The sequence below is a fragment of the Poecile atricapillus genome, chromosome 16 (genome assembly GCF_030490865.1).
Source record: "Poecile atricapillus isolate bPoeAtr1 chromosome 16, bPoeAtr1.hap1, whole genome shotgun sequence".
Taxonomy (NCBI): Eukaryota; Metazoa; Chordata; class Aves; order Passeriformes; family Paridae; genus Poecile; species Poecile atricapillus.
The window spans coordinates 1,966,199-2,248,312 of NC_081264.1; the positions used below are offsets into that span (position 1 = coordinate 1,966,199).

At 50.6% G+C, this 282,114-nt stretch overlaps 2 protein-coding genes across 12 annotated transcripts; one reads left to right on the plus strand and one right to left on the minus strand.

Annotated features, from left to right (window-relative positions):
* Nucleotides 1-306: 306 nt before the first annotated feature.
* On the plus strand, nt 307-227,574 carry NCOR2 (nuclear receptor corepressor 2). 11 transcript variants are annotated; one of them, XM_058851341.1, is made up of 47 exons: nt 307-561; nt 70,875-71,086; nt 83,079-83,206; nt 92,122-92,302; nt 111,620-111,799; nt 116,965-117,078; nt 127,925-127,981; nt 132,749-132,801; nt 141,366-141,432; nt 146,450-146,637; nt 147,875-147,971; nt 150,097-150,275; nt 153,587-153,641; nt 155,779-155,877; nt 169,727-169,848; nt 170,709-170,881; nt 173,557-173,619; nt 182,678-182,820; nt 187,110-187,257; nt 189,659-190,214; nt 194,456-194,576; nt 195,485-195,722; nt 200,253-200,408; nt 200,609-200,748; nt 200,830-200,935; nt 201,609-201,713; nt 202,564-202,667; nt 204,998-205,148; nt 208,617-208,769; nt 209,143-209,229; nt 209,633-209,907; nt 210,661-211,024; nt 211,750-211,977; nt 212,074-212,319; nt 212,460-212,609; nt 213,025-213,171; nt 213,281-213,443; nt 213,995-214,428; nt 216,737-216,880; nt 217,000-217,142; nt 217,481-217,674; nt 219,153-219,290; nt 219,563-219,708; nt 221,010-221,063; nt 223,087-223,314; nt 224,915-225,094; nt 225,184-227,574. In XM_058851341.1, exons 2-47 carry the CDS (start codon nt 70,982-70,984, stop codon nt 225,357-225,359), a joined length of 7,479 nt encoding a protein of 2,492 aa, XP_058707324.1. In that variant the 5' UTR covers nt 307-561; nt 70,875-70,981; the 3' UTR covers nt 225,360-227,574. The 11 variants fall into 11 exon arrangements, with proteins under 11 accessions (XP_058707324.1, XP_058707328.1, XP_058707329.1 ...); XM_058851345.1 differs by having other exon boundaries at nt 169,730-169,848; XM_058851346.1 differs by having other exon boundaries at nt 146,450-146,622.
* Nucleotides 227,575-243,351: 15,777 nt separating this feature from the next.
* RFLNA (refilin A) lies at nt 243,352-254,399 on the minus strand. The gene is made up of 3 exons (XM_058851799.1): nt 254,190-254,399; nt 245,367-245,476; nt 243,352-243,685 (listed from the first exon to the last, which is right to left on the minus strand). Exons 1-3 carry the CDS (start codon nt 254,397-254,399, stop codon nt 243,352-243,354), a joined length of 654 nt encoding a protein of 217 aa, XP_058707782.1.
* Nucleotides 254,400-282,114: the final 27,715 nt, after the last annotated feature.

The window sequence follows — 282,114 nt, forward strand, 5'->3', positions numbered from 1 at the left end:
GATGGGGACACAGCCGGTGGCGGGGATGAAGCCAGTGATGGGGATACAGCCGGTGATGGGGACACAGGCCGGTGGCGGGGACACAGCCGGTGGCGGGGATGAAGCCGGTGATGGGGATACAGGCCGTGGCAGGAACACAGCCGCTGTGCCGGTGCTGGCCCCGCGGCGGTCCCGGCGGGTCCCGCAGGGCGCGGGGCGGCGCGGGCGCACGCGGCCCCTTTAACGCGCGCGGGCGGCGCAGCCCCGCTCCGCCCCGCCCCGCCCGGCCGGCTGTGGGGCGGCCTTAGGGACCGAGCGCCCGCCCGCCGCCTCCCGCCGCGCCGGGCCGGGCAGGGCAGGGCTGGGCAGGGCTGGGCTGGGCGCTGCGGCGAGGGGCGGCCCGGCCCCACGGACTGACGGGCGGACGGACGGGCGGACGGCGCGGCTCGCAGCCCCATGGCTCTGGATTTATAAACACGGCGCAGATGGCGGGGCCGCGTCCCCGCGCACGGCGCTGCCCCGCCGGCCGCTGAAGCGGGAGTGGCGGCGGCGATGGGGGGCGGCAGCTGCCGGCGGGATTAGGTGAGTCGGGAGGGGGGAGCCCCGGGGGAGCCCCCGGTGCCGGGCGGGCCGGGCTGGGGGGGCCGCTCCGCTCCCCGCAGGTGGGGGAAAAGCGGCCGCGTTACGTAAAAATGAAAATGTGCCACGGGAGCTGCTCGCCGGGGAGAAACTTTCTCTCTTTTTTTCATTTTTTTTTTTATTTATTTTTTTCTGGTTGGTTTTGCTGGTTTTGGCCTCAAGGGAACGCGCCGCGGTTTGGGAGCGCGGGGGAGCCCCGCACTTGGCGAACTGGCGGGGACACCCCTCTGCGGGGTGGGGGCACCCAAGGGCCTTTTCTCACCCCTCCTTCCTCTTTTTTTTTTCTCGCTTTCTCTCAATCCCGCCGTGTTTCCCGGCTCTCGCCCCCCGCTCGTTGGAGCCGGTGGGTTCGCGCTGAGCGCCGGCCGGGGCGATGAGCGAGCACCCGAGAGCGGCCCCGAGCCGTGCCCGTGGCTCCGGGGGCACGGCCGGCTCCTGGGCATGGCCAGAGCTGCAGGGCTGCCTCCTCGGGCCGTCTGCTGTTCGCCGTGTAAATATTTACGGGAGGAAACTGAGCCGGTGTCTGCAGGCAACAAGTGCACGTTTTTCTGAACCCCAGCTGCGGTCTCTGGAGTGATCGCCTATTTTTTTTTTTTTTTTTTTTTTTTCTTTCTGTTGATTCTTATAATTTCCTGTTCCCTCTTCTCCCTCGGCCCTTCCTCCTGCTCTCTTGCCCTGACAATGCACAAAGAGCAGGCTGCAGTGGGTGCAGGCAGCTGCCTGCCATGTGGGCTGCTGCCAACACCACTGAAGCAGCAAAACCTGCAGGACTCGGGCTGGGGCTGCCTGGGGAGCCGGGGCCGTGTTGACCCAACAAAGCCATCCCTGCTTCCAGCGCTTTGAACCCTGTGGAAGCCCAGCATGCCTGCAGGCACTGCTGCCTGCGCTGGAGGCTGCGTCTGCTCCCTGAACTTTGTGTTTTGGGTCAGCTCAAGAATGTGCGGGAGAGGACGGTGCTGCTGGAGGTGATCTGTGCAGTGGGTGTTTCCTAACCCGTTGGTTCACAGGCATTTATGGTCTGAACTCTTTCGGTGACCTCTCTCTCAGTATTCCCATGAGGCAAAGGTTGGCGCTCTGGATGCCTGAAAACGTCAGGGTCTTGCTGAATCTGGTATTTTGAATCAGTTTGGTGGATGTCATATTGTCCCACTGGCATTCCTTGGTCGTGTGGGGTGAGAGTTTTTCCATTTCCATTTACTATGGGCTTTTTTATCAGCAAGGTTAAGTTTAAGCTTGCCGTGCACTTTACTGGTAAAAATTTGGTACTGCTACTGCTTCATAAAGGGAGCCAGTGTGACTTGGGACAGCTGGGTGAGCATTTCCCTCTCGTCTGGACGTGGTGACAAAACTCTTCAAGGGCTCTAGTGAAGTCATGTATTCCTGGATGGTTTTAATGAAATCGTACTTAATTCTCTGAGTTTTGGTGCTGACTCGTTGGGTGACTTTAGGATTTAGCTCAAGCCTCCTGTGTGCCTGGGTCTGCCAGCTCTGTGCCTTGGGTGAGGAATTCAGTGAGCAAAGCTCGCAGTGTGCCGCAGGAGAGAAGTTTTGCGCGTGACAAATATTTTAAAACTTCAGTTGAGTAAGTTTCACAGTGAGAGAGACTCTTGCAAAACGTGTTTAGTTTATTGAAAGCAAATGCACTCAAACCTCGGTTTGTTGTTGCCAAAAGGGAAAAAGTAGAAGCTATTTTTGGTGTGAGAGAGGAGATGGGGCACGCACATGTCTGGGGCAGGAAAACACTGGTACTTTGTTCTTCTGGCTTCATGTGGGTGGTGGTTTCTGTTACTTAGCTGTGTGTTTCTGCCAAATTGCAAAACATACCTGGTTCTGAAACCCCTGCGGAGGTCAGGGCTGGCTCTGCAGAGCTGCTCCTGGGCCCGTATGGGAACGCCTCCCACGTCAGCATCTCCAGCGCTGGAGGAGCGGGTGGGTGCCGCTGCCTTCACACCTTTGAGCTCCAGGGAGGTGACTGGCATTTTTTTTTTTGCGACAGGATCTGCACTGAAACCATAAACTTGTTTCATGCAAGCCACCAACCAGCTGCTGCTTGGCAATACCTTTCACTTGCTAATGGCTGTGGTTGGATTTGAACCAAGCTGCCTCCAGTGGAGGTTGTACTAATCCCTGGAGCCATCCTGCGCTAAATCCAAAGAGGGTTTGGTTCAGGCCGTGTTCACGTCTTGTAATTAGGAGGTGCAGTCTGGTAAAGGCAGTTTTGTTGTGATTGGCAGCGATGGTGTGCATGCAGCTGTGCTGATAGCTGCACGTGTTGAGAGCTCCCCGTCTCATCTCCACGGCAGCTCAGGACTGCGCTAGCTGGAATTGGGTCATAGGAGATATCTTCATCTTTTGTGACACGGCTGTGAATTATTCGTCCCCCTTGATGGCTCCCAGTGTTCCTCCCACTGCTGGTTTTGGTTTTTAGTGGCCTCTGCTGCAATATAGTCCTTTTTTGCAATCCGGTTGTCCTGGGAGAAACCTGTTTGAAACCAACTATAATTTATGTGCCGGAGATATCGTCATCTTTATGGTCCTGTGGGAGGAAGGAAAGTTCTGATCTTGTCAGTTTCTAGATGAGTGGGTACAAAAGGAGGATTAAATCAGTAACTTTTCAGAGGTGGGTTTTGGCTGGCTGATTTGAGCAGTTGTGAAGGGGAATAGGTTGGAGAGGGCCTTTGGGGTGTGGTACTCCCCATCCCTAACCCAGTGTCTTATTCTGACCAGATCACTTCACAAGTCAGAAAACTGAGGCTGGTGGGGTTATGTGAAGTTCAATGTGTCAGAGCAAGTCTGCTGGAGAGCTGCTGAAGAGTCTCTTTCTCCATGAGTGCTTTGCTTGTTCAGTGTGAGGGCTTGTTACTCCCAGTGGCAAAGTGCTGCTTCCCCCTGGGTTTTGTGCCACTGAGCAGTGGTCCCCAAATGCAGACCATGGGCTTAGCTGCAGGGGTGCACAAGGATGGAAATCCAGGCCACTGTGTTCTTCAGAGAACTGTTATTTTTGTGCAGTTGCATTTGTAGGAACCGTGGCTCGCTTTAGTCTTCGCTGAGAGTTTTCAGTGGAGAGCAGGGTCAGCTCTAATGGAGCTGGAAATGAGGTATAGCAGCACCCGGTCGCCTCTCTGATTAGTGACTGAGGCTTTTGCAGCTGCTTAAGGATTTGGGCATTGTGAGGTCATGGATTCTCATCTTGGCTGCTGTGGCACAGGCTCCTGCACAGCTTTGAGGGGCCCTTGCTGTGTATCGACATAGGAAAGCAGTGGAGAATTGCTATTTATGGCTGGGCTTGTGCTGGCACACAGGTGTTGAGGTCTCTAATTTGCCCTGTAATGTCAAGGGATAGATCTTCACATTGCAGTAGAAAATGGAAATGTGTATCATTTAATGAGCACGACCAGAGCAGAGATGCTTCCCAAAAAGAAAATTGAAGAGGGAGCTGGAGCTCCAGAACAGAGGGCATGAAAATGCCTGTAAAAGCTTGGTCAGAGTGAGGGATGGATCTGCCAGGAAGGGAAGGAGGACAGAAGAGCAGAAGGAAATGAGTGATTTGTCAGTTTTGGGAAGTGATCCCTGACCCGAGCATGAGGCAGCGGCGGGACTATACTGGGAATTGAGAAATCTGGGTTGCACCCCCAGTCCTGCTGCCCACCCTACTTGTCACTTCCCTTCTCGAGGCTGCCAGTTCTCCGTTCCTGCCAACCTGCCTTTGGCAGCTGGAGCCTCTCTGGGGCGTGGACTGTTCCTCACTGAAGGCGAGCAGGAGGGGATGTTTCTGGGGAGCAGACAGTGCTCACACTGTAGCAGCTCCCCTGCCACCATCGCTGTGTGAAGCTGATAAACGTGACCTGGCTGAGGTTGGGCCGGAGAGAAGAGGCACTGATTGCTGCAGATCCCAGTCTGGCTTGGAGAGGCCCGGAGAGGAGCCCTGCCTGCAGGGGAGAGGTGACTGGCACTGGAGGAAAAGCAGTAAAGATGGAGGGAGGTGGCCTTGACTGTGATTGTTACCCAGTGCCAGGGCTGGAGGGGATCTGGGGCACGGCGAGGGGACAGGGAGAGCACGGCAGTGGTTATGTGCCTGCTGGGTGCATGCAGGATGCTGATAATGGTTAGTGCTCCCTGTAAAGCTGCGGGGCACTGAGCAAACATTAATGAATGTAAAGGATAGCAGCTCTGTCTAGTTACAGAGAAGGGAAGTTACTCCAAATTAACTTTATGATCCGTGAAACTGAAGGTTATTTAAAAAAATAATAATAATGGAAATGCTGAAGTTTTTCAGAGTCGCTGAGTACGCTGCTTGTTGTTTAATGCCTTCCATTTTTTCACTCCCAGTCTGTGTTTTTGGCTCAGGAACAAATTACAAGCAATATCAGCTTACGCTTGGATTTGAACCCGCATTGCTCTTAGTCAGCTGAAATATTTCCCCTTATCGCCGCTCCCATAATGTTTATTTTAGACCGGATAGCATCATGGCTTTTCTGCTCGCTGTAGGGAAGAAGCCAGTCTTTGAAATAGCCCAGCACCTTGGAAAGAAATGATCTCAAAGCCAGTTTGGTTGCTGAATGAGGTACAGCTTAATTTTCCACCAAGAGGTTTATGCAAGGCTGTATCCCAGAACGTTTTGCGGCATTAAAAACCCGGGAGGTGGCAGATGGATGAATTGCTGACAGATTTAAAATCGTACGACAAACATAAAGCATTCAGACGTGAGGCCAAGGCAGGAGGAAGGTTGCAAGGAGAAATGGAGGCAGAAAGGTCGAATAAGTTATTCTGGGCAGGAGAAGATGTGCAAGCAAAGGCAGGGTTCAGCCTGTGAGGGGAAGGCTTTCGAGAGGAGGGATGTGTCCAGGAATGTGTTCCCATCACAGTGCAGGGAACCCTTCGTGTCCTGCACCGCTGGTGAGAGGAGGATGATGAGGAGGAAGGGGACCAAGCTGAGCGCTGGCAGCAGTGATGAGGCCGGCAGTGGGGTTGCTCTGGGAGGAGACAATGTGGTGGGGTCCAAGTAGTTTCCTCCTGTGGGCAGTGATCTGAGGGAGAGTTCCAGAGGCCAGGGATGGTGTGGGTATTGTCTCTGGAGGCTGCAGGCCTGGCTGTGGCTCTGTGGGTGGGTGGTGCGTGTGTCAGGGAGGGAGGCAGAGCCAGCAGGATTTCCTCTCTGCAGCTCTGGCTCCTGGGTTAATAACTAACCAAGCAGTCTAGGTTTATCCTTTCATTGTGGAAGAGAATTATTTACATAATACCACTCCACATAATCTTTATTTAGCATTGTTTCCCTGGTGTAATGCTGGACAGAGTGGCGGTGCCTAGAAATGCAGTTTCGGCCCAAACGTGTGGGAAGTTAACTCTTCCAGTTGGGTGTGCTTCTCTCTGCCTGCTCAGGGAACTGGCTGTAAACTGGATAAATGCTTCAGTGGTGTGACCATTTATCATGTGGATTTTGGGACTTCTACGTCTTCTAAACTCTCTTTTCTGCAGGTTCTGGCTGGTGCTCTGTGCTGGTACCTGAATGTTGTGTACCAGCTGCCTGAGCAGCACAGTTTGGGTTTGTCCTGTGCATGTTAGGGCAGGAGAGTGGTTTGCAGTGTGCTCTTCCTTGTCTCTGTGTTGAAGAAGGCAGAAGGAAAGAAATGTGTCAGCCTGTGGGTGGAGGATGACAGGATTTGGGAAGGTTCCTGGTGCAGATCATCCCATCGTCTGTGATCAGTCCCTGAGGACTTGCTGTCTCCCAGGTGGGCAGGTTTCATCCTCCTCAGGGAGTGTTTAATTGCAAGGTCTGGAGGCTTAGGTGGTTGTGTAAAGAACTGGGGCCTGATTATTGCAACACGGCGTGGTGAAGGACAGAGCCCTGTGCTTGGCTATCAGTGGGATGTGGTGGGAGAATTGAATTGAATCGATCAGCAGGATGACAGGCAGAGTCAAGCTTTCTGAAAATCTGTCTGTGCCTCCAGCCGTGCAGTGCTGGCTGGAGAGGGTGGAGGGTGTCTTTTCCTGTAGACTGTGGGATGTGTGGGCTTCTAACAAGCTGTGGTGAACAATGGAAAGTTTGCTTTCTTCTGAAAATAGTTTAAAACCTTATAAAATTACTCCAGCGGCTAAATTTTTATAAGACCAGATCTCAGCTGCATGGTACTCACAAATAGCTCAGTCTTTGGCCTCTGCAAACTTCTCTAACCCATACCTGCAGTGCTGCAGAAGCCCTGGTGAGTGTGATTTATCAGTGGCAGCACCTGGCTCTTGGAGCAGAAATTCTGTGGAAGTGTTTACTGCCGAGGCAGCGTGATCTGCTTGGTCTGATGTTGCAAGGAGCTGGTTTTGGAAAGCTGTGAGTCCCCAGTGATTTACACTGCATTACCTGATGGTGCACGCAGAGTCTGGGCTGGATATTGGCTCGTGAAGGGCTCTGGTGTCAGCCGTGCCGGAGGGTGTGCGGATCCTGTGGCAGTTTGGTGATCTGGACATCACTCACTCAAGCCTGAAACTTGCTGGAGCAAAGGGAACTTGTTAAAAAACCCTCTTTGAAGCAGTTACACCTGGCAGGGAGAGTTTGCATTGGATCAGTGCTGGGATGTGATTGTGGTGTTCCTGATCCACTGCTTGAAGCCCTAAAGCTTTGTGTCCTGCCTCCTCAAGCCCATGCTCTTACCATCACACAATTTGTGACATGGTGTGGTGTGTAAATCCTGGGTGTGTATCAGAGCAGTGGTACCTGGTACCAGAACTGCTCAGGAAGTTTCTCCATTGGTTTGGTAGAGGTGTTTTTACAACATCTGATCCTTAAATAACTACATCCTGTCTTTGGTGTAAGAGCTTCTTGCGTTTAGCAAAGGCTATGACTCTTTCCTATTGGAAAAACTTCCTTGATCAAATCCTTGCTTTTTTGTGGGTACCACATCATATAATTCCATTAGTAAACTTTTCAAGCTCCATCTTGAAAGCAGTTACAGCTTCTCTTTTTTTTCTTGTGTTTTTTTCCCCTTTGCTGCAGAGTTTCAAGCTCATGCCAGAGTGTCAGCTTCATTTCTAGGTCACCGGTCTGCCCTTTCATTTCCCCCTCACGCTCAAGTTGGCCGGCTTGTTTTGATTTGGTAATATGTGAGGTGGTGTCCACAGACAAAACCAGGCAGGCCAGTGAAATTCATGTTTCCCTGCAGCCTTGTTCCTGTTGTGTGTGTGAATAATAATTTCCAAATGCTAGACCAGAGGTGATTAAAAACTGTCAAAGAAATAAAATGCAGCAAAGTCTGCGTTACAGGAAATCTGTGTGTTCAGTGTTTTGGGAAAACTCTCTGAACTGGCAGTGGAAAAAAGCCTTCAGAATTCTTACTTAGGGCTTTCTAGTCTTAAATGTCGGTTCTTCTGGAGGTGCTGATGGGGCAGCCTGAGCAAAGCCAGGCTCTGCAGGAGGTTGGTGGATGCTGTCTGGGGGGGACCTGGAGTCAGTAGCTCCCTTTGTGCGCTGCTCTGCGGAGCTGTTTGGGATCCAGAGCTACATTTGAGATATTTTTTGTCTGCTGTGGGCACAGGAATCTGGGCAGCCAGCTCAGCAACAGCCTTGTGGCTGGCACTGGGTGAGGGGGAAAAAGGCTCCTCTACAGCCTGAGTGGATGCTTGAGTCCAAGTGAAGAGCTGAAAATCTGAGGAGCAGCACACGGTGTCTGTTGCTTGCTCTGAGTGAGTACGAGTGCTTGTTTTCTACTGAGCTGCAAGGCAATGGGTATTCAGAGGTTTTTATGCAACTTCGGTGTTGGGACCGTGAAGCAGTTGTCATGTCATCAGTTAAGATGTGTTGAGCATCCTTATTTTTGGAGCAAATGATCCTGCTGACAGCATGTATAGGAGGTGTCAGCCAGCCCTTTTTTTTTCCTCTTCCTCTCTATTTTTTCCTCCATTTGTAGGTTTTAGATTTGGCTTTACTTTCTGACAGGGTTGCTGCTAAAAAATTGTTGGGGTGGGTTGTTTTTTTTTTTTATTTTTTCTTTCTTGTTGTTTTTTGATGTCTACGTGTCTTGAGATGCCATGATTAGAGATGCACATAAAGAGCTGCTGTGGTTTTGGTCCAGAGCACAGCCAGCTGCCAGCAGCGTTCCTGAGGGCTGTGTGGTGTTGGAGTGAGAAACACTGCAGGGTTTTGGGTTTTCTCCAGCATTATGAAACAGAAGTAAAGAGAAAAGTCAGCATGTACCTTAAGGGTTGTGTTTTTATTTTAACTCTCTCACTGTGGGGAGAGCTGAGGTTTGCATCTTCTCCACTGAGACTGGTGCTCGTGAAATCCATCGCACTTCTGTGAATGTCCTTAAACTCTGCCAACAGCAGAGAAGGCTGAGAAATGGGGAATTTGCTTTGCCCTGAGGTGGAGGAGTAGTGCTGCAGAGGCAGACACAAGCACCCTAGCTGCTCCTGTTCCCCTGCCAAAGGCGGGGTGAGTTTTGCTCTGCTTCAATGAGACAAGAGCTTTAAGCTCCATCTGCATCTTATTTTTTTTTTCTGCATTTTCTTCGGTTGTGCTTTTTAAACGTCTGTGGCGTTCTTCTCAGCAGGAGGTTTGTCCCCACACAATGTATTATTGTGTTTGCCTCGCTCTAGTTCCTCGTTCCATGCGGAAACACCTTGAACCTTTGGCTGAGTTGGAAGGTGGGTGCAGAGTCAGGCCCATGGGGCTGTTCCAGGCACAACGAGTCCATGCACGACTGCTCAGCCTTGGCTTAGCCGGGTGCTGCTCCAGGCACTGAATGTGTTCGGCTAACACAGGCACTCTGCACATACTTATTTTTGTTTTAGAGGCTGATCCCTAGGCTAAGAAGGCTGTAGCCAGAAATAAGTGAGTGTTCACACTTGCCTTTATGAACTTCTTGAGTATTTTGCCAATTAAATCTTGGGTGACTGAGGCTAAGATACCTATTGTAAAGGACACAGCAAGGAACGCTGCTATCCCTGCTTTTCTTCACTCATTCCAGTCCATGCAAAACTTGATAAAGGTGCCTGTGCTGTCTTGGCTATTTGCAGTTTGCTTTAGGAAGCCTCTTAACCAGCAGTAAAAAAAAGGTTTAAATAAATAAAACCCTTGCAGCCTGGCCAAGTCACAATTTGCTGTGTGTTGAGGGGGCAGAACAATTGGTTACAGAAGCAAATGGTCTCCACATTCTGTGCTCCTGTCACCTGGCCATCTCCCAGTCTTCTGCTAAATGTAACAGAGAAATCTGTATCAAATAACTATTTAAGGCATGTGCAGAGAAGGGGGGAGGGAGCTAAGAGCTGAACATTAACCTAGTGAGAAAGGTGGAGCTCAATTGTAACTCTTGGTGGGGTTGGGGCTGTGAAACAAGGGTGATTCCTCCTCCCCTTTGGAAATACAGTTTAAGCTGTATTTCTGAAATCGGGGCCCTTTGGCTGTAGTGCTGGTTGAAGGAGTTTGCTGAATGAATATCTTCACCAAGCAGTCGTGGTTTGGAAGTCAGCACGGCTTTGTTGAAAGTATGGGTGACACAGGGACTGAAACCAGGGAAGAGTTTACACAACCTGGTTGTGTTTCAAGCCTTTCTTTTGCAGGACTAAATTTCACAGGACTGAAATTCCCTTCTAAGGGGGAGATATTCCCCTCAGACTCGTGCACAGACTTGTTTGCAGCCGTGTCACGCGTCTCTCTCGAGCATGGGACACACAGGTTTGGTGACAGGTGATACAGACCCTCAGGTCTTGGTTCTCTTGGTGTTCCTGCAGCTGTTTCAGCTCAGAGTCGAGCTCAGGCAGTGTTGTAGCACTTCAGTCATTTCTTCCATGGTCTGGGCAGGTCTGTGAGCTGGAAATGAAGTGCTGGGTTCGGAGTGTGACTGGGAACCTCCTGGGAGCCAGGGTTTTTCACATTGTTGCTGCTTTGTGCTGGCTGCCTGCTGCAGCACCTTTGTTCTTGGAGTGTTGCTGGTGCACCAGGGGAGACTCAAGTGCTCTGTGCTTTTGTACCCCGGCCCTGCATACTCAGGGGGAATGGGTGAAGAGCAAAGTTGGGCAGAAGCCATCCTCTGTGCTGGGTGGCAGCTTCTGCAGGCATCAGTCCAGGCTCAGTGAGGCACCTGATGAGCAGAGAGTGAGAGGAGGGTCCTTTTCTCAAGGGAGTTAAAAACCGCCCTGCCACAGGAGCCTTGCTGAATTACAAATTGCTTTTCCTCTCCCACTCTTTTCTAAATCTGCTGCTGTGCCTGAAGTTGCAGTAGATTTTACTCGTGTGTGCTAGTGCATGGGTGAGTGTTTGCTGCAGAGTAGTTGTAAGCAACTGAGTGTTGATCATAATGTAACTAAAGCCACTTAAAATGTTTGTTTGTTTGTAATATACTGTGGTCTCTTTCCAGGCTCTGCAATTGACAGACAAGCTTCAGCTGTATTTGGCATGGTGTTTGGAGAGATGGACAGCTTTCTGTCACTTCTTTGACAGATAGGCTTTGAATTTTTAAGAGAAAACAGCAGCTTTTTGATTTTTTTTTTCCTCCCCACTCAAAACCAGCCAGGTGGAGGGGTAGCTCTCACATGCGTTCTGTTTATTTTTACATCTTGATGTGTCATTAACCTGGTTGAGCTCCGGTGCTATTTTTAGCAGCCTTATGGTGTATGGACAAGGTTTGTGAGCAGCCCAGCCCAGGGTGTTGGCACAGAGCCCAGGGTGGCAGGTTCCTTCCTTCCTCCTTGCCTGGCCAGGGGGCCTGGAGAGGCTGGATGAGCTCCTCGTCCCCAGTCCCACACAAGGAAATCTGTGTAAAGCATTACTCTTCAGTTCCTGTGGCCATGGCAACCGACTTGGATACATCAAACTTGACTAATTAACCTAATGGAGGGAGAGTCGTTTCCAGGCTGAGTCTTTCCCCTCGGATTTCAGAGCCGAACTTGTGTTGTCTGATCTGCCAGCAGCCTCCACAGCCAGCGCAGACTTTTTCAGAGTGGTTTCTTTAACAGGTTTCTTGCTTTTTTATTAATTTGAACTGGGGAGGATGGCTCAAATCTGTCTGATGTCTCAGGTGAGTCTCCTGCTCTACGTTCCCCTCTCTTGGTAATCTCTCGGATTCCCATGAAAAGAAGGTCCCAAACACAGAGGGGGGAAAAAGCTTGCTCTGATTTCTTCCTTGGACTGGGTGAGGTGAGAGTAGACACTTTCCTGCATCTCTCCTGTTTCTGTACTGCAGAATCTCTGCCACCCTGACTTCCTGTTTAAAAATCTCTGAAATCCTCAGGCTTGAAACAAAACAGCACATCCTGGATATGTCTGTGCACATCTTCAGGTTCCCTCATCTTAACGTACTAGTTCAAGCCATTGCTGCTTTGCACTGTTTCTCCTGGGTTTAATTATTATTTCAGTGATTGGAGCTGCAGACTGCAGCAGGGACTTAAGAGTTCAGCCTCAATTAAAAACCACCCTGTGCCAGGCAGATAGCGGCAGGCAGCTCTGCTATTCTCAAGTGTCTCCAGCAGTCCATCGAAACACCATGTGATCGGCTCAGTTGAGAAATCTGAGTAGGCAGAAAGCAGTTTCTGGGATAAACCTTGTGAGTGCTTCTCAAAATAGCCTGAAAGCAAGGTTTTGCTTTCTGCAGCCAGTCTTGGTACTTGAGCCTGGTCAGAATTTTTCGTGGATTACTAAATGTTGCGAAGGTCTGATCTTCAAAAACCATAAGATCCTTTTTCTTTTTTTTTTTTTTTTTTCTCTTCTCCTTTTTGATGCTGCTTCTGGTATGTCTAAACTTAGAGGATTTGCATTTTCATGTCTTTTTAGCCTTAATTGTAAGTACTGGGACCTTCCTTACTTGCGGTTCCAGCTTTTTCTATTTTTCAGCAAAGCCGATGACCTCGTGTTTGACCCTTGGAAACCTCTTGGGTAGCCCAGCAAACAAATGTGGTGTGAGAAGAGCACATGATAGTAGCCTGAGCTATTACACTGGTCAGTCATTGACCAGGACTCTTGTTTTTTTTGCCTTTGAAGATGTGTTTAATCATTGGCATTGCAGCCCCTGCTGTGCCGGGCACCTGGAGGGGTTTGCTGGCCGCTCCCCGTGATGTCCGGGGTGATGAGGGAGGTGGCAGGGGGGCTTTAGAGAGCCCAGTGCTGTAATCAGGTTTTACTGGGGAGGAGATTGTCATTGATATCCCTGGGATTTGGCATCTATATAAATACACAAGCCAAGCTGTGTTTAAGAGTGTAGGTTCATGTCAGTTCATTTGTCTGGGAATGGGGCCGGGAGCATCTCGCGACCGTGGTCCTTCCGTGTGATTTCTATTCCCAGTATAACCCACAATCTGATGAGGTGGGGCTTGCTCAGGGTAAATCCCTGTAAGTGCTGGTGCAGCTGGAAGTGACTGCTTCAGATGTGGCTGATTTCAGGACCAGTTGAGAGATGGGGATAAAACCTGAGTGGCTGAAAGTGATGGGGACTGTTTCCCATGGGCCAGGGTGCTGCATGAATGACTGAAAGCTTGTGAAGCAGCTCTGAGATCTCAGAGCTGGGAGTTGTTTTTCCACCCTTATTTACTGTAATACCTCTGGGTGACACGAAGCGTTCAGGAGATGCTGCTAAACTGAATTCTACAGCTGAATTCACACTGGTGAAATGAGAATTGCTTCTTTTTGTTGGGGAAAAAATAAATCTGCTTTTATCACATCCTTGTTATCCTTACAGCTTGTGGCTTGGAAAATGAGAGAAAATTGATAGTGAGGGCTGAGTGACATGTGGAGACAGGTAAGATCCTGGCTTTCTGTGGGCCTCATTTCGTGAACTTTCTTGTCCTTTATGCGTTTGCTGATGTGTCAGTGGAACTGAATTTCATTGGCAAAAATGTGGTTTGAGTGGATATCTTAGCTTAACTCTCGATTGCCTGCCTAGGGGTGATTTTAAGCGAGGCTTCCTGCAGGATCCCTGCTCTTGCTGTGTTTTTGGCTGTTGCTCCCCTCTCCCAGACTGGCTGTCTGCACGAGGGGCTTCTCTGCAGAGTGCAGCCTGTGTTCTGTGCTCCCGTACTGTGCAGAAGCCATGAAAAATGTTGTTCAGATGACAGTGATTTGGGGTAGCTCTAGAAAATAATTTTCTGCTGGTGGATAGTACCAAACTATTTCCTTTCACCCACTCCCTCCCTTCCCCAAAACAAAAGGAGAGATGAAAGGATTCATTAGGAATTATTCACTCAGCTCTGCCGCCTGTCTGAGATCTGGCTGTCTGCGTTCATCCCCCAGCTCAGGGAAGGTCAGAGGGCATCTCCCTGGGGAGGATTTGCTGTTGACTGAATTGCACTCTGTCATTATCCTGCTGGATAACGAATGCAGTGGCCTCATTGGCACTGGCTTCAGAAAAAGCACGGTCATCTGCATGTGGCCTTGAGGCGAGAGGCGAAAACTTAAGGAGAGCAGTGTGGAAAACCTCATCTTGTGGGAAAGATACAGGACAGACCCAGGCAGTTTGGCACAGTGGTTTACTTGCTGCGTGATGATGGGCAGGTCTGTGGCTGCTCTGGACCTCTGCATTATCTTATTGGAGGTGGGGGAACATGGCAAGAGGGTTTAAAGGACAAAATTCCGTCTGATGAGGTGACACCAGTTAAAGCTGCTCTTGTTTCTTCAGTAGAAAATGTGGCATGCTTGCGACACAGTTTGAGATATTCTAATGAGATTTAAACAATTTTTTTCCCTCTTTGTTTTGTTTTCAAATAGGTTTCCTGAAAGAAAAACATACAAATCCCCCTGAGCTAATTGGTGTGTGATTTGAATTCAGCTGCTACCTTGGAAGAGCTTTTCCAGCAGCTGATCTGAAAACAGCCTTTCCCACAATATTGTGGGTTGTCAGTCAGTGCTTAAGGATCTTGAAGTTGCTGGTGGGAAGGAGAGAGATGTGTTTTGTTTGATATGCTGCATCTTTTAGTTTGAGTGTCATAAAATACTGAGAGATGTGTGAAAGACCCTAATGGAGAGAAGCTATCAGGGGGATAAAAGTCATGGTAGCTGGAAATGTGTAAGAAACAGTTGTGGGCGCCAGGGCCCGTTGGGCTGGCTGAGGAAGCAGATAGACCTAAAGAAAATTTGCATTTTAAGCATCAATTTCAGATGTTACCCACTGCCTGGTGCCTTGATCTTCTGGCAACCAGTGGCTTAGAAGGGTTTAATGCTGTGCCCTTGCAGCTGCACGTCGCTGAACTGCGCTGGGGGTGGCAGATGCAGCCCTGTGAAGTCAAGTATTAAGCTTCAAATGTTTGCCTTCATTGCCTTGAGGCCAAGTCAGTTCCCTGGAAGATGCTGTGATAAAATTGCTGGCCCAGGTAATTTGTGTCCTGATGATGAGCAGCAGAGAGGAGGGCAAGAGTTTGTGTGCCTGCTTATTGCTGTCATCTGTCTTGCAATGAGATATTTATGAAATGGCCTTTTGTGTTGCAGTGCGGGGTGTGTGAGTGCATATTTAAGTGGTTAGTAAATATAGTCAGTTGCTAGATTGGATCAAATCATCCTCTTAACAAATATAGACAGTGATGTTTCTCATCTGGGTGTTTTGACAGTAAAGTACAGGAGGAGGTGGTCTTAGTGAGTTTAACATCTTGTACTTGAAGCAGGGCAGTAATTGCTTAAAATCACTGTAATTCTGCTGCCAGCAGTAAAGGATATAAAATTATCCTGTACTGTAATAAACATACAAAAAATAAATAATAAACATAAAAAAAAAATACAGCTGCCTGGAAAAGTCTTGTTGCTCTAATCCAGGACAAAGTGTGTGTGACTGGGAATCAGTTTAATTTCTTCTGGGGTCTCACCCTCTGGATTCCTATTGCTGCAAGAAATCCTCCTTGGAAGGCAATCATCTCCAGGCTGGTGCTCAGCTGAGTGATGCATGACCAAGTAGTAGCTTGTAGCATTTATGAACTAGGGCAGAAGTAGATCCCTTATTCAGACAGAGCTGTATAAGCCTCCAGTGCTCTATGCTAGGCCCCAAATTTGCCTACGTTATAAATAAGTCTGTGGCTGTGTGCTTGTGTGTTTCTTTTTTTAAGCTGAAGGCAACCCCTTAAGCTCTTTTCTGCAGGTCTGTTCAAGCTGGGGCATGGGGAATTCCTAAGAGGATTATCATGGTTTACTTGATACAGAACTTGAACTTGAGCAATGGCTTATCTTATCAGCGATAAAAGACATGGAAATGAAGTTTACGTAACCAAAGAGGCCTTGAACTGTGGCTTTTTTTTTTTTTTTCCCTCTTCTGGAAACTGGAATGACAGATCTCCCAAGTTCTCTGCTCACAACTGCAGCGTTTGTTATCTGGTGTGTACTGTCTGCTTACCACTGGCATTTATTTCCAGTGCTGTGTTTGGAGCTGTCCTCTGAAAAAAAGAAAAGGGGTTGAGGTAGAGGTTCAGCAAGAGGAGTGGTGGGCATTTTCTGCTTTTGCAGGAAAGCTTGGTGTCCTTGCTGGAGGGACTGGTGCCACATGGCTTGGTTGCAAGCCCCTGTGTTACACTGAGCTCAGCAGGTGATTTGAAGAGCAGTAGAGAGCAGATCCACTTCACCAGTGGGCTGTGAGCACAGGGCTGAAAAGGCTCAGAGGTTGTGAGTAAACCTCACCCTGAGAACCAGAAAACACCTGGGAATAGATGAAGATGATGAGATGTCTGTTCCCACTGAAAAAAGTAAATGAGTGGGGAGGGCCAGGATAATCTCTCTGGTGGCAGCTAGAAAATGAGTGCAGACAAATGTGTAGTGCTGCACTCTGGCTGTGCTGATGGATCCCTCTGGCACAGCGTGGATGCAGTGCCCAGCCCTCTGCAAGGGTGAGGGAGGCAGTGTAGTGTCCCAGCTGCTGCTGCTGGAGAAGGAGAGTGGCCTGAGCATCACAGCCCTGATGTGGCCCAGCTCTGATCCCGCTGTGTGGTTTGTTCTGGGCTGAGCAGCTGCATGTGGGGCAGGACAGGCTGTGCCACCTGCTCACCTGCCCGGGGCTGGCTCCTCATCATCCTCTGCCACCTCCCCTCTGCAGGGTCACACACAGCGCTCAGCGAGCAGCTCTGTCACCGGGCATCAGGAAGAAGAGGGGAGCCTTTCCACCCTGCCACCTTCCAGTGGGTTTGCCTGTCCTGGTGTCCTACACCTGCTTTGTCTGTGCTGTGTGGGAGGAATTTTATTTTTTGAGCTCTTGCTGTCACAGATTGTGACAATGCCACAGAGGTCTGGGCCGCGCCGTGCTTCCCACAGAAGGACTCAGCAGACAGTCGAAGGCTGGCAAGCTGACAGCACTTATTAGAGGTAACCTTCAGGAAATGCCACACACAGCCCTCGCTGAGCTTTCTGGCTCCAGGCGCATACAGTATTTACACCACGCTTCTTGAGTTTCCCTGCAGGCTCTCAGCTCGCAGCTGCCTTTCTGTACTCTGCCACCTGCCCTGTGTCCTCATGCTCCAGTGCCTGGGGTGGGTTCTGGCTGCTGGGCTCCTCTGGAAGCAGCCCACCCTGCTGGGGGGCTGGGGATGTGACCTGGGGCACCAGCTCTTCCTCTGTCCTTTGGCCTCCTAAAAGGTGCTTGTCATAATCCAGTTCTGGAGCCTGGGGTAAAGCCAGCAGCAAGTTTGCACACTTGTGTGTGTGCAGGGAATGAGCTGTTAAAAAGCACAGCACTTGCACAGCAGCTCTTTGTTAAAATGCAAGAGAATTACACGGGATCAGCTCTTTTGACTGAGCAGGTGACTTGCTTGAGTGGCTGTGTGTGGAGTTAAAAGCCAAACCCAAAGCACTAAGGTTTGAAACATTTTTCTCAGGTTGTCTTGATGGTGTTTTTTCATCCTACGTGGGGTGGGAGGAAGGAAATGTGATACTATCTGGTTCTAGTAAATGACACATACTAGAACAATACTTTGTGGTGCCAGAGCCTGGACTGGGTAGGTGTGGGGAGGCAGTGTTGTACACCCCATTGGGACATTTGCCCCAAAAACAGGTCAGGTATTTTCTCAGCTTCCTGGCTGAGAGTTTGGGGAATGTGTATCTGAAGGGTGGGCTTACATGATGTGCTCAAGCCTCGCCTTGCTCTGCTCCCCCCAGAGTCGGTAGCTCATGGATCTTCTACAGACCAAGAAGTGACTTTTTTCCAGCAGCAGGTGGCTGGAGTTTGATCCACCCACTCTCATCCTGCTGCTTATGGTGTGCACAAGTTGTTTGATGCTCTTCTCCCTTCAGTGAGCTGTGATCCTTCACGAGTGGATCTGCTGTATGGAAAGCAGAAGGCTGCTGTCCTGCTGGATGTTACCCTGTTTGGGGAGATGGGAACTCCCTGGTGCTTTGCCCTGGTGGAGTTGTCCTCTGGGATACTCCAAAGCCTGTTTTGGCACATGCTGCTATCTTGTGAGAACTGTCAGAGGGAAACCCGTGGAGTGGCATTAAAATCCCACTTTATTATTGTTAATTTCCCATAATACTCGGGCTTGGAGCTTGGCCTTGCTCGGTGGGGAAGAGCAGGGCAGACTGCCTCAAGCTGAGGTCCCTTGGCTGTGTCAGCTCTGAATCCTCTGCTCCTCTGGTGTGGATTTAATTTCCACGGTGCTGCAAATGCTTCCCCAGTGCCCAGCTATCAATTGAAAAGCAGTGGGGGGGTCTGCAGGGGGGTGGTGATGGTGGGGAATGACTTGTGGTCTCCATGGCAACCTAGAGACGATAAATGGATCAATGTGCTGTTCTGCACCATCTGAAACTCCAGCGGCACTGGCTAAATCTGGGGGCTGCCTTTGCCTGCCAGCTCCTGCTGTGGGGTCATTAGTGTGAGACGGCTCAGCACGAAATCCTTCCCATCAGCGTGCCTCCAGCATCTTGCTGGCTTTGCCACAGAGTATTCGGGGTTTGTGCTGGAAACCCACGCTTGGCTCACACCTGGCACTCTTGGGGGTTTGGGTGTTCAGAGCTGCACCGCTGCCTTGGGCTTAGGTGCTGTCATGGGCAACTGGCCAAGCATCCAAGTCCCTGGGTTTGGAAAGGGTAAAGACAAATGGCTGGCTTCCCTTCCAGCACTTTTTAAAACCTCCAGCTCTTTCTGCACAAGCACAGGGAGATTTATGTTTGGTTTTGTTTTTTTTTTTTCTGTGAGTTAAAGGCTCGGAATCCTGGATTAGGTTTGTGTTGGGGTGGTGGGTAAGGACAGCTGCCTTTGTTCTCACTTCTGCTTCTGATGGTGTGGATAAACAGAAAATCTGTCTCTGGAGCTGCTCCAGTGTTTCCAATGCCCACATTTACCTACAAAAGTATATATTGATCTTCCCCCACTAGATTTCATAAAAGCTTGCCTTGGTCTGAAGTTTCCAATCCACTGCTTTTTAAACAAGAGTCTTTCCAGTGCTGAGGTCTTTTATGTGCTCTGGAGTCATACCTGGCTTAGGTTCAACCAGAGACTCCCCAGTCCTCAGCCAGCACCAGGGACTGGTGTGACTGGAGCAGTGGAAGGCAGTGGCTGTGTGCTGCTGGCTGGCTCAGCAGCACTTCTCCAGCCCATGTTTGTCTGGCTGTGTGAAGGGATAATCCCAGGTGTCTCCAGTGCTTTGAGTGCTGCAAATCTAGGGGACCACTTTGTTTCATTGTTGGAGGTTGGCTGTGGCAGCTGAGCTCAGGATCTGAGGTGCTGCTCTCACATCTGGGGGCATCGATGCTTTTCCCTTGCAGTAGGAGGAAAACTGTTGCCTTCTATTTTGCAAAGGGGCCTGGAGAGATGAGTTGCCAGAGGCTGCACCTGAGGCTTGTGATGAAGCTGGGAGTACCTCACAGAGTTCTTGAGCTTGAGTTTTCTGCCCAGACTTACATCTGAGATAAATACTGGTGTCTCTAGTGCTCTTCACACCTTGATTTCCAAGTCTCTTTTGGGATGATTGGAGGGACTTTGATTCCTTGGCCAAGCCTGTTTGGGCAGAGATATGGGTGCATTTCACTTTTAATTTGTGGTGTTATGTTTGTAGTTTTGTTAATGCAGACAGGGAGAGCTGCTGTCTGCAGTGGGGTGGAAAATCCCCAAAGTATGCTCTGAAACCACTTTCTGTTGTGGTTCTGTCCATCCATCTCTGCCTGTAGCCCCTGGCATATCCTGCAAGCTGCTGGTGGGGCAGCTGCCTGTCACAGGTCCAGAGGCCCCTTTTGGACATCACTGTTGCTGTTTATAAAGGCTCAATTGTGGGATAGTCTGTCCAAATGATCTGAGCTCGTAATTCTGTGCGGTGTGGTGCTGAAATGTCCAAGAAATCTGCCATCTCTGTTGCCTTGTGAATAATTTATGGATCTCTTGCCTCCAAGCTCATAAAAATCGATAACTCTTCGTGGATTTTTTTTTATTTTTTTCCCCAGCAGCAGCTTGGTTAAACTCTCTCATTCTTTTGAGCTGCTGATATTGAAAGGCTGTGGCTTGTTCGCTTACCCTGAGCCTTGTTTTCTTTTTCACAGCAAAATTGATCCGGGCTTTTCCACAGAGCTGTCTGTCGCTGTTCTTCACCAGGATATTTGGCTCAGGTTACTGAAGGAGACAACCTCCCTGCACCTTTTCCATGGGCTATTGCAAGTGTTTGGGCTGTTAAAACTCCTGCTCTGGGGCAAAGCTGCAGGACTTGGAGAGGTCAAAGTGTTTGAGCCCTGGCTAAGAAGAGGTTTCAGCAGCTGCTGGGAGTAACTGGCAGCTCCAGGCCAGTTCCTGCCAGTAGAACTTGCAGCCCCCTTAGCCCAATAATTCAGATATGGATATGTTAATTTATTCCTCTAATTTCTAGGCCTGTCTCTGAACACTGAAGTGCTCTGATGATCTTTGCTCCCTGTCAGGCTTGGAAACAGAGCCTGAAGTGTACCAGTAACAGCTGTGCCCTCTGTGTTGGGTTATTATCCTTTCAGAATTTAATAACGTGACACCCCGTTTTACTGGATAGCTTGTCCTTCCCTCTAGGAACAGATCGATAACAGACTTGTATCTGCTATTTGGATGTAATTGCTAGTGTCAGCTGATGTCTGCTGCTGTTTCTCCAAGCAGCCCTTGGAAGCTCAATAGGCTGTGGGCAGTGAGGATTTCTTTTCTAGGCTGGTGTTGCACCACATCCAAGAAGCCTGAAATAAAGAGATGGTTTTGCAGAGAAGTTTCCCTGCTCCCTTCTCTTCCTGCTTGTGTTTGGTGATACGTGGGCTGTGATCTGCAGGGAGGGGAGAGGAGAAATGGAGCCTCCAAAGGCAGTGGTGGATAACTGTGTCTGAGCCACAATGCAGTGTTCAGAGGACTCCAAGGAAATGAAAGCTGACTGCTTAGCAATGGTCTCGGTCTGCAGAGCACACAGATTTCATAGGTTAGCTGTAGATGATGGAGGAAGGGTTTGGCTTTGAGGGGGGAGAAGGCAAGTGGTTTCTCCATTGCAAATAATTCATTCTTGCTGAGTCTTTAGGGTAATTGAAGAGGGTAATTGCTGTACTTTCATTCATCTAATCCATGGGTTGCCTGGGGAGGAAGGAGGAAATGATTCAAGTGCAGGGAGTGTAGGAAACAGGGGAGGTTTACTCCAAGGTTCTCCCTCTTCCTAGTTCCAGTTTTCTCCTTGGTCACAGGGAGCCTTTGCTGGGGTAATTGATGGCATTCTTAGCTGTTGGGAAAGAGAGAGGGTCAGTTGTGGGTAATCTGAGGACTATTTTTCAAGGGAGCAGTACTTTTTTTAATGAGTGGGTTTGAGGTGAGGATTATGTCCATGGAAATATAGTACGCAGAAAATAGAGGACTGTAGTAACTATAAAAAAAGTCTGCAGTATCTAGAACTAAAAAAAGACTTTATAAATACTTCTTAGCCATGGGGTTGGCCTGTGTAATCCTACAAGGAAAGAGAAGCTGAGTGATTGATGGTTGGCTCCATCCTGCTTTATCCCTAGCTACAGAGTACTGTATTAAATATGGTTGCCTCTTGGTATCACACACATAACAAGAGGCATAATATTAAGTTACGGCCTGTGTAGCTGTCTGGGGAAGGTCCATGGGATGGAATTCCTGCCTCATTTCACTCTGTGACAAAACTCCCATAGATGGAGTCAAGACTGGGTTTTTGCTCTGTGTATTTGTTTAATCACCCTGTCTCCAGAGAATGCAGAACTGCTGGGAATTGCAAAACCGTTTCATTAAGAATCCTTGATGCCCATTTTACTAGCTGAAAGCTGCGTGCCAGCATGGGCATATTTTTGTTTATTTATAACACCTGCATTTACAGCGCTGCGCAAATCATCTGGAGAATGGGATGAGTACTTAAACCCCAGGGGGGGAGGTATTTGGAAATATAAAACCTGCCCTGTGCAGCTGCATTTGCTTCCACTGACCAGAGCTGTGACCTGCAGTTGGCCTGTGCTGTGTACTGCACTTCCCTCTCTTTTATTTTTTTTTTCTTTTTTTTTTGTTTTAATTTTCATTATTATTTCTATTTTTGTACCCAACTAAACTAAGAGGCGGAGGGGCGGGAGAGTGGAACAAGACAGACAGATATAATGGGGCTAAATCCTGCCCAGCTGTTTTCTCAGCAGCCATCTCCCTTACAATCCCAAGGAAATAAATGCTTCTCTTGAGGGTCCTGTTGGTTAATGATGATTTGAAGAGTGCACACAAACATCTCTGCAGATGCAGCCTGCCTGTGAGATTCCGGTCATGCAGCGAGCCCTGGGACCCCGCTCCTCTCGCATTCAGTGCGATGATAAATCATTCATAGCCTCAGCAAATGCAATTCTCTTCCTTGCTCTGCACATAAACAGTCCAGGATCTTGAAGAAAGCCTGTGTTTGTAGTCCTTGGAGGATGAGGCAAGTGCTGTGACAGCTGGGAGGATCTGAAATTAAAGTTATGGGAAAGGCTCTGAGTGCATGAGTGTAAAAGCAATTTGGTATGGCTGGGGGTTTTGTTTTGTAGCTGTTCTAGGGTGATGAAGGGATGTGCTTGTGTCCTGATGAACCAAAAGTGTTGCTGTGCTTATATCCCTTGTTTTGTAGGGATCTGATTGCAAACATTGATTGTGATGTGTTGTGCGTGGTTCTGGTGTTTGAGATAAGGGGAGAGGTAAAGAGGTGCTGGAGTGGAGAAGTGGAGGAGTTCTTTTTGAAGTTGAGTGAAATGCAGGTTGGTGAAGGTCTCTGGATTTTGTTTGTTTGTTCCAGCCTGAAGTGTGCAGCAGGGTTGGCTGGGTGGAGGGCGAGCCTGGAGTCAGCTACAGCTCGGAGAAGCAGCCTTGTGTAACATCCAGAGCAGGGAGGAGTGGCAGCTGTGCCCACATGAGCCACATGAGTGTGAGGGAGGAGTGGAACCCTGTGTGGACACCAGAATTTCAGTGTCTTGATTCAGGTCTGGTTTGAGCAGCCCTGCTCTCCCCTGAGCTCGGTTTGTGATCAGCATGGCCCTGGGTCTGCAGGGGGAATGCCCTTGGCCATTAACCCCTGGCAGCTCTGGCCAGGGTGTGCACAGGAGGGTCACTGGCCTGGGTATCTCCATCTCTTGCTGTTCCAAGCAGAGATCCAGCCCTTTATCTTCACTCCTGTCTAATTTGGGTTTCTGGTAATGAGTGTTGCACAGCGAGCTGCTACAGGGAAAGGGGGAAACACGCAGGCACCTACACGCGCTTTGGAAATCTGTCAGAATTGGGCTTGCTGAGAAGCTCAAGCCCAGGCATGACCTACTTTGAGACTGTTGTAATCTCTAGGGGAATGCCCTCTGGATTAGATCAGTGTGATCCTATCAATTTGTGCTTCAGGCTGGAGGAAGCACTGACAAAGTTGCTTATTTTCCCTTTTTGTGCAGGAAGTTTGTTTTCTTTTTGTTTTTTTTTTTCCTTTTCATTCTAGCACTGAGACTTGAGACAAGCAGAGGTGTGTTTGACAAGTACAACAGCCTTAGGCTCTGCTTTTCCATCATGGGTCTGTGCTGGAGTGCCTTCTGTCTAGGAGGGTTCTTTCTGAACCATGGAACAGCAAAGTCCACCCCTGTTTGTGTCTCAACAGCATTTTCTGGTAGAAGCTCTGGTCCTGGCCATGGAAAGAGGCTGCAGCTGATCCCTCCAGTACCATTTTAATATTCAGCTGTTTCAATCTGTTTGTTTGGGTTTGTTCTTTTTGTCTGATCTGCTGCACTGAGAGATGCTTTAATAAAATGTGAGAAATTTTCCAACCCTTGTCTTTCCTCTCGTCACCAGCCATTGTTTATGTAAGAGCTTGGAATCTTCCTTTAATTTTTTTCCCCAACTAAAAAATTGCTTCCAGAGCTCAGCAAGGATGTTCATATCCACAGCAAGAAGGAAATAAACAGGGAGGCTGCATTTAATTTCAGTGTCTGCCAGAAAGTGGGAAGCCAGCACTTGCCAAGGAAAGATTTTTGGAATAGAGGTGTACCACACTTAATTTTCCAGGAGACTTTCTGAAAATAAAGAAGCTGGAATGGAAATAAAGCTTGCTGTGATGAAGAGAAATCGCTACCCTGTTGGCTGGGAGTTTGGCCTTTGATTGCAGAGGTAGCTTTGCCTCGGGTGACTCTGGGGGGCTTTCAAAGAGCCTTTTCTCCCATCTGCAGTACCTGGCACAGTGAGAGGAGTGAGGGGTGTTTGGTCCACTGGTGTGAATTGTTCTGCCAGACTTCAAAGACAAGTGGAAATACCTAATCTGTCGCTTTCAAAGGGAGGAATAAAATATTCTGATAGATTCTAAATGGAATCACATCAACGGTGCCTCTTCCACCTTTGCCTTTGAGCTGTTCACTGATCTTTCTGATTGGGGTAATGCAGTGAGGAGGATACAGTATTCCCTTGAGGGGAGCAGCTTGTGAACATTACTGTTCAGTCAGCCTGAAAAGCTCTATTACAGACAGATTTAGACCCGTCTTTGTGCACTGAGAGGCACAGCCTGGCTTCCGGGAGCAGGCTTTGTCTGGAGGACAGGTGCACATTGGGCTGAATTATATTTACCCTTTTTATCTGCTGTGCCTGCACCACTTTCACCTGCCCATCTCAGGGAGGGGGCTGCTGCCAGGGGTAGCGAGGCTGTGCTTATGGGGTGTGTGGATGTGTCCTGCAGGACTGCAGCAGCATGGCTTGCTCAGGCCCATGTGGGTTTGGCAGCTCTCCAGACATGGAATGAGTTGTCCTCTGTGAGACCGGGAAGGTGAGGGTAGAAACAGATTTGCAAACAACCCAAGCGGTATTGATTTCCTTCATTTCCCACATATCCTGCCAGGTTTCTGTGCACTGGCCTGGCAGCTGGGAGTTGTGCTGGTTGCCAGCGAGACTGGAGCGAGCTCACAGTGTCTGTGGGGTGACGTGGGGGGCTGCCTTGCCACGGCCATGGGGTTTCTTTGTGAATGTGGTCAAGCTCAGTTGGATGTCTTGTACAAAATTGGGTGAGACGTGCCTGACATTGGCTGCTGCTTTTGCTGTTGTATGTATCTCCATGCCTCAGTACTTGAATTTCAATCCTGAGAGCCTGGTCTTGCAGTGAAAAGCACTTGTTCTGCACATGGAAAAAGTCCCAGAAGGTCTCTGTGTGTTACTGAGAGCTGCTGAAGACAAGCGGGGGAGATTAAAGTCAGGTGGATAAACCATCAGCCTCGTTAAATCTACTGTGAGAGTGTCTTCAAGGTTTTGTCTGTGTTTCCAGAGTTCTGTAATAGCTTGCATTGAGCTTGAGGAGATGTCATGTAGGAGTTTTTAGATCAATATGAATATGGAAAAGGGAGAGGATTTCCTGAAAGCACAGCACAGACTGTTCTCTGTGTCTTGCAGCCACACTGGCGCATTTGAGATCATACCTTTTATCTCTGTTGTTGTGCTCTTTGTGTCCATCCCTTGAGGAGTTTCAGCAGGACAGATGGGATTGTTCAGCATTCACAGAGATGCAGCTCTTCCATTCTTCCCCGTAGTGGGCCTGTCTCTGATGCTCTTTGAGTGCTGAGCCTCCCACGTGTCCTGGCAAGACCGCAGGCTTCCCTGTCTTGCTCTGCAGAAGCAGCACAGCTGGAAACAGCAGAGTGAGTGCCAGCTGCTCACTGACCTACTGTGGGATTGGGCTGCATTAGGGAGTTTTAAGAGAAGCAGGCTGTAAAGCTCTTGTACTGGAAACTGAGGGGGAGGCATTCCTTGGATAGCCGCAGAAATGTGTTGCAGGGCGGTTTTGGTGCCCTGGCTGCTGTAAGAGGAGCAGGAGTGTTTCCCTTCATGCCTTGAAGCTGTGTCTCTTCTCAGCAGGAGGGAGTACACATGGTGGTGTGCCTGGGGTCACAGCCTCTCCCATGGCCGTGCTTCTGGATCGTGTCCACTGGGTTGGGACAGTGCCTTGGAGGCAGCTGCAGCAGAGCAGCCCTGGCCACACCAGCACAAGCAGCTCATGGAGAGGTCCCAGCTCTGGCACGGTGCTGTCCCAAGGCATGGCCAGGGTCAGCTCCACTGAGCAGTTTGCCAGAGCTGGCTTAGCACAGCCACAGCTGTCGGTTTGGGTGCCAGGGAAGATGATGCAGAAGGGGAGGGAGGAAGGGAAAGTTCCCTTAGAGAAATGGCAGGGACAGCAGGAGAGCTGCGAGGGTGAAGCCTATTGATTACACGCTCATCTCAGTTTCTTTTGTGCCTCTCTTCGAAGGCACAACTGCGTGGACAAAGGCACCCTGTGCAGCAGGCTGAGGAGGATGGTGGTGGAGAGCAGGGTCTGGTGTGGCCTCTGGGAGCCAAAGCTGCAGAGTCTGATCTGTTTGGGCTTTAACCAAAGGGGTTAGTTTAACCAAAGTCTGTTGGGCTTTGCCAGCAATCCTGGCTGACTTCCTGGAGACAGCAGGATCTCCCTGGTGAGACAGGCTTCCTGGAAGAGTTTTGGTCTTGGGATGGGGTCTGAGCAGTCTGGTGAAGGCAGCTAGTGTGTGGGCTTACTGAGCAGCTCTGAAATATTGAGGATGTCTTTGTGCGTCACTGTAGGAATCCATAAAAGTCCTATTCATGCAGTTGGCATTATGAAGTTTAAAGAACCATTTATGCAGGGAGCTAGTCTTGCCCCTAGAAAGAGATAGCTGGCTCAGCAGCTGTGTGCAGCTCAGTTGTCGCCACATGGTCTAGGATTTATTCTTCTTGTAAAACGCTGCATTTAAAGAATGCTTCCCCCAAAGCCACTTGTGCCACATTCTTTGTATCTGAGTATATTCCCTTATCTCTCAGCTCCCTACTTTCCAAGTACAATACAGATTAGCTGTGGAAAATGCCCAGTCCCTCTGGAGGTGGGCAGTGGTGACTGTGAGCCATCTTCTGAATTGGGAAGCTAGAAAGAAGCATCAGAATGGTTTACGTGTTTGGAAACTGGGAGATCTGTAGCATCTTCCTAATTCACATTGCCATGCCTGGTTATCTGTTTCAGTGTGTTTGGGTGCCTGTTCCTGCCTCACAGGCCCTTCAGTGTGAGGAGTTTTGCTCCTCAAAATTACACCTTCCCTAAGTCTGGCAGGGAGTGCTGCATTCTCTTGTGCTTGAGCCAGAAGGTGAGACCTGCAGGGCTGAGCATTTGCAGGGCACGTCTGTCACACAAGAACTGTGCAGGAGACAGATCTTACAGCAGTCCCCTCCCCGTGTTATTCTGTGGCTGTTCATTTGTGTGTGAGAGCTGGGGGCAGCCTGGTCCTGGGAAATTACCCCCTTTTTTAGGAAGGAGTGAAGAGCCAACATGAACAGGATAAACAAGCTGGTACCACCTTGGCAGCTGTCCTTGAATAGGTCCTTTGGCTGGAAAACCTGAGTATTGCTGGGTGTGGGCTGTCTGGAGAAGGACAGTTCTGGGTGGATGTAATGAGTGTGACCAGCTGATGGGAGCAGATTGCCTTTCCCTCTGTGCACCTCATGCTAAAAATACCAGGGTGTAATGGGAAGGGAATGGTGTAGGTTGGAAAGGCTGTGTGTGGGCAGAGGTATGGGAGCAGCCTGTTCCTCGGGAAATGCTGAGGGAGCCCAGCACCATTGGAGCAAGGGCCCAGCACAGGGAGAGCCAGGTACTGCAGCCTCTCACAGGGGATGTGGTCTCCTGGAGGAGAATGGATGTTCCTGGTGGTGTTTGAGAGCGAAACGTGGTGGGTGATGCAGCTCCTTCCTCAGGTTTCTTACAAATCTGGCTGTGTCCTCTGCATGTCACTGACCGAGTAACACACTTGTTTTGTTGATTTGGAGTGGGAAAACATAGCTGGAGTGGGAGTGCACATGGCAGATGCTTGTGTTCTCTCAGAAAGCCTGGGGGTAGTAAAGACCTAATTAGCATTCTTGTGAAGGCAAGTCATAGGGAGACTCCAAGATTTAGGTTTGCAAGGAGGGAATTGGCATCAGTGAAAACAACAGATTGCTGGAAATGTGCAAGCAAAGTACTTGATGCTCTGGTGGAGGAGAGAAGGCGGCATGGCAGGGGTGGTGGGAACTGTCAGGTACGTGGTACAAGGGCACAGACTTGCTTCAACACTGATGGGATGGTGGCCTGAGTCAGTGTCCTGTGTCAGTGCTTTCTGTTGAACCCCACTCTGATGGTGCTGAGGTGGGAAGACCCGTCTCAGGATTTTGACCTGGTGAAGAAAGGTGAGCTGTGCAGTGCCAGAGGGTCACCAGGTGCCCCAGGACCAGAGCATTGACTGTCAGGAGTTAAGTGGCAGATTGCTTTCCCTCTGCTGTCCCATTTCATTTGTTGTTCTGGAAGGTTTTCTTTGGAAATGATCCAGGAATAAAATCCTTGTGTGAGGCCAGTGATTTCTAAAAGTTTGTGATTGTTTTTCCTTGTACCCTTTTGTCTCTGAAGGAGAGCTGTACATGTGCTTATGTTGGCTGGGAGTGATGCTCTTGGAGAAAGCAAATTAATGTTTAAGACGTTGAACCTCCGGTGTAGAGCTAATCATCATATTTCTGCATTTGCAGTATGTTTTCTGGCTTTCATTTATCATGGTGAAGTTTAGTTGAGCACAGCTCTCTTGCTGGTCTTCCAGCCCTCTGCCTGAGGCACATATGCTTCCATTAATTTTCTGCTATTATCCACTCGGGTGTCCTGTGTGATCCAACATGCTTAATTTCATTCTACTGAGCACCAGCTCTTCCGATCTGAAGTTAGCAGTGTGATTTGCAAGCACCATAAGGAAATGAATCTTTCTTTTCTGGAGATAACTGCTTCCTGAATTTCTGTTCTATTTGTAATGCACTAATAACCTCCATCCACCAAATCCTGCTCAACTGTTTGTGTCCCCTGGGTTTCTGTTGGACTGGAGCGTTCCTTGTTGTGTTATTGTTGCATACAGAGCCTGCTGAGGACCCTTTGTGCTTGGTGCTGTTCCAGGTCAAAGCTGCTCAGTGTACTGGACATGTTACAGGCTCTTCAAGGAACGGTGTCACGCAGAGCTGCAGTAAATACTTGAAGACGTGGGTGTCAGAGGCTTTTGGAAAAGGGAAAGTTACTACATCTCCATAGGCTGGGCTCACGAATCCAGGGTACGTGGACTGGTGATGACTGTGCTGCAAAGCTCTGATGTAGAACAGAGACAATGGTATAAAAGCTGATTTTAAGCAGGCTGTGTTTCAGAGGTGGCCAGCCTACAAAGCATGACCAAGGGCAGAGTCTCTTTGGGAGTTGGTAGGCAGACAGGAGAGCACAGAGGAGGCTGTGCTGTGGATTTGCAGCTGCTTGATGTTTTTAAAGCATTGCTTCAAAGATGCAGTGCTTTGGGTGTCTTTGTTCCTGGGTGAAAGGGCTGGGCTGCCCCGTGGCTCTGACACCCTGAGGTCCTCTGCAGAATCCCTGTCATCTGCTCTGGTCCTCAGATAACTTTGTACAGAAATGTCTCTGCTTCTGATGCATCATTTCTGCAGGGCTGGAGTCGTTCATAGCCTGGGTTTCCGAGCTGGAAATGCCTGATGATCAGGCCCCAGAGCTGGACAAAAAATGCAGGAAACTTGTGGACTGAGCAAATACCTCTCATAGCAGACTGTTTGCACAGAGAAGTGAAGTTCAGAAGCAAAAGCAAACATGCACTGGCTAACGGAGAGGGTGAGGCAGGGGAAGAACAGCGAGACACGTTTCTCTGTCTGCAGGTTCATTTCTCACTTGGTTGCTCAAGGATTTAACGCTGACGATCCAGAACTTGACAAGGCAATGTTTTGGAATATACTTGTTAAACCCCTCAGCCAGTGCAAGGCATTTAAAACCAAACAGTTTATGAGACTTTCTGCCTGTGGAGCTGTGTGACCTGGGGGGGCTCTGCTTCCCTCGGGGGTCAGATGCTGCCTGTGCTGTACCTGTACCTGTGTTTTCACATCACCTTGGGAGCAGGGGAGAAGCATGGCTGAGCTCTTTGGGCTCAGGCAGTTGTGCTGCTCAGGGTTGTGCACAAGATGAATTTAATAAGGCTACTAGCATAGTTGAATTCCTCTACCTAAGGGGGATTCTTTGTGTGCCAGAATCAAGTATGAGTGGGCACAGATGCCCGTGGAGGAGGGAAGAGCAGCGAGATTTTCTTTTACAGCTCCCCTTATAGTGCCCATGTCTTTGAAATGCTCATGTGGATTCTGTCTTGGTGACAACAGAACAACAGGCAGAAACTGATGCACGAGAAGTTCCACTTAAATGTGAGGAAAGAACTTTACTGTGTGAGTGACCACGGGCTGGAACAGGTTGCCCAGAGAGGTTGTGGAGTCTCTTTCACTGGAGGTATTCAAGAACTGTCTGGATGCAGTCCTGTCCCATGGTCTTCAGAATCACCCTGCTTGAACAGGGAGGTTGGACCAGATGATTTGCTGTGGTCCCTTCCAGCTTGACCAGTTCTGTGATTCATAGACCGTGGGGGTCTGCAAGGCAGCAGGAGATGTAGGGATGGACCAGAATATTTAATTAGCTAATGATGTTCTATAATTTAATTAAAAGTATCTTAGAATATCTAGGCAGCAGGAGAAGTATGTCTTTGCCTCCCCTCAAGCCTGCTGCTGATAAGTGTGTTAATCCATTTGCATTTGTTCTGTAAAGGCATGTTTCTATCAGGTTTTCAGGAAAGTCTCTTTCCTTTTAAATGGAAAAAAGATAAGGCAAGACACTTGAGTCCTTTGTGGGTAGAGCCTATAATCCTCCACATGAGGGAAGTTCTGTTTGAGGCTTTGTCTAGCATTTCAGTGGTACAGTATGTTGCTGACTATTCTCAGCCTGCTTTGCATAGGTAATTAATTTGTCCCCTGCAGTCATTTCTCTGTAGTGATAATGCGGTAAATGCCAAACTTAGGTGGTTATGTGTGAGTACATGTAAAAGAACTAGTCATGCTGTAAATGACTGAGATGATGAGAAGGGTGTGTAGAAAATGCATTGAGCATTAGCAACAGACTGCACTGTTTTCACCAGGTAATGCAAATAGTTCAGGCTTTGAACAATTCATAGTCTGAGCCCTGATAACAGTGAGTACAAAGAGTGCAGGGCACACCTGGAATATCTTTTTTTTATGGGTGTTTTCCATTTAGCCCTTGCACTGGCAAAGTTTTTTTTTTTTTATTTTTTATTTTTTTTAACAGATAGAGAAATTGAGGTTTGGAGACCTTAAGTGACATGTTCCAGGAAGATGTTATCAGAGCTGAGATTAGCCGTGGGGTGTTTTTGTGGCTTTCCATCTTGTGCTGCTGAACATCCGTGCAGAGAGAGCGTAGGTCAGACACCCTGAGACACTGCCAGCATGGCAGAGTGCACAAAGCCAGCTTTGCCTTTTTCCTTCCAGGGGCACAAGGGGCTGGTTGCCAGCAAAGAGAGCATTAAAGAGGAGGCCCTGTATGCAAAGAGCACTGTATATAATTGGGCTGAGCTGTGTGTCAGCTGTTTCCTGCTGTGTGGCATTTGATCTGCAGCAGAGATCGAGTCCTGGTGACGTTGTCCATTGAAGCTTGTGCTGTTGCTGTTTCAAGGGAAGCCTGTATTACTTATTCATGTGGTTTTCAGAAGTTGTCCCACAAGAATATGTTTGAGGGTCATCTTGTTTTTGTTTTTCCTTCTTCAAATGCTTTCCATCTCTTAGACATCCTCTTTGTCAGTCATTTCTTCAGAAGAAAACATTTCTGGCGTTCTTGGTAGTTTCTGTTTAAAGGAAAAAAAGCTGAAAATCAGCAAAGGCTTCCGTTGTGCGTGCATTTATTTCTTCGCGTGCAGGGTCTTTCAATGCTCAATTCTAAACGGTTGAATTATTAAACTTGAAAAGCATCTGCTCTTTAGAAAGCATTCACATGTCTTGTAAACATGATGGATAAGGCAGAGCCTAATGCAATTGACAGAGCTTTGTTCATGTTTGGAATATGGGTTTATGTGAACTGTTATTTTAAAGCTGTGGGGTTTATGATTTGCTGCTGGGGTAGCTGGTGACTGTTCTTGTGAAGGCAGCTCCCTTCTTCTGCAGGATTGAGAATGCTGTGTGGAGCTGGGTTTTCCTGGACCAACATGGTGGCAGCCCAGGGATGGCTCATAGGTGGAGGTGAAAGGCTGGTCCAGGCTCATTTCATTTTGAAAAGTCAAAGCTCCCCAGCCCAGGGATGTTTGCACAGGTGCTTTTATTTTGGATGTCCCTCTCATCCCCAAAGAAACAGCAGCCACCCATCATGACCTTCAGGGATGCTTTGGGGATTGATGGATTTGCACTGAGGCATTCCCAGCTCCAGGGCTGGCTTTCCTGTACACTTTTCCCTCAGTGCCTCTGGAGCTCATTTTTTAAGCTTAAGGATGTTCAGAATTACCAGTTCTGTCAGCAGCTGCCTGGACAGCACAGGAGGCCTTTGCAGTCCTACCTACAGTGTCTGAACCTCTGCTCCAAGGGACTTTTCCCCCTTTTTCCTACCCCAGTGTGAATAACTAACCAGTGCAGAACTGATGGTGGTTGGGAGGCCAAACTGGACTTGAAAACTTTCCCACATAAAACGCACTGGCAGTGCCAGCAGAGATGAGGGTGAGAGGAGACGGCTCTGCTGTGCCAAAGCACTCTTTCATCTCTTTTCAGCTCTCCCCGTGAGGGGTCCTGGCTCACAGCACATAGATGCCTTGTGCAGATGTCTTGGCTGGGAAAGAAGTGGCCCCTTTTCCCTCCCAAGCAGAGCAGAGAGATATAAGAAAGCTATTGATCTGCCTGTAGCCAAAGTGAGCTGAGCCAGGCTCTGCAGTGCTTTATTGGGCTGGGTTAAGGCTTTGTTACTTACTGGAATTAAAACAAAACAACAACAAAAAAGAAGAAATAAAAGCTGAAAGGTGAGGGTTTTCTTTGTGGATAAACAGATGCTGGGTGTTGTTTACCTGCTGGTTATTTCCCAAGCAAATGAGAGGAAGGAGCAGACACTGAACAAAGGCTGTGCTTTCTCATCCTGCTCTGGGGGAAGCAGACAGCCTTGGGATCTGCCAGGCTCAGCCTTGGGATCTGCCAGGCTCAGCCATGGGATCTGCCAGGCTCAGCCGTGGGATCTGCCAGGCTCAGCCATGGGATCTGCCAGGCTCAGCCTTGGGATCTGCCAGGCTCAGCCTTGGGATCTGCCAGGCTCAGCCTTGGGATCTGCCAGGCTCAGCCATGGGATCTGCCAGGCTCAGCCTTGGGATCTGCCAGGCTCAGCCATGGGATCTGCCAGGCTCAGCCTTGGGATCTGCCAGGCTCAGCCTTGGGATCTGCCAGGCTCAGCCGTGGGATCTGCCAGGCTCAGCCGTGGGATCTGCCAGGCTCAGCCTTGGGATCTGCCAGGCTCAGCCTTGGGATCTGCCAGGCTCAGCTCTGGGCAGGCTGGCAGGGGGCAGCCAGAGCTGTCTCATGGCATGGGGTGGCACAGGGTGGCAGGAGTCCAGTTGTTAACAACAGGTGCTTCTCCTGCTGCTGGGAATCGCAGTGGCCTTACTAGCAGTGGTGAGAAAGATGCCAAGAAGAGACTGGGATGGGAAGCTGAACTCCATTGTGGCCCATCCTGTTGGTCACTTGCCCCTCTGTGGTGCACAGGAGATCTGCCTGTCCAGGATTCACAGCTCTATTTCACTTCTGCTGGAGAAAAAACAGCAAGCAGTCTCTAGGGTTCTTAATCCAGTCTTTTTCCTGAGCACTAAATTCAGCCTTGAAGACTTTCCCCTCTGGTAAGCAAGTATTTTTGAGGAAAAACGGATTTTGGAAACAGTGTAATTTATTTCCTTGGTACTCTGCTGGAAAAGTAATCAGTCTTGGCTTTGCATTCCCTTTGCTGCAGTTGAGAAATGATGCTTTGGTGGCACGCTGCTGGCACTGCCTGCCTCAGCCTGGGCAGGTTGCTTAGCACAGGGAGCCATGGCTGTGGTGGTGCCAGCAGGGATGAAGAGCGCTCTGGATCACGTTCAGTGTGGGGAGGTTGGCCAGCTCTGCAAATAGGAGGAATTGGGATTGACACTCTGTGTCTGAATGTGTTAAAATTTAACTGTAATTGTAATTCAATCTTACGTGTGTGGTGGGGTGTCAGCTTCAGATCCTGCCCGGTTCTTTGGTCTTGAGGCAGGCCTGATGCTCTGCTTGGTGCACATGGTGCAGCTGGTTTTGCTTTACTCAGTGGAGCAAGAGGTTGGCCAAGAGCAGTGCCTACTGCTTGTCTGAACGGCCCTGCCAAGCTCACATTGTCTTGTTCCATTTTGAGGAAATAGGGTTGATTTGTGGTACCATGTGAACATTCCCTGCTTGCTGCCTGTGCAGTAGTCGGTGTCACCTCTTCCTCCTCACTTTGCTCACGTGCCATGGAAGAAATGCTCCTTAGACTTGGGAGGGTAAAGGGGCTTTTCTGGGTGCTTTCAGTTGCTAGAGAGCCCTAGTGATCTTTAATCCTAAGGTGCAAATTGCCATTACAGCATTTTCCAGGGGAAAAGCAGGAAATGGAGCTATAAATGAGCCTGGCTGGGCTCCTGGCTGAGTGTTTTGAATCAGGTTGTGCTCTCCCTTTTGGCTACAGGCCAGGCTTTCAAAGGCAGCTTGGCAGAGCTGTGCTTCGTGCTCAGGTACCCCCTAACCCTCGCCTGCTGATGTTCTGATAAGCAAGTGTGTGCATGCTGTGTTGGGGCTGATCACATGCACACTCAGTCCTGCCTGCCAGTGCTGTGCTTTGAAGGCTGGAAGAGTGTGCTGGCATCATGCAGTTCACCCACAGATTTTGAGAATCTAACCTTGTAATTTTAGCAGCTGGCTCAGCACTGTCTCTGAGCAGATAGGCTGGTTAAAACAAATAAATAAATATACAGGCCTGTGTCCTGTGCCTGTCAATATTGGAATAATTTTAAATGGTGTGTTTTCTCCTGGTCACTGACCTATAGTTTATTCCATTATCGACTGCTGGGTTACTGGCTCTTTGTATTCTGTGGTTAAGTGAACTGTAAGGCTGAAATCACTTGGCTGCAGTGGTGTTGCTGGGCAGGAACTCGGCTCTGGCTGACTCAGATTGGGGTGAAAGTGTACCCTCTGGCAACTCAAATACTCATTTATCTCCACCTCCCCCCCAATAAACGGGTTAAACAACATAGTGGAGTATTGATCCAGCTTTCATCTGGCGGCCCTAGGCTGTAGCAGTTACCTTTGTGCCACATTCCTGCTGCTTTCCCAACAATGCCGTACATTTTCTGCAGGGCTCCCGCCCTCCCCTTGGTGACCTTCTCCTGCTTTGGCTGTGATGGGCTTTGCTGAGGACGCCTCCACTGCTGTGAAGCTCCAGTGTGGGCAGAGCTTGGCAGCCTCTCTTGGTAAAGGCGTGCTCAGTTGGTGTGATGCTGTGAACACTGGAAAGTGGAGTTTTGTGGTTTGGTAATGTGCTTTTGTTCCTCAGGCTCTGCTTTAGGAATTGCTGACCTTAGGTAGGGTCCTAGAATGATCACACAGTTCTTTCAGGGTGTTGCAGATAGACTGAGGGCTGCTTGAAGGCTCTGCAGCTCCGGTCTCTGTTGGTACCACGGTGACCTGTGGGTGTTCCGTGGTTGCTGCCACATTGTCCTGGTCTCAGGGCAGTCACAGACCTTGGTTAAAACTCCGATGAAGAGTCCTGGAGTGCCCAGTATTGCTGCTCTTAGCAAGGCAGTTCCTTCTGAGAAGTGCCTGGAGCTTCTGACTGTTGCTGCTGTCCAGGCTGGGGATTTGAGCACAGTCGATGTGAGCCCCTGAATTCTCTCAGCTGTGCTGCCTACAGGCTCTGCAAACGTGGGTGCAGGCTGTGCTAGCACCCAGTCACCCATCACCCCTTTCCATGGCCACAGCCTGGGGCAGGTTCCACAGGCCTGAGGAGCTCCAGCTCCGTGCTGAGCTGCACGTGTTTATTTACAGAGGAGCAGGGTGCTTCACTCTTTCTTTCCCTGCTAGTGGGAACATTTGCTCCGAGCCTGCACGTTCTGCCTGGGACTGCCTTAGGCTCTCTGGGTTTTTTGGCTGCTGTAGAAAAGTAGCTTTAGTACACAAATACTCAGCAATGCTGTTCTGTATGATCTGTTCATATTTCAGGTCTTACGAGGACTTGATCTTTGTTAGTGACTGCTTTGCGTGTCTTGCTTGTGGGCTGTGGGGGTGTTAAAAAAGCCTGTTTGTGTGCTGCTCAGCTTCCCACCACATCCATCCATCATCTTCAAAAGAAGCAATGGAGAAAGATGGCTTAAATTTTTTTTTATTTTTTTTTTTTTTTTTGAGCCATTGGAATTTGGCATCAAAATAAACAGGTGTTCTGGCATGGGAGCAGAGGAGTGTTTGTCTCTGAGCTCCTGTCTCTTGTCACGTGAGGATCTTCAGGGAGTCTCTATCAAAGAGCTGACTTTAGTAATGATGTGATTTTTTTTTTTTAAGGGATTGATGAATAACTGGGTTCCTGGTGTCTGTGGCAGGGTAGGCTGGTGCAGGAGGTAAATGTCTTTGGAGTGCAGCCCAAAAATCACCTTGGGTAGAATTAAACTCTCAAAGTAAATAACGTCACTGCAACCTCTGGCCTTATGAGGCAAATATTTGGGACTGTGAGTCCCAGCGTTAAGTGCTGTGGTCAAACGAGGTCATGTCTGCTGTTTCTGGTAGACAATGCTGGGAGTAACCCTTCAACCTCTGAGGAACCCAAGTCTGGAAAGTTTTAGAGACTTGATTTTGACACTTTGGCCCACGAGATGAAACGTGCATCGACGTTTTGTGTGCAGTTTTCCCCACAGTCTGCTGTCTCACCTTTGGGGTTTGACTTCTGAGTCTGCCCACATTGGTTGCTTGGTGTGGAGAAATCCATACAGATGATTGAAAAAGCTTTCAATCAAACACACACCTGCCAGGGGTGTGTGCAGAAGAGAGGCTGGGCCTCGGAAAGGCGAAGACAGCAAACCTGTGATCAGTGTTAACTTTGTTCCTTGGCTTCCAGGCAGTGCCAGTTTCAAGATAAGGCAAACACTGCAGTGACCTTATCCAGGGACCTCACTGACGTCAGCGTGTGCCTGTCCATTAACCTCGCTGGACTTTGGCTCAGGTTTCTTTGAAGGCTGGACGTTGAAATCCTAGAGTGAAAGGCTAGCTGGGGTCACCCCAGTCTTTGCTGGGGTAACTGGAGCAAAGGCAAGGGGCAGGCTGTGTGAGTGGGACTGTTGGGAGGGTCAGCCCACATGTGGTTGAAGGTAGAGGGCTTTCCCATGGCCCTCTGTCTTGAGTTCTTCGGCCAAACATCTCTTACAGACCTGCTGCTGAACCTCTCCACACTCATCTCCCTTTAAATGTTTATTTGTGTGTCCTTGGGGCCCTTTGAAAATCTCTGGAGATGCCTGAAAGGATTGAGGCACCCAAGTGTCTGTGCACAGGATCATCTTGGTTTTATTTTGTCCTTAAAAAAACCCAGGCTCTGAGCAGATGGAAACATTAGCATGAGCACTGTGTGGCTTTGTGTTTTAATGCTGTCTCCCAGAGCAGCGAGAGAGATGCATTACAAAGTTCTTGCTTTAAAAGGGCCTCAAAAGGCAGCAGCCAGGCTGGGGCAGCCTTGGAGGGGACTTGCAAGGCACTTTTTGGGTCTTTGTGTTGTGGAGTTCTGTGTGTCTCAGGGGTTACCTGTGAAACTCGTGATTCCTGTGTCAGAGAAAAGTCCAGGTGCAAGCCTGGGTTGGTGAGTTGGAAGTGAACAACGTTAGCTGGGCAGGAAATGTTCCTGCTTGGCTTTAGAGCTCTACATAGCAAACAAAGGAACAGAAACAACAAACACTGGGTTTATTTAGGAGAAGTGTGGCTTTGCTTTTTATTGTTATCCACAGGAGAACAGCAACTTTCACATAGTGTGATTTTCTTCCGAATCACAGCATCTCTGCCTTCAGGCACACTGGTGGACGTCTGCTCCTCCTACTGTGTTCATCATGTTGATACCTGAAGTGTTTTGGTACCTTTCTGATTCTTCTGCTGCTCCTTTCTCCCCCATGCCTGTGCTGCTTGCTCAAGGCATTTTGGCACCAAGGAGAAGGCAGAAGTAGCATTTAAAACATAAAGGATTCCAGATGTGAGCATGTCTTGGGACATTGCTAGTGGAGGAAAAACGCCTAATCCATGCAGTTGTTCACATTATGGTGTGGCCACATGGTTTGTGTGGATAAATAGCCCAGATAAAGCTGATTGTTTTTGTAGGTTAGTTTCCTCTCTCCTTTTTTTTTTTTAAACTGTAAATTGAAATCCACACTCTGGGAGCCTGCAACTGTATACCTGTTAGCTGCATTCCCTGCTGCAGTGTCAACTTGATGGCTGAAGCTTCACATTCTTAAATGTCAGCAATTAGGTGTTAGAAGTTCTCCTCTTCCTGCTGGAGGAGGTTGGAGGAGGCCCCTGAGAACTGTTTGCTGTAGGAAATGAGAATTGCCAGGATCCTCTGTTTCAATGGAGTCCATGTGATCCCTTCCCCTTGTGAAAGCTGAAATAATGCTGGTATTGCCACTTCAGCCCTGGCCAGATAGCAAAATCTGCTCCTTCTGATGTAATATTTCACCTCTGCCACCATTCTCTACAAGGACAGGCCAGCAGAGATGGCTTTGGGACTGTCAGTCTCCTTCCCCACTAATGGGAACTGTCATGCTCACACTTCCCCTAATGCTGTGCAAATCATTTTGCAACTTTATTTTCACTGGGAGCAGGCAAATGGTCTGTGCTGCACTGGCATGTTAATGAAACCAAATATTAGATTGCCTTGGTGAGAGGTTTCATTTTGAACATCTTGAAGACAAGATCAGAGAGGGGTTGTTAGCTAGACAGTCTCATTTTTATGGGAGGTAACTGGAAAACTCATCACTTCTGATGCTGGTTTTTCTTGAAGGCTTTGTAGTGACTGAGGTATTACTGCTGTAATGACAGTAATTATATCATGACATGACAGAATTACTGATCTTTGTAGAGATGATTTTAGTACTTTTGTTTACCAGGTAACCTCAGGAAAAAAAAGCCACCACTACCACAGGGTCTGTATCTTTTCCACTGATGTAGCAGATTGCAATGTTCCAGGTGAGGGTTGGTCTGCTCATAACAGCACTCTTCTAAAACTTCTGATGCTTCATACAGGGCTTGTGCATTGATTGGAGCAAATTACATCGAACTCCTTGAGCTCTTAAATTACTTTTGGGTCTGGAGTTGATTTGGAGAGTGAAAAATGGATGTCACAAGTATCTTGAGGACAGTGCCTGAGGTAATGACAGTCATTCCAGGCTCTGCAGGCACTGTGGTGAGCAGCACCTCCCTGCTAGCTGGGCTGTTGCACAAGGAATGTCCTGGGGTGTTCCTGGCTTGGTGCTGCTCTCCAGTTTTTTATTCACATTTTATTTTTAAATGCCCGGTCAGAATTCTCTCAGAGCAGTTTGATTTAAGGAAGAAATGTTGAGCTGAAGGAATTAAAAAAAAAAAAACCAATCCAAGCACAACAGCCTAATTTGAGGCTGGTGTCTGTACCATGTCACACTCTCTTACTCCTGTCAGTCAGGGATCTTTATAAATGTGTTTGAATTTTCTGAGACAGACCTTGCAGTCGAAGGCTGAGGTATCTTCCTACGTACTTCAGGCTGTTTCAGGAATCTGCTTGAGGTGCTGTTGCCTCTTTTCCATTTCCCAGCCATGCTGCTGCATCCCTTTTGATCAGGCAGGGAATTGAGGCTTTGGACTCAGTCCTTCGAGGAGACTCCTGGAGTTGTCTGGGAAAATTCTGCTGTGTCTGAGCAGCTGGTGAGGGCAGGCAGAGCTGCCAGACGAGGAGGGAGGGATGTGACTGTGTGAAGCAGTGGGAAGGAGGATGCACACACTGACCAGTGAGGCTTTGGGGAGCCGGATCCTCCACTCCTGCCCTTGATTTGGTGTGAAAGGTTTGGCTCCAGGCTGCTGACCTCCCCAGCCCAGCAGTGTGGCACCAGGCTTGCGTGAGACCTTTCTTGATTCCTGGCCTGACCTGATGTGTCATGTTCTGGAGATGATGGTTTTAGAAAGGTGCTTTTTGGTGCTGAGTGAAGTGCTCTGATATATATTCCCCCAAGCTCCATGAAGTATTATTTTTCTGTACTTCTTAGGTGAAAAAGAAGAATCTGGCAACTGTGTAGGAGGTTGTTGCTTTGACTGGTGTACACAAGCATTAAAAATGATAAATCTGGGGGTTTTACCTGTGATTTTTTTTTGTCTATATTTTTTTTAACTCTTTGAGCTCTTCTAGACTTTGCACAGAGGTAGAAAAATAAAACATAAGAGACATGCCTTTGTCCCAGGAGAAATGCTGTGTGTCAGGGGAGCGTGGGCTTAGGGCTGCAGCATTCCCAGTTGTGGCTTGGGGCTACAGCATCCCCAAATGTGTCCTCTCGTGCGTTTCCCACCGCACGGGGCCCGAAGCAGTTCTCTGAAACAGTAGTAATGTAAATTGAATGAGCAGTCCAGTTAAATAAGTAATGAAGTTAGCAGGGTGCCTAATTAAATTAAATTCAAAATTATGTATGGATGATGCCTTTCTAATAATTGCTGTAGGTTTGTCATTGAGGAACTCCACACTGCCCTCTTGGCTGAAGCTTCCCCTTTGCCAGGTGAGTGTTGGTACCACAGAGGGATGTGTTTTACACTTCAGTTTGCTTTGGCTCCTCCCTGCTGCTCTTGTCACCATTGCAGTGTTGCTGTTTTCTCTTTTGCTGAGATGTGTGGAGGGAGTTTGGGTGATCAGTCTCTGCTGCTTATATCATGGTTTTTTACATTTCTACAGAGGGTTTCTGATTTGCTCCTAGACCAGCCTTAGTGCTGTTTGCTTGGTCCCTGTGCCCCACTGATCTCCTTGTTGGGACTGTCCCCTGCCCTTCCCATCCCTGTGGTGGCTGGTAAGTTGCTCCTGTTTCCAGGAAGCAGGATGGCACATCTGCTAACTCTGGGCACAATGATTTAACCCTCATCTTTATATGAAAATAATGTCTTAATTTCCATCCTTCTGGGCTTCTTTCAAACAGCAGCTTTGAAAGTGTGTGTCATTTTGGGGATGAACATTAAGCTGAGGCAGAAGGACAGTTTGGAAGTGAAGGAAAGCTGCTAAAATTAAAGATGCTTGAGAAGATGGAGCCATCCCAGCCACCAAAGGGAATTCTCCTCTCTCCAGACAGCGTGGTGAGGGCAGTCTCTCCCTGTCCTGGGCACGGTCAGGCACTCAGTGCATTTTGAAGATGGGTTGTCAAGGCAGAGCTGGCCCTGGCTGGCAATTACTGACCTTTGAGGTAATGTGTCCTTAATAGAAGGATGTGAGTACATCAGAGGAAGAATTGTCATTGTCATTATCATCTTTTCACCTCCTTTTGAGAAGGGCATGTCTATTAAAGAGCTTCTGCTGCAGCTGGCTGGCAGTGACTCCTGACTTTTCTGAAGATGAGAATAGATGTGGGGAGGAGGGAGAGCCCAAATGACCAGAGCTCCATTGCTGCTTTTTGAATTTCCCCCTGCCCCACTGTTCATTTAGCACCAGGGTTTATGTGCTGGGTCCCAGATGGTGTCCTCAGTGTGGTAGCCAAGCTTGCCTGATGCAGGGGCTGTGCTCCTGGGCACTCAGGGCTGGCAGTGTGTTTTGGGCAGGGAGACTGTTCTGCACAAAGCAATAAATGCTCTGCAGAGAGACTCCTGGGACAGCAGCTACAGGTGATGAATGACAGAAGATTTTTGTCACGTTCCGGGCAGTCTGATTCTTCCTTGTTGATGGTTTCCCTGGGAAAACCTCCAGGTGATGAACAGGAGGATTGTGCAACCACTTTTCCTCCAGGAATGGCAAATGCTGCTTCATCAGAGAATCGGGAGGATTTTTGCAAACCTTTAATTAGTCCTTGATTGGCCTTGGCACCTCCATGCCCAGCGCCCCTGTGACAGAGCAGCAATACTGGAGACCCTTGTAACCCCCTCATCTCCCACGTGGGAGTGTGGAAGTGGAAGGATCTTGGCTAGAGTCCTTCTGAAGCCAGAGAAGTTTAATAAACCACAGGGTGTAGTGACGGATATAACGAAGTGATTTGCATGGGTGCAGTGACCTGAGCAGGGCTCTGCACATTTCATGCACAGTTGCGTTAAAGGGATGCTGATCATTTTCAGCATGACCTGCTAATTATCAGAGCAGATGAAAGCCTTTTTTTTTTTCCCTCTTTAAATCCTTATCCCCCTACATGCTCTCTTCTTCTCCCTGCTCCTTCCCCACGCCCTTATCTAAGCTAATCAACATGACACAAACAGCCAAAAAAGCAGTATTCTTACAGCAGCTATTAACTAGAAAGGAGACAGCGGGCGTCTGGAGCCCCTCGGGAGGGACTTGCCTGGTATAACCCATTGCTTTTAACAGCCAGAGTGAGAGCTGCAGAGTCAGAACAGAAAAGCTTTAAGCTTCTTTCTTTTGAGGTCCTAATATGCAGTGACCTGTATGTTATGATGTAGATTTTTAACAAGACCCAAATGTGGAATTTTAGTGGTGATGAGGGGTTCCCCAGATACCTAATACATCCCTGAATAAATATAAATTAGTATCAATAGCTGTATTTATTTTTGGGTAAGTTTTCAAAAGTTTGAGACACATGGCTGTGTTCTTCAGGGAGAGTCTTTCCATCCCAAATGTCTGTTTATTGTTGATAAAGCATCCCTCAGCAGCAGAACACACAGCTAGGGGAGGGTTATGTTAATCTGCTGAAGTGGTTTCTGTGATTGCATCAAGCTGGACACAAGTTTGTTTTCTCCCATATTTCAAGCATTTGTTTTATCTAGAGCTGTGGGAGGGATTTTCCATTGTCCTCTGCTCAGTGCTAGATGAATACTTAAAAGTTGTGCTTGTGGTGATAACAGAGTGGGCTGAGACAGAGGCCAGACGTGTCTTAGGAATTTCAGCTGCGGTGGTGCGCTGGAGGGAGGCTGAGCAAACGGACACAGTGTTTAAATAGTGTGTCCTGAATTGCTTTAATTTGGTTCTTATTTTGTAAGTCATTGGCTGGGTTTTCTGTCCTTTCAGAAATCAGCAGCTTCTTATGAAATATGGAGCTGTTTAAAAACAGACAGCAGCTGCTCCATCCTTGCGTCAGCACGGACTCGGCAGAAGGAAGGGGAATGGTAGACGCTTGTTTAGCTGTGATATTCTTCCCTTCATTGCTGTTGTCATATTGTGTTAACAGAAGGTCTGATCAAATATACACCAGGAAAGTAAGACTTAATGTTTCTTTGTTCTCCTGGAATGGTGTTGGGAGGGGAGTGGGGGAATGTTTGAATGAGACTTTTATTTATGTGGTTCAGATAGCTCAGCATTGCCTGTGTCGGTAGATAGGTTGTTCTGCTCTTATTTCTTAGGCTGCTTGCTATATTTTTAGCTGGGTAAAGTCTTTACTTTGTTTGTACAAAACCTCTGCTATGTGGTATGGAAACTTTTTGGGGGGGTGGTGGTGTAAGTATTTTATGGGGAGAGTATGATCTATTCACACCGACTTCATAACTTGTTTTAAACTCTTCTCTAAAAAAAAAGAAAAAGAAATCTCAGCCAGATTCTTTAAAAAATAAAATGAAAAATGAGGAACATTGTTGCACAAGAACTGGAAAGAACCCAAATAGTTTGCTTACTGTTAAAATTGCGACATGACTGGAAACATTTGGTAAAGAAAAATTAATTGCGTGGTGTATTTGTGGTTTCCTGTTGAATCTCAATTTCTAGAGGAGGTTGAAAATCCCATGGATGTTTCCTCAGATTACTAGATAGCATTATACCTTGTGTGCATGATGAAAGACCTTCAGTAAAGCGTGCCAGATATCCATGGCTTGCTAAAAAAAGTCTCTTCCATCTGGAACATGACTGTTTTCTCCTTTTTAGTAGGATGATTTGAGCAGAGATAAACATGCAGTGAAATTTAGCCTGGCCCAATCTTACTCCACCAGCAGAATGGATTTCCTTGCAGTCTGGGAGTCACTTGAAGGATGCTCAGATAGACCTTTTAATGAGCTTTGAGGCCACGGGCAAGGACAGCTGGTAAGGGAGGAGGGGAGGGCCAAGCAGTTATCATTTAGCAGAGGATGGGCTTGAACGTGGTTGAAGATCTGCTCTGGGTCATCTCACATCACTCCAGGGTAATGATCCTGTGCATGCTGAGCTGCAGAGTCAGAGCTTGGGGGAATCAGATGGGAGAACTGCCAGGACTGTTTGGAGTCCCTCTTCAGCTGCCCTTTGAGAGGCTCCACCATGGCCAGTCACAAAGCCACTTCCATGTGGAGCTGGAGCTCCTTCTGAAGAGTTGTGACCACGGTCACACGTAGGAGGGGCTGGATGGACAAGTAGGGTGATGAATGCTGGGGCAGATGGATGAAGAACGTGGTGATTTCCCCTGTCTGGAGGCTTGGGGAGTGTCTGAGAGCTGCTCCTGGGCTGGAGACATCTGGCCAGGGGTCAGATCAGAACTCACACCGGCCCACAGCCCCTGCTCTGCCTCCTCATTTGAGCACACAGGAGATGTTTGTGTACGCAGAAGTATAACTCGTGATGACACAGGGCTTAAGGTTGTGAAATCTTTGAGGCTCTTCTGGGTTATTCCTGTGGGAAGGGAAGAGTTATCCCTCAGATAATTTCCATGGGGAAATAGTTAATCTCATAAACACCAGAGGTTGTTTTCTAAAGGGAAGGCAGGGCTGTGGGGGAGCGTGGTTAACCATGTAAAGTGAAGACAGGCTAAAACTCATAAAGGAAAAATGTATGTAGGAGTTTATAGATGTATATGAGTGTATTAGAACTTCAATTTGAGATCACTGACTGAGATTAAAATGAGCTGCTGTGGAGCTAAACCGCTTACAGAGAGCTGAGAGCAGCTTTTTGAGATGGATGGTGGCCCCACAACTTGATGACTGAGAACATGCACAGTTGTTTAAAGTCTGCTTCTTTCAAGTGTTGGGTTTTTTGGTGTAGTTTGAAATAATGAAAAACTTATTTTAGGATTAATGCTCTTCCAACTTCCTGAAAATTCCCATCTAGTTTTGAATGTCTGTGTTCACTCTTGGGCTGTTGGGAGTTAAATTTTTCTCTTGACTCAATTGGTGGAAAGAGTCTTCATTTATCGTTTCCCAGTTTAGCTCCCGTATTAAAATTATAACAAGGCTGGGATTTATTTTTGTCTTGTGTACATTTATCTCCTGTGTATCCTTGTGTCTATTATTAGAGTTCTGCTCCTTTGCTAAATGGATTGGCCGAGTTCTTGGGGACAAAATATTGAAGCATATGACTAGTCTGCAATAGCCCTCAGCCTCGGCCCTGCAGTATTCATAGTGCCTGGCTTTACGCAGTGCTTGTCATAGCTGATTTTAAATGCTGAGGATGCAGTGGGCAGAGCCAGCAGATAGGAGATCTTAAATGGCATATCACTTTGGAAGTGAAAGGAGGGAGGAGGTGGATGTGGAAGGGAAGCTCCAGCTGAGAATAAACAGATAACAGTGGTGTGTGTTTGTGTTGCATGGCCTGGGTACAGCCCCCTTGTTTAGATTTTTTTTATTTGGGCTTTTTTTTTTTTTTTTTTTCTCCTTGACAGGATATTTCTGTTTCAGCTTGAAAGTCAGGAAATGTCAAATCCTCTGGAAGAAGACTGGTGTGGTGGTTGGATGGCTATAAACTTACCCTTTCCTGAGTTAAAAAACAATCTTTACATAGGTTCCAGCCACATTTCAAAGCCCCCTTGACTTCTGCCAGTTGGTGGCTGAACACTTGTCCTCCAATTTCTGCCTGACTTCTTGGCTTGCACAAGAGTGATTGGTGTTTCTGCTGCTCTTTTCTCCTGGTTCCACATCCAGTCTGAGCTAGCCAGTTTTTTTGGTCTTTCAGGGATTTATTCTAACTTAGCTGTTGAGTATCTTCACCACGTTCTTGCTTTGCTTTCAGGATCTGTTTGTCCATGCAGCCTCTGACATGTCTGCAACTCTCTCCTCCCAAGTGTTAGGAATATCCTCAGGGCTCTGCACACTGTATTCTTACATCTTTCAGAGGTCAAGTCTTTGATGCCTTTAAATTATTATTTTTTTTTTGATTGCCTAGGCAGTGTCTTTGGCAAGGACATGGTCCAGAACTCACAGAAACAGAGAAGACTCTTATTGGAGTAAAGCACAGCTTGGAATCAGAGTCTTGATTTGGTTTTTATTCCCTTCCACTTTGTTTTGCTAAAAGATGTGATGAGCTACTTTCCTACTCTGATTTGTTGGATATTTTTTTTTGTTTCTCTGCTGTCTACAGGATATACTCTGCTACTGGACTTCTTGATCCAGTTGGAAGGGCATTGCCTACTAATGCCAGCTTTTGCACAGATCTCAAATGAGTCGTCTTTTTCCACCTCCTCCCTTCTTTGTGTTCCTCATCCAACATCCTTTGGTTTCTACGTACGTGCCCCATGCTTCCTTTGTTTTGCATGTGTTAACAGAATTTTTTTGACGTTGGAGCCTGTTCTGAAGGATGTGGCTTGGCCCTTGCAAAGCTTTTTCTCTGCTACGGGCTCCTCTGGTAGAGGCAGGTGTGCCCAGTGTGCAGTTGTCCCTGGCATGGGTGTGTGTTTTTGGGAGGCTCTGGCTTGTAGAGCAGGGGGATGGTTTGGCCCTGGCCATGCAGATGTGGGGGTAGGAGACTTGGAGCTGCAGGGTAGGATCAGCACACAGGACTGAGTTGCCTGAAGGATTTTTTACTGTGGCCACAGAATTGCTTGGCAGGTGGAGGAGGAGAGTTGATCAAACAAACCTGCTTCCACCAATTGTCCAGCTTTTGTATTTCTTTGGGGGACTTTTTTCCTTTTTTTTTTTTTTTTTTTAAATTTCATGCACTTTAAAGCATGCATGATTGAACAGTTTAATTAACTGTGGGAACTGCTGGGGAGAACTTATTGGGATTTTCTGCAAACCTCGCTGCCCTTTTCATGTTTTCTGGCACAGCAGAGTTGCTGGGAGCCAGCAGGCAGGAGTGCCCGAGAATGTGGCCCAGGTAAGATGTTATCACCTGAGCAGAGATCAAAGTGCCTGTGCTCTTGACTCTGGTGTGTAGGCTCCTGTTTGTTGGTGGGAACCAGTCCCTGATCTGGTGCCCCTACCTGGGCAGGCTGCTCATGGAGCCAGGGTGCACCTTGGGCACACTGCCAATCTCTGGGTCATCCACTGTTCCACCTGACACCTCAGACTATTTCAGAGGCTGTGAAACTGGTTACAGGAGGAATATCAGTGGTGTTAAGGTTACAGGAGCTTTCTGGAAACCCAGAGGTTTGTCATGGCCTGCCAGCATGTTTGCAGAGGTTGCTAATGGGTGATATTTCAGCTTGTAATCCTGCTCTCCCTGCAGTGAATGGGTGGATAGAGGTTCCCCATGACTTTGCAGAGGCTGGAATTCAGCCCAAGTTCTTCTCCTGGTCCTGTCAGGAAAGTCATCATGTCTGGATCCCTTGGCAGGGCTGAACATGTGCTTTCCAGGCCAGGGGAACCACCTGAGGGGTGGGACAGGACCTGTAAGTGGCTGCAAGTGGCTCCTTCTCCAGGGAGAGCAGGAGAAGTGAAGACCCACCTTGGAATAACAGAGGTTACAACAACAAGGTTCTGGCTTGTGTTTCCAGCTTTATTAGCAGTGATCAAAATTGATTTTCTAATGTATTTTTCTTGTGCTCCCAGTGATTTTCTGTGGTCAAATCCGCCTTCTTGTTTTGTCCCTGTGCATGAATGGATTGTATTTGGAGCTGGCTTCCAAGCTGCAGAGTCTGCTTCATCCTGACACCCAGCACTGAACGTGCCCTGGCCGTGCAGACTGTCCAGAGGCTGTCCATGAATCGAGCACACACTTAGTCTGGAATTGTTAAAGGTCAAGGATATTATTGCAGAAGGTTCATTTTAAAAAAAAACCTAAACTTACATTCTGTAAGAAGTGCTGGTGGTTATTTCCTTTCAATCCTTAGATTTGGGGTTTGAGGGGAAAAATATTAAATAATGTCTTAAAGCTGAATAAAGATGTTGGTATTGAATATTCTAATGTCTTGCAGATGCTGTGGGGTTGTGGGGTTTTATTTTAAATTTAACAATGGGAGTTGGAGTGGCTCCAGCACTGTAAAGAATAGTCTGTTTAATTAAGGGTTTAAGTTGGAAGAGTGTGTGTAGTGTGATGCCATTTTAAAGTTTCAGCAGGGTTTTGTAGTTGTTATCCCTCATCTTCCATCCAAGTGTTTGGGGTCATGGTGGGGCTGGGTGTTCCTTACCCAGAGAACAGAGGTTGGTCTGTGTAAGAGTAGTAAGGTTTCTCCAGATGTTTTTAGCCCTGACTTTACTATTTTCTCCTTCTTGTGACTCCTGATGCCCACCTTAAGGTGCTGTCTTTGCAGGCACTGTGCACATGGTGTGTTACACACAGGAGGAAATACCAGCCTTGCTTTTCCCAAACAGTTTGGGGATTTTCTTCAGGCTGGGAGAGGCTGTTTTGTTGTCCTGTTCATAGGGTTATGTCACCTTGGTAATAGCAATTTGGGATGGAGGTTTTGGGGGAAGGGGCAGGAGTCTGGGATCAAATGCAGCCTGCTCAGGAAGGTATCCTGAGACACTCTGAGGTCTCACTGGAATAGAGGAGCATGAGATAGAGCTGTGTCTGTGGCATTCAGCAGAGCAGGGCTAAGTCCCATCCCCATGGAAGTTCTTAGGGTTTTCTGTGGCTTGTTCACCTGTAACTTACTGGGGTGAAACCCACATAATTTGCCATTAAAAAGAGACTAAATTACAATTCTCACCTGGAAAACACAACACATGTGATCCTGAGTCCTCGTTAGAAAAAAACACCATTAAGAGATTCAGGGTTGTCACCTGTTAACTTCAACCCATTCTAAGCTCATGGGATTCAGGTAAATGCTCCATGACAGGTCTGGTTTTCTTTTCTCCCCCCTTGTGTGTGGCTCTGCTTGGCTCTGTGGTATCACAACGTGTATTTAATTATCAGCAGCAACAGCTGCTGCTCTTGGCCATCTTGCACACTTTGGTGTAGGAACCAGCATCTGCCAGGGTGTGCTGCATCCTGGTTTGTGCTAAGATGATTGCTTCACTTTTTTTTTTTTATTTTTTTTTAACTGTGGGAATTAAGCTCTTCTGTGGCATTAGGAATTGTAGCCTTGTATCAAAGGCTGAGCAGCTGTGAGCCTGACATGTACCAAGGAACCTTTATGGTTTGCGTTTAGTCTCTCCTGGTATGTTTATTCCCATAAAATAATTAATTGAACCACAGCTCCAAGCAGTGTTATCACCTCTACACATTAGAAAATCATAATCATGCTCTGCAACTTAATCAGATTTAAAAAGAAATGTTCTTTTTTTGTTTGCCTTCTGGTTTTGAGTGTTAAAGACTCCCAGGGGTCGTGCATTCAAGCCTTTCCTGGAGATCACGGGGGCAGTGGGCTGCTGTGTGCAGAGGGCTGGCCATGGAGAGCCACCAGTGCAGAGCAGGAGCCTTTGGATTTCCCAGCGTTCTTGCCAGAAATGGAGCTGGATTGTGAACACTGGCAACACTGTTTTGAGAAGTGAGCATTGAGAATGGAGTTAACTGTGTTTTTTGTGGTGGCCTTGGCTCTGCTGTTTTTCAGTTTTCCCTTTAATTTCTATTGTTTTCTTTGCTTATTTGCTAACTTGAAAAATTCAACAAATTGCAGAGGATCTCCCAGCCCTTGGGGTGAGTTTTCCTCAGGGCTGCAGTGAGCCAGCACACAGCAGTGGCACTCACTGAGCTCATGTTCAGAGGTGTAAATGTAACTGGGACCTGCAGGTGCTCAGGGTCTGTGGCAGGGTGTGGAGATGGTGGGGTCATCCTGGACAGATTGTGTGTGTGTAATCAGGGTAAATATTAACTTCACGTGATCTTGGGAGCTGCTGTGTGTGTGTGTTAGCTGCTCATTTCAGTAGGATTTGGTTGAAGCACAATCATAAGGCTCCTTAACTTCATCAGTCTTCCTATACCACTGACATTAATGATGGCTCGAGTGTCTTTTCCTCTTCTGTTTGAGTTTTGCTGCTGTTTCTCAGTCTTGCCAGGATGTGTTACTGCTTTTAACTCATTCAGCTTCAGAACAAGCCCCAACTCTCTGGGCAGGTTGTCCTGCACAGGGGCACAGGGCATCTCGAGTGCCGCTGGCTCTCCAGGACATCCCTGCAATGCTATTCCAAAAGGACGTGTGAATTCTCCCAGCATTTGATGAGAGAGGATTTGTAAAGCATCTCACTTCCCTGCAGCTCTGTGTATCACACCCCACGAGCCTGCTCACAGCTTGCCCTGGAGGGCAGTGACAGAACCACATACACAAAGTGTTATTTTGTGGTCTGGTTTCTCTCAGGCCAGGTGAGCTGCAGGAGAACCTCGCACGCAGCTCTCCAGAGCCAAGGAGCAGAGCAAACGTACCTGCTGAGTAACAGACTGAAAGAAACCTGGGAAAGCCCAGATGGGGTTGTGGCACTTATTGTAGATGCTGTGTCTGTGACAAATCAGCAAATCCAATAGATGGGAAACTGTTCCTGCGTGCTGTCCCTGGGAAGAGGAGCATCCCCTGCTCCATGGCCCAGTGACCCTGGACCTCTCATCTGGGCAATGCCTGCTGGCGGTGCAGGAAGGAAATGGTTAAAGGAGGAGAGGTTGTCAAGTTGGGTTAGCCATCAGATAGCTAATATTTTAGAGGTTTTTCAGAGCTAAGCTATAAAAAGGCCGTAGCAGTATTTCAACTCGCCCATTGTCTGCTGGAAGCCAGCCAGCGTTGCCATGCCGACGAGGAATTATTACTTGCTGCCAGAGCTGGAGGAAAAGCTCATACTTTTGGCTTCAAAACAGGAGGGGTGGACTTATGTAATCCACTGTGTTTATAGGCTGAGACTGGCAGGAGCATTGAGAAATAATTACAGGCTTTCCATTTCATTTCCAGATTGGTTTTAAGGCTGTGTGGCCTCGCTTTATTTATTTATTTTGAAGTTAAGAGGGTGGCTGCTAAAGATGCAGGAGGTGATGTGGGGATGCTGCTAGGTAAGTACCCCTCACTTCCCTCCCCCGGCTGGCTGGGCGGCTTTTGTTTTGGTGCTGTTTTGTGTGGAGAACTAAACTAGGCCACAGCAGAAAGAAGTTGCTTTGAAAAACTGGGACTTGGCCGGGCGACACAGAAACAGCGTTTAATGCTGGAGGCTGAGCACACGCTCCTGTGCTTGCCCGGCTGCTTGCCGGTGGAGGTGAAGTGCGAGGTTTTGTGAGCCCCTGCTGCTTTCTGAGGTGATTTTATCCCTCCAGCCCTCCTTGGTGGGGAGGATATAATTTTAGGGAGAGGGTAGCAACAAGGAAAAAAGGAGAGAAAAAGTTTGGAAATCATTTTTTTTCCCTCCGGACGTCTTGGTCTCACGCGTTGCTCCGTCGGCTGGAGACGGGATTTGTCAAGTGGGATCAAAGCAGTTCTGCTGATGTTTCATGCTTTTGAGAGGTGAATTGCAAAGTTTAGCCTGTAATTAATGTGGGTTTGTTCATCCTGGGAGCAGTCAGCAGATGATGCTGTAATTTGGGTTTGCCTGAAAAGCAGCGCTCCGTGTGTTTTGACTTCGGTCAGGCCAGGGGGAGTTTGCAGCTGCTCTTCTGGTGCTGGCTGAATTATTGCTGGTGAACTCTCCTGCAGAACTTTGAGAATGGGTGGTTTTGCTGGTTCTCAGGGTCGTGGTCCTGTAATCCTGGGGAAGACACTTCTGCTGTGGTGGGGATTCCAGGAGAGATGGTGGGATGGGGGCTTTAGCTGGGCTGGGAAGTGGCAGCAGGGAGAGGGAAGCTGCGGGTGGGACAGGAGCGCTGTGCTGGGGTGGTCAGAGCTGGGGTGAGCTGTGCTGCTCCTCATCGTGCTCAATTCTCCTTCAGTAAATGAGAATATTGCAACTGTGACCTTTTAAATCTCTTTAACATTGGGTGTAAAGCTCCAAAGAGTGAATGAAGCCTGAGTTTGGAGGGGATGAAGAAGAATGCTTTGATACGCTGCAGAGGTTAGAAAGGTGTATAGAAGATGCAGTGTGCTATGACTTTTTAAAGTTTTATTTCACTGCTTCTGCTAAGGAGTTTCCCTCTCAGTCCATGCCAATCTGCCTTCTTGCCACTGCTGTGTGCTGTGTACAGATGGAATATCCCTGCTGCTGTGCCAGCCTGCTCTCCAGAGTGGACTCCAGCACTTGTGACTCGGGGATCCTGCGCTTCTTAGGGACAGCTGCAGCCCCATATGAGCGTATTTGAGCCCTGTCTTGAAACACAGGGGTGCCTGAGTGGAACTGATGTACACAACAGCTTGTTGAATGCACACTGCAGAAATAAACTGCTTTTTCCACAGTTTCCCACAGTTCTGGGCAAAAACTTGTGAGAGTGGTGACACGCTTTCAGTGGGGAAATGTCCCTTGGAACAGCAGGTTTGCCTGGTGTTATCAGAGCAGCATGGGTGTCTAACACAAAATAATTCAATCATTTAATGATCCATAATACTGCTCTAACTCCTACCACAGATGCTGTTGGAATCAATGCAAGTTGGATTTGTTACTGCAGGGGTTTTTTGGGTTTTTTTTTCCCTCTCTCTGGGATTCATGCCAAGATGAACTGTATGTTCTGTTCGTAAGAGCTATGAGTAATGTATGTGTGAATCTATAACATAAGTAATATGAGTATATAAAATGTGTGAGTGTGCAGGATCTGTGTATCCTGTGTCTGCAGAGCACCGCACACATGCTCCGTGTGCGTTCTGAAATGGGGTGTGATACATGTCTGGGCAAAATTAATGACATGCCTTGGAGTTGCTGCTCGCTGCAGAGCCCTGTCTGATGGCCTCATCACAGAGAGCCGAGCTGAAATCCCAGCCACAGCTATGGTTTGGTTGCTTAATTGCCCTTTTGGAGGAGTTACAAATTAGAGCTGGAAGTCCCTCCCTGTGCCTTAACGGAGACCGGAGGGACGCTTGCTCCGTAGCCTGATGTGTTCTGTGGGGTTGGTGGATCCGTCTGGGGGTGCCTGGGGGTTTGTTCCTTGGAGCAGAGGGTACAGGGAGTGCTGGGGGTCCCACTCTCCATCACCCCAGGTGGGTGCTGCTGCAGGAGCTGCTGTACGAGTGATGCGCTCCAAGGCAGGCCTGCTGCTTTCAGTAGGATTTTTTTATTTTTTCAGATGAATAAAATGGGCTTTCACTCATAAATTATTTTTCTTATGTGAAAAATGAGAAGGTGGCAAGTAGCCAATTTCCCCGCCTCCCTCTTCCCAGCTCGGATGAGGTCATTGCCTCTTAAAGTTTATACCACGCACTGTGAGACATGGCTGGAGGAGCAAGAAGGCAACAAATGACTCTGCCGGAGCGGGTGGGAATGATGAGCGCCCATCCCTGAAATGTTAGTCAGCCGTAAGTGATACCTGGGCAGACAGAGTGGGGAGGGGGCCTGGTACAGATCCCTGGGAAAAGCTCATAGGATCAGATCCATGTGGGAGGGGAGTGCCCTGTTCATTTCCCAGTCCCTGCTGTGCTCCAGGTACGAGGCACAGCAGGATCTGGGGTGCTCTGGGTGCAGCTCCATGGGGTGCTCGTGCTGTTAGGTGGGTGCCAGGTGGAAGGAGACTGGGCATGTGCTTCGGTGCTGGGATCAGCACAGTCCTGGCATTCCTTGTCTGAGCTTGCTCTTGCGTCCATTTACTTTTCCTCGGGAATTTCCTCAGCGCTGTTTTCACAAAGGGGTTGCGAAAGTTCACGACCCAATGGAGGATCTCTCCGAGACCTTTGTGTCTGTGGCTGCCTGGAGAAACTGTTTTTCTTTTCCCTTGAACTCCATGCTGAGCTGTGTGTGGATTCCTGAGCTATTGTTTTCTTGTCTGTCCCACCCCCCACCATCCCATGGTGGAAGTGATAAGGAAACAGGACTGCCCAGACCATGAGGTGGTCCCTGGGGCTTTATTCCCACTGCAGCCCAGGAGGGTGGGCTTGGAGAGCTGTACCCTCCTCCCCACAGCTTCCATTGGGGTACCTGGGGACAGTGACCTGCATTGTCTGTGGTTTTCAGGTGCACATTGGCCTGAAATCACTATTTCATAGGTGCCATAATTGATTATTGAAATGGCAGAGCTTATTTACTGCCCGGTACCTTTGCTGTGGCTCTGATTTTGGCTGGAGTTGGCTGTATGTTCTGGGGTGCTCAGGGAGAGGACTCTTGATGGGTCTCTTATTGTTTCACAGCCCTGTCATTGCTCTGTGGAGATGTGATGGGCTGAAGAAGTACAGATGGAAGTTGGTGAGGGAGGGGTTCTACATGTCACTTTTAGGCACAAACTTAATAAAACCCAACCTGTACTAAAATTGCTCTTCCATCACAGCTTGGCTGTTCCCTGGAGATCATTGAAGCATCCTGTTACTTCCAGCTGCTCTTGTGCTGCTGCACCCCAGTGATACCTTCTTCTTGTTCACCAATTCTTTGTCTTTTCACTTCTCCTTAGCAGCCTCGTGGATTTTTTTGTTCCCTGTCGACACAATACAATCACTCCTTGTTAGCCTATCTTGCTCTTTCCTCTTTCAAGGAAGGGAAGGAGCAGGGGAACCAGATCTGATAATTCCAGTGAGTAGAACTGTTCCCCTGAGCCCTTTATAAAGAAATAAAAAGGCTCTCCTTCTCTCTGCTTCTCTTTGAGTACAAGCACTTTACCCTCTTGGATTCCCTGCAGGCTCCTCATACTGCTAAAATTGAAACATCAAGATGTCTGAGGCAGCAGGAATTACCATCAGTGTTTTGACACCTGGAGGTACAATTTCTATTAGCTTTTATATAAAAACAACACCAGTTTTGCCAACAGAGTTCTTGTTAAATAATGCATGAAGACCCCACTCCTGACAGTAGGTATTTTTCTTTCACTTTCTTGGACTCTTGGATAATGGCTCAATTTTTGTGACCATTGGGGAAAACGATACACACTCTGACACGTGGAAATGTGTATGTGGACACACACGTGCTTAACTCCCAGGCAGAGAGTCAATTACCCCATTTGCTAATTAATGTGGGGAGATAGAGGAAAGCAATTTGAGATTGGTCTTTTGAGCAGGCTTGGATCATAGCTGTATATTTTTGGAAGCAGCAGAACACAGTCCTCCTGAGAGCTTTGATGGCAAATGAGTCTGTTTGTGTGTGATCTGGGAGGGTCTCCGTGCTCCCAGACAGGGATGAGCACAAGGGTCACCAGAAACAAAAACGGGAAATTCATGGTTTAGCCTGGATGATGCTTGGCATGGAGCATATGCTCTGTGCTCACTTTTGGGGGAAATGAAGTGAAACAGAAGGGCACAGCATGTGGATGTGACTGCTAATAGTGAGAATCAAAGTACAGTTTTGACATTTCTAACCTAATAAGTGATGCTGCATGTGAGAGCCTGCTTATTTTCCTTTTTCACCACAAGATGCTTTGACAGAGAAGTAAAGTCCCATTTTGACGTTTCTGTCATTTTAACTAAAGAGAGAGATTACAGTAAATTGGATTAAGTGAAAATCTTCTTCAGATGTTTGTGGTTTGGGCTGATTTACGGATAGATGTCATTTGAACGTCATTCTGCATTTTTTAAGCATCTGCTTGATGGTTGCTTTAATGCTGTTTCTGCAAATAGTCCACGCAGAGGAGGGAAGGCTGAGCAAGCAGCAGCACCCCGTGACAGAGCTAATGCTGGTGTGTGGCATGGGGACAGCAAAACACTGTCCTTCTCACGCTCCTGGGCTCACACTGCCAGATTCTGTAATGGGTGCTTGCTTCTCGTTTGAGTTCCTGTTATTAAAACTTCGTTATCTTCTGCTGAAAGTCATTTAAATAGGCTTTTTAAAGTATTTTTCCCACCCTGGAGAGAGATGGTTCAGTGCAGCCATTCCTTATTGTGCTCTTGGCAAATCTGGGGTTGCCTGTTGCCCCGTGACCGGCGGTGACGTTCTTCTGGTTCTGCTCATGCAGAGTCCTTCGCTCACCGTGCCTGTGACTTTTCCAAAATACTCTCCTAAGCATGTGCTGGCTCACTGACATGAGCAAGGGCATGTGAAAATACTTTGTCCATGCACAGATATTTCCAAAAGATAGTGTTGAAAGTTCTTCCATTAAACTTACAACCTGAGACTTCTAAAATTTATACGTCCTTCGTGGCTTCCTCCACCTAAGCTATTTAGAAGCTGCTGGTGCCATTTGGAAAGCTGCATAATCTCTTGTGGGTGATGATGTAATCAGCACTGTAATCAAATCTGCCGGTGATGTCATTGCTGGAATAGTCCAGTGTTCCCTGGTGCAGTGATTAGTGGGATGAGATTGAAGTGTCAGTGCAGTTGGTGATGGAAAGTGGGATGTACCCACCCTGGGAGGTGTAGGGCAGTTGTTGGCCAGCACTGATCCTGGAGCTGCCTCTGCTCCTCACCGAGTGTGGGGCTGGGAGTGAGACTGTAAAAGTCACCTTAGTTCTCTCAAGGGATGTCTTAGATTTTTTAATTTTATTTTTATTGTCCTGGGGCAGGAGGGCACTGCCCAGATTTAAGTTACAGGAGGGTCTCATATCAAGTCCCAGCTTCTTGGGGTGAGTTGGCTGGTGATGCTTCACATCTTCCAGCTGGTCCCCACTGGTTTGATTTGCAGGGTCTCAGCACTGCCAGAGTTTTCTCGAGCTGGTATTGACACCAGGGTCGTGGTGGTTTTTTTCCTGCCTCTGTGTCCACCCCAGCATTTTGCAGCATCCTTGCAGTTAAAATACATGATTTTGCCTTTTGCCATGCGAGCATTTTGTGCCTTGCTAGTGACTCAAAAGGGCAATTCTTTAAACATTTTCTATGTTATTTTTCATGATACAATTATTAGTAGAAGATCACACTGCTGAGGGAAGATAAATTTGTAATCCTGCTTAATGGCTGATCTTATCCAGCTGAGTAACTCTCATTGCATAAGGGACAGTGACCTGAAACCTTTTTAAACCATCAGCCAGGATGCCTTTCCCTTCTCTACTTAGCACACATAGGTGTGATCCAGACTTTAAATGGTTTAAGGTTTAACTGTTTTACTTCGAATTTTGAATACCTGCTGGTAACTAACCTTTGGGTTGGTGTGCCAGAGAGAACAGTGGTGCTGCAGGGTGTGAGTGACTTTAATGCATCAGTCTAGTGTTAAACTGCATCTCTTGCTCTTTGGGATTGCTAAACAGCATTTACAAAGATTACCTGGCATGAATTACAGGAGGATCAAACAGAAGAGCTTGATCACAGCCCTTCTCAGGCAGGTTCATGAGAGAGGCTGGGGTGGGAGCTCTGGGGGATGGCTCTGGCACTGGGGAAGAGTTCTGCTCCATCCCTCTCCATCCTCTGCCACTGCTGGATACCCACAGAGGGGGTAACTGAAAGAGTTGCTCCTTCATTTGCCAAAGGTGATATCCTGGTGACTGGCAGTGGGGAAGGAAGAGGGTTTTTTCTCTCTGATGTGGGTGAATCAGTGCTGTCTGTGATGGATTCTCACTGCGACAGCCTCTAAATGGGAACTCCCAGGGGAAATTAGCCTGCAGCTTTTGCCTTTATTAAATATTCTCCAGTGCCATCCCAAAGGACCACTTTTTAGTGTTCTGCATTGCTTCATCTGTATTTTTAACATCACCTGCATGGAATGTGGCAGTATATGGTCTATATTTACATTAAAGCCTATGCACAAATAGTTAAGAAAGGACAGATAGCGTGTTCTGGTTTTCAGGTGTGTGACATGATGGGGTCCTGTACATAGGTGTGGGAATCTCAGCTGGAGATAGTGCAGATTATTACAGAGTCCAATAGCTTACTTAGAGGTAGGGCTTATAATGATTGATTTAGCCATTTATTCAAACATCTATTTAATGATTGATTAAGGCTTTATAAACTATTTGCAACTTTTAAAATGGGACCTGATGTATTGTAGCTCCATTAGCATCTAGCTAATAAAATAGGCTGTGGACCTGTAACGCTGATTTAGTTGACAGAAGTTATATTTCGTGTGTTGAAGTATTAAGTATCTTGTTACAGATAGTTCTTGGTGTGTTTAAGGCACAGAAGTACAATCTGCTCCCTTGCTTCTGCCTGGTGTCTGTGGACACTGTCCCTGGGAGCAGCTCTGCCATAGCTCTCTGCATCCTGCTCTGTGTCCAGAAGTCTGCTGTATTCTGGGTTTTCCTAGAATCTAAGAATGGGTGAGGTTTGAAATGACCTTAAAGATCATCTAGTTCCAGTCCCCTGCCCCCCATACCTTCCACTAGATCAGATTGCTCAACCCTGCCAGCCAACCTGTCCTTACCTTTATTTAACCAAGTACCAGAACCTAGAGGTAAATTCTGTACACAAGATTATAGAAGACAGGCTTTTTTAAATCTGACTTCTTTGTCTGTGTATAAAAGAATTTTTTTTCCATGAACTGCTCAACTTTCCATTTGCTTGAGCTGTACAGAGCTGGCAGCTGGGATGAGCTGTGTAATGGGATATCTGAATCGCAGCAGGAAACCAGCTCCAGATTAAGCAGACCTGATTTAAAGGCAAATTCAGTCAAACCAGTACAAACTGCTGCTCAGAGAAATTAAAACTGCTTTGGCACTTCTGCTCAGGTCAGTAACTGCTGCTGAGGGATCCTCAAGTGGACAATGAGTAGAAGCTCTCAAGTGGAGGTTGAGCAAGGTACACCTCTGGTGCTCTGCACTTCTCACAGGGATGTAGAAGGAGGTAAAATTTGGCAAGGGAGGAGAAAAGGTAAAATTTGACTTTTCCTCTGTCCCCACTCCTGCCTGGTAGGAGACTTTCTGCTCACATGGTTTAAATGGCCTTGGTGACTGGTGTATGTTTGAATGGTAATGCTGTGCTTTTCCTTGGCAGTCTGAGCTTGTAGGACTTGGAAATATTGTGGCAAGGCTGATGATGTAAATGAGCACATGGGGACGTGGGAATGGTCCTGCCTTGTGGGTGGCTGATGTAAAAACAAAACTGGGAAGCCTTTTCCAGGCTTGGGCTGGGGAGCAGGGAGGTGGTTTTGTGGAAGGCTGCAATTAATATTTCTCTTTCCATGTTGTTAAACAGTTCAGCATTCATTTCTTTACCTCTAGCATCTGTCTGCAAGATTTGTGTGTTTGTTTCTGGAGATTTCCTACTCCTCCTCTGCCAGCCGTGCCCAAGGAAGCGGAGGGAGAAGGGGCTGGCTGCAGTGGCCTGAGCCCATTGTTCAGTCCCCAGCCAGCTGTTCTGCAGCTGTTTGCAGTGCAGAGACCACAGTGATTGGAACAGAGGGGGTTTCCCAGAGTTTGCCCCTACCCTGGGCAGGAGGTGACAGATGAGGGTGCCCTGTCTGCCCGTGGCCCCCTCCAAGGGGATGTGTGTGGGTGTTGTGTAGAGTGCTGGGACGTTGTGATAGGATGAAGAAAATTAAGGTTTATTTACCCTGTCTAACTGCTCAAATATTTCCTTTCCTTGATTTTTCTCTCTCTGTAAAGTTTATCACTTCAACCCAGGGATAAGAAATAAACTGTGGGGGACACTAATGAATTGTGGAGGGGAAACAGCAAATTCCCCTTTGGGTAGGAGTTTACTGTTCAAGCCTTGACCTTGTTAAAACTTGTTAACTCAATAAAAGTTTGAGTATTTAAAGACAAGCGACTTCTTCCTGCCTTGAGGGGCATAATTAAGTCATTCCACACCCCTTAAACCAGAGCTGTGGGAGGAGGACTAAGACTCTAAGATTAAGACTATCCTGCCTAAGTCAGTCAAGAACATTCCACCTGTGTCATCTGTGTCCTGCACCCCTGAGCTGTGTGGAGCTACTGCTGGGAGAGTCTGGCAGTGATTGTGTGGGAAACCTGCTATTTCCCAACTGCTGGGAGGATGACATTGCTCCTTTTGAAGGGCAGGCAGTTCTTCCATTGGTTGAAATTGTGGTCAAGTGTTTTGTATTAAAGCAGATTGAATTTCCTGGGTAAAGCATGGACAGAGCTTCGTGATGTGTGTATGTGTGCACTGTGTTCATCCATAAAAATTCAGGTACAATGTAAAAGCTGGAGAGTTGCCCCAAATACAGAAACTTGCTGTTTTTCCAGTTTGAAGTAGCAGGTCTGTGCCTACCAAGCTGTAATCAGTACCCACTGGTGTGAATTCTTCTGGAATTGCAGCTCCAAAGATGGACAAATGAGGACTTTGCCATGCCAGAGAGCCCCAGGAGCAGCAGCACAGTGCCCAGAGGAGTAACCCCTGATGTGACTGCTTTCCACCTGGAGTGCTGTGATCGCCTCTTGGCTATTTAAAAAGGATTTGGCTTCATTTTTTCTTTTTTGGTTGGATTTGTGTTCCCTGGGTGGAACACAGGAGCAGTGGGAAGGGCCATGTGCTATGGTTCAGAGCCCTCACAGGCACCACAGCTATTTCGATTAAAATCCCCATCATTGGCTACTCCCATAAAGTAACAGGGTCTCATGAGCAGCTCAACTGCCCAAGCAGAAGTCATGGAGATTTAGGGACAATAATCATCTTAGTTATCCCTGTGTAAGCTGTCTTCTTTCAGCTTGATACCACGGGAAACTCGTTGCCTCAGCAGAGACAATTTTGGACGCCGTGTCTTTTCTTGCTGTGCATGACGAGCGTTTCATCTTAGTTTAAATCTGAGGCCTTCATCAAGGTTATTAGTTCAGTGCATGAAAATACTGGGAAGCATCCTTAAATACCTCCCAGATGGACTCTGGAAAGATTATTTTGCCGTAATTTGTTTCTATAGCTCCACAAAAGCAGTATTTGACCTTGAGACTATGGCTCTCCTATTTTGTCTGCTGGTATTCCCAGTGCTCTTGTCCAGACCAGCTTGCTCTGAGTTCAGTGACTCAGAGCTGCTGTTTGCCCAGGAGCTGTGCTGCCCAGATGAGGAGGATTGTTTTGTGTCACACTTTTCCCTCGTGGTTTTCTTGGTTTCTGTTACGTGGCTGAAAGGTTTGGAGGGTGAGGAGCCCTTTGAAACCTTGGCCCCAGGACAGGAGGAGGGGGACAGGAGGTACCTGCTTGTGCCTGCACAGTGGCAGCAGCAAATTGGGCCAGTGACTCATCTTAGGAATAGCTTGATGTTGGCAGCTCAGGGGGTTTCTAAAGTAGTTACTAATTATTATTATTACTAAATAGCTTTGAGTTCAGCAATTGCTGAACAGGATGGACTGATAGCCCAGGGACTGGGCATTTTGCCAGCAAATAAGGCAAAAATTCTCCCCTCCTTCCCATGAGACAGGGCAGGGAGACCAGAGACTTCTGACCCCATTGCTTCTCCCTGGAAGTGCAGACCCTTCAGGATATCTCATCTGTGTAGCATGAATTACAGCCACCTTTCAAGGACTCCTGCAAACTGCCCTTAGGCTCCCAGAAACCTCTAAGTGACAGGCTGAGAACCATTGCCCCGAGCCCAGGAGAGGCAAATGACAAAAGGATCTGACCAGGCTGTAGTTGGAGAAGTGTCCTGATGAACAAGGCAGGATTCCTGGTCTGCTGGGGAGTGACTGACAGCTTTGGACAGCTTGTTGTCAGCAGGACTGAGCTTGGCAGGGAAGCACTGAAATCCTGTTTGCCCACTTGCACGAGTTCAGTTATTAAACACATCAGGAATCCCCATCTGTTTTGTAAGCCCATCTCTAGAAACATAACCCAAAGCCTGGCTCCTGCAAAGCGCCGTTTGCCTTGGAGTGAAGCTGGAGGGAGCTGTGCAAGCCTTTCCTTTTCAGGGAAAAAAAAAAGAAAGAAAGAGACTTCTCTGTGGATGCAGAACAGGTTTGCTGCAGTCCAGGCCCCTTGCTGCAGTGGGCTGTGTTTATGTACAGGGTATTTGACAAGGGGATGGAGGTGGAGGTGATGTTCTTCTGCTCCCCTTCCCTCACTGCAAATTATCCTCATTGTATGCAAACACTGGAATTTTTGGGTGCCTCTAGAGAGACTTTGACTTTCTGTGTAGAAGCTATTAATTACCTAGACAAGAAAAGCAGAACACAGCCAATTAATGGCTGCTGCAGCTTGGACCTGTCTGTCCGACTGATGTGCTGTGAACTAATGAGCAGCTCCTTTCTCTGGGCCACCAGCGAGCCAGAACTTCTCATCAGTGTTCCTGGGGAGAAATGAAAGCAGCAGCAATGTGCAGGAACGAATAGCTGGAATTCAGTTATTAACCTGGGCTAAAAATTGACTCTATCTGCTAGTAATTACCTGGAGGATGTTAGGAGGAAGGTCTGGGGGAGGGTTCAGAGCTGGTTCAGACCATCACAAGTGACTGAGGTAGCGTTACCTCAGTTCCCATCCGGAGTCTGGAGTTCAGGATATGTGGAACAACTGCAGTGAAAACCAGAGTGAAATGGGTTAGTTTAAAACAGCTCTGCTCCCAAAAGACTCCCTCCTTTAGTGATATTTTATGGCACAGTTGCATCTCATATATTTTTGAGTACCTTGGTTTACAGGTCATTTAATTTATTTGCAGGCTTCATTTCGGTTCCCTCGGGTAATTCTGTTCCTTTGCACGTGTCTTCCTAGGGAGGCATTAAATTGTGCAGTTTGTCATAATAGTTCAGCTTTTATGCTGGCAGTTGGTGCTCTTCAAAGATCCTCATGTGAAGTTTAGACTCCTGAATCATTAGAGGATCATGAAAGAAAAGGAATAATTTAGAAGGCAAAGATGTTTTGTCGCCTTTGAAAATTGGGAACGTGCGAAAGGAGAAAATGTTTAGTGGTACAATCTGCCTCAAAGAACTTATCTTAGGAACTCCAGAAAATGAATTTCCCTTCTTTATTCAGGATGTAAATAACTGAAAATGTCACTCCTGAGCTGAGTAATTTGTTCAACAAAAGGATCTGGAGGAGATGACTCCCCTCGCTTTCATGAACGTGCCCAAGACATCAGAGGACCTGTCTCTTTAGCAACATGAACTGAAAGGTTTGAAAATCAAATAAGCAGCGTGTTCTGTGCTAAAATATATAAATAAATCTCGCAGGTGCTTTGTAATCTGCCTTGCATTTTAAAAGCCTTGTTTGTCTGGGCAGCCTGGGCTTTAGGTTAGCTCCTGGGAGCAGCAAGTGGCCGCAGTGGTGATGTGTTGTTACAGCGACGGCTGTTAATGTGCTGTTTAATGCACTTGGGAGCGTGGCTGAAATTGCCATATGCTTACAGTATCATTGTCAGCAAGGAATTGCGTGGGGTTTTTTGATTTAAACTTGCTGGTGTGTGTTTATTCAACTGAGATTAGAACTGCGTAACAGTTCCAGCATTTAAGTCCGTGTTTAATGTAAGAAGGGGGTAGCTGAAGTGGGAAGGATGGTGTGTATGTGAGCAGGGAAGAGAGAGAAATGGGGTCTGGAAGTGGGGAGGGAAGGAGCTTTGCCCTGGAATAGGCTGTCTGCACTTGCACTATGGCTCAAATTGCCTGGATCCCATCCCAGGTGGATGTGGCAGCACAGGGTGAATATTGCAGCATGCCAGGCTGCCAGACAGGGGTTGGGCAGAAAAGGAGGAGGGTTTGGTTTGTTCTTTTGCACAGCCCATCTTGCTCCAGCAGATGTGCTTTTTAGTTTCAACTCCTGCATTTCTGTATCTGGAACTTTGGGATGGGCTCCCACCACAAAATGGGGCATTTTTAGCAGTTTTTCCATCCCTGGGGTTTTACCAGTCAGTTCTGTTAGTCTGCTTTTGCTGTCCTGCACTGGTTTTCTTATCTGTCTCCTTTTGGATCTGACTGTCACTCCTTTCCTTTCCTTCTCCAGTTCCCTGCCCTGTTTCCCTTTGCAGTCCCAGTGCCCGGGTGGTTTCATGTTTGGGTTTTTTTTTAATTTCCTCTCCAGGCGTTTCCATTTGTCTTTGCAGATCATCTTCAACAAAGGCCTTGCGTGGTCTAATTTGTTTTCTATTTCCAGCCCAGACTTAAAATAACTCCTTTGTTCCATGAATGGCCTGTGCATGGATCCAAATCCCACCTCCCCCCCTTTTTTTTCCTTTCTCTATTTTTTTCAGTGTGGGTTTCTGTTTCACTGTTCCTTGTCACTATCTTTAATTACTTGAAGTGTTCCTTTTGAGGGTTTAGGCAGTTGGTAGCTGTGGGTTGAGTGTGGCCGTGTGTGTTGGCCATCCCCACTTCCCTGGGAGCAGCTTGGGAATGGCTTTGCAGGGCTGTGGGTGCCTTGGCACAGGAGCAGCGATGCTGTTGCATAACAGGAGCAGCTCTGCCATCACGTCCCTGCTGACAGGCTCGCTGCTCAAAGAGCCATGCGTTGTCTGCATGGTTTACCAGTCTCAACTGCAAAATTGGGAGGTGCTTGTGTTTTTTAGGGGGAATCCAACAATGGGAGTAGGGAGACTGAAGGAGAAGAAGCACATTAGGACTGGATTTGAAAAGCAGAGACTCAGAGCGGAGATGTTGGTGCTGACCTGAGGCTGGAGCCATGGCCAGGCTGGCACTTGGTGTGTGGCTTGTGCATTTTAATAAGACAATGTCCCTGCAGCTGGGGAGAGACGGCCAAGTGCTCCTGCAAAGAGAAATGGGTCAATCTTGTTCTTTTAAGCACATACATGTCCCTCTGGGAACCATCACAAGGTCACTTGCAGCCCCTCTGCTGAGGGTTGAGATGTATTTAAAGCCTGTGAAATCCCTTGCAAGTGCTCCCCTGACAAGGAGGAGTGCTGGGGCGGGCGTGCAGATGTCTCAGTGGCTCCTTGGGAATCAGATTCTCCTGCTGTGGGCTGGGGTCTGAGCAAGGGCTGTCAGGGACAGGAATCACAGTGCACAGTCAGCATGTCCTTTCCAGAAGCATCAGGCTGGGAGCAGCTGGCCTGGCAAACCTGCTTTTCAAAACGCTACTGGGAATGGGGCTGGCAAAATGCAATGCTCTGACCTTGCTCCGTGCTGCTGCGGTGCCAAGATCGGTACACAACTGCTGGCAAAGGTTATCTTGGGGCAGAGCTAAACGTGGGTCCCGGGCCCAAAATAGCTTGGAAAGATTGAAAAGGAGAAACACAAGTGGCAAATCCTGCTTTGCGACTTTGGGCAGTGATAGGAGCAGGGCAGAGCAGTCGTCTTTCATCAGGGGTTGGAACCGGTTCTGTGTGGAGCCATGGCGTGGTTGGGAGAGCTGATGCAGCCTGATTGCAGCTATGAGACGGCAAACCAGGATGAGAGACTTCAGCTCCTGAGCTTCTGTCATCCCCTCCATGGCCTTAGGGACCGGTTGTACCTTTTTACAAGGCAACACCCTGCTCTGAGCAACTCTGTCATGGTGCTGCAAGGTCCCTTCTTCCCCCAGATCTGCTCCCATAATTGCGTGTGCATCTGCACCGTTGGTCAGGCAAGGAAAAAATCTGGTTCAGAAGTCATCTGGACAGAAGAGAAGAGGGAGGAGAGCTCTGCCAGTGGGTGAGCTGGGGAATGGGACAAGAGCTGTTTTGGGTACTGATGTTGGAGGAACAGCTGAGGAACCTCAGGGTCTGACCATCATGTGCCAGGTCCTGCCAGTCTGGCTGGACTTCTGTGCTCTCCAAACCAAGGCAAATGTTTTAGGATCCCATGCAGGTACAAGCTGTGATCCCTGGGGTTGAAATAACCTCTCCTTCATGCCATAGAGCTCAGGATGTGCCTGATCTTTCCTTTTGACCCCATGCTGCAATGTTAATGTAAAACCTCTGTGCTCTGCTGTGATTGAGCTCTGGGTTACCGGGCTGCAGACATTGACATTGTCATCTTTGTTGTTCTGAATAGAGCCCTAAATCTGTGGCAGACGGCCTGCTTTCCTCTTGAAAGGACTCTGTAAATACAGTACATACAAATATTTGTGTATAATGTCAACTGTCTTCCAAGAAAATTTCATGCACATATTGATTCAACAAATCCATTAACGTTGTGGTGCATTTCTTAGGAACGTCTCTCTACCCATTTTCATTGCATCTTAATTATTTCTGCTTCCACTAGTCCTTTAAAGCAAGAATGAGTAAATCTCTTAGCTGCTTTTCAGGTCTGGTTTTGATCTAGAGCTGTCAGTGGGGTGGGGGCTGGTGAGCAGTGAGTTCTTCTGTGCCACGCACAACTGGGTGCTGGGGTTTTTTAGGTATCATGGTTGGTTGGACTCTTGGAGGTGGATGCTACAGCTTGGTATTAATTAAACATCATTACAAAGGTCTCCTTGACTTTTATTTCAAAATACACAAGTTGACCGGAGGATAGAAAGCTTTTATTTCTTGTTTGAGGAGGAAAATTGTCGTCTATTTAGCATTTGATTAAAGATTACTTTGTTGTTTTTTCCAAAAACTGCATCATTTAATGTAATTAAATATGAGCTTTGTTGTCAATACTCTTCAGTTAAATGCACTGGTGAGTGCCAACAGCATTTCTTATTTGCCATGTCTGCGTGGTGTGGTGGTACTAGGTTTTGCCTTTTAATAAGGGGTTTTGCAGTCATTTTGTGGGCTGCCTCTTAACGTCTTCTGTAGACCATCCATGGTCCGTAGACCACAAGTTGAGTAACATTACTCTGGACTTAGGAAACAAAATATTCTGTTAATCTTATTTCAGCATGTCCTTGCTTTAAAAAAAATAATAAAAAAAATAGAAGTGCATTTTGAACTTGAGCCATGTATTTTCATTGGGATCTTTAAGACTCCTCTGAGAACGGATGAACCGGTATTTTCTGTGAGCTGGGAGTGTCTTGTTGTTCTCACCTTTCAGATAGATGAACTAAGGCACGGGGTAATTACAGCAACTGGCCCACATTTCTGTTGTGCCAGTGAAGCCAGAGACCTCACCTGGGAATCCTGCTCTCCCTGAGGAGTCCAGAACAAATCAGAAAGGTTGTCTCTAACTTTGAAGAGCAACAAGTGTGTTGAATGGTGTTAATTAATTTTTTCTTACAGCTGGATTTAATTGCAAACCCCTTCTTTTAGACCTGCAGGGTCCTGCCAGTATCAGTGTAGGTTCTGCTGCGGCAGGGAGCTGCATTGGAGGTCCAGGATGGAGCTGTACAGCCCTGTGAGCTGGGAATCCATAGATGACTGCAGGTGTTGTGGATTCTGGTGCCCCTCTTTTGGATGTGGATTTGCCTGGCCCAGTGCTGGGCACCCCACGAGCACAGGCTGGGGGACACTGCTGGGTGCTGGGGCATGCTGGCAGAGCTCCTTGGCAGTGTGGGCCAGCCTGCAGCAACTTGCTGTGGCTTGTAGTGTGTTTCTGTGGTGTGGATTGGGAGAACAGGTGATGGGGAAACAATTCTAGATGGTAAATGGCACATGAAGAGGAAGAACAGGAGAGCAGGGTGGTGGTGGGGGAGGACGGGGGAGTTTTGAAGGCTTCAGCAGTGGAGCAGAATCCTGTGAGTCTTTCAACAGGTGAAAATAAACAGATCCAGGAGGTTCCATAAGCACTCACCTCCTCCACAGGTTCATGTTGTAGCCCTGATTCTGGTTTTGGTGATAACCTCCTGTTCCTAATCAGAGACCATAAATCTCCTGGTACCTAGGGCTGTAATGGCTAATGCAGGTCTATGGGTAAAACAGCCTCAGATGGAGACTCTAACTGGGGGGAGAAATACCTTTCCTGTGAGACAATGTCTGTTCTTCATCAAAATCAGTTGAGAAAGTAAGAGCTAAACAGTTTGATTTTAAAGATTTAAAGAGCCTGGCTGCACTCCCTCTCTTACTTCCATTAATCTGTTCCTATTGTTTGTGTGCCTCTCTTAAAAATAATTAATAAAGAGTTTTGGACGCCTCAGTGTCTTTTGCTGGGAATAGATGGCCTGGTGATGTCCTAGCTGCACCCAGTGAAGGGCACCAGTGCATTCCCTGCAAGATGAGCTCCCCTTTTGCTCCCCAGTGAGAGCACCCATAGCCTTTTTGCCTGCTGGTCATGGACCCTCCTTCCCAGAGCAGGGCTGGGCACATGGAGTGTAAAAATGGGACCTGAGGTGTGATCTGAGGCACCTGTGGAGCTGCCCCAGTGCTTTGGTGACCTTGTTTGGCTCCAGTCCTGCTGTGGTGGAAACATCCAGGGCCTTGGGCTTGTGCTGGGATCTTGCTGGTGACCTGCTGTCTGCAGATGTGGAAATGCACGGACAGTGCTTCTCTCCTGCTCGCAAGGACCATGTGATTTTTACTTTTGTCTTCCCAGGGCTCCTAACAAGAGGCTTCAATAAAGGCAGAAGTGGTTTGCTGCCCTTGTTAGGGAAAAATCCTTTTGTGCTCCTGCTAGCTTGTGATTAATGCAGGACGCAGCTCACAGACACCGGGCTTTGGTGCAGGACTGTTTTATTGGCCCCTGTATTTTCATCCTGTGTCTGTATTCCTATAGTAGGCAGTTAACTTTTTTTCAGTTGTACAGACCAAGGCAAAAAAGCTTTTAAACTGCTTTAGAGCTCGATACCATGTGGCTTTGCACCTGGTGCTGTGTTTTAAGCTGAAGAGTTTTTAAAAAAAAAAACAACCCATTTCTTTTACTGTAGACAGCTGCCTCAGCATGGTTAGATCTACCTGCTGTGCTTCCAGGAAGCCTTGGCTTGCTGGGTTGGAGAGTGTGTGTGTGTATGTGTGTATATATATATATATATATATATATATATATATATATGTATTTAAGATGTCTGAGTTTGAATCTGTTATTGGGAAAGTACCTGAAATTACTGCAGATCCTGCTGAGCTTTTGGAGCCCTCGAGAGCCCCATGCACATGTCCTTGGCAGCTGCAAGGGAGGGTTTGCACCTAGAGCAGCACTTGGGAGAGCTGGAAAGGTGCTGGTGTCTCCTGGCAGGGTGCTGCTGTGTCCCTGGAGGGTTTTGAGCCACATGATCCTGGCACAGCCCCCAGCTTAGGGTGGGAATCGCTGATTAAAATCTCATCCAGTCGGAAGCACGAGGGGAAGTGGGACAGTCATACTGGAAGTATAACTCGGCGTGTTCTGGGTGCCTCTGAATTCCCCCGTGTGCACAGGGGCTTTCCTGCCCTGCCTGGATTGCTCTGAGCACACCAAGCTCTTGCATGGGGAGGTTGGCTGCTGTGGGATGAGGGTCCAGCTGCTCGCAGGCCACCGGTGCTTCCTGGGGTAACAGGTAAGGTGTCCTGGGGCTCAGCAGGGATATGTGGGTCCAGAACTGGGGGGAATCCCAGCTCTTATGCAGGGAGTGAGCTGAAAGCAGGAGGGACACTGGTTGTCCCTCTCACCCTGCCTTGAGAGCTAAATCATGTCTTTTTCCATTTTTTTCACTTGGTAAAATACCTTTTTCAAAGAGACTCCCCTGACCCTCATCAGGAGCATGCTGATGTCTGTGTGTCATCCTTAGGCTTCCTGGGGATTTGCTGAAAAGATAATTTCTGTAATATTTAACCTCTGTGTGAGAGGGTCTCCCAGGGCTGCCTTTCCCTGGCTGCCAGGGACCGTTGCCTTGCTTTGGTTTATTTCTGGCTGCGAGGCTCCATCGGTGCCGGCAAACCAGTGAGGCAGCCCAGTGCCTGCCTGCAGCAGATAGCGAGGGGTTTATCAGCTTGGGCTCATCTGTGGTCTCACAGGAGGGAAAAGAAATAGAAAAGGAGAAGCTTCCTCTTTCTTTATTCTTTTTTTTCCCCCCACTTTCCCACCCCCTTTTTGATTTTTGTAGATGCCAACTGCTGTTTCAGTTAAAATTGCGTTGGCTGGGGCTGGCTGTGCTCCCCATGCACAGAGACCACAAGTGTGGGGAGAGGCTGCTGGGAGCACTGGAAGTTTCTTTTTGCTGTTCCTGGTGTGCTGCTGGAAGATTTTGATACTGCCAAAAACCTTGCCCAAATCCATACACAGCACGTACCTGCACTGGGGAGGAGGCGTGCGAAGCACTGAGTGGGATGGAGAATGGGAGCTGGGGCTGTCCCTGCTTGGCATCCTGATAACATCCCCTGAGCCAGGCAGGCAGCAGTGGCAAATTATGCTTTGTGTAAATAACTGAATTTTAGAATAGTAGTTGATGCACCTTACACTGACAGCGATGAAGGGCAACATTTAGACCTTTGTTACTTTTTCATTGTAATCCAGACAAAAAACAGGAGGCTTAAAATCATCACCAAGCAATCAGTAACTTGTAAATCTCCCCCTGGGGCCAAGAGGCACCTTCCCACTTTGTTGGTTTTCCTGATTTTGTTGCAGCTGCTAAAGGAATTGCAACAGGTGCTACAGGAGGGAACATGTGGGTGTCAGGGGTGTTTGTGAAAATACCCTCAGGGCTGTGGTGTGTTCTCTGGCACTTGGTCCCTATCAGAAGGGCTAATCCAGGTAGCACTGGGGGTGTGTGACACGCTTTAGTCCTGGGTTTTATTGTAGCTTCGTGGATGGGCACAGCTGCATGTGAGGTCAGTGCCTGGTGTCCTTCCTGTCATTAGATCAGGGGGCTGCAGAGGTGGCCACAGCTTGGAAACAGCACTGACACGTGAGAGTGTGGATGTTGAAGGGGCTGGGGGGGGAACCTTGTGCCTTTTTGGACCTTGTGTTGAAATGCCAAAACTCTAGACTGTGTTTTTGGAAACTGAGTCACCCTGCAAAAAAGCAACCAAGAGACTTAGAGATCAGCAGGACCCAAAGAAACAGCTGGCAGTTTGGCTTCCTGGTCCTGCTGGTGGTGGGTAAAGGCTTTCCAGGGAAATTGGGTGGGATAAATTTGGGAAAATCGTACATTTAGGCTTCCTGTAATAGGAGTAACCTACAGAGGAAGCTTAGCAGTGGGGTTTGCCAGCAGGCAAACAGAGCTGCTGGGGAATTGCGAGGGCTGTGAGGTTTTGGTGACAGCCCAAGGCCTGACTCTCAGTTGTCTCCTAGGACTGTGGCTGACTGAATTTTAACCTGCTGCTTTCCCGTTTCCCTCCAGCTATTGCGCCGCGTGGAGAGCACACACACGATGAAGAGGAGCTCTCGGCTCTCCTAATCCTTCGTTGGTGATTTGGAAGCAGCCACCGCCGCGCCCGTTCTTCGGCCATGTCTGGCTCCACGCAGCCCGTGACGCAGAGCTGGCGCGCGGCCGAGCCGCGCTACCCCCCGCACGCCATGTCCTACCCGGTGCAGATCGCCCGGCCACACGCGGTAAGGCCAAGGATTTCCTTCCCTGCTCCCGTGGGCTGGGAGCCACGTGGGCGTCCCCAGTGCTGGGGCAGCGCTTCAGCTGCGCCCGGCTCGGATGCGGCTGTTACGGGGAAATCAGACCATTTCCGTGCCTGTGGTACAGGATTGCATTGTTCCTCTCTCATGGGATCCTCTTTTGTTTCTCCATATGGTGCTTTCAGTTTTTCTCTCCCTTTCCAGCCTTTTCCTAAGCGCTTGCTGTGCTCGTGGGCTCTGGCTCATCATTTCTGAGCAACTGTGTCCGTTTGTCCTGCTGGCAGGAGCACCCTTGGTTGGGTGCAGCATCCAGCCTGGGAGGGTAAAGGGGAAGGTTTGACCCTTCTTGTGGAGCAGGAGCCTGTGCCCTTCAACCCTTTGTGGTGTGGCCCTTCCTTGGCACTGAATCACAAGGGAAGGACCATCCTCTTCCACGTGTGGGCTCACTGCTTCCCAGGAACCCAGTCCTTGCTCCTCACACCCACAGGAGAGCTCTCCTGGTTTCCAGGCAAACTGCTGAGAGTGAACCTGCCTCCTGCTCTCTGTTAGCACACCTGCCTCTCTTTCTGCAGCTCTCCTGGGGAGCAAGAAGATAACTGAGCTGCTGAGCTTTCCATTTTATCCTTCTTCCTGCCTTAGTCTTGACCTGTAATCTTTTCTCTTCTTGGATCAAGGCATAAGATGGAGATGTTCTTTTTTTTTTGGCTCTGTCTTGATGAATGTACCAGAACTCATAGAAATTAACTCACCTGGATCCAGCCTCTCCTTTCTCTGCTGTCTCACTCATGCCTGTGTTTGCTCATCCCAGATGGGTGAGTGTTTTCAGTTTAAGCCCTTAACAGAAGAAACTCTTCTTAGTGGAGCAGCTTTAGTCAGCTCAGGCTGCTTAAAGGAATCCTGTTAGGTGCTGGAGTATGTCTCACACTTCTAAGGGTCTTTGGAGCTGCTTCGTGGTGGATCACAGTGAGGTGGAAGGTGCCTGGAACACAAGTCAGGGAGGAGACCTTGTCTGGGGGTTACTTGTGACAGTGACAGTCTGTGCTGGTTTCAGTGTTCACCTTGAGAGCCTGGAAACCCATGAAATGCCAGTGAATGGCCGAAATTCCATTTTCCCTCTTTGCCTAGCTTCAGCAGAGTGGCACAGGGAGCAGAGCTGGAGATTGGAAAGGCTTTGAAATAGAAACGTTAAGGAGGGCGCGGGACGAGCTCTTGGCTGCGTTTGCTGGCTCATCTACATCGCTCGGGGCCTGCGTGCTGCTGCACAAAGAAGCTTTTCATCCTGGCTATGAGACACGCTGACCTGGTTCGATTTATGGGAGCTTTGCTTCCATCAGTGTGAGCGTGTTTGTTTGGGGGCTGGAACATAACCAAGAGCATTTGTCTCAAAAAGAAAATCCCAGTTCTCTTTTTGTCAGAAACCCGAGCGGGAGGAGGATGTGACCAGGTGAGCACGATCTGCAGTTCTTGCAAGACTGTGGTTTAAAAGCAAACCAGAGGAACCTCAATCTGCAATGTGGAGACCGATTTAAAGAAGAGTGCGAATGGCTCCTGCCCTTGGGGTGCCGAGCCCTTGTCTCCTGCAAAATCCCAACTGCTGCAAGAGCAGGATGAGCAGGGCAGCTGTTTGCAGTGGGCTGGAGCTGGGGGTTTCTGCAGCCTGCAGGTTTTGTTCTGTTGTATTAATGTTGGAAGAAGTTGCTGGCATTCGCTTCTAGAAGCTATTTTTACAGGCGCATGTAATCACCCGAAGTTACACGATACCTTTTGGGTGTCTGGACGCAGGAGAGGTCCGAGCTGAGACTTTTTTTGGATGGAAAGGCAGAAGGCTCCTCTGGGCAGAAGCGTGCCAGCCGCACACAAGCGGACGCACCTTGCCTGTTGCTGGAAGCGTGTCCCTGCATGATCCGCCCCGCCGCTCTCAGCTGTTCACAAACACGTGTCTCTTGCTCGGCGGCGCCGTGAGCTGGAACCTGGCCATGGCTCTGGGGCTGGAGCTGATCTCTGGTGGGATTGCTTGGGAGAGGAGAGCCCAGTTCCTTTGAAGTTGCTGCGCTGTTTAATATTAAAAGTCAGCGGTATTTGCTTGCATGTCTTGGCCAGGTCAGTTTTGTCATGGGGTGTGTTTGCACAGTGAGAGCTTGTTTGGAAGAAACCAAGAGAGGCCAAAACCAACCCGACACTAACATGTCTTGCATCTAATTAAATTTTGGTTCTGGTTTGTTGCGTTCCAAGACTGTTCCTTTCCTGAGAACTGGGAATTCATCAGCTCAGGGATCCTTATCCTGGTGGTGGAAACGCCCTGGGTCACCTCCTGGGCACGTGTGCAGGGCTGAGCACAGCAGGGCTGCAAATGCTATTATAATATAAATAAATAATCACAGCTCAACTGTGACGGTCGCACCCAGGGAAATGCGGCGCGGTAGGAATGCTGAGCTCAGAAATGAGCCGTGACATTATTTTAGGCTTGGAGACACTTTATGAAAAGTGATTTAAGGGATTGCAGCTGTTTGATTTCACAGATGAGGCAAGTGAGAGGGGATGCTGTGAAGGGGCAGGAGGAAATGGAAGCAGGCTGAGGGATTTTTCTTCTCCCATCACATAAAGCCCAAGGGAATATCCAACAAAACAGGGAAAAAATTGTATTTCAAGTAAACAAACAGAAATATGCTTTGTACATATGGGCACCTCCTCCCAGCAGCCTATTCCACGAGCTGCTGCTGAGTTTGGAGCTGGCACAGAAGATCCAGTACCGGTTGAGTGAGGATGTTTGTTGTCTGGTTTCACTCTCGTTTGCCAGATTTGGGCAGGGCTGTGAACCCGTGGGTCTGACCCAGACTGAGCTCTCGCCAATGGCTGATGCAGCAAACTTCCTCTCCCACAGGGTAAGCAACATACTCAGGTATCTTCCTCCTCTTCTTCCTCACTGAGAAATATCTGGTCCCAACAGTTGTCGGGAAGGCTGGGTGTGAAAATGGTGCAAAATTTTATAATGACCCTGGATTTAATTCTGTCTTAGTAGACAATGACTTGCAAAAAGCTTTGACAAGTCAACAGGTTTGTAATGGGAAGAAGGAAGCTTAGTGAAAAGGTTCTGGTTTGTTTGACTTTCTTGAGGTAAAACTAAAATCTCCAATAATCAGCAGTTTCTTCTTCAGGGCACGGAGTGGTTCTTGGCCAAAGTGCAGGGAAAACATTTCTGTTTTCCATATTCATTAGCTGTAATGTTGGGGTGCGCAGTTGACTTCTGTCATGTTCAGCCTGGAAACAGAGGAATTGTTTGAATGCTCCATGACCTTTAGCTAAAGGTGAAAAAACACATTACTTACGCTCTTAACCTTCTAATGTGTCCAAAGTTCATGCTCTCTCAAAGGAAACTTTCGCATGAAGGATATTCATTTTCAGGCAACCTGCAGATATTTTCTGTAAACAGATCAATTTTCCTGTGTAGTGCACATCCCCCTTTCTTTTTAAAACCTCTTCATGATCAATATTCACTGGGAACAGAAGGGTTCCCCTCTTTTCTTCCTGTGTGAATCCAGGTTCTTGCTGTGACCTCCTTACCTGCCTTCCTGCTCCTGTTAGTGCCCTGACATTTCAGAGTAGGAATGGTGTGGCTTTGCATGCAGGCTGAGCTTTCCAGGAGGGTGGTATCAGGTGCTGGAGATGCTGGGGGTTGGGGCACACAAGGTGTCCTCAAGCAGCAGCCTCTAACAAAATATCTTTTGCTTTTGGGGTGCTTTCCTGTACTAGAGATGCTAAACAGGATTAGGGATTGGTAGGATTGGGGTGTGTACACATTCATATGAAATTGGTGCTCCATCATCACTTCAATTCCCCTTTGTGAGCGCCTTTCCCTCCCTCCTAAACAGGAGGTTTATTTTCTCTTCTTCCTGCTGTTTGCCCCCATTCCCTGCACACAGCTTCACTTGGGATGGAAAGGTGAGCTTAAGCCCTCTTCAACTCCTCTGCTCCAGCTTTGAGACCATTGTGCTTTTCCTGTGCCACCTCTCCTGCCTGGGAGCAGCTCAGTGGTTCCTTCATTAAACTCCCCATTTGCAAAACAGCCCTTGTGCAGGAGCATCCCGGCCCCACGGCTCGTTTGCTTTGGCCCGTGATAAATAACGTCCTTGTCTGTGCCAACCAGAGACAAGGGCTTGGTGCAAACTTGCGTGTTGATTTGGTGTCCAAGCCAAAAGGTGGCCTGGGGGGAATCGAGTGCCTTCCCTGCCCAGACTCCTCCTCCCAGCAGTTGGAGCAGGGTGAGTTAAATGCAGTGTGCTGCTGTGGAAGGTGCTGGTGGGAGGCTCTGGAGATGGCAGGAGCTCTCTGCTCTCCGTGGTGACACGGTGGCTGTGGCACAGCAGTGCCAGGTAAACCTGCACAGGGCTGCTGTACTGTGCCTTCCTGCTGCTGTGTTGGTTTGCCTTGGAGCAGTTATTCACACTTTTCTCTCCTGGCACCAAAATGCTGGTCTGTGTCAGTGGTCCAGGAACTGGTGGAACAGAAGTTTGTGGTGCACCAGCTCTGAGCACAAAGAGCAGCCTCCTGCTACCAGCTGAGCAAGGGATCCTGAATTCTGCCTGCTGGGCTCCAGCTAATGTTTAAAGCAATGACCTAAAAATAAAAGACATACCTTGGAAATACTGACTCTGATCAGGTCTGTCACGAGAACTCGGTGCTATCTCTCTTGAGTACCTTTCCAGAGACAGATTCCATTAGCTCTGAGCAGCTCAGTGGTGGATTTCAGAAAATTGGCTTTCTGCTCTGGGACTGGGAGAGCATGGAGGTGAAAGAACAGGACACCTAATTCCCTGCCTTAGGGTCTCCCTCCCATTGCTGGGAAGAAGTTGGCTTACAGCAGTTTGTATTTAAATCTTGTTTTCCCTAGGATACAGCCTTTATCCAAAACACTTATTTTACTTCAAGCTACAGTAAACTTCCGTGGTTGCTCCCTAATCTTCTTTTTGGACATGATTTGATGCAGAAGGTGATGCTTTGCTTTTGGTTGTTCTCAAGATTGTAAATCCACAGGGGAAGAAAGAACTTTGATTGCTTATGTGGTTTGGCAAAGCCACTAAAGCCACTTTTGGAACCTTCTCCTGTGCTTCAGGCCTGACTCTGCACTGCCCCACCAGCCCCTGGAGGCACCTTCTGCAAGACTGGGGACTTTTGCTGGTTGTCATTGTCACAGCATTTATTCAAAATAATGAGCAAATGAAAGATTTGCTGTGGAGGTGTAAGGAAGAGTAGGGGACATGAAAAGCTGAAAGATTCCTGCACGGACCTGCAGGTTGATCGTGGGTGTTTATGGGAGTAGGAGGTGTTGGTGGCCTGTGCTACAGAACAGACATGGTAATGAGCTAAATGACCTGGTGCCTTTTAAGGTGGAAGGTTTGGGTTTGTTTTGTGAAGAGAACTGCTCACCCTGGATGGGTGTTCAGGGTTTCAGGAAGCACAGCACCAGGCTGGAGGAAGGGCAGACGGTTCATTCCCAGCTCAAAGGCGCCTGGATGCGACTGGGACAAAAGTCTTGTGATGGAGAGAGGCTGAAAAGCAGCACTGTAGTGGATGTGCTGCTGCTCTGTGGGCATCTCTGGCTGCTGGGGAGAGAGGGTTGGCAGCTGGCTCCAGCACCCGGCACCGGTCAGATGACCGGGAAGCCACAACAGCTGAGAGCTGTCCTCACCGAGACGTGACTTCTCCATGAATGGCACATTCAGACAGGGCAGCCAAGCACTGCTGCCAGCCCTGCTTTGCTGGAGAGCTGGGGAGAGGGCATGGAGAAGGGTGCAGTGCTGGGCAGCTGGTACAGACGCTATCAGTGCTGGCAGCAGCCGTGGCCCCGGTGCAGGGATGGCAGCAGGAATCAATGCCTTCCAACAAGGGGCCACGCGCAGTGTGGTCACCTCCTAAAACAAAAGGCCAAGTCAGCAGCTTCTGAGAGATGGATGGCAATGAGACTGCCTTGGAACAATGAGGACATTTGTCTTTTCAGCACATGTTGCATCCCTGTAGGCAAGATACAAATGCATGTATTCAGCCAGGTTTTTATTACTGACCTTATCTTCAACAGGGAAGCTGATTGTGGAGGAGTTATTGTTTGGTTTATGTTGTTGATATTATTTTCTTAAATCTGCAGTGAGCTTCTCACAGGGTTTTGGGGAGGTGGTTGGGCAGACAGCATTGTGCTTGTGGACAACCTGTTTGGATCAATAATCACCTCCCTTTGCACTTCAGAGGAGGTTTTCAGCAGCAGAGGATGGTTCTTCTGGGCTGGGGAGGCTGAGCATGGTGGGTTTTGTGCCACACTGGTCCCCTCACAGCCCAAGCTCTGTCTGGACTTTACGCTCTGCTACCACCCTGGTTTCTCCCAAACCTTTCCCCTTCCTCTTACCTTTGAGAGTTGGCTTTGGGAAAAATTATTTTCTCCAGGCGAATGCTAAAAAGTGCATTTCTCGGTCTGATGAGCAAATGCTGTGCTGCCAGTGCCAAGGGGTATCCAGGCACCAGAGAACTTTTCCTTTATTGCTAAAATAGGTCATGCTCAGTGCTGGCAGGAAGAGATGTTAGGCAACTTCTTTTTCCAAAGTCGAGGGTGTGCAGAGCAGGGATGGACAACATATCCCCTGTCTGGGAGAAAGCCACCAGAGTGGTGACCATGCTGCTTTGTCCACCCCACAAATTAATTGCTGGATGATCTGAGGCCCTGGCATGCTCCATGCTGGCTGTGTGGTTCTGGGGGTGTGGGAAGCTCAATAAGCCCCACGTTTCCCCAGGGAATGGGGTGGCTCTGCAGTCCAAAGCTGTGTGGTCATGTCTTGGACACCGTGCTGGGCTGCTCTGGGCCATGTGGCACTACCAGAGCAGCAGCTGTGAAGTGTCCAGCTGTGGCTTTACGTGCCACCAGTGCCACGGTCTGGGGGGCACCAGCCCTGTGCCGTCACCCATCGCTTCCCCTGTGGTTAACAGTTCCCAGAACGGCACGCGAGCTGCTCACGAGCAGCAGGGATGGACCAGGCATCCTTTGTGAGATTAGATAAGGGCCAGTTCACGAGAAGTGAAATAAATAGGGATGTTTTGGCATTGTTTTTTCTCACTATTCGTGCCACACCATTATGAATTTGCCTCACTGAATGTTTCAACAGAAACAGCACAGTTAGAAAATAAGAATTACTTGCCATACAACGCTGGGTGAGCTTGTAACGAGCAGCCCTAATCCATGGCGGAGGTGGCGAGGAGCTGGCATTTGCTCCTCCAGGAGTGTGTGCAGTGCCCAGGCCTGTTTGTCTGCCTGCAAGGCCAGTGTGGGGCAGTGGCCTGTCACTGGGTGAGCTCTGCTGTGCCGGGGAGCTCTGCAGGTGCGGCGCTGCCCGCAGCCGATGCCGTGATTCGAGGCGGCTGCGGTGCCGGTGCCGCTCTCCGCCGGGAGCCGGCTCAGCTGGCGGATGTGGTGGCTGACCCCAGGCTGCTCCCCCTCGGCGTCACGGCAAAACAAGCACCGGTGGTTTTTAAGCAGAGCTGTCTTACACCGAAACTCAGCAGGGAGCTCCCGGTTGCTTTCTCGGTTGAGGACGTGGTAAGCGACGAGGACGGATCTCACGTTTTGGGCTGCTGGAGCTGTGCTGCAGGTTCTCATCTGGCTGCACTCTAGGTCTCCATGGGCTTGCTCCAGAGCTGTTTTCCAGGGAAGCCAAAAGCACTGGGTGTTTGTACTTGTTTTTCTGCAGGTAGGAGGAAGAGAGGAGGAGCAGTTGGCCTTTCTGTTGCAAAACCATCTTCAGGCTTCCTTTCTGCAGGCCTCCCATCTCTGAGGTCTTCTCCTCAGAGGCTAATTCTTGGAGCTGTGGGAGGGCCATCTGGATGGAGCAGTCGGTGGATGCCTTGTCTGTGTGGATGTGCTTGGTGCTGGTGCTGGGAGTGCAGGGTCAGAGGTGCTGTTGGCTGTGGCGCTGTCTGGCGCCGTGTGCTGCGGGTCAGCGCCTGGGGGTTCCTTCCAGCATCGCTCTCAGACCTCCCCTTCTTCCTCCTGGTTGGAGATCAGGCAGCCAGGACCCAGCAGCTGCAGGCAGGGAAGGAGAAATGAAGCACAGCAGCAAGTGCACGTGTCCAAAACAGAAAGCGAGAGAGGCAGAAGGGCTGCGCGGCTGCCTGCAGTTGTTGGCTTAGTGTGGGGGTTACCCTGAGCTCGGGGACAGCACTGAGGAGTTTGCTGGAGACTTTATGGTAGGTAAGGCAGCAGGCTGGAAGCTTTAAAATAATTTTAAAAGGTGGGGGTGGTAAGGAGGCTTCTTCCTTTTTCGTTCCATTGGGCTTTCTCTGTGTGTTGCTGAGAACTTTTCTGTGACACTGCGTTCAGGAGTGTGGCTTTACACAGTTCAATTAGCAAATCTGAATGAGCCTGGTAGACTCAGGTTATTTAGGGTAGAAGGATTTACCAGGAAGGGGATGGAAGCAGTGTTTGGCACTCCCAAATCTAGGGATAGCACAGAAGCCTTGAGACTCGGGGTGTTTTCCCCGGCTCTCCCTCCCAGTGCCGCACACAGGAGCAGCAGAGACGTGTCCAACTTTCCTGGTGGGCAGCAAAGGATACTTTCAGTGCCTTAGGCTGGGCCTAAGTACCTCTTCAGTCTGCTGCATGAAGAACTGTGTTTTAATGAGGCCACTTCTGGGTTTTCAGCATTTCATTTATCTAAAGATTTTCCTGGTGCTGCCCTGCACTGCTGGGGTGGCTTATGGTGGTGCTGTGGTACCCTCAGTGTCTGTCTGGCCTTGGCCGTGCTGCTAGTGCTGGCCTCCTACACCCAAATCTGGTTTGCCAGAGCCCCTGACCAGCCATGGTCTTTCTGCTTCCTTGATTTCTGGCATGACATTTACTGAATTCATGAAATCCACAAAGCTTCCCGAGGTACATGCATGTGGGAGCACCTGAACCACAAGGAACAACAGGAAAGGTGATGTAAAAGGAAGAAAGTCCTTACTGGAGGCAGCTGGAGATTTGAAAGGTCTGGAGAGGGTGCTCTGGCAAATCAGCAGATTTGTGGGGTGGGAGAAAGGTTTGCAGAGGGCAGGAAGAGATGCAAAGAGAGGGAGAGGAGGAGTAAAAAACTAGAATTGAGCAAAACCCAGCAAAACAATGGAGAGGAAAAGGAGCAACATGTAGTTTGGGGCTCCAGGGTTCTTTAGTTCTTTTATTTCAGGTGTTTTGGAGTTGCCCATGAGCAGGTGTTAGAAATTTGAGGTCAGGGTGAGGGCTAAATCACATTTGTATGATTCAGTGGTGGAGAATTCAGGTGGCACCCACTGGGTGCTGCTCCTGTGTCTGGTGCAGTGGTGCTGGCAATAAGGTGCCTCCCAGCAGGTGTCTTCAAAACTCTTCTAGGGAAAATTGAAGCCTCTTTTGAATCACAGAATTATTTAGATTGGAAAATGCCCATAGAATCATCAAGTGCAACCATTAGCCCAGCACTGCCAAGTCCATCAGGCAGTTTGAAGGCAGCTCATAAACCTTTCTGGTGTTTGCATTTGAAAAACACCATCACAGCTCACAGTGCAATTTACTGGAGTAACTTTGTGAGCAATTAATCCACCTACGTCCTGCCAGGGCTTCCATAGTGCCTCTTAACAGTTCATCACAGGGCACAGAAATTTGTCAATTTTAATCCTCCTCACTGATTTTTAGGTTTTGTTTTCTCCTGGTAAAACCCAACAGGGATGTTATCAAGGCAGAGCAGGTCAGAGTCACTTCAGGCCATGCCAGCAGGTTCTGAGCTCCTGAGCCCTCCACCAGCCATTTTCTGACGGGGTTAGAGGAGGCAAAAGCTCAGCTGAGTGTGGGCAGGGGGAAAAAGAAAAACAGATGGTTCTTGGGACATGCAAGAGCCTTTTTTTTTTCTCAAGGGCACAGCCTTTGAGCCTCCCAGACGGGTAATTCTTGTTTATACGCCCACAGAAAGTGACGGTCCTGGTTTTGGGCCTATTGGTGTGTCTTCCCAGACATGATGTGTTTGTTTTGTAGGTGGATGTCAGGAGCTGCATCGTTCTTCTATTTAAATATTTATTTTTAATTTAAAACCAGGACAAGTGTGAACGTGGGGAAGCTTGTTGGTAGGCAGGGATTCTGCTTTGGCAGGGCCTGGAAGAGCTGATGGGCTCCCTCACTTCAGATGTTTGTGTTTGTCCCATGTGTGGTTGGAGTGATGGCATGTCCTGCAGCCCCCCTGGCATCCTGCATGGGTGGGCTCTAGAGCTGAAGGAAAAGCAGTGTCACAGGGGTTGCATCCTCCCCAAACACCTGATTTACAGCAGAACAGCCCCGTGGGGAGAAGTGGACACTGTCCAAGTCATGCCCTTCTCAATGTCGCAAGGACTTGTCTGCAGACACCCCTTGTCCCAGGGGCTGAGCTCTGGGATGGCCAGGCTGGAGCTGGGGCTGGCACAGGTCTCTTGTTCCTGGTGTTTCCCAACATTGTCAGAACAGAGAAGGAGCAGCACCACACTTTTGCCTGATAGTGGGGAGAAATAAACTCGATTCTAAAAACTGGCACAGCTTTCTTGGCACAAGAAGTGGTGGCCATAGGATACCACAATTCCCCTTCCTCCTCCCTGTCCTATTTGGCTTTTTGTGCAGGAGTGGTTGGATGTGAGGTAGGGGGTCTGCTTTTCTTGGCTCTCCCAGGCCAAATGTTCATAATCTCTGATCTTCTTCCTGACTTTCCAGAAAAACTCTTGTTTTACTCTCTGACAGTCAAACATGTTGGGCCTTGATATTCCCTTCTACTCCACAACTTGCTGGAGGACAGCACGACATCCACTTCTAGGCTGCTCTTCTCACTTGCAGCCAGGGAGAAGGGATCTCCAGGCTCAGGTTGTTGCTCTTCAAGCTTCCAAACCCTTTCTTTGCCTGCCATGCACCTTTCTGAGGCAATTCCCCAGCTTCCCTAGGGCTGGAGCATGTTGATCTTCACTACATCAGATCAAGTAATTCCTGTTGCAGCTGTTGGGGCTGAGACCCCCCTGCCCATATCAGCTAAGTGCACATGGTGTCTTATTTATTGATTTCTTTTTCTCTGTAGACCCTGAAATTTCTTTTTTCTTTTTGAGGAAGCTAAAGCTTTCTTGTTCCAGTTGAGAACTGTTCAAAAATAGACTCCCAGGTGGAATTGGTTCTTCTAAGGTAAATGTGTGTCAGTGTTACCAGGGTTTTTCTGTGACAGGGTTTTCTATGCCATTGCTGAAGGTCTTAGTTAATTAGATGATTAGTCTGCTGGTCAAGTATCTATCTGCAAATAAAAAATAGCAGTTGAACGTAGCTGCCTAAAATACTGCTGCGGGAATCAGTCTGTGGCACAGAGCAGGAGGGCTTCTTATTTAATTAAAATCAGGAACATACTGTACTGTACTCTCCAAGGGTCAAGGAACAAAAGGGACGTACACATAATAAGTAGCAAACTGTCCTTTCAAACCCCTTGAGCTCAGCCCAGGAGAGCTGTGTTTAAAGTAACATTTTCAAGATAACATTTGTGATTTTTTTCTTCTGTCCTTTTTTACCCCCCTCTTTTTTTCTTTCTTCATGCTGCTGTGTGGACTATTGAAGCTGAAAGTATCCTGTGACTTAATTTTGTTTTTGCGTGTTCTTACTCTTGGCTTCACAGTTGTCATCAGGACTGCTTGGATGCCAAAAATTCGTGTGTGGGTGCTCAGTGGCTGGGTTGGGCTTGCAGGGGTCCTTTCCCAGGAGCCAGCCCTGCCTGCAGCCCCAGGAAAAGGCTGGGGGCAGATCAAACAAGGGGCTGAGTTACCACTCCAACACAATGTGGGACTGGGAGTTACTGGGAACCTTCTGGGGAGGGCAAAGCACCGAGCTTTGTGCCACAGTGCTTCAAAGGAGGAATATCCACATGGGGTTTTTTTGAGTTGTTCTGTGCTTGCTTGAGAGTTCCCACCAGCCTGACAAGCTCTCCTGTGTTTGTTCCTGCAGGACGTGGCGCTGTTGGAGTACCAGCATCATTCCAGGGATTTTGCTTCCCACCTCCCGCCAGGGTCTATCATGCAGCCGCAGCGGCGGAGGCCGTCCCTGCTCTCCGAGTTCCAGCCGGGCAATGAAAGGTACTGACACCCTGCCTGCATTCTGTGGGAGCAGAGCCTTGGGAGGGACCTGGCCATGGGATGCTCTTTCTGGGTACTGGCCATGCCACCAGTTCAGCTTCCTTCTCCTACCTAATCAAGTGGCACCTTTGCCTTCTGCTTTCTTACCTTTGACTGTCATGTGTTTTAAAGAAGTCTTGAAAACAACAAACAACAAAAGCACCACCCCCTCACTTCTGTGAAGCTTCTGGTTGCTGTGACTGGCTGTGTTGTGTTCTTCAGCATAGGAAATGAAGCCGTGTGGTCGGGTTTGGTCTGTGGCTCCCGAGGCTGCAGGGAGGAGTGAGAAGAACTCATTTCCTCCCCCATCTCCGCTTCCTCTGCTGCTGCTCTTCCTCCCTGCTTTCATTGTTTTTGTTTCTCTTTCTGCATTCCCCTCACAACTTTCTCTGAGCTGCTTTTTTCCTATCTGCTCCCTTCATGCCTCTCCCTGTTTCCTGTTGTGGCCTCATGGGAGGCTGGCAGAGTTTTTAGGTGCAAGTCAGGCAAGTGCTGTGGCTGGGAATGCTGTACATGCTTTAACCACAGGAGCTGATTTGTTTGAAGGACATCACTCTCACTCTCTGTTTCAATGCAAAACTCTGCTCTCTCTCACAGTTTCTCTTCTGCATTTGATATTTAGTGGTTTGGGGAAAAACTGGCCTGGAAGTGAAATAAGAGCCTTTCTACAGTAGATATGTGCAAAACAATTCTTCTAATGCTTATTCCTTAGGCTAAGAACAAAACCAGTGCAGAGTCCGAGATGAATCTGTTTCTCTAAAATTATCATTGTTAGGGGAGGAGGAGTAAGAATTCAGGGTGCTGAATGTGTAATAAATACAGACAAGATCCTCTTTTTCTAGTAGGTTGGGTTCAGCTTGGTACTCAGCAGAAACAAACCTGTAAGAATTTGGAGGCAAAAAGTAGCTTCAAAAGTTCATTTTGCATCTGGACATGCCCTTCTGGGTTATGCCTGTGGCACCTGCATGCACAGAGGGTTGTGCCACTTTTGATAACCCAGAATTTATTGCAGCATGTTGCACTGCCTTGGCTCGCTTTGATTTCTCAGTGCTTTGATTTCTTAGCACAGAGTAACACAGTTAATCTGGAATTGGGTCAGATTTAGCTAAATTTGGGGGAGATGGGTAAAGAGGACCCAGCAGCATGCTCCTGCCTGTTTTTGTTTTTCACACTACTGATGGTTTGCAAAATGGAGAAGCAGTTCTGCTCTCCAGTAATATGCTTTTTTAAAAAATATATCTTGGGTTTTTCTGTATCACTAAAAAAAAGTCCAACTGCAAACCTTGATGTCTGCTGTACCACATGCCTGATCTGGTGTGGTCACCCAGGCATCTGCCTTTGGCTTACAAATGTTTCAAAGTCCTCAAACTTTTTTTTCATGTTGACAATCACTGGAATGTGGGTAAATGTTAATCAAAGTTGTCAGGGGATGTTACACATCCACATGCTTACCATGGTACCTCATTTTCAACCTGAACGGTGATGTTTTGGCATGCTATAAAAAGAAACTCTTATAATAACTTACATTTCATCCCTTTTCCCCTTAACATCCAAAAAACAGTACTTTTGCAAAAATTATTCTATGTAGTAAAGCTAAAAATACTGCTTCAGTTCAGTTGACATTTTGTGCCAGAATGCTGGGACATAGACTCATTGAAAATTGTTGGGGGCATCTGGGGATGCAAAAAGGGCTGGGAGGGGGAGGTCTTTGAAGGAAAAATTGTAAAGAAATTTTCAATCCAATGTAATCAGTTATTGAGGTGATTTGGATTGGGTGCTGCTGGGGCTGGGGAAGCATTAGTCTGTTTTTCAAAGCCAGCTGCTGTTGCTCAGCGTCTTTCAGCTCTACATTTAAAAATCCGTTCTCTGGGGACTTTTCTGGTTTACCTTGGTGGTCTGAGGAGCTGCTCAGACAACACAGGTCCTGCTGTGTTGGAAGAGGGGCCCTTTGGGTGCTGGTTGCTCACCTGAGGGTTCCAGGACCAAGACCCTGGAGCTCCTGGAGCAGGTTGGGTTGGTGATTGGTGCCCTCCCCAAGAAATAGCTGTGGCTTTTCCTGGTGCAGAGAGAGCAGAGCCTGGATGAGGGAGGGTGGCAATGGCAGCCGTGGCTGCAGCTGAGTCCCCTTGGCAGGCTCAGTGCCTTGGCTTTGCTCCTGGGCTGGGATTGATGGTTTCGAGCAGAGGCAGCTGGCTCTCGGCATGAGGGGCTGGGAGGGGGGAGACCAAGGCAAACAACATCCACAACACGGCACAGGGGTGAGTGGAGGGAAGCACAGGGGTGTGCTGTGTCTGAAAGGAAGACTCTTGCTGTGGTTCCCTGCCTGAGAGCCCAGCTGGCACTCAGTGATGGTGGGCATGTGACAATCCTCCCCTTGAAGCAAGTGTCAGCAGAGGGGAACCCTTCCAATCCCCCGTTGCTCCGGGAGCTCAGAGGAAGCAGCAGCCTGTCTGCTCTTGGTTGTGCTGGCTGATGCACTTCCAGGATCTCTCTGCTCCTTAAGGATATCAGCTTACGAGTCTGGTACAAGTAGGATGTGGCAGGCTGACAGTGCTGGAGATCCAGCCCTGTGTGCATTCCCTGATGGACATCCCTGCCCTGCCATCACCTGCCTTGCAATCATCCAGGGCACTGCCCACGGCAGGGTGGTGCAGCCCTCGTGCTGCTCAGTCCCAGTTCCTCTGAGCCCACCTGCCTGGTGAGTGGCTGCTGTTTGCCTTCCTGTTCTGGAAACTGCAGGGATTCACTTGGTGTGCTGGTTTTGGGGGGTTATCCCCTATTTTGGCTTTACCTTCACTTTGGACAGATCTCTAAAGCCTCTGCAGGCTGTCCTGGCGTGTGGTATTGGAGGCTTGACCTTGGGATGCTCGAAATCCCACAGAAATCATTTGGGCTTGCTTGGATGGTCTTCCTACAGCTGGGAATGTTTTCAGTGTCTCCTGGCTGCAGTTTTGCTGTAGCCACCAGCATGGTGGTTTGTTGTGATTCAGTGGAAAGGGAACAAGAGGTGAAGTGTTTCACCATGGGCACAATGTGTTAAGGATGAATCAAGTGTTGGTGGCAAAAAGGCGTCGAGTGGTAACTTGCTGGAAGGAATGGAATGCTGAAATGGTCCTGCATTTTGGGGCCTCCTGGGCAAGAAGCTTGTTGGGAAGTTGCAGACTGCCCTTCTCCATGTACGTCAGAATCAAGAGTTGTCATCACCCCTTGGTGGCTGGGCAAAGAATAGAACTCCCTGTGCAGTAATTCTGGCTGGAAGAAGGAAGGAAAACCTGAACCACTCTGAATCTCTTGCTGTAGGGAAAATTGGCTCTGCCTGTCTTTGCAGGGATGTGCTGCTTTCCGTGATGGTTTTTTTGGTACCAGGCTTTTTCTTGGAAGGATCCACAGACTTCCCCTTAGCTTCTTCAGTTGGCTGTGCCAACTGGTCTGCAGGAGCGAAGAGAAATATTTCAGGATCTGCTGTTGGTACAAGTCGTACCATGAATGCTTGCAGTGGAATGTCCTGGCAAGGTGACAAGGATTAGGGCTTTTTTCCCCTCTTCTATATATATTTTGGTCCTCAAAAGAAGTGAGAAAAACTGGGTTGAATGTTAAATGGCAGGTGCCAGAGGGTGAGGGATCTGAAAAGCCAAGGAACTGGATTTTTCTTATTTTTCATATGTGTTAAGATTTTAGAGCAAGGTTCCATATTAATGCAGGAATGCTGGGGTGGATACTTCTCTCTGCTTCTCTGGCAGAAAATGTGACTGTAAATAAATGGTATGTGTGTTAACACAGTGTATTCCACCTTTATCCAGAATAAGATGAGTCACTATTTTCATAGATTATTTTCCCAGCTCAGGAGACCATGCTCTGCCTTCGGAGCCGTTCTGCTTAGCAGGCACAAAGAGTCTGCCCGGTGTCGATCTGCAGGGTGACATTTAGGATACACTGAACATGTGCTGTGTTTCTGCAGCCATCTGAGATAGCCAGGTGCAGTGTGGAGAGCAGGCCAGATCACCGTGCCTCTTGTTGGGGTGAATCCTGCTGGCCCTGGAGCCCAGGGAGGGGAGGGAAGCTGGGGCGGCGTGCGTGGTGCAGGAAATCACATGCGGCTCTCGGTCTTCATCTGTGCTGGCCCAAATGGCACCAGCTGCTCCCAAGGTAACAGCATGACCAATTTGCTTTTATTTATGGTTTTTAATTAAGTTTCCGTTTTTAAAGGTGATCCTTTTCTCAGGAGTGAGCGGCGGTGCGGCTGAAATCCCCACAACCATATATCTGTGTCTTTCACACTGGAAATGATGTACCAGGAGCTGCGGTTTTTTCTTCCTCATAATTGAACGCAGGAAAACAACATCTGGAGAGGGCAGGTGCTGGTGTGGAGGCACTTGGGGACAAGCCTCACCTTGCAAGCTCTGGTGTGAGCTGCCTGGCATGTCCATGCATGGACAGGGAGGGTGGCCAAGGGCATGGGATGTCCCTGAAGCCACTGGGTCAGGAATGTTCCAGCCACCCAGGACTGTTAGGAGGGCTTTACTGGCAGGCTGCAGTTTTGGATGCATGTGGGGAGAGACAAATATTCCTTCTCTTCATCTTGAGTGAGGCAGTGCCATTGTATTAAAGCTTCTGCTGGTGCTGCCCATGAATAATTCAGGCTCTGTGTATGGGGATCTTTAATATGCAAGTTTTAAATAAAGCATCTGCCCTTATCTAAATTGCACTTGGCTTGGAAGAAGGTGGCTGAGGGCTTGTGCAGGGCAGCCAGACACTGCTCCCTGCTCTTGTGTGGGAATGCACATCCCGAGGATGCACGTGGGTGCTTGGTCAGAGCTGCTGAAGTCCTGGGAGTCCTTCAGCTGAGCCTCATGGTGAGCTGAGCATCCTGCTCCAGGCTGTCCCACACCTTTGGCTTGGGAAGACTCAGTCCTGCTGCTGGCAGACTTTGCTGAGGGCGTGGGAGCAGCTCTGTCTTCCCGCCCAGACATGCAGATCTTCCCATCAAGTCACAATGGTTTATCTCCCTCTCCACCTAGATGGTAAAGGGAATATATCAGCTGGTCCTGGACATGTTTTTGTAGGTCCCTGGTGGTAGGTTTGCTCCTACAAAGCCTCCAGTTCCTCTCTTTAACAGGTCCCAATTTGCCCAGTCTCACACTCTGGCTTTCATTAGCTGTAAAGGTGTTGTTGAAACCTCTGACAAATCTTAGCGTTGGCTATAAATAATTCATTTCAACACCAGTGGTTTTTCTATATTACTGTCTCTCAAAAGCATTTTATTGTTTGTCTATACCTGTGGGGGTTGAATACTGTTTTTAGAACTTACTTTTGGAGACAATTTCCCACCAAACCATCTTAGCTGAAGGAAATAAACAGCCTCAGCAAAGCCATCATTTGTCATGGTTCTGGTTCCAAGAGACATTGAGAATCAGTTTTCCAGCCTGGTTATGTTGTTATCCCCATGGTGTAGGGAACAGTATTTACAGATGGGAGCAGCTCTTTAAGTGCTCTCTGTTGCTGGGATGTTGGTGGGAGCTGGCTCAGAATCACCACCCATATTTTGAGCCCTCGGTGCAGGAGGCTTCAGGAAGTCAAGCTGGATTTGCTGGATGTTGCAGAATAGCCATCATTCCTCCTGCAGCCACCTTCTGCTGCAGAAATGGGAAGGTGTGAGGAGCAGGGGAGGGTTGTGCTGCTCTGAGGAGCCAGAGACAGTGGGTTATTGAGGAGGGAGTGTCTTTGGCCTTCTGAAGCTTGTACTTGCCCATTTGGCAGTGATTTGACTTCAGGAAAGTACAAGTGAGATCCCTCATGGTAAGATCTCATCATGACTGCTCTTACAATTCCCAACCAAGGGCAGCTCAGGATATCTCATTTGATCCTTTCTCCCCAGCTCTCAGCTTAATGACTCGACTCAATGATTTTAGAGGTCTTTTCCAACCTTAAGGATTCTTTGATTCCTTGATGCCCAGCTGCCAGGCAGCCTGTGTTTTCAGCCCATCTCGTACACTTGCTGGAGTGATATCCCACATTGCTGTAGGATTTTATCTGCTCCTGCCTTCCTCCCTCTGTGAGTCTGCTGAGGAACCAGCCCCGGTGAATGAGTAACGCAGCTCTGCAGCTGGGAAGGTGCGGTTCGTCTGCTGGGTTAGTAATAAACCAAAGGTCTCATCTTGGGCTGTCTTGGCCTTCTGGACCTACCCTGAGCAGTGTGGGGGTGGTTGGAAGTTGGGCAAACCCTGAGCACCCAGCCTTGTGTGTCAGCACATCTCAGGCTGCTCTGCTTCTCTGGAGTATTCGGTGTTTGTGGTGAAGGACTCAGGTGAAGACTAACCTGTCCCACTTCATAATTAATGCTGGCATTTGCTTTGCCTCATTTAATTATGCACAACTCACATGCAATTAAAAACACTCTTTCCCTTCAGTGAAGTAGGAATCTCTGGAATAAACCAGATGGGTGGGAACTATTTGGAAAAATTCAGCAAACCCCAAACTCGATGCAGCGGGAGGGTTTTTCAGGCAGAGTCATTTTTGCACTGACAGCAGCGTCATTGCCATATAAAAGTCTGTTGTAAAGAGCTTGCTGCAGGTGTGGATGTGAAGAGTGAAAGGTGTGAAGGCTTCAAGCAAAAGCATTTGTGTTTGCAGCCAGGACAGGCTGAGCGGGTTGTGTTGGGCAAAGTAATCTCGGGAGCGGCTGGAAATTCCAGTGGATAAAGTTAATAGCCGTTCCAGTGGATGTGGAAATGGAAATAAAATAGCACCTTATAACATTGCAGCTGCTTTCCCTGGCGTGGCCCCTGCCTCGCTGTGAGTAACAGCCTTTGTGAAGCTCAGTGGTGCTCTTATCTTCAGAATCCATGGGGTTTTAATGAGTGGAGCAGTTGTGTCGAGTTCCTGACAACTGCAGAGGTCTTGGTGCCGTCCTTTGTCAATTAGCAGCTTCTTGGTTATATGGCCTTAAAAAGGGGAAAGAAGTGAAAATAAATACATCTGATTTTTAATTGCCTCACTAGAGCAGGGCCTTGGGTGTTGGAATATTTTAGCACCTGCCCAGCTCAACAGTTGCTCATTGTTCCTGGGTTTTACAGCAGAGCCTGAAATGCCGGCGTGCAGCTGTGGGCATTGCATGAAGGTCTGGGACCAGGCAGCAGGAAACCTGAGAGGTGCCAGGAGAGATTTCTGGGCTTGCTGAGAAAAGTTGAGAATCATTCAGCATGGAAGTGTTTGCAGGTGAAGCGAGCTGTGCTTCAGTGCCAGATTTCAGGGCTGTTCAGCTCTGGAGGGTTTGCTGTGTGGGCTGTACATTCTGTCTGGGATGCTGGAGCACCAAAGGCAGTGCTGCAGCCTCACCATCCTCCTGTCCCCTTCTTGCTGGGGAGGAGGAAGAGGATGAGCCAGATTCTGTTTGAGAACCCAACCCCAGACCCACAGCAGCAGAGCTTGGCATGCATGTGCTTTGTGCCTGCTGTTGATGTTTAATTAAACACTAACCTCCCCCAATTTTATCTTGATTCTCTTGATTCCCTGGGGCTGGGTTAAGTTGGCCATGCTGCTGCAGGGGAGGGCTTAGGGCAGTGCTCAGGGTGGATTTCTACAAGATCCTCTCCCTGGATGTTATCCAGAGCTGTTACAGCTGCTGGCTTCAGGGCACTCTGGATCCTTCCCTTTTTGCCATCTTCTCTGAGGTTTTTAATGTCAGCAGTTGCAGTTTGTGCGTGGGGGCAAACGATGCATAAGACCCCCTGTGTTCTATGCTCCCTCCCCTTCAAGCAGCTCCAAAAGTTGTCAGGTTTATTAGAGTTTGGTAACTGGGGAGGACACTTTACCACCAGCTCAGGAGAATTGCAACAATCTTGTTTAAGGGGAAAAGAAAAACACCCCATGTTTTTTCACAAGCTTTGAATCTCTCCTGTGCTTCATTTTATTTTTTTTTAAGAGACACTTCTGCCTGAAGTGTTAAAAACACACCCTTGGAGCTGCTGCAGCAAAGCTGATCCTAGGGCATAGTAAAAGGTTTAATGTATTTTTGTAGGATCCTTTACAATTCCCACAAGAGAATCCTGCAAAAGTAGGAGTAGGAGTACAAAAAAAGTTCAACATTTGTTGAAAAAAAAGCAAAACCAAGCCCATTCTCCAGGTGTTACCAACTGCATCATATTTAACAGGTAAAAGATGTTTGAGCTCGATGTGACTCGATGGTGCAGTTGCTATCACTGGATAATGTGCCTTTGCAGCCTGCCAGCTCTGTGTCAGAGATGTGCAAATACATGTGGCTGGTTTCTTTCCTCCCCCATCCTGGAAAAATAAATCCCTACTGTCTAGCCACGGAGGAGTAGGCATTTTTTCCCCAACGTATAATCTTCGGTATTCCTATAGAAGACTCTAAATATAAACAGTGGGGCAAGTACCTTTGGCTGAATAAGCCAAATGTGGCAGAAGGGGGCTCAGCCTGGTCTTGGAGGCAGGGAAGGATTTATGGGGTAGATTTGAGGATTTTCCAAGCTTTGCCTTTTCCTGACCAGTCCAACCCGTGTGTAATGACAGGGGAGGCTCAGACCTGCAGCCTCACTCACTTTGTCCTGGTGCAGGGACAGCCACCCACTGCACTGCAGGCACAGGAGATGACAGCAGGGCTTTCCAGGTGACACAGCAGCGATGCTGAGGAGGGGGACAGCAGGGTGGTGCTGGTCCTGCTCCAGCAGCCGAGCTATGGGGCTGTGCCTTTGGGTCTGCAGAGACCTGAGATGTTTGAGTGCAGGGCCACCTGGCCTCCCCACATGGATCTTGCTGGAAAATAGAGCCCCGTCCTCCTCGAGTGGTTTGCAGTCGTGGAGCAGGGGAAGAGCAGAGGTTGTTTCTTTTCTAAAGGCTCCTTTCCCTTTTGTCCCCAGATCTCAGGAGCTGCACCTGAGAGCCGAGGGCCATTCCTATCTCTCTGACCTGACCAAGCCATCGGACTTGGAGTTCATTGAAACCAAGAGGCCACGCCTGGACCTGCTGCAGGACCCCCTGATGCGGCACTCGCCTCTCCTGAGCCAGAGCCAGCAGGGAGCCACAGAGGATCTCTCAAAGGTAAGGAGCTGATGGCTGGGTCTGCATTTTGGGCTTGTGTAGAGCTGCCTTTGAGGCTCTGAGCTGCTGCTGAATTCAGTGTAGATCGTGCTTCCCAAAGCATCAAGCAGTGCTTGGAGGTACTGGATGGTTTTCCCTGAGGTGGGGTGACCATTTTAGGGGAACAGAAGCATATCAGCTTTCCCTGTAACTCTTACAGTCATGAGCTTTTTCTACTGGGCTGTTAGATGCACCAGAACAATTTGGAAGCTCCTGTAAGCTGAATTAAGGATGGTCATGTCTGGCTTTTCTGGATACTCTGCCTTGATTTGATTTTTACTTGACGCTTCTCATTTATCACATCTCTTTATTTAATATTGGTGTTTGAAGGGCTGGAATCGGTTTCTGGTGGTTCTTTAATATAATCTTCCCCAGGAAAGCCTCCTTTGTCCCAGTCTCATTTAACAAAGCAAATCATTTACTTACAATTGTCCCCTCTGCACAAGGAATAAATGTTGCAAAGAGAAATCCCTTACTTGTGTGCCTGTTTGGATTTACTTTCATCTTCTCTTGGGGTAAATTGTATTTGATTTTACCTCCAGTTTGGACATGGTTGGCAGGAAAGTCTTGCTGGATAAATGTGCTGGGAGCTCTGATGCTGTGCTGAGGGTTGGTGAAGTTGCAGGCTGAGTTTGGGAATTGCCCCAGTCCTCAGTGAAGTGAAAGGGAAGTGGAATTCTTACCCAGGAAGATGGGGATGATTTGCTGTATCCCTGTGGGAGCTGATTGAAATGACACATGGACAAGAGAGCTCTTCCTTGGGATTGCTGGGGGATTCAGACATTTCTTATCTGTACAATACTGGTGGGCTTTACCTGAGATCCCTCTGACCTCTCTTTAATGAGAAGGATATTTAACTCTGGAGTAGTTCAGATGCCAAGGGGGGCCTGAAGGCTCTGGAACATCCTCAGGGGGTGTTGGTTGGGTGGCTGATGGGGAAAATGCGCTGTTGTCCATGAAACACAAAATAGCCCTCTCCAAAGATAGGAGGAAACCAGGATGACTTTCCTGTCTTCACATTATTCCCACTAGCAGTTCTGTTTTGCCTCTCACCAGAAAACCATGGAGTGTCTCAACTATTTGTTTCTAATAGGTAGAGCTGCTCTTGAGGAATTAGTTCATCAGTTTAGGGGCTGCATTTGCTTCTTGGTCTGTGACACGTTTCCAAGAAGTACATGGATTTTACAGGGCTTAAAACATTTGTTAATGAAAGAGAGAGAGAGAGAGCTGAGATGCAATTCAGCAAGACAAGATTATGCTTTTAGTGGAGCCATTTGTAATTTTAGAGTCTGGAAGGAAGAAGAAAATGTGTCCCTGACTGGTGAGAGCCTGAGTGGAGCTGGGATTAGTTGCTCTGAACTAGCAGGGGTTGCTTCCAGAATGGGTTTGATGGAGCTCACTGCAAGACTGGATGATCTCAGTGCTGTTCAGGTGGCTGGGAGCAGGAGGCAAGTCTGGGACACAGGGTATATCAGCCTTTGCAGCTTGGCAAATTGGCTTAATAGCAGTCTTTGGGTGTTAGTCCTGAGCAGTTGTCCTCAGACTAGTCTAGAAACTAGATTAGTTTCTAGATTCTTAACTAGCTGGTGGACACTAAGGTTGAGGAAAAGCTCCTGCAGCCAATGTGTGCATTGCTCTGAGCCCCTCAGCATGCCAGAGGAGCTGCTCTGGCTGTGGGTACAGGGGACATGCAGAGCTGAGGCTGCCCTTTGGGCACAGCTCTGGGCTGGGGACACAGCCAGAACCTCTTCTTGCAGCCACACTGAGCCAGCCACAGCTGAATTCAGCACTGGGCTCTGAACTCACCACCTGGGAGGGATGATAAAGACCTTCCTGAGAGTCTCTGTGCTGAGGGAGATGTGTGACACAGAGCAGTGGCACACGCATGGTGGCAGGACATGTGTGGCAGTGACCAGAGCTGGAGAGAGATATTTGCTGTTCTGTCTTTGCTGTTGACTCAGTGTCTGACAAAGTCACTCAACACTTTATCTGGGGCAGCTCTTTGGGTGAGATGCACCACGTGAGCCCAGCATTGCTGAACACCCTGCTGGTTGTTCAGAGTATCCCAGGAGTTGTTCCTTACCCGTTACCCCATTCCTCATTGTTGCAGTCACTGCGTGGGGAGGAGCTCAATTTACTCACTGGGGTAATAGTGCTAGGACTGGTTTTCATGGTGATTTTGCAGATTGAGCTCATTTCTGCACAGTAAGAGCTCCACAAAGCCCTCAATAAAAAGGGTAGGGGTTTGGTTACACACTCTGGGCGCCAGGCTGACTGTCCCAGGGGATGTGGCTGTAATGGATGTTGTTCTCAGGCAGTGGAAACCTCTTGGTCTCTCCTGGTCTCAGAGCAGCTGTTGAGCTGAGATGCAGAATCAGGTCTGTGATGGGATAAAAGTTTAGCACATCCCTAATAACCATTGATAACTGGATAACCTTCAGCCCAGGGGAGAGAAGTCAGCACCATTCCTGCACGTTTCCAAGGCCTTTGTTTACAGCCATAATCTATGCTCTGAACACAGACAGAACAATTGATGGGGTAACTGCTGGTAACAGGCTTCAGAGTTTTTCCTCCCCCGAAGAGAAATGGATTTCTTGTGTCTTTTGTTCCTCATTTACCTCTCCCAAACAGGAGGAGCAGGGCCCCTTAAACCCTGTTCAGTATCATTGCAGCCTCCCTCCAAGCAAGGCTGTAAAGGAGAAGCTCTTGGATCAGTGCATTTTCCCTGGAGAAAGCAGACACACTTTTGGGCAGCGTGCCTTTCAAAAGCAGCAGCTTTCAGCTAAATCTCACTTGGCCAAGTAAAAGACACACAACCTTTCCTTAAGAACCTCACATTGCTCATATCCTCAAACACCGGTGTTTCTTCTCAAGCCAGAGGCAGAAGGTTGTTTTCTTTACCCCATTTCAGCATCTTTTTCCTGCTGTTGTGTTTTGTTATGTTGCTTCAGTGCTGTGGTCCTGGGCTCCTGCTGTTGGATGTGGCCTTGAGGGCTCTGGTGAGCTTGGTCTGCTGGGGAGAAATGAAACCTCCCCATGCCCTCTGTGCCAGCTGGGGCTGATGCTTTTCCCCTGAGAAGGTTCTCCCTTTATCTGGCTGACAGTAACCAGAACAACTAAAGCAGGGCTGTTTCTTCAATCACTGCAAGCCTGGATGTGGGATTCACTGGAAAAGCTGCTATGATGTGGCTTTGCCAGGTGTGTTCTTGGCAGAGAGGCAGGAGCTGCTTCCCAGGACCCTTGGTGGCTTCTGTTTTCTTTCCAGTAATGTCACGGACCTCTCTCAGGTAACAGCAGCCAGGAGTGAAGCAGACAGCCCCAGAGCAGACCAGTGATGTTGTGCACAATCCCTGTCCCTGCACACACAGTGTACAGCTGGTGCTGCCCATGATCCTGCCTCTCAGGGACAGTGAGCATGGCACATCTGGTCAGCCAGAGCCTGCTCTCCCCTCTCCAGAGCTGGAGCTTCATCCTGCCTCTCCCTTTCCATCTCTTCTTATTCCTGTTGTGCTTTCTCTCTTCTTCTTCTTCTTCTTCTTCTTCTTCCCATTTTCAAGCCTGCTCTTCCACCACATACGAGGCTTGCTGCTCCTTCCTATAGGATGTGAGTCAGTCGTGATCTGCATTTAGTCCCTTTGCAAGGGCTGCCTGGCTGCACTTATGAGTGGCCTATTGCTCTGACAGGAATTCACTTACAGGGAGCCATGTAATCCCATGGGAATGGGGCTGGGTGGAGGCTTAGGAAACCTGAACCTTGCTGCCATCTGCCCTGGCAGGCTGCTGGTCACCGGGTAAGTCTCTTCCCCTTTCTCTATCTCAGATTTCCCCATCTGTACAAGGGACAATGCCACTTCCCTCTTTTGTAAAATAATTAACAACTGTGCATGGAAAAAGGCAATTAAAAAGCCATGTGTTGTTAAGACTTGGGCTCTGCTTTACATTGTGCAGAGGTTTTAATTTCTTCCCGTTCTGCATGACCGTTTTTGTTGTGTTATGGACTGAAAAATGGAATAAGAAAAGTGTGTGTGTGTGTGGGGGCGTACTCTTGGAAAAGACAGCACTAAGGTCAGGAAATAGGTATGGCAAAACAGAAATTAGGGCAGAGGGTATTTTGCTTTCATGCATATCAATGTAGCTTTAAAAGCAATTAATTGAAAAAGGAGGAATTAACACATTTGAAATGCCTTTTTAATGATGCATTGAAGCCAGCAGCGTACATGCCAAATTTCACACTGGCTGCCCGTCCCAGAGCCCAATTTACAATGAACTCCTGGAAGACAGGCTGTGGGATGGAAAAGGCTCTTGGCCAGCCTGCTAACTCCTGCCCTGGCCACAGGCTGGTGGGCACTGAGGACAGCAGAAAGGCCTTTCGGGAGCTCTGCTTCCTCCTCACTGCGCCGCTGCCTTGGCAGTGCCGCTCCCTGGCAGCTGCTCCATCCCTTGACAAATGCACTGGGGGAGAGGAGCGGGAGGCTCAGGTCTCTGGCAGCAGGGTATGCCCTGCTATGGGGTGGAGGAGCAGTGCCACAGCTCCCAGCACAGATAGCTGGGCTGGCTGGTAAATCACCAGTTGCGTTTCTGCTCCGTGCCTGTGTTATGGGAACATTGATCTGTTGCTGGGATTAACCTCTCAGAGTTTCCAGTGGGTTGGTCTCGCAGTTATTAATGAAACTGGCTGGAACTTGTGTTGACCTTGGCAGAGGCCCCAGTTGGCTTGGAGGTAACTGGCAAAAGCATAATCTCTAATTGAGTAATCCAGGGCTGGGGGAAGGGAGCGGAGGGGGTGGACACGCTTTGAACCGGGAGAGCCGTGGTGCTCCGGCGGGATGCGTGGGAGTGGAGGGCTCAGCACGGCGGTCACCGGGGGAATTGGCAGGCACAGCCAGGCAGCATCTCGGTTCCGGCACCCCAGGCTCCCTCCTGGGGAAAACAGCCCGGAATTCCAGCGCCTCCCCGTGATTTATTGCTGTGGAACAATAGCGCAGAGGGGCTGGAGAATGGAACAAGCTGTGAGCGTCGGCCGTCCCTGGATGTGTGTCCTCCCATAGCCTCTGAGTTTGCAGCGGGGATCACTCTGGGCTCTCCCTACCCCACGGGAGGTTGTTTTTCACTTGAGCAAAAGAGCTCTGGGCTTGTTTCATGGGCTTTTGGGGAATGTCTGCCAGTGGGGACTGAGACACAGAGCAAGTCTGGTTTCCCCAGCTGAGCATCTCTGCTGTGAGAGAGGGAGATGCTTCCTTGGGGAGCTGTGCCCACATCTGGTGGGGAGGGGCTGGCTGCCAGCAAGCCCTGCAGGACACCCATGCAGAGGGATCCTGTGGAGCTGTGAGAGCACTGATGGACAGGGGACACACCAATGCTGCCAGCAGCCTGTTGCTTCATCCCAGTTATCCAGAACCCAAGTGAGGTGCAGAGAGCTGTTCCAGTGCCTGGCTTGACCAGCCCTGTGGAAAATGAAATTCCTCACTGTGCCATGACAAGAACTTCTTGTCCTGAGGACTGTGGGGTGCTCCATGCAAAGCCTGCACGTGCCGTGTGGCCTCCCCACCTCTTCTTGGAGGAGTGGACTTCTATAGAAGTAACTCTAAGATCTGAGCAGTGAAATGAAACAATTCTAGCGGGTACAAACACACCTACGTCTTTCCTGCTTTTGTCCTCCTTCCCTTGCTGAGAGCAGCAGTTCTTGTTAACTCTCCTTGCAGCTGGGCTCTCCCTGTGAAGCCGAGCCAGTGGCATTGGGCACCCATCAGGAGCGAGGGGTGTGGGGCTGTTGAGAGCAGCAGCTCGAGTGGAGCCGGGGCTGTGGAGCCAGGAGGATCCTCCTGTGACGTGTTTGACACCCACCCGTCTGCCGTGTGCTTGCTCACACTGTCGACTTCTGCCTGATAAAAATCTGGTTGCAAAAAAAAAAAAAAAAATTATTTGGTGGGGTGGGGAATTTACGTTAGGGGAGCAATGATTCAAAGCTATTTCTGGGAAGATGAGGGACATGTTGGCATTCTCTGTCATTCCAAACATATTTAAAAGCTGAAATATTTGCGTTGTTCACGTTGCCACAGCACAAACACTTCTGGCTGGATTTCCTCCCTACTCTGAAGATAATTTCCAAATCATGGGAGGATGGGATGAGTGTCAGTGTGTCAACCCCTGCTCAGCTGTGAACACACACCTTTGGGAGCGTGTGCCTGTGCTCAAGCAGAGCGGCTCTCCTGGCATGCCTGGCACTCTGTTCCATTGCCCACTGTGCCAGGATGGCTGCAGGGGTGGTCAGCAGCCCCTGCCATGCACCAGTGTGGACAGGAAGCCAAGGGAACAGCCTGAGGTGTGTTGTATCTGGAATCTCCATCCCATTCATGGACTCGTGCTGGTTTCATTTGAAAACCAGATGCTTTCGGGCATTGCGTAGTCCTTGTGAGATGTTTGGCTCCCCTATCTGAGGGGCAGAGGGAAGGAGCACCATGATTGTAAGACAATTGGTTTTATTCCATTTCTCAGCTGAAGTTCCCATGGGCAAAGAACTGAACTTATGGTCTGAGAGACTCAGGTACAGCAGGAAAAGCCCTCATGGGCTGCAGAAACATTCCAGAGGCAGGATGTAAAACACTCTGACCCTTCCCAGAGCTGCTTGCAGCCTGGGTGTCCCCTGCCCTGTCTGCTCCAGCCTGCAGTGGTCCTTGAGCCACAGGCACCAGGGCCAAGGCTCAGTGCAGCTGGAAAACCAACAGGAGAGCTGATGGTGCCTCAAGCACAGGTTGTTTCACCCTTCTTCAGCTCGTTTGTGGTGATCGACATCCAAAACAACCTTTTAAATTGCCTTTCAAGCCACAGTGGTGGCGAAGGACAGTGTGATAAGGCTGGCTGCTTCCTGGGAACCTGCTTCATCATTTACATAATTGGACTTTTCTGTTCCACTCAGTCAATATTACCAGGCTCGCGCAGTGCGACATCTCACCTGATCTGCTGGAGGGAAAGAAAGTCCCCTGACTTTGTGTGCCTCACCCCTGTAATTGGAAGAAATATTTCTGGCTCTGTGCTTGCAGTAGGCAGTGTGCTGAGCTGTGTGGATTCGTGGAGACTTTTCTTCTCCATCTATGAAGTGTTTGTATGTGTTGATGTATCTGTTTTATCTGATAGCGAGAATTTGAATGTGCCCTGTTTTGTCCTGGAAATTCAGGAGAGAGGAGAGCTAGTTTTCTACTTTGTCAGTCCTCAGGTGGGACCTAGGAGATAGTGTTGGTATGGCAGGAACTGATGCTGGTCTCCAGAGCATGAGGATGGTGTAGGGTGACAATGGCTGTGCTATTTTTGCCTGTGCTCAGCCAGTTGTGTTCATTTGTGTTAAAAAAAAACACCCTCTCTTGGAATGAAAGTCAAGGAAAGAATTTGGTCCTGCTAACAAGAGGGACATCCTGGCTGGTTTTTTTTTCCCCCTTGAAGTCTCATTCTGATCTGTTTTTCTTCTTTTCTCTCATGTTCTGGGAGGGGGTGTGGGTGCTGCTGGGCAGGGAGCATCGCTCCAGCTCCCGCCAGATCCAGGCACACTCCAGGATGGCTTGTGTGGGATCTGTCCAGTTAGTGCAGGTGACCAAGCAGCAGGAGCTTGTAACCAATTTGCAAGCACATACATCTCACAGATGTTCAGCATCCCTGCACACCCCTCCTACTCAAGGATCTTCCTGGGAGCAACTTGGGTGACTTCTCTGTGGATGTACAGCACCAAACCCATTTTTGGTGCTGCTTGGGAAGTGCAGCCCATCAGCAGTCCTGACTGGCACAATGAAAGCCAGTGAGTTGTGACACCCATCAGATTGATTCTGGGTGCTGTGTTTTGAGGAGGAGGGTATTTCATGCTAATACCTTCCTTCTCAGCGTGGGGTGGAAGCTGTGGAGGAGATGCAACAGCAATCAGTGGTGTTTGCCTGCTGCTGCTGGAGGGGATGGAGTGGGGGAGTGATTTCAGAGATGGATTTGGCAGAGATGAGGTGCTGCTCTTTGTGCCTGTGGTGATGGAGCTGTAATAACATATTGAACATGGCAACAGCCCTTGCTAAAGCTCTGTGACTTCACGTTCGTGCTTCGTGGAGCCTCATCTCTTAACACCCTTAGCATCCATATCAAGAGAGGAACTGTCGAGTGCCAAAGGGCCTAGTTAAAATCACTCGCTGAAAACCTCCTTTCTTTTTGGACCTAAACTTGCTTTTTAAACAGAAAAACTCTTTGGCTGTGTTTTAGGCAGAGCACATTCAGAGGGATTTTTGGCTCCGCAGCCTCGTGCCGCATGGGGGGGCCGGGGGGCGATGGACGCTGGTGTGTGTCAGGAATGCTGGCTGCGTGCTCGGCGAGCAGAGAGGGGTTGTTTTAGGACAAGCTGACAGGCCCTTGGCTTGTTCTGCTGCTCTCGAAAAATGTAATTCTAATTCTTGGCACCTTTTTCCAGGAGGATAAGGAGCGAGAGCACAGTGGAGCCTGTTCCCTCTGTCCTTGGAAATGGGCTTTTATCCAGCGGCAGAGCTGGCTCAGGGCAGGAGCAATGTGTTCTGTCCTACCCCAGGTTTGGTGGAGCAAAAGTAGAAATTAGTGGGGGAGAAGAAGTGTGGGATGAAATTGCCTGAACCACCTCCTTGCGGTCCTGACCTCTGTCTAGTTACTCTTGGGTCATCTTCTGCAGGTGCCAGTGCTCTGCCCAGGTTCTGCCTGCCTTCATCTGCCCTTAATCCTGCACCTGCTACCCTTTCCTGAGAGGAAGAGGCACACTCTCCTCTGGCAGTGCCCAGCAGGAGGACATGGACAGTGATTGTGGTGTTTCCCAGTCCTCTGCTGCATCCTGAGGGATTCTCCCAGGACTGCAGAGCCCGTGGCATCCAGCACATGCCCACAGCAGATTTCTCTGCTGCCATGGCACAGGAATGCTTCCTAGGCTTGACTTTGGGCAGCAGGCTCTAGTCACTGCCCCAACAGGGTCTGATTTCTCTCCATCTGTGCTGTTCCCTGAGGAGCAGCAGTGATCCTTTCTGCCTTCTGATCTCTGCTTTGGACGCTGTTGTTCCCATGACTGCTTAAAAAAGAACCATTTCCTCGTGCAGATCAAGCTGTCCCACGTGGTTACGTGACCAAAGCAAGCACAGGCTTTTATTTCAAGCTGGTTTTCAGGTCTGTGTTATTTTATCTCATGCCAGCCATCTCAGGTATGATGTAGAACAGATTGCCCCCAGCAGCTAATGTGTTTCTGCCTCGGCAACAGGGAAAGTGGCAGATGTAAACACAGGAACATTGCAGGCTTTCAAACACTAAAAACTCCTAAAGAATAGACAGGTATGTGTATATAAATATATACAATGCCTTATATGAAAGGCTTTCAATATATTTGGAGAGTTGTAAATTCGTGAATTCATGTGTGTGCACTTTTTATAGGTTTTTAAGTAAGTGAAAAGCCTACATTTTTATATATAAATATACAAATACATATCTCTATATTTGCTCCCTCCTATTCTTGTAAGCTGTTTTTTCAAAGGCTTCTTCTAGCCTTGTTCAGTGATTCTGCCTTCAGCTGCCACAAGGAGAAAGACTCCCAGTCTCGAGCAAAGCTAAATATTGATTTGAGTCAATCTGGGTGCACTTGGAGACATCACTAGTGTTCATGAATGCAGCATAATCGCTGATTGGAGTGGGGAAATTTCATCATAAAGGCCCCAAAAGGGAGGTTTATTATTGCTTTCTTCCAAATGCCTGAATTTTATTAGCTTCAGTCATTCTTGGCAGGGCAGTGGAATGGGATTTTATAGTTAGCAAAGGAAAAGTAAACACAGTAATCATTTCACAGCCCTGTGCCTGCCAAACCAAGATGGAAATTCCAGCCTTGGTGGGAAGCTGCTGCTTTTGCTAACAGATAATAACAAATTCACTGTGGGTTTATTCTTTCTATGGGAGCTGAGATGTTCAGGTTTTTCTGTAATGTCCTGGTCTGGGGAAGCAGAGGTGCTTCGTGGTTTTCTGCAGGAACAGGCTGGGCAGAGGTTTGTGGTTTGAGCAACTCCCACAGCCATTCACAGGTAGAAATGATGTTTCTGCTCTGAGCCTTTGGGAACTGCTCTGTCCCGTGCTCCTGTTGGTGTTTGGTTTTTCTGTGGTCGGTCTGGCTGTGGGTGCAGAGCTGAGCAATCCTGAAGGACACATTTGGGACACCCTGATGCTCCTGGCACCCTGCGACCATCTCTAACTGCTGGATGGGGGGAGGTTACTACAGCATAAAAATTCTCCGTGTAAACCCAAAACTCTTTATGTTGTGTGTTTTCCTGGGCACGTTGAGTGCAGGGCTTGGCTGCCAGCTGGGATCTGGAGCAGCACCCGCCTGTGTTTCCTGGTGTTGGGGGACTCTGCTTCCTCCCACCCTCCTGCCCCGCCGGCTGCGGATGGCGCTGGGAACGGCCGGCACCGTCCCCCCGCCTGCTGCAGGATGCGACCTCCTGATGGAAAACCAGGCAGAGCAGAGAAGGAAATGGTTCCTCAAACAAGCAGTGAATGTCGAGGCAGCCCCTTCCACGTGTCTGCACAATTATTAGAACAATAAAGCATTGAGCGCAGCCGGCTCTGACGGACGGTGCAGCTGACGGCTGCTGGGCACCACCCGGGCTCCTGCCAGTGCTGATCCTGCCGGGTGCTGTCCAGGGTGGCAGCAGCTGGGGCTGTGTCCCCCATCCCCACCCGTGTGTGTCCCGAGGTGCCAGCAGAGCACCCACCGCTGCTCCTGGGCTGTTTGGGGCGCTCAGTGCGTGTGCTTTGTGCCACCTCAGGGCTGCCAGGCTGCTGGTGGATTCCTCAGGCAGTGAAGGTGTTGTCCCCACAGTGTCCCTCATGGTTTTTACAGCTGAGAGGTATTGGATGTCCTGCTCCACATGGCAGAGCAGGGCCAGAGTGAAGCTGTCCATGGGGTGAGCCATTGGGGCTCGGAGCTGGTGAGGCTGTGGCAGAGCTCAGCGGGTTCCGTTAGCAGCAGTTACTTCAGTTTGGGGAGCAGACACGGTTGGCACGGCTGGGATTGAAGAGAGGTTGTGCTGCTGGGACTCCTCATCCTGGGCTGGAAGTGCTGTGAGTCTTGGGAGGGTTGTTGGTAACCTTGGCTTGGTGGAATGGCTCTTGCGTGCAAGAGGAGGTCTGGGTTGTCCCACAGCACAGCTCAGTCGCTGCTCAAACCATTTTTGATCTTGTTTGCATTTCCTTTTTCCATCAGTCAGTCTCCTCCTCAGTAGGCAGCTCAGTCTCCGGGATTTGGGGAAAATAATTCTGGGTGATGGTTGTGAGGGAGGGAGGGAGTGTGAGCTGCCTTTAAGTGTATCTCACTTGCAGCAGTAGTGGTTAAATAGAGCTGTCTTCAATCATTCCCTTCCCTCCCCTCTAAATTTGATTCCCCTTCAAGCCAGCTTCCCAATATTGATGTTGTGTGCCATCCTGATTAACTCCCAGACAAATCCCTGCTTCACAGGGCTGCCGAGTGCTGCCCTGTGTGTATCCCGCTGGGATGTGTGTGCTGAGGAGTCCCTGCTCCTCCTCGCTCTCCTGCCTCCTCCCTGGCAATAGCAGGAAATTTAAATGTTTCTGAAGAGCAACATTTCAATTTCAAAAGCTGTTCGTTCAAGTGCGTCTGGAGTGGGATTTCTCTCCCCCACTCCTCTCTGAATGGGAGCTTTAGAAGTCTCATTTCCTCTGCTTGATAACACCAGGCTGAGAAGGGCTTTTGTCTTTTCATTTCCCCTCAATTTTTTATTTTTAAATCAGTGAGGTTTGGAGAAGCTGCCGTGGTGGATTTTCCCTCCCCCTCATCTTTGTCCATGTGCTGGAGGATGCACCTGGCATCACCCAGTGAACGAGCTGGAGCTTCCTGGGGCACATCCCACCTGGGAGCAGCCCGTCAGTCGCTCCTGGAGGCACAGGAGGAACTTTGGTGGCACATCCGTGCTGCCCTTCCCGGCCATCCAGCCGGGGCTCTGGGCCCCCAGGACGGCGTTGGCCTGGCTCAGGATCCGGCCCCGTGTTTCCAACACGCGACGCTGCCGTGGCTCCAGTCCCACTGACTGCTTGCCCGCCTGCTTTTTTGGCTGACGTAGCTTTTCCAGTTGGCGTGAAATGATATATTTTTGACGTGATGCTCAGCGGAGAGCAGATGTAAGCGGATGTAGTGCCCAGCTCCCACTTCTGCAGGAGTGATGGGTGTGGATGTAGGCACCGTCCCAGCAGTGCAGTGTTTGTGCTGTGCACTGGAGTATTGCACTGGTATGAAAAGGGATTTTTTTTCTGCAGACGCCTTTTTTACAACACTCGAGCCTGCTTTTCACATGGCATTAGGCCTGGAGGGCTTTCTACCTGCTTGAGGGATAGCTGGGATTTGGCAGGGACTATTCCAGCGTCTTCTGTTAGAGGGAACTTGCCTGCTGGGATTAACACGGACCTTGATGCTTCATCCCTGCCTGGTTGACATGCTGGAAAGACTCAGAACGTGCTTTACTGCATGTGGTAGTTGAAAGAGGATGAGTGGTATTGCAAAAAAAATAAAATGGAGAGGCTGAAGCTTTCAAAGGCGTGGAGTGAGTGTTCCATTCCCCTGGGGTTTGTTGGATTAGGTGACAAGGTGCTTCCTGGGCTGCCGCAGGAGGTTTGGGGATTGTGCCTGCAGCCCCAGGCGGGGGACCCCCTCTGCCCCCCTAAAGGAACTCCACAAACAGAAATGCAAAAACAGGCTCTGGTGATGATTCAGAGATTTCCTGTGAAAGCTGCCCGAAATCAGCTGGCCCCAGGGAATGCCAGGGAGGTTTGAGCCCCAGTGAGGAGGAGCCAGGCTCTGCCAGGAGCTCCCCATTACCTTTAAAATGTGCCTCTGAAGCCGGGGGTGACCCCGCTGCCTGGCTGAGTGCCAAATTGGGCAATTAAAAATTTCCCTCCCTGCCTTGGCACGTCGTGTAATCGGAGGCGTTTTTTGCAGTTTGCTCCTTTTTAAGAGGCTCCAAACGTGCGCTCGTGTGTGCAGTGTCAGCACGGGTGGCTGCCGGCTGAACAAATCACTGAAAGAGCATTAAAGCTGCAGATGGAGGACTGGAGGAGCTTGCTGCTTGTGGGCTACTCTGACAACCTGAACTTGTCCTCCCCTTGTTTGTAGGAAGCAGCAGGAGCCTGTCTTTGCTGTACCTGCCCCTCTGTTCCGTACCTGGGACAGGCTCTGTCTTGGCTGAGCAGGTCTCTGGCTGCATTGCTCCATCCTCATCATCTGGTGGGTGCTCTCAGGCTTTTCTTTACCTGCCCAAACCATGCATTTATTCACATTTTATTGTTTTGGGGCACTTGCTGTTGGCCTGGAATATTCCATACGTGCATGGTCCTTCCATCTCAGCCTTTTCCTTCCCTTTGCAGCTCCTTTCCTGCAGCTTCCCAGAACCAGGATCCCAACTCTGCTCAGTTCCAGGTCATTTCCCCTAAGGCAAGCACCAAGATGAGATTTTTATTAATATTTTTTTTTCCTTTGAGGTGGACACTTCTGCGGTGTTAACAAAAGGCAAATCGCTGGCAGAGAGTCTTACCAGATGTATCAACTGTACTGAAGACGCTCAAAGAAAAAGTTCCCAGAATCTTTCTGAATGTTGCAGAAAGGCATATTTTCTTGTAAACTTGTTCTTGGAAGTGACAGAGTTGTTTTGGCTGAAATTCCCTGTTTAGGAAAAAAAGAAAAAATAAAAAAAGACTAGAAGTGCCTAAAGGCGATATTCAGCATGGAAAATTTCAGTGCAGACAGTTACTGTTTGAGCAAACTTAAGGTCAGCTGAAAATCCAGGGATGCAGAATAGGCAGTGTTGAGGAATTCTTAATGAGAGGTGGAGCAATTAGCTCCTTGTTGTAATGAGTAGATGGGTAGATGAGAATTCATCACTCCTCTAAGTCAGTGGGGAATGTTGGCATTCAATGCAATTATTACCCACTAATGGGGAAACGCAGGAAGGGAATGAAAGGCACAGCATCCATTTGCCGGGTAATGCCTTTGGCGGCCGGGGGAGTTTGCCTGAGTAAGGATTTTTGGATTTGACCCGTTATTTTTCAGGCTGTCTCCGAGTCCATGAGCCCTGTTAGGCGGTGCTGCTGTAGAATTCTGCAGTCCTGAGATCCAGAGGCAGCATCTGTTCAATGTAACACCACGGAACGACTCTTTAGAGCACAAGCAAGTTCTGTGAGACCAGATACAAGGCTTTGGTTACTGCATTTAACTGAGGATCTGGCTGGCAAGGTTTTACCACCCTCGTAAATCTGCTGGGGAGGGGAGGCAGGGAGGGAGGGGTCAGCATTTGGTACTGGTTTTGCAATTAAATTGCTTCAAGCTGTTGAAACATTGGGGAAGTTTTTTGACCTACTTTCGTGCAAGCTTTAGAAATTGTTGGGATGTTTTCCGCTCTGTCTGCGTGGAATTCAGCTGGATTACGGAGGAAAGGAATTTTGTGGGCCTGCTCGTAAAGTCAGATTTATTTAAAAAAAGAAATTAAATTTAAAGAAAACCTGGTTTTGTCTTTAGACAGCTCCTTGCTCTCCAGCTTCATAAATTCCCATGAGAGCACGTAGTGAGCTGCATCCAGTGAAAGCGATCCCTGTTTTGCACATGGTGTGGGGATGGAGGAAGGAGGGGGATGATGCCTTGGTCCCACACCTGGCATCCCTGGGGAGCTCTGCTTGGCTTGCAGGGGAACATCCGTGTGTTCCTGGCTGCTGAGCAGCACCCAGGAGCTCCCCAGAGCACACTCGGGTCTCCATCCCGCTTCGGCAGCCCTTGGAGCACGCGGGGACGCAGCCCAGCAAGAGCCCAGCAGTATTTAAGAATTAAAACCTCGTTTGAAGGGCCAGGCTGCAGAAAGAGCCGTTAGCACAGCAGATGGCCATGGACAAAAGAATTGCAGTAACTCGATGTACTTTTCACTGCTCGGACTCCCTGACTTTTTGTACTCGTGTATCTCCCTGGGGAAACGAGACATAAGTTTTCAGCTCCATAACTTTTTCCCTCTGTCAGTGCTGTCATCCTGGGGCTTAAGATATGTCAGAATGTGTGGGACACTTCTCCAATTAAAAAACCAAATTCCTTTAGTCTGTATTTGGCTCATTTAAGAGTTTTATATTCATGTTTTTACCTAAAAAGCTGACGGATGGAGGAGTGGGGTGTTGCTTTCCTGCTCGGTTCTCATCCCAGGGAGTGTGGGGAGCCCTGGGGGCTCAGTGTCTGCTCATCCCTGTGCTCCTGGACTGTGAGGATGAGCTGCTGGCTCTGCAGTGTGGCACAGCCCCACATGGATGGGGGTTTGGGAGGGATGTTGGCTGCTGGAGTGCTGGAATGTTCACTGGCTCAGTGCTGCTGTGAGAGGCTCAGGTGATGGAGGCATCCCCACAAGGAGATCCCCTGATCACAAGTTCATGTGAAGTTTTTTTGGGAATTAATTTGAGCACAAATTGAGTGGCTCCAGCCTATCCTGCCTGCTTTGGCAATGTTCTCCAGCCCATGAGGACAGGAGATGTGTGTGGGGGCAGGTGTTAAAGATAACACCTCTTTAATCCCTCCTGGTGCTCCAGCAGGAAACGCTGCTGCTGGCTGATAATTAGAAAGTGAACAGACTGTGGAAGAGATGATGTTGGCATCCCTAAATCTCTGTCCTGGGCTTGGGGGAACATCACTAATGATCTGGATTAGAGAGGCAGAGAGAGAGGATGGTATGTAGGGCAAACACCGTGAGCTGTGCTGGAGATCCTGAGGCTCGTCCCAAGCAAGGCTCTGTTCTCTTGGGATGCACTGATGGGCTGTGGAGGTTTGCAGGCTCCACTGGGGAGTTTTGAAGAGGCAGCTGACACATTCAAGGGATCAGCAAGGTCAAAATGCACTTTGCAGTGAGAGTTAGGTGCAGATGGAGCAGAGCTACCTATCTGCTGTCTCCTGAGGGTGGTGAGCAGCTGAGCAAAATGACCCTTCAGGAAGGCTGGGCTGCATCCAGCTGTAGGTGCTGAGCTGAAAAGGGGCACAAATGCCCTTTTAAATCCCAAAACTCACATGACTTTCCTGTGAGTATCACAGGCTGGGTCAGTAATGTTAAATAAGCAGGTGGAGATGGGCTGGTGCCTGTTCCAGTGTGTCCTGGGACCACACTTGGGGCTCTCACTGGAATTTTTTCAGATGCTGATGTGTCTGAAGGCAGGGACATCAAATTTACCTGGAGACCTACTTGCTCTTCAAGGCATCAATAGGCAGTTGGCTGATCCTTTTCCTTCCTCTGCATGTTTTTAAAGTCACTGCATTTGCAGGCTTGCTCCATTAGCTATGTTGGGAATTTCTATTCCTGAGCATGTAGAAGAAACCCACCCCAAAGTCTGGCCTTGCTCTTTGACAACCTCCTCAGTGATAATTGTTTTCTTCAGTGCCAGCACCTCCTCTTGCTGCAGGGAGGTTTGTGCAGCCTCTGCCCCCCTCACACCCACCCTTGTTATCATATAAATCACAAAACAAGGCCAGGGATAAACAGGAGCTGCAGTAGCTGTTAGCCATGTGTAAAAACAAATCACATGGAAACAGTGTAATTACTGAAAAAATACCAACTTGAGTAATGCAGTAATTGTTTTCTTCCCTCCAGCAGATTTATTCCACCTCTCGCGGCTCTTGCTGGTTTGGAAGTCTGTGACTTCACGTTAATAAGGAGAATTTCACGTTTCACACTGCACTTGTTCAGGGTATGACACTGTCTAGAGCAGGGGAATATATTCTGAGGGTTTCTTGAGAGCTGTAGGAAGCAGAGCACTAGTTGAAATATCTCTGACCATCGGGGTCTACTCCATGCTCTGAGTGGACTCTGATCTTTGCAAATCTCTTTTCAATCCACTTTTGTGATTTTTAAGGGCTTCTTTATGCCTTGCATAAATCCATGAGCTCTGCTTTTTGGATGTCAGCACTATATAGACAAGATTTTTTTTTCTTTTGTTTTATTTTTTCCTTCTTTCTGCTGCTTGTCATTTTGTTGATTGAGAGGGTTGATTTAGTGACATTTAGTGACATGACAGTGCCCAGTATGTGAGGTCCAAGGACACATTGCCTCTCTCTATTGCTGTAATCATCTCCTAATACCAAATGAGGATGATGTTTGTGCTGTGATTTGCAGCTATTTCCCTTACTCAGCTTTGCTGCTCTTTTGCTTCAGATTCCTCAAGGTAAAAAGATAAAAATGTATCAGGAACCAGGTTTCCAAGGTGTTTTGTGCCCTGTCCTGCATATTGGCAGACATGAGGAAGTATCATTTGTTTCATGTGCACAGTGAGGAGCCTTTCTCTCCTGCATTTTTGGCAGGCAACTTCCTTTCCTTTAGAAAAACCTACCCACTTAGAAGCCACTGCCACTTCCCCTTCCTGTGCCTTAATCTGAACGAGATTTCATGAACACCTAATTTATCTTTTGCTTCTTGTGGTTGTCCTGCTCCTCTTGACTTGAAAAAAAAACCCAAACCACAAAGAAACCCCAGCTGTGGAGAACACAAAGCCCTCCCACTGCAGCAGACTGACCATTCTTGATGCCTAATGCTGGGAAAGTAACACAAGACAGGGATCTTCCCTTCAGGATTCTCCAGAAAGCTCTCATGTTCTTCTGGCTCCTCTTTGGATGGATGCTGGATGCATCCAGCTTAGCCTCTGTGCTGCTGGGGTTGGGTGGGGCTGAGGCAGGATGGTGAGAGCAGGGTTTTGGGGCGCTCCTTTGCTTTTCTGTCCCTTGGTGGCAGCAGTGGGAAGGGTGTTGGTGGCTGCACCCAGCAGGGACAGGGTGGAGACCTCCCAGCAGGGGCTGTTGAGATGCTGAGTGGTACCAGGTGGTACCTGCACTCTCACCACGCTCAGCAGGAGCTGCAGCAAGGCTGCTGAGTAACCCAGAGCCATCATCCACCATCCCTGGTTAGATGGGGGAGCACAGGGGGATCCCCAAGCCACCATCCAGCTCCACCATGGCAGGGGGTCAGCCCTGGCCTTTCACGGGTGTCAGCACGGAGGGGAGGGTGCTCAGCACCAGAACAATGTTGGATTTCTGCAGGGCTGCTGTAATCAAGGTGGCAAAGTTGTGTGGACTTCTTCCCTTGTTTGCCTCCCCTCATCCCTCCCCTCCCCTCAGCAGCAGCTGCCCAGGGTCTGTTTAGGGTTACAAACAGAGTCACTGCTCCTCTTCTCCCCCTCCAGGAAAAGAAACCCACCCACTCACTAAGAAAATGAATAGATAAACTTTTAATTAAGGCGCTGGGTGGCTGCCAGAGAGGAGTGTCCTGGGTCAGGGTAGGCTGGTGGTGTGCCATGATCCCCATCTGTGGGGACAGTGGCTTCATCCCAGGTGTGCTCATCCGTGGGGTCAGGCTCATCCAGGCACGCAGCTTGTGGTGCCAGAAATGGGCTCCACATTTGCTTTGGAGCTGCAGAGGGTGAGGGTGGTGTGCAGGATGCTCCTGGTGTACCAGCTAGTTGCACTGCTGGGTCAAAGCTGAGCATATGGATGTGTTTTCCCTCAGCCCTGGACCATTAGAGCTGCTCCCTGTCATGGCCACGGAGGTTTTGCTGATCTCTCCAGTCTCTGACTCAAAGAGCTGAGAGCCTCTTCACCTGGAATTTGAAAAATGTTGGTTCAGTCTATTTTTATCCTGACTCACCTATCCCCTTTTTCTCCATATTTGGATGGAGGCATTCAACATCCAAGGCTCAGAGTATCCCCAGGGTTTAGGAAGAGAGAATTTAGAAATGGAGAATGAGATGGCCATGAAGGCACCACTCTTTCCTCTCAGGGGTGCTCTCATAGCCCCTTCTCCTCCAGCATGGTTCATGCTGCTCTGGTCCCTGTGGCATTGTCTGAAGAGGACGTGACTGTGGTGTCTCATTTCTGCAGAGATGTGGCCTTGAGCCCTGTGAGGGACAGTGGTGCTGGGAGCTCCTGCATATGGATGGGTTTATTGATCCTGTAAGAGCGTGAGCAGCACTCAAGGTGGTGCGAGCCTCTGAGGCTTTGTCAGGAGGAAGAGCTGCTGTCTTGTCTCTGGAAGAATAACCTGGTTCTCTTTGGAGATGCTGGAGGTTGTGGAGCACTGTGGTGATGTGATCTGACAGCTGGTACTCCCTAGTCTAGCAGGTTTTTTTTTTGAGGGTTTTGTGTATCTCAGAAGGCTGGGAATAGGCCAGGGAGCTGTGGGAGGATGAGAGAAGGATCCAGAGGCTCCTGGGAGAGAGATGATCTGGTTGTTTTATGCTTCCCAGGATCGTGGCCTGACTGGCAAACTGGAGCCCGTGTCTCCTGTGAGCCCTGCCCACCCTGAGGCCGAGCTGGACCTGCTGCCCGCCCGGCTCTCCAAGGAGGAGCTCATTCAGAACATGGACCGCGTAGACCGCGAGATCACCATGGTGGAGCAGCAGATCTCCAAGCTGAAGAAGAAGCAGGTAAGAGGATGTGGTCTGGAGGGGAACACGTGTCCTTGCTTCTGCATGCTGCCCCTGGCCCTGTCCTTGCCCCTGCCTGGCCACAGAGGGGAAGTGGCAGTGCCAGTGCACCAGGATCATCTGTGTGCTCCATGGGTGCTGTGCCTGCAGTGTGGAGCTGGTAGTCACAAGGTGAGGGAGGGAGCTTTGGAAACCCAGCTTGTAGCTCTTTGCACGTCAGAGAACCTGAAAGAGAAAAAAAAATGTGTCCTCAGGGCCTTGGCAGTGGGCATGCAAGTGGTGAGCAGCAGAGCTGGGAGCACAGCCTGGGCTGTCCGAGTCATCCGTACAGCCCAGCACAGCACAAGGTCTTTTCTTTTCCAGCAATTCTCTCTTTCCAGTGCTGGTGCTGCCAGTATTCAGTACCAAGCTGTTTAAAATATTGCTGTGATGACCAAATGGCCCTTCCAGTGCATCCAGTCCCCTTTCTCTGGGGCTTTCCAGCTCTGCAGCCTTGAGCAGCATCTGATCCAGCTCCAGTCAGGGCTGTGCTTGAGCAGGGATTTGAATCTGATCTTCCTGGCTGCAGCTTTACCCTGCACAGGAGCACTCCCCAGTAGAAGGATAACCCACTTGGTGTTGGCCTGTACATAATTACCATAAACCCATTAAGAGATTAATATGACAAAACCTTCAGGGATGTCCGTGAAAAAACCCACAGACTTAAGGGCTTTCACTTCTTAAAGCAAATCACTTCTCTGCCTCTTTTTTTCTGGTTGCTTTATTTTCTTTGCTTGGGATGAGTTTCTTAACTCCCTGATGGCTGCTAATCCCAAACTGCCCAAGAGGAATGACCTTTCCCAAGGGTTTGGAGCAACAGTAGGAATTTGGGAATGGAGCAAAATCTCTGCTTGGGCTGTTTGTTGAATCTCCTTAGAATGAGCATGCACTTGCTCTTCCCCATCTGTATTTTCCCATACCAAACACAGTTCCTTTCTGTCCTGCAAGACAAAGCAGGAATATTTTCAATTTATTTTCAAACAATATGGCTTAATTAATGTGAACACCCCTTTTTTGCCTTTTTGGAGGAGAGGAAGCCAAGAGTGGGCAGGAGCAGCTGTGCTGGGGGTGTGATGAGGCAGCAGCCCTGTATGCCAGCTCCTGGGGCCCAGGGGAACATCTGGAGCAATGGAAACCACAGAGGTTCCTCTTGCTGGCTTTGGTGGGAGCTGGGTGAAGGCAGCCCTTCCCCTCTGCCTCGTAGGAAGCTCAGACAAAATGTTGGTGTCCTCTCCCACCTGGCAGCCTGGCTCCTGGTCCATGTTTTTTACTCACAGTTGAGGAAAGAGCTGCAAACCAGGGTCATTTCCTGCTCTGGAAAAAGGGCTTTCCGGGTGGGATACATCCCTGGCAGGGCAGGGAAGGTCCCTGTCATGAGAGCTGGGAGGACTGGCAGCTCCAATGATCCACTGCCTGACTTTTCAGGGATGCTGAGGAGCTGCTGCTGATGCTGGCAGGAGCAGCATATGCTCCTCGCCGTTACAATCAAACTGTCCTTCCGTAAGGAAATGGGGTTTTTATTGTTGGCTGCTCAGTTGCTTTATTTCTTCCCTATGAACAAATTTTATGATTCTTCCTTCCCACAAAAATGCTCTGTTAAATGGGGAAGAAGGTGAAAGTGGCTGTTGGCAGTAAAAGTGTCCCCTCCCTTCCTTTTATTTTGTTCTTTTTTTTTCTTTTTTGGCACATGGTGGCAAAGTCATATGGTAGCAAAATTGACCCCCTTCCACTATGGCCTCCTTCCCCCTCTGGCTGGAGCCTTCCCCATCCCAGTCCTTCCAGCAGAGCTAGCACATCTGGGAAGAAGTGTTTTTGGAGCAGGGGGTCCTGTCTGAGATGCTCCAGGAACGTTTTGTGCATCTGTGCATCTGAGCTGTCAGTGCAGGAGCACGAGTGAGGGAAAGCAATGAGCCTGGAACAGATACTGCTCCTGCAGGAACGTCAGTGGAGCAGGGGAGAAATTGTATGCAGCCAGAATATCCTAATGCTTTTCCCCTCTGTCTTTGGGAGGCCTTCTCAGGGTAATTAAATACACTTGTATGGAAAGGCTGTGCAAAAAAAAAAAACAACCAAAAACCAAACCCAACCAACCACAATCCACCATCTCTTTCTGGTTGTTCCAAAAATGGCAGGGAAGGCTCTGCCTGGACTTTGCAAGAAGCAAACGTCTTCAGCAAGCTGAGAAACCTTCCCCAAACCCTGCACACCCCTGGCAGGAGGCCACCTCCGTCAGCCATCCCCCGCTCATTCATGCGCCATATGCGCTTAAATCTCTCGCTGAGTCCTCTCTCCCCCTCTTCCTGACAGGGAAGGATAATCCTTATGCATTTATTCCTGGCAGCGGTACCGGGGATGTGAAGGAGAAATAAACTGCTGGGCTGTTCTCTGCAGTGGCGCCTGAGCCTCCCCGGGCGCTGAGCTCAGCCAGGGCTCTCCGGGAGTACAACACTCCCACCTGGTGATGGAGGTGGAGCCGGCTGGGTGGAAGAGCTCCAGGGTTTCCCCTTCCATCGGGCTGAGTTTGCTGTGTTCTCTTGGAAAGTGGTTTTCAGAGCTGCCCTGTGGCTGGAAGGCTCTGCTCTCCCCGGGCAGTACCCAGGTGATGGCAGCAGTGTGTGTGTGACAGCCTTGGCTTCAGCAGGCAGGTGTCTGCAGCACTGGGACCTTCCTGAAACATCACCCAACTTGTCACCAGTGCTGCAGCCTGCAGTGCTCCCTCTGTAGCACATGGTCCAGCCAAAGGGTCTCTTTCCTGCAGGGGACACCTCTTCCACTTGGGAATGGGTTGGCCTGGGTGTGGCAGGGCTATGGCTGATGGTGGCATCTTGCATCCTTCACCTGCTGCCCTGTCTTCCATTTGGGGAGAGGAGGGAGGTCTTGGGCAGCCACTGCTGGGAGGAGGGAGGGAGTGTGGAGCCGTCAAGACTCATCTCTCATCTCACTTTCTCCCTCTAAAGGTCACAGTCCCAGCCTGGCTTTTGTGGCAGACCTTTAAGAAATCCATTTTGTCCCTGTCTGGGAACCCTGACCTATTTTGCTTTGCCATTTCCCACGGCTCCCAGGAGTAGCTGTCGCAGGCTGCAGTCAGGTGTGCTGCCTCCAGCCCCTCCTCACATCCTTACCCCAGCATCTGGCCCTTTAATATCCATACAGTGCTACACCACAGCGAGTAGAGTTTAATTCTCTACTGTATTTCAGCTATAATTAGATTTTTATTTTTTCTTCTAATGAGCTGTTTTTAATGAGCCTCCACTTAGTGGCAAACTTTCGTTTCCTGATAGGCCATCAAACCCTCCCCTCTGAAATCCCTTGTTACACACCCAACCACTTGGCAGAATTTTTGTGGGTTTCCAGAACGATACAGCCAAGTTTTGGATGCTTTGACTTTTTTCTTAACACAAATATTTTCCCCAAGATAAGTAGATGTGTCTGATCCCTTTTGCTGGTTTGTTCTTTGGAGTTTTTGGAGTTCATCCCATGGGAGTGAGGATGTGTGATAGGGTGCCGAGAAGAGCTGGTAGGTCCTGGAAGTGCTGCTTCTGTGATGATGTCAAATACAGCTTTGCAGCCGTGGCTTCCAGGGGAGCTCTTGTCCCCTCTCCTGTGGTTTGGGCCACGTGAGATGTGGCATTGGTTGGGAACAGCAGAGGGCTGGGGCTGCTGCTGTGGTTGGAGCCTTCTGTGCCACGGTGGGGCTGTTTGCAGGCAGGAAGGGACCGATCCCTGCAGTGCTGGGAAAGCTTCGTCCCCTTCCAGGATGCAGATGGTCCAAGCTGGGCAGTTCCTGGCTGTTCTCACTCGTGGCTGGGGTGACTCTAAGGCTATTGGTGATGCCAATTTATGGGACACAGGCTCTCCTGCTCCCCACTCTGGCTGGCAACAGCAGCTTTTTTGGCTGTATCTTGATGTTCCCTAAGGTGCTGCTTTTCCCTCTGTGGGGAGAGGTACCCACCAGTGGAGAGGTGGAGTCAACAGCATGGGGTGCTTCATCCATCGAAACACAATTTTAGGAGTGTGACTTTTCTCAGCCAAGCCATTAGACCTGTCTGGGGTGCTTAAGTGCTTTCTTGGGTTCATCCCAAGTGCATCCTCCCATCCTGGTGTGCTAAAAGTGTCATCAGCAGGAGCAGCAATGATGGGGAGGAGGAATAGATGCTCACCTTCTTCTCAGGCCACCAGCCACCACTGTCCCCAGGAAGTCAGTGGTGTGCTCAGCTCTGGTGCAAGCCAAGTCCCAGGTGCATTTTCTCCCTAGTACAAAACTCTCTCAATTTTCCTCATGCTTCAACAGGGGATGCTTAAGCTGCAGGAAAAAAAATATTTGGAGATTCATAGCCTAGCAGGGAAAAAATCCTCAGCGTTTTTTGACAGCCGCTCCCTCTCCCGTTCCTGTGCTGCCCCGCAGCTGCCGCGCACGGCTGCGCTCTCCCTCCTCACAGGCTGGCCCCAGGAGCAGCCTGGAGAAATCTGTGATTTCCTCTTTCAGCTGAGCAGTTCCTCAAACTTACAGGAAGGGCTGGGATGTCTCCTCCCACCTCACAGTGTTGGGAGAGACGGAGCTGCAGGTGGAATATCAAGTTTAGCTGCTGATATTCCAAAGTGCAGGGATGGCTGGTGCACAAGTCATTTAATTGAGAACAGTCATCCCAAGGTACGTCCTCCAACCACTCCGTTGAAGGGTGAAACTGAGGGTGGAGAGCAGCCTTGCTCATCACCCCTGGCTCCTCCACCTCTCCCTGCACGCAGCAACAGCTCCAGAGGCAGGTAGCAGCAGAAAGCCGGGCTGGAGCTGTGGTTTCATTTAAGTGTTCCCAGTAAAATCGTTATTTCTAGCCTCAGGCCCGTTCCAGGAGGCTCCTTTGAGGCAGGTCCTCATCCTCCATACCTAAAGCACGCCGACCCACGAGCGCAGGGTGGGTGCCTGGGGCAGGCCAGCGCTGCGCTTGCGTGGCTGGGGCTGCTGCGAGCTCTCCTCCCTCTCCCCGTCCCTGCCCGTGTCTCGCAGGAAGTCTCCTACCATGGCGGTTTCTACCTGGGTCACGGCACCACACAGAGTCTCGTGTGGATGGGGACGGCTGCGTTTCTTGCTGTGACTCACCCTCCTCCTCCCCCCTCTCCTTCCACAGCAACAGTTGGAGGAAGAAGCAGCCAAACCACCAGAGCCTGAAAAACCCATCTCTCCCCCTCCTATCGAGTCCAAACATCGCAGCTTGGTGCAGATCATCTACGACGAGAACAGGGTGAGTCTGGGAATGATGGAAGGACAAACGTGTGGTCGTGCCGTGTCACCGTGGCCAGGGATGGGGAGGTTGGTAAGGATCAGGTGGGGGATTTTCCTGGGTGTTACCTTTGGGGTGAAGGGTGTGGGAGTGGGGTGGATGTAGCACGGTCAGGATGGTGTGGATGAGCTCTAATGTCTTCTGAAGAACCTGCCTGGGGGGTTTCCTGTGATCAGCCTCAGAACATTCAAGACATGTTTCAGATTCCTCTCTGTTAAACAGTTTGCTTCATCCTCTCCCCTGGGAGTGAACCAGCCTGAAAGCTGCCTCAAGGGGTGGGCTGTGACATGGTGGGTGGGCTGCATGGATGGAAGGTGACATCTGTGGTGCTCTAATACTGGCAGGCCAGCTGTGAGCTCTCCTGGCTGCCCATAAGCCCCTCAGGCTGGAGCAGCAAGGATGTGGATGCAGCCATGGCTGGATTTGTGGACATTTGATGCTGTAAATAGCATTAACAAAGGTCAGGCTGGCATCCCTGGCTCTGGATCTCTGCCTTGACCGCTCATTTATCAGCCGTTGCCTGTAATAGCAGCCCAAGGAGAGATGAATTTTGCTGTGTGCATCGGAGCGATGCTCAGAAATTGGGCCCTTTGGTAGATAATCAAGCATATTCATTTTCATTTAGGTGTTGGATAAAAAGGATGATTTTGCATAAAAGGAAAACTACCAGTCGCTAATTATTTTGAATTGCAAGGCCTGCGATTTCACTGGGAGCTGCAGAAATCCAGGTGCCTGACTCCTAAAAAGAAAAAAAAAAATCGCCTACCCTGCGCTCCCAGGCAGTGCAATTTTCCTGGTTTTCCTTTTTCCATCTGCTTCTCTCCCTGAGCAGTAGGAAACCCAGTGCTGGCACGGTGTGTTGTGTGAGTGGGTGAAGGCTGAGGTCGATGTGTTTGAAGCATTAGCAAGTGCCAGCTGGTGATGGCTTCACAGCACTGGGCTTTGGGGGCAGGTGCTGAGTGTTCCTCAAAGCCATTCTCACCACCAAGTGCCCTCTCTGGGGGTCCTGGGCTAGATGGCTTGTGCCTCCTGTGCAAGGGGGGAGGCTCAAAAAAACTGAGCTCTGAAACGTTTTTATTCCTGTTCATTTGAGCCCCATCCTCCTTGAACACTCTTGTGTAGCTGAACCACGTTACAAGGGGAAGAAATGGGTGATGGTTATGAAGCAGGAGGGAAAAGTGATCTTCAGCCATCACATCCCCAACAGCCTGCACTGTAGCAGTCCCCATTGGCTGGAGCTGGCTCAGGGCTGGCTGTCCTGCTTTGTCACCTCTCATCTCTGCCCATGCCAGCAGAAGGGTCACACGTTCCCTCCCACCACATTCTCCACAGCAGACAGGATCTGCTCTCCAAGCCTCACCACCACTCAGGGCAGTCCCTTGGCATTTGTGCCTTGTCTCATGGGTGATGGCAGAGATTGTGGAGGGCATGGAGTTCAACCTTTCTCCTGGAAAGTCCAGGGGTGTAGCACCTGGGACACTGTCACACACTGCTCAGAGCTGGTGGCACCCCAATCTCAGCCAGCTTGGTGCCAGGACTTTCACCATTAACCTTTGTGGTGGGTGCACTCATTCCAGGTGGGTGCCCAGCAAGCAAAGGTCACGTTGGACACCAAAATGTGTATATAATTTCAAATCTGGCTCTGTCTTCATGTCTGAATTATCCCAGGGATGGGCAAACAGTGATTGTTCCCTGTTCTTGTGAAGTCCCCTTGCGTGTCGTGTGTGAGGAGCCCGCCTGTGGGCAGGAGACTCCAACCAACAACCTTCCCTTTGGCTTGATAGAAACCAGAGCAGGCTGAGCAGGTTCCTCCTTCTCCAAAAGACAGGATCTGTCTGTGGGCAGCAGAGAGCTGACAGCACCACTGGCCAGCTGTGGTGGCTGAGGGGTGGAAAGACCCTTTCCAGTGCCACAGCAGGGGGAGGCTGAGCTGGGGAAGTGAGTGCTGGGTGTTGTCTTTGTGGAGGCTCCAGGAACCAGGGTGGGAATCAGGTTGTAATTGCTCTTCTAAAGAACATTCAGGGGCTCAGCTTTCAGCCTCAGTACCACATGTTTGGGATGCATTTTAGTGGTGACTGCTCGTCCTTTGAGGCCAGGAGGGGGAAAGCTGGAAGAGGAAGGGTTTTGGGATTAGAGTCAGTTGGGGTTGTGGAAAGGAGTGGGTGGTGGTCGGCTGGAGGGTGGGTTTGATGGAAACACATCCTGCAGATGTATCCAGCTCTCTGTGACCATGGGAGAGGTCCAGACACTCCTGTGCTGATCTGCAGCTTTACAGTTAATTGCAAGGTGGCTTGGTCGGAGCAAAGGACTGCAAGCCAGGTAGAAATGTATTGATTTAGAGCGAGGAAGGTCACTGAGCCAAATTTCAAGCTTTTCTGCCTTTTCTGTGCCGTGGAAAAGCAGTGAAGTCGATGCCTGGAGGTCTACTTGTGGGAAAAGCGTCGATAAGGGCTGAGCCAGGGCTCCAGCCCATGCACAAAGGGAAGGAAAGCCAGATTTACTCGCATCACTTGGCTTGTGGCTTGCTCGAGGGAGGCAGTGCACGGCAAGAAATGCAAATAAAAAGAGGATATTCAGGCCTCAGGAGGAGGCGAGAAAGGAAAGCGCCCCAGAAGTGCTGGCAAAGCCTGAAATGATCTTTAAAGAGCAACCTTGTGGAAGGGGCAGAAAGCCAGCCCTCGTGCCAATCCCCGAGCAGGTGGGAGGCGACAGCTTCGTGGAGGGGCTTCTGCCTGGCTCTGGCTGAGCTCCCCGTGAAGCGCGGCTCTGTGCTCCGCCGAGCCCGTTCCCACCGCTCCTGCCAGGCCGTGCCGGAGCCGCACACTGCCGCCACTCATACCCCGAACAAAGGAGAGACCAAAAACGCTCCATGGGAGACGAGGGGTTACGTGAGGACAGCGCAGCTAGAAAAGCCGGAAAATCAAGTTAGCCAGCCATTCTGTGACCTACTTTCCTTTTGGCGATAGCTGTGGCTTTGCAGGCGTGAATGGTTTCTAATTTTAGCTTATGGTTCATCAGGGAAGTCTGTATATTTTTCTCACCACCGTGCTGCGTATGGATGAGGGGTTGGGACGAGGGCGGCGCTGGACTGTATCCCATTTTCTCCAAATTCAGGTTTTCTGATGCTAAATGCCCATCACGCTGCTGTTCCCTCTTGTGACCTACTTAATGCGTATGATTTGAAAAGTTCCTCGGTGTCAGGGAGGATAATTATGGAAAATGTGACCTGTAATCCCCTCTTGCTACACTCTGCTGGACATGTAATTGATTTCCAGAAAAAAAAAAAGGTGACTGTACAGATTCTACTGGGGAAGAGTGGAGAGAAGCTGCTCTTGACTGCAGTCAAATCGTGCACTATGAGGCTGTGATTGCATTTGGGAAGCTTTTGGGGGACTTGGATTGTGGAGGAACAGTTGATATTAAAGATCCAGGCGCCTTCTCCCCTGCTATGTGCTGACCAAAGCCATTTTCTCTTGTGTCCAAAGATGGGCTGTGAAGTTGCACCTAAAAATGTATTTTTTGGGAAATCTTTGCAGTATAACACAGAAAAACACACATTTATGTATCCGAGCCAAAATTTCAACTGTGTCAACTGTGCCATTTCTGAAAGGATTTATGAGAATGGGAATTAATGTTTTTTGGTACTGTCTGAGAACAGACAGTGGGCAGCACTGTCAGAAGCATTTGAATCCTACTTTCAAAAGTGTGTTCAGTCCTCGAAGGAACAAAATGATGTTTGAAAATAGTTATGGGGGCTACAATTGCCAGGAGCCTTTGAAAAGTGCTGTGGGAAGCTCAGGGGGACGTTTTGGCTGCAGGGTGCCCAGGGGCTCCTCTCCAGGAGCTGGCTGCTGGCAGGGTGGCACAGAGAAATCAGGTTGGGATGGATGCCTCGGTTCATCCAGAGGCTGACAGTGATGGAGACATTGGGGATCTCCTAAATTAAACCCTGTGAGTGATTTTAGTGTCTCCCCTGCGGAAGAAAGCTGATCTCTGCTGGGTCTGGCACCTCAGAGGGGGTGGCTGCGTGACACAGCCTCCTTGAGGGCTTTAATTTGCACCTCTGGGATGTGTTATTGTATGAACAGAATTCATCTTCCTTCCACCTCAAATCCCCATAACCAGGACAGATCATCTGTGTGTATTTTTAGCTGTAGCTTTATTCCACTGGGCGTTCCTGGGATTCCTTGCTTCCACCTTCCCTTGAAATCAGTTGAACCTACCTGGGCTTGAAGATGTTTTTGTGCTTTAAACAGAAATTTCCGAGACCCTTGCTGAGCCCACCCAGGGAGGGGAGAGCAGCATTGCTCTGTGCCTTTCCTGGGATACAGGGCTGGCTGAGCTCTCCTGGGCAGTGTGTCCTGGAGGAAGCTGCTACTCAGCAGCCCACCATGGCTTGGCTGGGTGAATTCTCCTCCAAGTCACCTATGTGTCCCAAAAATTCCTGCTTATGTGCACACAGAGGTACCTGTGCCATCTCTCTGGCGTTGTGGAGCCCACGGGTGCTCACATCCAGCTCTCTGCGAGCCAGATGTGAATGTTTGGAGGTCCCTGCTGTGCACCAGAGCCAGGAGGACTCCTGCTCAGAGGCCAGCAAGAAGACAGAAAGCAGCTCCCATGCTCATGTCCCTGCAAAGCAGCTCACGTCAGCTTCCTCCGAAACATTGCGCTCATTTATGGGAGAGGTCGCGTCAGGACGTGGCGTGACTTCGCCTCCGCCGCCGTGCCAGGGAGGGGACACCTCGTGCTGTGACCCACCACAGCGTGGCCAGGGCTGGGACCAGTCCCCCCACGTCACCCTGTGGGTGCCAACAGCCACGGGAGCCCATCCCTGCTGTCAGCCCTCTGAAAAACTGCATTTGATGCAGTGCAGGCACTGGAAGCAGCAGCAGCAGCGTCTGTCTTGCTCTTGAGATTGAGCTGGTGGAAATCAATAAGATTAAATTTTAATTCGTTTTCTGTCTTGATGCTTGTTCCTTCAAAAGGGCACAGCTATCTATCTATAAATTCAGCATTATGCTGTAAAATTGGAATTCAAAGGGCTGTTTGGAACTTTTTCCATCCCCTGCTGCTGTTGTGTCTGTGCAGAGCACGTTCCCAGCTATCCGTTTACCCCCAAATACCTTCATAAAGCATTAATGCCCCATCCATAAATAAGAGAATAAATAAATGAAGGCTTTTAGCATTGCAAAATATAATCTTGCCGTTAACTACTCACAGACACTGAGTGTGACTCAGATCCTACAGGGATTTGATGTCTGTAGAACTCTGATTTTCTATGAACTCCTGATTTACATGAGAAAGGGAAGAATCGGGCCTGCCTCGTCAGCACCGAGCTGTGCAGTAAATAAGACCTTAACAGTAAAAGTGCTTTTGAGCATTTAATCTACGAGGCTTTTTTCAAATTCTAGTTTACGTGGTAGTTGGGATGGGGGTGTTTCATATTTAGCTGATGAAAGGGCCTTGTTTGTTTTGCTTTTGTATCTAATAACTTTTATTCTGCCTCAAAATGGGCTTTCAGAAAGTCCAGAGGAAAACTGGGGAGGCCGGAATTCAGATGCTGTTGACATTTCTGCATGATAGCAAGATTTACAAAAAGATAAAACTTAAACAACTACCCTGGAGTCATTGAGAATCTTGCAGTTTTTTATTGGATTTTGTGGAAATTTTAATTTGTTTTGGCTTTTTAATGGTCCTGGCGTCTGTTTTGGGATCTGGAGTTCCCAATAGATATATTGATTTAGAAGATTTGTCTGTGATTAACCCAGACCATGGCCACATCCTTCATTTTCAGGTCTTGTAAGAAGTGATGAGAGCTGCAAAGATCCCAAATCTTTGGGAGACTGCACCACAGCTCTGGCTCTAGGGTTGGGTGACTGGAGCTTTCCTGCAACTGCTGCAGGGCTAAAATGTGGATTTCTGGAAGTTTTCCTTGAAATGGCAACACTTGCAGCAGTTTTGCAGTGGTGGAACATTCAGCTGTGGTTTGCAGTGGCAGAACCTTGCTGGCACATCACTTTAGCCTTAGTGAGCCTTTGAAGGGCACCAGCACCTTGCAGGCAGCAGAGCAGGATGAGAGTGTGAGTGGAAACCCAGCTGTGCCTGGGGGTTCCCTCCCTGGCCATGGACAGGGTGTGAGTGAGCCAAGGGCTGAAACTGTCTGGCAATGATGAGCCAAAGGCAGAGAGTAGCAGATAACCAAAATGAGTCGTTTTGTCACACTCTGTGGGGTAACTGGGGACTGGTGTGAGCACATGGCTCCAACATCACCATTTTCCTCTGTTTTCTTACCAATTCTAATGAGTCATTTGTAACCCCCAGTGCATCATGTGCTGGCCCCAGCCCTGGGGACAGTGCTGTCACTGCTGGTGTGCTGGGGAGATGGCTCCAGCTCAGCACAGGCAGCTGCATCCCATGGGCACCCCTGGAAAGCATCAGCCCCTGGGCCAGGTGAGAGGGGCTGGGCTCGTGCCACTGAGGCTGGCCAAGGTTCCCTGGTGCTCAGAGCATTTGGGTTCAAGGAGGGCCCAGGGGAGGGCACTCACTCTTGGTCTGCTGAGAGCGCTGTGGTGGCCATGCCTGCAGGAGCTGGAGAGGGAGGAGTGCTGCTTTCCCTTCCACAACACCGGGGCTCATCCCACCTGCTTTGTGTGGAGGGCAGCAAATTGCTGGGGTGGTTTGGCTCTCAGAGAGAGAGCATGCTGAGGTTTAAAGGAGAGGAAAAAATAGTACTTGTGGCTGGAGGAGTGAAAATCTTTCCCTATGGAAGGGGCATTGCCAGGTTGTGGTTTGGTCCCAGCATATTTTGGCTGTACTGTTTGCTTTCTGCTGCATGCAGAGAGGTGTCTTGCCTGAGGGTTTCCATGATTTCTGCTGACTCCAGCCACACTTCTCCTGAACTTTGTTTTAAACAAAATCCCACTCCAGCCTTTCTCTCTGCCGTGCTGCTCCCACAGCCCCGCCTGTCCGGGGGATGTGGTGCCAGGACGGGAACTTTTCCCAGCACCATCCTGTGCGCAGCCTCCTGCCTCTGGAAGGGCTTTGCATATCTGTGTGCAGGACATGCCTGGTCCCAAACAGAAACCCTCCCCTTCCCCAGCACTGCTGCCTACAGCTTGCTATAAATAACCCCAGGAGCACGGTTCAGCTGCAGCAGCTTTGTGCTGCATGGAACCGTGGCTGGAGCCGGTCCAAGAAAGTGCCGCCTCCTAATTTCAGATCCGCTTTCTCAAAATAACTCCTGTGTTTCCTTCTCTTCCATTTTTAAACTTTGCTTTAAGAAGAGCCCACGCAAAATCCCAGGCTCTCCCTCCTCTGGTTTCGGTTGCTCCGCTGCCTCGTGGGGCTGGTTTGTCATCCCCACGGGAGCTCACATGGCCGGAAAGTTGCTCTCCTGCCTGCTTTCCCCTCCCAAGCCTATTTTAAGTTTCTTCAAAGGAAAAGCAAGGGGCTGGAGTTTGCTTTGGAAGCCAAATGCTCTTCAGGCGAGAATGAAGATTTTTGTAGTCTGCAGGGAGGTTTTTGCTGTTGGTGAAGATCTCTTTAGCTCCAGGCCCTGTGGAGGAGCATGAGCCGGGGTAAGAGCTCCATTTGCCTGCCTATGCCCCTGCCTGGGGGGAGACAGGTTCTGTAGGGGCAAATGCTGCTGCCTGATACATCTGTGGGCCCCACAGCAACGGTGTTTTTGGTTCAGACATGTTTCTTGAGGCACTGATCCCTCCAAAAATGCACCTGGAGGTCCTTTCGTGAGCACCACTGCTCCACTGCTGGAGCAATATTTCAGGATTCTCTACCAGATCAAGAAAAGAGGTCTTTGCCTGCTTGCTGGGGAGCTGCAGAGGGACTGTAAAAGTGGTGGGATCTTCATGTATCTCACTAGAGGTAAAGGCTTGGGTTTGCTTCTTGGTACATTTCCTTCTGTTAAACAGCAGGAATGCAGGCATGGGTGGAGTCAGATGTTGGATGAACCCTGTGGTTTTCTTCTGCAGGGCCCATCACTAAACATGCTCCTAACAAAATCAGTATTGGAAGCAAGTCCTAGGTGGCCATGCCTTTGGGAGGGAAAGGATTTACCAGGACTGCTGATGTTCCTTAGCAAAAGTCCTGCTGCTGCGGGAGGGCCTGGGGGGGGCTGCCTTTGTACCTGCACGGTTCCAGGTTTGCATAAATTCTCCAGTCAAGCTTCTGGCTTGCTGGCTCCCTAGGCAGGAACACACCTCCCTGTGTCTGTCTGTCCTTAGGGATGAGCCCAAGTGTGGTGGGAACATTCTGCTGGGTGTTTTATGGTCTTCCCAATTCTGCCGCCAGCTCTCACCTTGGTCTGCCAGGCCTTTCAGACAGCTCGTTATGCTGCTGCTGTGATCTGATAAAGGCAGCAAGGAGCATCAGCAATTACAGTGGGTGTCAAGTGTTAATTGGGCAGCTTTCAAGATAGAGGCATTTCTTTGTGTATGTACAAAGATATGACGTGCTCGGAATAGCTTCTCCTCCTGATATTTCCTTCTGGAGACGTCTACATTGCAGTTGGTTAATGCAAGACAAATTATGTCATTCTTCTTGATTCTCCACATGTTCTGCCTGTGGTGGTTTGCCTCTGGCTTGTCTCATTAAGTTGTCTAAACATGGCAAACGCAGCAAGCTGAATATACTCAGCTTTTTCTCAAAGTTAATCTCGTTGTACACACAGGCCTGCAGCATCACCGGTCCCTTGCTGTGCCATCCCTGCTGCCAGGGCATCTTCCACCTGTGCTGGTGCCCAGGAGAACAGGCCCATGGTGGGACTGTCTGCCTTGAGTGAGGCTACAATCTTCTACCCATAATTATGTAGAATGCAGTTAATTAGTTTGCTGCTTTTTGTCCCAGGTACGCATCAAAAATTTTTTGGTAAGCTGATGCCTCCAGCTCACCAGCAGCCAATGGCAGGCAGGAGGGCATTGGCCAAATCATATCCTTGGCCACTGTTGTAGAGTGGTTTTAGCAATTTTAATGATCCTTCCTCTCCTGCAAATCTTACCCCTGGTTTTCATTCTGTAAGACTTTTTAATGCCACAGTGCTGATGTTCTCCAAGGTCAGATTTTACCGTGCGTGAAGACCAAAAAACTGAGCTCTGTCTCAGAGTTCTCCATTGTGTGATGGTTTTTTCCAAGGGGCAGATTCCTGGGCAGGCTTGGCTCATTCCCAGTAACGGAGTCAGGTGGGCAGTGATGGTGCCAAGGGGTGCTGTGGATAAGCAGGAAGGGATGCTGCTGCCTGCCCTGTGTGGGGATGGTGCCAGAGCAGGCTCCCTGCATGCTCACATTGGTTACACCTCTCTTAGCATCCTTGAAATCACTTTTAAATTGCACAAAAGCTTTGTGTCCTCCTGAGTGTTGTAAATACAGGAACTGGAAGTTCTCTTGGTCATGCTGCAGTGAGGCACCTGCTGCAGCCTTTGCAGCTGGGATGGGGCTGGTTTTGGCCAGGGCAGCCCCACCATGGGCAGGGTGACTCCTGCAGCTGCTTGGGGTGACTCTTTCAAAGTCACTCCTGTGCAGATCAGACTCTGTGTGGGTGCACAAGGGCCCAGTGAGGAATCTGCACACCTGCAGCTGCATCAGTGCTTTTGAGGACCTGCCAGTGGTAGGGGGAGAGATGAAACTTTTGGAAACCCTTCAAGGGGGTGGATGGGGTGGCAAGTGGCAGGGCATGTGCCAGTCTTTGGCGAGACAGTCCTGGGAAACTCATCCTACCCTGAGACACTGTGAGAGGTGCCTGATGCTGGAGAGCCAGACCCCAGGAGCTGAAATCCCTTCCCTGCCCTGGGGGAACTTTGCCCAGGCTTTGCCAAGCCCCACTGCTTCTGTCAGGAGCCCAGAGCCCAGCCCACCCCTGCTCCCCAGGCCTGGGGCTCAGCTCCCTGTTTTAGACAGCTGGGGATTTTCTCTCTCCCTTACCCCAAAATAGCTAAAACTACCTATTTTATCCGAACCTCTGAAAATCCATCTCCTCATCCCCATCACTGTCAGGTATTTGGCTTTAGCGGCTCAGCCCGTGGTGTCGGCAGCAGGCAGTGATCTGGATTTATTGGACTGTCAGTAACCCCCCTGAACAGCCTGGCTTTGCGAGGAAGTGCTGTTTACTGAAAATGTCATCTTTTATTTAGACTCCTGCTACAGCCAGCCCATGTCTTTTTTTCAGGCCTGTTTAATTAGTAACCACTGCACAGCCCCTGACACGTGTTCCTGGGTGGTTTTTTTGCCTTTAATAAGCACTAGGTAGCCTGGCCGGGGGCGGGAGGGGATGAGGAAGGGCTCCTCTGCGGCAGGGAGGGGAGGGGAGCCAGAGCACGACGAGGAGCCAAGGGCAGCTCAACTCTAATGATCACATGCTCGTCAAGCGATGAATCCTAGAAAGGGCATCTCTGCGTGCGTGCCACTCTGCCCGCCCTCCTCCTCCTCCTCCTCCTCCTTCTCCTCCTCCTCCTCCTCCTCCTCCTCCTCCTCCTCCTCCTCCTCCTCCTGGCAGGGCAGCAGCGCAGAGGTACCGGGCACGATCCGGCACCCACAGGGGTCAGGGATCTGGGTCGCTTCCCGGGCACAGCTCGGATGCTTTAAAGTCATGATAACCCCAGTGCCGGAGCCCTTCGCCCACGGGTTTTTCCTGCGGGTCCAGAGGCTGAGCTGAACCTTTCCACCCACTCTCAGGCAGGGATGGGATTTGTGACGGCTCTGTGGAGGTTTGAGAAGTGGTTTTAGCAGAGGGGAGAGCTGCGACTTGTAACCGATGGCACAAATAACTTTTTCTTCTTCTCCCCTTTCCTCCCTGCAGAAGAAGGCGGAGGCTGCCCACCGGATCCTGGAAGGGCTGGGTCCCCAGGTGGAGCTGGTGAGTGTTACCTGTGGCTGCGGGAGCTGGGCCAGCTTTGGAGAGGTTCCTGGGTGGTGAGCGATCGCGGCACCCTGTGTGCGTCTGTCAGAAGGAAGCGTGCTGCTGGCTCGGACCTCTCGCTGGCACAGTACCAAGGCAGGAAGCAAAGTGACTGAGATGAGTACTGAAACACAGGCAGACACATACACAGAGCCCTCCTCGGAGAGGCTTAACCCTTTGGCTCCTTCCTCACGCGCTGCAGTGGAGATGGAGGTGGAAGGGGCTCTGGAACAGTCTGCCTCCACTTGGGGTGCTGATGGCTTCGTCTGCTGGTGGCAGACACAGCACCAGCGCTGTGGGGCTGCTGCCTGGCCAGCCAGCCTCAAGGTGCTGTGTGGAGGGATGGGTGCTTGGACTCTCCTCTGTCCCACCCACTGAAAATGGAGGAGGAGGATGCTGAAGGGTGCTCTGTGAGCACAGCCCAACTGCAGCTGCCACAACCTGCAGGTACCAGGACTCGGACGCTTCCTATTTCAGTCTCTCTCGTGGAAGAGAAGCTGACAAAACAACTTAGAACAAATTGTCAATTTTGGGCTGCTCCCTCATCTGGAAAAATCCATATGTAAGTCAAAGGACTGACTGCTGGAGGGACAGCTGGAAACAACCCCCTGGGGGCTGAGTGCTGGAGAAGGGTGTGCTGGCAGTGATGCTGTGGGAAGGATCATTCCCAGTCTGACAGGGAATCTGCTTTGCAGCAGCCGTGGGATGCAGTGGAGGGAGCCGTCTGTATGAGATGGGAGCAGGCAGCTCCCAGGCTTCGACAGCTGTAATTTGCACTTGCCTTGTGGGGGTGGTACTAATTGCTGTCTTCCCCTGTGCATAAGGGAGAGGTCACACGTGACAAAGCCCACTTCCTTCTTGGGGAGGTAACACTGGTTATTATTCCTCTGAGTCACCAGGGTCAAACCCTTTGCTCTTTCTGCTCTGAAGATTGGCAGTGCCCAGGGTTGGTGCTTCCTCATCCGGAAGATGTTGCATTTCCATTCCTTCCTCCTCCCTCGTTTGTTTGGGGGTTTTTTCCCTTTGTTTTTCCTTATTTCAGTTTGTTGTTGGCACTCCATAGTGGGGGCTGTAACAGAGCCCAGTGCAAACCTTTCCTCTGTGCCTTACTCACCGGAGGGCAGGGAAAAGGGGAAACCTCAGTGAGAAAACCCAGCTGGGCTGTGTGTGCATCCTGCAGGCTGTCTGGTCCATCTGCCCTGGGAGAGGCACAGCGGTGCCCAGGACCTGCCAACAGCCCACCAGAGACAATGAACAGTCACAGCTTCTTCTGAGCTGGAGAGGAAGCAGCTCTGGGAAGAAGAGCATGCTCTGCCCAATGCTCATACCTGCTCCACCATGTCACACACCACATACTCCAGCCTTGGAGCTGCCACAGCCCACGGGTCTCTTACAGGGAGCTTGAGCATCCTGGTGCCAGTGTCTGCAGGGAGAGGCGTGGCTGTCACCAGCAGGGTTGTGTGTTGCTGTCAGCCCTGCTGGGATGTCCCGTTCTGGCTGCTCAGAGAGCTCTGGTTGGTGCCTTTGGAGCAGTGATGGTGCTGGATGCCCGCTGGCTCAGTGCCAGGCAGTGTGCCAGAGCTCATGGGGTGAGCTGAGAGGTTGTGCTGGGAATTGGTTGGTCATGGCACCAGTACTGGGTGCTGCTGGCAGATTGGAGCAGGAGTTCAGGGATTTCTGGGAAGCAGGGATGCAGTTTGGAAGCTGGTGCTTCCCTTTGGGTCAGGAGGAGGTTGTGACTCAGTAAACCAGGGCTCTGCTCATTTCATCCTTGCAGTGTAATGGTACCATTTAAAAAATGTCTGCATGTTTTCCCCAGGGAGGAATGTTTTTGGGATGCATAATCTGAACCCTGCAGTGTCCAGAAAGCAATTGAGACCTTTCATTCTGTTATATTTCTAAAGAGCTTTCAGTAAACCCAGGGCTTTTCCAGTAGTAGCTTTACATTGCAGTTATGCTTTTCTAAAATGTTATCATCCAGAGAAATACATTACATGTTCTAACCCTGGAGAAACACTGGGTATGTTTCAAACATCACCTTACCTATCTGACCAGTGAACTTTACTTCTGCTTGCTTACTGAGAAAGGTAGAATTAGGAGTTGTGGATGGCTCTGAGGGAAGATGCTGTTTCTTAGTCCCTGCCCAGCTGAGAATAAAGTTTCTTTTAAGTATTTAGTCTGTAAGTTCTCTGTGGGTAAGCAGAACTTGTCTCCTGGGCTTCGTCCACTGCCTGGGCTGAGTTGTGGTGCTGAGGCCATTGTGCAGATAGAAATCTCTTTGAGTTGCTGGTGTCATGTGGATTGTGGGTTTGGGTCCCAGAATTTCGTATTTTTGAGTGTTTGGGCATTTCTTTCAAAGTGATGTGTCCCAGTGCTTGTCTGCTAACACTTAGGTTTGCTAGCTAAGACTCTTAAATGTTCAGATAATTTATAGATTGTAGTGGAGAGGAATCATTAGCTTTTAGTCAGCTGGTTGGCATCAGGGCATCTGCAATGTCCATGTGCACGAGAGCATTTTCTAACCCAGGTCCAAACAAAAGTGTTAATTCCACTGCTTCTCCCAGGAGGAAGGTCTTTGTGACCTGCAACATGAAAGCTTCTTTGCTTTGATATTTACAAGCAAAGAGGGAAGAGAGATGCTTATTTCTCAGTATTTCCAGTTCCTGCAGTCCTCTTCCAAAAGACAGTCACTGCTCAAGGCCTCCCAGCGGTGGCTCCAGCTTTCCAGGGTGACTGAGGATGTGACACTCTGGAGCTGCAGCTCTGTTTCTTCTGTGTGTGGTGCAGACCTGTCTCTCTCAAGCTACGTGATGAGACGGATGTCTGTGTTCCTCTGAGCTTTCCAAGCGTGAAGTGCACAGCCAGCTCTGAGCCTGGAGTCGACCCAGCAGATCTGAGAGGATTCGTGGTAGAAGCACCCCTGGGGAAGGGACACCACTGAGCACAAGGACCTGCTCATCCCTCTCATCTGCCCTGGCTGTGCCAGCACAGGGTGGCCAGGTGTCTCCTGGCAGACTTGCAGCCCGTCACCCCCTCGCCAGGTAACAGACGGACGCCTGGACCCTGCTGTGAGCGCTGCATCCCTCCTGGAACACTGCAGTTCATCTCCCCGAGCCTGTCTGCCTGGGGATTACGTGTCTCTGCGTGCCCCTTCCGCCTGGGGATTACGTGTGCTTTCACAGAGAGCAGGGACACGTCCAAGGGCAGCCGGAAAGAGAAGCTGATGGCCTGCTGGTGCGGCGGAGATGGAGTGGGGAGAGCTACACGCTGTCTCTGTTCTCTGAGGATTGATGTGGCTGTCCTCTGTGGCAGCAGAGTGGTGAAGCAGAATCTGTGTTTTACAGAGAAGTAGAAACAGGCTGTGTGGAAAAACAAGCTTCTGTGCCAAGCACCTGTGATGGTGATAGGGAGATAGCACAGAGGATGTGGGAGTAACACCTTCTTCAGACTGGAGGGGGAAAGGACCCGTCTTTGTTTACGCGTCCTGTCGCCTCCAGTGCTGCTCACCTGGTTGAGCAGATGCTCAGCACATGTTTTGCTCTTTTCCTGTGTTTAATCTGAGATGAAATCAGGCAGACCCAAAGCACAGCCTCAGCCCTGTTGACCACAGGAGAAGGGTGAGCTGGTGTGTGGATCCATGGTCAGGATGGATCCTTCAACCAGGCCATCCCATGTCCCTCTGCCTGTGTTGGTCACAGATGTTAGATGCTTGCAGCTGGTTTGCGGAAGGTTTGTGGATGAACTGCTTGAGTACTTGGTGATGTTTTTGTGGTCAGACTGAGCTGTGCTCTTTAGGTGATGGTTGGGCTATGACAAGCAATCCAGTTCACAGCAGCTGAAGACAATGAGTAGAAGTGTTGAAGGGCTTAATCCTGAGCACCTTGTCAGCCTGCAGATGTGGACACAACTGGTGGCAGCCCCTGGAGTGTCTGCTGAGCTGTCAATCACAATGGGTGGGATTGAGCCTGGTCTCTGTAGCATCTCTCCCTTCCAGAGGTGGGAGCCTCCAGGTTCCCAAGGGTAAATCCCTGGGAAGGCAGAGGCAGCGAAACAGTGACCAGGGATGGATCCAACTCTCCTGACTGCCCATGGAGGTCCCTGCCTTATCCCCACTGAGGGTGTGGGGTGCAGAGCAACCCTGGGGAAACATTTATCTGCTGGAGCCCCATTGCCCCTCCCGAGCATCGCTGTCCTCAGGGCTGCTGGGGGACTGCGCTGACAAGCCTGGGGACCTGGCAGTGCTGGAAGCCCCAGGGACAAACACTTGTCCTGCCTGCAGTTGCCTGTGCCTGGCTCCCGGGGAGGGCTCAGGCAGGCTTTTAGCGCGTAGACATAACAACTCACAGCTCACAGACTGTCTCTTCCCGCTCCCCGAGCCCCGCTTTCCCCTCACCTCCCCCGTGTCATATGTTCCGAGGCGCAGTGCGTTTTTTAATCGGTGAATAACAGCCACGTACTCGCCGTGCCGCGTTGATCTGGCCGCCGCCGCGCATCGCTCGCTGTGAGCCAGCTCGCCCGGGCGCTGCCTGCCCTCCCACGGGCTGAGCCGGGATGCTCCGGGACTCGAGCGGCGCTGCCGGGAGCCAGCAGCCTCCAGTACGGCCGGGAGCGGGGCTGGGGACACGGGCTGGGCGTCTGCACCGGGGCACCAGCGCTTCGGATGGGTTTAACTTTCTAAATGTCACAGCCTACCATTTATGCCTTCGTTTCTCTTATTTATTTCAGCCGTTATACAACCAGCCTTCAGACACCAGGCAGTACCATGAAAACATTAAAATGTAAGTATGTGGCAATAAAGCTATTTTAAATGTCAGGTTGGGCAGTAGAATGGAGCAGGAGGGGTGCCAGCTTGCTCCTAGACCCCAATTAAAACTGCCAAGGAATTGTGAGCATCTGATTAGAGCTGCTCTGGGTGCCTGAAGCACAAACCAGCTCCAGGAGCTCAGCAGTCAGGAGCTGCAGCTTAAGGTGGATGCTGAAGGTGCTGTTTGATTTTCTCGGGGTGGGGTGGATGTGGGTCCTTGATGTTTTCCCAGACAACACTTACCTTAAGTGCTTTCTTCTGTGTTTCACCCATACTGAGATATGAAATCAGCTGCCTCTGTGTGTGTGTGTGTGTGTTTGCATGCGAGAAAGATGAGGTAAAATGAAAAGTTGCAATTACAATTAGATTTTCATGAAGGACCTCTTGAATGTCTAATAACAACTGGTTATTTCAAAGATACTTACTGAGACTTAGCAATCATCTAATTTGACTTATCACCTCAATACATGATTTAATCATCAGCATGTGTTTAATAACCACAGTGACTTCCTGAACATAGAAGAACTATAACAGATAATGAGAATAGCGATAATTGTGATTATTGTTGGAAATTTAAATAGTCAAACCAGATCTGAAACTTTTTTATCTGCCTTGAATGAACTGATGATTGCTCTGAGCTGCCTGCAGCGTGTCTATTTTGGTACCAGCTCGGTCAGCTGGTGATAATCATCTTTAATAATCTATTAACAAAAGTTAATAATCTCTTGCTTTTCAGCGGTATGTTAATTGATCCCGGGGGTTTAGAAGGGAAAAATTCCCATATCTTTGCTCTAGGGGAGCATGGTAGGAGGTGGCAGTGTTTAGGGGCACTGTGTCCCCAAGGGCTGCAGGGGGGAGGATTTGGTGACGTGACCCCACTGCTCGCTGCCAGGCCCTGCTCCGTTCCTGCTCCACCCAGAGCTTCCTGTGTCATCCTCTCAATGCACTCCCTGCAAAACACTCAAACCCAGCGTGGCTCCCACCAGGCTCAGGGGTCCCTGTCAGTTCTGGGGGTCCCTGTCAGTTCTGGGGCTCCCTGATGATTGATAAACCCTCTTGTGTGGCCCATGGACGTGCTCTCTGCATCGCTGGCTGTGCCTCACCCTTGGTTTTGATGGGGTGTGGAAGTCACCAGCCCCTGGGGACCCTCTCTTGCCTCGAAGGGCCCTGCAGCCATCCCAGGGCAGGTGCTGAAGGTGACAATTTCAAGCTGATCACTAATGTTGTCCTTGAAAGAATGAGTTAAAAGTAGATGCAGATACTTCACCCACTCTCCATTCCCCTGCCAATATTTGTGGGTTTGTGATCACATTTTCCTGTGATTTAAACCATTTCCTGTCCTGGGTTGCTGCCTGAAAGACAAGCGCAAACAAGAGGGAGCTGACAGCGTAGGTCAGGAGTAAAAGTGTTGGTAAGAGGTGGAGCCCCATCAAACCAGGCAGCAGAGCAGGTGTTCCCCTCCATCCCTGCCTCTGCAGGTATCTGCAGGGTTATCCCCACCCCAGACAGTGACAATCCCCACGTGCCTGTGGCAGTGGCAGTGGCAGACCAAGGAGAGGTTGGAACAGGCAGGCTTGGGGTTAATGTTCACTGTGATTAATGCTGCAAAAATACGGGAAGGAAACCACACATTTTAATGAAAAGCCTCCGTCTCCTCCTTCCAGAAACCTGGCAATTAGCTGCCTTCAGCTGGTTATTGATGCCAGCTACAGATCTAGGTCAGTGAAAGGCCCCTGAGCAATCTGGGCTCCAGATGCTGGCTGGTTTTGGCTGTTGGTCTGCCTTGGAGGTCCTTGGATCTGGTCTGCACTTCACTACTTGTTGGTGGACATGCAGAGAAATTGGTGTGTCTTTTGTCCTATCTCTCCATCCATGCTGCACATTATAGGACATTCTGATGCTTGGGAGGCAGATAGGAAATCAAGATTTTAGTGATTCTTCCAAGTAAATGATTCAGGGTCCTTTGACCAAGAGCAAAAGATATTGGACTTCTCTGTTTTGACCGAGTTATGCTTGGATATTCACATCTGATATACAACTTCTCCACAGGCTGAACTTGAAGATATTTTTTGGTTTTTGTCTTGTTCTTAATATGTTTGTGCCTTTCTGCTCCAGAAGAGCAGCTTCTGCTCCATAGCCTGGAGGTGGCTGTTTCCATAGAAGACAGAGTAAATCCTCAGGGTGCTGGAGACACCAGCCAGATGCATTAGAGCATCAGGACAGCTGCCAGGACACCACAGGTTATATTTTGCCAAGGTGTAATTGGATGCAGATTCTCCAGAACAGCTTTACCCTATGCAAATTTAGCCATGATGAAAAAACCTTTTGGCAGATCGCTGGAAAATCATCTGGGTTGTGTTCTGTCCACAAACCCTTACTTGCATCCTGGCTGTGTTGTGCCAAATGGAAACTGCCCCCATGCAAAGCTGGTTTGGAGCCTCATGGGCACAAGATGGCCAGGCTGTTACTGTCAGAAATACCTTTTATAGCTTTGGTTTTTTTGTTTTTAAATGCTTCTTAGTGTCAATTTTTTATTCTCAGTTGAATATTTGCAAGTGTCAGTGGGAAGGCATTTGAATATCAGAAAGCCAGGATTCCTCGATTTCTCCACAGCTATACTCTCTGCCTTGCAACACTCATTTAATTCTCCCTTCTTGTTTGCTTTGCTTTTCAGCTGGGATGAGTCACGTATGCTAATAGAGCTGACTGGGGAGTTACCGGGAGAATTTCTACTCTTACTAAAATGTTACCGGTCTCTTATATTCATGGAGTTTTATGGCCTGTCTCCTATTCAGTACAGTTAAAATTAATTTCATGCCCCAGTTCATTCCAGTGTTTGCAGCTTCAAAAGCTTTTAAGTCCTATTTAGCTGCCTGGCTGTGCTCCGTTCCTCGTCTGCACGGTCCCTTTGGTTCACCTGTGAGTGCAGGCTTCGAGCAAACATGGTTAATTTTGTATGCTACATCTGCTGCGGGATCCAAGGCACCCTTGAGTGGTTTGTTCCAAAGACTTGACCTACCTTTGATGGGACCGTGTCCTTTCTGTTTGAAATGTCTGTGTTGCTGGAGAGAAGGGCTCTGCCACTCCCTCATCAAGAAAGAGGAGGGCAAGATGGCATTTGGTGCCCTCATTTCACAGGGATGGAGTGAGCTTTGCCCCTGTGGCTGGCTTGGCCCTTGCTGTTTTTCAAGGTGAGAATTTCCTGGCTTTGCAACAGACTGAAAAGTTCCTTGAAGATGCATCACATCCCTGAGCACAGCTGCAAACCACTCGAGTGATTCTGCATCACTTGGGGAGGCTACAAAGACCCTTTTTCTACATTTTGATGGCATACAACAAATACAGAATATGCTGGTGCACCAGTGAAGCACCAGTGCCTCTGGTCAAGGCCTTTATTTCAGTGCTTTGCCAGCTGCTTGTACGAGCATGAGAGCTGCCCTTCCCACCCTGCCACTGTAGTGACTCTGCGTATTCCCCAGGCTCTGGCTCCAAAGATATTAACCTTCTTTCCTCCAAGTGTTTGAAAAATGACAAGATGTTGTTCACATGAGCAGGATCAATTACCTGCTGTCTGTCTGAAGAGATATTCTCCAAGGGGGCCTTCGTCTCTACGGCGGGAGATTCCTGCTCGGTCAGCCATGAAAAACAGCCCGGCAGGACTCTCCTCCCCCCTTTCCCAAAGCAGTCATCTTGCAATCATATTCTGTAAGACTTGTATTTGAAAGCAAAATGTGAGCTTCCCTGAGCCTTGAAAAAGCAGACAAAAAGCAAAGTGAATAGCCCAGGGTAAGTGCATGCGAGGTGCTGTTCACAGGGTTTGCTTTAAGCCTTCGCTTCAAGAACTTCCTCTTTGCTTTACACTGAAATTCAGGAATGTTGGGGTGAAACCAAGCTGTGTCCCCTCAAGATGCTTAGAGAGGTGTTGGAGAACCTCTCTGAATGTATAGTTAAAACAGATGGAGAGCTTGGTGTGATTTGGGTTTTCTCACGTGCCCAGATCCAGCAGCAGCAGAGCTGAGTGCACTGTTAATATTTGCACATCTGGGTTACTGTCTGCAGCTGAGAGCTTCCTGGGGAGAGGGCAGGAAATCTGCCTCTGCAGAATCAAAATCTGAAGTCAGGATTTTCAGAGAGGTTTCAGGGCTTCTGAATCTCTTTTTGTTTTCTAAGTGCCCCCCCCAAAAGAGCAGAACAGCTGTCTTCTGAAAAATCTCAAACTGTGGCTTTCCAAATCACTTGTCACATTGGGAAATTTAAGTCATCTTTTCATTACTTGCTGTTTAGGGGATTTAGTAGCAGTGGATTGCCTCTAAATTCATAGTTGAAGCCTGACATGTAACACAAATGTTCTTTCAAACCCTGTCATTACTAATGCATTCTCTTTCAGGTCTTTTTATTAGTGCTTGTAGACATTTTCCTCATTAGAAATTCACCTAGCAGCTCCCTGCTCATCCCATTCAAGGTTTCTCATCTCTTTTATTCTCTGTTGGCATGCACCAAGGCAGCAGATTACCTAGTGATGAATTACTAAATGATGGAGACACACACTGCTACCTTCTGCTTCTTCCTCTTGCCAGTAAAAAGCCAATACTGGTTTGGGGGGGACTGCCTTGCAACACTTGGGCTCATGGTGTCAGCTTGGCTTCAGGGCAAGGCAGGGGTATTTCTGTCACCAACAGCCTGCCAGAGTTACAAACCTCTGCCACTTCACCCTGAGAGGCACTGATGGTGCTGGGGGTTTAGTCCATCCCAGTGCCCAGGGGCTCAGGGGTAAATAACTAAAGATCTGCTTTGCTTTTCTTCCCCAGAAAGTGTTTCTAAATATTGCAAGGAGCTGCTCTGGACAGCTGGCTCTCCAGAAGCGTGCCCTGCCTTGGGGTTAGTAGGTTACAGTGTGTTAGCAGCTGGAGCTGTGTGCTCCAGCCACTTCAGAGCGAGGCAGGGAATGAGTGCAGTGACCTGTGAGCAGGGTGAGCTGCTCCCTGCCCTCGCTGCAGGGAGCCCTGTGGCCAGAGGGAAGCAGTGACTGCCCTGAGCTGCAGCTTGGGATGCTGGCCCCAGCCACGCACAGGAGCAGGGGGGAGGGCAGAACTGGGTTGGTCTCCGTTGCCTCTAGGCTGGTTTCACCTCGGAGCGTTCTTGCTGTGCTCCTCAGGCCTCCTGGTTTGCAGATCTCTCATCTCCCTGTGCTTTGTTTGGCTGGAGCTTCCTCGGTTTCCTACCCTCGCCCGTGGGATCCATCTTGCTGTACAATGGCTTTGCCAGCTGCTCGCTGCCTTCTTCCCACCGCTCTTTGCAGTTTGGTCCCTGCTTTGTTTGCTCTGGCTGATGAAAGACGTTCCTGTGTAATTAAATACCCCTGATTAGTTTTGCTCAAATAGCAAACTTCCTTTCATCTCGTCTTGCACCAGTTGAAGGTCTCCACGGGCTTGGCCAGGTGTGCTGCCGTGCATCAGCTCTTTGTGTCCTTTGGGAGCCTTATCCCAGGGCTTTGGCAGGGTCCACACGTGGGTACACACCACGCATGCGTGCACCCACATCCTTCCAATATCGCAGCCTCCGGAAGGATCGTGGCCAAGTCCTTCGTGTGGAGCTGTGCCAAGTAACTCAGAAGTCAGAGCTACAGGTTCTCTCCTTGACTGGCTCCATTGTGAAAGACATGAAACAAAAGCTACCTTGGGCCAAGCCAGTGGAGGTGGAAGCAGCTGCTCCCACAGGGAGCTTTGCTTTGCTGGGAGTGGGAGATGGGTTTCACTTGTTTTTGGAGACTGGCTCTGAGAACTGTGCTCCTGTGTGGGGCACTGGGGCAGGGGGAAGAGGATGAGCTCTGCAACACAGGGAAGTCAGGGATGGAGGTGGGCTCCATCCAGTAGATGAATTGTCGGCCACAGGGATGGGGATGTGCCATCTGGCAGCCTCCAAACACCACCTCACCAGAGGCAGGGGGGGCTCTGTGTCTGTCCCAGCCTGCCCAATCCCCAGGAACACTGCTGAGGATGAGGCAGGGAGCTCGAGTGTCCTCCACACCCAGCGTGGTGTGACATGCCAGCCCAGCAATACTTTAAGCTGCCCACAAGAGTCACTGTTGCTTTATCTAAGGAGCGCCCGTTCCTCCTGCCTGGGAGCTGCCTGATTTCTTCACCCCTGTGCGGTTCAGATCTCCGGTTCAGATCTCCATCCGTGCCGCTTTCCTTGTGCCCAGAAAACCGCAGGACTCGGGCAGGGGAGGAGGAGGAGGGAGGAGAGCTGGCACCTTGCAGGAGCAGCCTTTGCCATGTGCCACTCCAGAGTGGTTATTTCGGTGCCCAGCTCCCAGCAGACAGCCCTCACCTTCCCCTGTGCACAGCGGTTGTGTTTGCTCCCTGATTTGCCCAGGGAGCACAGCGTGTGCTTGGGAGACACGTGGCCCGAATTAACCTCGCTGCAAAACGGTTTCTAAGTAACAGCAGTACGTGTAGCAAGATAAACTGTGAAGCCTATTTATATTTACCAAGATTGTATTAACCTTTGAAAGGTTGACCTTATGCAAAAACAAAGCAAAACAAAAAGATAAAGTGGCAAAAACATTCAGGGCATGAGGGGGTTTGTTGTTGTTGTAATCCTTTCACTCTTTGATTACTTCAGCCTTGGTGGTGGTAAACATACACTGGCTTTCAAGGCATTCCTGATTTTTGCAGCTGCAGAGCCATTAAGCCTTCGCCTGTATTCGCACTTTCAAGGTCAGCCATGATGCACAGCTCAAGGCAGCCCATCAGCTGCGTAAGAGCTGCTGATTTCCTTCATTTGCTCTCCTGTTTTCTAAGAACTTGTGCAGCAGATCCAGCAGCAGCGTGTCCAAGCCCCACGTTGCTCCTGGATGCCACCCAGGCCGACATGGGGAGGGCAGGGGTTGATTGAGCTGGGCTGGCCCCAATCCATGACCCCTTGTTGGGGACCCTCCCACACGTGCTCGTCATCAGCACCACCCCAAAGGTTTCCTTGTGTTAGAGCTTCCATGAGAGTTAGGAATAAACAAAAAATGGGAATGTGTTTGTTGTGCACGGTGACCCTCGCAAAGAGCTGAAGCCTCGGAAGGAAATGTGTCTGACGGGGTCTCTGAGGGAGGGTTTGCTGCCCACTGAGGCACCACACAGCACTGGGGCTGCTGAGGAAAGCTCACTGTGTGTGATGGGAAGGGATGCAGGAGCAGGTGAGGAGCTGGGGCTGGCAAACAAGTGCTGGACCTGTGGCTGCCAGGGCAGCGCTTGCTGTGGGATCGCTGTCGTTCCTGTGAGGGTCCATGCATGGCTCAGTGCTGTAGCAGGAAGAGAGTTTAAAAAGGGAAAAATATCCATGCTTTCTGCAATGTTCTCCATTCCTAAACTTAGCCAGGACTGCTCCTGTTTCTCTCTAAGTGAGCTGGGCCTTCTGCCCCTTCCCAAACAATCCTGTTAGCTGTTAATTGTGCTGAGGGATTTACAAGGGGAGGACGGCGTTTTTTCCCTTGGTGCTAGCCACACGGGAGAGGAATGAGGAAGCAGCAAGGGTGTCTCTTCATTTGGCTAAATCCCACAGAACATGCCTCCATGAGACTGCTAAGCTCCTGATCAGTAATTACACACTGCAGCTCTGCCTTTAATCGGGATAAAAGACTTAAGGAAACTCCTTTGCCCCTGGTCTCTACCTTTTACCTAGAGATTTTATTGCTGTGAATATTAGCAGCAGGAACAACCACAGGAGCTCAGCTCTGGGGCTCATCCAGGCTCTGGGAGCTCCTGCAGCCTTTTCAGCTCTGCTCTGCTCCTGTTCTGCTTCTCTTTGAGCATTTATTTCACGCTGCCTTTAGAAAGTAGAAAGAAGAAGAAAGCGAGGCGGTGTCTGGGCAGACGCCGGGGTGGTTGGGTTGTGGTGGCCAGTTTCCCCCTTGAGGTCCTAATTCTGCTGAACTCTCCTGGGCTGGTTGTTTGCAGCTTTTCTGGGCATGGCTTCAAGGAAGCAAGAGGTCAGGAGATAAGTGCTGCAAGCCCTGCTGTGATCCTGCCTCCTTATCAGGGCCTCAGAGCCCAGGGGTGAACGTGTGTGTGCCAACATCCCCATCAGGGTGCCCAGGGTGGTCTGTGCTTGGGGGTGCCACCTCCTGCCATGCAGAGCTTGGTTTGAGCCCCCCAGCTCTTGGGCACCCACTGGGGTTTTGCAGAACAGCATGAAATTAATGGAAGAACAGCCTGACCCCCTGGTAGATGTAGAGCTGAGTGTCTGTGCACGTGTGATGCTGAGAACTCAGGGAAGGTTTGCAGTGGGACTTTATTAATTTAGTTCTCACCTTTAATCCTGGTTTACCAGGAGATGTGGGTGAAGCTCCTGGTCTCAGAAGGTTTGTTGGTCTTTCTCTAAGCTGGCTCGAGGTCTGAGATAAGAGCATTTGCTGTTCTCAAGTTGATGCAATTCCTAGTTCAGGTGGAAACAGTGCTGCGCACTCTTTTGGGAGCGGGGAAAGCCAGGCTGTGTATTTTAGCCGCCTCGTTAATCAGATCTCATCTCTTTTTTCTCTCTTTACAGAAACCAGGCAATGCGGAAAAAGTTAATTTTATACTTTAAGAGGAGAAATCATGCGCGCAAACAGTGGGTAAGTGATTCCCTTAGACCTTATTTTATATGTATAAAACAGCGTAATTTATTATGTGAGAAAGAAAAGGATGCTTTCCAGCAGAGAGGTGCTGGTACTCTGTACTTTGCCTGTTGTATTAATGTGGAATCTCTCCTGCTTAAAATAACATGTGAAGGAGAGGTCCCCAAGCCTGCTGCAGGCAGCACCTCCCTCTGCAAGTGCCTCCCACAGAGCAAACACGTGGGGTTGGCTTCATCACAGCAGAGCCCATCATTGATCTCAGAAAGCCTATTCACAGCATAAATGTCTATTTTGTGAGTAATTGAACCCTAAGAGAGGTGTGAAACAAGCTGACTCTGCTTCCGGTGAACGGGCTGGAGGCTGCTCTGCCTCCTTCCAGCTGACCACAGAGCAGTGTTCGAGGAATTTGTGGTTAAAAACAAAATTCAAGCTCTGCTCCAGTTTGTTTCTAGGCAGCGTTGCCTGCGAGAGAGTTTCAGTGACCTTTAAGGAGAAAGGTCTTGGTTGGGTAAGGGGCAAGGCAGGGGTGATTATGAGGCTTCAGAGGCTTTTGTTGCAAAGTCTGCAGTTACTAGAGGAGAAAGTTCAAGCGGGTTTGACAGAATTTGTACATTTTCGGTGCTGACAGTTGCAGTCGTTCCCGGCAGGAGCTGGAAGGCAAAGCCAGCACAGAAGAGGAAATGCCAGAACAACCAGTGGCTCCCACCAGGAGGGTGGATTTTGCAGTGTCTTTCAGTGATGGGTGATTCAGCTCACGTTTCATGAGGAAGATGTAAATACTCTCCTGCCTCACTGTCTCTGTCCTGGGGCAGGCTCAAGAGCCAGTGTTTGTGCCTTGCATTGGCAATGGTGCAGGTTTTCTCAGTGTCTTTAGAGCTGGACAGAAGTGCCAAACTGTGAGGAATTGTTAGAAATATTCAAAATAACAAACCTGGCAAGTGGTTTGAAGGCTCTGCCTTTAAAAGTAACTTCCAATACATACATTTCTGAGGCAGATACCATATTATTTTCTAATTTATTTTGAATAATTATTTTCCTTTCTAAAGCTTTTTTGCCCCTGTTTTCTACCAGTATTCCAAAAGCCACAGACCTTGCATTCCCAAGGAATGGTTGTGTCCCCCATCATGTCCAAATACGTGTTCATTTAGACTTGTCCATGATAAAGCTTCTCCCAGGGCAAGGGGCTACAGGGCTTACAACTCCATCAGGATGTGGCATGGCAGTCAGGGCACCTCCCCTCCTGCAGCTGAGGACTTCTGTGGTGGGAAGTGGGTCAATATTCCCTTCCTCAAAAAAAGGGATTGCAGAGCATCATGTGGTTTTGTTGGAAGCAGGAGGGAAGTGCCCAGGAACTGCTTTCTGGTGGAAATGGCTGGTTACTGTGCTAAACCTAGAGTGAGTTGCTCTGTGTGAATATCAAGGAGCTGGGGGAAAAGGTTTAATTAGGCTGCAAGAGCACAGTTCCTAAAATACGACTTGCAGTAAAGTCGCCTGTCATGCAAAATAGGTGAATTTCTGCCAGCCAGTTTATTCAGTGTCCTTGAAAGGGGATTTTTCAGTTTAGGGAAGCATTTTGCCTATTCTACAAAATAGGCAACATACGGTTGCTGAATTTGCAAAGTGAATACATTTGCTGATTCTGTTTGCAAAATGGGTATGCTTAGCTATTTTTCTGCCTATTTTGTAGCAGACCCTATTTTTAGCAAAGCCCATCCACATGCCAGCGTTTCTTTCTGGCTCTTTTACTTTCTGGGGTATTGTTGCTGCCTGGGGCTTGCTGGAGCAGGGTCAGAGCTCGGTCGCCACAGGGTCCAGCCCCGAGAGCCCCATCCCAGAGGATCCACAAGGCTTCCTCCCATTCCCACTGAGGGCAGCACAGCAGAAGATATTTAATTGCCATCGGGGTGGTGATGCACAGAGGGAATGAAGGGAGCTGTTCTGGGTGTGAGAGGTTTGTCTCCATCAGCCAAGGGAAGAAAACCACGGGGCTTGCAAGGGAATTGGACTGGTTCCTCCTGTCACCTTGGCTCTTCTCCTTCCCTCCAGAGTGCTGCTCCGTTCCCTGGAGCTGTGAGAGCGTGGGCTGCAGGAGGGCTCGGGCTTGGCACAGCCCACAAGCTGCCTTCAGCTGCTACGGCGGCGTTACTATTCATCCATTTTTAGCTAGGCGTGTCAGGTCCGATTTGGCTCGCTATCACTTACTGCTGTGATTGAGAGGCTGATGGGCTGCTGAGCCCAGCCAGGGAGGGGAGCAAGAGGGCACCCATGCTGAAAGCCAGCACAGATGGTTGCTCAGGAATGGACACACTTGGGGCTGCTCAGAGGAAGCCTGGAGAAGGAATAGATGCTTCTGTTCCTGAAGTGCCTGACCAGGAGCTTCTCCTGGTGGTGGAGCTGTGATGATCTGAGGAGTTCGCAGTGCTGTAAGGTGCCTGTAATCTTGGCTTCTGAAGGATGCAGGAGATTGCAGGGAGCTATGTGTCCCAGCTGGAGCAAAGAGCGCTGGATGGGGATGCTGCAGCCCAGCCCAGCTGCAGTGGGGTTTGAATTTTGCGTGGTGGGGAGTTAAGGAAATGCTCAGCCGGTCCCTTAGGAAGCCGTGCTCTGGAGGGCAGAGCTGGGCGAGGAGGAAGCTTTGGTACTGCTGCCCTGCTGCCAGGGTGTGAGCTCTGGACAATCAACAGCGTGACATTGATGTTTTGCTTTTTCCATCTTCAAATGCCAGTTACTTAAAAGAGGAATTCTGGATAAAGCTTTTGTCGAGTTGTTCTAAGGAGCAGAAGAAAAAGAGGAAAGAGCTGCCCTGCTGGCTGTGAAGCAGCCAGGGCCATGCCAGGTGGCTCTGCTGGGGTGGTGGCAGTGCAGGACCCAGCAGTGGCTCATTTCCAGAGGGAATGACAAGCCCTTCAAAACCTCGGTGCCTCTCACCAGACCGAGCCCTCGTGCTGGGCTCTCTCCCGGCCGTGCCGCAGGCTGGCAGCACCGGGCACCGGCTTCATAAACTCCATGGGGTATTTTTAGCTTCTTCCCAAATGTGATGCTCTGAAAGCAGGAGGATGTAGCAGATTTGCTGGCAGGGTGGGAGCTCTCGTTTTCAGGGGGCTGATGGCATTGCTTTGGGAGAGGTGAAAACGCAGCAGCTGTGATTTTGCCAAGCTGCCGCAGGCTGTTGGTGTTACCTGTAACTCCTCGCCCAAAGTGTGAGATACCCCATGTGGGCTTTTAGGACATTTTAATTTCTGTTCTCCTTCCTCGTTTTTATCTTGTGGCTGTTTCCTTCAGCTCCTGATGAAAACCAAGCACCTCCTGTGCATTCATGCGGGGCAATACAGTCTCTGGCTCCAGGCATGCAAGTGGGAATTGATTTATTTGCAGGGGAAAGTGTTCATCTGGCTCAGCTCTAGGGCTTGAGGTGCTCTATCTGCCTCACATTATTGTTGAGGTGCCTCCAAAAGGCCAAGGAGATCAAGGATGTGTTGCTCTTCTTGGATTGTTGCCAGGTCCAGGATGGACAAGCCAAACCAGTGTGCCAGGATTGGTGTGACATGGGCCACAGATTGCTCTGTATTTCCATTGATTTGGGTTTTTTTTCACCTCTCAATTTTTCTTTGTGGCCAAGAGCAAACAGGACGAGAAAAAAGTGCATCTTGGAAATCCTGCAGCCTCAGACTTCTGCTTATAGGGTGGTGGTGGCAAGAGATGAATTTATTTCTTTGAAATGTGGATTCTCTGTGTCTCTTGTGGTGCTGAGTGTGCTGGTGCTGAGCCGCCCATTCTGGAAAGCGGTGTCAGGGTCAGGAGTGAGCTGGGGTTTGCCATGAGAGCAACATCTGCTTTCACTTCCTGATTTGGGGCTTGGAAAGCATTTGCCTGACACAAACTGAAACTCTAAAACCCCTCTGGTCCCCCAGCTGCTCTCAGCTGAGGCTGGGCACCATCACTGCTGCCACTCTGGTGGTTGTTGGGGACCAGACAGGCGTCTTCCCACCATGGACCTTCCCTGTGCGTGGGTGTCTCCTCCAGCAGGAGCGTGGCTGGAGGAGGGAGAAGAGGTTTGGGGCAGAATGGGAGGAGACTCATTTGTGTTGCAAATGTTATTTCAGTGTTAGCAGGCTTGTCCCGTAGATTCCAGTCAGAAGTGCAGTGCTGGACCTGGTGGGTGGCTGTGCTGTGAGGATGTCACCGTGGGGACATGCTGTGGAAACCCTTGTGTGCCGTGTTTTGGCAGGGTCTGGGTTTGCTGTCGCTGCGGATGTGCTTGTCCTGTCACATGGGCCAAAAAGGAAGAGCAGCAGCAGGAAAAGTACTTTTGCTTTCTAAGGTGGTGAAGGAGCTGAGTGTGTGGCCAGGCCACCACGCTGTATGACTGCCTGGCTGTTGATTCTGGGGAGCCAGGCCCATGGAGCTGCCCCATGGCCGCAGTGCCATCATCATTGGCAGCACAGAGGTGGGAATGCTGGAGCTGCTGTGTGTGGGTAGGAAGGGTGCCTGGCCTTGGGCACCATGGCAAGCTCTCCCCAGCACAGTGCACGCCCTGCATGCCCTGCTGACGTGGTGGGGCCCAGCTCTCCTGCCCCCTGTGCCTCCCCCCAAGGCTGTGTTTCAGTCCCTCCTGGCTCAGTGGCCTCAGGCAGGCACCTTGCTCTCTCCAGGGGTGTGGAGCAGGAGCTCCCTCCCCAGCACAGGGCCTTTGGCTGCTGAATCAAGCACCTGCTGGGCCAGGGGATGCTCAAGCAGATGTGAGGGGTGGGCCAAGCCACGCTGGGTAAGAGTCCTGGTTCCACCAAACATGTTGGGTCTGGAAGGAAAGAGCCTGAGGATTCCCGATGGCCTGTTTTGAGAATTCACCCTTGGGTTGGTCCCAGGCTCTGGAGCATGTCCATGTCCTAATAAATTGTATTTCTTTAAGCAACATGACTCACGCTCAGCCTGAGCAGCCATCGAGGGCCAGGCCTGGAGGAGTTGCCCTTCCCAGGCACTTCTCTGAGCTCCCTCTCTCCCTCTGCCCTTTCAGGAACAGAAGTTTTGCCAGCGCTATGACCAGCTGATGGAGGCCTGGGAAAAAAAAGTGGAGCGCATTGAAAATAACCCCCGGCGCCGTGCCAAAGAGAGCAAAGTGCGGGAATACTATGAGAAGCAATTCCCGGAGATCCGGAAACAACGCGAGCTGCAAGAGCGCATGCAGAGGTTAGAGGAGAAGCGGTAGGAAGGGGCTGAGCTGGTATCAGACAGCCTTTCTTTTTTCTTGGGGAATGGGTGTGGGATTTGTTTGCGGGAGGAGCGGGCTGGGGTGGCTCTCAGTCCCTTTTCTCCCTCTCTAGTCGAAGGCAGAAGCCAGCAGACATGAATCTTGCTGCTTTTTCCCCAGGGTGGCTCAACACAGAGCCAAAAGGAGGAAAAATGTCAGGAATGTGAGTGCCTGTCTCACTTCTCCTGCTGATCTCCCAGCTGGCCACATCAGAGCCAGGGGTAGCTCCCTTGTGCTGGCCAGCTGGCTGGGACAGCACTAATTCCTGCCTTACTGGTGTGCCCAGATTAAGATGTACAAAACTTGCAGGTGCATTTTTTGCTCATGTTGATGATTTAATACAGACACATGCCTTAGTGGGAGCAGAAACATCTGCTGAGGTTATTGGAATGACCACAGACAAAATGAAGGGAGTGAAATGTCTCTCTGGAAGGGATGTCCCCTGTCTCTCCCAGCCCCTGTCTGTCTTCCTTTCCTCATTGGAAGTGCAATTGAGGTCATGTTGTTTTCTGCCAGGAGGAGACACAATTTCATGATCTCCACCCATTTTGCTGAAAACTCCCTGTCCTTCCCATTTCAGCCCTGGCATCTTGCCTGGGGTCACCTGATATGCAGAAAACCTAAACCCTTCTGCCAGCATCCCATCCTTGTGCCCCACTGACAACTGGGTGGGTCCAAACTTCCTAACTGATGGCTTTATCTTGTCTGAAAGAGAAAGGGAGAAATGGTACTGAGAAATGTTTTCATTTTTTACCTGCTTAATAAGAAAAGTTGTAATTTCTTGGGACATGTGGCTGTTACTATAAGGGAAAGATGTCAATGGATGGGTTTGATTTAAAGCTTCCCACGGGATTTGCAAACCAGATGTGGTGGCACAATGCTAATGGCTCGGTGCTAACACCAACACCTTTGTGCCATTGCTGTGGTGGTGGGGTGAACAGGGGAAAATGTGGGGGAGAGGGCATGAAATGTCCTTGTGTTCCAGCAATCCAGGAAGTTGACACAGGTAAGGAAAGTGGTTTGAGGCTCTTGGTTGCAAGCCCTAAACACAGGCGCCATTCCCACAGTGAGGTTGTGGCTTGGGCAGATCGTTGGGATATGGCTGTTATGGAGGTCAAAATGGTCTTGGATGTGGTTTGCTGCTTATGAAATGGAGCACCAGTGCCTGAGTGTGTCACTGCCCTTTCCCAGCAGGGTAGGACAGAGGGGCAGTGGAGGGCTCTCCATGTCAGCCGCACGCAGTGAGCACGAGGTGTCTGAAATCATCGACGGGCTCTCAGAACAAGAGGTGAGACCAGCTTCTCCTTTCTCCTCCTCTTCACCCCTCACTCGGTCTTCTCTGAGGAAGCCAAGACAGGACTGCCAGGGCACACACTTCTGAAGTCCTATGCCAAATCCCACTAACTTTAGGTCCCACTGAGGTCGGGGAGCTTACCATGACACCAAACACACTTTCTGGACAGGATCCAAAGTCAGAGCTTTATTTAATTTGCATCAGCATCTCCCCAGCCATGTGAGAGATATAATAGAGCTGTGCAATGGTTCTGCCAGAGCAAAACATGGAGCTGGTGGCCAGTAGGTTGGGTTTATCAGCATTGGCTGTCTCTTAGGGACCTGAAACCCCAGCATGCTGCTCATCCTGGGTAGCACCCCATAAACACCTCGTGGCTGTGGTTTATACTGGTAGTGAAGATAGGAAAGGATAGGGATAAGGGATAGGGATAAGGGATAGGGATAAGGGATAGGGAGCCAGCGCCCAGACTGCTGGGTGGAGGGGTTTTTCTGTTTCGTTTTGTTTTGAATGGGCTGTGTGGCTTGACACAGGGGAATCCTATGGAATGAATGGTTTGTACATGAGCCAGTTGGCCCACATCTTCTGGGAGTGCTCCATTCATCTTGAAACATCCCCGTGACCTCGGCTTCGTTTGGATCTGGTTTCACAAGGGTTCCACTCTCTTGGCAGGGAGGCGAGCTGCAGTGAATGGATCATGTTTGGGAGGGGAGAGCAGCCATTGCCCAGCAATAGCTGGGATGTTTGCTGCCTGTGGGCCATGGCTGATCCCTCTCTGGGATCCCAGGCACTTTGCTCTTAGCCAGTTAAGGTGACAGCGTGGAGGACATGGATCTTGGAAGCGAAGGGAAATTTCACAGCCCTGCAGAGGTGCTGGCCAAGTGGAGCGTTAGCTGATGGCCTCCACTCCCCTGCAGAGTGTGCTGCTAAACTCCACCCCAACAGCCGCCTGCTGAGCCCCAAATCTGCTTTGCCTTTCTCAGAGGAGACATTAAGAGCTTGCAGCTCTTCCACAGGGTTGGAAGGAGCAGGGAGGTGAGAGCTGGGGAGCATCTGTGGCAGCAGGGCCAGCTCTGCCCCAGCATGTTGCTGGAGAGGAGGGGGCTCTGGCTGGTGGGGTGTAGTGGCAGCACTCAGCACCCCAAGAGGCCCTGTGCCCTCAGCTGCTCCCACCAGTGTCCTCTCTGCTCTCCACAGGGGCTTCTCCTGTCACCAGGGACAGTCTGCAGGTACCCAGGTTGAGAACCAGCATCTGGCTGCAAGTTAAAATAGCAGCACTTGAGACCTGGCCTTCCTGGGTCAAGGGTTGGAGTTTGAACAGTGACATCCCAGGGAGGACTCAGACTGGTGGTACAATTGGAAGGGAGTGGCCAAAGCATCCCTTCATCCCCAGAGGGTGGACCTGTGCCAGGGGATCACCAGCAGCTCAGCCAGAGGGACAGTCCTGGCATTTAAGCAGAAGACAGCACAAATGAGACATCACATTGGCCTCTCTGTTGCAAATACTTCAGGAAACCAGTGTGCCCAGTCTGTCCTGTCCTGGTGTGCAGCTGGAGCTCTGGATGAACTTTGTGCTCCATAGGATGGAGTAAAGGCATCAGATTATGTCCCAGGGTGTTGAAGTAAGGAATGACAGCCCCGTTTCAGTGGCATTTGAAACATCCTGGAACAATTCAGCATTCCTGTGGAAGGAAAACATGATGTCTCCCTCTGCCCACCCTTTCAGGAAGCTTTGCAAAGCTGGCCCACTTCCCTCACAATTGGGGTGGGGGGCTGAACCTCCATGTGGCTTTTGGAGGCTGGGATGAGATCAGCATTCCCTGTGCCACCACTGCTTTGACTCGTTTCTCATCATGGTCAGGAGCTGTTTCGCTTAAGTCAGGCATTTCCACGCAGGATCTTGAAACCTTTTATTCCAGAATGAAAGATTAATTGTTTCCTGGCTGACAGCGATAGCCTCTTTCAGCATTTAATTTACAATTACTCCGGCAATAAAGCTGTCTAGTGCTTGCTTTTGAATTCTCCTGTTCCTCTGCCTGTCCTTTTCCTCTCGAACATCTGTCCCCTGTGGTCCCCACGGGCCCGTGGTGCTGACCAACTGTTCTCTCTGCTTTCCCCAAAGAACCTGGAGAAGCAGATGCGCCAGCTCGCCGTCATCCCGCCCATGCTCTACGATGCTGACCAGCAGCGCATTAAATTCATCAACATGAACGGCCTCATGGATGACCCCATGAAGGTCTACAAGGACCGGCAGGTGATGAACATGTGGAGCGAGCAGGAGAAGGAAACCTTCCGGGAAAAGTGAGTGCAGCCCCCAGAGCTGTGTCTGTGCAGCCCTTGGGGAGTGTGGGCAGGATCCGTGCGGGGCTGCAGCCGGAGCCCCAGCACACTGAGGTGTGAATTTCCCCAGTGCTTGGCTTGGACACGTCCAGAGTTGCTGTGTTACCTTGAGCCTGGTCACAGGGTGATGCTTCTGTGCAGAAACTTCAGGCCTTGCTGTATGGATGGGGTGTTCCTGCCCCTGTGCTGGGCTGTGGAAAGAGGCTGCTTGTTGTGGCAGGGTGAGAACAGGAAGTTTTTCAGCTTTTGCAGTCCCTGTTGTATCAGCCAGTTTAAAGATAATACCAGGGAAACCAAACACTCCATGCACATTTCCTTTCTGGATTTTCACGCTGTCCTTTGGGCACTGTGTGTCCAGGGGATTTTTGGGACTTGCCAACATCCAAGCCCCTTATGCAGACCCCCTCAGGCTGCAGCTTCCAGCTGGTGCCTGTCCCTCAGTGCTCCATCCTGCTGTCTGCAGGATTTACCACCGGCTGCTGTTTCCATGGATGCGTTCCCACATCAGACACGTGCAGACTCTGGCTGTGGTGCTTTCTCCTGTTTGCAAGCAGTGCTTGAGAACAGCTTGGCTCTATCAAGTGAGATCACTTGGGGAGTCACTGATTCCTTCCCTGGGTACCACTGCGCTGTCAGCCAAGATGTGGGTGCTCAGCTTGGTCTCACATTAGACTCCCCTGTATCCCATATCCCAGCAGGACCCAGGTGTGTTTGCATGGAGGACTGGAGTACCCTCAGTGCCCCCAGTGTGCTGTGGGTCTGTGAAAACGGAGCTGAGGTTCAGCTTCCAGTGGGATGAGCTCTGCTGGTGCTCCCTGCTGTGGACCTGAGGGACATGGAGGTACCTGGATGCACCAGAGCCGCTTAGTCCTGAGCAGCAGCACCACTTAGTCTGGCCTCTGGACAATCAGAGGATGGCTCCGTGGATTTCCAGCCATGCTGGAAGCCTCTCTGTGTCCAGGATCCCTCCTCCTCCCCCTGCTCGTCAGGACTCCTGTTTGCAGCTGAAATAATTAATTGCCAAGATGGACTGAAAAAGAACAAAACAAGCAAACAGGCTCCAAGCCTTTGATAGAGGAGAATCCTCATTGCTAATTAGCCTTAAAATGTGCCACTCCAAACAGCGAGGCTTGCCACAAATGACGCAAAGGCTAATTACTTGGTCTTTAATGGCAGGGCTGTGCCTGGCTAATGGGGCTGGAGGAATCCACACCCAGTGTGTGCATCCTGCAGTGCACGGTGGATTCTGTGTCATCACTGTGGGTGATGCAGAGCTCGAGGCAGAAATGCAGCAGGGTTTCAGGGCTCTCACAAAGAGAGATTTTTAGGTTTTGAGAGATTGGTACTCGGGAGCTGTAAGGAGGGTGTAGGGAGTCCTGCCCCAGCTCTCCCCCAGCCTGGCGTGCCGGTACCCGAGCTGCCTGCTGTGCTGCAGCTTCTGCCCTGGGTTTTTAAGGTGAACTGGAGTTGTGTCATCCGTGATCGTGACCTAGAGCTGGCCTCCTCCTGAGACCAGGAAAACCTGGTTCAACCTTTTGTTCAGCCCAGTTGGCAGGGGATCTTGGAGTAAACAGGCAGGCACTGCAAGGCTGACAAGCTCCAGGTCTGAACTATTTCAGCTGTCAGAACATAACCACGAGGAAGAACCTGATTTGATTTGCTTCTGGGCAGGATTTCAGGTCTCTGTTGAGAGCCCATTGCTGGCCTACTCCCAGGGAAGCTGTGGTTTGCTGGTGAAGGAGCAGGGTGCTGCTCAGGCTTTGTTGTGCTGGGCAGTGTGGGAATGCAGCATCCATCTCTCATTATGGGGAGATGGCCTGGCCCGTGAAAAAGAGTGGATTGTTATCTGCATTACCCCTGTTATCATTGATAACATGACCTCAAAAACCCTGTCCTGTGGTCAGCCCTGGGTTTGTGCTGTGTGCAGAGTGAGGAGCCAGCTCTGGCTCCCTGCCCTCATCCCGGGTTGTCTGAGCAGCCTGTCTGGTTTGCTTTCTTCCGGTTTTTTTTGTACCCCCTAGCATTTCTGGTTTCTTTTTTGTTCTAGTGACAGGGATCTTGCAGTGCCACCCAAACCATATGGGAGTTCTGCATCAGAATGGCATCAACGTGGGTGACAACACCCATGTCCTGCTGCCATGGCTGGAGTTGGTCAGGCCCTTGCTGAGTTCAGTTCAGTGCCTTGACCCCAAGTTTGGCATTGGGATGAAGCAGCAAAAGCAGGAGAGAGCTCAGCCAGTTGCCCCAGGAGAATCACTGTCAGGGCTGGAGACATGGAGCTTCTCACCATATCCTGCCCATGTTACACCCACACCACAGCTCTCCCACCTTTTGCCTCTGATCTATTTCCCCAGGGCACAGAGCTGTCAGCTCCTGGGAGCTGGCAGAGGTGCACGTGCTGAACGTGGCTCAGCCTGGCTGCTCAGCTCCCTGGGGCAGAGCCTGTGCTGGTGGCCACCTCTCCTGGCACAAAGTCACCACTCACTGGGCTCTCCATGCTTTGGCAATGCACTGGTTAACTGTGCTGCCAGCAGCAGCGCCTCCTGCCAAGGGCTTGCTGGCCCTGGATGCTTCCACACCAGCTGGGCACAGGGATTTGTTAGAGGAGGCATCTCTGCTAGTGGGGACAACTTCCCCTGAGCGGGCAGTGTACCCTCCAGGCTGCCAGAGCCAGGGATGAGCTTGCTGACAGCTCCTCCACTTGCTGGGCATGAGGCAGCGTTCATCGGAGCTGCTCTGCCACTGGGGATCTCTTGAGCAACTCAGCAGTGTGGCAGCTCTGCTTCCTCCCGGGGTTTGGGTTTCCCTTCCTGTCCTTTGCAGCTGCTCCCAACAGCCCAGCAGGGCTTGGGGTCCTGCTCAGTGCCAGGGCCACCCATGGCCATGATGTAGGCTGTGATCATGTGGGGGATCCTCACCTTTTCCTTGCCAGATCCTGAGGCCTTGGTCAGGTGTGCCTGCCCTGTGTGCCTGCCCTTGTCCTGCTCTTGGCACAGGCTTGGGTGGCCGTGGGATTGAGCAGGGTGATGAGCAGCTCTGCCAGCCCTCCTCCTCTCTCCCACCCCACAATGAGCATTTGCACATTGAAGCTCCCAAGCAGCCCAGCTCCACTGGGCTAAATTTAAAGATCCTGTCTTTCTGGGAAGCTGAGCAGCAGACAAGTATTTTCTCAAAGCCCAGAGTCCCTCTGGGAGCTGGCCTTGCAGCATGGCAGGCTGGCTGTGCGGGGTCGGAGCCAGCACCCACAGTAACCCTCTCCTCTCGCTCTGCAGGTTCATGCAGCATCCGAAGAACTTTGGCCTGATCGCATCCTTTTTGGACAGGAAGGTAAGCCTTGCCTGCCTGGCTGTAACCTGAACTGTGCTGCCTCTCCTCCCATTCTGGCTCTTGGTGCAGATGCTGGGCACCTGTGGGCGGTGGTGGCTCCAAGCCCCGGGCACGGTCCAGACGCCTCCCGGCTCCCTGCAGAGCCAGGGACTGAGTCAGCTGCGGGGAGCCGGGAGCTCGGAGCCGCGAGAGGTGTGAACGCAGCCAGCCTGGCGCGTGGGCGCGCAGCCCACCCCGTGATCTGCCTGGGGAGCTGCTTCCCAGCATCTCCCGCAGGCATTTTGCACCAGCCAGGCTGTCACACAGGGGGTGGGCACCCAGCTGCCCAGCACAGAGCGGAGGGGTCTCTTTGCTCAGGGAGAGAGAGGGTTTTGAGGATGGACTGAGCCCCATTTCAGCCACCAGTTCTGGTGGGTGTCCTGGAAGCACACGCACCTCCCCTTGGTGACAGGGAAGTTCACAGGAACTGCCTGACCTATCCCAGACCTCATGTGTTGTGCTGCTTGGACTTTTTGTTTTGGCTGTTAATTGGGCTGATGGAGGAAGGGTTTGGGAAGAAGACTCAGTGGAGGAGTGAGTCTCTTGTCCCATTCTGAGCAAGGCCAGGTACCATGGGACAGGCCATATGGGCAGATCCTGGACAGACCCAGCCTGAAAACACAGCTATGTCCATCATCTGAATGCTCTCCTGAGCAAGAAACATTTGAAAGCTGCAGCTTCTCTGGTCCTTTTAGTTCCTTGCATCCTCTGCCCACCTCATGCAGTGTTTCATACACACAGTGTCCACTCACTCTGGGCGAACCACTCTGCTCTCAGGGGTGGCCTGCAGAGGTCACTTCCAGCCTAAATTATACTCTGATTCCTCATAACTCAGGCTGGGAAAATAATTTATAAGACCTTGACCTTCCTGTCCAAAGCAGCAAGGAAGGCCAGCAGCCACCTCCTGCTGCTGCTGTTGCTGTAAGATCTCAGGCTCCTCATCCTTTCGCACTCGATAAAGCCGAAAGTGGTGGGACTTGGATGATGCTCACAATCCAGTTTGTGTTCCAAGCTGTAAAATGTCTTCTAATTTTATTTGTACTCGTTTGTAAATCAGGCTGTAATTATGATACAGAACACATCCATTATCCTGTTGGAGAGAGATGCAAAGTATGGCTCAATGTAATGAATTAATAGATTTTTAAATTGCATTATAAAAAAATAGTGATCTTAGCCCTTGGAACAGATGACTGTAAGTTTTTGTGTTCGCGTGTGTGTGTGTATAATCAGGGCTAAATTAGAAAGAGATCCAATTAACACTTTAAAAGTTGCAATCTGTTTTTGCAAATGGTTCCACTCCTTGCAGAGGGATGAGTGAGCGCAGCCCCCGGGCACCCTCGGGCACTCACAGCTGCCCCAAGCTCCTGAGGACTTGTGGCACGATGGATCTGTGGGATAATTTTTCTCCATGAAGCCACTGATCTTGTATGTGAAGGTGTAGCCCAAGGCTGGTGTTCAGGTGCCCACCCTGTTCAGCACAGGACTTCTCCCAGCAGGGCACACTTGGTGCTGTTCAGGAGCAGGATATGTCCTGGCCACAACCCCTTGCTTTCCTGACGTGTCCAATCTGTGATGGTGCTTGTGGAGCCAACCACTGGAGTTGGGATGGCAGCTTCTGAGCGCTGGGATCTCAATTTGGCCACAACAAAGTCGAGCCAGCGAGCTTAGCGGCTGGAAGTAACACCAGCTGACAGTCGCGTGGCAGGTTGTGCCTCGTGTAACTGCAACAGAGGCTGACAGGCAGCTCCTTCTTCTGCCTCTGGTGCCACGGTCATCTGGGGTCAGCCCTGCTTTGCCTCCAGCACGGGGTGATCTCTGCTCAGCACCCCATCTCCATCTCTGCACGCCTGCGGGACCGCCCTGCTCTGTCCTTTGAAGGGCTGAGCCTTTTTGCTAAGACACCGTGAATTGTCCCCTTCTTCCAGCTGCCCTGGAAGCCTCAGGGAGGGAGGTGTGGGGAAGCTGTTGGGCTGCAGGTCTTCAGGAGCAGCAGGAGACCTGGTGATGACCAGTTCTGAGCTCTGCTCCTGGAAGTCTGTGCCCCAGCAGCGCACGAGGACAGGACCTTCTGTTCCCTGAGCTGCCTGTGTCATTGCAGACGGTGGCTGACTGCGTCCTCTATTACTACCTGACCAAGAAGAATGAGAATTACAAGAACCTCGTAAGAAGGAATTACCGGCGGCGCGGGAAGAGCCAGGTAAGAGCTGGAGGAGCGCGTCTCTCAGGCTGAGCAAGGAGCTGCGGCACTTTCTCTGAGTCCCCCAAATGCTGCTTTTCCCCCCTCCTCCTCACATGGAGATGCTGCTTGCAGGCTGTGATGGCTCGTGGTTGTGCTCTGTGTAGCTTTTCAGAACATGCTGTTTAATGGCAGTTGGTGTTTGTCCATCCTCATGCCAAGGTCACGGCATCTTTAAAGGAAACAAACAAATCCAAGATGCTTAAAAAAGGGAATGGAAAACTGTGGAAAACATGGCTGTGTGTCAGTGGCACGGGGTTGCCCGTGCAGCCTGAGCTGTGTGTGAGAGCCAGGTGGGGTCTGTGTGTCTCTCTCCTCTGGAGATGGCAGCCGAGGTGCCAGTGGTGACAGGACTGGGTGGGGCTCCTGCTTTGCACTGCCTGCCCAAGGCTCCTCCCATAGCTAAAGGTGTGAGAGGAAAATGACTTGGGTGGGAGTGACTTCTGGTGACACCTGAGCAGAAGCAGATAAAGCCATTGGAAGTGTCAAGGGGTGCCCAAGATCCCTGTGAGGCCTCCTGTGGGGCTGGCAGATGTGGCACTAAGGCTAGAGGAGACCCTTATCCCTTTATTTAAGGGCAGAGCACATACCAGGGCACCACGAGGTGCCTGAGGGCAGGTGACTGAGTCAACCCTTACCATTACCATGGCCAAGATACAAATCTAGACATGACCTTGGCAGTGTTGCTGCTGATACCATGATACCCAGGAACAGGTAAGTGCTGACCTTTTGGGAAGGTGCCTTATTCCCATGAATGCTTTCAGTCAGAGGCAGCTCCTGCTGGTGAATCCCCAGTCCATGAAGTGAGTGATTATTCATGTCACAAGGAGAGTGAGGTAGCCACAAAGGGACTGTCTCCCCAGAAAATGAGGGAATAAGGATGGAAAAACTGGCCTGGCCCAAGACACCACTGACATCAGCAGATCTTCACGCTGCATGGCCATAAAAAGCAGCACTTGGGCCTAGATCCTGATTGGGAAGCAGATAGGTAGCCTCACTCCAATTTGATTTCTGCAGCATTAAGACATCAGAATAGCTAGCACATGACAAATGTCATGGACAGGGCCCAATTTTCCCTTCTTTTTTACAGAGACATTAGAGATGGATAAAGCCCTATTAGATTATCCAGTCCCTCTCCCAGCAAACACAGGGTGGTTCCCTCCAGTACATTTTTATAGTGTTTACCATGGTCTGTTTTGTTAGATCACAGCAACTAGAACATGAGGCCACATTTGTTTCTTGTTAGCGGTGGAGACATTGAGCACAGCTCACTCTGGTTTCAATGTTAAATTGAGCAAGTGTGGAGAGTGAGAGGCTTTGCTCTGCATCTGCCTACCTACCCCAGCAGCCACAGACCTGCCCACCCTGCACCCAGCAGGGATTGTTTGTGTTTTGGGTTTTGGAATGATCCAAAGCATCGCTAGTTGCAGAATTTCCCACGATGCTTTCCACATGATCCAGCCTGAGCAGTGGAGATGTGTGCTGCCCTTTGCAGCCTTGTTCAGTGCCAGCCTTCAGAAGCAGGGGCTTGCTTCATCGCCTGTAGGACTGTTTTTGCAAGTAGGAATTGCACCAAAGGGAACAATTTGCACCTCCCCTGGAGCAGACCTCAGCAAGAACATCAAAAACTTGATTTTGATAGCGGAGCCCTCGTGAGTCTGGGAGGAAGAGACACAGTGAATATTTCCCATTTCTGTTGGATGCTCAGGTAGAAGGTGGGATGTTCAGACAAGCTTTAAGAGCCAAGGACTGGCTGCATGATTCACACTAGGAGAGAGATGCAGAGCAGCAGCTGCTGCATTCAGCCTGGAGCACCTCTCCCACAGGGATCTTGGGAGGTTTTGAAACTCACACTTTGTGCTGTGATACCTCTAGTATTTGCATCCATTTCCTGTAAGACTGCATGAGGGGAGTGCTGGAAGAGCCTGTGTGCAGGCTTGGGAAGGGCATGAGGGGCTGGGTCTGTGCTGCAGAGGAAGGCTCTGCTGAGGAGTGACTCCTTTTAGGGTGGCATTTTAAGTTAATAAAGGGATGAATATGTTGTTAAAAATCCTATCAGAAGCTGGTGGGAGCAGTGAGGCATCTCCTTTTCACCTCTTCAGGGAGTCAGGGTCTCCCCTAGGTGTGATGCTGATGGGATCTGCTTCCACAGACCAGGCTGGGTCAGTGTGTGACTGCACAGACCATCATGGGAGAGGTCAGATACTGGCAAACCTGGAGGGCTGGGATGGAGGGATGCTCCTGGTGACATTTTGCTTACTGAGTCTTTTCTGAAGCAGCTCAAATTCTGCCTGTGCTGCAGGAGTGCTCATTTGGGAGTAACCTGTCCCAAAGGCTCAGCCAGCACCTTGCTTGTTCCCTGCTTGTTCCCAAGGAATGCTGGATTTTTTGGAACCCTGTGCAGGTCCCTGCAGGTCCCTCATTCTGTTTTCCATGTGGGTGAGGAGTGGGGACTGTGGCTGAGGGGCAGCAGCATGGGGCTGACATGGCACTGCCAGCTCTGCCCAGTCTCTGCAACTAGAGATGGTGACAGGATGAAGGACAGAGGACACACAGGGATGGGCAGTGTGCAGGGAGGACACAGAATCATGGACAGCCTTCCTGCAGCCCATGGAGGCATGGCCTCGTGTTCCCAGCATTGCCCATGCTCTGAGCATGTATTTTCCTGCTGGTAAAGATTCAAGCAGTTAAACACCAAAAGCTGATCTTTAATTAATTTGGAGGAGGGGAGGAGAGGTTGGTTTTTGTATCAGATGAAAGGAGAGCAGATGAGATCTGATACAAAGAGCATTTCAAGTGGCCCAATGCTGGTTTTTTGCTCCTTTTCTCACAGAGAGGTTGGTGGTCTTATTTGCTGTTGGAGGCTGCAGGGAGCTTGAGAGCGAAGGGGAGATAATTACACGCAGAAAAAAAGCTACTCTGTCAGGACTATCTTTGTGGCCTACTTATTAAAAGTCCATTAAAAAATAAGAATCCCACTGCTCCCTGGCTGATGGTCCCCTGGCAAAGGATATTCCTCATAAAGCTGCTACTTACTGCTAAAAATCTCCTGCCAAGAGCAGGGACTTCACATGATTCCACTTCCAGTTTGTCAGAAAACAGAGCAGCCGCCCACTCCCGGCACTCCGCCTTCCATGGCACTGCTCAGTGGAAGGTACCCACATCCAATGGGTCATAATGCATAATATTGAGGCTCCTGAGATTAAGATCTTTCTAAAATAGTCCTCTGTGTTTGTGTATGAAAAGGCAATATAACCCTGCGAGGGGGGAATTGATGGCAAGACTAATATCTTCCTCGTTATCACTTCTGACTAAAGAAAAATAATTGTGCCAATTGGTAAAACAGCCTGATCCAATAGTCAGTGTGCAGTAATAAGCATAAATTTGCATGAGCTTGTAATGACAAACCCTTGTGTTGATGTGTCCATCCAACTCAGGGTCTGTGGCAGTCGCTCATTCAGGGTCTCTCCGGGAAACCTCTAAATTCTATAGCAGACTTCTTTGGGAAGCTGTTTTGCCCACTTGTGGGAACACAAGTGTTGGGCTGGAAGGAAAGTGACTCTACTTCAACATAATTATTCCGTTTGGAGTGTGAGATTTTTATTCCAGAGTAAATTTGCATTGATTTTGGAGTAACATTGCCCTTGCGGTAGTGGAGCAGCAGCAGCGTGCCAGATACGCTTCCTGCCAGTGAATTCCATGGGGGGGAAAAGCCATCATCTCCCACACACTGCTGGGGTGGGCAGGTGGGCAGCCGTGGCACCAGGCAAGGCTGTCGATGGGTCTGTCTGTCCTGAGGAGGACCATGGGTCAGTCTGTCCTGAGGAGGACCATGGGTCAGTCTGTCCTGAGGAGGATGGTGGGTCTGTCTGTCAGCAGGAGGACGGTGGGTCTGTCTGTCCTGAGGAGGACGGTGGGTCAGTCTGTCGGCAGCAGGACCATGGGTCTGTCTGTCCTGAGGAGGACGGTGGGTCTGTCTGTCCTGAGGAGGATGGTGGGTCTGTCTGTCCTGAGGAGGACAGTGGGTCAGTCTGTCCTGAGGAGGACGGTGGGTCAGTCTGTCGGCAGCAGGACCAGGGTGGCTGGAGGAGCCGCCTGCCCGCCCTGGGGATGACTCAGAGGAGGATGAAGTCACGGTGGAGGGACGCAGCCGCCGGAGGAGCGCCATGCCAGCCGCTCAGACCGCTGTCAGCCAGCGCTGGCGCGTTCCCTGGCCGAGGGGCCGTGCGTTAGTGCCGACACTTTCGAGGACTCGCTGCGTGGCCCTGGGGGAGTGGAGCCGCCAGGACCCCCCTTCCTGCAGCAGAGCGGTGCCAGAGCCGCGCCGGCAGGGCGGGGAGCCACGCTGTGACCCGGCCGGGCGGCCAGTGCTGTCCCCCACAGCCTTTCCCAGGCCCACCCTCTTCCCTGTCCCCTGCCAAAACCCAAATCGAATTATCCGTCCCGCCGTCCGTCCCGCCCTCCCCAAACACAAACCATTCCCCTCACCAATGTGGATAAACAGCCCCAACCCAGATTTTTATAAACAGCCCGCTTACTTTTTTGGCAGAAGCACCGTCCCAGCAGGATCTGGCCAGGTTTGATATCACATGGGGTCTTGGAGTGTTGAGAAAAACCTCGCCAAGCAGGTTGCCCTGGCCACCAGCAGGGCTTGGTAAGGTTTGGGATTCCTGAGAGTGCCTGCCCACGACTCCAGGGCTCCCTGCAGCCTGTCCCCAGCACAGGGCAGATCTGCCATGCTCCAGCCTTGCCATGCCAGCTCCTCTCCTCCCTCCCCAGGGATCAGATCCAGAGCTCAGCAAACTGTTGGAACTCTGTAAACTCTTCAAGTGCTCCCACTCCGGTAACCACAGCAGCTAATGAGAGGATGATACTCGTTTCTGGGAACCATTTGATCTTCATCGGTCCAGAGAGCAGCTCCTCATTAGTGATAAAGGGTTTGACAACTTATCTTCCAGATGCAGGGAAATACTTGTCACAAAATCTCGGTTTAATCATGCAGCACATCATACAGACACAGCCCTGGATGTGGCCAGTAAACTTTGTGCCACAAATACCAAGAAATTATTCTGCAGGCACTTAAAGCTGTGCTGGCTGGAGTGTTGTAGGTAAAACAGCACTGAAATTATCTGTGGATGAGCAGGGGCGGTCTGTGATGGAGGTTGCCTGGTTGGGAATGATGCCAGGGATGTCAGTACTGGGGCATGGGTTCATCTTCTGCCAGTGGAATGTCACTGCTGGGATATAAAAGGGCTTGAATTTGGCTCAATTTCTGGACAAATCTGCAGTGTAACAAGGCTGCTGATGGCCTAGGAAATCAGACTGAGGCTGCAGGACCGAAAAGCTGAACTTGGTCAGACCCTGTGGTCCTGGTCCTGCTCAAGTGTGGCCTCACAGGAAGAAAAATCTAATACAGTGTTTGTTCCCTGGGTGCTCAGTGCAGGCTGTCACTCTTTAAACCTGCAGTCACCAGGGAGGTTTATGTCAGGATGCCTGTCCAGGAGATGGATGAGGTGTGAGACACAGTGATGCTCGAGTTGAGATTGATTCTGTAACCCTCCCTTGGCACCTGTTCTTTCAGTCTGGACTCCTGCTGCTGCCCCATAAGGTCCATGGTGCCTGTTCCCCCATCTCAAGGGTGCAGCAGCTTTCCTGCAGCCCTGCCACCCCTCCAGGCAGCACAATCGGTCAAACACAATGGAAACTTGCATTCCTGAAATCCCAGCTGCAGTTTTGGGGGTGATTTAATGAGGACAAGATGGCCATATTTGGGAAAAGAATCAGAGGATGTGTTGCCACAGGAGGATGGCTGCTTGGTCCCCAGGTCCCCGTGTGGGCTGGTGACAGTGCAGGGACAGCAGGGACACTTGTGGGCTCGGAGCAGGGACAGGCAGCAGCAGGCAGGGACATGCAGCCACTTTCCTCAGGCTGCTGATGGACCCTTTGGCCCTCACAGCCGGGCTCCTCCGTGCTGCTTGATCGCATCTGCAGGTAGCAAGAACAAAACAGTCACGAAGTGAGGTGACCCTCATTCCAGCTGGCTCAGGCTGGTGTTTCTCCAGCAGCAGGTGGATATATCCTCGCAGGGAGTGCTCCACCACAGCCCTGCCCACGTGAGTCCTCCTTGGGGCAGGGTTTGGGATCCAGGCTTGGCATTGCTGGTCCCATTGAGGGACCTGCAGCATCTTCATTGCTGCAGAACAGCAGTTGGATTTTGGGATGAGTTGTTTTATCTGTTGTTCTGATCCAGGTTTGACTAGGAATGGATGGGAAATAGGTCACGTCATTGCTAAATTGCTTTCTAAAGCAGTCACAGCTGAAAATCCCAGAAATCTGCTTCTGCAAGGATACAGGGCTTGCTTTGCCCCTGGTTTTCCATGGCGTGTGCGGATGCTGCTCTGCATCCCACAAACTGCTGACCTGGCACCTTCCTCTGTTGGCAGGGCTTGGAGAGGGGTCGGCGTGTGGCCGGGGGCCTGTGAGCAGGGGGAGCAGGGTAAAGCAAACCACAGGGAAGAGAAAACACGTGTTCCCTGCCTGGGACAGAGCGGGGGCTCATCTCCGCTGCTTCCAAATGTTACGCTCTCTTCCCTTCGGGTCATTTTTCCCTTCGCAAGCAATCAAATCACTTTTTAAAAAACTCAGCAGCGACCCAGAAAAGAAACATTTCCTCTTATGGAAAAGCCCTCAGTGGTTCAAGGAAGGATCTGGTGAGCAGGGTCCTGTAAAAATCACTTCAGTGCTTCCGTAGTATCACAGAGCGAGCGGTGGGAAGGCAGCAGTGCCAGCTGTGCTGAGCTGAGCCACACAGGGCCCTGCCTGAGCTCTCCCTGTGCCCAGCAGGCTCCCAGTGCTGCCCAAGATGAGCCCACACTCGGGTGAGTGCACCTGGGCATGCTTGTCCCGTGGTCTGGCAAGTGGTGCAGGGCCCAGCATCACTCCAGTCACACCACCAGCCCCTCTCCTCACCCCTGACATGCTGCGTGTCCCCAGGACCCTCCTTGCTCCAGGACCAGCAGCCTGGGAGATGGCACAGGGCTTTCCCATGGCATGGCAGGACAGCCTGGCTGCAGCTGCCAGCGCTTTGCTGCTGGCACTGGCTGTGTTTGGTGGCCTGTGGTGCCTGAGAGTGGTTCTGGTGAGTGTGCACAGGGCCTGTCCACATCTCCTGGGACACTGGGCAGAGCCTCGCTGTGCTCCATCCCTGCCATGCGATGACTGTGTGTTGCAGAGTTGGCTGTTTGCTGGTAGAGGAGCAGCCCAGATCAGAGCTGTCACAGTTTGAGCTGCACAGAGCGATCCTCATGCTCTCTATCATTCTTATGAAATCTGAGCCTGGCCCTTTGATTTTTTTTGACTTGCTTCCACAGCCAACAGCATCAAACCCAGCCCTGGGACACAAGCAATCAAAGCCGAGTTGCCGGCAGACATTCCTCTTCCTCCCCTTGTTGTTTTGGCAGCGGCTTGTTTTGCTTTGTGGTTTCTCCCATGAGTGGAGGGTGCCGTGCGTGGTCGTGAGAAGCCAGGCTGTGTGGTGGTGGGTGGCAGCGGGGCCTGAGGCGTTCCAGACCATTGGAGCAGGGGCTCTGGACCCTGGGGGTCGCTTACATGACACACACATGTACTTCTGAGCCATCCTCCCCGTGCCTCAGGGGTGGTAGGGACATGTGGGGAGCAGTGTTTGCAGTGGCTGTGCAATATCAAACCTCAGAGGTGGGTGCTTCTGCCTCTGCTGTGTCATTGGCAAGGAAGGAAACTCCATGGGCGCTCTGGGTGCCTGGGCAGCGTGGTGGCTAATGGGGAGGCTGCTGCTGAGGGTGCTCTGTGGCCAAGTCCCTGCCCTGGCTCTCACTGGTGTGACCTGCCAGAGGAAGAGCTTGAAAGCAGGTGGAAAGACAGATGTAGGTGGCAGAGAGAGGATGCTCCCGAGCTACAGCTGTGTGGTGCCAGCCCTGTTCCTGGCAAAGATGCCCTGCACAGAATCTGTGGGGCTGGGCAGGGGGGTGAGAGCCAAGTGCCAAGTCCTGCTGGCTGTGCTGCACGGAGCATCCTGCCCCGTGGTGCCAGTTCCGGACCCTGTGGGGTGTTGAGGGTGATGCCAGCAGGCAGCCATGTGTGCCCATGGCCATGGCAGCTGTGCTGGGGCTCCTGGAGAAGCAGCAGAGCAAACCCCAGGCGTTCCTGGCCAGCGTAACGTTGGCCTTTTGTCTTCAGCTTATCTCGAGCTGGTTTTAATTTGCAACTCCCTGATTGCGTGCAGTGACCTTGGCCTGAGCCTGCTCGGCAGCTGAGTGCCCCAGAGAACATCATAAATGCCATTGATCTGAAGTCACACGCTGGAGAACTGAAGAGCTGGTGCCCTGCACGTGGGAGAGGCGGCGCAGCCGAGTGGGTGCTCCCAGCTGCCAGAGGGTTTGGGGCTCACACTGGTGGGATGCAGCTCCCTCCAAAGTCCCTGTCAAGACAGACTCTGGTGTGACATGCTGGGGAGAGGGTTGGCACATGTCCCTGCGCTGCCGCAGTGAGTCTGTGGCAAGGGTGCAGAGCTGCCTTTAAACAAAAAGCTCGCTGCCTGCGGTAGCTGGGAATGAGCTTGAGTGGCACCAAAACCATGTGCCTTGCCGCTCAGCCTGGGTGCTCAGCTCCCTCTGCTCCAGGGTGTACAGGCTTGCTCTCTCCTGGTTTAAGGAACAAGCAGGAGCTGGTGGTTCCATCTCCTGTAAGAGCCCAGGGCACCGTAATGATGGCAGGAGAGGAGATGCATCTGCTGGCAACCAAATGGCATCCCCAGTGCAGCCAGTGTGGGCTTGAAACCTGGTGTGGGAGAGAGGAGATGCCAGCACCAGTGGCACTTGGGCTCGGGGACAGGCTCGCTCTCAGTGCCACCACCATGACCCGGTTCCCCACTAGCATATCCACAGCAAGGGCTGGAGTCGGGGTGGCAGGAGCTGGTAGTTCTGATTCAGGAGCTGGACTGCCAGGGATGAGCTCATCCCTGCTGGCAAAAGTGGTGTTTTGGTGCATGTTTTGAGGGTGCTGTGGCACAAGGAGTGAGGGGGGTGCCGGGGGAGGGTGTGGGTGCCTCCATTGCAAGGTGCACGGTCCAGTGGTTAACGCTGGGATGTCCTGTGGGCAACAAGGGAGGTCCCCTGTTCCCGGTCCCCTGCCACAGCCTGGGGCATCTCGCCACAAAGGGGATGGGGAAGGCAGCAGCGGTCGTTTTCCGGAGGCTCGCAAGTTTGGAAAATAAATAGCCCTGCACTGTAGGTTAAGCTTGGCATCCTGGCGGATTAATCACGCAGGCTGCAGCCAGCACTGAGAGCCCCGGTGACGAGAGCTGTGGTTTATAGATGATGATTCATCGCTCGACTTAGAGCGACCACGTTATTCCAGCAGATTGCAAAATCATAAGAGGAATGTTGTGGTTAGTTTACGGCTTAACTATGCAAATCGTCAGGAAGCCTTCAGAGCCGGAGAACGTAAGGCACAGCGCGCCCGGATGGCTGGGCGGTGAGCAGGGGCCGGGAGCTGGCCGTGGGGCTGTCGGGGACCGGCGGCTCTCGGGAGCCGGGGAGCGGGGAGGTGAGTGATTTGGGGGGGATGAGGGGCCGGAGCTCCCGGGGAGAGTGCGAGCGGGGCGCTTGGGAGGCGAGGGACGCGCTGCCGGCTGCCAAGGGCTTTCCGTCTGCTTTCGCCGTCTCTCCGCCACAGGCTCCGGCGTCTCCGGCGGGGCCGGGGAGGGCAGAGGTGGGGAGCTGCTTCCCCCACCTCCTCCTGCCCTCCCGTCCCGCTCGCAGAAGCAGGCAGTGCCTCGGCAGAGGAAGTAAACAGAGTGGGAGGAGCTGCACCTCTTCCTCGCCAGGGCTTTCTCCCAGCGGGTCCCGCTGTCAGCGAGCTGGGCCGTTCTCAGCAGGATCGGCCTTTCCGTGCCCGGCTCCTGCCCGGGAGCCGCCGTGCCCCGAAAATGCGCTCGGAGACGAAGCTTTATTGCAGCAGCTTCCTCGTGCCGTGCCCAGAGGAGCTGGGCAGGCCGGGCGAGCCGTGCCGGGCCGGCCGGGAGCTGCGGGAGCATGTGTGCCTGCGGCGGGCCGGGGAACGCGCTGTTCCCGGGAGAGCTGGCAGCGCTCTGCGCCGCTCCAGCTGCGCCGGGCCCGGCGGGACTCGGGGGCAGAGGTGAGCAGGTGGTTGTAATTACCGAGCTGCTCGGGCCGGAGCACAGGGAGCGGAGGAGGCCCCCTGGACTCGGGGCAGGCTCTCGCTCACGCGTCCCGTGTCCGATTTTGTCCTGGGGCCTTTTTAAATAAACAGGATGCGTCGGCAGCAAAAACAAGCAGCAGCGATGCTGAGGAGGAGGAGGAGGAAGGGCGGTCCGGGGTTAGAGCGTCTGACCTGGGAGGGAAGGACAGCCCTGCCCTCTGCCACAGGCATCTTACCTGGCCTCGGGCACATCCCATCACCCTCTTGTGCAAGGTGGGGAGCACGTACCTGGTTTGCCTCTGGGAGGTGGAGTGCCTCATCCCCAGGCTGGCAGAGATGTAGGTGGAGAGAGGTTTAAGCTTGCCGGGAGCCGAGCAGTTCTGGTGCCGGCCTTTGGCGTGTCCGCTAAGGGCTGACCCACCTGCCAGTCCACCTCTAGCCGGGGCGGTGTGAATCAGAGGGAAACATCAGCTGGTAATTGGGGAAGCATTTCCTGGCCCGTCACGCTTTGGGATGGCGTCCCGTCCCTTGAATCATCCAGAGCTGGTCCATGTCCAGCGCTAAGAATAGCCTCCCCACACACCGCGGGGGCAGCGCGCCGTGAGGGGGAACCGGCCGGCTCGTGGGCTGCTGGCGGTGCCCTCCTGCCACTGTGCCACGGCGTGCTGTGATTCTGATGGCAGCCTGAGGTTTGGGTAGAGCACACAGCGTGGATGGGCTGGGGCAGCTGCCATGGTCGCTCACTGGGGGATGGTCCCATCTGTGTGTGCCATTTGTAGCTGAGCTCTGAAATGGCTTCATTCAGCACCCAGGGTGGGGTGCTCGGGGCCAGCCCCACAGCTTCCAGCCCAGCATGTACCCCTGGCTGTGATGTAAGGGGGACATTCACGAGCAGAGGCGTTTCCTGGGGTGTTTGGCAGGTGCCCTGCTCTGCAGCCAGGCTCTAGTACAGGAGATAAGCCATCGCTGTGGGCTTGCCAGGGTTCAGATCAGCATTTGGCTGGGAGCCTTTCCTCAAATGAAGACATGAGCACAGCCTGGGGTGGAGCTGGGTCAGCTTTCCCACCATGGCCTAATGGTGATGATGCTGCCCATTCTGTGTATTTCACCTGGCTGACAGGTGAGACCTGTCCTGCTGGGTGCAAGGTGCTTATCCCACCTGGCTCTCGCTCCTGGCATTGGGCACCCAGCCGTGGCCAGAGCAGGGCAATCACTAGAGGGCATCCTTGGATCGAGATGTGCCTCTGCACTGGGAGAAGCCTTAATTTGATGTCCTGCCAGGCTGGGCTTGAAACCATCGGGAGGAGAGGGATGTGCAGTGGCCCACTGAAGCCAGCCCCTGGAGTTTGCCCATCCTGATCATGCCAAAGCCTGGCAGATGCCTCTGCAGGGAAGTGCCTGTGCTGCTGCCTGAGCCACCAAGGCCACTCTCATCTCTCCCTGCCTTCCTGCTCCTGTGTTTGCAGGCTGGTACAGGAGCTCCTTGGCATCGCTGCCATTCCAGGCTGTTCCTCTGGGGAAAAGCTGCAATGGTTGCTCAGGCTGGCAGACCCCTAGTTCAGACAAGTGTAGAGACATGATACGATGATGCTGAACCTTTCTTGGATGCTCACTTCAGCCTGAAGCTGGAGCAGGTACTTGTGTGGTCATGGTTGGGTTTAAATCTGAAGGAGAGCTGGGATCTCTGGGATGCAGGGTGTCCCTCATCCCTCAAAAGAAAATATTTGCAGTTGAGTGGTAGAAATACTGTGAACCTCATGTGGGCTCCCCTCCCTTGCCAAAGTGTTTGTTGAGGGGTGGTGATGTCCAGGGCTGAGGCAGAGCCTGTTCTGCTGCCTGCCCAGCCCTTGAAGGTCACAGCCCTCGCCTCGTGTCTGGGCTGAGCCCACACTTAGGCTTCACCATGGGGTAGCTCAGAGAGTTGGGGGCAGTGCTGGGGAAATGCACATGATGGATCCCCTGCGCTCCTCTGCAGCCGGTGCAGGCTTCCCCACCTTCTGTTCCAGACTGCCCTCCTCCTTCTCCCCCAGTTTGGGGGCTGACAAGGGCACTGCCCAGTACACTGGGGATGACACTTCCCTTGGCCACTTGCTGCATGAGACAGCCTCTTCCCCAAGCCTTAGTGATCTCTGGACTTTGGAAAATCATAATCAAGCAAGTGCTCATCCCAACTGTTCCCTGACTCCCTTTCCCCTGGGACCTCCCAGCCTTGCATCGCACGGACCAATTCCCAGAGCAGCAGGAGTGTGAGCTGATGCATTACAGTTGTGTTCTGCATGTGTGCAGAGGTGCTCCAGGGGCTGGCCAAGCGTGCCAGGATCCTGATGGCACAGCTGCCTCCCCCTGTACAAGGAGGAACTGAAAGTCTGTAGGGTTTCAGTGATGGCTGGCCTAGGTTTTAAGGACTTCTATTCAACCAGGACCTGAAAGAATCAGCAGTTTTCTGGTTAAACTGATCCATTTGACTGCTCCACACTTCTGATTTTAGCACAAGCCCATGGGGTCAAAGAGCTCTGCTTGCACCCAGTGCTGTTGCAGGATGCCCATGTTTGAAGCAGCCTCCCAGTTTTGCAGAGTGGGATCAAGCCAGTTCTACTGGCTCAAGAGATGTGAGGACACCTCCTCCGTACTTGCTGTATGGCTGCATGCCAGCCAGACCAGCTACCTTCTGCTGATAAATCCATGTTAAAGCAATTTTACTCCCCATTACATCACCAAACCTTTTCCCAAGGGGTGGTGAAAGCCCTGCAGGCTGGGCAGGGGCCGGGTGAGCCCGGGTGGGTTTCCTGGAGCAAGCAGCCTTGCATTAGCCAGGAGCAGGATGGTTTAATAAATCATTTCCGTCTCTAATTTCTACTTCTCTATTCAATGCCTCTGGTTTGCTGGTCACCAGAGGGAAGGAAGGTCAGGGGAACCAGGCCTCCCCAGCAACCTCCTTCCTGCAGCTGTTGAAACAAAATCCAGGACTATAATAATCACTGTGTCCTCCCTGGGGTAGCGCGGTCGGTGCCTTCGGTCTGAGCAGCAGCAGCGGCGTTGGGGTGGTTGGGCTCATGGCCTCTGCTGGAGGTGCCAGGTGGTAAAGAGAGGGCAGAGAGGGCACCTTCCCTGCTTGGGGATACAGAGCCACAAACATTCCCCGTGGGCTGTGTCAGATGCTTGGGAAAAAGATCAGAAGCGTTGATATTGCCGAGCCTCGGGGTGTCACTGGTGCCCTGTCTCCTTCATGCTCCAGCAAGATGCATCCACTGGCTGCAAATCACCACCCATGTGGCCAAGCCAGAACAGGAGGGTAGTTCTCACCTGCCTTACCCCTAGATCAGATCCTTGCCTGATCCCAGGGGAGCAGCTGGGGCTATCCCACTGCCTGGAACAGGAGCCAGAGTGCAGCTGCCATGCCTGGTCCTGAACTACCTCTGATCTCCCTGGAAAGCTTTCGGCCCCTGTGGCCTCCACCAGTGTGTCCTGCCTGCACCCTCTGCCTGCAGCTCTTTCCTCTTGGCCACTTGCCCCCAGCATTGTTTCACAGCAGTTGTTTGGGTTGGCCCAGGTGCTGCCCTGTGTCTGCCTCAGTGCTGAGGGCTTGGTTTATTGTATGTCCTTTGTTTTGCAGCAGCAGCAAATGCCCCGGAGCAGCCAAGAAGAGAAAGATGAAAAAGAGAAAGAAAAAGAGAAGGAGGGAGAGAAGGAGGAAGACAAGCAGGAAACAGAAAATGACAAAGAAGAACTGACAAAGTAAGGATGACCCTCCCTGCCTGGCTCCAGTGGGCTGGGGCTGCAGTGGTGGGATGTGGTGATGGGATGTCCAGGGCTGCCTGACCCTGTGCAGAACTGTATGTGCCCACCTCACCTCCTCTGCAGGGAGGGAAAGGCAGATCCTCCTCCTCATTCCTCTTCCCTGCTGCTCCCAAACTGGGAAAGCAACACGATATGGGGTTTTTTTATATCAACCCAATCAATCTGCAAAGCTCCTGTGATCCTCCAGCTTGTTTTGTTGTTACGAGAGCCTCCGGGAGCTGGAGGAGCAGTCCGGGCGCAGCAGAGCGCGGCACTTCACCTTTAGTGTTATTGATGTCAACGTGAGCGCTCCCAGATGAGGAGCTCCAGCCAGCCCTGCCTCCCTCACACCGAGCATCAGCGCCGTGGCAGGGGAAGGTTGGCACGCAGACCGCTCGCTATCTGTAATGGGCTTAATACTTGGTTTAAAAGAACATCTGGCTTCATTATATCTAGGCTGCAAAGACATTTACCAGCAGGTCCCTTTCAGGAAGATAAATGAGGAGGAGGCAGGGATGAATTTGAATGGTCTGGTATTAAACCTGTCTCCGTCAGGTCTCTGCGTGCACTTGGTGGTGGAGCTGCAGCCAGCTGCAGAAAGAAAACCCCACCGCAAATCACCCCACCGCCAATCCCAGCCAGGAAAAGAGCCTGCGTCTGCAAAAACACTGCAGACCTGCCCCCCTAAAAAACCAACAACAAAAAGAAAAATCCCCAAACACGTGCAGAGAAATAATTGCTTGACCTAAAAATCGGACCAACCAAACAACATTATTTATTTTATTTTTTTTTTCCCCCTTCTCTCCCTGTTTTCACAGGGACAAGAACGACGACACATCTGGAGAAGACAACGATGAGAAAGAAACGGTCACCTCCAAAGGTCGCAAAACCGCCAACAGCCAGGGCCGGCGCAAGGGCCGCATCACCCGCTCCATGGCCAACGAGGCCAACAACGAGGAGGCAGCCACGCCGCAGCAGAGCGCTGAGCTGGGTACGTGGCCTGGGACAAGGGGACCCTGCCCTGGGATGGGCTTTTGGGGTATCCATCATGCTGGGATGGGACTCGCCCTGCTCTGCTCACTGCTGGCAGAAGAGGGGTTTACTTTGTGAAATCCTTCTTTCTGGGGAGTAGCAATGATGTTTCTCTCTATTGCGTTAATTATTCACCAGGATAAGTGGAGGCGTTTGCAGGCCTGGGCTGTCCTGGCTGAGTGTTAATGGGTTTTATGGCCTCAGAGGGAAAGTGTTGCAAAAGACAAAAAAGGAAGCCTTCAGTTTTAGCAGTGCTTTGGCAGGGCTTGTGCCCCTCCTGCACTTGGAGCAGGTCCCCTTTGTGGCTACTCCAGCTTCCCTGTCCCCTCGACCTCTGCACGGGACCCTGCTCTGCCCTCCCAGGCTTGCCTGGGTCTCTGCCACTTCTGCTACCTGCTCTGTTTTCAAATTTGTCTGGAGTCTGAGCAGCTGCAGCTTGTGGGATCTGCTCCATGGCCTTGGCTTTGGGCTGGTCCATTTCCATCCATGCCTGATGCAGCAAAGGGTGCTGCCCATGCCGTGGCATCCAGGCACTGCACCAGCCATAGCCGTGCCACGCTGGCCTTGGGCTAGATGGGAATTCATGGCATCATCCACAGCCCCACACTGGGCACATCTGCCTCTGGCATCTGCAGCATCAGCAGTTGCCACCCCGGGGAGCGGGCTCATGTATTGATTTCCACAAGCCAATGCATCGAGGAATTTGGCTGATATTCCTATATTTTCTTCTCCGTCAAAGTGCAAAAAATATTGCTGTGCTACCTAAGGCAGGTAAAAATAAAAGCAGGGTGACTCCTCTTGGTTTCCTTGCTCTGCAGTTTCTTGCTTGTGCTGTTCCATGTGCTATAAATCACGCGGAGGTGTTTCGCCTCCCTGTTCTCTGCTGACAACTGGCTGAAGCCTTGATTGCGAGCGCTCTGTTTTCATACAGGCGATATAAATAGTCCCCAGCACAACGGAGCCCTGCTCTCTCCCTCCAACTTGTTCAGCAGTGCTGCAGAGAAGCAGCAGATAATGCCAGTAACTTAGATGGGATTTTTTTATCCTGGTATCTCACAGTCCTTGATGAACTTCACTGCAAACACAGAGGAAAGCCTTTAGACCATGTTAAATCGGGGAAAAAGGAATGGATCAATTCCAGTGACATATCTGAGCAATTGATTTCAGTTTATGTCTCTCCAATAGCGCTTTAATTTAGGTTGGCTAAGAAAGTTATTGCATTTTAAATACCAATTGAACATTAAAAAACAGCACAAAACCGTATTGTGGTTTAACTGCAGCGTGCCGGAGCTCCCCGTAGGCATCTGTTTCATAACTGCGCAACCTCAGGCGATGCCATTAATCAAACCAAACGGGCCGTTTCTGTGACATTTCTGTGCCATACAATAACAGGCACCCCCAGCTGAGCCAAGGGCCTGCACAGCGTTGGGGACACTCGCTTTTACGTAAACGAGCGTTGTGGCCCCGGCTCTGCCTGCTGCCAGGGGGAAGCGGTGAGGTATCGATTTCCCTCCCTCTTGGCCGGTGTCCCAGGGGCGACACGGTGCTGGGGGAGGCAGTGACCTGTGCTGTCTTCCGGGAGGTGACACCTGCAGTCATGCTCAGCCGGCTCTGAAGGAGATTCTTCTGCCCAGTGCTGTGGGTATTGGAACCCGTGCTGTCCTCCCACAGGGTCTCAGCTTCTTGTAGAGCTTCTTGGAGGATTCTTCCTTCTCTCCTTGCCTGTATTCTTTATCCTGAACCTATCAGCCTGTTTTCCATTTTGAAAGGACACTGTCAAAACATCTCTCATCACTGTTGAAATAATGCTTTGCCTGTTGTTTAGAGTAATAACCCCTTGGCAGCCTGAGCCGGAAATCTGTTTCCTTACCGAGTTGTTTTTTGTCTCTGACTCACACCCCAGTTTGTTATTGTAGGGTTTGCTCTGTGCCAGGCTGCCAGCAGGACTGGTGCATAGTGAAGGCTTTATGCAGGACCTCGGTGTGCCCAGCACCTGCTTGGAGCTGGGGAGAGAGGCAGCATCAGATGCTGATTCCCCTATCAGCCTCCTGGCTGGAGCAGCATGCCTCCTTCAATGGGCACTGCTCCAGACAGGCCCCCACTGCTGCTGGAAGTGGCTCGGAGGTGTTGTCCAAGAGCCCGGTGATGGCACAGAGGGAGCCCATGGTCACACGGCCAACACCCGTGACAGATGCAGTCGGCCAAAGTCACCACTGAGGTGACGCTGTTTCTCCGTCTCTGGCGGTCCCACCCTGCGTCTGCCTCCTCCAAAGCACACAGCCACAGCCAGCTCCATCTTAGGTACCTGTTGTTGGGCCAGGCACCATCAGCAGGAAATCTGCCGCTCTCGAGCCATCTGGCTTTGCCTGCAGGCCCAAAGTGGAGGTTTTGCATCGCTGGGGTGCATCCCGAGGGGATGTTGTGTATGGGGTACCGAGGTGTGGAAAATCCTTACGGGCCAGCACCGTGCCAGCCTTTCTTGTGGGAGCACTTCTGCACTGCATGGGGTTTTGTCATGCCTCAAGGGAGCAGGGCATGGGACAGGGTTTGGGTGTTGGGACATCTCCTCTGAGCTCACTGGGCTTGCTGACTCCTGCTCACAGCTGACTGCTCTCTTTATTTCTTCCATCCCAGCTTCCCTGGAAATGAATGAAAGCTCTCGCTGGACCGAGGAGGAGATGGAGACGGCTAAAAAAGGTGAGACACTCATTTCCTTTCTTTTATCAACTGTGCTGGAGCTGACCCAGCCACTGGGGATGGAAAGCATCTGACTGCTGGCTTTGGTGCAGTGTGGTGGGTCCTGAGCTGTGGGGCCGGATCCTGCCTGTCCTGCTGTTGGTTTGTTCCCAGCATGCCTCAGAGAGGGTGTGGGGAAGGCAGGGAATGGTGCAAGGAGTTTGCTCAGCTTCTCCAGCCCCAGGAGCTGTGCCAACACCAGGGATGCCTGGGCTGTGGCTGGAGCCACGTGTGTCCCACGAGGCAGGAGTTGGCTGTAGGAAATGGAGAAGACACCTTGTCCATTGCAGTGTTGGAGCTGCTGGTGCCTGTAGCGTGAGGTGTAGCTTCACCCCACTGTTCGGAGCTTTATGGCCTCGGTGTGATGTGTTCCAGGCACACGGAGAGTGTCTTGCCTGTGCTGGCAGCTCTGGGATTCAGGGAGAGGACGGTGAACCCCAGCACTCCTCAGGCACGTGTTGGGGGAGCTCTGGAGAGTCAGGGCTGCAGGCAGCGTGGGGTGACTTTACATCCTGGAGCTGATTCAGAGCCTTTGCTGAGACCGTTTTTAAAAAGTGCTGAGTGTAGCACAGCCCTTCTTGCCACTTCCCCTCCTCGTGCCACTCCTGCGCCAGCTCTTTCACTGCTTTAATTTTTTGCCAAAGTCACGTCCTGTTGATGGGCTGTCGAGCTCACGTCCCCAGCCCGTTCATCCCGCTTGCGTTGCTGCCGACTCTGCTGGCCCGGAGAGGATTGTAAATGGGAAATTAAAATGGAAATGAGCGCCGTTTGGGGATGGCAGAGGCAAATAGGCGTGTTAGCAGGTTCGGCTCAGCTTGGAAAATGCACCTGCTGCTGGGATGGTGATTGCATGTTCTGGAGCGCCGGCTGCCCAGGTGCCGATGGGAGCTGTGGACTTGGATTACTTTGCCTGTGAATATCCCAAAGTGTTTGGCTCGCTCGCCTTTAAGCTGTTCCAACCCTCTTTTACAACCCAGTGCCAATCCTGTGCAGTGCTGAACGGGGCTCTCTATAGTCACAAAACTTAATAGATAGACTTTAATCAAGCAAACTGGCCTGGGGCCAGCTAATGGGGTGAGCAGATGCTGGCAGGGGAGGGTCGTTGGAGGGATCTTTTCCGAGCACTGCTTTATTTTGGAGATCAGCATCTGGTTGTTAAAAAGTGCCTCTTGTTTTATGTTTGATGCTGGAGGTGTGCTTAAGGAGTCTCAACACCAGCTGCCAAAGCCTGTGTGAAGGAAGGATGAAGCGTGGGAGCGTGTAGCACTATTCCAGCCCAGGGGCCAGGAGGAGGCAGGGAGATTTGCTGGTGTAAAGCCCAATGGCTGATTGTTTCTCCCATCGTTACAACCTGGGAAACTGAGATTGCAACACCAGACTTCTACAGAAAAGCCAAATTCCCCTCTGCCAGGAAGCAGCCGCTTTAATGCTTCGAACTGTGTGTGTCTGGCATTTCCAGGGAGCTCTGTGGTGGGGGTTTCCGACTCACAGCAACTGTGAAACTCCGGAGGTAACCTCAGAGGCTGGAGGAGGTGGTGGCAGGGCTGCTGCCAGCATGGCTGGCCAGGGGCAGAGGGGATGGTGGCCTGCTCAGGGCTCAGAGAGTCCTCCTCACCACAAGGACTCGGCCACCCAAGGCACCCTCCTTCATACTGGTACCAGTAAGAGCCCATAGCTGGGTGGTTCAGGGAGCTCAGCAAGATGTGAGTCCCAGGGAAGGTCAGCCCTAGCACCCCGGGGTGTTTTGGCAGACGGGGATGGTCGGTGACCTCTGCTCCCAGCACTTGCCAACCAGGGGACGAGCCCAGCCCCGCTGTCCACCCCTGGGTTTCCTGTGTGTGGCATGGTGAAACTCCATGTCATTTGTGTTCAGGGAGGCGAGAGAAAACAGCCCTGGGACAGAGAGCAGAGCTGCCTGCTCTCCTCCACAGTCACAGAGCTGCACAGGGAGTTTCCAGTCAGGAGAAGGCAGGATTGTGTCTGCCAGGGGAGACAGTGAAGGGGAGTACCATGTTACTAAACTTAAATAGGGGAACAAAAACCCAGCAAGAGGAAAGTTCTTGCTTAATGACACTTTTCATTATGCAATAAACTTCGATTCAGTAGTCTGTCAAAATGTGCAGAGATTGGTGGGATAACGATGGGGGAATGTGTTTTTCTGATATTATCTCCTTGCACCATGGCTGTGATCCTTACAGCAGGAGGTTTTGATTTAACCAGAGTTGGCTCAAGGATTTCCCCGTTCCCTTCCCAAGCTGGGAAGCAGGCAGCACCCACTGTTCTGTTGCAGGGCAAGGTGCAGAGGCATTCAGCAGCCAGGATGGGGCTGCTCTTTAAAAGGCAATACTGAGGCAGTTCCTGCCTTTGGGGAACCTGCTGGATGAGCCCACTCAGGCAGGAGTTCAAGGTAGGCTGGAAAGGGGTCTGTGAGCACTAAACTCAGCGGTGGCTGGGTTTATTGTCCCCCCAGCCCCTCCACCAAGTGTCACCACTGGTGCCAGAGCTTCAGTGCAGCCACAGCCACCCTGGAGCTGAACTCAGTGAACCGGGAGGTTTCGACATGACCTTTGTTAGTCTTTAAAGTCTGGTACCTGTTCTCGCCCAGCTCGGGGTTTTCCCGTGGCGTCTAACAAGTGGTTTTGTTCTTTGAAAAGAGGCAGGTGGAAGTGGCAGGTTCTTGCTGAGGTCCTCCCGTGCCTTGCCCAGGCTCTGCACTCCTTGTCCTCAGGGCACAGCCAGCCTGAGGCTCTTTATGCCTTTTCCCACGCTGAGGACACAGAGAGGCCACGGGATGGAGTCAGCGTGATGAGGCAGAGGAGGGTTGGGCATGAATGTAAAACACTGATGACAGAGAGTTAAATACCCCATGAAAACTCCTATATAGTTCCTTTTGGGTAGATATAAAATACTCCCTTGGATACCGAAGGCACTCTTTTGAACACTTGTTCTCAGTGTTGCCAACAATTCGTCTGAGTTTTGGACTGACCTCTGAACCATTTTCCCCCCAGTGCCATTCTGTTCACAAAACTAAAATAAAGTCAGCCACCTTGCATCACCTTTGAAATGCAGGAGCTGGCTGGGTGATGTTGGGGAGCTGGCAGCTCCATACCTTCCTGCCTTTGTCTCCCCTGTGCTCATGTTGGAGCCTTCCCTTCTCCCATCAGAGGCATTTACAACTGTAAAAACCTGCTGATAGCAGTAAAAGTGAGTTGGAGAAACTGGTTTGCAGCCTATGCCCATTGCTGCATGTTGTCCTTCTGGGTGGGATGTAGCTTGGGGTCTCCCACTCAGGTGTTCTCTATCCAGGCAGGGTGCAAGGGCAGCTCAGAGCAAGGAGAGCCCAGCCTGGCTATCCCAGTGTCCACAGCCAGAGTCTGTGTGTGCCTGGTGTTTGTCGTGAACTCTGTACAAAAGTGACGTGGTAAAATTATCAGGATGGGGCAGATTGGGTGCCAGGAAGGCACAACTGTGTCCAAGGCGTAAATTAGCCACACTTGCCCTGAGTGAGGCTGTGGCTGACTGCAGTCCCATCCCTGCCATCCCAGGCTGCCTTTCAGCCAAGGTGTTACCCCCAGGATCATGCCTGTGGTGCCCACCGTGCCCCCAGAGCTGCACTTTCTGCCACCACTGGCTGAATGTTTCTCGAGTGTGTAGGAGCAAACTGTGAGGATTTGCTTAGTGAGTGTCAGTGAATGGAATACAAAAGGCCTGTCAGGAGGAACTGCTGGGTAATTACTATAATTTGCTGCCTACATTTTAATTTTGAGTATTATTTTTCCAACAATAAGGGAGCGGGAATAGTATCTGAACCAGGTGAAAGAAGAGAGCTGGGCCTGCCAGCGGTGGCTGCTCCACATGTACTCACTGCCATGCTGGACCAGAGGGGATGGCACATCTCCAGGAGCAGGCATCCTCAGGGGGACTTCCTGTCCCTGTGTGCCAAAGCATAGCACACAGCAAAAAAGAAAGGTTGTGGCAGGAGTAGTAAAACCAGGTGGGTCTGTGATCAGAGCACAAGGCTCAAGGTTTTGCAGCAGGTGGATGCAGTGGTATAGGAATTATCCATTTCAAGGGGGAGACCTGGGAGCTGAGGGTCCCGAGCCAGGGCCAGCAGAGATGGGACACTGCACTAGAGCCGAGATGGTCGGGGGTCCCAACCCTTGCTGGTCAGGTACCCACACCTTGTTTGGTGACACTGCCTCCCCGCAGAGGAGTAGCATGATGGGTGTGAAAGGTGCTGGGAAGTTCAGCTGCAAGCTCCCTTGGAGCTGTGGGACACATCAGAGGCGTGCTTGTGTCCAGTCACCAAACGAGAGGTCCACTGGCAGCATGGCAGGCTGGTGCCAGCATCACCTGAAGGAAGGAAGGGCATCACTCACCAAGGAAGGAAGGAAGGAGGGAAGGGCATCACCCACCGCGGCAGCAAGAGCACACCGAGCCAGCTGCCTGTGCCATGGTCCCTCCGGCAACACCCCAGCACCTGCGGGGATGTGGGCTCGCCCCCCACGCACCATCCTCGCTGCTTCCCTTGGCACAGCATCAGGAGCCTGGCGTGCACCTGGCTCTGCCACCCACTGATCCATGGCCCTGGAGAAGTTACTCACCTTCTCTGAGCCTCTGCAAACCAGCACGAGGTTAGTGAGGGAAGGCGATGCTGACCGCGCTTTCGGGATGCCTTGGGTGGTGTCGCTGACTCCATAGGGCTGGTCTTTCTCCAGAATAGGATTGCGGCACATTTTGGCTGTGCCGTAGCCAGGGCTGCCTCCATGTTCGCTCCCAAGAGGGTGTGTGGGCGCAAGAGGTACTGAAGGATCATACCAGGTACCGTCGGGCGTAGGGAATGGTATCACTTAGTTTTTCCCCTATAACCTTGGTCTGGTAATCCACGTGAGCTCCCATTAAGGGACCCTTTTACGGGCTCTCTCCGCCCTCACCAAGCCCAGGGTGGAGCTGGGCAGCCGTGCCAGAGAGCCTTGGAATGTCTCTGGTAAAAAGCCGAGCTGCAGAGAGCCGAGGGGGTGCGAGCCCCCAGCCCTCGCCTGCCGCGCTGCCCCTCCGGCTTTCTTCTCACTTCCCCGAGATGCTGAGCGCAGCACCCCGGTCTCCGAGCTCCTCTTCCTTCCAGCCTCCTCTCGCTGTACGGGAGCTGAGGCCTCGGTCTGCCCATTACGGCAGCGGTGCCAAACCTCTCCGCATCCCTCCTGTGCCAGGGCAGCAGCTGCAGGGCCGAGGTGTCCTGAGGCTCCGCGCACCCCGTCGGTGCGGCACTGGGCTCGCCGGCGCGCACGTCCCCAAAGAAAAGCGCCTTTGATTCACTTGAGAGCGGAGAAAACTATTAGCCAAGCTTTGTTTTCCTGGATCCCTCCCCCTGCCGCTGACATTCAGCCGAGAGCGAGGGAGACAGAAAGTGAGCGAGGGAGGGCGGGAGCGGGTGCCAAGCGCCGCACCCCTTGTCAGCTTGGGTCAGCGCCACGTTCGTTATTAATGCTCTGTCTAGAGGTCACATTCAGATGCAACGAGCCCCGGGTCAGCCAGAGGAACAGATTAGAGCTTGCTCGCTGCTCCGCCACATACCGACAGCACCGGCTCCCCGTCCCCGGGCTGGCAGGAGCGGAGCTGCCGCGCTCCCGCCCCTTCGCTTTTCTCCTGCCTTTTTTTTTTTTTTTTTTTTTTTTTTTTTTTTTTTTTTCTTTTTAATTATTATTATTTTTTGGCAACGTCGGGCATCTCCTGAAACTGCACAGTCTCCCTATAGCCCCGAGCTGCTGAGCAAGGAGATGAGGTAGGGGAGAAAATACTGGCGGCGCTTCCATCCACCTTAACAGCCGCGGCTGCAGCCGGCTGGAACGCTCCGGAGAGCGAGCAGGAGGAGAGCGGAGAACGCTGTTCGCTCCGAAGGGAAGAGCGCTGGGGCCGGAGCATGTGTTCCCACCAACTTCTGCCATTGGGGTCAGGAGTCTGCCGCCTGTGACCTGCTTTCCAGCCTCGGTGCTCGTTTGCTCGCCGCTCCCGGCCGCCCATGGCTCTGAAATCCTCTCGCCCCCAGGATTTAAGGAACCGGCTTTGCTTTCTTCTCTGTCTCCGGCTGCTGCGAGGGAGCGAAAGCGAAATGCGTGGGGAGGGTGTGAGCGGAGCACTCGCAGCGCTTTGCCGCGGGCTGCCGTGCCCGGGGGGGCTTTGAAGAAGTGCCCTGACAGCCGTGTCCTTCCCAGCCCACCCACTGCACACTCCAGGTGTGCTCCCTGCCCGCCGGAGCACGTAAGTCGGGTGTTGGGGTCCGAAGGATGGGGTTAACCTCAAGGTTGTGTGTGGCTGCGTGCCTGCGGCAGACCCTGCGTCCGGAGCCCCCGCCCCGAGCCGAGGAGCTCAGCCTTCCTGAGGATCTGATAACTCGGTTAGTCATAGTTTCAGTTGCGATACGGAACGAAGGGCTGGTGCTGCCGTGCCGGGCTGGAGTGCCGGGGAGTGTGGGGCAGGGGGAGCAGGCTCTGCTGAAGGAGCTCATGGAGATGGGGTGCCTGGAGCTCACCGGCACGTCCGGGGGTGTCTCGGCTGGTCCGTCCCGAGTGTGCAGATTACTACAGCGTGGGGAGCAGGTGTTGCTGTTTGCTCTGGTTTCATGTAGAAGAAGAGTGGTGGGGCTCCCTGCTGGTCCCGCGGGCAGGGGCTGCAGGCAGCCTCCTCCTCCTCCTCCTTCTCCCAAGCAATGCCGCCTGCCCGGTCAGCTGCAGGCTCCTTCAGCAGTGCCCGGTGAGCAGGGGCACAGCCAGCCTGGGCAGGGGGAAGGACAGCCAGGAGCTGGCATTGCCTGTGGCTGGTAGAGGTCACACCACGCTGGGGACCACTCACGCTGACATCCATCACACCCCCAGCCCCGAGCTCTGCCGTGCCAGGTCCTGCTTCCTGGCATCTTTCCTGCCAAAGCACCCGTGCTCACGGCACATCCACACCGCTGCCAGTGTCTTCATTTCAGCTTTGCCCGGGGCACACAATCAGCCTTGGCCCAGCTGTCACACTTGGTGCTGGGCCACCAGTGTGGTGATGAGCAGAGGGACAGAGCTGCTTGTTTGCTTTGGACGGCAGCAGTGGGTTGTGTCAGAGGGGATGGGGTTGTGACACTGGGGACTGTCCTGTTTTCCCCTGTGGCATTCAGCAACGGCAGGGGGAGGACTCCTGCCCCACTCGTTGCCTCAGGATTGGTGGCCGGATGTGATTTTTTTTTAATCATTTTTTTAAGAAGTCCCAGCCCGTCAGCGGGGTGACAGAGGTCGTGGGTTTGGCTGAGCGAGGCTGGGAGTTGCAGAGTTAAAGCTCAAACTTGTTTCTTGGCTTGCCAGGGCCTTTCTGGTGCTCAGTGCATGTGATGCCTCGTACATGCAATTTGATAAGCCTGGTGCTGGGATGGGCAGGATACAGGCACCAGCTGGATGTTAACTCCTGCTGCGCTGGGTGCTGCTGGTTTTCTCCAGGACCTGGGAAGCAGGGAGGGGGATTTCATCTCTCTGGGGGTACATGGTGCCATCTATTCAATGCAGCCATGCCCTCAGCCCTCACGCCATGCCCTCCCCTTGCACAGACTCACAGAGCAGATCCCGGCTGCGGGCGCGTCCTTTGGGCCCGGTTGCGGGTGGCTGTGCTGAGATCAGCCCGTCCCCTGGGCTTTGCTGTTGGGCTGGCACTTTAGGGCCGGGCTGACACATGGCAGCAGCTTGGCAGGAGGCTGGCAGCAGGTCTGGGGCACAGCTGCCACATTCCCAGGCATGAACAGAGCTGTGCCAAGAGCCCCAGTGTGGGACTCACCATAGTCCCAAGCCCCGTGGTGTCCGAGCAACCAGGGAGGGGCTTGGATATGGAGCCAGTGGTCAGTGCCTACTCCCAGCCACACAGGGCTCTGTGGCTGCTGGTCCCTGGACAGAAAGTCCCCCAGCAAAGGAGAAAGATGTTAGCACGTTCATTCCCTGTTGGCTTTCATCTTGAAATTACCTTTCTGTGGCAGTGTGGTAACTCTGGACTTACAGACTCTGCATCCTGTGCCCTCACAAGGTGCAGGGAAGGACTGGGGAACTGTTGGCCCGGTAGTGGCATCACATGGACAGTCAGGAGCAAGCTGGGCTGGCTGTGTCCCGCAGGCTGGTGGCAGCTCCAGCCCCACAAGACACCACACGAAGGACCAGCCACACAGCAGGAATAACTGCAGGCAGTGAGGTGCTACTTCCCAGAAAGCCTGGATGGTTCTTTCACAGGTCGCCTCCAGGAGCCTGGGGTACCGCTGCTCCCATCCCTGGGCTGTGGTTGTAACTCCTACCTCCATCTGCAGGACCAGGGGTGCCCAGATACCCCCGCAGAGATGGCAAGGACACGGGGTGCTGACTGTCTCCTTCCTCCTCCTCATCCTCCTCCACCCTGCTGGGTTTGCCCCATGTTCGAGTGGCACCATCTGGCCAGGATTGCCAGCCCTTGGCGTGATGCCTGACCTGGGAAGCTGCTTTTGCTCATGAGCCTGTGATCAGCACTAATCCCCTGGCACGCCTCTTCTCAGCCAGGGACATCACCTGGGCTTACCTGCCTGGGCTTCCCTCGCCTTCCCTAACAGGGCTGTGTGCCTTGCCACCCCTCCTGAAATCGTCACTGGGCACAGGAGGGTGGGAAGAGCCTTTGCTTCATGTTAGGGGCTGAGAGCAGCTGTCCCAAGTTCTCCTGGGCGTGCCAACACCTGCTGCAGCTGTCCCAAAGGAAAGGGAGCACCGCTCGTCCTCGTGACTGCCGAGACATGGCTGTGGGATGTATTTCATTCCAGACACCATCAGCATAGTGCCTTTTTTCCCCTTTGGAAAGAAAAACAGGCTCTCATAGGTCATCCCCTGGCCTCGAAGCCATTCAGACAGGTGCTAGTGACCTTATTGTTCCTGTGTAGTTTGGCTGGCACGGAGGAGGTTTCCCATCCTGTGTGGATAATGCCGCCCTTGTGCGAGTGCATCTGGTGTTAAACCTTTCTCCCCTCTGCCTCCTCCAACTGCAGGTCTCCTTGAGCATGGGCGGAATTGGTCAGCCATTGCCAGGATGGTGGGCTCCAAGACTGTGTCACAGTGCAAAAACTTCTACTTCAACTACAAGAAGAGGCAGAACTTGGACGAGATCCTACAGCAGCACAAACTGAAAATGGTGAGAGCCCTGTCCCAGCCTGCTTTGGGCACTGTGGGTATTTCCTAGCAAGTGCTTGGATGCTTCATACAGCCAAGGGGGGCCTTTATCAGGTTGGGGGAAGCCCTGGGGGCTGTGGAGTGGCACGGGAAAGAGCTGTCCACCCATCTGTCCCTGGGAGGTCTGGATGAGGCAGAGCTGCTGTGTGGGAGATGCCTGGGTGTCTGGAGCGTGGCTGGTACGTGGGGAGATAAGGAGCAGGAGGAGGAGCGGGGCTGTGGTTTGTTGGCCAGGATGCAAGTTCTGATGGCTGTGCAAATAGTTTGTCTCTGGTGAGATTGTGCCGTTCCACCCCTGTGAGCAGAGAGCCAGGCTGGGCCACAGGGTCTGTGCCTTGCAGGTTCTGCAGTTACCTGCAGTAAATTGCTTTGGTTTGCCCCAAAGAAAATCAGGGATTTAGGAAAACATGAGGAAAGCCTGGCTCTGAAAGAGGTTTTTTGCAGAACTGCAAGCAGATGTGCACACCTCTCCGTGCCTCAGTTTCCCCTTCAGATGGGGCTAATGCTGCTTCTTTCCTGGCATGTGGTGCAGGGTGTGAATGTAGTGGGGCTTGTTTGGTGTTCTGGAGATAGCTTGGATTGCTTAGAGACACTAAAGATTATAATTATTTCATTTGTAGAGTATCCTGGGGTTCCCAGTTTCTGGCTAATAAAATTCACATGGCTAAACCCCCAAGGGGTGCTTTGAAAATGCAAAGGACAATGTTCAATGCAGGAATCTTTCCAAGCAAGCTATTACAGCAAGAGTAAAAAGAAAGACAGGAAAACATTCAATGACTCACCCAGGAATTTAATATCCTAGTCAGTCTATAGGAATGAGAGAAAGAGAAGACATCGGCGATTCTTTTTTATTAATTCTCTATGCACAGAGACACTCCTGTGTTCCCATGTTTCACCAAATTGTTTTTAGAAACAAAGCAAACAAACTATATAAAAGACCCCCAGACCCATATAAAGGCTGGAATGAAATAATCTGTGAAATGTGCATCAAGCCCTCTGAATATAAAAAGTTACATTTGAAAGGTATCATTGTTCATTACTGGGGAGAATCTGAAATAAGATCATACAGTTTTGCTGGCAGTGGAGCCGGTGTGTATTAATTTACTCTGCTCCCTAATGTTGCAGAAATTATATCACGGAAGTGTTTTTCTGCAGAACCACATTTTTCCCTGCATCCGTCCCTCCAAGGCAGCCGCTAGACTTCTCCAGTCTAATTGCTCACTCTCACTTGCAGTTTATATCAGCATCATCATTTTATTTTTCGAGCATTGGAGGCTGTGGGATTCGGTCGTGGAGAAGAACAATGAACATTCAGCTGTTATTTATTGTACTCTATTGTTTTGTGGCAACAGCAGATGCCAGAAAGCTGAATAAAATAAAAGAACAACTGAGATTAAATTGCCATGGACCTTCCTTCCTGACTCCTAAATAAATCCCAAGCAAACCGAGCCTCCAAATCTCATCCTATAGCCAGTATCAGCCATGACCTCTGTGGAGGAAGCACATGGTGAAGCGGTGTGGCATTGCTTAGTTTTGCCATGATTATTAGTTTTGCCACAGATTATTCCCTGGCCTCACCACCACCAGCTGATCATGTGCAGGGAAGTGCAGTGGCTCTGCTTTTCCTCCTCATGCTAAATGAGAGTAAACTTTACTGGCAGATCTCATTAATTTCCCAAATGGGGCTTGTTAGTATTGTAGCCTCCTCTTCCAGGTCGGTGTGAAACCAGGATCCAGCAGGGTGCAGGTGGCTCTGAGGAGCTGTGGGGACGTGCTGGCAGCAGTGGCTGGTGTGGGATGGGAAACAGACACAGAACCAGTGGGCTGCACCCTGGGACAGGCAGCCTGTTGCTGCTGGGGCAGGGTCAGGCCACCTTGAGGCTTCACTTTATCTGCCCTGCTGTGTGTTTTGGCTTGGCTTCGCTGCTGCGCCGCTCGGATGCGTCCCAGGCACCAGCGTCACTTAGCCTTGACCTTCTGCACACTGCACTCACTAATCTTGGCATTTAAGGAAAGCAGGGCATTGGGATACACGGTGTCCTCGGAGCTGCTCCTTCTGTTAGTGGCTGGAGATTAGGCACTGTCTTCACTGGGATCAGTCTGTGATTGTCACTTTGGTCTACTGACTGCTGGGCTTGTTTTGGCTTGTGCAGGAGAGAGGGGCCAGTTATCCCTAGGGCTGGGGCTGGTCCTGCTTGGAGACCAAGTCCTGTGGATCTCCTCTGAGCAACATTTGTTTAATTCCTGGCTTTTTTGGTTGATGCTGGCTTTGCACAGCAGAACTGCTTCGGGAGTGCAGTCTGGTGGCCTCTGCTTCTGGGGAGTGAGTGTGTCTGACTTGCCTTGGTCTTGCTGTTGGGACAGGCTGAGCCTGATGGGAGGCTCCCATGAGGGTGGCTCCGTGTTGGTAGCGGGCTTTGGAGAGATTTGTGTTGTTGCTGCCACATGAGGTGGTGAGTGCAGGGAGAGGACATTTTTGTTGAGATGGCCCAGAAGGATATTGTGGAGGAGGAGGCATGGACTGACCCCTCGTGCAAGGTTCCATATCCTTGCTGTGCACAGTGTATGTCCTCGGTGGTCTTGGCTTCAAGTCAGAACGCTTGAGTGGCACCAAGTCCTGTGTGCTCCTCAAGAAATACCTGGCAGAAGGTAGAGAGGAGCAAGACTGCAGAAGGAGTCTGGAGTGGTAGGCGTGATAAGAAGCAAAGTGGTGGCCTTGAACACATCTCTAGATGTAACCAGGATCTGCTGCCTGAATTTCACATAATTTTCCCTAAATACCAGCAGTGGGGTCTGCTGGGAGAGGGTCCCACGGTGCCCTTGGTGCCGCTTGCTGCTCTGCTCTGCCAGCAGCTGCCAGCCCCAGGCTCTGGCCAAGTAGGGTGCTGAGGCAGAGGCTGGTTCCCAGCTAATTCCCAGCGAGGAGCCCGCTCCTGCCCGCGGCTGAGTCACGGACCCGTGAGTAAGAGGCAGAGAAGTCTTTGCCATAGTAACGTCGGCGCTTTGTCACCGCATTAGCGTGATGGGGAACTGCTGCTTCACACAGGAACGTGCGGAGCTGAATCGCTGCCGCGGCAGAGGCGCGAACGCCGGCGGCACCGGGACACCACCGGCGGGGCTGGGATGGGGCGAGGGAACCACAGAGCCTGGCGTTCCTCCCGCTGCCTCTCCGCGCCTGCACAGAGCCGGTTCTCAAGTGCCTCTTTTCCCTCTCTCCTGCCCAGTTTGATAAAAATAGATTTTGAGCAAGCAGCGTTTCCAAGCAAAAAGCAGTTGTATTTGTTTGTTTTATCTGGAAGTTTTCTAAAGGATTGAAAAGTTGGGGGTGGGGGAAGGGGGGGACCAGCTCTTCCCAGCACAGAGATCCAGCAGCAAAGTTAACGTTTCCACCACGGCTTTATCTTTTCATCCATGTAAATAAACGTCCTACACACGTCACTCTTGTGGGGTTTGCAGGGAGAGCCGGAGATGATGAGCCTGTTCCTACTGGTAATATTTACTCAAGCAACAAGAGCAGGAAACAATAGCAAAGCCGAGACTTTTCCTTTAGGTCTGCAGGGGGGAGCAGCTGTCCGCACCCTCGTGGCTGTGGCACGTGCTCCAGCCAGGGAGGCTGGGGCTGTCTCAGGGCAAGCCAGGACACCTTTGGGATGCTGTGCTGCACTGAGCTTGCCCACTCTCCACCGGTGACAGCTGCCCTGGCATGGGAGTCAAAGTTCTTCGGCAGCACCTGCCAAAGGGGTCATGAAAGCAGGTGCATGAAAATGTTGGCTGGGCTGTATCTGGGGCATCAGCTTCGTTATCTGCAGATAAGCGTCAAGTCGCGGCCATGCATGTTTGTGTAGCTGGAGGTAGAGCCTGGAAATGCGCAGAGGACCAAAACACGTCACACACGTGTCATGAGCAGACGTGTGACCCTCGGGCTCTTGCCAGCCCTGCACTGCTGACCTCTGTGTGCTTGTCCCTTGTCCATGTAGCCGTGCCGTTCTTCCCCCGAACGCTCACTGCTGTCTAAGGCTGGAGCTCCCTGTGGAGCCAGGCTGGCCACTGCAGACCAGTTACAAGTCTTTGGCCAGCTGGCACCACGCTGCCAGGCTTTCAACCCAGAGTCTGGTCCCAAAGCCTGGTGCTCAGAGGGTTTACCCAGGGCAGGGGGTCGCTGGCAGTGTGACCTTTGGCCCTTTGGGCAGGATCAGTGCTCTCTGCTCCCCTGTAACTCCCCGTAGTCTCACCATTCTTCCTCTTCTTCAGGAGAAAGAAAGGAACGCCAAGAGGAAGAAGAAAAAAGGCGCCGCTGTTCAGAACGAAGAAGCCACCTTCCCTCCTGCAGCTGAGGACGAGGAGATGGAGGTGTCGGGGACGAGCGGCAACGAGGAGGAGATGGCGGAGGAGGCGGAAGGTGAGGCAGGTGGGGGCTGTGGCAGGGAACGTGCTCAGCTCTGCTGGCTTTGCTGCCCGGCTGCGGCACAGGCACCGCGCACGGCCTCTCCGGGGCTGCAGATGTCAGCACTCACAAGGGGTCTGTCACCCCAAACTCTGAGGTGACGGTGTCTCACAGCACTCGTGGCATTTTGGTTGCCTCTGGATTTCACGCTTGCAAGGAGTGCCCTGGATCACTGCCCTCCTCCCGTGTCTGTCTGGACGGATGGCTATTTTGGGAGCCCTTTGGTTTCTGATTTCCGTCAGTGCGCTTTCCAAGAGTGCACAGCTTCCCAGGGCCTCTTGTAAATCACATTTCTTGGTGTTTTGCTCCACAGGAGGGTCCCTACATGCTCTTAACCACCACTGTGGGCTCTCATGGAGCTTATCATGGGCTCAAGGAGAGATAACCCACCAAGGTCTGTGTGTGCCCATCCCATCAGGGCACTGCCTCTTTCCGGGGCAGTGGAGTTCCCAGAGCCCAGCACTGGAGCAAAGGCAGGGGAATCTGTGGTCTCCCACCAGCGAGGCTGCTGATGCACCTTGGTGGGGCTTTTCCTCCTTCTTTCCCTTTTAAGGCATCGTTTTTCTCCCTCCCAGCCATACCAAAGAAAGGAAACAACTTGAAAGTGACAATTTTCAGCTATTTATCGCTTAGAAAGCACAGCAGTTTGGAGTTCAGAGAAAATGTGCACAATTTTCCAACAATGCCCATTTGACTTCTGTCAAAGTAATTTAATAACTTAACCAGCACTCTGGCACCACACTGGTTCCTGGCCTTAGCACCCAGGTTAATGGGACTTGAAATGGGAAATCTTTTCAAATTGTCCTTGTGAGTGACTCATTACAAGGCAGATTCCAGGTAAATCTTTGTGCAAGGTGATACGTGACTCACAGGAGCAAAGTAAAAGGTAGTTACTGCTCTTTGCAAGAGTGCCTGAGAGGAAACAACATGATGTTGAGATTAGAGACAGATCTCTTGACGTGCTTCTGAGCCTTACTCTTCAAGCATCAGCTCTTGTTCTCCTGCTGGGGTGTCCTACAGAGTTGTGGAAAAGCCATGAGCAGGGGGATGAAATGTCATGGGCAGGGAAGTGCTAGGGTGGTGTTATGCAGGAGATGGGTGCCGGCTCCAGGGTGACATTGGGGATGCTCAGACAATACCTTGTGGTTTCAGGGGCCATGTGGTCAATCCAGGGAAAGGGGGAAGGACTCAGTGTGGGAATTACAGTGTAGACTATGGATTTAGCATCTGGAGGGAATGCAAGGAAGTCTAGAGCCTGGCTGAACCTGGGATGAGCCACTGTTGGATGTGTCAGCATGGCATTCAGAGTAGCATCAAGTGGCAGTCGGGAAGAGTTTTGCCAAACACAGTGAGCCTTGTCCTGGCTCACCTCATTTCTTGTTTTGCAAGAGTGGATAAGACTGAGATTCCTGATGAGTGTGGTACGATTTCACTCTGAGGACAGGTGGATGTGCTCTCATGTACAGCTCTTAGGACACAGTCCCTCTGTGGCACTCCTCTCACCAGCGTTTGAAAGCTGGCTCAGCACCTGTGCAGAGAGGCAAGTCAAGGAATGCTTGTGAGGAAGCCTTTGGGGCATGAGTGTGAGAGCCCTGCCTGGTAGGGACACGCTGGGATGGGACTGTGGAAATCTCCTGGTGTTCCTGGCCCTGGCCATGTTTGTCCGGCAGAGGCTTGGAGGGAGTGATCCTCTCCCCAGCTGTAGAAACAATCTCTTGGCAGCACCTAACTCTGAGCGGTGCATGGACGCTTCCAGCTCACATCAAGCCACTGGTGGCAGATCTGGGAATGATCCTTCCCTTGTGATAATGAACCTGTCCTGCAGCACTGCCAGCGCTTCCCTTTCGCTGACCCTGACCTCCTTTCTTCTGCCACTGGTGGCTTAAATAACAGCAAACTCGTGTAGTGTTTTGGGATGATCCCAGCTGCTCCAGGGGTGGCAGAGCCAGGGACACAGGCGACGTAAGTGAGGTGCCTGGTCTGGGGCAGCTGATCATGTGCCATGGGTTGAAGGGCAAGAATGGAGCAGATCTTGTCCTGCCAGACCAGCCAGGGTTTTCCCTTAAAATCCAGCTTCCCAGTCACTCAGTCTCCAGGCTTTTGGGCTTTTGGGCGTGTGATTTTGTGTTTGGCTGGGGGTTAACAGGCGTGCTGGGCAAGCAGAGAGGCCCCCAGAACAGCCTTTCGTTTAGCAGGCTCTGGATCTGGGGATCCCAGCACAGTTCTCCCAGCCCCGGGATCATCTCCCCCTCAGAGGAACGAGGGCGTTCTCTTCCCAAGGGAGGGGGTGGAGGCAGCGATATGGGAAGCAAGAATCTCAGGCTGATCCTTATTTTTATTTCTTCCCTTTTCTCAGCTGCAGTAAATAACAGCTCCGACACCGAGAGCATTCCCTCGCCGAGGCCCGAAGCCAAAGAAGGAGGCGAAAACGGGGCCAAGGCACCACCCGGGCCGGGAGGTGACGCCGGCACGGAACCGGCAGTCAAGTGGGAAGAGGCTCCGACACCCCCCGACGCTCCCCCTGCTCCCCCCGCCAACCCCGCTCCTGCTGCCAGCCCCCCGCCGGAGACGGCTCCCGAGGCACCCAGCGCCGAGGAGAAGGTGCCGGAGGACCTGGTGGTGGACGTGGTGAAAACGGAGGAGCCGGAGGAGAAGGTGAGCGAGGAGCCCTGCAAGAGCGAGGTGAAGAAGGAGGAGAGCGAAGAGAGCCAGGAGAAGGACAAGGGGAATGACAAGAAGGTGGAAAGCGGCGTCAGCAGCGCAGGGACGGCGGGGCCGGAGGGGACACCCAAGGCCGAGAAGAAGGAGAGCCATAAGGGCAGTAAAGGCCCCGGGGTGAACCCCGACAGCGACTCCAGCGCGACCTGCAGCGCAGACGAGATGGATGAGCAGGATGCTGTGGACAAGAGCAGGTAGGAGCAGGGGGACAAGGGCATGACCCGAGGGCCTGATGAGCTTTTCCATTGTGTGTCACGGTGCCCATGGGTGCCTTTGTGAGCTCCTCCTTGGGAATATCACTGCTCAGGCGCGCCCACAGGCTAAGGGACTTCCCAGCTGTGTCCCCGTGTGCCCCCAGCCCTTTGGCCATTGCTTCCAAAGGGGCTGTGACACAACAAGCAGTGTGATGTCCCAACGTACGGGTGCTTCTGGGACACGGCCGTGGGCAGATGTTGGTGCCACTGCATCTGCTGGTGGCAGCTGCCCATGTGGGTGACGCAATGGAGCGGGATGTGCTCTCAGGGACAGTGGCATTGTGCTGGTTTGCCAGCATCCGGGGTTGGGAACGTTTTCCATCTGAATTGGCATTGGCAGGAGAAAAGTCACGTCAGGGATGTGTTTCCACTGCAAGAGTGGGAGAGTTGCTCCTTTGGCAGAGATGTTGCTCAGATATGTAGAGGCAAATTATCCATCCTGGCTGTAAAGGCAGAAGAATGTGGTCTGTGTGAGATTTCCTGGGGCCATGCCAGTGGGTCTTCACCTGAGCCTCTGTGGTCCCAAGCCCTCCACCCACCCCTAGGCCTGGCAGCCAGGAGCGCCTCAGACCCTTCACAGATGGCTCTTGGGACAGGGAGGAGGAACAGTGGCCTCCTCCTTGGAGAGACATCTTGCTCCCCTCCCAGCTTCTCCCACAGGGCCCTCCCCACCCAAGAGCCTGACAGATGGAGAGAGGTTTTTCCCTTTTTAAAGAACACATATGAATACACACATCTTTGTAGCACTGAGTTTTATGCTGGCTCCTGGGCCAGGTAGGACTCCTGTGTACACCCTGCCTTTGTGTGTAGGGGCAGCAGTCCCTCCTTGGCTCAGAGCTGGGCAGGGACTGAAGGCTGGCATCCCACGTGCTGCATCCAGTGCCCTGCAAGCCTTCTGTGAGCTCTTGTGTGGAGCGCTGTGGCTGGGGTTATTGAAAAAGCAACTGAGCAAAGTGGTGGGATGAAGTCAGAGGGAGATGTTGTGCATCCCACCACTCCAAATGGCCTCTGTGCTTCCCCTGTGATCGATGCAGGAGCCAGTGGAGGAGCGCTGCTGGTGTGGGAGCATCCTCTGGGGTCCAGCCCCTCGCTGCCAAGTAGCTGGAACAGCGCTGGCGGTGCCAAGGGGTGGTGTGGGTGCCGCTGGCCCCGGCCCCGTGGCTGAGGCCTCTTGGCTGCAGTGCTCCTCTCCAGCAATGGCCAGAGTCCAGCACCACCCCTCCCCACCCTCCCCTGCTTCCCAGACAGGAGAAAATCTCCCAGTAAGGGAGAGTGAGGCCAGCAGGGCTGTCCTCCTCCAGTTTAACATTAACTCGACCGAAAGCAGGGCAGCAGCGGCTTGTACCGACTCCTCAGCAGCAAAGGAGCAAGTCGTCTTGGGAACGACTTTTCCATCGCGGCTCCTCGCTGAGTCAGCGCCTATCTCGCTTGTCAAACAGTTACCAGCTTCCAGGAATATTAAACATTAAACAGGCGTCCCGCAGCTCCCGGGCCACTCCTCTTACCCGGTGTGGCGATGAGGCGCGGGCGATAGCAGAGCCTGCTGGCATGGGAGGGCTGCAGCTGACGCTGGCATCGGGCGCTTCCCAGCCCAGAAGCACCCACGGGGTTGATCCTCAGCTGGCTCGGAGCTTTTGGCGGCGCCGCGCTCCCGGTGGGGACTCGGTGCCCTTCCCAGCCGTAGCTTTGCTGCCTTGCCTCCCCTGTGGGCCGAGGGCTGCCGGCCCGCGGGCGTTGGCGCAGCCCCGCTGCCGCAGCGTGACTCGCGCTGAGCGGGACCGGGCTGCCGCGATGCCGCGTGAGCCTCCCCGTCACCGCATCACCCGATGCTCGCCCACCCACCCAGCGCCAGCGGGGCGTGGGTGCTCTTCCCTGAGCTTGTGAAAGCATCAAGCTGTCCCCGGCATCTCCCAGAAGAGGACAGAGGGTGGCTGGGGTGTCCCCGCGGTGAGAAAGGAAAGGGTTCACGGTAGGGGCAGCCTTTTTTTGGTCCTCCTGCAGTTCACACTAGCAAAGACATGTCCAGGATTGAGGAGGCACAGCCTTAACTCATCCAAGCTGAAGGAGGCAGCTGGTTGTCTGTGGTTCCATGCAGCGAGTGCTGCAGGAGGGCTGCTGCAAGCACAGCCAAGATGTGGTTCAGCAGGAGGTCACGCCAGATGGGGACAAGTGAGGGAGGCCACACGCAGCTACCACTGCTGACCTGCAGCATGGTGAGGAGACACCTGCACCGACCAGCTCAGTGCTGCACGTCCCATTGCTGGCTCAGCTCGGAGTGCAGGGACTCTGCCAGGCCAGGGCAGTGTTGGAGCCATGTCTCTGGCTTGGGGGATCCCATTGTGGGGGTCTGGTAGCCACTGCCTTCACTCAGCTACTATGCAGTCGTGTTTGGCTGGGCTGTGTATCAGTGTGTTGGATCATCTGGAAGTTAAATTAGTCCCCATCTGTCTCCGTGGCAGAAGGAGAAAGAGTACAGGAAATGCAGCGTCATGGTCATCCCCAAAGCTTTGTGCCTGGGAGGGCACATTTCCACACTGCTGAGGCTCAGCTGTGACTCCTTCCTGCTCTCTTTTCCCATCCTTCTCAGTGCCATCAGCCATCCTAAGGCACTGGTCCTTGGGTTTGGGAGGTGCTGGGTTGGCAGCAGGTGGATAAGAGACGCCAAGAATTGTTCATATGGTGATTTCCAGAGCAAAGCACCCAACAGACATCCCATTGTCTGGCGCAAGATCTGCTGGGAGGGACGTAAGTAATTAGGCAATTTGCATATTGATGAATTTAATACTGACTTTGGCTTCCGAAGCATCAGGATCCTGGAGGGCTTCAGGAAACCTGAAGATCTTGAGGGTGCTTAAAGGGACTTTAAAAGGGTGCTTAAATGTACCTCTTCAAGCACCACCGAGTGCACGAAGCAGCTGCTGGGGTGGCAGTTCCACAGCTCAGCATGAAGGTCTCAGAGACAAGTGCTGGGTGCCCTTGTCCCCAGCCCTGTGTCTCAGCAGATTTTGAGGCATTACACCCTTCCAGGAGGGTGGCTTCACAGCACCCATGTGGCTCCACAGGCCGACATCATTGGGATTATTTAGGGAAGAGTTCAAATTTGCTGTCCCTTGGCTGGTTTGCCCTGGGTGCCTAACCCTGGTCTCAGTGTGGATGTGGGTCTCTTCCCCTCTGATGCCAGGCCCTGTGCAGGGTGAGGGCTGGGGCAGTCCCAGCACCATCATGAGTTTATTCCCCGCACATGGCCCCGCCACGCTTGTTTATTCATCCAAGGGTGAGCATGGAATGACCTTGAAATTTATAGGCTGAAGAGAGCACTGAAATAACAGCTAAAATAAACAAATCAAGCTGTAAAGCTTGAAAACTATGAACTGGCTTCAACAAATTGGAGTCAGGAGGGAGAGAAAGCAGAGATGGCCTGGACAGATGTGGTCCCTGAGGTCTCAGCATAAGCTCAGGAGCTGGACACGCTGAGGGTTTGACCCATGGGCTTTGCCTCCATCCCACCCTGTTTTGGTGGCACCGTGGGGATGTTCCCCTCGTTTGCACAGGGGCTCTGCATGGCTGGCTGAGTGTCTACCAGGCAGTTTAAACAGCCAAGGGGAAGAGCAAGTGGTGAGGGTGCAGGGCTGCACAGCTGCTGAGCTGCTGAGTACCAAATCCCATCCAAATCCAGCCTCTAGTCTTCCAAGTGACCCAAGGGCCTGAGTTGCCTGCACATTGTGGCTTGCCCTGGCTTTAGCACCTTGATAAAAGACAGTCCTTGAAGACGAGCATCAAGCTGATCCCCAGCCATGGGTGAGCCCTACATGTGAGCTCTGGAGGGTAGCATGATGTCCAAATGAAATCCGAACTGGTTCCCTCCCTCCATTATACCCAGCTCTGGAGTCCTTTTCCTCAGGTTTATTCTGGACAGCAGCAGATTTGCTAGAAATAGCGTGGGGATGAGGAAAAGTAGGCTCAAGAGTCACTTGAGCCAGACATAAGGGTCTTCTTTAAACATGTAGTCCCATGGGGGTTGTCTTTGAGCCCCGATTCCCAGCAGTGAGCAGCAGTCAACACACTCCTCTCTGATGCAGAGGATGTCCTCTGGTTTTGGCAGCACAAAGCAGGGATGCAGGGTGTGGGGGAGCCCTGGGCCATGGAGCCTGTGTGTGGCTGACGCTGTGTTTTGGTTCCAGGTTGCTGTCCCCCCGGCCCAGCCTGCTCAACACCGCCAGCGACGCCAGGCTCAACTCCTCGCCGCAGAAGCCGCTGGACCTGAAGCAGCTGAAGCAGAGAGCTGCTGCCATCCCTCCCATTGTGAGTACCCTGCTGGAGAGGGCTGGGACTGGGAGCACAGCCTGTGCCTCGTGCACGCTCTCCCCCTGGGCTCCGTGGTGTGCGTCAGGATTGCAGGGATGTGCTCATCCCTGGGGATGGCCTCTGGTCCACAGAGAGCTGTGCCTGGGCGGTGCGAGCCCCCGGCCAGGCAAGGTGCTCCCTGTGCAGAGCGTGTTCCCAGCTGCTGGAGCAGCTCTGCCAGCAGCATTTGGATGTCTCTTGAGCTCTTTTATCAGAAAATCGTGGGAGGTCTGGACAGAAAAAGCTTCTCACTGCCACATGACTGCTGCCTCCCATTGCTTTAAAAAGAAAGAGTGCACCTTCCCAGCCCTGCACTTCATCTCGTGCTTGATGGATATCACCTTCCTCACCCAGGAGCTTTGCTTGGTCCCCCTTTTTGACCACCCAGTAGCCATGTATTGAAAGTACTGATACAGTGGCTTGGGCTGTGAGGAGAAGCATCCTGGTATCTCCAGGGTCAGCACTGGAGGAGCAGCGACACAGGGTGGGCAGGGAGAAAATCCCTGCTTTGGGGTTTGCATGCTCAGGGAGGATCCATTCCTGATGCTCTTCCAGTTTCACATACTGCAGCTTAAGATGTGGCTGCTGTAATGTAACTTCTGGCAAAAGCTACAAGCACGTAGCTGTAGATTAGAGGTTTTGAACAAGTCTGACTCTTTCCTGTAGTATCACCAGCACAGGTACTCCTTGTCATGGGCATTTTTAATCTCCTGTGGCTAGTGAGCTTTGAAGCACTGTTTGGTCTCTGCTAAGACTTGCCATGATAGTGTGGGACAGGGGCTTCTCATAACTCCTGATGTCCTCAAGATTGTTACGGTTGTCAGCAGCACGTGAGGAATGTCACCAATTCTTTTACTGCTTTGCAGATTTCTGAAGGTTTCTCAGAGGGGGTGTTGCAGAGCGGAAGCGCGAAGCCTCAGGTGCCTCCCCACGCCTTGGCTCTCTACCAGCAGCAGATCACAAAAGCCCACGAGTCTGCCCGCGAGGACATGCCCCCGAGCAAGCTCTCACAGTCCCAGCAGCAGCAGGCAGAGAAGGAGCAGCAGCAGCCCAGCAGCAGTCCCAGGGGGAAGAGCCGGAGCCCCAGTGTTGGTGAAAAGGAAGGTAGGGCTGCGTGCGTGTCGGTGCGTTTGTCCGGGCTGTGCAGCTGTACGCAGCCAGCAGCTTTCCCCCTCTTAGGTGAAAGCTTGTTTCGACCCCTGAAAGCTCTATAATAGCATCTTGAGGCAGGATGAGAGAGGCAGGACTAATTTCCCATGTTCATTAGGCAGTACATGATGTCTCGTTGAGCCCACAGCAAACACCGGGCAGTGTGGAGCGCTGAGGAGGTGAAGATTGCCTTTATTAGCGTCTGCCATTCACCAGAGAGCAGAGGGGCCTGGAGGCATGCCAAGGCTCTGGGTACAATGGCTCTTTTCTACCTTGCTGGCTTTCTATAAAGAATGCTTTTAATGCACAGTGGGGACCATTATTTCATTTAAAATCAATGCTAATACTGTGACTCGGAGTCCAAAGGTTCCTGTAAAGATTCCCAGTGCTTTCTCCCCGGAATAGCTCTGATGTGGTTTGGCTGCCTAATGAGCAATTCAGAGGTTCCCACCATAGAGCATCTGAAACATTATTAGCTTGAGCACCTGGGGATCAAGGTTAAGGAGAGAGGACGGGAAGTCCTGATGAGACCATCCTCTAAATGTGTTTTTAATCTGAGTGTTAGAGTCTGTTCCAGTTCAGAGTGTGTCCCTGCCCCCCATAGCCAGCCTGTGGCTCGGTTGAGGAAGATGAGAGGCTTTCACCAATGGCACAGTCAGGAGCAGGGAAGTTGGACTTGGATGGGTGCAATGTCCACCAGTGCTGGATGCTGCGCAGGAATGGGTGCAGCTGCAAAAATCACCTGCTTGTGCATGGAAGAGGAGGATGGATAAGACTGAACTGAGGAGGCACTGGACTTGGGCTGTGATCTTTGCTGGAAAATCACTGCACTAGTTCACCCTGCAGCAGCCAGGATTGTAGCAGCCTGCTCTGCAGTGTCCAGGCCAGGTAGTTATTCCTCAATCTGTCATGCCCCTCTGGACGGAAGGATGTGCTCACAAAAAGAGTCGGTTGCTGGCACTTGGCCACCACAATTTTTTCAAACAATAAATAGCACCATGTGTGCATCACACCTGAATGTTTTGCATAAAAGCAAGGAAGGTGAAAGCTCACCTTGCAAGAAAGGGAGTTTCCCCTAAGCTGAGGTGTTGCCACCCGTGAAGTCCCATTTCCAGTTGATCTTATCCCACTGTGCTCCTGTTTGCTGCCCAGGTGGAACAGTTCCCCTCCAGCTCTTCCCCCACCAGTGGCAGGTAATCAGGTTTGATCTCCTGTGCTGTAATCCTGTGCAGATTTGATGCTGCACTGCTCAGCTTCCTTGTGAGCTGGGTGCCACTGGCAGCACTCCAGCCCGGAGCTCTGCATCACCCATGTCCCAGTGCTGCAGCTCCAGCTTCCTCCTGGCCACAGGAGGGTGAAGAGGTGAGGCAGATTAGTGGGTATGAGGTACAAGGCAGGGTTTAAGGGTTGAAGTCACCCACTCCACTCTGTGGTCTGCTGGCACCATTTTCAAGTACAAGGATCTGTTATCCAGGTGGATCTTTTGTTGCTTTGTTCTCTGCAAAGCACTTTATGAAGCACTTTATTCTCTCCTCTGTACAGCTCTGAATCTTTCATGTTAATGAAAGTAATTATGCCTCCCTACATCCCTGCAAACATCTCAGCAGGTCTTGGGCTCCAGCTGTGTGCTCTCCAAGCCCTGTGTGGATGTGCATCTGTGCTGGGTGCCACAGTGGGGCTGGAATGCATGTGGACCCCAGGGAGATACAGGCTGGTCTCCCCTGTTCATGATGGGAATGCATCTCTCTTTTAAAAAGGAGCAGGTTTGTGATGAGTTATATCAAGGGGAGAAATGAACTCCCCCAGAGCCCTGGTTTCAGTACAAGTATGGACTCAGGCACCATCTCAGTTCTGTCTCTGCCTCTTGGAACACGTCCTGGCTGTGGGTCAGGGCTTAGAAGGGAGATAGCCAGATAGTCCTGGCAAGTCTGTGTGCATCCCTTCCCTGCTTTCCAAGGCATCCCAGTGAAGTGGCAAGCATCCAGACTGCAGACATCGTGCTGCCACATGGCTCGGAGTTACCAGGGAGAGTCCAGCACAGCCTGCAGAGCCCTCTGGAGAGCAGCCCTGTGTCACCTCTCAGCAAGGGGCTGGCTCCACCAGAGCAGGTACTCCTGTTCCTCCCTGGCTTGATAAGAGAGCTTGAACTCCAGCAACCGCTCCGGAGATTAACATCCTTCACACCGCTCTGGATCCGCTTCAAAGCCACGTCTTGCACACATCCTGGCCGAGGCGTTGGCTGCCTCGCAGCCGCTGGCTGGGGCTGTATCGCCTTGGAGGGTGGCCAGCCAGCCATACCTTCCTGAGCACTGCCCTGCCTTCCCTGCCTTCCAAGAGGAGCTGCAAATCACAGGGCTGGGCAGAGGCAGGCAGCCCTGCCTGGATCTCACCGACAGGCAGACGGATCCCTTTCCCCAGTGCCGAGTTGCCGTCGGGCATATCTTTGGTTATCGCTGGGCGGTTGGAGCGCCAGCAGCGTGTTGTGTGCTGATTTAGTTGTGTTTCATTTGGCCTTTGTAGGCAGTGGGGAGCCAAGAGCATTAATTTGGATGACGGATCATATAAACTCTGACTCCTTCGCTCCCATTCCAGGGACTTGATAAACGGTAATAGGAACTCTCTCTTCCCCGTGTAAGTGCTATTTTATCAAAAGCTGGCTGAGTTATAGCCACCCTCTAATGTGGGGGCAATTAGGAACTGGCCACATTTCACAGGCTGGAGAGGCTCGCAGGGGAGGGGATGGCTCCCACGGGGAGGGGAGGAGGATGAGGCTCTCCAAGAACCATCCAGGGTGCACATAGCCTTGGCTGACAGTGTCTTGGTGTCAGGGAGTGTCTTCAGCTGGGAGTTCCCAGCACTGTTTGCCCCCACACGAGCAGAGCTGAATGGGGCCGAGCTGAAGGGGAGCAGATCAGGGAGTGTGGATGTGCCAGAGACTCTCCATCAGTGAGGAGGGTGTGCCTGGACTCCCCTCTGTTGTCAGGATGAAGGGATCCTACATGGGGACAGAAGAGGCCACAGCCAAGGTCTGGTCCCAGCAGGCTGCAGAGGTGTGAGTGCCTGCACACCTCTGTGTGCCCAGAATGGATTTCTTCTCTCACTGAGGCGAACAAGAATAATCTCCCAGCTTCTGAGTACACTGAGCATTAATAACGATAATGTAGTAAAGCCTCATTAAATTGGGCCTCTGATAATCTACTTGCCCTATTATTAGGCTTAGCAGGATTCAGCATCTATTTTTATCAAAAATTGATGGTTAAAGGCTGGGTTCATTTGTGATTGCTATTGTTTACTGCCCAATTTCTAATTTCTGGTCAATGTGAACATTACACAGGTGGATCTGGGGAGGAAGGGCAGTGCAAAATTAAGTGTTTATTGATTACAATCCAATCCTACCAAACCTGCCTCTAATCCATCCAGAAAAGGCTGTCTCATCTGTCTGCTTAGCCAAGCATGAGGATGCACTTGGCATAGAGCTGGTGCAGATCAAGCCTCTCTTTTTCTCAGCATCTTTCAGCACATGGCAGGGTTTAGGTGTCCCCAGCACAGCTCCTCCATAATTAAGCTCTTCTTGGCCTCCCATCAGCCTTTTTATAGCCAGGATGAACCCAGCCTGGTATCCAGGATGCCCTGAATCCCAGGTAATTTTGGGAAGCTTTCCTGCCTCCAGCCTGTGCCTCACAGAGGACCAGTGAGCCTCCCTCATTTCCCTCATCTGGTTGTTCCACAGAGCCCATATCCATCTTTGTTTTCCTTTGACAGTCTCGAGCAGTGTGCTTGTCCCAGGTGTTCAGAGAACATCAGTGTGTTATTCCCTTGCTGTCCAAGAAACTGATGCCATTATTTCTGGCCCCTTCCCACACCCACAAATGGTTTATAGCCAGGAGATAGCCTTTAAGAGCAGCTGAGCTTTCATGTCCCTACGTGAGGATGAGCCTGTTCCTGTAGTGATGGCCTGGGGCCCCCCACAGTGTAGTCACCAGTGAGCTGGTGCCCTCTGGATGTCTCCCATGCACCAGAGGGATGCCAACGTTGATGCTTCTTGGCTTTTACCTCAGGGAAGGATTTGGCAGCATCATCATTAATCCTCCAGCCTTGCCATGCCGGGAGTTCACTCATGGCCAAGTCCTGGCAAGGAGCTGGGCTCAGCAGCCAGCTGCATGCCAAATGCCATCTCTCCTGGGTGAGGTGATGGCACCAGGTCCACGGAGCTTCCTGCAGGCAGTGAGCACCAGCAGTCACCGACACAGACGTCCCACCACACTTGAAATCTTAGTGAAATAAATGCTGTCAAATCCAGGCAGTGACACTGAGCTTTTTCCTTTTAGCTTAATTGGGGAGTTCAGCCCTCATCACCTCATGGCCAAGTTGGACTGAATTGAAGCCATCTCCTGTGCTTGGAGCTGGCTCTTGCTTCCCTGCCCATGCTCACAGGGACCCCATGCTGGCCACTGACCACGCTGTTTCTTTCTGTGTCCTTTGCAGAAAAGTCCGTGCATTTCTCAGCCATTGCAGAGGCTCAGAAGCTGAGTGCCGAGTCGATGGCTGCCTCCTGCTGGCCCCCTGTTCTGTCCTACCCCCGGGATGTGATCAAAACTTCTCCCCAGGCGGAGCCCCACTTGTTCCAGTATAACCCACCAGGCAAGTAAAACCCACTGGCTGCGTGGCTTGTGCCCTCCCCTGCCTGACGTGGGAGCGAGCACAGAGGCTGTGCTTACAGCCAGTGTCACAGGTTGGGCTATTCCAAGCTCCCAGGGTGGTCAGGTGTGTCTCCCCACTCTGGCTGGGGCAGGTGTAGGGATGTGGTTTGTCACACAGTGACGTTTGTGTTCTCCTCACAGGACACCCCATCCCACTAAACCTGCATGAGAGCTCTCGCTCAGGGCTGCAGAGACTAGCCAGCATCTCCAACCCTCCTCCCCTCATCTCCTCCACCAAGCACCCCTCTGTGCTGGAGAGATCCGTCGGATCCATTTCCCAGGTAGGTTATTGATAGGTGTGAGCAGTGGGGATGCCTCGCAGGGACCATCAGTTGCTCCTGACCTCTCCTCTTGCCCCACAGGGAATGCCCATCCAGCTCCACACACCCTACAGCCCCGAGCACGCCAAGGTCCCCGTTGGTTCCATCACCATGGGCCTGCCACTAACCATGGATCCCAAGAAACTGGGTAAGGAACTGGGAGACGAGTTGTTTCTCACGTGCTCTGAGAGCAGGAGGGAGCGAGCCTGCCAGAAGCGTGGGGGAAAGGAGGAGCACGGGGCACAGCAAGGGAGAACAGAGAGAACTGCTAAGAGGATGAAAGGATTAGTCCATCAGGGGAGCAGAGACACAGGGAGCTAAATTTGTGCAGCATAGGAAAGCAACAACTCGGTCAGGGACGCTTCCCAGCCTATAAATACCCTCCAGCTAATACTGTGATCGAAGGAAGGAAATATATTGTTGCTCCCCAGGCTGGTAGGATAAAGAGTAAATGGCCTGAAGTGAACAAAGAAAGTGTTTAGTCTGCAGATTTGGAAGCTTTTTCTTAACAGCAGGAGGGAATGGGTGAGGGATCAAGCCTGGGGAGGAGGGATATGAGCTCTGTTTCCCCCTGTGTGTGGGTCCTGTTATAAACCAGCACAGGGATTTCAATGTCAGCTCTGGTCCCCGTGTGGGCAGTGCCAGGGCAAAGGATCTGGCTTTGCTCGATGGTGTTTGTGTATTCACCACCCTGGGGAAGCCCATCTCAAAGAGCTGGGGATGGCAAAGGTGCTGAGAAGGTGCTGCCTCTGGGCTGGCACAGCCAAGGGCTGTGGCCCCGTGTCCTGCACCTCTGCTGATACATGGTTAATGTTTTCCAGTGCCTTTTCCTGGAGTAAAGCAGGAACAACTTTCTCCTAGAAGCCAGGCCAGCCAGCCAGAAAGTCTGGTTCTGCAGCCATCCCAGGAGGGCTCCATCCTGCGGGGTGAGGACCTGGAGCGGGAGGCGCGTGCCCCAGCTGTGGGGAGGGAGGGATGCTGGCACTGCCAAGCTTGGTGAAAGCCACACTGGCTGCATCTGCCCAATGATCTCAGGTTTGACTTCTGCAATTGTGCCCAGCCATAGGGGTCTCTTTGCCCCTTTTCTCTGCCTCCACAAATTGGGGACTCAGGCATTGATTCTGGTGGAAGTTTTGTGTTCAAGGGGCACCTGGAAATCTGTTGCTTAAGACAAAGCAAGAACTGTTTAAATTACATTAATCGGTATTTTCACACTCTTCATTGTTGCTGGTGCAGCTGGACAGGGACCCTGTTTTGGTTAAATACAGCCCTCATGGGCTTCTTTCCCCATTAGCCAGACAGAAGAAAATAAATGCAAAGGTGTTGCTTTATAGTGAAAATTCTGGTTTGTGAATGCCCCCAGTAAGACAAGTCGGGAGCCTGAGTGCAGTGGGCTGGCTCCAACCCAGGACAGATCTGTGTGAATGAACTCAAGCCACCCTGAGCTGCATCTTGCCACAGATCTGCTCTGATCACATCAGGAGAGGCTGAGCCAGGCTGTGCTTTATCCCAGGCTCATAAATCTGCCTGGCACCTCCACAAAGACAGCGGGGAGCTGATAGCCTCAAAATACCTGTATTTTACCTCCTCACAGGGCTGGGTTTCTCAGGAGACTTGGTTCTGCAAGGCTTGGGATTGAGCACTGACAGCTCTTGGAGGGTATCCCCTCCAGTACCCAGAGCCTGGGTCAAACGCTGCACTTAGTAGTCTCAGCCCCTTGGGTTTTGTGCTGATCAGCAAATCCAGCCCCCAGCTCACAGGTTTTGTGTCCTACAGGTACTTCCCTCAGCTCTGCCTCGGGAGGAAGCATCACCAAAGGAACACCCACATCCAGACCCCCTCCGGAGTCGCCCATCACCTACCGAGGGTCCATCACACATGTAAGCCTCTTGTCTGCCCTGGGTGCTGGACATGGGCTCTGGGGGTTTGTGGGGCACACTGGGTGTGCAGGACAGAGCTGTGCAGCAGCTCTGGGATGCTCCCACCCCATGGAGCTCCTGGAGAGGTCTGCAAACAGCCCCCACTCGGGATGGCACCAGCAGCATCCCATGAGTGAAGACTGCAGAAGAGCAGAGCCCAACAAACCCGGCTTTGCCTTTTGTAGCTATCAAAAACAGGAGCAAAAGCAGCTGTAAATGGCCCTGGCAAAACCATCTTGCCAGGGCAGGGAAATGGAGAGGAGCAAAGGAGATGGGGGGAGGGCCCAGGCCAGGTGGAGGGGGAAGGAGGCTGTGAGGGGAGGGTGAGGGAGCGAGAGCTCCTGCCAGGGCTGAGCGTGCTGTGCTGGGGGTCCTGCCCAAGGGCTCTTCAGCAGGAAGATACTTTGGCCTTAATCTCCACCATCCATCTTCAGAAGAGCAGCTGGCAAGCGGGCGATAGTTTCTTGCAGTGTGAGTTATTGCTCATCTGGTAACAGAGCGGAGAGCATAAAAAAAAAAATATCTGCTTCCCGTGAGGATTTTATCTGGCCATCATTCAGATATTTAAAGACGTTCAGGCTCCAGTTTTTGCCTGCCTTCTTCAAGGAGGATGGCCGTGTTCACTTTGGCCCTGGGGACCTGATCCTGAATCCTGGCCCAGAGCAAAGGCTTAGCTTGCCTTGTGTGCAACAACTGCCAGGAGTGGGTGCTCAGGGGCTGTAAATAACCCATCAGAACAAACATTTGCTCCATCCTCTCAGATGCAGCAGCTGTGGGCAGCAATGGGTGGGTGTGAAGGACCTTAAGCACCATGTGCCAGTTCAGGAGATCAGCAGAGTTTGCTGAGATGCTGTTTTGCATCCAGTTAATGAATCCAGCCAGCTAATGAATCCATCCAGATTCTTTTGTTTGGCTTGGGATTAAGGTACCAAGCCCAGACCCAGGGCATTGCCTGGCGCTCCTGCTGGCCCAGCTGCCTGCATCCCTCTGCTCCTGCTGGGGAGAAGGAGCCCCCTGTTCTGGCAGGAACTGCTGGTACCAGAGATGATACTTGATCTCAGATTAGTCATCCAGTTCACAGGAAGCAGATCTTGAATATATACTCTCTGCTCTGAAGCCATCTGTCATCACTTGCTTTCACATCCCCTTGGAGCACGTCTGTGGAAGGGAGGTGACTTACCTGGGGCTGGGAGAGCCATTACCAGGGAATGGCCCAGATCCACTGCAAGGGTGAATGACCAGAGCACTGAACCCACCTTCTGGCATGTCCTGGCCTGAGGGCTTGGTGAAAAGCAGGGGTGGGGATGAATGCCTGAATGGCACAACCTGGAAGCACTGGCAGAGCTGGCAGGGGCACTGCGTCCCCAAGGCTTCCCCCCAGGCATCAGTCCCAGGGCTTGCTGGGGTTAAATGAGCTGAGTAGGCAGGTGTCAGTCAGGAGTGTCACTGACAGCATCACTGTGCGTTCCCAGAGATGGGAAAGGGGGACTGTCACCCCATGGTGGCTGTTTCCAGTTGGCACCCACCAGTGACAGTGGCAGAAGGGTGTTAATCACCAGCGACTCCTCAGGGACATCCAGCTCCGTGTGTTTTGAAGGGGATTCGGGTGGCAGGTGCTGTGAGCTGTGTCTGTCTGTGGCAAGGGAAAGGTTTCAGTTCACACTGGTGTGTGTAGGGAGTCTGCTGCTGTTCCTGATGGAGAGCTGAGGCAGGCTCTGCTCCCTGACCTGCTCCAGGACCGGTTTCGTTGTCGCCTGCCGTCTCGCCCGGGCGCGCTGCCAGCCGCCAGCTCCCGCACGCAGGCAGCTCACTGAAGGTCATGCTGCTGCCAGCAGATGTGCCTGGGTGGGCAGGACATCTCTGTGGCTCCTGTGCCAAGCTGCTGGGGAAATAGGCTGCAGGGAAAAAGCTGGTGCTGGAGCAGTGCCTGCTGTCACTAAGGCGTCTCCAGGAGAGCACCGGCCCTGTCCTCCAAACCTGGGGAGAGGGAGCAGGCCGGGTAGCTTACTCCAAAACACATGGGGTGAGAGCTGCTGCTCTGGAGGTCTGTGCTCTCCTCATCCTCTGCCTCTTCCCAGCAGCCTCACACAGATCACGTACCTTTTTACCGCTCCTCGTTATCATTCTCATCAATAATTAAGCTGCAAGTCCCTCGCTGTTGGCTGCGCCAGGAAGCGGAGGCCGGGTGTGCTCCCCGCGCTCAGCTTCCCGCGAGGAACAGCCTGTCCCCGCACGGCGTTCGCTTAATTGCTTGTGACACTGTTAAATATGGATCTTGGTGGCTTTCCAAGGGCACCCCGGCAGAAGTGCTGTACAAAGGAACCATTACCAGGATAATCGGAGAAGACAGCCCCAGCAGAGCAGAGAAGGCGAGGGAGGATGCCGTGCCCAAAGGACATGTCATCTACGAAGGGAAGAAAGGCCACGTGCTGTCCTATGAGGGTAAGTCCTAATCCTCTCTGCCTTTTTAGGGCAGATGCCAGGGGTTTGTGCCACTGTGGCCGGGACTTGGGAGCTATTTGAGGAAAGGCTGACAAAGTACAACGGGCCAGCCTCATGTCTTTGCTTCCAGTGTTTCTCTCCCTTCCCGTCCTGGTGCCCTGTGACCGTCTGTCCCAGGTGGTTGTCTTGTTTTAGAGATGGCAGGCAGGGTTGCAATGATTTTGGGAAATAGGGAAGAGGAGAGGACCAGATTGGAAGGTGTTACCTTCATCCCTAGCACCCGGTGCTGGAGGGAGACTGATTGAAAACATGAGAGAACTCCCAAACTCTCAGGCCAAGGTGGACTCACAAACCTGCAAGATGGAGGCAAGTCAGGTAGTTCAGCATAAAGGTTTATTTGGATGTCAGATTCTCACCTGTATTGACTTGGGCACTGTGAGGCTTTTCCAGCATGGGGCTGCCCTGCAGGAGTCCTCCTGGGCCCAGCCTCAGTGTCTGGTGAGTTTTGTTAGAGCTGCTGGAGGTGGTGAAGCCATTCCTGCATCCACAAGGAGCCTGTCTGGGGATGTGTTGGCTGCTGCCACAGCCCCACAGCTCGGGAACGCTTTTCCTTGGTAACTGCCAGCGGAGCCTTGCTGCATTGGTGGTACCAGCAGGTGGTCACCAGCTGCTCCTGCCTGCTCAGCCCATCACAGCACTGGCCATCAGAGCTGCTCTGCGTGTCCTGGTGCCTCCCGTTGGAGATAAGCAGATGTTGCTCTCCAGTGAGGCTGGAAACAGCTCCATTCTTGCCTTTCACCGTGTGCTGGGTCAGGCATCTCTGTTGTGGAGCTGGACTCCTGCTGGCTTGAACCTCAGGAAGAGCTGACTTAGAGATGCAGCAGCCCTGAATCCTCTTGGGGTAAAGTGCTGGTGTGTGCTTTGATGTGCACAGGGATGGCCATCCTCATGTGTCACTTCCCTTCTCAGCTGAGTTTGGAGATGACTGTGGGGCTGATCCCAGCCTCAGCTGCCTCAGTAGGTGTCTCTGGCAAGCTGCAGTGCTGCCTGAGCCCTCTGCCTCCCTTCCTGGGGCACAGGATCCATTCCAGCCTGGCAGCCTGGGCCCTGTGGGCAGTGCTGCAAGCAGTGTGTCCCACAGAAGTACCTTTGCTCATGCCCACAAGTGCAGGCAGCTCGTTTCATCACGGGCTGGGTTGTTTTGTCCAGGTCTGGAGGCACAGGGTTCAGGTCAGGCCATGGGGACAACTCTCAAGCCCCAGCTGATGTCACCTTTGCGCGTGTGCTGGGGCCACAGGGACCTTTCAGGACAGGGCTCTGTGCTGTGCCTCTTGCCTGCCACATGGAAACTGGCCCATAGCGTGTCCCCCCGGGTCCACTGTCAACTCTAGCCCAGATAAGAAATGTCACAGTGGAAGACTTGTGTCTGGATGCCCTTTGGGACAGTTGGCAAGGCTTGGACCAGGGAGGATGCAGGAAGTGTTTCAGGACTTGTTTGTGCAAGAAGCTATTTTAATCACCTCTGTCCAGGCTGGGGGTCAAACGAGGCTGGTCTCAGAAATAGCAGCATCAGGGAGAGATGAGGAAGGCTCCTGGCAGTGAGGGCTGCCCATGCCCAGAGCTGGGATCCCACTCCAGGCAATGAGGGAGAGCTGCAGACCAAACTCTCCCCTGTTATTCGTGTCAGCCTGAGTCTCCTTGACTGCAGCCTGTGTCAAGTCACCTCTCATGCTACCCCCCATGGACACAGATGAGGAATTAATTACTTCCTCTCCCCAGCAGCCTTTTACATGCTTGATAGCATTTATCACATCCCAAGTGATCCCACGAGCTGCTGCAGCCTTGCCAGCCCTGCCTCTCTCCTTCCCCCCGTAGAGCCCAGCGAGGCTGAGCAGCACAGGAACAGAAGAGTTAAAAAAAAAAAAAAATTAAATAAGAAAACTGAAACTGTTGGTGATTATGAATTTTGGCAAGCAGAAAAAAAATTGCAAATTCTTTAGTGTCATGAGGGTGCTTAAAATAAAAGAGCTGTAATGAGACGAGATCCTGTAGCATGTGTGAGCTGAATTGTGCTAGATTGGTTATTCTCATCCTGCATATGATTGCTGATGGCTTCTGCAAGGCGAGGGACGTGGGTTTGGAATGGTTTTCTTTCTGTTTAGTCTCTCTTCTCCCTCGCGCCCTCCCCCTGCTTCCCGGTGGTACAAAGGGTGCCTGGGAGCACGTCCCCTCCTGCACAAGGGCTGGTGGCAACAGATGTGCCTTGATGACAGGGTGCAGGCACATCACCCGCGTGCTGCTTGGCTGATTCTGAATGTCACCCCCGGATTTCTCCTGTCAAATGGAGCTGAAGCAAAGGCTCAGGCACGGACCCCCTCTTGTTTCCCCACACACAGCCCCAAACACTTTGTGGATTGAGTGGGTGCTGATTGCGGAAACCAACAGTGGGTGTGAAGTTGTAATAATCCCATTTTATTAATTACTGGTTTTGCCAAGGAGGAGTTTTGTTCCTGATTGTCCACAATAGAATGAATGTTTTTAACTTCCCTGCTTTCTCTAATTGTACAACCACCTTCTCTGCCCACAAAGAGGAGGATCAGGGCACTGGCAATCCTTGGCAAGGGCAGCCTGGCCAGGGATGATGGGCAGAGGCGTTTGTCTCTCCTAGCTGACATCCTGTTTGGAGCTCATGGCATAAACCCGAGGCATTCAGCTGGATCAGAAGCTGCTGAATTCACAGCTCGCTGCACATGATGGGTGCCTGGGGTGGGTGTGATGCTGCCTGGCACGGGCAGGGCTGTGCTGGGGCTGGGGCTGTAGCTCAGGACAGATATCCACTGCTTGTTAGCAGGGAACCTGCTCCAGGTTGGGTCAGGGGGCAGTCAGTGATGTCTCCTCACTCTAGCACTCACTCCATCAGTCCTCCTTTGCACCATCTCTCCCAGTTCCTATGTGTGCTCAGTGCTGTTTCAAAGGAATCATTCTCAGCTTTGCTTCTTCTCCGTTTTCCCTGATTTTCTCACCCAGGGAGTGTCTCGGCAAATGTTAAGGCTGGCCAAGATCCCAAACAGTAGGTGTCTAGCAAAAATCAAAACAAACAGGGAAAAAAAATGAAACTCCCCAGACCCAAAGAGCCAAGTTCAGTGGAACTGCAGCTGCTCCCACTGACTCAGGGCCGTCCTGCTGCCTACAGGCTGGCCCCACCAGGGAGGGAGGGAATGGGACACGACAGGGTGGATGCTCCTACCCAAGAGGAACTCACAGATCTGGAGTCTGAGGCAGGCGGGGAGGGGAGAAAACAGCAGCTGAATTTCCTGGAAGCCAATCCTGTGCAATGATTCTGGCACTGCTTAGCTGTGGCTGATGCTGGGATGGGATCTGACCCCTCAGCAACGCACACAAACAGCAGTAAACACCCTCTCTTGGCCCGTGCTGACTTTTCATGCCTCTTGGTGTTCCTTCCCACAGGTGGAGTTGCTGCTTCTCAGTGTCCCAAAGAAGACAGCAGGAGCTCGGGAGCTTCCCATGAGACCACAGGAACTAAGAGGACCTATGATATGATGGAGGGGAGGATCAGCCGGGGCTTATCAGCCCGTGATACCTTATCTACCAGCATTGAAGGTGGGTCTGGGTGAAACCTTTCACCTGTGTTATTCTAGTGACCTGTGGAGATCTCATCTTGTCCCCTGTCTACCTGATGCATCTTCCTGTGCCAGTGTTCTGGCAGGGGTTAGCTGGTATCCCAACAGGACAGCATGAGAAAAAAACAGAATGTAGGCTGGCCTTTTTGCCTTGAGTGTCTGTCCTGACAGACCAGCTTCAGGAATACAAAAATAAAAATAAGAACATTTTTAAAAATGGAAAAAAATTAATAATTTAGAAATTGTTGGCATTTATCCTTGTTGTCCCAGGCATCCCTGGTAACACTGTCATGTATTCATTGTAAATTAACTCCTGTGTCACAGCTTGATGTTCCCTCTTGGATCTTTCCTAGGTCTCATGGGTCGAGCGATCCCTCCAGACCGACACAGTCCCCATAACCTAAAGGAGCAGCATCACATGCGAGGCTCGATTACACAAGGTAAAGCCTGTGAGCACAGGATGGGCATGGACAGGAGGAAGCAGGGACGGGCACATCAAGGTCCAGCTGCAGATCTTTGCATCCCCTGCTTTGTGCTCAGATTTTCAGTCTTGCTCAGCTTCTACCAGCCTAAATTCTGCCAAAGTCAGGGACAAAATTGTCAGTGATTTGCATGAGGCAGGTTGAAATTAGTGTGGAATGAGTGCAGAAAGTGGTGGTAGATGTGAGGTGGACCAGCTGCATTAGTGGTATAGCTGCTCTGTGGGCTCAGTTGGGTGCCAGGCCCTGAGTTACACATATTAACTAGAGACCCCCTAGAAGTGAGCATCTGCACGGGGACTGGGACTCCAGGGTCTGCCTGGGGAGTCACCCTCTGCATCCATCATCTGCTTGGGGGTTGCAGGAATACCTCGGTCCTATGTGGAGGCCCATGAGGACTACCTCAGAAGAGAAGCCAAACAGCTCAAGAGGGAAAACACTCCACCAAGGGACTTATCTGATGCCTACAAGGTCAGATCTCACGATCTGACTCCTCTGAAAATGAAATCAGCCCATGAAGACCTGGTAGCCACAGTGAAAGAAGCAGGAAGATCAATCCATGAGATTCCCCGGGAGGAGCTGAGGCGGACACCGGACATCTCTCTGGCCAGACCTCTGAAGGAAGGTTCCATCACACAGGTGAGTATGGAGTGAACAGCAGATGAGATCAGTCCTGCTCAGCTGCTGCCTTTGCACAGATCCTGGGAGTCATTCCCAAGATAAAAGGAGAGCAGAGACAGCTTTGTGTTGCATCAGCAGTAAGAACTGACACTTTGCTTGGGTACAGGTTGTCCTGTCTCATCCTTTGAAGGGATTCCTTCCAACCCAAAGCATCCTATAATCCTTCCCCACAGATAAATACAAAACCCAGGGAACCCCTGGCACGTTAAGAAAGCAATGATCAAACAAAAGGGGACGCATTTGTCTCTTTTTCAAGGACAGAGTCAAATCATTGCCCTCAGCATTTGTGACTTGGTCTCCTCCCTTCATGGGCAAGTGGGAACCCAGCTGGGCCAGTAGTTTGGATGAAACGTGGCATGCTATCTCCTGTTGGTCTCCAAATATTTGCAGGGTTCCCATGGCACGTTGCAGTCCTATCCCATTTCACAGTGTGTAGGAGAGAGGCGTGATGGGCACAGCCAGCCTTCGGCAGTGACTCATCATCGTCCTGTTGGAGCACAACAAGACATGCAAGCTGGGCCCTCCACCCTGCCCTGTGCTGGGTGGTTATCTCTGCCCTGCCGATGGTTGTTGGCTGTTTGACTGAGAAAACTTTGTCTATTGACCCACTGAACGAGGCATCCTGAGTCCTGTTAAAACTCAGTGGGATTCAGTCACTGGGCTTCTTCTGTTCTAGGCCCCTTTGACAACCCCTCTGTCTCCTGTCCCCAGGGTACCCCACTGAAGTACGACAGCGGCTCTTCCTCGTCCAGTACCAAAAAGCACGATGTGCGGTCCATCATCGGCAGTCCCGGCAGGACTTTTCACTCTGTGCATTCTCTGGATGTCATCCAAGACCCGAGGAATCTGGAAAGAGCTTATGAAGAGAGCCTGAAAAACAGGCCAAGCCCTGTGACAAACTCAGGTGGCTCCATCGCCAGAGGGGCTCCTGTGATCGTGCCCGAGCCTGGCAAGCCCCACCAGAGTGCCCTCGGCTATGAGGACCACCAGGCAGGGCACAGCACGGCCTTCAGCAGCCACTTGCACAGGGGGTCTCCGGTCTCCACACGGGAGTCCACGCCGCGGCAGCACGAAGGTACTTGGCAAACCTTTTACCTGAAGGTAAAATTTCTACCAGCCGAGCGGGTGAGGTGTGCGGGAGGTGGCTGCTGACCCCACCTGCCCGAGCAGCTCCCAGCAGGTGCCTGTTGAACCCGTTCTTCCCAGCACCCCACGCCCACGGCTGACTCACGGCGCTGGGGTGGCTGCCAGGGACAGCTCAGCGCCCTTCCTGGGGGTGCTCACACTGTTGAAGTGAGGGCACCTCACCTGCAGCAGGGTAACCAAAGGGAGACTTGGGCCAAAGCTGGTGAAGCCACTGGTGTTTCCAAAGTGTCCTGCCTGTCCCAGCAGTGGCCCACAGCACTCTTTTCCATAGGTGGGCAGGAAAGCGCGTGGGAGAGGTTCACACTTCTCACTAACACCAGCAGTGACCTCCTTGTGCTGAAGAGCGTGGCAGCAAGGCTGCATCACCATCTGCTTGTGCAGACCAGAGCGAGTGCACAGATTGCCCAGCATGGATGTGCTGGGCTGGAGGGATGATTTGGGAAAAGCCTCTCTCCCAGGGGACAACTGGGACTTGGCTCACCTCAACCTTGCTGGTGTAATGGGGCATGGCAGTGCAGGGAGGAGGGAAAGGTCCCCGGAGTTCAGGGTAGCTACGATTGACCCTGTGGGACATGCTTGGCCAGAGGCATCCCTCAGGGACACGGCTTGGCCACAGTGCTCAGTCTCTGACTCATTTCCTTCTGCTCTCTGCAGGGAGCATCACTGCTGGGAAGCCGGTGTCCCAGGACAGAAAGATCACCCCCACATCGAGAGAGCTCACCAACTCCAAGTCTCCTCACGCCCCCGTGCCCGACCACCACCACCCCATCTCCCCGTACGAGCACCTGCTCCGCGGCGTCAGCGGCGTCGACCTGTACCGAGGACACATCCCGCTGCCTTTCGACCCCGCCGCCATCCCCAGGGGAATCCAACTGGAAGCAGGTACCTTGGTTGGGGGCCCAGTCTGTTATTTTCCTTCTCACGCTGCAAAAGCCTGAGGTCTCTGAGGCTTCACATCTGCATCCTTTTCTCTCCCAGCTGCTGCTTACTACCTGCCAAGGCATCTGGCTCCGAGCCCCACGTACCCACACCTGTACCCCCCGTACCTCATCCGGGGCTACCCGGACACGGCTGCCATGGAGAACCGCCAGACCATCATCAACGACTACATCACGTCGCAGCAGATGCACCACAACGCCGCAGCCACGGCCATGGCGCAGCGGGCGGACATGCTGCGTGGGCTGTCGCCCCGGGAGCCCTCCCTCGCCCTCAACTATGCAGCAGGTCCTCCCAGCACGGCACTTTGGGATTTGGGAGCAAGATGGGAAGAGGAGGCTGGGTCAGGCTGGCACTGTCAGCTCCAGCACGGCCAAGCTGCAGCAGTTCAGCCTTGTCCTGACAGTTCTCTTGCTTCCCTTTTGCAGGCATCATCGACCTGTCCCAAGTGCCACACCTGCCTGTCCTCGTGCCCCCTACCCCTGGCACCTCTGCCACCACCATGGACCGCATCACTTACATCCCTGGACCCCCCCAGACCTTCGGCAGCCGGCACAGCAGCTCCCCGCTCTCCCCAGGTGATGCTGGAGGTTGATTTTTCAGTGGGGAAAATGGTTGAGCAGGATGCTCATAACCAATCCAAGCCCATGGGCTCAGCATGCCAGGACAGTTTGGGAGACCCCACATTAATCTCACTCAGGGACTGAGTCCCTCTCTTCCTGCTTGTTGAGGGCTTCCTTGCTTTTCCCCCTTCTTCCCCAAAGCAAACAGCTTTGTGGAAGGTCGTGCCCTGGAGACAGTGCCAGGACAGCTATTCCATGGTTTGTCTGGGTTTTGTCACGCTGGTTGCCCTCGTCTGTTCTGCTCCAGGTGACCTTGGATGGAGCCATTCCTTATCTGCTCTGCAGACACAGCGATGTGAAGAGCAGGCAGCATTCCCAGGGGGAATTGCTGTGTCTGCAGCCCTCTCACTGCCTTTTGGTTGGGTTTCAGGAGGGCCCACGCACATGACCAAACAGTCAGGATCATCGGTGTCCGAACGGGAACGGGAGCGGGAACGAGAACGGGAACGAGAGAGGGAGCGTGAAAAATCCATCCTGGCCTCCACCACAGTGGAGCATGCGCCCATCTGGAGACCAGGTAGGCTGGGGAGGAGTCCATCCTCCACCCTGGCACCTGTGCTGGGTGGAGGTAGGGTTAGGGCTGTCAGACAGAGAGCTAAAGAGGCCTTTCCTTGTGCCCTCCCCAGGTACAGAGCAGTCCAGCAGCCGTTCGTCCTCCCACTCTCACAGCCACCAGCACTCTCCCGTCTCACCCCGCACCCACGAGACCATCCAGCAGCGCCCCAGCGTGCTCCACAACACGAGCATGAAGATCATCTCCTCGGAGACCCCCACCCCTTCCGTCCTACGGTATGTTCCCTCCACCGTGGTTTCCAGTGCTTGCCTGGATGGCTGCAGCAGCACTTAATTAATGAACACCTCTGAGAGGAAAGAGTGAGACTTGTTTTCCCTTCAGTCTCAGTGGAAGCAGGATTGGGGCATTCAGGGAAGTTGTGATGGGGAGAGGCACATTTTGATGCCCCAATTCTTTTGCTTTTCCTTGTGGCTTTTCCTGCTGCCAGGGGAAAAAGTAGGAAGTGTGCATGTGCCCAAATAGCGGTATTGCTCCTCTTGCCAAAGATTGTCTGGTGCTGGAGTTATCAAAGTCTCTGGCAGCTGTCCCAGTGGACATGGGTTTTATGTTCTCTAGTCAATGCATTCAGGCCCAGCACCCTGTGGCCAGTTACTGTGGTGGAGGCTCCATCCAAGCCCCCCTCACTGGCCCTGCATGGCCCAGCAATTTGCTCAGGAGGTCTGAAAGGAGCTCAGCCATGCAAGGCTGAACACTGAGGCTCTGGTAACAGCATTCCCTTTCTCCATTTGCCTCTCTCATCTTGGCCTTGTCTTCATTTTCCTTCCAGATCCTCCTCCACCACTACCACATCACCGATCCGCTCTGCCGCCTTCCCCTCGGCCTCCACCCTGCGCTCGTCCCTCAGCGCGGCCGACGGCTACGCGGCCCCGCTGGACCCGGCCATCCTGCAGAAAGAGGCCTCGAGGGTGCGGGAGGCCAAGACAGAACGAGCCCAGACTGACAACAACGTCTACACCTCAAAGCTGCCCAGCGGGGCCAACCTCGAGCAGTCACCTTCGCCCATCAAAGCCATGGAGTCAAGACCTTTGCCTGCCTCCGGACCTGGTTCCTCTCATCACTATGGCAGAGGACAGGGGAAAAGCCAGCAGCACCATCACCCTCTGGACCAGCAGCACGCAGCCTCGGGCTCCGAGCAGCACAGCAGAGAAAAGAGTCAAAGTAAACGCTTCTCCATGCAGGAACAGGAGCTCCGGGCACTCGGTAAGACCACCACGACAGCAGCCAGCTTCATAGATGTGATTATCACGCACCAAATGTCTCGTGATAAGGGGCAGCAGGAAAGAGGCTCGCTGAGTAGCAGCTCCATTAGTGATGGTCAGAAATTGGAGGGCAGAGGTGAGAGAGCTGTGGCCTGACACCCATTTTATTTCGTTATTTCTTATTTTTAATTGCACATTTTGTGTATTTGATCCATCAGCTCCCCAAGTGTGCTTGTCCCTCTGCTTCCTGGCCATTGTGTTATTCCAGACTTTTTCATTTTTGCGTGTTTTAAGGATCTTCCTTTCTCCCACCCTCTTTTAGTTTTTCCAGTTGCCGAGTCCTGTTTTGCAAATGTGGTCCAATTCTTGGTATTGCTTTTTACAGACAATAGCTATTTGCTAATTTTGATTTCCCCATCCTTAGAAATTCCCAGGCAATCTGTAAGGAACAGTTGTGGGTAATAAATCAAACGAGCAAAGCGGAGAACTGGGATTGTGAGCGTGACAAGGCTGCTGGCCATGGACAAGCGCCTCCCTGCCCATGAGCTGCAGGGTCTCAGCTTTGTGGGTCTCAGCTTGGATGTGGTCCCTGTGCTTGGGGTGACCTCACTGAGGGTCCTGGTGCTGCGTGCTGTCCAAGGTGGGCACCCCGGCTGTCCTGGGATCACTCAGCCCAGCCGTGCTCAGCAGCCGTTTCCAGAGCAGACCACAAGAACCACCTAAGAGGAATCTTGTGCAAGACACAAAAGCACTGGGATTAGTTATTCCAATAGAAAGTGCAGGGAGGGGGATGCATTTCAAGGTCTGGGTCATTCTTGATGGGATCAGCCCAGAGCATTCATCCAGGCACCCACTAGCATGGAGAAGCAACAAGCAGCCTGTGAGGATTTGGTGGGACCCCATCTTCAAGTTGCAGCAGCTGCCTTGGCCATCACTACTGGGAATTTCTGTCCCTTGCTCCTTCCCATAACCCAAGGATGAAGAGGATACAGCAGCATGGCTGGGGAGAAGAGCTGCATCCCATCCCACCCCTCAGTCATGTCTGGTCCTGACACCTTCTAGCAGCGTGTTCCAGGACCATGGATGTGCCTCTGGCCATGCTGCACTCCCTGGCTGAGCTTTCCCCACCTTTTTCCTGCCACCTGCTCATCCAGCTGAGCGCTGTGCTGCGGAGAGGGGCAGCTCTGCTGTGGCCACAGGGCTTACAGAAAGAAGGTGCTGTTCCTCAGGACCTAACTGTTGGTTAGAAACCTTTCCAGAGCAGGATACTTCATTTTGGGTGAATCTAAAGTGTGGTCCCTTCAGTGCTGACAATGTGTGGGGTAATGGGGGATGCTGCATCCCCATCCCCAGTGCAGGGAGGTTCTCCATGGAGTCCTCCCCTCCCTGTGCCTCAGGTACAGGGAGGAACCCTCCAGCAATGCTGTGGGTTCCCTGCCACATTTGCCTGCTGAGGGCAGTCTCTAGGAATAGAGCCTTAGGAGGGTAAAGGTGTGCGGAGGCAAAAGTTGTGTTGCCAAATGTGCTTGGCTGGAGAGAGGCAAATTTACCTCCTCCAGAGCCCCTCTGCATCTCCTCTGCAGAAGCATAACCCATCCATGCCTCAGTTTCCCCTCTCTGCTGAAAGGTGATGCTTGTCCCTCGTTGCAGCTCTACCTGCTTTGATGCACTTTCAGTCTGTGCAGAGGCTTGTGTGGACTTGGTGGACTTGTCAGTGGTAGGTTCATGGTTGAACTCAAGGAGCTTAGAGGTCTTTCCAGCCTAAATGGTTCTGTGAGTCTGTGCAAGGTGTTAAAAAGCAGAGAATGGTCAATTTTTGCCCCTGTGGTTTGTGAGTCCACTGGCTCTGGAGTGGCATTTGGGGCCTCCAAATGCAGTTTTCAAGTCCCTGGTCCTGGCCATGCTGGGCTTGGGGCTTTCCTTGGTAATGCACTTGGAGACCTCTTGTGCAGCCACCCCAACTCTATCTGGGCATCACTGTCCCTCCAGGCATAGTGGGGGTTTCAGTGGGTGGAGAAAATGGGGAAGCAAATGGTGAACCTGCAGAGGTTGGATTTGATCCCTGGATCTCATGCTGTCACCAAGAGCTGCTGAGTGTCCAGTTCTGCAGGAATGAGACATCTCTTCACAGCAGCCATCACCACAGCTGGACATTGGAGGTGGCCCTGCAGTGTGACCTGCCAGGTCTTCCCTCATCTCTTTTTTCCCCCATTTTGCTGAACACATGACTCTACTCACAGGCAGTGGTGCAGCAGTGCTAGGGAACAGCTAAATGAGCTCCTGGTTCTAACTCCCTTCCATTTCCTCAGGCTTTCATGGAGGCTACAGCCCTGAGCGGATGGAAGCCGTGAGTCCCGTGAGCTCGCCCAGCCTGTCCCATGAGAAAGGGGCCAAGCTGCTGCAGGACACAGAGAAGGGGCATGGGGAGCACGACCTGAGGCAGAAGCAGCAAGGTGAGAACAGGGGCTGCCATGGGAGAGCCCAGGCTGGCTGTGCTCCAGTGCTGGGATGGCATTGGAAGAAGGGAACACAGATGTCATCTCATTCCTGCTCTCTTCTTGGTGCCCTCCAGGCTCGCTGAAGGCCTCGGCTCCTGAAGCCGCCCACCTGCAGCACCTGCGGCAGCCCGACGGCCCCCAGTGCCAGCCCCTGCAGTCCAGCCAGAGCATCAAGGGCATGAACCAGCGGGTGGTGACGCTGGCCCAGCACATCAGTGTAACTAACCAACCTCATTCACCTCCATCACCTTCCTGCTGGGGCTCTGGGGAGGAGGGAAGAGCTCAGTGAAACGTGTCTGGTGGGGATGGGCTGGGAGTGACGCTGGAGAACCCAACCCCTCTAGCTGGGGGCTGGAGAGCAGGGGGCAGCACGAGTGTTCAGCCCAGGTGTTTGTGTCCCCAAGAAGCCCATCACAAAAGCTGGTGCAGACAGGAGGAAGAAGTTCCACCTGCAGGGACAAATTGGCCTGTTTCACTCCTGCTCACCCTTTTAGTTGGGCCCAGCAAGGCCAAGGTCGAAACCAGCTCCATTTCTGACTCTGGTTTCTTCTGCAGGAGGTCATCACGCAGGACTACACGCGCCATCACCCTCAGCAGCTCAACTCCCACATCCAGGCCCCGGTGTACTCGTTCCCCGGCGCGGCGTGCCCGGTGCTGGACCTGCGCCGCACCCCCAGCGAGGCCTACCTGCAGCAGCAGGAGCACACGGCGGCCTCGCGCATCTCCCCGCAGAACGAAGGGGGGAAAAGGTGAGCTCAGAGGCCACCCTGGGCTGCCACAGGTGGGCTTGTGCCAGTCTGAGCTCAGGTGGCTCAGGGAAAGTCGTATGGGTGCCCTTGGCTTCCTGGCACCGCAGTGAGGGGTTGCACGGGGCAGGTTGGAGTTTGGCATTGCTCTCCCAGGTTTGGTGCTGTGGGGATTCTCTGTTTACACAGCACAACTCCTTTCTCATCTGGGCATCTTTCCCCTGGGGTGGTGCCTTTGCCACCCCTGTTGTCTTTGAGATGCTCTTTAGACCCCCTGAGAGTCCATGCATAATTCCCTTCCCAATCTGGCCAGTGCCACAGCATAGTTTGGGTGGGAAGGGATCTCTTGAGATCCTCCAGCCCAACAGTGACCTCTTGAGCAGGTTGTGCTGAGTCGTGGCTGGTTGGGTTCAGAATATCTCCACTGTTGGAGAAAGCATCTCTCTATGGCCAACCTGTTCCCAGCATTTCAGCATTCTTGAAGGAAAAAAGGGTTTCCTTGTGTTGGGATGGAATTTCATGTGCTTTGTTTGTGCCTGTTGCCTCTTGTCCTGTCACTGTTCTCAGTACCTGACCACAGATGATTCCAAAAAACCTGAAGCAACATGTTTTCCATCAGTTCAAAGTTAATTTTATCTTGGTCTTTCACAGTGAATCAGAAGTTTATTAGACACAGGTGCCCTGACAACTGCAGTTGTTCATTTCAGGCACCACCTGTATTTGTTTTAAAGTCACTTTCAAATTCCCTTGCTGCTACAAGGCAGGTCTGATTTTTGTTGTATGGAATTAAAAAATGGATCTGTCTTCCCACCCAAACACCCACCCAGATGTATCCAGGAATGAGTGCTGCCTTGTCAGCAAATGGGATTGTCCTTCCCAGCTCTGCCTGGTCCTAGAGTTGGCTTTATAACGTGAAGGAAAAGAGCCCAGCCCTGACCACCCAGTGATGAAAAAAACTGGGGAAAAAAGAGAAACCACAGAAAGAACAAAGATGTAAATTCCCAGAACTCGCCATGAGGAATTCCTCACAGACTTGAGCCTGGCTGTCTCCCAGGCCCTGGCCACGGGCAGGCATCAGGGGCCAGTAGTCATCCTCTCCAAACTGCCCCAGCTCCAGGCCCCCTCCTGCAGCCACCCCGCTCCTGTGTGGCCCTGACAAGGAGCACGGGAGGTGGTGGGTTCTGCCTCTGCTGTGTTCACAAATACAGAGAGTCAAAAGCAGTGTCTCCACAAGGTTAATGTCACAGCCCTCCTCAGGGATCCAAGTGTCCCTGCCACCAGCAGGTCCCTCCTGGGCTGCTGTGTTTGGGGTGGCTCAGCTGTCCCACTTCCAGGCCCAGGGCTTGGCTCAGCCCAACTCTCTCTGCCCTTGGCCCGTGCTGAAAAGCACCAGGGATCCTTCTCCCCCTCCCAAGCCTGAGCTGCTGCACAGGGCCAGGGGCTGTCACAGTGAACTGATGGCATCTCCTGTTGCTGCCCAGGTCCCCAGAGCAGGGCAAGGCGGCTGGGGACAGCTGTATCGAGCCGGTGTCTCCACCAGACGGCGTGGGAGAAGCGGAACACGCCAAGAGCGCCCCGTACCCCGTCCTGTTCCGCGAGGGAGAGCCCATGGACCAGAGGTACGGCCTGGGGGCAGCTGGGGATGGGGATGGCTCCACACATGGCCTGGCTGGGGCTGCTTTCCTTGCTGCCCAAAGCTGTGTCCCATCCCAGGGGGCTGCATTTGTCACAGCTCTTCAGTACCACGGGGTGCGTTTATCTCTGGGATAGGGAGAGAGGTTGGAGATGCTGAGTGTCCCAGGAGCTCCCAGCCTGATCCTGAGCAGTTACACTGAAGAAAGAGGCTCTTTAGGTATGTTGGAGAGATTTCCAAGGGTTCTTTGCTCTGCAGGATGGGGTCCAAGTCCCCAGGAAACAACACTCAGCGTCCAGCTTTCTTCAGCAAGCTGACGGAAAGCAACTCTGCCATGGTGAAGTCCAAGAAGCAGGAGATCATCAAGAAGCTCAGCACGACCAACAAAAACGAGACGGAGTACAGTAAGAACCTGTGGGGAGGCGAATGCAGGGCACCAGGGGAGGAAAGGCCTCGAGGACACATGAAGCAGAGGAGATTTGGGATTGCTGTGTTAAAGGGCTGGGAGCTCCCAGACAGCTCCGTCTGCACTGAAGAGTCAGACCCAGTGGTCCTTGGGGGTCCCTTCCTACTCAGAATATTCTGTGATTCTATGAAGTACAAGGTCCAAATGTTTCCTAGAATGCTCTGTGCTGGTGCCAGCAGTGACTGTGTGTATCTGGAGAGGCAATGGGAGACTTCCCAGCCCGCTCTCTGTGCTCTGAGGCTGTCAATCCCACCCGCACCAGATAACCTCAGTAGGAAAGAAATAATGAGCTGAGCATGGAGGACACTTAAGAGCAATTGATATTTTAATGACTGGCCAGCTAAGCTGAATCCTTCCTCCTTGAGATGCATCTCCCCCCAGCCTTACTTTAAGCCCTACATCAATATTGGTGCAGCTCTGTAAAACTAACCAGGCTGGCTCAGATTAGAAATTCAGCCCGTTCATTCATTAACCGCTAATAGAGTAGATAGGATCATAATTTAATTTAGCCCAGCATTATACAGTCAATACTAATTCAATTTGAGTCCATCTTACAACAGCTGCATCGGATAAGAGGGACCGAGCTGTCTCGTCTCCTGGATGATGTTACCATGAGCCAACAGTATTGTTATGCCCCTTTGGGGACATGTGGCTAACCCCCTGACCTTCCACACTTTCCCTTATCAAGAAAAAATATATAGAAATTGGATATGCCTCTTATTTGATGAGAATTTCTGTTATTCTAAGGAAAGCAATATCCAAGTCAAACAGCTCAGCTAAGAGGGAAAATATTGATTTAACATTTCTTCTCCCCGTCCTTGCCCTCTCTGCTGCCCAGACCTGCTCCATGGATAAGGGGGCATTGAGCCTTTGAAAATCCCATAGGCAGGAGAGAGGGTTTGGCTTCATGGAGCTTGTAATCCCAAGGGCAGGAGGGAGGAAGGGAGGGAGGCCAGCACTGAGCACAAAGACATTTCCCTGGCATTCAGGGCTCTGCTTTTTTGCCCTTTCCCACCTGGCAAAGATGCCCACTGTGGATCTCCCAAGGGCACTGGGAGTTATTCCTGGTCCCAGCCAGCACCCACAGTCCCACCCCTGTGCCTGGGGGAGCTGGGCTGCTGTCAGGAGTGCTGTGACAGAGAGATGGGAGTCTTGTCATGGCTGCCATGGCAGATCCTCCCAGCCACTAACCTGCACATGCTGCTTTCCATACTGAAGAGCTTCTTTGTTTTTCTCCAGATGTGGGGCAGCCTGGGACAGAGATTTTCAACATGCCAGCGATTACCGGAGCAGGTAACTCCCCACGTACCTGAACCTCCTTTCCCACAGGGCTTACGGCTATGGAGAGCAGGAGGCTCACTAGATTTAAGCATCTTCTTTGTTCTGTTTTCCCTTAAAACCGAGTGTAACAGTTTCTGGGAGGCAGAAGCCTCAGGGCACACAGTAACCCCCTGCTGTTGGGTTGGAGAAAGGGCAGTGTAATTCCTTTGTAAGCCTGGCAGAGTTTGAGAAGAGGTTAAAGGTCAAGCAAGGGTTGACCATCTGATGCCAGATTTCTGTTAAATTCTGTTGAATGCCATCAGAGGGTTAAACCATCTTAGCAAGATGGACCTCACACCTGGAGAGAGCACCCTGCTCTTGGTGGGACCTTTTGGTCACCGTGGGTGGGTGGGAGGGCAGTGGTGGAGTGTGAGGGTGGGCAGTGGGGTGTCTGTCGCTGTGGGCTGGGCAGGATGTAGGAGCCAGTTGCAAAAGTAAACTGGGGCAAGAGCAGTACCCTGTGCTGGGCAAAGTGGCAATGTTGAGGACCAAAAGGGAGATGAGGGGTGCTGGGGCAGGAGGAGGTGTTTCCTGGGAGCTGGAGGAGTGCTCAGGCCCACGACCAGCCCAAGGGGGAATGACAGCAGGAAGCTGGCTCGATGTTGCCTCCTGCAACATGTCCGGGTGGGCTCACGAACGGAGTGAATCCCCACTGAGGAATACTAATTGCTAATTAATTGATTAAGGATTAATGCTCTCCTACAGCAGGAATGCCTTCAGGTTGTTAGTTTTAAGTAGGAGAACAGCAGGTTTCCCACAGCCAAGGGCAGGAAACGTGTGGGCAGGGGTTTGGTGCCATGGGAGGGCAGTGGCCTAGGACTGCTTGCCACTGGAAATGAGTCTGGGAGAAGAAGTGAGCTGGCATCAGCTGCTGGGGTGAGCAGGTGCAGCCAGGTAGGACCTGAGGGGCCCTGGCAAACAAGATTTGAGGGTGAGTTTTGGCTAGAGGGGACCAGCAAAGACCCTGCCTGTTTTTACAGCAAGACAAATGTTCCAGCCAGGTTTACGGGAACCTGGGGTCCATCCCTTTCCATGCAGAGGGGCAGGGATCCCAGAAGGAACACCCCAGGATGGGCTCAGCTGGGGGGGCCTGGCAGTTTCATGTCTGTATTTTGCCCTTGCTTGTTCCCTGTACCTGCCACCCTGGGAATGACGGTGGCGTGGCTGAGCCTCTGGTCCCTGTGCGGTGCTGCTCCATAACTGCATGGCTTGAGACTCACAACCACGCGGACACTTTGCCTCTGCATCCTGTCCCGCAGCCTCGGCTCAGCCCGGGGGCGCTGGGCCCCGTGGGAACCCGGCCTGGGGACAAACGGGGGCGGGGGCAGCGGGCAGGGGGCTTGCAGAGAGCGCGAGGAGGGACAGCAGGACGGAGGGACAGCAGGACGCTCCCCTCTCCCGATGTAGCCCGACCCCCCAGCTCTGGGGGCTGCCTGCATCCTGTCACCCCAGGGCCAAATCCAGGCATGTCTTTATCATCAAGTGTTCTTGTGGGGTACTCCTTCTTCATTCCCTGATTTCCTTTATGGGAAACCGCCCCGGCTTCCAAATTCCTGGCACACTGACTTTTGCTCTGTGTGTGCATATGAACCCCACATCCAAATGACTTTCCTCCTGCCCCCATGCCGAGCCTGGCTGGCTTGGGAGCACAGCCCCTGCTCCTTGGAGATGCTCCCTGGGGCTCAGTGACAAACCCTTGTCCCCAGCCCCTGGCCCCGGGGAACCTTCCCAAAACCCAGATCCCAGAGCGAGTCCCATCCGTCCCCCCGCCGAGCCCCGGGGCGGGATGGAGCGGGAGGAGGAGGACGGGTGCATCGCAGCGCTTTAAAGAACAAGATGACAAAGTTTGTTGCTTTGCGAGAATGTGCTGACTGTTTGTTTCTTCCCTTCTCCCTTGTCTCCTTTCTCCCCCTTTCCCCATCCCCCCCATCTTTCTTCTCATTTGGCTCCCCCCCATCTCCCGTCCCCTCTCTCCTCCCTCTCCCGTATCTCCCAGGGCTAATCAGTTGTAGGAGCCAGTCGGTCCAAGAGAATTCCAGTACCAACATGGGGTTGGAGGCAATAATTAGGAAAGCCCTAATGGGTAAATATGACGAGCAGTGGGAAGAGCGCTCACCTCTCAGTGCCAATGCTTTTAACTCTCTGAATGCCAGTGCAAGCCTGCCCGCTGCTATGCCCATAACTCCTGCTGATGGACGAAACGAGGACGTGCGCTCCTTGCCAGGTCTGCAGCCCTCTCCACCTTCACTCTCTCTGTGTTATTAATTTTCAGCCCTTTTAGCTCCCCATTTACAGGGGGATTTATTCCTCCCCTCCCCATTTTTGTTCATTTTGGTTTTCTTTTCTCCCCTCCCTCCCCCAGCTTTGAGCTTTGTGGATCTGCTGATTAATCCTGTTTGATGTTAATTTAATAGTCTCCAAAGGTGCTGTTGCTTTCTCTAAACCACTGACTTGCTCCTTTCCCTATTTGTTGGTTTTTAATATCTCCTTTTCCTATATTTTTTTTTACACAATGGAGAAGTTTATAGGGGTGGAAAACCCCCTCACTCAAGAAATCAAAGGCATAGACTTAAATAGCCAACCCCAACCGTCTGTAAACCCCCAGTGGGATCGCTGCTGCCAAAACAGGGGAAGGTGCTGAGAAGGGCTGGTGTGGACACAGGCCAGGGTGGCATTTCCTTCCCCACTCCAGTCTCTAGGGGTGTCCAGGCAGAATCCAGCCTGGGATGGGGAGATGGAATCTGGGAGCACCTGGAGCGAGAGGGAGATTGTAAAGGAGCTAAAAGTGATGCCTGGGGGATGATAGGGAGAGCTGGGGGTGAGCTGCCCCATGGGCCCTGCTGGGGCTTGTAGAGGCCCATGGCAGGGTCTCCTCAGCTTTGGGGAGACTTGAGCAGAGATGAGAGGATGGTTGCACAAATCCCCAGTTAAGAAAGTGGGGGAGGAGTGGGACCAGGAATGGATGGGAGAAGCATTTGTCCCCCACACACAAGAGCAGAGTGCCTCATGCGAGTGCCCTGCACAGAGCATGACAGCACTGCCAGGGATCACCCTCGGGAATCCAGGCACAGAGCCCCTGGCTCAGGAGTAGATCCTGGGTGCACACATGCACCTTCCTCCAGGTCAGCTCACACCCCTCAGGATCAGCTAACACCAGGCACTCTAAAGCTTTTTGCAGAAAAGCTTTTCTGGCTCCTGCATGAAACCAGCAGCTTCTTCCAGCCGTGCCTCCCCAAGCCTGTGGAGGCTGCCTGCTGCTGGGCAGGCAGGGTGGGATGCAGAGCCCATCCATCCCTCCCCCTTGGGGAGCTCCCCCTGGTTTATCCGGGCTCACCTTCCCGACAGAGAGGCCCTTCTGGCTTCAAACCTTCTAAAAACTGGCTAAACATCCCCAGGGATTCTGTTACAAGGAGGGCTGAAAGACCATCCTGGCCCTGTAGACTGTGAGCAGGGGGAGTGTGGCTGCTGGGGGTCGCTGCCAGCTGCCCGTGCATGTGGGGCAGCACAGGGAGCTGGTGGGCTGAGCCACGAGCCTGCTCAGGAGCAGATCCTGCAGGGAAATGGCCAAAGCCACACGGCCTCTGCGGCCTCAGGTCCCTCCACGGGACATTTAGTGGCATCAACCCACAAAGTGGAGCAGCCCTGGGTGGGCAGAACCCTCCTCCAGCCGCTGCGTCCCACCCACCCCATGGCCAGGGCGAGCTTTGCTCCTGCCACGGGCCGTTTATTGCAAAGCCCCTCAAAGGGAAGCGCCCCGGACCCCCTCCCCATCCCCGAGTCCTGTCACCACGAGCCGGGTGACGAGCGGGTGCCTCTCTTTGCAGGAGGAGGGGGGAAGCCAAAGATCGCTGCCAGACCCAACAGCCGCAAGGCCAAGTCCCCGGCGCCCGGTCTGTCGGCGGGCGAGCGGCCGCCCTCCGTCTCCTCGGTGCACTCGGAGGGGGACTGCAACCGCAGGACTCCCCTCACCAACCGCGTCTGGGAGGACAGGCCATCGTCTGCAGGTAGGGCTCCATGTCCCCAAGTGTCCCCTGGCAGGGGGAGCGGGGGAACAGGCACGGTGCTGACTCTGCCTCCTCCTCCTCCCGCGCAGGTTCGACGCCGTTCCCCTACAACCCGCTCACCATGCGGCTCCCCAGCGGGGTGGTGACGGCAGCCCCCAGCGCCCCGCTGCCGCAGGGCACCCCCGGCAGCCAGCACCACGCCTGGGACGAGGAGCCCAAGCCCCTGCTCTGCTCCCAGTACGAAACCCTTTCGGACAGTGAATGAGAGGAGCCAGGGGCAGGGAGACGGCGACCAAACCCGGGGCACGGGGAAGCGAGCGGGACACCCGGGGCGAGCGCCCACCACCCCGGCCCCGCCGGCTCTCACGAGCGAAGATGCAGGAGCAGAGCTATTTCATTTTTCCCTTTTCCTTATTTTTTTTTTCCCCCCTTCCCTCCCAACCAGCCAATTTGGTGGGGATGATGGGTTTGGGGTTGGTTCGTTTGTTGTTTTTTTTTTTTAATTTTGTTCGGGTTATTTTTTTTTTTCTTTCTCAACATCTGGAAATTTCTGCATCCTCTTCGGTCTGATAAAGAAAAGAAAAAGCCTTAACGAGACAAAACCCAAGGAACCCATCTTCGATCTTGGCAGCCGTGCTGGGCGGTGAGCCCCGCGCTCCAGAGGGACCGTGAGCGGCCGTGTGTCCGTCCCGGACGCTCCGCTCTGCCGGCACCGTCCCGCGGGATGTTCCTGCGGAGCTGGCAGCGAGCGGTGGGATGCTCCCCCGGACCCGGCCATGGGGATGTGCCTCAGAATTGCAAAACCTTGAGCGGGTTAAAGAAAAGATTAAAGAAAAAAAAAAAATACAAAAAAAAAAAAAAAAACAAAACCACATAAAAACGGTTGAGAAGTGAAACAGGACGGAACGCCCCGGGTCGGTTCCCTGGCTGATCCGAGGGCTCGGTGCCCGGCATTCCCGTGTCACAAGACGTATCAGCCCCGCGACGACACGCTTCGAACGTGGCTGGGAGGAGAGGGAAGGGGAGGGAGTGAAAAGCTGTTTCTTAAAAAAAAACAAAAAACAAAAAAACCCCACAAAAAATCCTGGTCCCTTGGATGGAAGCAATCCCGGGTCACTCGGAGTGGGCAGGGACGTCCCCGGGCTGGCTCACGCGCTGCCCACCGAGGGGCTCGGTTGCTTTAAGTGCATTGTTTTCTGAATGGTGAGAAAAGGCAATTGTAAATTGTATTGGTCTACAGGGTATATTTTTGATACCTTCAGTGAATTATGTCAATATTTTACGCAAGGAAGGACTTAAACAAAACACAGTATTACATGCTGTAAAAGAGGTTCTGTTCTTACGTGCAGGCTTTGATGCATTTGTCCATTGTATGGAAGGGTTTGGAAAAAAAAAAAAAAAAAAGAAGGTAACAATGATCCATCAAAGTTATCTGGGAGTCAGGAGAATGTATGTACTTAGTTTAAAAAAAAAAAACAAAAAAACCAAACAAAAATCTTGCCATGGTTGCAGGGCCCCCCGTTACACACACCTTTGCCGGTTGTAGACGTTGATTCTCCAGAGCCCTCCAAGCTGGCCAGGGCAGGGGCAGAGTGGGCAGGAGGCCAGCGTGGCAGGGAGTTCACAGGAAACTTTAAAAAAAAAAAAAAAAAGGAAAAAAAGTTAAAAAAAAGTTTTTATTGTATTTTTGTGATACACACGAATGCTCTACTTTACATTATTTTTTTCATTCCATGATGTTGGCTCATATCTGCAGTTACATGGTTAAAGAACAAAAATATTAGACTTTTTTTCATTCACTTCTGCTTTTTCGCTCTGGGGGGAAAACAAATGGCAAAAAAAAAAAAAAAAGAAAAAAAAGAAAAAAAAATAAAATGTATTAAATGCTTTGCATTCTATACGCTAGAGGAGCCCCAGCCCGGCCCAGCCCCACAGCCTCCAGCAGCCCCACGGGCTCAGGCGCCATCACCTTCCCCATGGATCTTTCTTTTCCCCCTGCAACGTTCCCAGGTTGATTCTGATTTCAAAGCAAGAGAATGATGGTGTTTGTTGTTTGTTTGGGGTTTGTTTTTTTGGATTTTTTTTTTTCCTGTTGGGTTTTATTTTTTGTTTTGGTTTTTTTTTTACAATGTACAGGTTTTTAAATGTTCATCGATGTTTGTGTCTTTTCTGTTGTGCTTTTTTTTTTTTTGTTTGTTTTTTTAAAGAAAAAAATCCGAGACAATGCACAAGCGATGTGGAAAGTCTTTGCGTTCCCAGGTTATTGCTGCTGGTGTCTCTGTGGCTCTGAGCTGTACAAACTCACAGAGCTGATGTCTGGGCAAAACGCTATTAAAATGTTGCAGATTTTGCTGGGAAAAAAAAAAAAAGAATGATCCAAATCTGACCCATCTTCAAAGCCGCCTCTTTAGCTGATTCGGAAAAAATAGCAGAAAAATCCCCGAGCAGAACAAAGAATAAAGTTCCCACTTGGCACAGTAGCAATACTGTGTGCTGCTTGGTGTCTCCACATGTCCAGGAAGGCACTGGCACTGGTGGATGGTGGCTGCAGAGCTGGCAGAGCAGCACCACAGAGCCTGCCCGTGACCCAGCGAGGGCTGAGACATGGCCAGCGGGGCGAGAGAAGGGCAGTGGAGCTGCTGCTCTCCCCAGCAGCAGGGATGGTGGCACTGAGGTGGCACTGGGGTCTCTCACCAGTGGCACCCTGTGCCAGCCCTGCAGCCGAGGGTTGGGACATGGGGAAGGGCCACGGGCTCCGGCCGGAGCTGCAGGGCTGCCTTGTCTGTGCCAGCTGGGCAGGGTTGGGTCACAGTCCCTGTGAGCCATGGGCAGCACCCAGAGCCCTGGCATGGACAGAGAAGAGCTTGGCCCACCCCTGAGTGCCAGTCCTGGAGCCGAGTTTCTCCTCTGCTCTCACTTCCACTGCTTTCCATGTGTGCAAGGTGAGGGGCTGGGGCTGGCCAGGAGCCCAAAGCACAGCAGTGCCTGAGGCTGTGAGCGTGGCACAAGAGCTGTGAGGTATTGGGGAGGTTGTTTGGGCCCTCGTGGGTTTTGTGGCTCGCTGCTGCTGGATGGTTGGGCAGATGTTGCCCACCAGCTGCTGGGCAGAGCAGTGTGCAGGAGGGGACCGTGCTGTGGGCTGGGAGGTGCTGGGGTGGCACTGGTGACACCGAGATGCTGCAGGGCTCCAGCAGCATCAGCCACTGCTCAGTGGGACCCTTTGGCGTTGTTCCTGAACAGGGGGAACATGACAACATTGCTGATGTTCCCAACTCTCTGCAGGAGCTCAGGCCCTGGCTGTGCCAGGTGTCCCCATCCCGCCTGCCCAAGGCTGGGGGAGCAGCCCAGGGATGCAGGAGAACAGCTGAGGCCAGGACAGGTGGGTTTTGCTCCAGTGAGATCCTGCTTTTGGGAGCCCCCCTTGTTGAGAGCTTAGCCCCACACTTGGCCACAGCAGCGCTTGGTTTTGGCACTCTGTGTCTTGCTGTGTCTCCATTGCTGGGTGTCCCCATCCCCACCCAGCCCCTCCTGTGGCTGGCAGCAGCAGGGACAGGGATGGAGGGGCTCTGCAGAGAGAACCAGAGCAGCAGCAGCTCCTCCTGGCGAGCTCTGAGCCCCCTTGCCGTGGTGCAGGAGCAGAGCATCCTCCTGCTGCCGGTTAATTAATCTGTGTCAAATCAATGCGGGGAAGAGGCCAGAGCAGCTTGGTGGGGATCCCACCCCGGAGCTGGGGGGCTGCAGGGGGATGGCCCCGCTTTACCTGCTCAGACGTGGAGCCAGGGGAGTGTGGTTTTGGGAAAGGAGGAGCTGCTGCTCCTGTAGGTTGTGGTGTTTCCCCCTCTGGCCCTCATTCTCCCCACCGAGGCATCCCCAAGCACCCCAAAATCCCATGGCAGGGTCTGACAGCACCTCCTCGTGCTGTTGGTTGTGGTTGTGCAATCCAGGAGCAGCTCCCATTAAACTATTCCAAAACCCCGAGTTTAAACTTGACGTTTACCAACTTTGTAACTTGTACAAACGCAAACAAATCACTGGACAATTTGTGTCTCGAACTGTATCGGGAGGGGAAAATCTCTGTGTGTGTACCCAGCCTGTGCACAGCTGCTGTGGGGGGACTTGTACGACAGCCGGGGCTGTGCAGAGACCACCAGGTGTAAATAATTCCACAGCTTTGCTCCAGAGGGGAGGGGGTTCTGCTAAAGGTGACGGGTTTGTTCACTGTTACTGTGCTCGGCGTGCCCACCGGCGAGCGGTGGGGGACAGTGGGCGACCACTGCCGTGCTGGTTAAATAATAAAAAAAAAGCAAACAAACCAACCCAACCCAACCCAAAACTTCTTTGGCAGCAGAAAGCAGCTCCTGCCTGTGGGTGTGTGTGAGGCTGGGCAGGAGGAGCTGCTCAGGGGGCAGCTGAGGAGCTGCAGGTGAGGCCATGGGGGGTTAAGGGGTCCCTGTGCTGGCACTGATGGGGTGTCCGAGGTGAAGTGGGCTGAGGGGACAAAGGGGTGGTGGCAGCAGGTGTTTTTCCATGTGTGAGGGCGCAGTGAGCACCCCTAGACCCCTATCTCATTGACCCAGGGCTGTAAGAAATTTTGGGGGAGGTTAGTAAGTGACTACCTAATTAAGAAGTGAAGCCTAATTAAGAAGACCTGGGGTCTATTTGTGGGTCTAAATTGCTTTACCTCTGACACCTGTCCCGTGGGATTAACTTCAGCTGGGAGTCCCTGAGTCCTCCTCCCACACTGTTGCCATAGGCTGGGGAGCACTTCCCTCTGCTGGAGGGTGGGGTTGAGGTGGGGAGCGATGAGTGGGGGTCACTGAGCCGAGAGGGTTGGCTGTGCATGAGGACCAATTGATGACTGTATGGAATTCAGTCCATTGAGTGGCTGTTAGGTGATTTGAGAGCCTTCTGCTGCATTTCCTGGGGCTCAGGAATGGATTTTACACAAATGATGTTCTCCTGAGCACAGCAATGAGCATTTCAGCTGGGGTATATCACTGCCTTGAGCCAGCACTGCTAGGGGATATCCAAAAGGTTTTCTTCTTCATGCTGCTGAGATTCACCCTGGATCATCCAGATTGCTGAGGCACCTTCTGAAATCCCTCCAGGTATGTATTGACCAAATCTGCCTCCTCCTGTCTCTATGTGCTCCTCCAGCAGCCAGCTGCCATGGTGATGCACCGGGCAGATACTGCTGGCTCTTAAAAATCAGCCTAAAGATCTCTTGAGACCAGTGATTTTGCTGAAAAACCTTTGTGGAAAGGCTTTTGCTACTCTGAAGGCAATTAGAGTAAGTTAATAACCAGTACAAACAGGAGCCAGGCTGTTCAACCTCTCACATCAGGGTTTAAATGCTGACAAGGGCTGACAGCCTGTCTCCCTGGTCAATAATTCACACTGATGCTGAAGAAAGAGAAGGTGGGAAAACTCTAAATTCAAGGTCAGCACTTAGAATTTAATGATGGCAAACTTTAGGTCTACTTGCAAAGCTCTTACATAAAGAGATGAAAATGAAATGAGACAAAAGCAGATGGCTTTGAAAACCAGCAATATAAAGATGTCAGCAATCCAAACTCACTTGTATTTTAAGTGGCAGACAGGAGTTTTGAGGGGAAAGGGAAGATAAAAGATGCCCCTGATACTACCTTTGCCCTGGACAGACAGAAAGTGCAGGAGCATTGTGACCTTCTGGTGATGAATTGGTGTTTAGTTGGGATTAGAGAATATTTTTTTCTTTTGGAAAGAATTAATAAGGTTTTTTGTGTTTTTTTTTTTCTTTTTAGCTAGGCCAGGTTGAGTGATGAGCAGTGAGAAAAGGGCACGAGGTGGAGGCTGTCCTTGTGCACCCCAGGACACTGCATTGGGCACCAGCACGATGCACCTGGGGTACCCAGCGATGAGCAGGGCAAGATTCTTTTTTTACAAAGAGTACAAATCACAGCAGAATACCACCCACCTCTGTGCTGGCAGCACCCAGCCCTGTGTCCTCCCATGATGGTGGCCCACAGGCTTCCCACAGCAGCCCCAGCAGAGCCTTTGGCCAGAGGCTGTTCCTGGGTTCTGTACAGCAGGAAGCATTTTATACTCTCCTGACAATTGCAATCCAAATAGCCATTCATCAGTTCTTGTGATTTGCCATGAAATTATATATGCTCTGCGATAATGATGCAGAGGGCTAAAGAGCTGCTCTTGGCAGGAGATGAGACAGGCTAGGCTGGCCATAACTTGGAAGGAAAATAGAGCAGCTTTTGGTGGGATGCCTGGCTCTTATCAGCCCTGGGACCCTGCAGGGTGTTGGGCAGAGGCAGAGGTGTCCAGGCTGGCTGAGCTCTGCCTGGTTTTTGTGCCATCTGGGGAGAATTGGGTTCATAAGAGACTCGGGAATGAGTGGCGCTATGTGCATGTGTGAGTAACAGCTGAATTAATTGTCGGGTTTATTTATCCTCTCATTTTTTGGCCTCCTGCAATTACCAAAAAGGATTTGTCAGGACTCCCGGCAGTGGAGTGGTAATAAATCACTGGCCACCGACAGGAGGCTGGAGCAGTTGTATCTGGAGTGATCTGGGATTGGTGTTGGCGTTACTGAAGGGCAAGTGCTCAGTGACCAGCCAGCTTTGCAGAAATACTCCTGAAATGAAATCTAAGGATGTAGGGTTCTCCAGCTGTGGAGAAATCCCCTAACAGGGACGCAGGGGGGCCTGGGGAGGTGAAGCCTGGGCAGCCACCAGTGTATGGGACATTGCCAGACCCTGCTGGGCTGCAGGTCCCTTCCCCTGGTGGCACCAGGGTGACCAAAGCCACCCCTGTGACATTCACAGCATCTGCCTGCATGCCCTGAAGTGGAAATCTGCCGAAACAGAGTTGAAAGGTGAAATCCTTGTGCTGCAAACACAGCACTTTCTGGGTCCTGCTTTCTGGTACAGGAGGGTGTCTGGATCCCACCCAGGAGGGACTGCATTCATCCCAGCTGCACACACAGCTGACAGGTGAGGCTTTCCTCTTGCTGGCCCTTGTAAAAGGAGTCCAGGCAGAAAGGGCTGCCCGTGGTGCTCGGGAGGCCAGCCCAGGGATCAGTTCCACCACCAGCATCGTGGGGAGTGCATCGGTCACGCATCGCTCGAGGAGGCCGCTGTGTTTCCCTCGTTTGGAAATAATCCCAGTGTCCCTCTGTAAGTGCATGGAACCTGACGAAGCACAGGGTGTTGCAGGGGTGGTAAGCTCCATCTGGAGAGCTGTCTGCTTTGAAGTCGGATGCTGTTTTAAACTCTGCAGGGTACTTTTGCTTAGGAAAAGCAGCAGTTGCCAGTAAAGACTGATCTTGGTCCAGAAATTTTTGCTGCTCCCCAACTTCTTTTCATATTTATTAGTCATTTGCAATCTCTTTGATGACTAAATGCATGTTCAGCTTGGAGAAAACTGTTGCAGTATTTGCTGAGGTAAGTCAGGGCCGAGGAGGTGCTGACCACACTGGCCATGCTAACGATGGTGCATCTAGATTAGTCATTATTAATTGCCATGGCAGCCCCAGTGCTCCTGAGCAGATGCTGAGGAAACTCATGGAGCCAGCAGGAGCCCTGGGGAGGTTGTTCTGAGCTCTCACCTACAGGCAGTTGTTCCATAAGGCTGCAGGTCAGTATTTGTGGAAAATGTGGTGCCTGTGGGAGAGGGGCAGTGCCAGGAGCTTCTGGGGGTTCCTCTCCTGCCTCCAATGGCACAGGAGGAAGGGAAGGCTTCATGAAGAGCAAATAAGTGAGCAGCACCATCCAGGAGGCTGCTGTTGAAGACACTCCTTCCTAATTGAACATGTTCCTCGAACTGCTCTGTGCAGCTGTCAGCAGGTGCAGCCTGACGGGCCCCAATCAGCTCCAGTGAAAGAGGAATTCTGAAGAGCTTTGGACTCCACTGACTCAGGTGTTTGTTTGCAAAAGTCCAGACTTCAGCTGTGAAATCCTGATCCAGCTCGGCCCAAAACCCAGGGATATTTTCTGCTGCTGTTTCGTCCTGAGCCCTTTCCAGGAAGCGAAGCAGCTGCCAGAGGTCAGACACGAGGAACCTGGTCGGTGTGTGCCTGAAGATGGGTGCCAGGTCTGGATCTGCATTCCAGTTGGACCAAAGCAGAGCTTTCCCCCATGGGGATGTTAATCCTGGGCTTTGGCTTAGAGCCATCTCCAGCTTTCATGGTTTTGGAACTGAAAAAGAGCACCATTCTGTTCAAGGGAAGAGCAAGTCCTTATACCCCAGCTCTATACCCCAGTGAGAAGTCACAACTGGCTCTTTAGCACTGAAACCCATCTAACTCCAGCCCACTGGACTCATTTTTAAATTAACAGTCTCCATGGGCTGCCAGAACATCCTGCTTCCCTTCAGGCCAGTCAGAACCCCTGAGCTGGAGCTGCTTCCTCCATCCATTGGTGAAGGAGAAACCAAATAGCAGAGGTTGGAAACCAAATAGCAGAGGTTGCTCTTGGGTCTCTTTGAGGGGGAGGGCAGCGTTTTTATTAGGTTCAGATGTTGCTTTCTGCCCCGGGTCATGCTGGGAAGTAAAGCAGAGTGTGTTAATGTTGGCTGGAAGAAGCTCTGTGGAAACAGGCTTGAATGAAGCAGGTTTCTCCCGTGCCTGTTTCCTGGGGGAATGGGGGAGATGGGCCAGCACAGGAGGAACAGGCATGGGCAAGGAGTCACCCCTTGCTGAGCTTCCCTTATTCTCTAGAATCTGCCAGCAGTGAGTGTGGCTTTAGCCAGCCACCCACTTCTCCAGGGCTCTTGGGTCCCTGCTGTCCCCTGGTCAGTGGCTGCTGTCCCCAAGCCAAGGCACCCACAGGGAGAGTTGGTCCCAGTGCTGAGCTGATCGGTTCTTCCTGGATCTGTTCTCCCTCTCCTGTTGGGAGATGTGGAGGTGGAGGGCTCTCTGTGAAGGGCAAGGCTGTTCTCCAGATGTTATTTTTCACCATTAGGCAGTGTTCAAACACACTGTGATTTCCCTCCCCACTTCTTTTGGAGTGCACATAGGGGAGAGACCCTTGGAGGAGTGAAGTGAGTGGCAGGGGGAGGGCAAAGGAAACCTTCCCAGAAAGTGCTGAGCTGGGCTCCAGAGGGTCCCTGCAGCCAGTGCCAAGCCTGGAGGCTGTCGGAACACGTGGCTCATTAGCAGAGCCTCAGCTATGGCTGGGCTCACACGCGGGGCTGGCGCTGCCAGAACAAGTCCCGGGGGACTCGGAAAGGTTCCCATCTGCAGAGTTCAGGGCAGACCTGGAGGCAGAGAACAGCTCTGCTTAGCAAAGCACCCTGAGCCTCAAAGGCTGCTCCCCCATTCCCTGCTCCACTCCACCTCCAGTCCACCAGGAAAACAGGCTCAGACTAGAGCTGGAAGGATGCTCAACTCCTCTCCCAGATACTGAGGGACCTGCGTGGCTCTGGGTGCCCTCTCCTCTGGGTCAATGTGTATCTCAGGGTAAAGCTGGTGCTCAACCAGCCAAGGATGCTCGAGGAGATGCTGCCATCCCAAAGACTCATTAGCAGCTGGACTTGAAGTTAAAACCCCAGCTCTGCCCTTCCAAGGCCATCCTGCTTGGCCACAACAGGCCCATGATGTGATGTGCATTGTTGCCTTTCCGAGGCGAGCTCATCAGCAGATAAAATGAATATCCTGGAAGTGCAGGCGCTAAAAAAAATCACTGTTGGAAGCACAGCAAAACCCATCTGCGAGTGGAAGAGGTCAAAGAAGAATACAAAGGCTTTTATTTCCTGGAGGCATTTGTCAGCAAGACAAATGTGGGTTTTTTTAAAAATTTGCTGCCATTTCCTAGCTGCCCGCCCACGCAAGCGCCAAATGGACTTTCACTCGCATAAAGCTGAGTGTTGGCTTGTGTCCTTTGTAATCCAACGCTCAGGAATCGGGCGAGGAGTCGGCTGGATCCCTGTTTGTTATCAGTGAGTGGGGCATATTTAAAGGATATGGGCAGATTTCAACACTACATCTATAGCTAGTTTATTGCTGGTGTGTTCCTCTCTTGCCCTTGTTATTTATGTTGAAAATGATAAATGAGGGATTGATGATTCTGGCTGGTTCATGAATAATCAGGTTATTTCACTGCAAAGCCCCAGGGGAAGGTAATGTTTCTACAGTCCTCCATCAAAGAGAAAGCAGTTTGCACGCGCGTGTGCGTCTGTTGTTCATTCCTCCACTGCTTTGTGTGGGTTTTGGAGTGGTTCTGCAGCCTCCCTCTGCAAGAGTGGCTATGCCCAGGTACTCCCATGCTGCATCCCAGCCCAAAATGTTTCCCAGTCTCGGCACCATCAGCAGCAGCCATGCATGGGGTGTTTGGAGCAGTTTGGTCTCCAGAGAAGGGGGTGATGGGCATTTCAGCGTCCTGTGATGGGAGGGTGCAGCCAGGAGCCTTGGGGAGGTGCATGGAGAGCCCCAGCCACAGCAGTCAACTTGGAAGGAGTGCATTTGTATTTTCAAGGAGCTGCAAATAGCTGCTGGTCTCAGGATTTGCTTGTGAGACAGGAAGAACCTTGGGGAGATGATCTGAATGTTTATGTATACAGAAATGTCTAATCACCAGGCTCAGAACAGGCTCAGGAAGGGAATCTGGAGGTGGTTAGCTGGAGAGGAGGATATTTTTATGCTAGAAATGTGCTGTCCGCCTGTTTGTAGGGTAGGAAGGATACGATGAGAATCAAAGGCTTGGCAGGATGAGCATTTTCATCCTTGTAGATGTGAACTCCCCATCTGTCGTGGACTCCAAGGCGTGGAACTGTTTAGATCCAATATCATTATTAGAAGCAGAAAATAGAGCTCATAAAACTCCCTCCTTACACCCCAAAAAAAGCAATTCCAGGACCCTTTATCCTACTCGAGAACAAGCCATTCCTGCATTAATTTCCCTGCTGTGGCTGGGCTTGTTGCCAGGAGAAGGAGACTCAGTGCTTTGGCAGGAGATGCACGGCCCTGGGGCAGGTCCTTGCTCCTCTCCAGTGTCACCACACCAGGGGATTTAGAAACAGAGCTGGGGATGGGCAGTGTGGTGGCCAAGCCACGTTCCTGCCAGGCTGTGGAATATTTGCAGGGGCTGCATCTGCAGTGGGAATTGCTCCCATAAGCAATGGGATGGAAACCAGCACTGGATCCACATCCTGTGGCTGGGCAGACACTGCTGAGGGCAGCTGGCAGTGCCAGCCTTGGGAGTCACCGTCCTGCCACCATGCCAAGCATCCAGAGGCCCTGTGCCACCCTGGGGGCTCAACTGCTGTAGCTAAGGTGCCCCCTGAGGCACTGAGCCTGTGAAAGGACACGAGGAGGTTGCAGAGCTGCATCTAAAGCATCCCAGGTAGATCCAGTCATCCTGGAATGGTTTCTGGGGGAGAGAGTTGTGAAGCCACAGGGTCAGCTCAGGGGACAGAGATGTATCTGCTGTGACAGTCTCCCATTCCAGTCTCCCCACAGAGATGGATTAAGTAAATGTTCAGTGTTCTGTGCCAGAGGAGGCAGTTCCTATAGGTGGCCATCGCTCCAGGCATGCTTCTGGTGATTCATGACATCCTTGAGGACAATATAACCTCCATCTGCTTGGTATTGCCTGGAACTTCCAAAGGCACTTCTGCAGGTCCAGGCTGAGACATTGCCATCTGCTGATGGGGAGCAAAGACCCAGCCTAAGGTCGTGCACATGGTATTTGAACTGGTGGTTTAGCAGCAGGAGGGCGTTTTTACTGCTCCAGGATCAGGTAAGGCTCTTTCTCTGGCAAACCTTTCCATTGTTTGTTAACTGTAAATAGCTGTGGAATGAAATTCGATGAAGGCATCTATTGTTTCCTTACAGCTCTGCTTTGTTGAGTGGAATAGGGATCCCAGCCATGTGGAGTTTTATTATTATTTAATTTGTAGCTGCCCATAATCAGCAAATTCTTTTAGGTGAGGCTTTTGGCATTTTATATTCAGCATTCTTGCTGTCTGTAAAACCAGCCTAAACCTTTCCTTCTGTTCCTAAAGGCATCTAGTTTAAATTCAAAGTCCATCCATTATAACTTCAGCACCTTGTAATCCCTCAGAGATATGTGCAATTACTCTCTGAAATATCCCAGGAGCAAAACTAATACCAAGCATCATCTGCTTAAATTTACAACATCCAACTAGCACAGTAAAAGCCACTAGCTTAGGGGTTAGCTCATCTGAGCACTCTTGCCAAAACACATATCCTGCATCTAACACTGCTTTTGCTGCTGAGGATTTAGCTGCCACCTCAGGAATCTTCATTGGACAGCATTCACATTTTATGGTTTTATTTAAATAGCAGGAGTGGATGCACATGTCCTTCATCTGGCATTTGGGTGTCCGGCCTGCACAAACCCTGCCTTCTCCTGTGGTGTTTCCTCAGGTTCTTAGCCATGAACTTGTCTCCCATCCTTCATCCTAGGAGCAGTTCAGCCATGATTTGTGTCAAAAAGCTTGGGATGAGGACACAGGCACATACCCTGCAGCTGAAGCAAGCTTCTTGCATAACATGGCTTTGCTTCTCCTTTCCATTCCTTAGAGTTTTAGAGCCATTTTCATCCAAGCCTATTGACTTCATCCCTATAAATCCAATGATTTTTCCATAAGGATTAGTGTCAGATTCTCCCTGCAGACATCTTGGGTCTTGGAAGACAAAGGAGTGCTCTACTAAGGGCTGGCTGGTGAGCCTGAGGCATTTACAGCAATGGCTTTAAAATGCACCTCATGGCCAGGCAGGGCTTTAGCCCCAGTGCAGCTCATCCACCATCGTGATTTGGGAAGCCAGGACACAGGAGGGATCCCAGTAGTGCACTAGAATGTGGATACTTGGATATGAAATAAGCATTGTGTGGGTTCTTCCTGCCTTTGAAGGCCAAGGAAAAGCTGGGAGAGGAGATCCAACACCAAGGCTTCGTAGCTGGGTAGAACAAGATTAAGATGAAGAGGGAAATTTAGAGCAAAGAAATGTTCAAACTGACAACCAGGGAAATCCTGAAAAGTAAAACTGCCTCTGAGAGCTCCTCCTCAGCTTTTCAGCTTTCCCTGGGCACACAGAGCAGGGTTTGCACATCACAGCACTCACTGACTGTGCCACAGCCACGGGAGCTGGGCTGAAATCCACAGGAAGGGATGGACACACCAGAAATGTTCCCTCTGGATGCAAAAAGGGCATTAGGCACCAAGTAAAGGGATATGGAAGAGGAAGGAAACTCTGCATACATCAGCATGAGGGTTTGAGCATTTTATTACGATATATAAATTTTGTCTTCTTAAATTACTCTCTATGAGTTGAACAGAAAGGGATTATGGTGGAGGAAGGAATATACAAAAATAAAAGGATATTGTGAGCTACTGCATCACCACATATACAACAGTAAAGTACTTTACAAGCACTTAGAGAATCAAACTTACAAAAATAAAAATATGACACATCCTTATGGATTTCCACCACTTATAAGTTCTCTTCTTCCTTCTCTAACCTTCAGACACCTTTCAATCCCATCCTCAGGTCACAATTCACGTGGTAGGATACTTTGCTCATTTTGATGGCCATTACAGCATCTGAAAAAGAATTAGTGCCTCCCAAGACTTATAAAATCTAATGGTTATAGAGCTTTAGGGGAGATGTTCAGAACAGATCAATTTGTGAGTGATCAGGTGATCCTCAGGGAGCAGACTTTATCTGGCAGTAAAAATCTGAATATCCCACATGAAGATCCATCATGCCCTATAAAGCATTCCCCCATCTCCACAGAGGCACAGCTCTGTGCATGTTTGATACACACAGAAAGTGCCTCGTGAGCCTGGGGAATGCTGGTGCTCACAGACTTCAGCAGGACTGAATGACTGTGATGGAGGATGGGTCTGATTTTGTTTCAGCTCTAAAAAAGGCAAAGATGCCTTCTCCTATAGGGAAAGAGGCAGGTTAAAACCACAATGCCTAAATATCCTAGCTCACAGTGTTCACACACAGAACCATTCACCTCTATGTCAGACTCACACAGTCTTCAGTCTTCGGTTTGCTCTACAAAGTCTTTTTTTGCACATCAGCCTTCTGGTGACCTTTCCCATTTTTTTTAAGACACACTCAACATAAATAGTAAATAGCATTCACTTCTCTGACCAGCAGCTCACTCAAACACTGCTTTCAACACCCAAACACCATTTCAACAGTCTCAGAAAGTTTGCACCCAGGGTGCAAATCTGTCTGTATTTCACATTGAGGAAAGTAGAGCTGGCTTAGGAAGGAGAAAAAAAAAAAAAAAAAAGAAAAGGGCAAAAACTAAAGACAAGCAGTAAACTTTTGGTCAAAGTTGTTCTCTGCAGTTTGTGCAATGTATTCCACAGCTTCTGAAAGTTCAGTATTTGGTTAGGGTTTCATCTTTTTGGCCCCAAATGCAATGACAGAAATGCAGGCAGATCAGACATGAGCATGCTCTGTTGCATTCCAGGGCAAGAGAATTATAGGGATGAAGGGGAGAGAGACCCCCCACCTTTGAGAGAGGGACTTTCCATATTATAAAAAACAATCTTCACCTCATCAGAAAAGATAAAGGCAGTGTCTGACATTACCCATCAGGCTTGCAGAGCTGTGGGCAACATACACATCAGGATCCTGGGGAGAAATAGTGTAGCCACAGTCCCAGCTGTTGAAGGAAACTCACTTTTCCATGGTCTAAATTTATCATCTGTATCTTTGAGAAAATATACAGGGACAAAGATCTGTTGGCCGAGATTAACAACACTCCATTTAAAAGAAAAGCACTTCCCTAGTGGGACTAATTGTTCCTTTTGGATGTACAAACACTCTACAGGTATGGCAAAAGGCACTTCTTGGCTGCCCAGAGTGATTTTTCACTGGCAACACAAAAATACAATTCTGTTTCTGGTGTTTTTAAGCAAACCAAAAAAAGTCCTTGCTTTTCCCAGTCATGAGTAAGATGAACTTTGGCTTTTGGCTTTTCTACTCCTTCCTAACCCAGCCCAACAAGCCACAGGGATGGGAGCAGCAGGGACAGAGTGGGCAGGCAGGTTGGGATGTGTGCCCAGGCAAAGGTGAAGACTTGACCCTCTGTGGTTTCCTTGACCTCAGGAAAAACAAAGTCCCTTTCCAACTTTCCAGCTTTTGCTTAGAAGAAAAGCAGCTTGTGATGTACCCATAGGAGATACCATATAAGAAGGGATTTTTCAAAAATTTCTCCAGATCTCAGGCACTTGACAATGTCCCAGTTTGGATGTGGTCCAGGGTGATAATCCAACCATAGCCACCATGGCTACACAGCTCAAAATGTGTTCAGCAGCCTAGAAACCCAAGCTGCTTTCTATCTTCTTTTTTTTTCCCCTAACATGGCAAGACCAGAAACACTGCTTAAACTCAAAGGAACAGGAGCATGTTAGGTCACTTCTAGTGTATTTGCAGAGAAAATAAAGCATGAAGCTTCAAAGAGGTCTGGGCTGGGTGTGTGGGATGCTCCAGTGCCAAGGATGCAGCCCTGCACTGCACCCTCCAGGGGTCACATCCACCTGTGAGACTTTGCCTCAGCAGCTCCTCTCCCTGTGTGGTGAAAGTCCAGGCTGAGGTTCAGTTTCTCTGCTGGATTTGTATTTGCACACTAGGTTTTTTTGGCTTGCTTAATTGACTGTTGCAGCTGATATTTAGGAAACAGAACAGTGGACAGAGTGGGCAGAAACCTGCAGCCTGTCATGATGAAAGGGATTTTTCCAGGGAAAACCTGTCTTGCTCAAAGACCAGCATGATCAAGAACAGCAGCTCTGTGCTTGAAGCAGGGGAACAATCCAGCTGTTAAAAGGAGCAAAGCCTGATGTGTGGTCAGAACAGGGAGAGTCTGGCATCGCCTCGGCTCTGAGGTCAGCCTGTCTCTATCAGTCCACTCTGTCATCGTGCAGGGATTTCCTGGGTGTGAGTACTGGCCTTGCTTTTGGACCTGGATTAACTGCTGTCAGCTTGGGAACCTTCCCTTTGGCAGACTCTCGGGGATGCAGGGCCCTCCAGAGCCTCCACATGTGCCCAGGGAGGCAGAGGGGTATTCCCCCTGCTCCCAAGGCTCGCTCAGCAGCCTGTGGCCAGCAGGACAGACCTCAAGATGAACTAGCACAGAAGTGCCATCACTGGCCACACCACACTGGGACCACTTTTGCCCAAGCGCCAACTCCCTGCTGCCTAAGCCAGCTCTCCTGTTTGCTGGAGCCCTGGGGAGAAGTGTTGCTTCAGGCATAATAATCCCTCTGGAGGCACATGCTGCTTTTCCAGGCTTTGATGCTGACAGACAGTGACAGCAGAATCTGACCAATAACAAATATAATCCTTGTTTGTGTTGCTGTAAAGAATTCAACAGTAGGTGGAAGCCTTGGAAATCCTTTGAGAGGTTTCTTCCTACCAAGTCCTAACTCCCAGTAGAGAGGCAGAGTTCAGCACTGCCATAAAACACATCTTTCAGCACTAATGATGCTTCAGCTGTCAGGATTGAAGTTTGTATTTAAAGACTTTATATTTACCTCTGGTGGAAAAACTGCTACATTTTAAACAATAGAACTCTGTTTCATAAAGGTCACAGTTCTGGTCACATTTACCAACTGCTCTATGAAACTGACGGAAAAAGTATCTTTATATGTCACTAATTTTATTATTTTTTCAAGTTTTTCAGACTTTTTTTTTTTTAATCTCAGTGGGTTTGTGCGTCAACTGTTCTGGGCAATCAGCTACATCTTGTTGACATTGTTAATAGGCTTTCTGACTTGGCTGCTCAGCTGTGTTCTGAAATAACTCCATCAGACTCACAGCAAGTCAGGAACAAAATGGAAAGTTTAGAAGAGAGAAAGCTGGAAATTAATTTCCGGAGCTGTGTGGTTATTTCTAAGTCTGAGCAGCATGCAAAAATTCTTGGTAAGATTTTTGGAGACAATTCCCTGCTATTTTCAAAAGTTATATGTTTGTGGGAATCCAGACTCTTGCAGATTTTCAGCAAGAGACCAAAGTGAAGATATACCAGGAGATGGGATTCATGAGTGAGGAATATTCTACCTTAGGATGGCTGCACTGGCTCCTGCTCACTGTTTCTTTGTCTTTTGGAGACAGTTCAGCTGCTTGCAAAGTACCTGTTTCTAGTGCTATAGCCCGGCTAATTAAGGAAAATCTGGATGGATTTGAGCTCTTCAATCCTTCAAGCTATGCACAGAGAAAGTTTGGCTGCTCCTCTACAGGCAGAAAAGCTGCCCATGCCACAACTACGGAAATTATTGAGAGGGTGAGTTAACCCTGCCCTGGCTTCAAAGAAGCCAGGGAACATCTTCCTGCTCTACACTCCTCTCTGCAATACAGCCACACCCTGAAACTCAGAAGGGCTGCTAGTGCATACAGATCCCTTAAATAAGGTGTTAGAGGCAGTGAACAGCATGGCACGCTTGGTCTGACAATGCTTTTGATAAAAGGGCACTGGGCTCCTGAATCTCTCAGTCACTTTTAGAAACTTGCCCTTCAGCTGTTCATTTTCCTCAGCCTCCCTACTTACTCCTGGCTGGGCTCACAGAAGATGTGTCTGTGCATCAGAGCAGGCCTTTCTCCCATCTCCTGGTTGTGCTGTGCCTTGCTATGGTATACAAACATCCAGCTGCTTGCAAGAGCTGGGGAACCTGTTCAAATCCTTTTTTCTTTGGGGTGACAGTCTCCACTCCTTTCAGGAAGTGGGGTGACTGCAGTGCTGTAATAGGGCAGCTCTGTTGGAGCAAGCTGTGATGTACTGGTACAAATAACCACCTCCTCTGCATTTCAGCTCTGAAAGAGATCTGGCCTGGGGTGGGCTGGGCTGACCAGACGCTGGCTCTGCAGTCGGTCTTTCCTTTGCAGGCACCAAAATAGCTCTGAAGCTTACAGTGACTCTCACCTATGTGCTAGACGAGAACTACAGAGCTCACAAGGCATCATTCTGCTATGGGTAACAGGGTCCTTTGTCATCTTGATTTCATCTAAACTCAAGCCAAAAATAGATATGCTCGGGGAAAAAAAACCAAAACCAAACCCCAAAATAAAATCCAGATCATGAATGTCAGGAACGTCGCAAAGTACAAGCCAGCCTCTCACTGATCAAAACCATCCTGTGCCCTGCAAGCCTCCTCCCAGCCAGTTCAGCCTCGCCCCAGAGCTGTTCTGCAGCCATGAATATTCAGTTGCCACCGAGCAAGGCCCAGGCAGAGCGAAGGCCGCGGCCTCCCGGGGGTCGCGCGGTTGCCAGCGGCGGGGCGGATCAGAGGCTCTCGCTGTACATGACGCACGGGTTGGTTTCCTCGCAGAGTTCCAGCTGCACGCTGGAAGCAAACCAGCGCTTGGCACAACCCAAGCTGTAGTTGAGGGTGGTCCGGTAAATGTTCTTGGCACGCTTAGGGAAAATGATGGTCGTGCTCTGAAACCTCACCGGCTTCTGGCGGGGCTCGAAGATCAGCTGGGACTTGTAGTTCCGCCAGGTGCAGTTGGGAGCGGCGATGATGGTCTCGCTGTAGGTGGTGACGGTGGGGATGGGGCCGTAGAAGATGTCATCCCGATAGTGCTTCTCCGAGTCGTACTTCACCTCGGAATTGCACCTACGGAGGACAGACAGCAAGGTATGAGGAGCACAGCCCAGGCAGCAAAGGAGGAAAGACAGGCAGGACTCTTCTCTAACCCTTTGAAGCTGGTGGCATTTACCACCTCTTACTGCACAGACACTGGGGCAGATGCCAGCTCCACAATCCAAAGCCTGGATGAGCCTTCCTAGAAGAGTACTCTGTCCTGCTGGGGAATCTTGTTGGAACCCCACTGTGAATCCATCCTGGCATTTCTGCAGTGTGGTCATACCAGGGCAGAAAACACCTTTGTTGCACAGGCTGCAAGCAATGCTTTTCTTCCTCTGGTTTTCTCCATGGGTTCCACTGGGGCCTCAGCTCAGCCCTGAGAGCTACACTGGAGGCAAACACACTGTAATGGACCTGTCAAGGCTGTTTGTCTTTTTTCTCTATACCACCTTGCTGTCATTGAACAAAGATGCCCAAACCAGCTAAAATCTGAGTGCTGGGAGATGAGGTTGCTTGTTGGAGCCTACAAAAAAATCCAAGCAATGCTGAAAGAGCAGGTAAAGCAAATGGATATTGTGGGCTATGGCTGCCCAGCCACTGGTGTCAAAAAGAACTGGCCACCTGAACTGCCAATAGATGAAGAACCACAAAAGGTAAGATGTCACAGCCCTGCCTTTTTTCAGCAGTCATCCAGAAAGGATGTGCAGACACCGGGCCAGAAAAAGGGCTTTTTCTGCAATCCCTAGCCATGGAGAACAGCAGGATTTCCACTGGTTTTCCCCGCTCCCCAAACGCTCCTCCAGCAATCAGCAGCCAAGGAATGTGCAGCTCCACGTAAAAAAGATTAAAAGCTGGGTGTGTGCTTGTCATTACCTCCACCCAGAGGGGGGCTGACTGATTGTGCACCGCGTGTAATCTGAGCTGCTGTAATGTATTTTGCACAGCTAGGGTGTAAGCAAGTCATTCAGCACACATAAAACAAGACTCCGATGTAATCACCATAAAAACATGCCCGCTGGCAGTTCCTCAGCCAGCAGCTATTTACTGGGGTACATTTCCAGAGAGACTTTTGCATAGGTTTGAGGGGCTTTACAATCCTCCCACTGTCCCTGCCCCAAGCTGTGTGTAAGTGTTCCATGCTGTTTGCAGGGTACATTCCACATCAGCAAAAGAGCAAAAGAAGAGCAAAGACCAACATTTATCCATCGGCCACAGCACCAGCCCCACAGGAGGGCAGAACATCTCCGTCACTGGCTTGAGGGACCATCTCCTCACACGGAGGAGCTCATTCAGTCTCTGTGGGATGTCTAATGTTGGTTTCTCTGTGGCAAGAGTGAACAAAAACAGGTGGCAATTAGAAGGGTGTTGCTTCTTCTGAAGATACAAGTCATCTGGGAACAGTATGAAGACCATCAGATTACTTAGTGGAAGCCATCAAGCCCACAGATGGTAATGGTTTTCTCTCATAGCCTTGGATTTTAGCTGGCCTTGGAAGGAAAGCTGCCTTCTGTTAAAACTCCCTCCAGTTCTTGCCTCCTCCCCTCTGCCTGTGCTGCTATCAGTGGCTTTAATTCAGGAATTACCCTCCCACCTGTCCTTCCCTTTCCACCAAAATAACCATGACTCCAATTTGTGAACACATTTTAATTTTTGGCAGAAGCACCAGAAAAAAGACAGAAATCCCCATCTACCCACCCAATCCCATCTGTACCTGATTTCCTGCACGGGCTCAGGGTTGACCTCAATGCTTTCTCCAAAAAACACCGGGTACATTCGAGGCCTTATCTCTGGCATGGACGGGTTCAGGAGCAGATAAGGCATCTGCAGGGAAGGAGAACACAGCAAGTGTTGGGACACGACAGATGGAGCTGGCACAGTTCATAACGTGCTGTGGCTGGCAGCTGAGCAGCCTAACACACCTGGACTGTCCTCACCTACCACCGCCTCCCTCTGCCCCAGCACACCTCCCAGGTACGTGACTGTGCCCACACCTCTGTCACTTCACGCTGCAGTATCTGTTTGTCAAAACTTAACCTTGCCTTTCCTTCTTCCTTTCTTGCTTCTCATAGGAATTGCAATTGTTTTCAAGTTTTCTTTAGCTCTGATATTGCCTTTACTGCTTACTGTTTCTAAGACTTAACAAGTCAAGTCTTAGAAAGTCAAAGTCAAATCAAGACTTTGAGTAAAGTGATTCAAAATATGTCAGCATGGAAAAGTGCTCCATGCCTGACCTAACAGCAATAGGGCCTAAAGCTGCTGACTTGAAGGATGTGGGTCTACTGAAGTGAGAGGTGTGTATGTATTTTTATAGATATACATACAAATATGTACATAAAATCATGTATCCCTTGCAACAATCCAGCAGAGGAAGTGATAGACTTGCTGTTCCTGAAGTCTACGTGCCAAAAATGTCTCTTGTGCTCCAAAGGACATTCTTGTTAACCATAAAACTGAGGGTGGGGTGAGACACTGGGGCACCTTGTGGCCTCTGCAATGCAGGAAGCCAGTTGCAAGCCAGGACTTTATAATGAATGGAGCAGCTCCAATTCAGGACACCAAAAACTGGATTTTTAAGACTGACTGCACCATGAACTTACTCTGACAAATTGTCACAGGCCAGCCTAGGCTCCTCTGCCCACCACTAAATTACTAATCCCACTTCTCTATACTGGAGTGCTCCTAAACACCAATTCCCACATATGGAGATCCTGTGTCTGGTGCCTGGACCAAACCCAGCAGTTAATTCAGCCTAATCCTGCCCTCCTGGAAAAATGTCACTGCAGGTTTCAGTCTCTGCCACTACTTTTCTGTCAGCAGATATTTATGACGCACAGGGACACAGGATCTCTTTAAAGGAGATGGCTGGCAGCCTCTGTGCAGGGTCTGTAGAGGGCTAGTTGAGTCTGCTTTCCTCTGCTGGTTTGGGCCTTCTGCCTCAGGCTAAGACAAAAAATGTCACTGCTCCATCTGAATTTGCCAAATTCTGCGTCCCAAAGCCACAAATATGTTTCTTCTTTTCGTACTGAAATACCCCTGCATTTTGCAACTGTGTAAAGTTGTACTATAAAATGGCCAACTCCTCTTTGTGATTGAATATTTCTGTTCCATTGTCAAAACAGAACAGTATCTGCATAGTTATGGAAGGAAAAAGGAAACAAAATATATATGTTCACCCTCCCTAGCAAACACTGGCCAAAAGGCGAAGTTCATTCCTGAATTGCTTTCAACACTCTTGACAGGGGAGGGCAAGGGCAGTCTTTCTGGTCATAAATAAAGCTCTTTGCTTCTGAAATGTGAATTGTTTACATCAGACAAGCCCCAGTTCACAAGGGTGCAGATGTCCAGCTTGTAACAGTCTGCACATGGCCAGAGCTCTTTCTAAAGACATTTTGTACATAAGAAGAGGTTCATTTTGGGTGCAGGAGTCAAACGCCATTTGCACATGCTCATGAGCTTTGTGAACAGCAGGCTGCCCTTTGGGGGTTCACCTGCAGAGGGATGTGAATTGAATGAACTGGTGAAGGAAACAAGGCTTGGGGATACATGTCCCTCCTTTAAAGAAGCAATTTCAAAGAAGTGCTTCCAGGCAAACAAGCCTTCACACTTCTTGCTAACAAATGCTGACACTAAGTGTGCTCCAACCATCCCCAGGATGCAGGAGATGTTATGAAGTCTTTCCTGTGGCTTAGCAGGAACATTGCTGGGGCATCTGGCCCCCAGCGTGTGCATGGGAAAAGCCTTCCCAGCCCGCTGAGCGCCGGGAGTGCTGCTCGGTCAGAGCGTGGGCAGGGCGGCAATCGCGTCTGTGGAAAGCACAAGTCCCACAGCAGGGAACAGGAAACAAGAACACGCTGCAGAAACACCACCAGTGTGCACGGAGAGATGGAGGCGCTGGGATGCATCACTGATATCAATCAGAGTCAAAAATTTGCTGCTGAACTTGTGAGAACAGGATGAAGTGTTCTCCAGGTTAGTTCTGGATGGGGCGGTGATGAGAGTATTTCCATTGCAGGTTACAGTTAACCTTGCTCTGGGCAGGGAGGGGTGGCAAAAGGCATTTCACATGCTGTAGACAAGCACCAACCTCAGACCTGCAGGCTTGGCTTAGTTTAGAAAGCTGGAACAACTGTGAACATTGGGCAGGCCAAAGCCAGGATTTCTACTGCCTGTCGAGACCATTACAGACTCAAACCTCTCTTCTGTGAGCTGCTGCTGAAGTAACCTGGAATTCTGCACATGGAATATGTAAATAACTTACAAAGCATGGTTTAAAAATAGAGATCTCTAAGACCCTGCAGGCTGCTCACCAAACAGCAACTGATTTGCTTGCACAGCATGAAGGGGTCACTAAACAGCAACCACAGGTTTCACACAACAGCCACTGAAAGGCACTTCAGGTGACATTTTGTTTTCCCTCCAGTGATGTTCTGAAATGTCGGCTCCTGCAAGTCACCTGGAGCTGGGAAGCAAGGAACAGGGGATATGAGCTTTCCAAAAGATTTGTCTTTGGGCCTGAAATGTTATATGCTTGGCACATGTCAAAAGCTGGCTTTTTGGCAAGAGTTTGACACCAACTCCTTCCAATCTGCTTTAAGGAAAAAAAAAAAAAGTTCTGCCTGTCAAAAAACTACTGACTCAATTATTTTTCCTTCTGAACAGGAATGGCTGAAAGAAGAGGAGCACTGGACTGTTGAGCTCCCTTGAGAAAATGAGGATCCCTGGCTTGTTTCTAGGAATCACTTGGTGATCTCCAGACACTCCACAAATAAGGTAGGTTTCTGTTATCCTGCACTATGGATAGCCTGGCAGGAAGCAGAGCTTGCTGCACACTCCTGGGGGTCACTGATGGTGAAGAGGAGAAGCCCACATGACTTTAGACCAGTGTGTCCACGAGTGATCCATAGTTGAGGTCTGTCTATCCAAGGGTTGCTGTGCTGGAACGCTGCAGTGGGGACCTGATTCATCTGTCCCCGGTTACTGGAGCTGTGCTGGTACTTACCAGATGCAGCTTTGCAAAAGACACCACAACCCTGTCATCTTTAAGGACAGAAGGAGTCTGGTAGGCAAGGAAGTTTGAGAAGATAAAATGAAAGATACCAGAGATATCAAAAAAGCAACTCCTATCAAGTTTACAACTTGATCCAAGGTGAATATTAGGCAGTAAATGAGCTATTATTTTTATTTCTCTTCCAGTACATAATTTGTGTCAACCAGCAAAGAGTTACAGTACTATTAAAAAGCTGAAGAGCTTTCTTGTTTGGCTGCATTTTTCCCTCTGCCTTAACTCTGATGCCTTTCAGGCATGTAACGGCCTGGGTAGCTAAACTCTGCTTTTTGCAAGTAGCAGATAGATAAACACAGATAAAATTGGTTGCTGAACGGAATTAAATCTACAGCTCAATGACAGCATTGACTGTTCTTCAGCTGCCAGATTCCAGGCAGCAAAGCAAGAAAAAGGAAAGGAAATTAACGTGACTTGAAATAAATAAACCCCCAAAACCTTTCCCCAGAGAGCACAAAGAACCAGAACTGACCGACTCCTTTTGCTATGGTCATTATATGGAAGGCACTAAGATGTGGCATTAGATCTCCAGGGACTGTAAGAGGAAACAGCTTTCCAAGTGTCAAGGCCACAAACAGGATACAGCTTCCCAAATTCCCAGCTCCTAACTTAGCTAGGGCATAAGCAAATCTCTCACCACATTTTCCCACTATGGTAACATGTCAGGTCCATGAAAATGTCACTTTACTCAGCTGTTATTTACAGCTATAATGAAAGATCTGGCTGAGTTATTTGACACACATCTACATTCTCCGCTCTAGAAGATAAGCAATATTTGTTTAACAGACCATTTATTTTCCCAATATCTGCACGTATTGCACATTACGAGTAATTTATACTAGAGCCGGATGAGATTATATTGGGAGGTGATAACAGTAAATGCAAACCTCAGGTAGAAAGCAGGGCTTTATTATTTCAAAGAATTACATCCTTCCTGCTTATCTACTTCTTTTATTTCAAGTGGGAAATGCATGCTGCTTTGCTTATTGTCCACAGGGTTACATAGGGACACAATGGAAATTCAACAGCTAGAAGACATCACACTCAATGTCTTTCATCAGAGCCACACTTTTCAGAGCAGATGATGAGATCCTGGTGCGTGTTTCCCTGATGTGCCCAGAAGGGACATCTGTCAGATGAGGTGAGGCAGATCAAGTGAGGCCCAGAGCCATTCCCTGTCCTTCAGCAAGGAGGAAGAGGAGCGGGTGCATATCCAGAACTGGATGGGGCTGAGGCACAGGGAACAGCCAGGTGGGATTAGCCTTTGTCAGGAGAGGACACAGGCATGGAACTGAAGCTGAGGGAATTCCTGCAGGATCCAGCCCTGTGGGAGTGGCTCAGAAGTGGGTCAGGATGCCAGGCTGCCAACAAGCCCTGAGGCAAACCCTGCTGCGGTGCCAGATGGGTGCCTTGCTCCCCGAACCAGCCTGGGGCTTCCCCAGAGCTGCCTGGACCCACGTGGCCTTGGGAGTCACGTCCCCTGCCTCGTGTGTGGGCTGCAAGCTGCCTCAGGTCAGGGTGCTGGGCTTCCCTCTCACGTGTGCTTTCACTGTAGGTGTTGGCAGATATGGAAATTATGTATGGAAAACTTTTGATGGCCATGCTCCCCACCCAGTCCCTACAAGACATTCCTGAAGCACTTACAGTGCAGGACAAGATGGTGGCTCTGTGACCCAAGGGGTCTTCAAAATGCTGCATGTCAGGAAGAGATGTTCTGGGTTTTTTGGTTCTGTGTTTGTTTTTTTTTAATATGAGCCATTAATCCAACAGGGTTGGCACGAATGCTGACTTGGACCATGTTGTTGGGACCCCACTGTTGTCTGTGAAGGCTGTGCCAAGGGGTAACATCTCCTTCTCTGTATTTGAGATGAAGCTGGAATCTCCTCCCACCACCGAGAGTGATTCTGAATCATTCTTGCTGCTGAATGCATGTAGAAATTCCCTACAGCTGATTCACTGGGATATAGTCCCACAGAAGTCAGTGCTCACTGAGGCAGGCTGAGTGCACAAATACTTAAATCTTACAAAGTAAAAGGAAGTCACTGCAGTGGGAAAAGCTCCTTTCACTGTTGGGAAGGAACATAAAATCTGCTGCTTCAAGAAGGCACAATGGATAGTTCTGCAGATGGATGTGAGTCTGATGTCCCCTGATATCCATTAGGAGCTGTGTGATGAATGCAAAGCACTTATTTCAGCACAGTCCAAAAGCAGTTCTTCTAGCCTAAATCTCTATCCCAGGGCAAGAACTACAGGGAAAACTCTAAGCAGATATGGGTACTTTGATGTCATTTCATTCCCCATGCTTTCAGCAACTGCTTCTTTGTGCATATTATTAGGGATTTATTTTGTTGTACTTCTGTTCCTTTTGACCCAGCTTTACAGATACAGTCTAGAGAATTCAGTAACCCAAGTCGTAAGAATCAATTTAATAATGTTTCAGATTTAAAAGGCAGAACTAGGTAAAAGTCACCTTCTATTTTCCTTAGGATATTTGCACTTAAGCAAAAAACACTTGACAAATTCCCTACATGGACTTTATTTGAAGAAATAAAAGCCAATTTATCCTGCACTACAAGTAAAATGAAAAAAAAAAAAAAAAAAGGCCCTAAATGGTGTTGAACTTGTGGTATTTATGACTCTGGCCCTAAATTGCCTTTCATATTTTCTTGGATCCCAAAGCTGTTCCCAAATTGGCTGGTTAAATGTGAATAAATGGTGCATTGTCTTTGAAACAAAGTTGTGCTTATTAAAGAGCAGAGAGTTTACTTTTTCAGAGTCACAGTTAATAACACAGAGCAGAGAGAGCACAGATTTTACACACAAGAAAGTCTTCGATAAGGGCATGCAATCTCCTTTTAGTCTGCATGAGAAGGGCTGTCCTAAAGCAGAAAAATTTTGTAACATATTTGTGAAGCTGGAGCAAAATGCAGAAGAATGCAACTGGGTTCAGACTGGTGGTTTGATAGTTCTGCAGCAAAGTATGACACACTTCACTCTGATCTGGAATGTTGTCTCTTTCACCTGACAGCAATTTATTGTAAATGTACTTACTAGAACCTTGGCTGTTGGTGACTGAGCTTATATATGGTTTTATAGTATTCCAACACAAAGAGTGCAGGTTGTGTTCCTGGCTCCATCACGTTTATAAGCAAAACAAACACTAATATAACAGGCGATTAAAACCAGCATTTCTTGGTGTGCAAATAGCTGCAATTATTGATTTGCCAATTCTGCATGCTCTGATGAACAGCAGAGGAATAGACTTAAACAGAAGCACATTCATGGGTTGCATAACTCCTCATAGATCTGCAAGCCCTTGTAAAATGGCAAAATTAAAGCTAATTAGACACTGCAATTTAGAAGTATGAAGCAAGCAATGCTCTCCATATTTTTACTGCTTTAATATCAGCTGCAAGTACAGTATTTGCACAGTGGAAATGAGAGGAAGCGAAACTCTCTGTAGTCAAATAGAGTGAAAATTCCTATTTACTTCATTATTTTGCAGTCAACCCAATAGAGTTAAAGAGCAGAGCCCAGCACCACTCCAAATAATACAGTCCAACTGATTTCAGCATTTGGATCCCTGCAACCTTCTGTGCCTGTTAAGAGCACAGAATTCCATAAATTCCCAATGTATGGAACCCATACTCTAAGCAGGAGCCCGGGGTTACCCTTGCAATGTGATACAGAATTTGGAAACATCTACAGTGTGAGCTTTTCTGAAGTGTCTAAAATGTTCATGAACGATCAAAACAATCAAAAAACTTAATTTTACTTTATACAGATCACAGGAATAACTTTTTTTCCCCTGTAGGAGTCAAGCATTAAAACTCTCACTCCTAACACCCCATGAACTGAAATAAATTTTCTCATGTTTTTTCTTCTTCGATATCTAAGGACTTTCTTGGATGGTGTGGTGACCAACTGTCATATGACTGCATTGGAGACTGTCACATCCCCATTACAGGGTTTTTGCAGACACCTCCACCCCTGCTGTTTTCTGGTCCAGCAGCCTTCACTCACCTTCCTCCCCCACTTTATTTTACAGACACATAGCAACAGCCTGATCCTGCCAGCCGAATCAGAGGTGCGTGGGTAACTTTGTACAGAAACACTCCCATCGAGATGGCACACACGCCCAAGCATCTGCAGGTAGCGCTCCGTATCAGGAACTGCGGCGTTAGCAGGTTTGAGATTTGACTTTCATAATAACACCTCACGCCCTTTCCACTCTGAGGAGTTGTTGTTCATGGGGAAGATTTTGGCATGTTCAGGAGTAAAAGGCAGTTTTCAGTAACATGCTCAAAAGGCCTTAGAACTTGAGAAAGTGCGTGAGGGTATGTGGAGTCATTGCAAAATGTCTCTGTGGGAAAGAAGTCTTTAAATTGTCAGTAAACCATAGGTAGATAAATTTTTCTCATGGAAAGATTTTGCTGCAGTTTTCATTCCATATAGAAGCCAATTAACCGCACTGAATACACCTACAAACATCTTTTATAAGTGTTTAAAAAAAATTTTAAAGAGCCCTGGGGAAGAACTTTCATCATCCTTTAAAAACCTCCACTACCACTGCTTATGCTCTGAACGTTGTGTTTTAAAAACGAGTTTTATAGCTCAGGGATAGAAATAAACAAATAAAGCAAAATAATAGTCATAATAAATCTACCCAAATCCTACTCCACATTCAGCCACTTCACTGGCACTGCATCAGGCTGACCGAGACCTGCAGTGCTCTGCCAGCTGTCTGAGCTTACAAACCACTACCCCCGGCTCCGCTCGGCCGCCAGCAGACAAACCTTTCGGGCAGGCTCATGCCACAAAGCCCCGCTCCAGCAAAGGGCAGAGGCACACAGCCCTTCCCAGACCCTGTCCCGCAGAAACTCCCCCGACACGCATTCCTACCCTGCCCCAGCTAAAGGGCACTTTTGTCTTTTTTTGTGGGGCTTTTTTCCAGGGCTCCAGCAAACGTGGCTCCACGCTCCTCACAAACCAGATGTGGGATGCCAGGGTGTAATGATGGCTGGGAGCCAGACGCCCCTGCCTCGGTCCGGATGGATGCAGCTCCAACCTGTACCTATCAGGCAGAGCAGCGTCACTGAGAAACAATTACACTTTTCTGTTCCGAAGGTGGGCAGGGGAGTTTGGTTCAGACTTTGATTTCATTCCCACACCGTCGTTAGAGTTCACCCAGCCAAACTGCCAGCACTGTGAGCGTATCCAAAAACCCTGCCCGGCACTGGGCCAAGCTCTGCCTGGCACATCAGGGAGCTGCCAACACCGGACTAAGGCTGCTACGGGCAGCCCGGAGTGTCCCCGGCTGGCGAGGGAGGCACTGCGGGGGAACTCAGCCCAAGGCTGCCCAGGCTGTGGTCACAGGCGCCCTCCTGCCTGCCCCCCGCTCCGGGGCTCGGCCAGCCTTTCCCCCGCGGGGCCCGGAGAGGACAGAGCCCGGTGCCCGGGTTTGGCTCTTACCACTTTGCCGTCCTTGGCCTCTCGCCGGTGGCCCGGGGCCGGGGGGTCCGCAGCGCCGCTGCCCCCTGCTCGGCCCTCACCGGGCGACAGGGAGTAGAAGGGGGGGCTGGGGCTGGGGGGCAGCCCCGAGTCCGGACTGTCCAGCAAGCCTTCCCGGCTCTTCTCCTTCAGGCTCTCGTCCATCCCTTGCAGCTGGAGGTGACCTACCATGTCTGGGGGACAGCGAGGGGGCCGCGGCGGGAGAAAATCCTCCAGCGCCGCCCGCCGCGGAGGGAGGGAAGGGGAAGGGAGCCCGGGGGGCCCCTCCTGAGTCCCGACCGCCGCTACCAGCCTGCCGGAGCCCGGTGCTGCGCGGGGCAGCGCCAGCATCAGCCAGACCGGGGTGTCCCGGCCGCCTCCCCTCCACCGGCCCTGGCCCTGCCCGCCCGGCCGCCCCCGCCCTCAGGCGTTCCCGGGGAAGGGAAGCGAAGCCCGATCCCCCCGCCCAGCCCCGCGGGGACCGGCCGAGTTCGTGCGGCAGCGCCCGGGGCGGCCCCGCCGGCAGGGAGCGCTGGGCGCGGCGGGGGACGGGACAGGGATGTACCGCGCTCGTCCACAGCCTGCGCCGCCCGCCGCCTCCCGGCGGCTCATTTATCCGGAGAGGGTGGGAGGGAGCCGGGGAGCGCCCTCCCCTTCCCCCGGCCCCCCAGCTCTGTCCCGGCCGCGCGGTCCCGGGCGCTTCCCAGGCACGGACTGCGTTCGGCGCCGCCCGCCCGCCCTCTCCCTCATGAGGGGACGGGGCAGCCCCCGCGCACGGCCGGCCGGAGAGGGGTGTCCTCACACACCTACCCGTGGGTTGTGGCTGTCCTCTGCTCAGTCCCTTGCTGCTGTCCGAGTTTTCCCTCAGTTATGGTCCATTTTCCCCTCCGTTCGGATTTTTATCCCTCTTCCATCTCTGCACGCTCCAAGCCTGGGAAAGGGGCCTCGCTACATACAGCACACCATCATCGCAGGGGCACAGCTTCCCCTCAGTGCAGTTCCAAGTTTTCCTGCACTCAGAGCTGCTTTCCCCCTCAATTCTGATTTTCATCATCCTTTCACCCTCACACCCTCAAAGTAGCCTTTCTCCTCCGTGTCGTGGCTAGTGGGCATGAGGGAAGAGACTTTCAAGAGCCATCTTCGCTTTGAGGTGGCAAAGGGCAGCCTCACCAAGGCAGCAGGTCACCATGGCAGCCTTGGCTACCGAGGTACACACACCTGCCATATCCCCTCACGACAACCCTCACACCTCCTGCTCCCTCACGCCTCTTTCTTTGGCTCCACAGCTGCTGGTCCACAACTAAGGAGTTGGCATCCCTATCCCAGCCATTGTGTGGTCAAGGCCTCTAGCTAGGAGGAGCAGCGTATGCCAGAGGCACTGCCAGCACAGGGGGGAATGGACAGTCCATATTAACCCTCGGGCTTCAGAGAAGCAGCAGTGGTTAAACAGGTCAGTCTGGCTGAAGCCAATATGGTCATTTGTTGCACAATAACCGGTTGAGGCTAATGTTACCTTGTCCACAGCCCCAGCTGTGTTTTTCTCATCATGTTTTCTCTCTACATTGTCTAGATTGTGAGAAATCTGGGGCAAGCCCACTCATATGGCTCAGCTCAGTGGAGTTTTATTCATGGCAAATAGGTTTCCATGGGAAGCTATTGAAATCCAACTGGCCTTCTCTTGGTCAGAGTTATTGGCCCAGCACCCAGTGGAATGAGACTGTGTCTGTCTGTGCTACAAATTGGACAAACACAATGCTTGTTGTGGCAACGAATGAATATGTCAGAGTTCTGATACTGTAATTAGTGATAAAGGCTTCACACCCAAACCACGAAGATGGTGCAAAGTTGGGTTGAACCTAAAAGTGCCCCCACTGCATTCTCCTGAGGGAGCAGATCCCACTGTAGGGTGGTAAAGCTGGATTTGTTTAGATGTGTTCTTGCTCAAATCAAAAGGAAATTTGGCTAAGGACGTCCAAATCCACCTTTGACTGAAATGAGGGGCCCTCCTCAGTGTGACTGAAGTGATTTGTATGCACCGAGCTGTGCAGAGGAATGTCACTGATTTGTAAATGTCAAACAGGCACCAAGCAGCCCACACACGAACCTCAGTGAATTCTTACCTCTGACCCGCTCGTCGGCTCCAGCAGCTGCACAGGCGGATTTAGAGCCCCTTACTGTAAGGGCTCTCATGTCTCACACAGGCTATGGCTGATCTGAAAATGTCAAAGGGGACTGACGGTCAAAATTTCCATAAATTAGCCCCTGGCTTGCTACCTATCACATAATAGGATTCTCTGGCCAGTTAACACTGTGAAGTCAGGCATTCAGCCCAGCAGTTCCCCTGCAGTCCAGTTCCCCTGCCCCTCTCCTGAACTGGCTCAAGACCATGTGTGCAAGGGGAAGGAGTGTCTTCAGAGCTGCTTTCCTCCTCGGAGAAAAAAGGAGCAGGACAAAGAGACACTGGGCAGGGGTGAGTACACTGTCCTTTTGTCCTAGAAAGCCTTGTTTTAGTTTGGGGAACAGTTGAGGGGAGACTGTTTTTTCTGTTTCTTGTTTTGAGAAAACTGCAATCCAATCTTTCCTGGACCTAAATAATGTATATTTCTAAAGGTAGATTTCAGTACAACATGTTTTCAGCTCAGAAGTGGTTGTTATGGTTTAGGAGTTGTTGAGCTGAGCATCCCCCAGCACTGGTAGGGATGTTGACTTCACTTATGAGTGGCAAAACTGCTGTTGGTTCTGCAGGGCATGTGTGCACACACCTAATGTTGACATTGTTATTACGGTTGTTGTTGTTGTTCTGCAGCACATGTGTGTGCTGTGATGGTATTATTGTTATGGTTATGATTAGCAATCTGTTTAAAGTTAGTAGTGGGTTGCTCACCCAAGTTGGAGCTCTCTTGTGTAAAGCACAGGGCAGGCACGTGGTAAGAAATGCTCCTGTCCTGATGGTTGTGATGGAAATGACTCAGACTTTGGTCAGAGTCCTCCTAGAGTCACGGTATGTTCCTCTTGGCCAGTGAAAATCAGCCTGAAACTGAGTGGAAGATTAAGTGTGCAGACACAGGTAAAATTAGGTCTGGTGAAACAGGATTTAAATATTGCACAGTGCCCTATCGAAGGAGAAAAGGAGCAAAACAACAAATTTTTCATCTGAGGCCATGTTGTCTTACTGAAACCCTCCTTAGTTCAGCACTTCTTAATTTGCTAGAAGGAATCACTAGGGACTGGTGCATTCCTGTGTCTTGGCTTGGGAAAAAGGAAACTGGGCCCTTGTGTGTATGGTGGGACAAGGAGGAAGGAAAAGTCTGGAGGGGAGTTTTCTGAAGCAGCTGAGACAAACAGGTGCAAGCACAGTGGTACAAGGGCAGCAGTGTAAAGGCACAGCCTGGGGGAAAGTGGCCTCCACTACCAGCACTATCTCCAAAGCAAAAACCCTGCCTAGCTGTGAATTTGAGTGTAAAACAACTTTAAATAAGGAGTCAAGTAGCAGAAAACTAGGGAATATTCCAGCAGGACTGGAATCTGTTAAGATTCACTCTCTGGCAGTGGTGCAATCCTGACACCAACAATTAGAGGGCATTTTGAAGCACACATTTCTCAGAGCTTCTCCAACTTTTTTTTTATTTTCATTGATCTATTTATTATAAAACACAAAATCCCAGGCCCAGTCCCGAAACTGGTGGGAGGTCATAAGAAAGGAACTGTGTGGATAGTGAGGGCAGGAACCCAGACAGCCCTCCTGATGCAAGCAGCCCTGCTCCTGGATAAAAGCTGGTATCCTTCCTCAAATCCACTGGCATCCAAGCCTCTCCATGTTTTTATGAATCTTCTGCCTTCTGTTTTCCTAGCTATCCCCTTAGCTAGATTTGAGTACTTTAGGAATCTGCCGTCCCACAGACATGGCAGAGTGTCAGCATCACGTGCTAAGTTTCCTTCCACCGCTGCCAGGCTTGAAAGACAAATACAGTGAGGGAAGAAAGAGACAGGATACAAACACCTACATCAGGACTTTTTCTGAAGCAGGCTGGGTGGCAAAACGGGAAGAATGCTAGGAATGTCCATTCTGGTTCAGTGTTGAACCTGATCCTTGAGAACACCCACAGTGTAACTACAGTCCCAGTAAGAATGGCTCGGGCCACGGTTGGATGTAACCGCTCTCTGGTTCACTCCATAGAAGAGCAGCCTTCCCTCTCTGCCATGGGTTCCTGACAACAGTGTTGAAAGGCACCAAAGCAGCAGCATCACTGAAGGGAATATGACCACAGAGCAGGACCCAGGTACGTCAGACTCAGACCACCCTTCCCAGCACCACTGCGAGTTGTTCACCTCAGCCCAAAGTGATTCAGAGCACGAGGGCAGCAAACCACTGCTCACTGCACAGGTCCAGATGTGATACAAAGGGCAGGAAGCATATCCATAGTGTTGGACCGGGAAGCCACATGCCAATAATGATTAATTTTGCAGTGTGGCAGAGTTCAAATCAAAGGAACCATTCTGCCTGAAAAGCAGAGGCTATTTATCAGGAGATAAAATCATCTCCTGATAGGTCCACTTGTTTATTTTTAGGCAGCCCCCCTACATCAGAAATTTTTTCAACCTTGACTCCCAGGTCTTGGCTGTCTGCTCCAGTGAAGGCCACAGCCCCCTCAAGCAATGAATGCACCTGCTCTGGCCCTGCTACCCTCACCAGACAAACAGCCCTCCTAGCAGTGACTTGGAACAAACTGTCTGGCAGGAAATGGGAATGAAAAGCACAAAAATCTCCTTTTCTGGGGTCAGGAGTGCCTGTTCTTGGCAATAAATCAAAGGAAGCAAATTTCCTTTGAATAGCCTGGACTTGAACAAAGACGGGCCATCTCCCAGACAAGGCAGTAGACTTTGTGACTGCAGGAAAGAGGGATGATCTTTGAAGAGCATGCACAGGGTTGTATGAGAATGTTGCCTTTTCATATTTGACTGCAGCGTATAGATTTGTGCCACAATCCAGACAAAAACCCCCAACTGAACACTGTATTACAGAATGAGCAAAGGCTCTGGAGCACAGAAAAATTATCAAGACTTCTGCTGACCCTGCTTGCCTTTGAGTAGGGTGCCACATGATGAGTGTCCAATTGCCTGTGGTGTCCAGTCAGAATTCGCTGATATTGTTACATACCTGAAACAAAACACACCTCCCTGCCTTACTGCCCCAGAGAAGGAGCTGCCTGTTATCCTGTGAAATTTCCTCTGCTTGTCTGTCAGGGCTGCTGTGCTGTAATCTTGGAGGATAATCAACAGCGAAACCATTCATAAATCACAGCAAACAGAAAAGACGCCGATAGGGTCTTAAATTTCAAGCCTGTGAAGCCATCATTTCAACAATGACAGTCAAAGGGGAGATTAAGAATTCTTTTACATGGAAAAGTTTTTCTTGGAAGAGCAACCCTCTCTTTTGGTTGCCTGTAACTACAGTCATGTGGATTTGATTTTTACATGGCCCTTCTGCCCGCTTGCAGGGAATGCTCTGCAGCCCCAACGGGCCTGTTCTCGCACCAAACTGGCGTGTGGAGGGACAGCAGCGGGATTGGAATAAGGCATCAAAAATGAAGGATTAAGGCTTTGCCCAGTGCTAGCAGAGGCCAAATGGGCTGCCTGTTTGGGAGGCAGTGGCAAGATGTTCCAGACCCCTCTTGGCTCAAGTCCGCCATGCCTCTGGGCCCAACTGCAGAATGGGACGAAGACTGGTGCCTTGTTTTATGGTGCAAGTATTTGGAGATTAACCGTACTTGCACCTCATGGTGTTTAAAGCTGTGAGGGTATTGTGAAGTCTGTCACCAAAAAGGGAATGCAGGGCTGGATTAACACCCCACCTGGAGGGTAGGTGATCTGTTTCTGATCCAAATGGAGTCTTGTCTTGCCCTGTTCATTTGGACCAAGTGCTGTGCTAGGAAGAAAGGAGGGAGACTGCGTAGTTCTTGCATTCCCTGCTGTAGATGTTGACCAGCAGTGAGAGCCTGATGCAGGGGGAGCAGGGGAAGAAACACCAAGTGGAGGACTATGGTCTGTATGCATTTACTGTGCTTCCTCCAGATAGTCTTCCATTTATAGTGGGGATGAGGTGGCTCTCTGCTGGTTTGTTTACTCTCCCCAATTTCTAAACATACACTGTGCTTCCTACTTCTGCTTTTCTAGCCTGCTTGCTCTTGTGACAAACAAGGGAAAATATTACAGTGGGAAGGATGCTTCTGTTCCAAGCATGGTTAAAGAAGAGCACACCAAAAGGTACTCTGAAGAATTAAAAACTCTTTGAAAAAGCAAGTATTTCATAGCTTAAGATTTTCTGGAATTTTTTTCAAATGGCAGATGCATGGATAACTGAGGATAACCCTCCCCAAGAAAATAAAACACTTTTTTTTCAGATTTTTCTTGTATGCAACTATTTAAAACACAGGACCAGAGCAGAGATGTAAGCCTCACTGAACAGCTTAGAGATGAAATTCTTGACTCAACAAATAGGTGTCATTATAAGAACTCTTACGGTTTGTATTCTTGGCTAGTCTGTTGTGATAGTGTTGTGTCTCTTTGATTTATGACACATTATTCCCTCCTGTAATGTCTAACAGTCAACGGCACATTTCTTCTCCAGCTATCCACCCCATTTAGCACATTTATAAAGTTTGGAAGGACAACAACAGCTCTCAAATTGCCTTTTGGGATGTGGCACGTTGAAAACGGCATGATGCAGTGACACGTGATGGACAATGGGGGAGATGGTCTCATAGCTCTGTTTCCTCCTGCTCTAAATCAGGTATGACATGAAAGAAATTATTTGGCACCATATGGTGACCTGAGGATTGGAAGGCCGTCTTCTTCCAAGAGCAGTAGCTGTCAACCTGTCACTTGTGGAAGAAAACCAAGAAAAGCAATTCTAGTCAGCTTAAATTCACTGTAGAGGAGCTGTGTTGCTGCTGAGAGTCCGCAAATGGGGGGGAAAAAGTCAGAACTCACTGTCCTAACTTTTCAAGTTAAAAGTCTTTGGTTCCCATGCCTAAGCTAATACCCCTCTGAAAACCAACCTGAGCATTTCTCCTAGTGAGAGAGTGGGAGCTGAGAATGGATCCTTCCTGAAGGCTATGGGTCCATAGATGCTGCAACTCAGTGAATTCGTTGTTGGAGGTCATTTGCTGAAAAGTCTCCTATTTGTTTATCCTCATCAGCAGGCTCTTAGCAGATCCATCACGCACAGCCCTCCTCTGGGGCTGTCTAGGGGTGAGCAGGTGTCACTGGGAATCCACTCAGCCTTTTCTGATTTCCGTAATCAGAGGCAGAGTGAGCCTGACCTCTGTGTGGTGCTCAGAGGGGCTGACCCGGGTACCTCTCACCAGTGTCTGCTGTATCCAGCTGCTCAACAGATGGGGCTGAGCCAAACCCCCCGGCACGGGATTCAGGCTTGGGCAGGCTGGGCAGTCAGAGCTCTCTGCAGTCACTGAATTACCATCAAGGTTTCAGCGTTGGTGAATGGCCAAGTGTGGTCACCTGTCCCCTGGCAACTGGGCTGAGACCACTGGAGTCATCAGGAAAATTACTTTGAATTGATGACCTGCAGACTTAAAGCTCTGCAACCCAGTTCCCATTATGCACCCAGCTCCCATTTCCTTTTGTATTTCCCTCACAGAAAAGTAACAGGAAAAGCTATTACTGGCTTTATGAAATGTAAGTTCATACAGTGTTTCCTATAAGACTTCAAGCAACTCCTTGTTAAAGCAGATAAGTTAATCTGTCTTTTGATTCAGGTCACAGTACGTTTTCAGCTTTAAATCACCACAGTAGAGTAACTAATGGCATTTGCCATAGAAATGATGCTGAAAAAACAAGGAATCTGAGCAATTACTAGATGTATATTCCTGGTGAAAACAACCCACATAAAGACAGTGTCAGGGAAAAGGATGATTGATCATCTGGATTTTTCTCCCTTGTGTTTTCTTGCCCACTTTCTCCACAGTGTACTATTAACTGGTGCCCAATTATGGTAATGAAACCTGCCAGTGGACTTTCCCGTGTGAGGAACTCTGGCACTGTCAGGAGGGGCTCAGCAGGGCTTTTTATGCATGGAGGCAGAAACTGCAGAGCCAGAGCAGTACAGTCCCTTCAGGCATTCAACTTTCTAAAATACCAAAGTAAGAGTTTTACCAGAGCTGGGGTTTTTTTCCACTTTGACTTCTTGATAGAATGCTGTATGTTCCAGTCTTGTCTCAGAGCTCATTAAAGTCAATGAAAAGACTTTTGGTGACTTTAATTAGCAGTGGTCTGAACCCTAAAGCTGATCAAAACTCCCACCAAACTCTAAATATGGAGGTGTTCTGTTTGTATTGCAGATATAATATTTGGCTACAAGGCAGGGATGCTTGGAACTGTTTTCTCTATGCTCTCTGTGCGTCTTTTAGAAGCCTGGTAGTTTTACTGGATTGTTTTTAATTATAGTTTTTTCTTATTAGGTTTAAAAAATTGGCCAGTTTCAATGTCAATGTGAAACAGAAACAACTGACAGCTCCTGAAGTCAATGAGTGAAATTTGGCATCTCTTACAGTAGGTGTAGTTTTGTTCAGCTGTTGGCCACTGGTGTGAGAGAGTTTGTTCTCATGGTACATCTGCTCCACCCACATGCCACAGCCCCATGGAAAAAGTTCTGATGCTGAACCTGCACTGTGGATTTTGCAGTGTGCAGGGCCAGTCCATGAAGCAATGGGAAGCAAAGAAAATCAATGTGCAATAGAAAAAATGCGCAATACAGAGAGATTTTATTTCAAGCCTGTTAGAGGGGAAAAAAAAATCAGGAACAAACCCAAAGCTTGGAGCTCAGAGTTTCTCACTGAACAGTATCGTTCCGAACTGCCTTTGGAAAGGTGTGTCACTTGTTCTCCAGACTGCCACAACACCCTGGGATGCTGTAAAAATAGCTGGCAGTGCCTGACTGACAGGCAGGAGACGTGTGACCCTAAATTATGGTGTTTTCCTTTTCATGATGAAATGAATGCTGCCTTAGACAGAGGCTGAAATACATCTGTTTGTGGTGGGAGTGCCATTTTAGGCCCATTGCTTTTTGAAACTGGGGTTGGAATTGCCAGGGATCAGCAGAGCTATGGGCTCACAAAGAGGGCACTGTCTTTGAGGAATCTTTACATAAGCCCTGCACAACCAAGGCAACAGGAGTTTGCACAGCTGCTGCTGGAAGCAAACATGTACTTTTAGCTGACCTGGGCTGATGACTTCGGGCGTTAAATCTGACGCTTTCCAGATGTACAGACTTCTCCTGCCACAGTCCCCAAACATTCAGTCCCCAGGTAAAAAGGAAAATAATAACAATAATAATAGAAATAGTAAAAAGGCACTATAAATACCACACTGTAGTGTATATTCCAGACCTGACATTTATAGGTTGCATGGTCCAGTTCAAAGGTGAGTGGCATTATCTTCTCTAAGAGGTGTGTTTTGAACTACACTTGGTTCAGAGCTAATTAGTGCTGCATCTGTCTTGCATCTCATCTCTGGTCAAGCACCTTGTTCAGAAAATGTGGCTAAATATCTGGACCTGTTGGGAATTGGCAAATGTCTGTCTGTGAGCATAAGACCCCAGGGAACAGCCTCAAATCTGTGCTGAGCCCGGAAGCATTCACAGGACCAAAGGCATCTTGCCAAATAATCAGAAAATTAAGTTTTGTGCTTCGTGGCAAAACAAAACCGTGCACATCAAGGGACAGATTTACCAGCAAGGATGGGGTGGGATGCTTGTGAAATATTGTCACTGGAAAAGAGACAGGGAATGGGCTGGCTGCTCCCTCACCCTATGTCCTGACTCTGTGTGTGCTGCTGCAGGCTGCAAGCTGTGCTGTGGAAGTCACTGAAGACTGCACAGCAGGCTTTGGGTTGACATTGTTCACTTGATTCTCAGAAGGAAGTGGAACCTCATCCTTGCTCCAGACCCAGCATAAATTGCTTTCCTCCCTAGACTGGTTATTTTTAACAGTAATTCCTGCTCTTGTGCATCGCTGCAGCCTTTGGATGTTCTTAGGAAGGGTGATTAAAGGGTGTGGGATGCTTGAAGAGGATAATTTATTTTATTCCATTTTATTTAGGTGTGGTATTTATAAAGGCTCTAAAATTGGCAGTGAGAGAAAGGCAAATAGTCTTCTGAACTGGAGACTGCCCCAAAACAGACAGCTGCAGCCCAGCCTCTCCTTATTTTCCCTGCCAGTTCTCTCAAGCATGACCTGGTTTGAGGACCACCTTCAATGAGATCAAAAGGTGATTTTCCCTGTGCTTGCTCCATATGCCACTTCACTTTCACACCACCTGTCAGCTGGGTGGCAAGTGAGACAGGAACGAATTCTGGCCTTCCTTACTTGAACCATGAACAGTTCCAGGAAAGACAATGATGCTGTGAAGGTGAAATTAGATCCAAGAGAACCTACAAAGCCCTGGAGATGTGTTCTTGCCATGGTGAGCTGAGGCATCCAGGAAAATTGTTACTCAAAACTCTCTCATCAACTGGGCATTCTTTAATCTCCCCTCCCCAGTGTGTTGCATGTCATCCTGTGAAAGGATCCTGGAATTTTGAAGGCATACAGAGCATGGCTGTTTGGTGCTCATTTCTGCAGGACTTTTCATCTACAGAGCAGTGAGCTTCTCACATCTTCCTTCCTTCCTTATTTCTCTTGGTTTCACAATAACAGCAGTGCAGTGAAAGGGAGGTTTGCTCTCTTGAAACCTTTTTCTCTCTGGCTGTCAAGAAACACCAATGTTTCCAAATTTTTCATGGAATAAAATTTCAAACCATCTTGCTCTGTAGAGGGAAATAAGTTTTGCTCCGACATTTTTTGATCAAAATGTATGGTATGCTCCAAATTTATGTGTTTCACTTTAGTTTGTTCAATTAACCCTAAAAGCTTTGCTTTAACTCCACTCAACACTGAACATCAGCCTTGAATTGTATTTCCTTCTAGCAGCTCTCATGAAGTAACTTAATACCTGTATTTTTTCAGGGAACAATGTGTAGCTGCTGTCATGTCTCACAGACCTTAAGAGTCTCTGCACCATGGCAGATGGAGTCCTTGAGGAAACAGCCTGCAGGAAAGATGAGACATCTAAACCACAGCCCAGTGAGACTGTGTACTTACAGGAAAATGAGGTTTTAATGGTTTATTGAACACATTCAAACCAAAACATAGTTTCTGATTTTGTTCCAAATAGCCCTGAAGAAAATATTTCTTCTTGACTTTTCTTAATTGAAAAAAAAAATTAAAAAGGGTATACTTATTTCTCTATTGTGAAAGGAAAGAAGGTTTAAAATCAGGATGTTTTTCTCCCTGAAAATTTCAATTTTGTGAAAGCTGCCTCTTGACTGGGCAGTCTTCCCAAAGGGAATCCCCAGCCAGCCCCAGTGCTAATATCAGTGCACAGTGTTTGGAGCTGATCCAAAGGTCATTCACGCCCTTAGACATTTTTATCGTGGACTTGAATAAACTTTGGACCAGGCTCTTTTGGCAAGAGCATGCACAGTCTGGAACCTAAAAATAAATCCTGATTTGGAACCATCCTCAGCTTTTGAGTCACCATGATGGTACATTGGTATGAGCTTGTTAGAGAGGTGATGAGGTGATTTGGTCTCCTCTCTGGCCAGAGAATCTTTAGCTGCTTGTTGAAATAAACAGTGGAGAAGATGATGTTCCACAAGCTCAGTGTTAAGACCTCTTGATGAAGAATTTTCCTGTGAAGCATCAACCGTGGAAGGTTGAGATGGAAGGTGTTGTCTCAAGGGATGATCTGGTTTTCTCTTCAAGAAGATTTTCAGCAGTAATAGCTCCTGGAATATGTAAGACTGTCATCCTCAGTCCTAGGAAATGGAGAGGACCCTCCATGATGCAGTTTGTCTGCAGCAGTAGTTTGGGGGCCAGCAAAAGGGGCTGTGCCAGAAGGGAAGAAAAACTGGTCAAAGCACAGAATTTACACTTTTCCTTTTTTGTCTCCTGTCCATGATCGGAGACATTCACAGGAGTCCAAGACGAGAAGAAAACCCCGAGTAACAATGAATCTCTATCCTGCCATTCACCATTGCTGTGCACCGTGAAGGGATCGCTCTGAAATTCTGACAGGGAATCTCATGCTGTAATTACCATGCCTAAACCCTTTCACCTGGAGTTCACTCCAGCTCTCTAAAATGACCTGAGTCAGATCTGTGTGTGGAAAAAGCAAAGTGTTTCCAGCATCTCAATTTTATTTCTACTGGCACAAGGGTTTCCTTGTGTCTGGTGCTGCTTGCTGGCTGATGAACCCTTGGCTGAACACAAGTAACTGGTCACTTGCTGAGGCTGTGTAAGTGGCCACACGAGGGAGAGAGATGGAGAAAGTTACAGGCCCTTAGTCAGGTGGCAGTGGGCTTGCTTGTGCCTACAGACTGTGGTGGATGTCAGTCCTAATTCCCACAGTGCTAGTGACCACATCCTGCTGGAGCAATGTTGGTGGCTATGGTCAAGCCACCAGGAAGTCCATCCAAAGGGCTCCATCTTCAGCTAGTTGGTCTATTTCCTTCCTATTTATCTTTTTCTATCCTGGGTATCAAATACTTTGTTTTCTGTCCACAAGAAGAAGGAGTTTGCCCTCTCCATGAGGTTTATGGCCACCACTCTTTTCTTTGGGTGCTTCAGAACTGGTTGCTGTGATTCTCCTGATTCCCAAGACAGATCTCTCAGCTGCAGCAGTCCCTGTTTAAGGGTGTTAAGTTGTGGCAGTAATAATGCTGGCCCTGGTGAGAATACAAATGTGTAGTTTGTTGATCCTGGCCTGCAGAGCAGGACTACTGCCTGGCAACTACACCACAAGAGCTGGCAGGCAGACTGATTTCCAGCTCACTGCTCTGAAAGGGGAAAGGGTGTTTTCAAATTTCTTTTTTCCCTCCATCTCCTCCAAGTCAGAGCCTGCCAGGAAGCTTTGGAGAGAAGCTCTGGTGTTCATCTGTGCCTCCCAAGCTGAGTATGATGGCCAGGCTGTTCCTCTAGGACTTGGAGACCCAGCAAAATCTCCTGGGTCTCAGCAGTGGGTGGGGGTCACTGGAGGTTGAATGTGAGCAGCATGTGGGGCAGTGAAGAACTGCAGTCCTGAAAAAACATATTTTTGGGGGATTCCTGCCAGAAGTGGGGGTCACTTCTAATCATCCACTGGTCAAACAGGCTAATTCTAAAAGCTGGAGCAGGGTTTCAGATCCTTGTGTGGTCACACATTGCAGTGAGTATCACACACTGGTTCCCTGTCACTGAAGAACTGAAGCACACACCAAAAATGCTTGGCTGAATCAGGCTGTGCTTAGATGTCCTGTGGCTTACTGTGAATTACCCCTGCTGAAGGACATCAGGGACGACATTCTGGACTGGCAGCATGTCACACCTCCACTCTGCATTGCCCAAGGATGTGAAGTACTTCAATAACTCAAGAGGGAAAGATGCATATTTCTGTCCTGTACCACTGATATTCTCTGAATCTACAGTGTTCAATCCAGGTCCTTTGGTACTTCTGGGGACACATTACATTCAGTTATTCTAAGGTTGTATTTTGCATCTGGTTTAATGGGACTGTCCTGTCTGACAGGGAGAGGCAGAAACTGTGGAGAAATGAAGCTTATGAGCCATGTCTGTTGCTGGCACTTTGCCACCACCCCCTCTACAAGGAAACCTGCAAACCCTTTTTTGGAGCAGCATATTGTTCTAAGCACAATCATGTGTTCACTGCATAGAGAACTTAAATGTGTGTGTGTGTGTGTGTGTGTGTGTGTGTGTGTGTGTGTGTGTGTGTGTGTGTGTGTGTTAGGGGCCAGCTTTTCATTGAAGCCTGGTCCCATTTCAGTGTCTCTTCCTGAATGTTCAGTGTTCAGAGGCCTGAGCTAAATATGAGTGAAAATGTGCCGGGGGCTTTGCTGGGGTTGCTCACCAGCAGAAGAACAATGCCAGCAAATTAGGGAGAAAACAAGCACCACCTGATTTGTTCTTGCCCAAGGGCAACACTCATTTATGCATCCTGTTTGCTCCATATAACATGGGTACACATATGTTACCATGTCCAACCAGCTACAAAAATGCTGTGGATCCTTGGGGGCCCTTGGGAGGCCTGGCATTATCTTTTCTCAGGATGTCAGTGAAATGTTTACATCCATGAGGCGCAGTGTGAATTAGACATTGCTCCATACCAGAGCTTTCTGATTTAGTTCAGGATGGGGCAAATGCAGAGCACAGAACAGCCCTCATGCAGATGTTCCTGTGTCTCTTTGAAATGTTTAAATTATCTGCAGGGCTCCATAAGGAAGCAAAGCCCCAGTACAGTGGAGTTAAGGTGACACTGCTTCCTATCTGCCCAAGGATCTTTTCTTAAACGCACTCTTATGGTCTGTGAATTTTAGGTAGCTTTTTCTCTAATTTACCTTTTACAGCAATATCATCTCCAGCCTTGACAGTTTGCAGTATCAAATTTACCTGTCATCATTTGTGAAGATGATAAAGTCTCCACACCTTAGAGCTGCACCATGGTTTGGAACTGGCTTGGGATGGGATGTCAGTTTGCACAAAATACACCCAGGAACACTTTACCTGCCCTCAGGGAACAGCCACCTCAGGAGAAAAGGCAGCAGCTGTTCCATGCTTCACATAAGTAGTGATAGAAGAATGTATGGCTGAAACTTCAGAGGGGGATCTGTGCTAGCAAAAGTTAATTGGCCTGTTTGAAAATGGTTTAAACAGAAAGGTTAATGCCCAGGGATTGTACAGGCACAACCTTGATTTTCCATCTGCTTTGATGTCTCAATTAGTAGAACTCAGGGCAAGGGCGAGGGGGTAACAAACTCCTTGGATGTTTCCAGCTTTTCTGGGGGGGAAGAAAAAAAAGATTTATTTATTAGAATAGGCAGGTCACAATTTAACTGAAAGATTGTTAAAGGAATTCAGAGCCTGTGGGATTTATGACAAGGTGATGAAAGAGGAACTCTGATAGTTACTCAATAAGCTTCTTTTTCCAAGAACATAAAGTTTAAAAAAATAAATTTTAAAATGAGGATTTTTTTTTTTTATGAATGGGTTCTTGTGGTGTGCAGGCTGCTAACACTATCAACATTGTTTCTGGGGAACTCCAGGCATCTAATCAATCTTCATTCTGTAAGAAAACGTTCCAAATTATACGAAAACCACATGGCTTCTCCTGTTTGTAGGGAAAAACCTGACCTGACCCCATCTGTGCTCCAGAATGGCTGAGTTCCCACCTTAGGACTAATTCCAACAAGAACTGTGATCCATTTTCATTGTCCTAGCACACAGAAGAAGGCACTTTGTTAAAGATGCAGCTTTCCTTAGAATCCCAATGAGGGAGCTGTTCCAAGGAACATGTGGAGGGAAAGATGGGACTGGGATCATTACCGTGGACACCAGGCCATTCCAGGCCATTCGTGTCCTTCTAATTATCTACCTGAGTTCCCCTGCAGATTCCTTGCTGCCAGATCATTCCCACAGGTTCCATTCCTGTCTGCTCCTGCTCCAGCACTGCCCAGCCCTCGCTGGCTGCTTCCACAGGGTACGTTACAATCCTGCTTTAAACTGCACGTGGGTTGGCAGCAGCCACCTTCAGACAACATCTCTTCCAACACTGAGGGCAGTTCCTTTCTACACACACACATCATGCCATAGACATGGTGGGTGTAAAATAAATGTTTGTTATATGCATAGCTATAAAAACACAAGTTCACAAAGCAAAATGTGGTTTTTTCCTTTGAAGAAAAGGGATTTCTGCTGAAAAGATGTTATCCTTTGAAGACTAGTAGTTTGTCTCATAAATTACCCTGTTGTTTCCTCAAGATCTTGTGCAGAAGTGTTGTGCATTCTGGTCACTAGTTTCAAAGCCTAGTTCAAACCAAAGCAAACTGCAACAAGTCATCTCTGGAAAGAGACTGCACTGTGGATACCTCTGGGGATCAAAAGAAAGAAGCTACCAACAAGACAAATGAGTTGGCTTTTTAGACACAGGCTGCAGTGACAGGGCTTGCTTCCAGTTTCCAAACTTCAGCAAACATAGGAGTCAATTTCAGATTCTACATCTTGGCTTATAAGAACAGGGAGCAATGTGTAAATAAAATTAAAGGCAACATGATGTAACAGAGCACTAGACTGGGATCCCTCAGGTGGCTGGACTAGCTGGGTCATAGGAGCCTCTCTGTGCTTCATTTTTCCACAGGACATCCTGCTCTTTTGCAGCAGACTTTGGCAGAGACCAGGATTAATTAATAAAAGAAAATAATCCTTCACATAAGAAAATCTTTTTCATTCAGCCTTACATAAAGAAACCCCTCTTCAGCTGCTCATAGCACAAACTGCCATCACAAGAACTGAAATCTGTCCTTGTGTATTTTCCTTCTTGTACTGCTGCTGTCCCTGATAAGCTGATGTCCTTGATTAGCTGCAGTCCCTGATTAGCCATACCTGAGGTGGTCATTTGCCCTGAGAGCATCAGTGGCCCTGAGAGCTTCACCTGGGGTCTCCACCCACACTCTGTGCCAAGGGGTGGGTCCTTGACTCCATCTCAGCTCAGACTTGAGGCTCTCCTCTCTCCAAGCTGTGCTGTAGGGATGTCTGCCCATGGATTTTGTTGATGGGGCTCCTGAATTGTTGGCTGTTCTTGTCTTAACCCTGGATGTTCCTTGAGCTTGGTGATGACTGGACCGTGTCTGACCCTGCCCTGAATTCCCAGCCTGTGCTGTGGATTCAGGTGAAGTTGGCTGCCACCTGCACAGCTCTGCTTGCTCCTCTCAGGTATGCTGGGGCTGGGGCTGGCTGGCACAGGCCTGGCACTGCTGGCCTGGTTACTCTGCTTGGTGTTTGGCTCCCTCTCCTGAAAGGAGCAGCAGGCTTTTGGTGCTCCCTGACGAGCCTTCATGCAGAAAGAAGATGCCCAGTTAGCAAAGGAACTGTTGTGAATAATTGTGTCCTTTCAGGTCACAGCACTCTCAGGCTTTACTGACTTTCCTGGCTGGATCTGCTTCAGGCTCTGCCTGTTTCAAGACTTACTCTTTTTTCCCTGTCTGTGGGGAGCAGCAGGTGTTTGGAGAAGTCTTGCAGACCTGATGCTTCACGGGTTGGTGACACATAACTGAGTTCATTAGGCTGCTACAGCTGACTCAGGTTACCTGCCCTCTTCAACCCATCCGGAGGCCAGAAGGCTGAGCCACTCTCCTTTAACATTAAAATAATAATAATAATAAAATATCATACATGCAGCTAGTATGGAGCTTGTGTGCATACCTGAGTGATATCTGGATTGTTAGACAAGGTATCCACAATGTCACCCTCCTGCCTCAGCCTAGCAGTGCCAAATGCCCCAGCACTCTGCCTCCCTGGCACTGGCAGCACAGATGTCCCCCACCCGTGCCTTGGCTCTGCATGGCCTCACGTGCACACAGGGGTAGCTAGTGAGTAGCTCCAGGGTCTGCTGCAAGGCTCTTTATTCCCACCAAAAAGGGGAGAAGGAAAATAACTCCTCTGAGGTGAACCTGCCTGTACAAATGTTTTCCTACTTGAATGTTTTTCTGAAATATAAACCACCTGCCATCTGGGTAAATACACCTCAAGGAGAAGGAGGTAGTGTCTGGGGCAGGTAAGCCTGCCTGGACCTTCTCAAACATATTTGGAAAAACAGAGTCAACTGGAAAAACCTAAATATTGGTGCTTCAGCACTGCCGTACTGGTCTTAGTTGCCCAGAAAGCTTTGGTAACCAGCATTCATATGACCAAACCAAAATATTTAATGGTATGTACAGGCTCAAACATCTCTCAGTGGACCAGTCTGTCTTAGCAGCTGCTAAGGCTGGTATCTGAATGCTGTGCTGAAAGGTGAGGGATGGAGAAATACTTCACTACATCCTGACATCTCTCTGGCCTTAGACCATGTTTACACTTCTCTTGACAATCTGCTTATATTTTTTTTTCTGGAGTGCCAGGATTCGGTGCTATTAAAGGCCCTGGCATTCAATGTGCTGCACAGCAACCCTCAAAATGTACAAAGCAAAGGTGTCAGGGAGACAGTTCACCATTGTTTTGGTTTAGATGGCTGCAAAAGCAGTGGCACATGTCCCCTCATGACTGTTCCTTAGCCATGTGAGCAAGTGGTTTGTCCCAGGTCAAATTTGGGGCAGGGTGAGGCCTAGATTGCCTGACTGCTGCTTTTTTTACTTCCCACCCTGCAGGCTATGAAAAAACGCTGTGATTTTATTTATCCAGGAGACCAAGGCTGCTCTGACAGCCAGACTGGTTCCCTGAATGAGGGGAAAAAAGGGCATAATTTTGAACCCTGTGGAACACACATGTGCTTGCTCTCTCCTTCTTAAATATCATCAAGGAAAACTGAGAAAATTCAGCAAGAAATGTGTTTTGAGCTTTCCTTGTCTACTTTCGGTGTGTTTTTGTTTCTTTCCAAAACAGTTAGATTTCCAGACAAAAAGAATTGGGACTTTGCTTTGAGTTTCTTGGCTCTTCTCAGTTCATGTTTCCCTGGCCATTCCTTTATTCAAACAGAGGCTTTTGTACGTAGCACATGAAGTTGAACCGAGGGCAAATATTATTACAGTCTCATGTTCTGAACTGACACCAACCAAGCCTCCCTCTGCAGTGCTCCAGCAGGATTTCATGTCAAGTTGTTCCCCTGCTCCAAAGGTCTGACTGTGCCCTTCTTCAGCACAGTCCTTGTGTCCTTTGACTCCGCAGGGCAGGAGTGTGAGCGGTGCTGTTGAGAGAACATTCCCTGCCTGACTCAGACTGGGTTGCACAGCTGAAATCCAGGTGCTTTGTCTGAGGAAGGAAAGTGCTGAGACTTTCAGTGGCCTTCAGAGTCAGAAGAGGGAAAGCAGCAGTTAGATCTGGACCCTGACCAGGGTGGACAGGGAGCAGTACAGAGTTCAGAAATCCAAGTGGTTTGAAGGAAAGGCACTCCTCCAGGGGCAGGGTGGAAAAAATAACTGGAGGATAGCATCCAAGACCAGCCTTGAAGCTACTAATAGTCTCTTCATTATCCCTCTCCACTTCCATCTGACTATTTTACCATTTTGCCTTTTGTTGATGCCTTCCTCTTTCAGCTGTTCCACTAATTACTTCCTTGCTTAACTTTGAAGCCCTCCTTGGCTGTTACTTATTTTCCCTTTCAGCTGCTTGATTGTTTTCATCCTTTGCTCTCCTCTTTAGCAGCAGCAAAAAGATGTCAAGCAGAAGAGGTGTGGGTAAAGGAGACTAAGCTAGTAAGGAAACAAGTCCCATCCCTTTGAGGAGACTCTGGATCTGGTCAAATATTCCTGCAATAGCAACAGTTGTATATCTGATGAAACTGTGGCCTGAGACATGCTGTCACTGTGGTGGTGTTCTTTGTTGTAAGAAATTTTTGATGAATGCTTTGAGGTCATGTTTTTCCCACTTAAGCCTTTGGAACTGGGATTTAACAGAAGTGATAGGTACTGGCAAAGCCCTAAAATACACTGAAGTGCTAGATTTGATACTGGGAGAGGGAAGTCTGTATGGCTCTCCCTGGGCTTTAGGGAAAGGACATAAAGAAAAAGAGCATTATGACCCCAATTGGGTCATAATTTTAATATCCATCCAATTGCTCACCATGCCCTGGTCTTTTCTGTCCCTATCAATGTTCTTGTTGACCCAAATCTTCCGCTGCTTTGGAGTTTATGGGTCAAATGTAGCCTTCCCTTGCCCCTCTGGTGGGAGCCTGCATGCAGTTGTACCTGGGTGTGGGTCTGGCTCTCCCTGGGAGCTGGTCCTTCTTGGTGTGACTGCTGTCTCCTGGGAGCTGTTTTGGCAGGGCCTCTTTAATCTTGTGCACTTTGGAAAGTTTCCAAACTGTCTTTTTCTGCCCCCTTGCAGACTCACAGCTAATATGCACACTGCTTTAATTTGTTCTTCAAATGAAACCAAATTATACCTGTAGGTGCCTGGCTGTTAAGTCAGTAATTTACTTCATGGTAGCTTAGTGTGTTTTTTAAATGCCTGGTTTGCTGTGGGGTGTCTGTTCATTGCAAGGCTGTGCAAACCTGTAAAACAGCACTGGAAAGAATTTCTTAAGGGGAATAAAAGAGGCTCAAGGTGTACCATGCTTCTTCTGTTTACCTATAGGGCCATAAAAGAACTAAAGTGTTGGTGCTGCTTTACAAGCTTTTCGAATTTGTGGACTCTCTCATCGTTGGTTTGTGTTATTTGTTAAAGATTTGGAGACAGAGATTGTATTCTCTATGTGGTACCAGTGTGGATTGCATAGGATGAGCTTCAAGTGTTAAAGCATCTCTAATCTCAAAGCATCTTTTTCAGCCTTTCTACTGACATTGCATTTTCCCATGTCCTGTGCCTCATATTGCACCTGATTTGGGATGACTCTGCCCACATAAACTAAGTTCCCTGCTAGAGTCTGGATATATAAATCTCAGGAATTTTCCTGAATGACCTAAAAAAAACCCCCAAAAAACAGAAGCCAGTGATTCAGGTCATACATGTTGGCTGCTGACCCGTGTGGTAGCTAGAAGGGATGATATTCAGATGCTTTTTGGCTCTCCTTTGCCCAAGTTTGTTGTCACTTCTCTGCTCCTCCAGAGCTGAAGGCAGCAAAGATGGACACTCCAGATGGAGGCCTGCCTTGCCAGGGCTGTTGAGACTTTCTGAACAGATTGGATGTGTGTGTTCATCCTGGAATAAACAGAGCAGCGTCACTGAAACCAGCGAGGCAGGGCTGGTTAATGCACTGGGAGAGGAACTGAGATGGGGAAAGACCGACAGCAGTGGGCCAGGGAGGGGGGGATTTGGGCTGGGAGGAGGCTGCCAGGCTGCATTTCATCCTGCTCCATGGCAGTGGTGCTGCAGAGCCATCTGCAGAGAGCAGACACCCTCGGAGGAACTGGAGCAGCAGCCGCTGGCAGCCACAGCACCAGTTGTGCTGAAGTGGGGGAAGCAGCCCTGCACAGCCCCAGGACTGCATGAGCAGTAGTAGGTTTATGCTGCAGCAGCCAAAACTTTAGTTTAAATAAACCAAATCTGTCCAACCTCAAAGCTGCAGGCATTCATCAGCCTTCACAGAGGCAGCGTGTCCTGGGGCCAAGTGGGACATTTGCCTGAGGATTTATCCTGCAGGAGCCTTTAGTTCCCAACTGGGTTAAAATTCTAGGCAGTCTTCTGCACAAAGCTTCACTGATCTGCTTCTGAGGATGCTTGAAACGGGGCCAAGGATCTTTATGAAACAATTCTACATACCCAGCAGCACCAGACTGTGATGGCTAAATTGCAGTCCTTTCCAATCCACGTGCTTTTACTTGGTCCTCAGATTTATGGTCTCAAAAGCAAACTCTTTCCTTCTTTCAGCTCTGTTTTAGCATACATGTTTTTAAAGCAGAAAAGCAAAGTATTTCAAAGCTTTCTATGTGTTAGGACTGTGTTTCTGGTGGTGTGACTTAGGCTGGATTGCTGTATTCACTAAATGGTATAAATGGCATTTGCCTCATTGAGAATATTCCTCTCTGCTGCCTACCCCCTTACAAAGTAACCAACTGCAGGTAGCTTTAATAGGAGGCTCAAGCAATATCATGGTGTGACTTTGCTCAAATGGGTGCTCGGCAAGGAGATGAGAATCAAAAGACACTGCTGCCCTGCTGGGAACAGCACAGGGTCATCTCTTGATAATGTGGTGTGCTTTAGGTCTTTCTAAGAAACAAGCAAGGTTACACTTTCAGCTCTGAAATCTTGGTAGCCTCAGGCTTTTGGAAAGTTCTGTTTCATTTAGATTCTGGCATTTACTTTTGTTTGCTTGGACTATAAAGACCTTTTCATTCTGATCCTCAAGAGCTGTTTACCATCCAGCACATGTGGTCTGCATCTCTCACACTAAAATCTTTTGAGGACTTGGCAACCTTTTTTAGTTCTCTGATCAATGCTGGCTAAGGAACAATGGTAAAAGCCCATGAAGTCTGTTGCCTGTGCAGCCCCTGTTCTGATTAACTAGCAGCCTTAGCTGAGGTGGAGTTTGCTGACTTGATTTTTTCAGGAATGCTGGTGCCAGTCTGGAGTGACTATGCTGAGCTATGCAGCAGGTGTGTCAATGTAAAACAAGAGGGCAGCTTTGCTACCCACTTTTGTGCCTGCACAGAAAGTTAAGATCAGTTTTGCTTTCTACCCTGATTTAGAGCTTAGTGCTTCTGTGTACTGTTGACACTTTCCTTTGGTCATTTCCATGGACAGCTCTTAGCTAAGGATGCATAAAGCTGGCACCAGGACCTGTGTTCTGCCCAGACATATTCTGCATTGGGCCTAAGTGGAATCTTCTATGCATTAAAATGTTTATGCCTTGCAATAGCTTTTCTATGAGCTCTCATTACTCAGAGTATCTAAGAAACAAGACTTGGCTTCAAGCCCCTCTATGCACACTTGAGGGGAAGGGTGTTAACCCAGTGGGAGAAAGCATCGCCTTCCTGCAGCACTTCTCATTTAGCAGCTTGGAAACTTGCCAAAGAAGCAACTTCCCATTGCTAAATATTGCACTGTAAATGTCTGGGAGAGGTGTTTGCAAAGCCAGGGGAAATGGGACATGCTGGGTTTTGAAGGGGAGGAAGATGAGGGGAGGAAAAGCAACAGCAGATTTACAGTGACTGCTGAGAATGTCACAGCAACAAAGTCCTAAAGGGAACATTTTGCCTGTGCCCTGGATCAGCCTGTTCTCCTGAAGCTGTCACTGGCTGAACATGAGATGCAGTGAAGCCTCTGAGCTGACGTGTTCCACTGAGGTGTGATACTGTAAAGTTAAATCCATGTACACAAGGAAAAGTCAAATAATAAATTTTAGCGACTAAATCGCAATCATAGCAGCACCAGCACAGCTACCTAAGGCTTCTCTCCTTTTCTTTACAAAGCTATGAGCACCATCCTAGGTGTTAATTTTAGAGGATAATCTACATATCTGCACATGTGGGTTAGAGCTCACTGCTGATCTGAACCTGCCTTTCTCTAAAGCTTTCACCATGCCTGAAGCTCTGTCTTTATGAGCTGCTCCTCTCTATAAAAGAGCTAAACCAACCATAGAAATCCAGTTCCCTCCACCCTGAACTGGGGGAGTTTGTGGGTCAGGTGCAGAACCTGTCACCTCCTGTGAAAAGTGATGTGAAGTTGTTGGGATCACCAGCTTGGGATGGAGGAAAGAAGAACTGGGTCCATCACTGGCCAATTTAAAGAGCTGCCCTTCCACATTCCACCTCACATGCAGGGGATTGCCCACCACAGGACTGGTGTGTTGGCTGATGGTAGCAACAAAGGGCTGAAACCAGGCTCTCAAGGGACCCTCATAAGATCATGGTGCTGGAGCAGCTCCTGTGGAGAAGGAGCTGAGCCCCAGGAGCCCCTCTCATGCCCTGACCATGCTGAGCAGGGAGCTCTGGAAATGCAGAACATAAACCCATCCCCAGCCAGGTGGCTTCCAATTGCAGGAGCTCTGCACCGAAGTGCAGTCATAAAAATAACTAAATTATGTTTAATTTCACTGATGGGTTTGTGTGGCTTGTAGTGGCCACAGCTTAGCAAAGCACCTGCCTAAAATTAAGCACACTGCCACCTCTGTGCCCTGCTTTGCTTTACTGGAGTACAAAGAAGTCTGGTTCTCTTCCTATCAGTTCATTTGAGCAGCAAAGTGAAATAACTGTCCACTGTGCTGGCCTGCTCGTACCTCTTGGACTCTGTGCTGAAAGAAAAAAAAATAGAAACTGGAGGGTGCAAGTCATGGAATGGGGGGAAGTCCGTCACTTCCTCAGGAAACACCTATAACAACAGTGCTTGGAAAAAATATTCAAGAAAACCTCTCCTGTTTTGATTTAAAAAAAAAAAACCTCTCTGCTCTAACTCCACAACATTCTCCTTTTATTTATTTTCCTAGAGACATGGTCCAATTTTTATATTTTGCTGAGTTAAATGAGCAATAAGTAGTAATCAGATGTTGACATAAAGTTATGTGTACACCTGCTGACTGACTCATAAAGAAAAAGAATGCTTTTAGTTAAGAAATGGCAAGAAAACTAAAATACAGCAATTAACTTCACTAATAAGAAACCCAGGCAGTTAAATTATACACATTTATTAAATCACACAAGACTTCTGAATGACCTTTTTAGTTTGATGCTGCCTGATGAAAGCAATTCTGATTTCAGTTCTGATTCAAAAAATCTGGAATTCTTCAAGGTTTTCTAGCCAAACTGTGTATTTAAAGCTTTCAGGTGAAAGAGAGGGAGTGGTGGTGCCCATCACTGTAAATTCTTATTTCACCCAACTCTGAGTGCCACTTGAGCATGTGACTCTTGGATTATTAATGCCTTGTTGGATTCTTAGAAGGTGTAAAATTATCACTCAGTGCCCCAATGAGGAGCACAAGAGGTCCATGAATAGTGAGCTGTAGAGATGTGTGTGCACTGTCTCCACTGGCACTTGAGGTGTTGAACTGAGGGTCTGCAGTGCAAAAATGTGAGAGCTGCTGCCATTCCAAACAGCAGCAGAACTGCTGGCTGAGAGCTGGGCTAGATCCAGGTCTGAGCACACTGGGACCCATCCCCACGGGTTTCTTCCTGCAGTTTCTGTTTGTCTGAGGCATTGAGAAACAACAGCACTGAGCTCCACTTACAACTGACCCAGGCAATTCAGCTATGTGCTCTATTTTCATGCTAACTGTGATCTTTGAGTGCTCTCAGAAGACCTTTTCATTTAGACAAATTCAGTTTTCCTGGTTTTAGTAGAGTCTGACTTATTATAATGAGTTCTCTCAAGCAGATGACTTTGTACTGGTGGTGGGCATTGTAAAGCTTTAGGCCTCTTTGCAACAAGCCCAGAGTGAGTCCAGAGCTGTGACATCTCTGTGAACAGCATGTCAGTCTTTAATAGTTTTTCAGTAAAAAAAAACCCTAAGTCCCAGCAAAAGGTGAATTTGATCCTCTCACCGTGTGGTGGAGGGAAATCAGAGAGGTGGTCTTGAATTTCAAGCATGGGACTTGAGTGCCTTTGAACTAACTTCTGGGCCAAGAACAGTTTCTCAGAAACAGGATATGTGATGTGAATTTTACAGCCTATAACTGCTTCCTAGTTAAGACAGACACTGATAAGCTATACTCATGAGGTGTGCAAGAACTCCAAGGGTGTTTGTGGTGATGTCTCAGTGGTCCCTTGCCTGGCTCATTTACAGGCTGAATCAGTGTTTGGGGAGTCTGGGAATTCACAGCTCTTGCTTAATATGTATTAATCCAGAAAAACCACATGAGAGTTTTGTTCACAAGGGCAACACAGAATGTCATAACCCAGGATTAAACTCTTGACATGCCAAATATCTTCCTGGTGGTGGATGATGGTGTGATTTTGGGGGCTCTGTATGTATGAAAACCTGCAAGACTGAAATTGAAGGGCAGGCACTCAGTGAAGGTCTGGTCTGCTGTCACACTGACAGTCCTCCCAAGGAGAACTTCAGGATGAGGGCAGACCAGAGCAGTCTGGGCACGTAGCTGGAGCTTGCACTCAGACAGCATTTCTGAGCTGAGCAAGTCTGGTCTATCAAAAGGCTGTTTGAGCAGCCTGCATTCCTGCTGCTCCTCTCTCCACCAGACAATTTAACGGGGCTGCTGGGACAGAGCTTTGCTTGTTCAAATTTCAAAGAGCATTGCAAGGAATGCGAGGAAGTTGTTGGACATGTTAATCAAAGAAAACTCATATTCAGGAGTTTGATTTATACCTGTGCACTACACACGGATCATGTAGGCTGCTAGATTGATGCTCAGGCTTCAGGTTGTAAAACTTCTCACATGGATTCTGCCCTCTGCCCCTTCCAGCCACATCAGACTGGAAGCAGCTCGTATCTGTGTCCCAGATGCCTCATGAAAGAGGGTCACTCTGACTGTTGAGAGGCAGTTGTGCCCTCAGGGCTGCTCTATACCTTCTTTTTCTTTCTCCTGTTCTCCTGCTCAGATATGTTCACTTAAAAAGGACTAGGACACCAAACAGCTCTTATCCAGGATCTGACCCTGTAACAAAGAAAGTGCAGTCCCTCCACCTAGAAGAGTCACTCCTCTGAAAAAACAAGAGGGTATTTATCCCTGTCTACCACATCTGCAAACTCCAGCTGGAATCTAAAAGCTGAGCTAACGTTTTTGTTGTCATTAGTGCCTCTTTGTAGGAAATCCTGCCTAGAATTGCTTGCAGAATGCATCCTTCACTCTAGGAAACAGCGATGAGTAGTGCAATGTGTGCAGTGCCGTAGTGTGCCCTCCTTCTGCTGCTCACAGCATGGAATGCAGACACTGAAAGGCCACCAAATTGCCCACAGAATGTGTGCTCATGCTTGTGACGCTCTTGGGGAGATTAGGAGCCAATCCTGAATTCTGAGCTCCCATTACCAGTGCAGCTCATTCATGAGGCCTCAAAAACACTGGCAGCTTTGATCGTTTCAAGTCCTAGCATATAACAGGGGATGCCAAGCTCTGACTTCAAAGTCTGTCAGTCCCCAGATCCATAAACTGATCAACAAGCACTTGCATGTCATCATGCAGAGGGACTGATGAAGGGGTGGGGTGGGAGCACATTCCTTCCTTCCCCAAAACTCCTGAGCCATGCCTGGAGGAGGCTGGATGCTTTGGTGTGATTGCTTCTGGTCTTTTCCTTCCTTCTTCACGTTGTAAATTATTTAGGTGTCAGCATCAAAGATCAGAGAGAAGCACAGGAAAAAAATCTCAAGTAAATGCTTTATATTCCTTGGGATCATCTATCCAAAGAGCTCTGCTTGCTTTGTGAGTATGGGCTGCGTTCAGCCACAAAACATCCCTGTAATAGTTTACAGCTGGGGAAACTGAGGCATGGGGCTGTTAAAACGTGACTTGGCCAGAGCATCTGCACAGTCTCTGCCAGAGCTGGGAGGAGTGTTCTGTCCCCTGACAGCTCCTCTGCATCTGCAGGAGCAGGCTTCCTCCCTCCAGCAGCTTGCCAGGGGCTGCACGAGGGAGCTGCTGGACCCCTCCTGCTCCGGGACCCCTCCTGCTCCTGCACCCTCCTGCTCCTGCACATCCCACCCGTGCTTTGTAACGTGGCAGTGCTGCTCCCATGGCAACTCACTGATCCCACCTGCACCCAGCCTGCTGGCCACTCACCAGCCCCATGCCTCCAGTGGTACACACCCCCTACCTCTCTGCATTCCCATCCCAAAACATCATCAGCCTCTTCTGCAGAACCTTGGCCCATGTACAGCCATTCTGGGTGAGTTCTTATCCATCTAAGGCTCTCCAAATTTCTTTCACTTGATTTTCCTCCCTGTAATGGAAAAGGGCAAATGTCTAGAGATGCTCTTAGGAGAGACTTTCTCCAGGCTCTGCTGAGCTTCATGCTGTGCTGCCCCTTTCCTGGGTCAACATACAGCAGTATCAGGCTCCCTGTGGATGCTTTCTGCTCTGCTGAATTAATCCAGCTGCCTGAAGAGGAGGGATGTCTTGTTTGGTGTCTCTCCATCATGTAGATTTAACCAGCAGTGGAGTTCAAGGTTGCTATAAATAGTTCTGTGCCTTGTCACAGGAGTAACCCATTTATTACAGTTCTCTTCCTTGTCAACAGCCTTCCTCAAAATCGGCTGCAGCAAAAGTTTTGGAGGCTGTGACTGCACAGCTCCCTTTGAAATGCCCTGATCTAGAATGACTGCAGCTCTCTGACTGGGGCAGGGAGGTCGGATGTCCTGAAGAGCTTTGTCTCCTCCAGCCATCTAGTTTTATAACTTTACAACATGGCCTGCAACTCTTTGGTGGATCCCTTCTCCTGGAATGGGTCTTGTCATATTCTTGTCAGTTCTGCATCCTCCTTCTCCTAGG

Bases quoted from the DNA above. Each gene is read 5' to 3' on its own strand.
- NCOR2 (XM_058851341.1), top strand. From the start codon at position 70,982: ATGTCTGGCTCCACGCAGCCCGTGACGCAGAGCTGGCGCGCGGCCGAG. The intron at 182,821-187,109 runs GTGAGAGCCCTG...CCTCTTCTTCAG, and splicing joins AGCAGCACAAACTGAAAATG to GAGAAAGAAAGGAACGCCAA. The intron at 200,409-200,608 runs GCAAGTAAAACC...TTCTCCTCACAG, and splicing joins GTTCCAGTATAACCCACCAG to GACACCCCATCCCACTAAAC.
- RFLNA (XM_058851799.1), bottom strand. From the start codon at position 254,399: ATGGTAGGTCACCTCCAGCTGCAAGGGATGGACGAGAGCCTGAAGGAG. The intron at 245,477-254,189 runs GTAAGAGCCAAA...CCTTCCCTGCAG, and splicing joins AGGCCAAGGACGGCAAAGTG to ATGCCTTATCTGCTCCTGAA. The intron at 243,686-245,366 runs GTACAGATGGGA...TGTCCTCCGTAG, and splicing joins GAGCCCGTGCAGGAAATCAG to GTGCAATTCCGAGGTGAAGT.